We start from the raw sequence: 271970 nt of genomic DNA, 5'->3' as shown, positions 1-271970 counted from the left end.
AGGTAAAACAGTTAACCAAACTCCACAGAACTTTTAATGTTTTTTGAAAATTCAGAGCTGTAGGGAAAGTCTATCAGACTCTCAACACACTTGGTTCATAACATTTCATATCTGCGACAGTGGTCACCTTCAGGCTCAGGCTGTGATGACAGCTAAGATTGTCGCTGTTCGACAGTTTGACACCAGACCTCTCACCTGAGGCCAACACTCACTGGCTGCCAGAGCCGGTTAGGAGAAGCATGTGGATTTATATGACTCTGCAAAATCTGATTTTTTTGGAGGCTCAATCAAACCTCTACTGTAACCGCTAAATGCTGATCCCCAACCTAAACATTGCTCTTAATTCCGGAAGTTCTAATCATGTTTTAACACAAACATAGATTTCTTGAGAGGGGAGGTGGGTTCACACAGTGTCAGTGATATTTTGCTTTAATTGCTGAATTCTTATATTCCTAAACCTGAACCCTTTAACTATTGACAACATGTTATAATACACATTGTTTTGGCATCATTTTTTAAAATTTAAGACCCTTTAGTTTTGATCCTGAAATGCAGGAAGTGATCTCTTGCAACATAAAACTGCTCATTTGAAAGTAAATTTAGCAATATTGGCATAAAAACATATTTAAAAACAGATAATTAAATACTCAAACAAACTTTCTCTGATGTTACTTCACTCAACATTATGTCAGCAGCAGCAGCAGCCTCAAAGCCTTTTACATGACACAGTTCATGCATTAACTTATGCATTACTGTATGTTTTACACATTTATTATTAGGTGTTATCTTTTGAATAAATGCAACCAGAACCACACAGACATGAACAAGTCTTTAATAAGTGCTTTTAGAAGCCAAGGTTCAGTTGAATTATTACTGTTTACAGCTTAGTGGATGATTGGCCAATTAGTTGGCAGTTGTGTGAGCTCTGGTTCTTACCCTATGAGCCTAAGTAGGTTGATGAAGCCTATAGTCTTATCGTAAAAGAGTTAAATAGTAATAGGTTTACAGTTTTAAATGATGGTAAAACTATTGGATAGAGATTCATGATTTTGTACTGTATTGTCTAAATCATATTTTTGAAAGGTAAACTGAAAATTAATTTGAGAACTATGTGTTTAGTTGCCATGCACTGAAAAAACACAGAAACAACAGCACAAGCATGGTTTCATTTCCTCATTTAACAAGCAATAGACCCGATAACGAGAGGTCTTTTCAAAAAAGTCACATGTGTTGGATTACTAAAGAGAGGGTTTCTGCAAACCCACTGTGCCTACAGTATGTGTGACTTCCTGTTAATGCAGTTATGTATACCACAGGGGACAGGAACCTCTCCCGCTATGTGAAAAAGATAGATGATGATACTGTATAATTATTTACGTCTGCCATGTGTGTGCAAGTGTGTTAGCATGAGTGTGTGTCTTTTCCCCAAGTCATTATTCTTCTTGTATTATTCATTACTCATTCATGGCGACAGTCATTCCTGTTGGTTTGCCAGACTCCCACTGTGGCCCTCCTGCCAATAGATGACAGTAGAATAACGACATTAAGCTTGTGTGATGTATGCATGTACACGTGTTCAATATTGTCACACATGTTTATGCTTGTTTTGATCGACTTGGACAAATAGTATAACTCATGTTATGCTTAATGACTATATATATACTGACTGTATTTTTCTCCAGAGAGGCATCTGCCTAGTGACTACAGAAGCTGTTTGTGATGAGATAATGACTAGTGTGAATTTATGTAGAGAGTTGGGAAATGTTGCGAGGAAAAGAGAGGGTGGCATTTTTTCCAAAGCAGCTCTAACTATTATCTACTTAAAGTATTTCTTCAATACATAATGTAAAACACAACACATAATTCCTAATTTCCTCAAAAGGTTTTACAATACCTTCAGGCAGCTGTGCACTTATGGGTGTGTCCAGAGAAAATAAATATTTTGAGAAAGGGAATGTTATAACTAAGCAATCCGGCAACACTGAAAACCCCCCCACACATGTATGTGATCTCTGATACATTAAACCAAACTTCAAAACATGAGCAACTAAAGAAAAACAGAGTTGTTTGTGGATTAGTTTGGTCCCAACAAAGAGCAGGTTTGTGGACATTAAATGTTATGCTGTGCACCATTTGTATAAATAGTTTAGTATTTTATAGAATGTATGTAATGCTAATTACATACAATTCTGGTTGAATTCAATGGATCAAATGAAAAAAGTTATGAAAAGAGGAAACCAGTGAAGTCAGCAAAAAGACTAATGCCAGATACACAGCAATAACACAGCAAAAGCTAAAACTGTGGCAGCAACATATTTATCTTGAATATGTGCATTTTATTAAACATGTAATTAACTTTTTACCTTGGGTGTCTCCTTTAAAAGTGACACGGTGTCATTTTAAAACATGAGCTGCAATAACATATTCCGTCCACTTGGGGGTAGCGGAAACAAGCTGTAAACACTACACTGAGCTGACCTTTTGACCTTTATCATCACCACCTGGCCGAAATGTAAGCAAAAAGGTGGATTCTTATGCATCCAGAGGTGACGGAGAAACAGTGGCATTCACATGGAGTCGTGTCTCTGGCCACTTGACCCATGTAAGTCCAATATTGAATCTGTTTTAGCTCTGTTTTTTGTCACTACTAACTCCCGAGGGGAATATCTGTCTCCGCAGCTTCTAAATACTCCTATAGTTTGTTCACCCGCTAGCTGCTAACTCCGTCTGTCAGTCGTTTGGTGCTGAGTGAGCAGGTAGTTTACATTGAGATTTACGTGCTTTGTGTTGCTGAAAAATGATGCTGAGGGAGATAAACGAGAACCAAAGCAGTAAAGTGGTTTGCCGAACAACTACAAATGAAATTAAACTCGCTACAAAGACGTTATTGTTATCGTTCATTGCACACAAATATTAGACAGACAGTGAAGTTAATGGGTCCCTTTCACATTACATATTCGTCTATCATTATATAAATACTAAACGTGAAAAATACAAGCTTCATGCATTTGAGGATGTGTTTTTCTTTTTCTTGTGCAGCCATAGGCCTTAAGTGTTTATGTTTATTCTTCATAAAAGCTTTCAACACTAAACAACCACTGGGTGGTGCTCAGTGCTCATCGTTTTATTCCCTTTCTGTTTGTTCATGCAGCAAAGCCTCAGAGAGTAGTCTACAGTAGCCTTCCCTTTTTTCCTCAGGCAGTAAGTCTGCAATTTTAGCTGCTAGCTAGATGAAGCTGCATGATATGTATGGCAATAGGTCACGTTTCTATTACGCATTTTAGTTTGGTTTTAAATTAAGACATCACAGTCTTTCTCTTTGGTCTTAGATTATGTAATAAACAATCCATATTTTTGAAGAAACTTTAAACTAGATTAAAGCGGGGGCAATCATTTAATATTATAAATGATCTTCAAATGGAATCGTACCTCAAGTGACACTGTGCCTTAGATGCTTTTTTCCTCAATTATAAATATTTATTTTATACCAATATGCTGCAACGGGCACCACATCTAAATTCCCCCTGGGGTCAATACAATACTTTGATTGATATATTGATTGAAAGATATCATGATAAAGTATAACCTTGTCTAAAAAATTGTTCAAAGCAATCATACTAATTAAAATGTATCAGAAAATCGGATAAATTCACAATAAATCAAACACAGGTCTAAATGTACTTGCTATCATGTACTTAAAATACAATGTTCTTTTTTATGTAGACTTTTTTGAATTACAAGAAAAACATGCTATATTGTGATTTAAATCTTCATGGTGATATAAAATGCCCTATCCCCCTGCTGGTTTATAGGTTAATTCCCCATTAATGAATTATTGCTTTTGTTTACAGCACAAACACGTGTGCTCCTCTTGTGCTTCCAGTTTTGTCTGTGTGTTCTGAACATTATCCCTGTGTGTGTGTGTGGGAGGGGGGGGGTTACAGTCACTTTGTTAAAGACGGAAATTCATTATCGCAGTCAGAGATTTCCTCTTGCAGACACTTGTTCCTGATGACCCAAATGAAATATGATGGCATTGTGTGTGTGAGTGTCTTTGTGTGTGTGCGAGCAGACAGACGATGGGGTGCATTCATCCCTGCATCATTTTTTGATGGATAACCCTACTCCCTCCTCTCGTCACGCGTTTGTTGTCACGGTGATGACGAGTGGTTTCCTTCTGCTTTTGTGGCGGGCGGTGGGATGTGACAGTCTTACGGGCAGCTGCCAGCATGCGTCTCATGGCTCTTCCTCCTACAGACCCCTTCAATGCCTCTATTACACCCCCCAAGGTTCAAATAATAAGCTGCTCCTTTAAGTCTGTTTTACCAGTCCTGTCTTCAACGATCCACAACACAACATCTTAAACTATGAATGTGATTTCCTTCTGTCCCTCCTCTCTCAGCTGACCTGTGCGGTGCTACAGAAATAATAACAACATGGAGAGCAGGAGCAGAAGTGACAAGAGCTATTATAACGCCACGCAACGCAACAACGCAGGACAGGCAGCACTCAGCTCCAGATGGGAGCTTCCTGTGCCAGGCAGGAAATGGCAATGAGCTCCCTCGCCATCATATTTCATTTTAGCAGAGTACAGAGACGATCATCACTTCATCTTCACCACATCCGTCCCCCATCGGGTGAGCTGTATATTCATTTCAGTCTTTTTGTTCTGCTTCTCTGCGTGGATCCCACTTGAGTTGTTGTCATCATTGGCACGAAATACTGGGCATTGAAACTCCAATATTTAGCCTCAAAGCATTTCCTCTGCCCGCTGTGTCGTCTCTCTGGGCGGACCGAGAGGATTTGATAATGTCTCAACCCACACAGATGCATACGACTTCACAATATGTTCAAGTGCAGACAAACACACTATTTGTGGCATTATTTGGAATTTCGTTAAAGCCTTGTAGCATATTGTGATTCAAGTTTTCTAGAAAAGGTAGAATTTGAGAACACCGTTTTTCCTGCTGCTCTCCTCCTCAACCCCTCCCACAGTACAAGTCGCTTTATTCAGTAACCTTTGCAAGCCGTACCCCCTGATCGTTATCCAGATGCTTTTCCTTTGCGAAACACGTAGGCCTGTAAAGCGCTTTTAGAGGACAGACTGTGATTGTAGGCTCGCTTCAATATCCTCTTCAGAAATGGAGAGAAAATCCTGCTTGTAGTTCGGCCTTGGCTGTAACAAGCTAGCTAAAGCTGTGGGTAAAGGCTGAATTAGCAACATCTTTGAATTTTTTCCTATTTTGAAAGGTCTTCCTTTTTTTGGTTTGCTCTGCAGTTTTAGAAGTGGTTGCCAACGCAGGAATGTAAACTTTGCCTACCACAGCTTTGATCCCACATGTATTACAAATCACAAATTTGCCTCAACGGGCTTACAGTCAGTACAAACATAAAATAGATGTCAGATGAACAGATTGGATTTGTTTTGTTTATTGTATGATCCCCATTAGCTGTGCTCTAAAGCAAAGCCTGCCTTCCTGGGGTCCTCATTTTAAAACACACATTAAACTTCACAGTCAATACAAATGGCAACAACAAGACGTAAAATAGATAGTATCATTAATATGTATGAGCTAAAACTAATGCTTCTTTCAACATAGTTCCCAACAAAAACAATAGTAAAATAAACAAAGAACCTTTTATAGTAGAGCAGTACATAACGGCTAGGAAAGAAACATGAAAGGCATTATAAAACATGGAAAAAACAGCAATTTACAAGAGAGTGTGTGTGTGTGTGTGTGTGTGTGTGTGTGTGGCTGCTTCATCCCTGTGCTGCGCGCTGCAGATGATGCGCTCAGTTCTGCTGTGTCGGCCCTGTGTTGAACAGATGTCATGGACGCCGATACTGTCCCTGCGCTGAGCATGAACAAATTACAGGCTGATACACACATGAGAACACACCGACAGACACACACACCGGAAAACACACACATACACATGTTGCAAATATGACCTTCAGATTACAGATAGCCCCTAGCTGAGGTTACGCTACTGGATTTGCTAAATGTAAATACTGAGGGAGTAATCCAGCATGGGGCAGAGGGGGGTATAACACGGGGCCGGACGGGCACCAGATGGTGAGTGTGTGTGTGCGTGTGTGTTAAAGTGAATGTTAAGCATGCTGAGGCACTGACATTGGGATTATGTTTTTGATGTGCCACAGATGGACCTGTAGTGTTTTGTCCTCAACACTAAATGCAAGTAGATAAAAGCCCTCAACAAAGAAAACCCCCAGTTCTTTTTCTAACTCTCTTCGCCCATGTTGCCGCATGAAAGAAGGTTGTGAACTTCCATTATTAGTTAATGGAGGCTCACGCTCACAGTGACCTTGACTAGCATGTGAGCGGTAAGCCAAGAAAGAGAGTGTGCGAGCACGAGCGCTTTGACTTTCAACCTCGATTTCCCAGTGGTGTAAGCAGAGCAATATCAGACAGATAACAGCATAACTGGGAAAAAGAAAAAAGGGGAAACGTTGTTGTTGTAGGAATGAGGCCTCTTTCAGTTCTTTGACTCTCAGAGGTCACATGCCAATCGAGCTGGCACGCCATCTTTCGGTGAACCCTCTTGGAACATTTTCTCCTGCGTATCCTTTTCATTTCACCTCCTCCTCCACTTCTTCCCCTACTCGTGTCTCTTACATCCTTTTTGTCCTTTCCATAATTTCATCTCTTTGCACGTCATTAGCAAGCTGGCGCTTAATGAATTTCTTATCTCTCCGAATTCAGTGTCTGTGTTGATAACGTTTATTGTTCTCGGTTTTACTATTCACCACATCGGAGGCACGGGTTGGTGCGTGTGTGAAAGAGAGGGAAAAGAAACAGAAACAGTGAAAAATAATTAGACAGAAAGTCAAATGCAGAGACAAAGAGACGTCTCGCCAGTGGTAGCATCCAATATTTAAGTTTTAAATGTCAGCATATATGAAATTATTGAAGTGTGTGTGTGTGTGAATGGGTAGAGGATGGATGGCTGCATACCGGGAATGATACGGTACATGGACACAACAGAAGAAGAACAGGTGGTGGGAATGACAGATTGAGGAGAGGAGTAAATGGAAGAAAAACCCACAAAGGACTGGCTGAACCTCTTTGAAAAGAGACCTTGAAAGCAGGAAAGAAAATAGGGGCCACTTGTTCGAAACTGATACAGTGAGGTAGTGGAGAAAAAGGAGCTTTGAGATGATTAAACGAGGAGAGAGAAAAGAATGGGAGGCAGATCGAAGGACAGAGCAGTGGCAGATGGGAGCGTTCTGGTCTGTTACTAATGTTCCTCTGAAGAATTAAACTCCACGAAGAGGTGAGCACACACACATGCACACACGCGTCAGCTCAGTATAGGTGTTAGTGAGGGGCCCCTGTAAACATCAGCAACCCCCTACTGGCTTTCCCTCAGCAGTAGTTAGTGACTTAGCGACCCATGCGACCCCTCACACACCGCCATCAGCCCCTGTAGTAGCGCATGGTCGATCCAAAGTGTCACCTCGCTAAATACGAGCGCACACATACATACACACACACACACACACACAGGCACACACACATACACATACACCACTCACAGTATGTGTTAAGCACATTCCTCTGACACCTTTCCTGATAACCGAATGCATGTGGGGTGTGATGTGAGGAGGAGTGAGCAAAGGAGGAAAGGGAGATTGGATGAATAGCAGATGTGTCACATTACCAGTATCAGTGTAATGTGGTGTTAAAACAAGGCCTCATTGCACACTTGTGCTGTACAAGGAGTAGAGTAGCACTGCTGTGGCTTTGGAACCTGATGTGCAGTACAATAACAATGTGAGTTATGTGATAGTTAGCAAGTAACAAATGTCCTTTGTCATCCAAGCATGTAAATGAAGGTAATAATAACACATTACATTCGCTGTCTAACAACATTTAAAGGGTGGAATTGAGGTTAAATAATTGCAAATATTTTCTTAAACATAAGCCTTGATACAGCCCTTTTATTTTTAATAGGGTAAGACCGATTGCTCTCCTCCAAATCATGCAATCTAATGAGGTCTTATTCATGAACAGAAATGAAATACGTCTTCTAACTTTGCTTACAACTCGATTGTATTTATTCCATATTTTCTGTAAAGTCCGGCATACAAACAGTACATCAGTTTCAAGTTATTCCCTCTGTTCACTACCGCCTGCTGTAGCTCCAGTTCCTCACAGTCTTGAAAAAAAGAAAAAAATCTGAATACGTGTTGCCAAGCTTTACTTAACTACGAGTTGGTTTATATAACAAAAAAACCCAGTTAACTGAATTCCTTCCTAATCGTGGGTCAGTTTCAGTGGACAGCGTGAACATGAATTATTTTGAGGTTTGAATATTTTATTAAGAGGAATGCAAAATGTAGAAGTATTATTTGGTGAATTTTTGTCCATTGCTTGCATAGATTTGCTTTGAAATCTCTGGTAGAATTACATTAATGGATATTTATAACTAGTTTCTTTTGCTGTCCTGTTTGGTCATACAGAACTGCCCCCGCCTCGCAGTTTACCCAAACACAGTGCATAGAATCTACTCTTTGAAAAGCACCAGTTCCCTATAACTCTGGTAAATTAGCCTAAAAAAATAACTTGAAAGCAGTATGTTGCAACACTAAAAAGTTCTCAAATACTTCAAGGGTCACAGGATAAATCACCAGTGCTTTAGTCTGAGTGTCAAACAAATTAGGCTTTGTGCCCTGAAGTCTTTGAAGGAAAGAAAGATCGATATGTTGAAGGACAACAGGCAAAGAGTCTAAAGAGAAGTGACACATACACAAGTGCGTAAATCTCTCCCCAAGTAAGGTCAGAAAGAGATACGGTGCGCTTAGAAATGATTTGAACCCAAGTTGAGGCTATGAGGTTAAGAGAGGACCTCTCTGGGGAGGATAATGCTGGCGTTTTATGCTTTCATTTGATGCAAAAGTTCCACTTTTACATCTAGCCACTGGAGGGGGGATTTAGAATGCAGAAGGGGACAAGTCAAGGCAGCTCATAGTCCTGTGATGAGGACTTTTGTTCTTCCTTTTTAATCGTACATTCAATCTGTATGTTTTGGCTGCATATGAACACATGCAAGTCCATCCACATAGCCTTTTGTTCTCTTGCAAGAGGAGCCTTTACACCACTCGTCCAGTTCTGCACCAGTAGCTCAGACATCCACTGTACACGGGGTAGCGAGTCTACTAAAGGACCCAGAAGCTACATTACACTCCCACTCCCAGTCTCATCGCAGTACAAGCAGCCAGAAAGCAGCTACCGTGTTGTTTGGCGCTGCAGTGCCTGCCAACTGTCCCTGTGTCCTGGGCAAGGCTGAAATGGGAGCGGTCTGCGGAGAGATGCTTAACTGCCTCAGCAGGAACATCAGGAGCACAGTTCTGCTAGCTGTCCCCGCGCATATGTCCCTGTTTTTCATTTTTGGGGTGTTCATAGTGGAAAGGAGAGGAGAGAGAAGGAGGGAAAGCCGAGAAATGGATGAGGAGAAACCGACAGAGGCAAAATGGAAGGATATGTTAAAACAGACAGATGGACAGGAAGAGAGAGACTGAGATGGAAAACTAGAGTGGCAAGAAATGAGTAATAGAGGGAGACAGAGAGAAAAGGGTTGAGAGGGTGTGAAGAAGAGAGTTTAATTTGTTTTTCGGCAGTGTCGTGCCGTCACAGAAATGTGTTTACCAGCCCCTACTTTGCCATTAGTGACACTCGGGCGCTCCTGTAGAAGAAACCAAATAGGTTCATAACTGCCTCATGTATCCTCCAAATGTCCCTATAGCTCTCCGTCTGTTGGACTGTGTCCGTCCGTATGTTTCCTCTCCTAACTTCATCCATTCCCCTCTCTGTCTGGCTCCGTTTCTCTTCTCTTGTTGTGTTGTGTTCCGACTTTGTCCAAGTTTGAACCACTGCCTGTTGCCGGGAAAGAAGGCTGACCCAGAAGTGCTGAGGTGCATTAAAGGGTGGAGAGCGTAAAAATGTGAGGATGCAGCACCGATAGAGAGACTGTCCAAGTTTAGAGTCACTATCTCATTGTGGTATTATACGTTTGTACCCCTTGCCTTTTAGAAACCATAACTAGCCAGGTTGTAAAATAAGAAATTGTAATATTACCACCAAGAAGGAATCGCAGGATTATCAAAGAGGAAAGAAGACTTCCATCAACATGGTTCCTTTTAACTCGACTGAACTTACCTTTGGTACTGTATCAGTTGTTGGATCCTTTCATCAGCGATGAAACACCATGTTGTGTCCATTTTAGGAAAAGAAGTGCTGCAATTTCGTCCAAATTTGGAAGAGCCCCATGAATGGGATGGAAAACTGCCCGCTTTTAGATATTTGGAATTTAAATCTAGACTTCAAATGAGGCGACTTCTGAAATGGGACACAGACAAAAAGTAACAGAAAGAAAGTGATGAAATAGTCACTTCTTTTCTAACTTTATTGAGCGTCTTTCTTGTGAACCCTGTCCTGTAACAAATCAAACCCCAGAAACCTGGTGGGGAAAAATACAGATTTAGCCTTTAGAAATAAACCTTTATTTTATTGCTAACACCTTGCAGTGCTGCTCTGTGTATCCTCTGACACTGCCAGTCACCTTGATACATTAGGACCTCTGACTTCATAGCACTTTTGTCTTTCACCCTGGCTGCTTTTATCTCCTTTAGCCTGCGTATTAGCCTGTGTATTCATCTTGCTGCCATCCTCTGCAGGCCCTGTGCTTTGCCCTTTGGCAGCCTGCGAGGGGCTGCTCTGCGTCTCTGCCAGCCCTTCGGCCCCGCTCTCTCATACTTCTTCCAGAAGCTTGTTCTTTGCATCCACGAGGCTGGATCATGACATTTGGGAGTGTACTGTGAATACAAATTAGATAAACTGGACACCAAAAATGGGAAAGAAGATAAAAACTGATCGAACTTGACAGTAATCTTCTGCATATTGGTTATAATTGATGTTGAAGTTCCTTTTATGCTGCATTCACATGAAATCAGACATTGCGGCAATGTGGGACTCAAATGACTCATTTAACCCAACATCGTCTTTCTGCTCCTTGATGGTTAGGTTGTACAGCAAGGTAGCATCTTTCCAAAAGTTGATTCTGTTTCATCTCTCCCCTGCAAGCTGCTGCATTTGTTTCACTGAGTCTTTCACCACCGCAGTGAAGCATCCTGTCAAAAGTAGCCTGGAGGTGAAAGGTGTGTCTACACAGGCTTTCGCTTTGGCTGCTGCTCAACTCTTTAAAGGTGTTAACGTCCTTTCATATTTTAATGTCAGACCTGTCACACAGCGCCACTCATAGAGCACACTGTCAAATACCCTTTATTAATATTTCAACAGCTCAAACAGCTGGGGATCAGGCAGAGTGATGAGCACATGTAAGGCATATTGAATTCAAGTGTCAATAATACATGGAAGATAGTCGGAACAAAGTGTGTCTTCTTTGAGTCAACACTCAGTGCCGCTGTGTTGACTGAGAGATGTTGAATTACTGGACAGAAAAAGAATAGAAGAAGACAGGAAAACATGTAATAGAGTGTGAAATGTATAACTTTTTAGGAGAAAAATCTGTTTTTCTTGGTGTGTGTTGCCATTCGCGCACCTCCATACAGTTTGTGTTTGTCTGTCTTGCAAGCAGCTTGTGAATGGGAGGCTTTAAGAGGGAAAAGTTGGAGTAGAAAGCTGCGAGAGGTAATCTTGCGGCCTGCAGCAGATAACGGCTTTCCACCTGGAGCCTCTTAACAAATGCCTGGACTGCAATCGAGAGAGAGAGAGAGAGAGAGAGAGAGAATGTTGAGACCATGTATTGGACACTGGAAGAACAATAAGCAACACATTCTTTATTTTAAGATTTGTAAACAGTTGGGTTAAGCACTTTCATACTTAAAGGGGCACACCATTGACATCTGGTAAATGATTAGTCACAGGAGGTTAAACACAGGCTTTGAAAATACATGTATAAGATCATCTCTTGTCCTTTTGAGAGTTTTATGAAGTCGGACAAAATAACTTCAGTAGCAACCCTTGGGTATCACAGCTCGGGATTGAAGTTGCACTTTTTTTGACAGAAGGCCACAAGTTGGCTGTGGAGAAAGTAATAGGGCTTATCTTGGCCAGTGCTGCTTTGATTTGACCATTGTTTTTAATGCTTCGAATGGATGAATGACTGCTTGAATTGAAGTGCTTGATCTGATGTCAGGATCTGGTGGCTGTGTCCTCCAGCCAAAACCATTTTATCTTTTAAACGTTATCAGATGCTTTTTGTACAATTAATTTTAGGCATACACTGGCCCTTAGAAACTCAATATCAGCTGAAAATCTTGCTTTTGTTAGCCTTAAGTGGTTTGACTTCAACACCTGCTGCATAATATACCGGTGTAGTACAAAGTAATGGCACTTTTCGATGTTGTCACAGGTGCAACAAAACACACTCATAGTGGATGTAGTCATAGAGGACCCACTAGGGACTGGAGATGGCAATGACACACTGACTCACCGACCTTTTAAGTTTTTTAACTGCTGTAATGTAATATTTGATTTGGATGCACGTTATGGCAGATCAAATGCGACTTTGTGTGTGAGTTGCATGCATGTGTGCATATCTGTCCATCTGTCTGGTCCTGGCCTAAGGGGCTTCAGCCCTTACATTCCAGACAGAAAATCAATGACCCACTCGGTAGGCTCCGCTTTACATCGAGAGAGAAAAAAGAGCAGAGGAGGAGAGAGGAATAAAGGCTGGTAGAGGGTTGACCAACTGTAAACACTTGATGTCTTAGCCTTATGACACAATTGTCACACATCTCACTGAATCTTGATTTTCACAGAGAGCTTTAATCTTCTCATGCTCGCACACAACCGTGGGGCCTCGGACAACGCACAGATTAGTACACCACATGCACAATGCCATTTATATTGCTGGAAAGCATTAGGGCAAGAGACTTCCATTCCTGCAATGGGGTCAGGTTAACCAGATTACGCCCAACTTTACAGAGTCATCAGAGGAGGATGACTGAGAACAGAAGGGACTGACAGCAATGGGAGATCAAAAGAAGAGATCAACAGAATTACATGGTAGAAGTGCAGATTGTGCAGAGTCTCCTGGTGCATGCTGGCATCAGATTTAGTTCCTTTTTGAATCTGACGTAAGAAATGTGGGAGCTGTGTGAAAATCTGCAGGGAAGGTGTGAGGACTCAAACTTAAATTAGAGTTTTAAGATAAGAAGAAAAATGAAACTTTAATGATCCCTGTGGGGATATTGGTTTTGTGCAGCAGCAAAAGTAACACTATTCAACAGCAAAAATGTCTATATATAATATAAGCAACGATATAGCAGGCAAATAGAAAATGAAACAGTAATTAAAAAATATTAAAAGCTCCATATAGGAACATCTGAGCTTCTGTTATTGCAATTACTTATAGTTCTTGAGCAAAATGTTAAATGTTATCACATGAAATATGTGCTTTATGAAATGTGTATGTTTAACAAAAATAATGACGGAGATTCTGAGTTTATCCTTATCCTTGGAAACTGTTTGTAACTGTTCTGGAGCTTTTAATAATATCAGATCATCCTTTATTTACCCACTGTATGCATATATATGTTCTTTCTAGTGTATTTTCTTTTGATTATCTTAGAAAACATCTGTTACTTGCATATACAATTAACATTTAATGTGAAAGGAAAACCATGTATTTCTTTGTTCATGGAAACGATATGAATGGCCTCCATGTTTTTGCGCCAGATTTAGTTTGTTGCAGATATCGCAGCAGACAGCTTAGAAACAATATATAATACAACAGAAGGGAAGTGAACGGAATTGAGCAAATTAAATCAAACAGACTGAAGGGGACGGACGCAGGATAACAGAACAAACAAAAACTCAAGAACCCAGAACTCAGCAGGGCAGTGCAGAAGCAAATGGAATCTGGCAGTGTGCAGGAGGTCAGTGTACTCCCTCAGCAAGCCCTGCTGTGTGGATTTCCCTGTGAAACACTGGATCACATGGTAATCTCAGTTTAATACACAAATCCCCAATCCCAATCCAATCAAACCTAATACCCCGCTGGGCCAGCCATCACAGAGCCCGCCAGCGCTCCATCCCTCCCTATCATAACATCGGACACTGACATTGCTGCACGGTAGAATATCCCTGTCAACTGGTGTAAATGTATGAACAGATTTAGACGTTTGGTACCAGATGAACAACCCTCAGAAATGTAGTAATGTAATGGAAACATGTAGAGTCTGAATTTAAAGGGTTTACTTTCATTCATGCAAATGTACACCCATGTCTTAGTAAAATAAATCATGTAGTATTTAAATAACACATCAGAATGGAGAGAAATCCAGAGAGTCTGTGTCTGTGTGTGTGTGTGTGTGTGTGTTTGTGTGCATTTCTGGGTGTGTGTGTGTGTTGTGTAATGCCCAGCCGGCGGTGTTTAATGCTGTCCCAGAGGGTTTTAATCCAGATTATCAGAGTATAAAGTCACTGAGTCTCCCTCTCAACTCGGCCTACCCTACTGCACACACACGCACAAACACACACACTCTTTCTCTGTCTTTCCCTCTTTCAATCCTTTTCACACACAAATGATAGGAGTCCCTGTTCTGGATTATCCTGTAGGGGGTGCTGTGTATCCAGACAGGAAGCGCTGTCCGGTTGTGTTTTCTATTCTGACACAGTCGCCTCACGGATGCAGCTCGCCCTGCTGCAGCTCATCCTGCTACGTAAAGACCTCAGATCAACTGCACTCAGCTTGACCTATTTCAACATATTCACAAACGTTATTGTTGCCTCATTTGACATTTACATGATGCCTTCACCCGAGAGATCCTCCGTTGTTTTACACCGTACCAGCATTTGATCCTATGATACAGCAATCAGTGCAGACATCTATATCTGTACTGACTCCATCGACAGAGGTTTTTTTATTCAGAAACCACACGGCTGGATTTCCATCCACCTTTTGAGACAGCTGCTCTATCATTTGCATACGGCGGCGTGATCTGCATATCGCCCATTTGGTCTGGATTAATTTCAGCGTGTTTAATCTGATAGTGGAGATTGATGCTTGCGGCAGGGAAGGCTGGTGTGTACGTTTCCTCATATTCGCTGGCTCACTCACACTTCCCAGTGACAGGCAGTCTGATTGGATCAAAACCAGTCATTTTCCACTCAAATAGACAGCAAATGAAATGTCTCTGCTACATGCAGAATTCAGGAGGGGGGTTGTGGCCTTTCCCTGATTATTCTCTACATCTACCATATACAACCTTTTTTTTATTCCTTTCAGTCTCTGTCGTTCATCTCATATTTTAGCTTTAATTTCGCTTTCTCCCTCCTGATTGCACTTCCTTTTCCCCCTCTTTTGCATTCTCCCTGCATGTTTTCCTGGTGCTGCGGAAATTAGGCTGAAAATGGAAGATTAACCTCTGGTGACAAGAAGCTTTCTTAATGCGCTCTGCTCCTCTCACTCCTGTTCTCTTTCCAGTAAACCACTGTATTACTTTGTTATTCAGTAGGAGCATCTAATTGGAATCAGCTGGATAGCAGAGGAACTGGGTGGCCTCACACAGCGAGATTCAAACATGGAGGATTATTCTCATTAAGAGACTGCATTATCTGGTAATAGTCATTTTGAATTCCTTTGTTGCTTTTTGGACCACTAGGAAACGTGATTCCACCCTCCTCAGCGATTTTTGTTGAAGGATTAAACAAGGCTAACTTCCTGAGTGGTTTACTGGCATACATGCAACATCACGGTTTCCACTGACACCAGGATGAGTAAATGCATTGTGTTTGTGGGTCTTTTAAAAACAATTTTCAAAGGAAGTGTTTTTAGCAGCTGTGGGTGGCCTCTTCTGCTCCTTTTCAGTGTGAATGTTGCAGGCTTAAATCAAAGCGTAAAGCCTTCCTATTGTCTGTTTTTCTTCTTCTACAGTACACTTAGTCAACTGAAAGGCAGGACAGTGATTCACAATCGTGTAGAGGAAACCACTCATGAACTACTACGCAACTGCAGAATTGCTGATCAGTATACAGTGTGAGGTTAGCCTAAGTACAGCCTCGCAGATGCTAGCATGGCTGTGAAATGTGTATTCTAGGTATTTTCATCTTCTTTTTTTGTAGTTTGGCTCAATTATTAGTTAACTGATAGGAAACCCATTCATGACATACAACAATTTCTTTACAAGACCGATTCTATTTTTGATTAATCTGTACCATATTCTTATATTCTGTTTGGTATTTACTTATTAGAGCTAGGAAAATTCATGCATACTGTTGGTAGGGTTGGGTAAAGGGTTCAAGGTTTTTTTTATTATCATGAGCACAGTAGCTACAGTGTAGTTATGGCAATGAAACCTTAGGTCCTGAGCTCCTCCAACAATGCAACATATTATACAGCCATAGAAAAAATCAAGAGACCACTTCAGCATTATCATTTTGTCTTGTTTTATTATTTATAGACATGTCTTTGAGTTAAATGATTTTCTTCTTTTTTTTTTATTGTATTCTATAAACTGCTGAGATTTCTTCTCTGTGTTGGAATTCAACAGACACTGTGGCTGCCGTACATGTAGAGATAAACATTTAAGAAATATTTGGAGTGGTCTCTTAATTTTTTCCGGGGCTGTATAGAAGAAAAGCACGCATTAGTTAAAAATAAAGACAAATAAGTAAGTACACATCCATGGCTAAAAAGGATGAGCAGCAACTTAAGAACTTAGTGACATATGTAATGTAAGGTGATGAGACATTATACAAATTATGATTGATGATGGTGTTTATAGAAAATTATTCATATTGCAAAAGATCTCAACAGTCTGCTTGGGGTTCTACCCGGGGCCGTGGTGGCTGTACAGTCTGACCACTGCAGGAAGGAAGGACCCGCGGTAATCTCTCCGTGAGACACTGCGAGTGCAGCAGCCTGTCACTGAAGGAGCTGCACAGTGCAGACAGGGTGTCCTGTAGGGGGTGGGACACATTGTCCAGCAGGGAGGACAGCTTGGCTGCCACTCTCCTGTCTCCCACCACCTCCACACTGTCCGGAGGACTCCCCAGGACAGAGCTGGCCTTCTTTACCAGTCAGCATTACTGAACTCCGTACGGACAAGTGGACTTTAAAAACTTGAAGCATGCAACCTTGAAAGGGATTTTATTTAGTTTGGTCTGTAGAATGTTCTGAATCAATCATAATGTTGTAATTGAAAAGTCTAGACCTGCTTTTTTCTAGAATATTCCATTTGGATACTCAACCCAAAGCTTTTGAACTGTGTTTAGTTGGTGCGTTAATATCCGTTTAGTACTTATCTTTAACAGGTCAGGTAGTTTTTCATCCTCCTAATATAAGTGCAGAAACAAACCTTTGGGTATCAACACACAAACACTCACACACAAACACACACACACTGCTCTCAGGTTATTACGGGCTGTCATTGTTTAATTCTTGCTCATTAAATGCTTCAGACAATAACAAAGCGCCTGAGTCTCTGACAGCCTCTTTGTCAACCCTCTCCCCCTTATCTCTTTCCGCCTCCCATTCTCGCCCCTTTCTACTCCGCTTTGTGTCTATTGTACGACACTCAATGACAATTTGACGGCGTCCCGAGCTACCACTTAACATCCCTTTTCATCTCAAACTAAAACCTGAGAGAGTGAGTGAGAAATACCAACCCAAAGTATTGAGAGAACAATTTACAAAAGCCTTGAAATGTCAGAGACAACTCGCCACTTACTGGTCACATAAAACTTGCTGTGATGGAGACAACGCTGATGGCATTGGCGCAGCGACAGCGGTGATATAAGAGGTCGTAACCTTGCATCCTTGTGCCGTTCATTCTAGAAACATCAATCTGCTTGACCTTTATTCAGGTCTAAGGCCCATCATGTACTAAGGTCCTTCCTCTCATTTTATTTCACTCTCTTCAGACCTGCCCTGACAATGATTGTTACAAAGAGTTTGGGGAGGTGTGTGTGTGTGTGAGAGAGAGAGAGAGAGAGAGAGAAAGGGACTGAGGAAGATGGAGAGACAGAGAGAGGCTGCCCCTGAGTACATCCGCGTAAGAACCACCTGAGAGCAACGGAGCACTGAATAGTGAAGATGAGAGAAAATGAAGAGACAAAAGCACTTCCCTGGTGTAATTATGCTTTCATTTCATGGCCAAGTATCCACATGATGTGCCCTGCATGTAGAGACGCACATTAGAGTTATTGCACACCAGAATTGAAACTGTCATCTGCCTGTAGAGAGCACAAGTGTACGGAAAGTGAGGGTGAAATGGCAGAAATAACTTCACTAAAAAAACATGGTGCTTATAACTTGCTATGGTAAAACCTGGCATCATTAAACCATGAAACTGCGTAGTGGTAAAAAATGTGTATAAAGACATATATCTAGAATGATCCCAGATGTTACCTGCTTTCCTTTTATGCCTGTACAAAAAAATAGCCTTTTTTCAAAGGTTTGGTTTACATTTTAGCATCAGAAAAGTCTCCCCTGTGATACTCGTGAAAGAAATACACTGTAGTAAACAACAAACCTTACTACAAATATGAACAAAGCAAATACACAGAGCTTACACTATTATTTCTGTGCAAAAATTCCCACTGCACCCCCTCCCCCTCTTGTAAAGCGGCATCATCCCGATGCTCGGATCAATGTTGCAGGAAATAACTGTAATGTGTCTGACTGTGAGCGCTGTCATGCCCTACCTGATGCACTGTTGAGAAAGAATGGGATGCTAATGTAGTTAAATCTGCTCTCTCATTACTGCAGCAGAGACTCACTTCATTAACAGCCCCCTGCTAATGTGCCACTCTACTTTTTGTGCTTTAATGTGTGTGTGTGGGAGTGTGTGTGTGTGTGTGTGTGTGTGTGTGTGTGTGTGTCGGCTCACAGCGAGACATTAAGAGACAGTGGCAGAGATGAAATGATGATTTGTGCGTGTATGTGTGTCTTTTTTGTACGGGTGTTGACTGCAGCTTTATAAGACTGGGTTAGAAAGAAAAAAAGCCCTTTTCTAACTCTTTGTGAACATCTCAACTTTTGTGACTATCAGAAATCAGTAAGGAATAACGTCTTTAACCTAGATTAATCACCGTATTTTAGAAAAGAATAAGGACTACTAATGTTTTGTATCTGCTCAATCAGTTAATAGGGAGTTTATATTTTCGTCAGCAAGGCCACAGAGCGCTTTTACAGCACAAGGTGGAGGTTTACTGACAGATCCTGCTAGCTTCCCTGCTTCTCCTTCCTCCCGTAATACATTGCTTTTAGTTGCAAATCACACACACACACACACACACACACACACACACACACACACACACACACACACACACACACACACACACACACACACGCACACACACCTTTCTCACCAGTGTCTGGGATTCCAGCAATTAATGGGGCGGTAAATGAGATTGTTACTGATGTGTGGTAGCGAAGGTGTGGAGGTGATGGAGGGAGACTGGAGGAAGACAGAGAGGGGAGAGCCGGTGGGGGGCTGGGGGCAAACGGCGTGAAGATGTTGTGATGCAAATTAAAAACTTTTGCATGATTCAAATTTAGGTTAAAGTTCTCAAGATAGAGTTGAATGTACCCTTTGCTATCTCTGCAACACAGCCGGGAAGCTAAAAAACACGCAGAGGACGGCAAAATAAATGCTTTGAAAGTCGATTTTTTTAATGTTTGCATCAGCTCTGTATGATCTGCAGTAAAATACTTAAATGTTTGTTCTGCAATTATATGGGACAGATGTTCATTTACATTAGATATAATAACTTTAACCAAATACTATAGAATATATATAAACCATCTGTGTTGTTAAAGTCAGAATAACCCAGACCTGAAATCTACTTCTGGACTGAATCCACTCTCCTTCAGCTGCCAAATTCTGCTTCTGGCAGTGATTTCCCACTATTTTCTGAAATGCCCTATGACCAACCCCAGAGAACAGGGGTAAACTTCTTGGCTCCTTATGCTGTGGTAGAGAGCAATGCTGTAGTGTTAAAGCAATTTAATGGATTCTGATAAAAAGTCTGAATTTTTCCACTGAGAAATCTTTGCCGCAACATGTTGTTATAGCTCCAATGCATCATGTATCATATAAGATAAGATGTACTATCTGTCATGTGTACTCTATTAAGGGCTGAGATATACTTGTATAATGTTCTGTTTTTTTAATGCAATTGCTTGAAGAATCTGCAGAACCGTCTGTTGCCGGTGATATTTGGATAGCTGGACATTTTCCTGCTTTAGTACCCTCGCATGGGAATATCCTCCCAGGATTTTGTTACTGTATGCTTACAGTTGGCTAGAAAAACAACAATAAATGATGTTTTTCCTTTTTTTAAATAAAAAAATAGAGACACTGATGCACCTTTTCTGGAGGTCTTTGCTTCAGTAAGTTCTGCCTTTGCTCCCGACTGGCAGCACATCCTGTTGTCTTTTTACACAGAGACATATTATGACCCACATCCTCTGACAGCGAGACTGATCTGAATTGCTGATTACCTCTGCGTCTCCATTTGTCTCCCTCACTGTTGATCCTCAGCAGTGGCCCTGAAATACTATGATCTAGAGGGGAGACACAATAAGAGAGGGTTGGCCCTGTGCAAAGACGTCTCTCCTCAGGGGGCCGATTTTCTCCTGCAGGTGGATGGTCCATCAGGAGGAAAAGCTATCCATTTATATCACTTAATCCAGAGGACACACTATTAGGGCGCTAGACAGTGGGAGAAAAACACACACGTACGTGCTTAGGCACTTCTACACACACACACACACACACACACACACACACACACACACACACACACACACACACACACACACTCTCACATATGCATACAAACATTAGCTCATGTATACTCAAATCTGTCACGTACAGCCGTGTGTGTGTGTGTGTGTGTGTGTGTGTGTGTGTGTGTGTGTGTGTGTGTGTGTGTGTGTGTGTGTGTGGTATTAAATGTAATTTTCAAGTCGTTAGTCAAGGGATAGATTTGCATAATCTACCGTGGCTTCATATCCTATAATATACCTTTTTAATAATTTATTTCATCAAATTCTGTGATGGGGTGTTTCAACTGTAAAGCAATTGTATTCCCTGTTATTGTAGCACCCATTTAGTAGTTAAAACAAAACCATTTACATTTTTTATTTATTCCATTTTCTTATGTGTATGCCACTGTGTTCACACATGTTAGCGAGTGTATTAACCGGCGTTATGTTCATTAAGTTTGTATTTTCTGGATGTGTCTTTAACTTGTTTGATACATTAGGCTTTTAATTTTCCTACCATACCATCCTACCCTTCCTCCATTCTTGGATGTATGGCTGGCAGTGCTGGTTGTTTTTTTGTCACCGTGTCTCTCAGTAATCTGTGACTGCACACAACAAATGTCTCCAATCTGCTGTCTAATCACGGCTCAAAGCGGGAGAACAATAACATGCTGACATCATACCGCAGATTATGGTGAATCTGCTCTGCTCTCACAGGGCTTCACCAATCTGTTCCACCAATGTTGCTCCTACACGCTGGAGGAAACAGAAGAGAAACATTTCTGCTTTATCTTTTTATTTGGAGTTCAGGTCCTTAACGGTTAAACTCATCAGGAAAATTAACCCAGTTACTTTAAGAATCTAAAGCTTCTTTTTTTGTACAAATGGCAATTATAATAAAACATATTTCAAGCTGAGTAATTCAGGATGAAAAACAGCCATAAAACACAGTCTCAGAATAATTCCCCCCATTGGTTTTGTCATTATTCTCAGAAAGATGGCAGTGTTCGTTTGATGTCCCATTTACAATGGGCTCCTGCTGTGGCTGAAAATATGATCCATTTACATAGACTTATCAACTCGAAAACGCACCACAATGAATGAGAGCCATCCATGCATAATACATTTAATATTTAAAATGACTGGGACCATATTTTATCTATATGACCACGCCTTTGGCTCATAACAGCCTTTCCAATCTCTGCGTGGCGGAATCCAGCTGTCAATCAAAAGATATTACTGCAGCAAAAATATCCAGCTGGAAGCAGAATCAATTGGATATGGCACAAATGGTAATGATATAATCAATATGCATCATGTTCTGTGTTTTAGATAAGGCATTTAATCATACTAATGACTATTCCCTTAAAGTGAGTAATTGAAGCATGAGGACACATTTCAAATGCTACACTTGTCCTCTCAGGCCGGTTCGGCTTGTGCTGAGCTGAATTGAATCTCTTCAACTGAACAAATTGACTGTATGCAGCGAGCGCCGCAGCACAGTGACCTTTTCCCAAACAGTTCTGCAGTACAGCCTAGCTCCAGTTTGATATCTACCGTGTACAATTGAAAAAGATACCGGTTGAAAAGGCAGCACATTCCTCTGACGCGACCGTAAAAAAATCTATATGTCCTCCCCCCTGCCCCTCTCATACCTTTCTGAATCCACTTGCAGGAGACCCCAACCAATAAAACCTGCTCTTCAGAAGTCTGGAGGGGAGAGCCGGGCTAAGTTTGGGGAAATTGCAGGATGGAAAAGGCAATATATGGCTTAAAGATAAGACCGAGCAGAGGGACCATCTGCTTAAGGCTCTGATTTACAATTTGGGTGCAGAGACAGGAGAGTTGGGGGGGTGGGGGGGGGGCAGGCAGGCCCTGAGCTAACTGGCTGTTGGCAGCACACGTTGGTACGTGGTTGGTAATTTCCATACTATAATTATGTATTGGTAAGATTAAGGGACGCTGAGTGACGTGTTGTGCCTGAAAAGATTCTAAAAATAATGACAGCTCACTCAAGAGTGAGATTGCTACCGGCAGAGAAGCCTTAAAGGTATCATTTTTTCATCTGTCAGCTTCTTTTACTCCTTCTCCTTCTCCATCCACCTGTCCAGATAGTGACTTCTGTCCTCGTTTCTACCCCAAGATGGAGCAGAATTTGATGTGACGTCTAACAAACATCCATTGACAAACGAATGAGCAGTAATAAGGGGAAAGATGGTGTTGAGGGCAGAGCCTTCACGCGGACAGGTTTTTGAAGGTGTCGTGTTCAGTTCTTTAACCCTCAACCTATTCCTCACCATTTCTCCTTCTGCTGTATATTTGACCATAAGTGACATTTCATCAGTATGTTTCTACATTCACATAATGTGAGCATTTGTGTGTGTGTATGCTGTCGGTGTGCATGCTTGTGTTGTGAGTTTGATTGATGGATGGATGGTGACATGTCTATCATGCAAGAGTTGTCATGCATTTTCTTATTTGTCTGCCTGGAAAACGATGCATGCCTCAAAGTGCTCCCTATTCACTCAGACTCACACACAGATCTATACTTGCACATGTACAGAAACAGCCGTGCCGAAGCACATCAACACAAATGCACAGTTTTGTCTCTGATGTGTCATGCTGGGTGATGTGTTCGCTCCCACTGGCAGACAGGAGTTTTCCATAAGGCAGGAGACCGGGCCCCGGGCGGGAGATAACAGATAATGGAGAACGGGAGTCAGAGGGGAAATACGTACAAGTGACAGGTAAAAAAGAGAGGAAAGGATAATGGGAGATGTATTGACTGAACGGCACCAGTCAATCACGATGAAAAATGCTTTAAAGGAATACTTCTCTTCCAAATCTATAAAATGGATATCAATTACCAGCCCCATGTTATCTTATCGTTCAGCTTTGAATTGAAGGGAATACATTTTTACAATGAATGCAATCCTTAAACAGTATTCATAAGCTACTATTGTGTTTTACTACTTGAATTACGTTTGTGGAAGCAGATTGAAAATCTGCTGAATCCAAAAAAACCTGGCATGGGTCAAGATCCAAAAACACTTAATCTTACAATTCCCCAAAATTCATCTTGTTTTTCCCTAAACCCAACTTTACCAGTAAATGCCAACTTCTTCTAATTCAACTTTTGTATCACAGGCTTTCTTTTCAATATGAAGTCTCAAAATCAATCCAAAACAAGTATCATATCATCAGGGTTATTAGCTATAGCTAGATCCCCCCCAGAGCTAAAGCATTTTACAAGGATTGATACTCCTTGTGAGGAAAACTGAAAGAAAGAAAGAATGAGAGAAAGGGATATAGTTTTTTCTCTCTTTAACTGGCATGTAAGCTCAGCAGCCAATCACAGCCCTGCTCACCACAATCACACCATTGAGAGGCAATCTGGTTCAGCTCGGCTTGGTCAGGAGGCGTGTATGTTAAAGCACCGTGCTCAGAGAACTGTTAGCTTTACTCTGCGAATCGCTGAAAACACATCAGCATCCCAGACACCTCATTACAGTGATCTCTCTCTCTCTTTCTCCCTCTCTCTCTCTCTCCTTGTATGTCTCGCTGGTCTAATCTCTGCCTCTCGATCTTTCTCCTGCCTATACCCTCGAACAAACACACACACCAATACTCATTACAGCAAACCTTATTGTCCAGGAAGTGGAAGCCATAGCTTTCCCTCTAGTTATTTCCATCACCCCTCTTCTTTGCCGGCTCTTGGCCTCCTCTAAGATAATACCCATTTATCCCACAGTGTGTTTACACAAGCGAATCAGGTTAAGTGACTTGGTGAGGGGAATGACAGACACCGACTTCTCTTTATTCAAAGAAAATTGGATTCATCAACCATTGCTTAATGGTTGCATTCAAGCTCTTGACTACACTCTATCTAACACTTAATAAGGTGTTTGTGTGTTTATCAGTGTGTTTGCTCACATGTATGACTGACAAAATGACTAAACCATATGATCTCAATAAGGGAAACCAGCTTTAGAGGACTATGTTATTAGTTTTTGCTATCAGTGTTCAACAACCATAAAGCCTGAAGCTTTTATACCCCTGTGCTTTATAAAAAACACCCTATGGGTTCCCTGTCATAAACTACAGCAATAAACAGCCCTATATCCGCTATCCTAATATTTGCATGTTTGTATTTATCTGCATGAAGTATATTTTAATGTTTTACTGGAGAACCTGAGGAGCAGCTGTAGATCCCAAGGTCGTCTTTATAGGTTATTTCAATTTAGCTGCATGGTAGCTTACTGTGGAAGTTCAAGCATCAAAAACAGAACAGTACTTGTCCTCCTTGTCCCTTTTTTCTCCTCTATAACTAAGCACTTCCAGATCTATTGCAATTCAAGTGATCAAAAAAAAAAGTTCAGGATAAGTGCATTTAAACAGTCTTATATTCATCTGCTGAATATAAGGTTTACATAGACTGAAAATGTAACTGAGATGAAGTGCATACCAGGACACAGTTGAAGTACTGAAGGAATAAAAATACTTTTAAAAAGCACCACTGAAGTCTTTTTATGGAGCTTAAAATCTTTGTAAAGCTCCAACCATACACCCACGCCATCAAAGTTGCTAACCCTAGTACAGATTTGCGATTTCAGCATAAAATGTACAGTGTTACCAGTGTTCAACAACGGATAGAAAAACTAGAAGGGCAACCGGAGGACACGGACATCTGCCAAGGACAGTCTCCTCCGAAATGTAATAGATTCTCCCTTGACCCATGCTACATCCTCTCACCTACTTTCGTGAAACTCAGGCAAGTCGGGTTTTTTCCCATAATCCTGCTGCTGAACCGAAATCATAACATGCTTGGCAGAAGTAATGACAAGTCAAATTAAATTAAAACATTTATATTCAAAAAACATTTTTTAATTAGCCAGGGGAATCCAGTTCTGAATTTGAGTAACAGCCAGTTAATGATTTAAAAATAAACTTTCAATCATGGTGTGTAGAGTATCTACAGATGGGGAAACCAAGAGGAAGTCAGAAGCACCTAAACGCTGCAACATTTTTTAGATGGATGCCAATTCTCGGTGGGTTCAGCATTGCCAGTAAACCTTTTGAAATGTAATTAAAGTAGCCATAGAAAGCATCTATCTGGTATTTTAAATTGTTCTCTGTCTACAAAGAAGGTGTATAACTTTGGTTGATCCACAAAATGTCCAGATGCGGTTTTACAGGCCCATTTACAACCCTATGATTTGGTCCATGGCTGCCTCAGAGCCCACAGAATTAAGTGAAGTTCGCAAAATTGTGAGAGATGAACCATGGAGGCTATTGGCATCCAACCTTACATGTTTGAGCCTTTGTCGGAGGAGGAAACCGATGAATTTGAAGAACAGCCAGTTGGTTGGAGATTGGAGAGCGACGTTACGGAGTGGTAAGTGTTAGCATTAGTGTTGCCAGTAGCTGGTGTATGCAAATGTTGGGGCTGGACTACCGTGTGTTACGTCACACACAGGGATTGTTGCAATTCGCCCGTTTTACCGCTATGATATGCATATTCATGATTTGCACATGAAGGAGGAAACAATGGTGTTTGAGGTTCACGGTGTGTCAGTTCCATGTACCGAACTCTCCTTATTCAACTATGCCAAGGTAAATACAGTTTTCCATTCTATGGCACCTTTACATTTATTGTGAATATCAGAAAGATGTTTCATCGAGCTAAAGTCCACATCTTGGTTCATCCATACATTCAACAGATTTTAAAACTCATACTGCGATATGAGTAGTTTCACTTATTGTTTTGCATTTAATAGCAACTCAGCTTAAAGATGAAGACACGGACACATCATTTTCTTACAGTGAGGTATCTGCAACTCACCTCAAAAAGATAGGTTGCACTTATTTCTACTTTTTGTGTTGACATTTTTAGGTTAGGCTAAACACTCCAAAGGGTTGGTAGGAATTTATCATAATGAGTAAATTCAGCCATTATGTAGGGAATTATCCCCCAAAAATGCTACTATTAACCTTTTTTAGAACAAAAAAGCTTTACATATTTAGAGAAAATGGAGGGACATTTTATATATTTTTGGTGGATATATATATAGAGCAATGGGTTCAGATTAACATGAGGTCAATTGAGTTTTCATTTCGGGGTAACCTCTTCCTTTATCCAGAATGAGAGTATAACTTATCCAATAGAGGGCAACTCTCTTTGTGTTGGTAATATATTTTCTGAAATTACATTTTACAGATAATAAATGATTTCACATTGTACATTATAGGTCTTTAAACTGTAACACTCTACATAATTGCAATATACTGTCTCGGAATAGGAGTAAGAATGGAAATGAAAGGGCAATAAGAAATATCTATATAATGAAATAATAAGAAAGACACACAACAGCTGCATGCTTTACCAATCTTCTCCGTATGCACCCTAACCTACCCACCTCTCCATTTTCACCATTTCAATTTGTTTCACTGGTGAAAGGGCTTTCTCATTATAATTAGTTTCTGCGGGACAACAAACCGTCAGAAGTGTGCGCATTGTTTCTGATTTATGAAGCATTTAAAAGGTTGCAGGGAAGGGGGAAAAAAAGACAAAAGGTTCCTGACTAAATAAAGCAGGCCTCAGCTTAGCTCTCAAAGCCAATGTCACAGAGACAGAGAGGGGAGAGGGAGAAAGAGTGTGAGGATTCGTGATTAACTTTCATTTCCTATGCCTTATTATTCCTTTGCCAAATGAAATTTCAGAGGGGGAGATAAATCTTCCGGCAGTGCCCGGTTTTTGTGCTCCTAACGTCCAGGAATAGCAGCGGCTCGCCACTGCTGAGCTTATCGCTTTAAATTCACAGCAAACTAGCTGTCTAGCTTGCCCCGGCAATATGAAAGCCTGCGTTACTTTACTGTGTGCGTGCGTGCGTGCGTGCGTGCGTGCGTGCGTGCGTGCGGGCGGGCGTGAGAGGAAATAAGGTCTGCAGTCAGTCTACCTCAGGTTGATATTTATAGATATGGAAGGAGCATTTATATGGTTGTGTGTGTGTCTTTCTGTTGGACTGTGTGTGTTCCTTTGTGTGTGAGTGTTTGAGGCTCCAGTAATAGTTGATATAAGGGGATCAATAGAATTGAAAGCATGAATCACACAGCCCTTTAATCACATTCCCCTCGGCCGATTCTAGATGGACACATGGATAAGTAGATATTGATGTCATGACTCAACCATCCATCCTGATCATAATACTATTGTAATGAAAGGGCCGACTGTCCATTGACTCTTGTAATTCTCCTGTGTTCTTATCGGCTCAACAGGTAACGACCACTTCCCTTTTTCTAATTAGCACAGCCAGTCATTGGACTTATTCTAATACACTGATACTAGCTCGAAGCCTGGAGGTCATTAAAGCTTATCCCTTAGATTTGCTAGATCAGTACATTCAATACAATATGACATATTATTGCAAACTGGTTTTCAGGCACTCAATTCTAACTTTATTTTACCTAAGGGGAATTTTGTCTTGCAGCCAAGTAAACCACAGAACGCACACACTTGAGCATAAAACATAAACTAAAAACTAGAGTCTGTACTACATAAAACAAAGTACATCAGTAACTGCATGAATAAATATTGACAACTTACTTTCTTCATTACTTAGAAACTTCATAGAAGTCCAAGAATATCACATCAGTATATCATGGTTAAATAAATACATTGTTATATCTACCGAAGCGTGGTGCTGCTTCTGTCTCAGTGTGTAGTCTTCCTCCTTGACAGATTTGTCTGGGAAGCATGTTCATAGCATTCAAATGTTCAAAACCAGTTAAATCTGTAGTTAAGTCTGTGGTGTCCCGATTTGAAAATCCTTCTGCTTTTGCAGACACTGACATTTGGTAAGTCATCTTTTTCTAAACATTCTGCAAAACATAATGAAGGCAAAATAAAACAGTTGGTCATCAAGAGCCTTGGGACATTTTGTGGTCCAGTTTAGGGTTTGGAAGTGCTGGAGATCTGTTTGCCCAGTCCCTGCTATGTCAGGACAGTCACATTCCCCATCTTTCATTGATATGCCGGATGCCTGAGACTGAGCCATTTGCTGCTGGCTGTGCCAACTATATTCCACCCACCAGTTATGAAAATGTATGTGCATGTTTGTGGACCACCGAGACTCATTATAATACAAAGAAGACTCCACAATCCAAGCGCGTGTCCTCTCCGGGTAACTTTGACTTATGCACTCTCTCTCATACCTGGCCATGAAAATACCATACACAATATTGTGTGCTCGCTCATATTTTAAATAAATGTGTGGAAATACACTCAGCTATGCATTACTTCACTGTAATTACAGTCAGGAGCACCGCTGTACACCATCAGTGCTTCAGGTGGTATTTATTCTTAAAATGATTGAGAGACGAAGATGGACACGCAAAAAAAAAATATATATATACTCCCCCTTAAATATTGTTAATTTGCATTAGCTGGCTATATCTAAACGGTGGGTGGAATGATGGACTGATCGTGCTTGTTAGCTCATGTCCTCACAACCCTTTAAAATATTCTGTGTTAGGGTTGTACTTTGAATAGGATACAGATTCTGCAAACTATTTTAAAAGACATCAAATGAAGCATGTGGGACCGCACGTCATTAAAACAGCACTTTGAACTTGTTATCAGGTGCATATTGTTGGAGGTTAGAGCTTATATTCCATAGGGACAAGACCCTGGCGTGCTGCAATGCAAATCTGGAAGACTGTTTGTTTCTCTCCCTCTGTGCATATATAATTTGTGCGTTGGCGTATGTGTTTTGCATATGGGCACCTGTCAGACTGTGGGCAGTGAAAACCGGGTGTGTGTATATGGTCTCAATGGCGTTGGTGTGTCTGCTTGTGTGTGTTTGTCCCTTCATCATGATACAACAAGAAGGTAATGCCTTCTGCAAGTTCTGCCACATTCACAGAGGTTTTCAGCGTTTCTGTTTTTTCTCTTGTTTCACTGCCAATTCAATCAGGCAGGTAGACACACACTGAAGCCATACATGCCTTTCTTGGCAGTGTCCGTGTGTAATTGTTATCCGACTTGGATCAAAAACCTCTGTGGATTCTTGGAAGACTTGTTGGTTTTCTGGCGGCAGGAGGCGAGTTTGATTGCATTTTTGAAACAGTGCCTAAACTGCGAGAAGCGATGAGTAGAGCAAGACCTTTAAGGGCTGTATCACATTCTCAGGCCATTAGCCTTTAGCTCTGGTTTTTTGTCTACTGCTCCCTGGTTCCTGTGGCGGCACAGTCAATAGCTAATTAAAGGCTGACACAGGAGAAGGGCCCTCATACTGCTGGGATGTGGATCAGCTCTTTTCTGACTTACCTTTATTCTTGTATTCTCTTCTCTTTCTTGTTTAAAGTCAATACATTTCTTGTTTATTGCAACTAGTTTTGGCCATCATCCCTGCAAAATTTCATTCACACCTCACATTTACGTCAAATGCCAATGGTCAGTGCAGGAAGTGTGGTGCCCTTTTATGTGGCGTGATGGAGAGTTAGGGGGTGAAAGTTGGAAAAGTAGCTCTGACATTAATACAATAGACTGAAGGTTTGGGTATTGTCCGAGTGATGCAGTTTCCCTAATTTCATCTTTCTATAACATATATTGTACACAAAATGTACCATTCATAACAAAGTTGTGCCGAAAAAACTGATTTCACATGCACTGAGGCATTGTTAAATGTCATACAAGCTCCAGTCTTGTTTATAATATTCTGACCATTTAAGTTTATTTCAACTTTAAGTGTGCCAATAATCCATGCCAATGAACAAGGCAAACCGAATGAAGCTTGAACCCCCTTATCGAAATCTGACTTCATAATTTATACTATTGATTAGTCTTCTGCTTCCTGCTATGACATATCTAAATATCTGCCTTTGAAAATGACCTTATAAACATAGTTTTCCTTTATCCAGCTAAATAATCTGTGTGTTTACGCTGCACCTACACCCTTTCTCTTCTGCACTCAAGTTTATTTATCTACAGAACAGGGGAAGACCTTATTGAAAATAACAGGAATTAGAGTTCTGGCTGTCGGATCCATTGATATTTACTTTTGATGATCTACCCTCAATATGTACTTTGTTTGATAAGCTCACAGCCCTCTGGCCGCTGTCTTTCGTTGAATAAACCTGTTGTTTACCTTCTTAAAATCGACAGGAAATGGTCTTTTGGTGCCAGTTTATCCTCCATCGACTTGCTTTTGATGAATATACTGTATTTGCAGCCACTACTGACAGACTCATCTAGAGTGCCATAAGATCATAGAATTATGAGCTCACAAGTGGCTTGGACAAAAGGTCCAGTAAGCTGTAGGGACAATAAATATCTCCAATGATTTCTGATTGAACTTGATTTCTGAATAGTTTCTGTATAATTTCTGTACTCTAGTGTCAGACATCCAAATTGCTCCAGCCTCTCTTTGAGTCAAATATTGGTCTGTTCCAGCATCAACTCATAGAGTATACCATCACAGGTTGGGTTTCCACTAAAAGGCTTTCCCTTTCGTCCGAATAATGTTATGGTATAAAACAAGTCAAACCACTAAGGATCAATAAGAAAAGTGTGGTTCTTGTTTGGCAGCATTGAGTTAACACACTTACATTACGCCACCGTCATGGTCCTGTTTCAGTGTTAGCTTACTCATATTTTGATGCTAGCAGTGTCTCTTTGGGGATGACAGGTGTTGTTGTTGAACCATGGGTGCTGTAGTTACCTCTTTCAGGTTCAGTTTCTACATTTTCTGTGTTGGATCTGTTTTTTTTATCCTAAGATGGAAAATAATATCCCCCCCTCTTTCCCTCAGGCAGAGATTATACTGCTGTTTGGACGGCTGTCTCCGCTGTGTTCCTGCTTGTGAAAGGATACTAAGAGGCTCAACACGAAAACATTTATTAAAATGTATTTAGGTTGTTTAAATGTTTTGTATTGTTGTAGTTTGTCTACATTTTGCTAGGGGGTGCTGCAGCTCCCTCTGCCCCCCTTGTTTCCGCAGCCTTGCCAACTGTTCCCCTACAACAGGGGGCAAACATCTTTCAACTAATGATCTACTTTACATTTGTTTTAATTAGGTGTATTTAAATAGCTCTGAGCAATAATTAACTAGCCAGAGCATCGAAGTGGGAGTAAGTGAGTGAGTAAGGCTTTTCTGTTGTGGTGTGGTGTTGTTGTTTTTCTTCTGCAGCTCGTTCCCTCAGCCAGGGCACTGTGCCAAAACTGCATTAAAGGGGAGCTTGTTCTTTCTTCCTCTCTTCTTCTCCACTGAACATCTCCAAGGGGGAGAGGGTCTGCCTCTGGTACCCACTCAACGCCTGCGCGACAACAAACAACCCGCCGTGGGACAGGTGCAGAATGAAAGAACGAGAGTGCAAATTGGCGGTCTAACGCAAACATGATTGAGAAGAGAGGGGGGGAGACAGAAGGAGAGCAAATCTGACACAGGAAGAGAGAGAGAGGGGAGGATAGGAGGATGAAGGTGGGCGGATGCTTCCAGGGCACAGCTCAAGATGGTGTTTGAAGTGCTCTGGGGGTCTCCTCACTTTATTGTCTCTCTTAATGAGCTTTTTATGTTCTTGTGTATTTAGCACACCATGTGATGGTCGCAGAACGCCTCCGTCGTGGCCTCCTGATGGATCTGTTCTTTTTTTATCCGGCTATTCATGACTGCATGTAAATTTAATTATAAGCATCTGGTTATTGAAAAGGACTAATTAGCAGATAGGGGCGAGAACATCAGGTCAGAGGCTCTCCTCTTCCTTCCGCCCCCGTGTCCTCACCCTCTCCCCCCCGCTTTCCCTCAGGCAGAGATTATACCGCTGTTTGGACGGCTGTCTCCGCTGTGTTCTTGCTTGTGGTTTTCAGCCTTCAGGACAGAATAGAAACAGCAAATACAAATCTGTGTGAAACAAAAATAAGTTTAGGACAATTGAAAAGAACTTCAAAACAAAACTAAGAACAAGCTGTCAGATAAATAAGATTCTGAATTCAAAGGCACAGCTGGGCTTATAGAAGAACAAGCAGTCTATAATTAGAGAAGGGTGAATTCCAACTGAGGTGAGCACATAACTCAATAAGGGGGTTATGTAGAAAAGAGAGGCTTCTCAAACTCCAAAGAAGCACAAGGTTTGCTTTCAAAGGTTGTGTTTGTTTTCAAATGCTGTACTGTAGAGAGAAGAGCCAGGAACCTCTCCCTGGGCATGTTCTACACCAAAATATTGCCTATAATGATGCAGCCTGCGGGATGTAGATTTATCCCCACAGACTTTAAAATGAAAGCCTTTTTTCTGCACTCTCACCACTCCAAAACTTAAAAGAAGCCCACCGTCAGTAGGTCTGTTAATTTAGCCAGTGTATGGAGCCAGCAACACTTTCCTTTTTCTCTTTTTAACATCCCAGCCAAGGTTATTTGTCTTTCGTAAATTGGCAAAGACTGCTTGAGTGTGAAAGCGGAAGATTGATTCATTCATTTGTTTTGTGGTATTTAAAAGCACATAGGAAGAACAAATGCGCTCTGGGTTTCTCTGGACCATGAAATAAACTGACAGCTGATTCTCCCACTGTCTCTTTATCATGAGATGGAAAGCTTCTACTTGCACAATTTCCACAATCATTGCAGCATACTACATCAGGTTATAACTTATTTTGTATTGATGTTTTGAGGATCCTTTTTTTTACTGACCTAATTCTTTTAACAGCGTAAAACCAGCAATTAGTGTCCGTCCTCTCTGCCTCCAGCAGCCCCTGGAAGTAATAGCCTGGGGTCACAAAATGACAATATGCTGTGTGAACAATATGTCCAAACAGACGTTAATAAATAGATGTGATGTTTTAACAAGGAAGAAAGGGATCGCTTGAAGAAAAGTGAGACGGGAAATGGATGGAAGAGTCCTAAGTGCTCTCTTACCTTGGAGGAGGATGCGAGTCGTTTAATTGCGTAGTAATGGAGGTCAGTGCTTACATGGTCTCTTAGTAGTCTGTTAAACACTTGGTCCAACCAACCATCCGCACAGTCTCCAGGGCTCCACGACTAAATGTTAGACGTCGGTTAAGGAGATGAAGAGTGATGGTGGAAGAGGATGAAACAAAAGACAACATGGAGGGCCTCTAAGGCCGTGTTTCATTTAGTCCTCTGGTCACAGGGGGGAGTGGTGACTGACAGTAGAGGTGACTTGCCTGTCTGCTCAGCTGATTGCTGCACTGACTGACTCTCCCTCTCTCCCGCTGTCTTTCATTTTGTATCTTCCTCTCCGTACAGACTTTTGCCGTCTCTTGCTTTGTCTCCCCCTCCTTCTACTTCCCCTCCACCACCTCTTCCTCTCCTGTGGATATCTGTCATCTGAAAGTAAGTTTTAGTTTTAGAATAAACATGATAATGGGTTGGGATAAAGAAAAAAGAAAATGTCAGACATGTTACACAAGGAGAGAGTGCTCTTGTCTTTTCCTTGACAACGCTAGGTCAGAGCAATAACTTTGCAATTTCGTTTCTTTGTAGGAATGCTTCTAGCAGTTCAGTTTAGGTCAGCTTTATTTTGACAAGGAGCAGCTCTACAGAGGTGTATATATATATATATATATGTTTATATATATATAAATATATACATATATATTGGGAAACCATTGTGTAGTTTGGACCGAGGAGAAGTGTGTTTTTCTTAAATTGAGAAGGGGTTTAAAAAAGTGTTTGCCACATTTATGCCCTTATCTCATCATTTATATAGTTGTAGTTTTAGAACAAAAAAAGGGAATGGTTTAAAATATATATAAACATTGTTTTTAGGTTACATAAAGGATAATCCACCTTTTGGAGCTGATGTTGCCCCAAGCCCTTTCTTCGTTAATATCTTTGCAAAATGGTGTAATTTAGCTAATTGTTCTCGGGAGTTCGCACATATCATTAACTGGGAATCATTTGGTCTGTCTTCCTTGTAGTGGTTTCTATGGTAACACGTGTGGGATATGAATCACGTCAAGCTGCATATCGAACTGACAAATTCAATGATCATTACCTCTGGGGACAGTGGCTGTGTGCATACAGAAGAGGGGCAGTCACTGAAAAAGAGTTGACCAAAATGCAGCATTATCCAACAAGGAACTGCATTAACCTTGTTGTTATTGATCTGCTACTTAAACTGGACTCCATGATTCTTTATTATTATCTCACATGTATCTGAAAAAATGTCCCCAAAATAAGAAAGCTTTGACTTTTTCAAAGCAGTGCTGGTTTCTGTTGGAACACTTGAAAAGCACCTTTAACGATAACATACACTGTAAAAGGTGAGGAGGAGGAGGAGGAGGAGGAGACGAAGACACCTTAATCGTCCCACAGAGGGAAAATATACATTTTGCATTGGAGCCATCCTAGTGTCCGGAGCAGCGGGTTGCCATTATGTACGGCGCACGGGGAGCAGTGTAGGGGACGGTGCCTTACTCAGGCACACCTCGGTAGCACTTGAACTGGTGACTTTCCAGTTCCCAAGCCAAGTCCCTATGGACTATGCTGTCACCGCCCTGATAAACATATCAATCTTCAAGTTAAAAAACCTTTGTTAAAATGTATTAGACATCACTGAACTGGAAGTGACATCCATTTATGTTGTTGTCATCACTGGGATGTCTGTGCTTCTGTACATTGACACCACTTTGCATTCTTATTTGTGATAATCAGCTAAAAAAATGTCCACTCCACATTTCTACGGTATTCTTCTGTGCCAGAGAAAACCCAGTACAGCACGTTCCTTTGGACTGAAAGTAGTTAAAGTAAAGCGTAGACAGGAAAACCCAAAACTCGGGTTTAAAAGGTTTGTCCTCATAAAAGAGATGATTAAATGTGTTTTGTGAAATGGGACGAAACATTAGCGTGTCCGGGAAACTTTTTGATATAGTCAAAACAACTCACCGCAGCTGGCTGTCTGTCTTTTTAATGGCTAATAAAAGAAGTGTTTTGTAGGCTTAATGTTTTATTTGTTTATTGAGAATGAATTGTGTGACATTAAGCTTCTAATTTTTTTCCTGCCTTGTAAACACACACATAAGCAAACACCTAGCAAAAAACAGAAAAAGGGGCAGAATAAAAAAAGGAAGGAAAGGGGGGCATAAACAAGTCGGGTCTGGCTGAGTGAGCAAGCTAATTAACTCGAAAAACTATAAAAATGTAAATTGCAATTTGCTACCGTGGGCATCTAATTAAAGCCACTGGAATGTTAAGGACCAAATTGAATTTGCTAAAGAAGAGGAAAAATATATGATTTCGCCACATTGTCAGGTATCGATCGCCTACAGTGGCCTTCTTCCCAGCCATATGGAGACAGAGGGAGGGGAGGGTGGAGGTGAAGGGAAGTCTGTACTGAAAGAAACTTAATATTCCTGCAGTAGCAAAACAGTTTGGCAGAGACAGAGACTATAATCAGAGCCAAATGACGCTCCTAATTCTCCACAGGTGCATAACACAGGCAGTTACATGATACTTGAATGAATTATATGAAATTAGGACAGACTGGGACACGCTACAAATCCTCACAAGGTTCACCAAGCTTCTAAGATCCTCCATGGCCCTGCAGTTAATTGTGTTAGCCTAATTGGTGCAGTGTATGTATGATACTTTGGTTTAATTATTGTGCATACAAAATTGTTGTGCTTTATCTTGTTGTATTATATCCTCAGGGCATGTGATTAGTGTGTACTTGTTTGTGTGTACGGGTGTGTGTGTGTGTGTGTGCATGCTTGCAGGTAAATAAAAAAAATTAGCCCTCATGCATCATTGTTGAAAAGTCGAGTGGCCTCATTCAAATGCCAGTCCATTTCTCAATCCAAAACTGGAAGGGTGTGACAAAAAAAACAAACCCTGAAGGGAAGCCAGCCAGCTTCTCCACACCTTTTTATTTTTCACTCGCTCTGTTTTTATTTTACGGTTGCACAGCTCTGAATATTTAAGCTGTCATTATACCAGATGGGCAAAGGAAGACTGAGGATTGTATGGCTTTTATTGAAGTGATAAACAATAATCACTAGCTCCCCTAACAAACAGAGCGTGCCGTCTGAATGATCTGGCTTTCTCCACCATGATGTTAAATTCATAAAGCTAATGAGAGGGATTCTGTTGCGGCAGAAAGGTGAGGTTTTTGTGGCTTTGCATAAATTCTCATCTCTAAAGCTTTCTCTCTGTTACCTCTCATTTCATTCTCGCCTATGTGTGAAACAGGATCCATGTGCTAATGAAATGTGTTTAGCAGCTTGAAAAACACATATTTTCTTTCTCTCTGCACAAAATGAAACACCCTTTCATTTCAAGTTGAACACACAGTGTGTGCAGGGTAGAATGGATCTCATTTGCCACGGAGTCTAGCCGGCTCATTGTGGAGCCAAGAGAGCAAATGTAGCTGATAAGAAGTAAAGCTCTGATGGACAAATTTACAAGCAGCCATAAATCCTTCCTTTTCTTCCCTCCACCCCTTTCCGCCCTCCCACTCCCTAGTCTACTGGCGTCCCTGTCGATGGTTGCAGTTTGTTAGCTCAGTAAAAGTTTCATATATGGGCAGAAGAGAGGAATGGTCTGTCTGTTGCTGCAATGAGTAACGGGCTGCAGTAAACAAACTTGAAAAAGGTGATAAATAGATTGAATCAGGATGGCAGCACCAATAATGCACGAACAAGAGGCGGGCTGCACGGTATGAACGTATATGCTAAATGTTTTCCTAAATTCTGTTGTTCCCTTAAACAATCTCATGTATAACCTTCCTACTCTCCCTTCCTTCAAAATAGCAACGAAATCCAGCAGTATAATGGTATCCACAACAACACAACGCTACAGCGTCAGAAAATACTGTATGAAGGTCATAGATCCTGTTAGAAGTAGGATTTATTGAGTTGCTGTTGCCTGGTTTGAAATATATTGTCAAATATTCTTATATTTTTGTCCACCCCTGTATGTATGAGCTTTTAAACAACGTATATATGCCAGAAAACACACACACATACGTACATCTTATTTATTTAGTATTTTTGAATCCATGAATCTTTTGTACCTGTAAAACTAAATATGACATGCGCTTACATGAGCGATTATAAGACACTTTCCACTAGTAAAATCATGACAACCATCCATCAATCTGTGACTTTTAGAAACTAGGCAGGTGTGTGTGGATGCAAAAGTCCTGTGTCGCGCAACAATCGTAGCCCTCTGACTTTAAGTGGTCTCTCTTGTAACAGTAAAACGGTTCAGCTTGTTTTAATGTTTGTGTCAACCGGTATTGCACTAAATGGGAGGGAGATATTTTCCGGTGCTACAGCATATAAAAAAACAGTCAAGTTGTTTAGGGGCTCTAGAGTGGGCTACATGAAGTCCAATTATTTCCACAAGCAGTGTCACATGAGGCAGGTCGGTTAGGGTGGAAGACTTAAAGTTTGAAAATGAAAGACCTCCTCATCACTGCTTGAGATGTTTGTATTATTGCCAGCGAGCTGTTGTATTGTGGTTAATGAAGGCGCCATGTTGTGACAAGGAAGAATGAAAACAACTATATCTTAAGGAGCTTTTCTTTTCTTCCGGTTTCTTCACCTCTTCAGTTTCTGCTAACACTCTCAAAACATTCACAGATGCAAGACAGTGACAAGCCTTATTGATTGGATGACACCTTCACTAAGTAGAGTGTTATTTATATTTATATTCATTCAGTTTCATCAAAATGGATTGTGTCAGTCGTATGTCATTCTTTTATTACACACACATGCAAGCACACGCACACTCAGATCGATCACAAGTAAAATACTCGGGGTAAAACTGAGTGAACGACCATACATTTATGAGTTATAGAAAATGACATTAACGATTACCTCAGCGTTGTATTTATAACAAATACATAAAGACATCCATATTTTTCCTCTCTGCTGGTTGTAGTACTTGGGGCCATTCTTTTTTTTCACTAACTGCATTCCGACTTAACATATTCATTGCCTGAAGGAACAAATTATTTATTTCAACAAACAACCTATTAATAAGAAATCAATATAAGATTCCCAGAAGTGTTCTGCACCGATCGTTAATGAATTTTCAAAAACCTCTTAGGTGAAACAAATTGAAAAACTGAAGAAAATAAAGTAATAAAAGCTGGATGCCAGAAACAATGACATTGATGATATATAAAACTGTGTGTGTGTGTGTGTGTGTGTGTGTGTGTGTGTGTGTGTGTGTGTGTGTGTGTGTGTGTGTGTGTGTGTGAGAAAAGAGGGAGTGTGAAAGAGAAAAACAAGCTGGCCCTTCTGGTGGGGTGAACCCAATAAACATTGCTTTTATAGCTCACACATTTAATTTTAATTTACATTTATAGGCTCGCTGATAACTGTTAAACATGTACTGACGCATCCTGTGTTTGTGTTTCTTTTTCTTTGGTTTTGATATTTTAGGCAAAAACACATCACAGCCGTTAAGAGGCTTGTTATATATAAACACAAATAAAGTGGGCATAATCATAACCTGTTCTTTATTTTGCTACCACTGACACATCTTCCATTATACTATGCAAAGTACAATGTATTTCCACCTGTTTCGACCTCCTTCACTTTCTCTTGACCCAGTGGTCATACCATCTCCGCAGTGTGTTGTGTTATTAAAAAGATAATGTACGAAAAAGCTGCCGTTTCTGAGAACTCTTTCTAAATGTGTATTTCCTTCCAGAGCAGCTGGTCTGTAATGCTCAACAGTGGCATATTATAGCTATCTTTATAGTCACACTATTAACTTGAAGAAAACATACAAGCAACCACACAGGTGCGACACACACACACACACACACACACACACACACACACACACACACACACACACACACACACACACACACACACACACACACACACACACACACACACACACACACACACACAGATACACACAGAAAATAGCAGATTGTGAATCAGATGCTGGAGCCTTTATAAAATCTCTTTGTTTGTGCTGTAGGGCATCGGGCTCCATGCAGACATGTTTGTGTCGTGTGTGTGTGTGTGTTGGAGTCATTGCTCACTCTTTCTCTCTCTCCGTACAGAAGGACACAATGAGGTGGCAGCTCCGCTTGGCTGGCCGGGCATAGCTGGAACAGGAAGAGAGATTACCTCCCAAAGGATCTCTGTCCGTGTCCGTGTGTGTGTGTGTGTGTGTGTGTGTGTGTGTGTGTGTGTGTGTGTTACACTTTTTTCCAATTAGGAACACATTTACCTCTTTGCCATCAGGGTCATTGTCGCATTATCACATCCCTATCTCTGCTTAGTTTGAACAAATTTAACTTAATTGCCATCACAGGATGCGGTTAAAGTAATTATGCTACAGAGGTTTCATTGATTGGCAAGACAATATTTCAGTTGTGCATCTGACAAACCAGCCGGCATTTGTACAGTTCCACTTGAAGAGTAAGTTCAATTTTCATGTGGACTTCCGCAGGGAATAATAATAACTGAGCAAAACATACATACATGAACTGAATACAAATCAAATAGAGGGAGTTCCAGCTCCATTAAAATGTACTATAATATATGAGCTAGTACATATCCTCAGTGGACCTCAAACTCATTTCAACAAGTGGAAAAAACTTGCAGGACTCATTGTCATTCGCTCCCACACCCATATGTCCAGCATGGTTTTCCAGCTTCTTCCTTTTCTCATTCCCTTTGGTACCTGCCTGCAGACCTGCCAATAATTCCCCCTTGATAAGCCACTCCCTAAACATAAGCTGCAGTTGAATAGCCAAAAAAATGCCATCATATTTCTTTTTGTAACCACCGTTTCTTAACTTCAATTGAAAATGTAATGGGGTCAAGTAAGATTCATAAGGACATGGTTACTTTGTTATTCTATTATTATTTATTAACAGAAACGGGACTTTGGAAAACAGAATAACACCTCCAGGAAATTACGTTTCAATGTAATGTACAATTAAACAGCCATGGCGGAAGTTATCGACAACAGAATGATGCATGGCTTCAAATATAGCTCCCTCCTTATCTAATTTCCTTTCATAAAGGATGGTCCTGTGTTTCCTTTGTTAAACGAGAAAAGAAGGGAAGCATTGAAGCACCGTTTCCTAAGCATTTAGAAAAATTGACCGTAGATACTTCCTGGTTCTTTCAATCAGTTAGGAACCATCCTAAGCAAAACACTGCAACCACACAGGAGCTTCACTTATTGGCCAGATTTTCTTTTGTGTTTTCCTTTTTGTTTTCTTACACCTTTTTAGACATGTTGCCTTCACTGCCTGCCTACCTGTTGCTGACCTTGTTTTTGAACAAATGGCAAGTAAGCTGTTGTTTCCCCCTACCTGCTCCTCACCACGTTTACTAGATACGATAGCACAATACTTCAATAATCAAACCCATGGACTATAAAATCCTCATCTTTATTTCGAGTACAAGAAAGAGCGGAGGTTAAAAAAACACTCAAAGTATAGGAGTGGAGCTGTCATATGGGATAATAGCTACTCTTTAGGCTACTGTCTTTTTTCCCTTAAAGACCCCAAGGGATGATATCATGCAACCTGTATCCTACTAACTAGAGTTTTAGGATCCTGAGTGTACATCTATGAGCAGCATGTAGACAAAAAGACAGATAGACAGAGAGAGAGAGGCAGACAGACGGGACATGTATCCGGAGGGGAGAGTGGTATTCTGTGAGGATTGATAGACTCCATATTGCGAGCTAATGATCTCCCTAGGGCGCTGGGGAGAAAACGATGAAACCAGCCTGCATGACACTGTCACACTCCCCATGTCATGCTGCCACCTTCATCTCTACCTCACTCTCCGTCTTCCCCCTCAACCTCTCTTTGTCTCTTCCTCGGGGAAATGCATCGATTCACCTTTGTTTGTACTGTCACCCCCACATATTCAACTGTCACGGCGAGGAACAGAGTTCACTGAACTGATGAAGATGGTTGAGAGTAAGAGGCATACGCTGTCCTCATTTTCCCCAAAATTGAAACTCCAAGACATCTTTTTTCATTTGGTACAATCGAACGATAATGCTGGAAATGTCAGCAGGAAGTGCTTAATAGTTACATGGTTGAGAATAGGTGGGAGATAACATCATTTGCAGGCATAGAAGGGAAAGGATCTTTTTAAACCAATTGTCAGCAATCGTACAATCACAGACACAATGAATGCATTCACCGGTTGTGTTGATGGAAAAGCACAACCATATCCTGCGATCTGATTCTCGTTGCTGTGCCTTGTCAGCGCCTCAAGACTAGAGGAGGTGGGGAAAGGATGTGAAGGCATAAAGTTGTAAAGGATTTATGTTGACTTTGGTTTAAAGATTATAGTGTTACCACTGCAGCATTGTGTCAGCCAGTATCTCCTGGAAAATTGGGTAACACTTTACTTGAATGGGTGTTCATAAGACTGTCATAAACATTAATGAATACTTATGACAGTTGTCGTTAAGTGTCATTCGGTAAGTTATGTCACTTTTGATGCAAAGGGGACATTGTTTGAGATGTCCTTGACATAAACCAAGACAACAAAACCTGTCATAAACATGTCATAGCAGACCTAACTGTCAAACTTAAGAAAAACGTTTAGCTTGATATCTTAGTGCAACATTAAACCGTCATATATGGATGTCTGCTATGACATGTTTATGACAGGTTTTGCTGTCTTGGTTTATGTCAAGGGCATCTCAAACAATGTCCCCTTTGCATCAAAAGTGACATAACTTACCGAATGACACTTAACGACAACTGTCATAAGTATTCATTAATGTTAAAGACAGGTGTCATGTCATGGTTATGACAATGTTATGTCAGTCTTATGAACACCCATTCAAGTAAAGTGTTACAGAAAATTGTTACCCAACCAATTGTGCTGTGCTCATAGCTGAATTAGGAGGGCGCCCCACCCTCTCCTAAATAAGAACAAGACACGCAGACTGTAAGAGACCCAATACCTTGTTTTCTGTTTCTGTAGTTTTCTTGTCATATTTTTATTAATTTTTAAGTCAAGGTTGTGATATGTCTCTGTAGTTTCGTATCTATTTGTCTTTTTTTTGTATCTTTTTGTTGTCGCTTTGTCTTCTAACAACAAGTAAATCTCCAGCTTAATTTGGTTAAATGGTCTGAGATAAAACTAGGCTTCTTCATCAGCTCTTTTTTTTATCTGTTTTTTTATCCTTGACTTACATACATTCAATACTGTGGGCAATCCCCATAGGAGCCATCTGGGGTGAAATGTCTTGCCCCCCAACGGCTTGCTGACTGCAATGGCCACAGCCACAGCCTCCTCAGTGGGCTAATACACGAAGCATTTTGAGATAAACTGATAGCAATAATAGTGGTCTAATACAGTGGGCTAATACACCAAGCATTTTGAGATAAACTGATAGCAATAATAGTGGTCTAATACAGTGGTCTTTTGTTGCCTCTTTGTAGTTGTGTTGTGTCACTTTGGTCTTTTTTTAGTCTCTTTCTAGTCAAATTAATTGTGTGTCTGTGGTCAATTTGAGTCTTTGTAGTTGTTAGCTTGACCTCAAGACAACAAAGTCAACAGTCACTTTAAACAGAGGATCTGGTTGGGTCTCCTTGACCCTGTCAGCCCTTGGTAGGTTGGTCCAGAAATCCATCCATGGCTGTGGTTCGATTGAAGACCCCAGGTTGAAATAAAAAAAAATGTCCCCAGGGCCATCACATCATCTTTCAAGTTCTTAATGTATGACTTGCGCTTCTACCCTCCTCTAGAGCTGAAAACAAATAATTTTTTTCTGGTGCTGACACCTTGCCATTTGCTCTTCATTTCAGCTTTTCCCATGAGAGGAAGTCTTTGTAGTGTATTTCACGTTTCTCAGCTTCACCTCTCCTCACCTCCCCTCAGTTCTCAATCAGATGTACACAGCGAGGTCTTTGTTTTGATTGCTTTGCTGCCTTCATATTGTTGACTTGTTTTATATAGAGATAACCGCTGGGGGAGAGATACAGAGTAGGTGAGTCGCAGCTGCTCAATGGACTGAGATGAGGTTAGATGTAGGCTGAACTATATGTTGGTTCGCTCTGGAATTCTAACGGCTCATCCGTCTGAATTCAAACACTATTTCAACCTTATCTTTGCTGAACTGAAATGTGGATGAGATTGACAAAGAAAGTGCAGGAGTTCATGGGATTAATGCACCTGGGCTTTTTTAGAACAAACTTCCTCTTTACTCCTGACTCACCATGACATGTTCTGTGTATCATTAGATTTTGCGAGTCATTCATTTTGTTTTTTACCTGCATCATCAAAGAGCAGCAAGTAAAAAGTGCTCTAGCACATGCCTTTACAAATCTCAGAGGAATAATAACATTGATTGAAGGCCCAGGGGACGGTGAATCACTTACTGAGGCAGATTTATCTCAGCAGCTAGATTTTGACACAGGCAGCATGTTGTCCTGTTTGTGCCAAGAACATAATGGTGTTTCTGAGTGTCTGGAAAACAATTTTAGTTTTACTTGCATGTCGAGTTTTGTTGCAGTGCAAAGGCAAATGAAGTTTGAGCATTGCTGTACCAACCATTACAATAATACCATTATTAAACCAACTTTGAGGTTTTTATACATTCTTTACTGTCAAATCACAAAAACAACATGCTACAACTCTGGCTTTTAAACATAATTTCCCAGATTTGATTCTTCTCTCTATAAAACTACAGCAATTTAATCTCCCGCCTTCTTATGCATTCATCTGCCAAATAATGAATCCTCTAAGACCATCCAATTAAAAAAAACCAAACATAATTACATTGCTTTGCATTTGATATAATACCTCTTCCCTCAAATAAAGACAATTTCTATTTGAACTTGATGAGAACTGACTCGGTTAAGTGCTTCTCTTGGAAAGTGAAATGAGGGAAACAAATCAATACTTAGAATATATCCTGCATGGGACATATCCTGTGTATTAATGCCTCTCTAATTTGCTTGCTTTGTTGCTTCAATACACCGTGTCAGACAACAGGGAGCTTCCTGCAATGATGGATTGCAGGGATTCCTCTTGTTAGCAAAAAAGTGGTGAAAAAAACACGAGGACAGTAACCATTTACAGGATTATATTACAGAAAAAGATATGGTTTGAATGTGAAGTATGATGACACTGCATGTACGGAACATGGTGTGGGTTTAAGGTATTTTCGTTCCATAAACAAAAAGACTTTAGTCAAGGTTTATTTCCAACAGTGGCTCCTTAAGTAATCAAATAACTCATTAAAACAAACCTACATATATATTGACATTTATACAGAAAATAAAATGAAAGGCCCGAATAATCTTTGCTGAATAAAACCTTTAACGCCTTCAACTCTGAAACACTGATGTAGAAAGACATTTTTTCACACTATAAATGCCTCAGGAATAGGTACTTTATAAAATGCCCACAGTAGTATGAATACAACTGGGAACATGACACAATTTCCACCCTATAGAGGGATATGATTATACGTTTTATTGCATGATAACATGTTTCCAGGACTTCAGTTCACACAACTTGCGAGCATTATCACCTCTGAACCTCTTTCTCTTTTCCTCTCTTCTTTCTTTCTTTTCTCTCTCTCTCTCTCTCTCTCTCTCTCTCTCTCTCTCTCTCTCTCTCTCTCTCTCTCTCTCTCTCTCTCTCTCTCTCTCTCTCTCTCTCTCTCTCTCTCTCTCTCTCTCTCTCTCTCTCACACACACACATACACACACTACATACACATTCAGACTGTTAAGACAATAGCAGATAGTTTCCCTCTGTGTTAAGCGAGTCAGCGAGGTGTGCTTGTTCTATAATTACAACTCTCATTGTGTGCGTCCCACTGCAGTGCCCTAAACCTGCATATCTGCCTCAGCCACTTTGTTCAATGAATGTCAGATCACACTGTGCGGTCTACGTTGAGAGGGACCGTTATATTTAAAACTCTACATGATCTTCTGAAACAACAGGGATGCTCAGTTCTTTTGTTCTAGTTTCCTTTCTTCCTCCGTTTTTTCACACTAGCCTTCTGGTGATTGGGTCTTCATTTCGTGGCGACACCTGCTCCTTTTCTTCTCTCTTTATTTCCTTTTCTTTTCTTGCTTAGCCTTTTATATCCCCCCCCCCCCACCAATCATTATGCCTCACATGCTTCCACACTCCATTTTCATTGCTGGCTCTGGGTTTCCCCACTGTGGAGAACCTGTTTCATCTGGGTATGGAAACAGTGTGCTAATATTGCCTGCTTATACCCATTGGGTGGGATAATGGCAGCCATCGCTCACTACAGCAGCACAAAAACTGACATTTCGCTCTCGTTGTGCTGACAAACAGCATATTCCTCCCACTGCTTCGTCACTCTCCCTTTTGTTTCCACCTCCCCTTTTCTCTCTGAAGCTGTCTCTTCATTTGTCTTTTCATTGTCATTTGTCTCTCTGCCTCCAAGTCTCCCTGCTGATCTGTTTTCCGTTAGGTCTTTCAGGCTGTAATTGTACAACAAGGCAAAGGTCATGACCTCTGCAGGATGTTGTTGCAGAATGGAAATAGCACTTGATTCTAAAAGCCTTACTACTGATCATTTTACTTGTGCATAAATTATTCAGTCAAGCCCTAAACAGAGGGACACATTAAGAGTCATGGCTACGATTACAACTCAATCATCCTACAGGGGGTTCTCATTGCACACTGATGGCATTAGTGGCAGGAAATTGGCAGTTATATCACCAATAAACCCTCCTTTATATTAAGCAATCAATATATTTTATGTGTGTACGTTATTGGGAACTAAAAATAACTTATTAGCTTATTTATTTTTTATTAGAACACACAATAGGGAACTGGTTATAATCATAACTATCAAAAAGGATGTAAAATAAAAGAGAGATGGAAAGGAAGGCATCCATTATCCTGTCTGCCCAGCAGTACATGTAATTCTTGAGTTTAGGGAGAATTTGTATGTTGTTCAAGAAAAGATACAACTGAAATATCTGACTCTTAAGCAGCTAAATGTTCCACTACAGCCACTAATTCACTTTATCTTTTTCCTTTTCGTTTTCTTCCTGCTGTTTGGTGATGAGCAGGTGGTTTTTTGTTGCATTTTAACTCATAAAACAGCTACTTTTGTACTTTTTTTTTTAGCCAATAATGATCCAAAACAGTAAAACTGTACGCAATAGACCAACACAGTGAAAGGAAAGATGCTGAACAACAAAATTGATAATAGTTTTCTGTTTTCCTTTTATATTACATACCATCTTTTAATCAATTTCCTCTTTAAGGTTCAGATTTTGCATAGTTTCTGGTGAATATGATTGAACTCCACATAACAGTACTGAGACAAGCTCAGGAAAAGGGGGGGCAGGAAATTCTATGTATTAAACAAAAGCTATGATAATCAGAGCATCTATACCTTACCATAATAAAAGAACAGTCATATACAACATGGTAGAAAAACCTTCACACATGACAACGGCACATGTGAGATTTCTATCACCGCGACAGACACCACATAAACAGCTATTGACCTCCTGCCTCTGAATAGACTGAGTTCGTATAAAGAGCTAATTAATTAAAGAACTGAAGTAAACACTTGACATGAAGGACAACCGGAGCGGCAATAAAAGGCAAACGGTAGCCGCTTTTCTGTGAGGGAGCCCTCGAGTGGGTGGCATTGTTAAGATTTCTTTCTCTCAATTAAAATTGTGAATGTATCACGTCTGTTGGTCTCACACAGGAATGAGCTGCAGAAGCTTGTTTGTGTAATTGCTTTGACTGGTGTTGGAGCCCAGAGGTGAGCCCTGCAAAACACCAGCATGACCCGTCTGTTCACCCGCCTGAACTCAGAGGCCAGGAAACAAACTTCATCAAACTGCACAACAAGATACTCAAAGTCCTTGTTTCTTTTCTACATTTCACTAGGAACAACTCTTCTTTGTACTCAAGAACATGAAGATCAACCCACCATACAGTATTCCCTTTATAACATAGTCTGGAAGCTTTTGCAATTCCCCCGTGAACTTTTCCCTCTCACATCCCCTCATTTGTTGTTAATCTGATAGTGAAAGAAACCCGTCTTGGGTTAGGAGGGTGTGAAAAGCCATTAGAAGACACAGGGTTGATTCCCATAACAATTCAGTAACAGCCATCGCTAGTGTTTGAACACTCTGAAGAAACCCCTTAACACTTTACACCTGGGGTTTGCTGTAAATTAGCCACAAAGACAAATGTGTAAAATGTAACTGGAAATCGAGTCTGTGAATCATGTACAATATATAACATGTGTTTCTGGGTGAGAGAGGAATGCATAAAGAAGTGTACAGTATAGAGCTTTCCTCTATTTGCCACAGTGCACTGTAGCATCCTGTATGCAAGTTTGAGCTGCCTTCGGAAACGCTAAGATTGAATGGAAGCACATGCTTCGCAAAACATAAAGAATGAACTGTCTTGCAGGGAGCTCAAGCCTATACCAAAAAGTTATTTTATAAAGTGGCAGCATGCACTTTACGGTAAAGTTTGGCCTTTTTCCATTAACTGAAGCGATCCTGGAGCGGATTTGTCTGCCCTTTTGAAATCGCTGTCTCCAGGGCAACTGAAGCAGTAACTCTTGCACCTGTAAAGTACTGAACAGAGAGAGCAGATTCACCTGAAGCCAGCCTGCAATCACCTCTATTCATAGATTAATAACCTCCTGTAGCTCCAGACCCGCAGCATTGCAGTGGGTGTTGTGTAGTGTTGGTGGGCAATCTCGCTCAAGCGCATTGTGCTCGCTTAGCAATCAGCTGAGCATGATTGCTAATTATGATGGGAGGAGGTGATATTTTGCTTTATTCATGCACACCTGCACAGGGTACACATACAGACGCGACACACATTCAATACCATGCCTCTCTGTGGTGCGGGCTAAAGTTCAGTGTGTGTTGGATGAGCAGTAGACAGCTGCTAGGCTCTCCAGAGGTTGGTAGCTGGGTTACTGAGGGTCAGTAATCGGCAGCCCCGCTATCCCAGTGATGGTGGCTGTTGTGAGGCTACAGCAAGACTGCACCACCCTGCTGCAGGGTCAGGACACCAGAGACTACGGGGGCTCTCTCTTCGAATGTGACAAATACGAAGTGACATGTCAGTGCATGCTCCAGAACATCGCCCCGTTTCACTCATAGTGCTGCAGTATTCTTTCCCCCCTCTGTTTCTTTCTGTGGCACACACACACCCACCCACCCATCCACCCACAGCAACACATACATACAAGAAAATTACAGTAGCTTTTTTCTATTTCTCCTTCTCAAAACTAGACACAGAAACACAAAGGCACTCAACTACAGAAAGTCAGTGACACACACACACACACACACACACACACACACACACACACACACACACACACACACACACACACACACACACACACACACACACACACACACACACACACACACACACACACACACACACTCTACTCCCCTGTGGCTGTCATCTAAAGCAGTCTCTGCCCTACACTATGTAAAAGTAACAGCTTGCTCTTATTCTCCCCCGTCTTAAGCTTCTTTCTTCCTCCCGTTCACTCCTCCTCCCCTCCGCGTTGACTTCCAGTCATTCCACGTCACCCCACCTCTCAGACAACTCTCTTACCACCCAGCAGTTAAGTGCATTTGCGGACTGTCTCAGATAGGCTGTTATATATATTTCAACGGCATTTCGGAGCACATTGAGTGGCTATACATGGCGTGCATTTGCGGCGTGGCTTTTTGGAGTCATTTTTCGTTCTTCAATAAGACATTTTTTGATTGTAATGCTCTCACGCTCACTCTAGCGTTAAAGGGAACTTTAAAGTCACAGTGGGTCAATAAAACATGTGACGTTGATTTTTTGGACTCTAAGAAAATGTTTCGCATTTAGAAAAAAGTTGTAATTTATTCATTTACTACAACGTTTCAAAATTACGCACTTGCAACTTCAAAGGGGCTCTCTTCCCACAATCTACATACAATTTGAGACTATACAGCCCCAGAAAAAAATACCTAAAATGACCTCTCCAATTTGTTCTTAAATCTTTATCTCTACATGTATGGCAGCCATTCCAGTGTTTGTTGAATTCCAACACAGAGAAATGTTGTCAGTAGTTTATAGAATAAAAAAATAAAAACATTTTTTAACTCAAAGACATACCTTTAAATAATAAAACCAGAGGAACTGATGATGCTAAAGTGGTCTCTTAATTTTTTCCGGAACTGTATTTCTTTTTGTAATTAAGTACTTCTCCTCCTGTGTTCATGTAAGCACCAATTTACGCAAAAGCAAATGCCTTTAAACCTACTTGGCAATAAACCCAATTGTGATTCTAATTCAACATGTATTTTTGGACTTTGTAATATTTACACGTTTGCTTACTGATAAAGACATTTAATGGAGTATTTTTTCCATGTATGTAAATGATTAAAATGTCAATAATCAATTCTGTTAAATCAATGGTTGTTATGCATATGTGGTTACAATGGCTTTCTATTTAAATCGTGGACACTTTTGCAAACACTGATGCAACACACAGTATACACACATGCACACATAAGATAAACAGGTAGAAAACATGCTCTGAATAATGATGCGGAGATGAAACACAAACATGAATGTGTGATTATGAAGGACAAACGCACACAAATTGCGACAAATGGAAAATCACCCCAATTTGTATTTCCTCCTTTGATGCTGTTATGGAAATTGTGGTAATTTCACCTGCGCGTCTGCTCGTCCTCATAACCCCCACCCAGGATCTTATAATGCTGGGAAGTGTTAATAATATTTAAAGTTAAACGCCATCTGTTCCCAGGGCCTTGCGTGAATACCAATACGGCCGGCCAACGTTGCAATAATCGGAGCCAGGATGTCAGGAACACCGCAGAGGCAGACTCTGGGCCTCCTGCTCCAGGAAAAGAGAGGCAGATGTGATGTGAGCAGAGATGACTTTTGTGTTCCTGGGGAAAAAAAAACGTCTTGTCCCCCTTCTCCCTTACGCCATCTGCCCATATGTACTAGGATCCCCAGTATCATCTTTACTTAAGGGAATCTGCTTTGAAATATATCGACTTTATAAATGCCTGTCTCTCCCTATTAGAATGTTTGAAACACAGAGTCGAGAAGCCTACGTCAGGTGAAGGAGAGGCATGCTGTTTTTTTCTGAAATGAAAGCAAATTGCATTTGCCCTGCCATAAACAGTTTGTCGCCGCAGGGATGTTTTGTGTTTATCTGTGTAGGAAACACATTTGAATAGTTTTGTAAAAACACATAAACATAAAAAAAGAGAGAAATTCAGAGATTCATACATCACCAACGAAGGAACAACAGTAATGTGTATACAATTGATAATGTAATTTATGCTTTAGAACTTTTTTTAAGCACACGTTTTTAGATTCTTATCTAAAACTCGACATCTGTCCCCTTGTTTTTGTTTAATCCCAGTTTGGTAAACACGATTAGAGTCACAATTTTGTAAAGAAAACTCAGACTTGAGACTCCATTTGTGATTATTTTGTGTTTCAATACAGTCAGTCAAATAATGAATGGATATCTCTGTGCTTGGCAGTGTCACTAGGTTGTTTCTTTAATCTATATCAATTTATCATTTGATGTTCATCATTATCTTTGTGAAAGGCAGATGTTTTGCCAGGTATGTGCCACGCCCCTCAGAACAGTTGACTCTCCCTCAATTGTCCTTCCAGGCTCTCTTACAATCAAAATGGCATAGAGTAGATATCAAGAACGAGAATGTATTGTGCCTGGGGTTAGTAGATCCTAACATATCATAACATACACATCACATCACATCATAACATATTGGGTTTCAAATAGGGTGGACAGATATGCGCGTGCACACACACACACTCACACCACACCACACCACACCACACAGCTGAACAAATGATCTCCCTCATATAATAACAACAACAAATATGTGTTTCTTTCAAAAATAGGTTCATAGAATGAAAATGTAGACTTAACACATTTTTTTAAGACAAATAATGTCTTGTTAGATGACATTAAAAGTCAGGTCATTTGTACGGGGTAAAATGTATATTGTATGAGTCAGTTGAATTTGAAAGAACATTCTCCTCTAATATTAGTTGTAGCAAATCAGCCAGGCTCCTGCTATTTTCAACACCTGACATTTAAAGTATATGTACCTAAATGAAAACACCTTTTTCCCCTGACCTTCTATTCACACTAAATTGGTGTTTTTGACAGCCATGAATGAGCTTTTCAAGACTCACCTAAGCAGATACACATTTAAAAACACCATTATCCCATCACTCTCACCTTCTCCCTCTCTTCAATATCCCTAACGCCATGTTCACAGTGGAGTCTTGTGCAGTGGAGCCCAGCTTCTCTGTGCCCCAGTGGGATCACTGGTGTCACTGTTCACACATTTAGGTTCATGTGACATTGACCTGTGGGTGACAGGAGAGCTCAATTCTCTCGAGAGCTAGGTGTTGCCAAGGCTGCTGAAAGCACCACCAGTGAGGTCATACTGTGAGGCACGCAGCATTCAATGGATTTACTTTGATGATTCAGGCTGAAAAAGCCAGACAGCCCACTGTTATACAATGGCCTGTAATCTATTTAAAAGTCAAGTCTGTCAGCCTTTGACTCTTTCAAAGAGACATACCCACAAATTTAGAAGGGTAAATAAAAGTGTCTGCAACAAACATTATCATGTAAGCAATCATCAACCAGAGCGCAGCATTACTATAATAGATGTATTATCCATATGTTTATCGTACGAGCCTGTGTGATTATTGCTGCTATGGTCCAGTGGGCATGTTAGAGTGTACCCTCCGAGGAAGAGGCAAGCTATGCCTTCCAATATCAGCTGGCCTCAAAGCTGCCTCTATAATGCATGAAGATCAATACGCTGTGGCTTTGTGAGTGAGGCTTGCAACTCTGTGCCCATATCAAGTATTCCCGCCAAATACCCTGCCGTTTGAAGAGATCTATGCCTTTGGATTTATCAGGGCTCAGGGGAAAGCAGGCTAAAGTCTGGATACCCAGCTGCTATTGTTTAGAAGTGGGGAAAAAAACTAGGCTCGTATTATAGTTGGATGTTACTCACAATCCCAATTTGATGACAAGATTTGATGACACACAAGCGTTTTCCAGAGATCAGTGCTAAAGGAGCATTTCACCAAAAGTTCATCGAAGTTCTATTTATATAATCCTCAACTTCAAAGAAATCCAAAACGGATGGCCTTTTCCGATGTATTCATTGTATTTCAGGCTTTTTTGACAATATCTGGGGTATTTTGTTCTAGCTCTCATGTGTAGGATCAACACTTTTTTCTAACATCAAAAGTAAAGGTAACACAGTACTCTAGATTTGCATCTGTCACCATTGTTGCAAAAATAAAGAATCCAGTCAAATCTGCTTCTAAAGCAGTACACCCCCTACCATGGTGCAGTGACACTTTTCGATTGCATGAAGACATTCCAGGTTGAGTATAGATTACCTGAAGGCACCCTGTGGATTACTCATTTTGAAGAGACGCAGCCTTTCTTTACATTGAACTTTCTTACCAAAATGCCTATTGTGTATCCCTAGGAACTAGAAAACACCTTTGTAATACATAAAAAATGTTTGTTGCAAGGCTTTTTTTTAAGTGTTCCGAAAACTGCTCGCTGTATTCCTTTCTTCTTTATAACTTTAGGAGAAAATTACATCACTACAAGTGATCAAACGCTCCAGGGGGTACCTTTTCTAAGTGATTAAAAAGGTTATATTGATTCAAAGGGAATTATTTCTAGATAGAGATATTGTGTGTGAATTTACATCAGTGTCCAGCAGGCAAACTTTACAAAAAGGCAGTTTCAATGATTATCAAAGTCAACTTTATTGTCAATTCCTTTATGTGTTATACAGACAGGGGGATCAAATTTCAGTTTACCATCCTAGAGAATAAAAATATTAAAAAAAATATATACATAGAGGGACGATTTGAATTGAGACTTTTACAAATCAAGGCTACAACAATTTTAACCACTAATCAAGTTTGGATATATTCGTCCAATGACTGATGTTGGTTTGTTAGACTGCATTTAAGAAGAGGTAACATTTTCCAGCGTTAAGTAAAAAGAAAAGTCACAGAAAGCCTCAAAGATAACATATTAAATACTATATTTTGAGGTGTATATATGTTTTACTTCTTTCCAATCTTGTTTTCTATACTGTGACCCTTCAGGTTTATATCATGCCCCTCATGATCCCAGGGGATTGCTGGGTAATCTTTTTTCTATTACACAGGTTAGACCCAGCGTGCCCTCATCTGTCACCCCAGACCCAAGCCAATAAACAAACTACCAAAATGTAACTACACAGACTCTACAGACCCCAGTTAGGGCAACTGTATATAACGTCAATGGCTAATGTGAACAACAGGCTGACATGATACCCGTGATAGCAGTGGATTTTTGCTCTCAAAGTTAAAGCAGTTTGATCAGGTTTGTGTTTTTCTGCTGTTAACTAGTCGATTACTTTTCTGCAAAATGTATAATTGATGACTGGTTATTAAGATTGTATGAACCTATAGGAGAAGTGAAATGCAGCTTATGTGAACAGGCATTACGCATCGCCACTTACATGTTTTATTGAGCATCAAATTCCTCAAACTGAGGTATTAAATGTTTAAAGGCCCTGTGGACCCCAACTGGAGTTTTCACTTATTCTAGCAGATCCGTGCTGAGGAAGTTGGTCACCAAAGTCCTGGTTCTAATAAAAATTGTAAAAGTGTAGATTGTTCGAGGCATAACAGGTGCAATAAAAATAACATGGGAGTCAGGGGTGTGTAAAGCACAAGTACCAAGGGTTAATAAAATAAAGTAGTTGCCTATTATCCCAGATCAAATTGCTTTGACTGATTGAAAGGATTTACTTTGGTTAAGTGCCATTAAAAATACACTATGGCTTCAGTGCAAGAAATAGTTTAATACGCTGAAGACTAATACAGGAATTGCCACAATATTCCAATAATATCACTTTTGGACTTGATTATGTTAATCTAATATTATACTAAACCCAAAAGTGCTGTTAAAAACAATATATTGAACTGTGGGTTTGTTAGTCGTTAATATCTATTCTGTCATGTCCCTAATTTAAATCTTATAAAACATGTAACATAGTAGGCAATCAAGCATACAACTGTTCTTAATATTTTTTGCAAAACCTGACAACTGTTAAACCTAACAAGCCCCTGGAAGTTTTCCCTATGGCCTGATGGCCAAGTCCAATGGCTTTTTGTCTTGCTTCATGGTAATTGGGGGGCAACAGACTCTTTGCAGCAAAGTCTCTGCAATCCTTTTCCTGCTGAGATTCTTTTGCCGGCCCCCTCTGGGTCTTCTGCTTTGTAGGAACTGGTTTCTGCTCTAATGATATGATAATTGCTGTTTCCCTTACAGTTGACAATGGTTGCCAAGCCTGAAGGTGGACCAGCAAATGAGCTGGAGATCAAAACATGGACACCATGATGAAGACAGAGTTGATGCAGAAAAATAACATGTATTCATCAAAGCTTGATGTATTGTGCTTAGATTTCGATACTGTTGCTCATGTTTTAGAACCTTATTCTTTGCCTACCTGCTGAATACCTGGTTATCGACAAAACCTCATTAGCGGCAGAAAGTGCAAATGATTGTGCCACTTTGTCAATACTGAGATACACGTGAAATGAGGCAGCTGCAAGAAAATTAGATTTTGCCTGACAGAGCGACATACATACACACACATAGTTCACACATGTACAGATAAAACAGTAAGAAAATATTTTATATTTTATGCATCATTCCTGCAATGTCTGTTTGTACAGTTCACAAAGGCCAGCTCGCCTGCTCCTAGCACGGGAGTGAGATAGTGCAGTGCTGTTTGAACAATCATTTCTCAGTCCAGCTGAATTCATGCTGACGCTCCAGTTTGCTCAGTTTGCTTTCTGAAAACTCCCCTCTTCCTCTTTTTAATCCTCTGAGGGGAAGCAGAGAGGGGGAAAGGGAAAGAGAGACCAGCATTGAATGCTGACAGGGACATAACTTGCCTTCCCTGCATACCTTGTTTACAGTCTCCCTCCCTGCTGCTATACCCTCCTCTCTCAATGGAGCCATAAAAAACAAATAGGGGCTTTTAGAGAAATTGCCTTTGCACTGAAGATTAATAACAGTTGCACCAGTTCACCCAAGAAATTCTCCAGGGGCAAAAACGATATTGGAAGATTAAAAGTGCCACATCCCTAAATTGGAATGATTCAGAGCTCAGGCTGCTCTCTAACCAGCTTATTGAGAGTCAAGGCCTTGGTCCACCTGCCAGACAAAGATCACCATTAAGTATTTACTTCAGGATGAGGTTCTGCTGCACGAGTATAATGATGAGCTGTGGGCAAGGGATTGATTCTTTGTGTCTAAGATGTAGTGTGGTGGCCCTGGAGCTGCGGCTAAAGGAGTAAACAAAAAGACAGGTCATCCTGTGTGAGGTCATCAGTTTATCTTTTCACAATTTGTAGCCCATTAGTTAAAATAGCCTGGTGGCACTAAATAAGGAGAATGTTATAGTGCTATGAAAAGAAGTACAAATATGTTGGCTTGCTTTTAGACCTTCATTATGCACACAAATTGTGTAACAAAGAAGCTAACGCTATGCTTTTCTCTTACAATTAAGAAGATCAGGTGGCATATTTCAAATATAATATATCATCATCGGCTACTAGTGCCCCTTTTGTTAAAAAAAAAGACCAAAAAAGTAGTTATTATTATCAAAATAATAAAAACCTGCCATAAAATAAAAGATAGTTCCTTGTTGTGTTTTTAATTATACGTTTTTGTATAACAACAACAAAGGAAATACAATCTACCTGTGTGAAACTTATTTTGCTCACAGCTGTTCTCTACTTATTAAACACGGCACTTTTTTCAGCAGCGCCCTACAATTTCTATGGTAACAAGGAAACACGTGTCCGCAGCAACCAGACCAAAGCGTCGTTGACGTTGCCTAGCAACCAGTACAAAAACCAACAGCGGGTTACGGGCGTCACGTTTGGAAAGCCACACAAGTATTAATTAGTTAGCAACTTTGCTATTCATTTTCGGTTTGGATTTACCTCTTCATTTCTACAAGAAAGGACCCGTGGATATGTTGAGGAACAATATGGAACTAAAGACACAAGGCTTCACCGTGAAGGCCGCTATGAAAAACTCCGTGGTGGGTTCAGTTATCTTCCATTGTAAACGTTAGCTAGCTAACTTTGGGTAAATGTTAGCTCAAGCAGTTGTAGTATGTAGCAGTTGGATTTATTGGACTGTTATTCTGAATCAGTCGACTGACAGCGGATTATTTGGTGTGTTTACTGCATGTCACAGGTTGTTTGGGAAGTTTTCACGAAGATATTTTGATATTATGGATTAAAAAGTGCATTAGCATAACGTAATTTCACATTCACGTTATCAGCGCGAGCAGCATTACGTTATAACGTCAGGCAAAACGTTGGCTTGACACACTAAATAGCAGTTTTTCAAATGTTAGGATCGTCTCAGAAGGGTCCCCTATAAGTGTCAGGTGGACAGAGAGAGGCTGAGTTGTTCTTAGTGTGTGGTAGCTATCATGCACACTGACAGTCTGGACTCCCACATGCTGCTGCCATCAGTCTGGCAACTGTAACTAGATTAAGTTACACTTGATGGAAAATTATGGAAGGAGGGGGCAACCTCTTATTTTGCTCTTTTGAAATATCCTCTTTCTATTTCTCTATCTTTCTCTGATGTAATTCAGCACAACTCATCTACTTTGTGCTCTTTGTGCACAGCTACATATAAACACCCTAAATAGCCCAGAGAGTTTGGCAGTGGAAAAAGGACTCACAACAATGCCATGAACATATTGTCTCCAAACACCATGTGTGCGAGAGCTGTAACTGTTTTTGGTCAGACAAGCTTGGGTGGTTTTCAGACAAGTATGGGGATTTGAGATCTCAAAAAAAAAGATCCATTATATTTTATGGGCAAAAATGACATTTTTAGAACTTATTGCTAAGCTACAACACACAATTCAGAAACTATTAAACTCACAAGGAATATGCTAAAAATGAGTTTAAAATAAAATCTTGAAATACTACATTTATATAAAGGGGAGATTATTTTAGAAACTAACATTCTTGGGCGGGTGGTTGGATGCAGCAAATGTTTGAGTATGATTTTACAAGCATGGAGTCCATTTGTTTGCCCAGCCACCAAAGCGTTGATGTATAAACTTGTGTGCCCTTATTTTGTACTGACGCCATTTGTCTCACACTGGGACAAACAAACAAACAAACAAACAAACATTTCTTTGATCATTATTTCCTTGCAGAGCTGTCCCCATCGTGGACCTCCAGTGTAGTTAAACTGTATTGAAAGAGCTGACTAATTTCCAAAGACAGTCATGTCAGGTCTTCCGCTCCTCTCATTTACTACAAATGAAGATGGATCAGGAAAGTGTAATAGGTTTGTGTAGCAGAGGACATCTGTCTTTATTGATTAACTCTATTGATTGGTAGGTAAAACTACCTTTGTGCTTTCGAGAAAATATTATTAGAAATCTGGATTAGATGGGTCTTCTACACCAGTATCTGTAAATGTGGTTCAAGGATGAGTTATTTGTTGTCGCTGTGATCCATGGTTTAGTGTACATGATTGTGGAAAAAGAGGATGATGGAGGAAACAGACTTTTGCTTCCTTTGTATGCTTGTTTGAAAGATGCTATATTGCAAAAATTAAGTTTTCCATGTCTTCTTTTTATTATAAATCTGATCTAATCACAATATAAATACTGCAGAAGACTCAAGGCGCTTAATCCATGTAGGCCTATGTGAATGACTTCAACTGACAGAAAGTAAAAATAAAAGCAAGATTTCGGCACCGCAATCCAGTTTAAACGTTCAAAAATTGAGCCATTCACACAGTGGGTGAATACATCATAACAGTATAAGCAAAATAACATTTATTCAACAATAAAACATGTAAACATGGTCCATTAGAAACCCAAATTAAGCAGTATGAAGCTAGAAATAAGCATTGTAGGTGAACCTTTTGCTGTTGTTGATATTGTTCTACAGAAATTTGCTCATATACGCACCAGAAAGTCAACGGTGCGGAGTTGGAAGAGAGTTGTGTTGTGCTTCACCCTGTTTTAGGAGTTTGCCGTCTGAGATGCCTCACATTGCTTCTCCTTGCTTTAAGTTCTTACTTTGAACTGTTCCGCAGAGGCAGTTGGTGAGCAACAAAGCATGTCACAGCCAGTCGTATTGCTTATATTGACAGATTGAGGCATTGTTTTGCTCTCACTTGCCTCAACTCTCAGGCAATTATCCCCAACCTCTTTTTTTTCTTCGAGACAACATCAAGCTCGTCATTAGAATTCTTTTCTTTCCGCATGGAAATTAAGACAGCTTGCCTACAGTAGAAGACATTTTTATACTTCTGTTTAGTTCCTGCATGCAAACTTGGCAACTTGTCATTGTCTTTGTGTATCAGGCACAGGGGTAGACCCTCAGTTTATTCAGGAATTTCAGGAATACCGTATATCTAGATTTCTCTTATATTCTGATTCTTTTATGTTGACGGTTTTGATTTTAGTCATGGTGAAATGGCAACACTGCATCAAAGTGGTGGTCAGCAATACATTTATGAAAGAATTTGAGGAAAGTTTCAGTTGAATATTTTCTGTCAGCAATCACCCAGCTTTACCTTTTGTATCCCGTTTACTTATAAAATGTTGACTTTTCACTACTTTGATGCAAACAATTTAACTAGGTCTTCCCATCACTTTGGTTTTTTGCAGAAAGCTTCTAATGTTGGGACTGCACTTCAAGGGGATCTGTTTTATGTGATAGTGGCGGAGCGGCACAGCTCTTAAGAATCTCCTCAAATTAAAAGGCAGCTCTCCTTTTTTAAATGCAAGGTCTGCATAACATGCAAGTCCGAGCTATCATTGACTTCTTCCTTTATTGAAGGGCATAAACAAATCACCCTTCAAGAACGTGAAAAGGAAAGGCTTCCTGCAAAGCCCTTAAATATTCCCCTTCTCCCCAGAGGATCTGCTATATCTGGAACATGAATGATAGTCGTACACTGCCATACCACTGGCTAAATCCTCAATGAAAAACCATTACATTTTTCAGAAGCTTGCTTGTGTCTGTAGCCTTGTGTTTTTTTTCCCTCCCCTGTGGTCACTGACATATCGCTCTGGAGAAGGCTTTGTGAAGTGTTGTGATTTGTAGGTAACGACAAGGCCATTTCAAGCCTTCAAATAGTATGGGGACTTGAAGCATAGGCTTATTATGCTTTAAAGTATTTGTGGTCATAGAAATTCAATCAATAGCACTGGCCCATGAAACTCTCCCCCCTTTTTTTCCCCTTCTGATTCATTCTTGAGCATTTAGAAAAATAGATGCACATTACATTCTGGTAGGAGGTCGTCACCTTGTGTTTCAGACGGAGAGGAGAACAAAGCTGTTATTTTCCGTGTCAAAGGCTTATTCTAGCTTGGTGACAAAGAATAGCAGGGGTTAGGGGGAAGAGCGCGAACACATGCATGGTGTTGTGACATGAGCATGAAAACACACCCTGTAAACGTGCACATCACTGTAGACACGGAAAGGCAAAACAAGTGATTAATTGTGTTAAATTATGCAGTGTTAGTGAGCGATATTGATAACATAGTTTTACATTGTTTGTTCACATGGAAATACTGGTTTTTGGCTGATGTTTAAGGACTTCAAAAACTACTGCAGACTCTAAAATATTATAAATATCCTATATTGCCTTTAAACATTCATGCTCTTTGATTTGCAGCATTTTCCTCAATTTCACGGCAGAGATTCATTATGAGTGGAATCGTGGCTAGTGGCATATATTTGCGTAATTACAGTCGACACGGACATGGTGTTTGCAGCTCCTAATGCCAGTTAGCTAAATGGCTTTTATGTTTGTTTTTCAGTCAACGTACAACACTTGTATTACTGTACTGATCACATCTGTGCTTGCCACATCCAAGCCATTTTTGATGTATGATGCTTGGTAGCTTACTATGTAGTTTTTAGTTATTAAAGTAAGAAAACTCTGATCTGTTGAGGGGAATAACAAAGCAACAGAGGTATTTCAGTTGCTTGAGATGTGCTGAACCAGATCATTTATTCCATTTCTCTGGTAAAACCATGTACAGTCCATGGTTTAGTCATTTAGATTGGATTTACATACAATTGATATTATAGATTTCTGTGACATTAGATCATCAACATACCGTGTAGTTGATAGTCCGTAATCTGTTGGGTATTTGTCATATAATGTATGGTCTTTTTGTGTATTGCTTTTGTACTTGAACAAGGTCGGAGGATTTGTTTAAGGTCTTAACTGTCATGTAGATGTTTGTCTCAGAAAATGCTCCGTGATAGAAAGACATAGAAGACAGGGATGAATCTGAACATGTCTCTACTCGCTCCTGTGTCCTGCACTACATTCACACACGCAAGAACATGGACATCATCTTCTGTGAGACGCTGTATTGCACAGTTCACCTGAGAGGGCAAATCGATACGAACTACACCTGTTCCTCGGGTTTGGTGTGGCAAGCACCTGCAGACCGCTGAGCCTATAGACTGCTTTCATAACACGCACACCTCATTTACTGTTTGCTTGGCCTCTTGGATCAAAAAATTGAGCTGGCAAACAGCGTCCCCAAGTCTGCTACAACCTTCCTCACGACTCGCCAACCCCCCCTCCTGGCCCCACCGTCATCCCTAGCTCACCCCACTCTCCCCCAGGGGACAGATGGAGACTCCATGCTGGCTAAACGTGACCTCCATATCTCATTCCTTTCCTCCCCCACAGCATCATCATTATATACCTGAGCAGATGCTGGCTCCCTTTTTCTTTATCCTTTTCTTTCTCGTTCCCTCTCTCTCTTGCTGTCTTTATTTTCCTTTTTCTCTCTCTCTGTCTTTATCTCTTTTTTTACTTTCTCTGCATAACCTTTATTCTACCCGGCAGGTCCACAGAGATACAAACATTTTACACCGAGAACCAGTGGGACCCTCATTCATTACTTTGCACCATAATCAAACCTAAACTAAATCTGCAATTTAATAATAGTCAGTAATAATAACAACAACCAAATAATAAAGCATAAATGCAGTTAAATGTGGAATGTTTGCATTGTAATTTTGCCTTATTAATGATTCTTTAAGATTGTGTCAGAGATGTTTAGATTCACATATCAGCTATTTGCCATTACCGCTCTAATCACTTAATGCCATCTTAATAAATTAAGCCATCTGAACAAATTAAATAAGTGACAGTTTAGAATTGAACCTTGATTAGGGTTTAAATGAGTGTAGAATTTCAGTGCAAGCTAATTTAAATGTAATTTCACTTTAAATTGCTATACAAACCTAGTTAAAAAGCCGCTGTAACGTTCATTTAGTTTAGATTTAATCCAGATTTAAAAGGTTGTCTAATGGTTGGATGTTTATCGGTTAGAGCTGACATAAAATCATTTATTCAATCCACTGAAAAACCACAGGGTGGAGAAATCATAACAAACAGAACATGAGCACAACAAGGATAGAAAGACGGCGTGTTTGAGATAAAAAGAAGGCCGGTATATGGATTGCGGGCCGTTGTTGACCAAGATTGAACACTTGAAAGCTTTTATGGAGATGAATCTCTCTATTTATTATTTTCACTCGCAGTCCAAATCATTCTTCCCCATTGTTCCTAACACATTCACCTGACACAGGAACTCATAATGCGCCCAGCGTGATACATAAAGTGGCTGTGAAGGCGGCAGCGTGTTTTGTGTGTGGATCGTTTCTAAGTAAAAGCAAATTGAGCATGTTTCTGTTGTTTACTGTACATTCCGTCACCGGTCTGCCTGCCTGTCTCACTTGAACTGCCCCATGGAAGTGTTTTTTAAAGCAGTGGTGCCTGTAAACACACAGAAACCTTCTGCCTGCATCCTTCCCTCTGCACACTCGTCTTATCAGCACCAGGAGCCTGTAGTCCATCCCGGTAAGCAGACGGGTTATTGGAGGAAGAATTGAGTCATGGTTAAAAAAAGAGGTTAAATTGGCAATGGGCTCCTGATGCCTCCTGGCGTTTCCATTACTATCGATCAACCACGGCACCTAAAGGCCTTGAGTACATGTACTGACTTTTAAATCCACCCCCCCCCATAACTTTTGACTTTGTTGACTTTGGCTGCTTTGCACTTTACTTCAAAAGTAGTAAAAAAAGACTGACCCCATTAGAAGCACATTCTCAGCACTATTTAAAGGTTTCTTTTCTCAATAAAATGCTGTTAATTAAAAGTGACCATGAAAGGGAAGTGAAGCCTCTCCGTGAAATGCTTGAGACTTTTCTGTGATTTGCTGTTTTGTTCATTTTCAAAATCGACTTTTTAACTACGGATGAATTTAGTAGAACTTACGAGCACTTGGTATCAGACGGATCTGAAGTGAGTGACTGCTGAAATGTCTGACCTTTTCATGATGGAGGAACACACCATCTGGAAGCTTCAGTACTTCCACAGCATTTTATCATGGCCTTGTAGGAAGTGCTTGGCTGATTATGACTATTATGTTTGCTTTCGTCAGAGCTCGGTTGACAATTACACTGGCCTCTGTGTTTGTTATGTTCTCCTTCAAGCCCTTGTAGCTTGCATTCTAATTAGATGGCTTTTAATGGAGAATGTTTATTGCTCCTTGCAGAGCCTCTATTTTCCGCTCTGCAGTTAATTAGCCCCATGTCACGTGATATCAGTGCAGAGGACATCCAGACCTTTGCCTCTTCTGTGTCCTTCTCCTATCACAAGCAAGGATGCAGTCTCACTCATATTAAACCACAGATGAATCCGGACATACTTTGATGCTGCTTTACCACCAATATCACCATAACAGTTTTACAAATAAAAATATAGAATAAATATTGTCATTTTAAGGACGGCAGATAATTCACCTGGTAGAGCTGGCGGCCATTGTAAAGAGTGCTGCAGGAACGAGTCCTAAAACCCAGATGTGAGTTAGCATTTTACAACATCCGGTTCCCTCGTCTCAGAGTCAATGCGATTTCTCCATAGGATTTTGGAAAATAGCTCGAAAGGTCTGTGGTTGACAGAAATTTAAGAGAAGGATCACATTTTTGTTCTACGACATTAAATACATCAGCAGTGTCGAAGGAACCCATGCGCGGCTTACTTCCGGGTCGGCCTACAAAGATACGTCATCCCTGTGGTGACTCAGGTCCCGTGCGGAGGAACCAGGTTTGAGTCTGGCCTGGAACCATTTATGCATGTCACCCCCTCTGTCGCCCCACTTCAACACTGTCCCTCTTCAAAGTCTAATCTGGCCGAAAAAATCAGTAAAAAAAAGGGTAATTTTATAATAGTGATAACCATTTCTGTTTTTCAATATCCTTGAGGTGTATTGCAACACTCCTTTACATTTCAATGCATGTGTATCTAGAGATCTTGGTGTAGCAAGGTAGGCAAATAAACATGAATATATATCAAATAAAATAAGGGGCTGAGAAAACTTCAAACAAATCAGTAATAAAATAAATAAATAGTTAAAGTTAAGGTTTTTAAGTCCATTGTATCTCTGTTGGTTAGTTTCAAAAAGTGATCACTTATTACTTATATTATCATTTTAGATGAGGCACTGGGTGTATTTGATCTTTATTTAGAAAACAGCTCTAAAGTGCCGAGATTTCCTTAATAGCTGACAAATGCTGATAATTGGTTTTGATCTACTCTGACCCTTTTGTAACGGTGTTTTTAATTCAACCTAATTCATTTACTTATCAGTTTTCATCAAGTGTTTACATTTTGTTGTGTACCATATTATCATTTTGTGTGTCTTTATGTCAATATCCCCCCTACAGGTGACACATACCGCCCTAACTCCAGACGACTCAACTTTAACTTTAAATGAGGCTGTGCTTAAGAGTATCAAACTGACAGGACATTAGCCTTTCATTCACCCACCCTCGAACATTATCCTCCATTGCACCGACCCGTCCTTGCTGGAGGAGAATCGGCCCTGCTTAGTGCCGGCACGTGCTCTCCTCTTCACGGCAGGGTCACATGTGGCGACTCACATACTGCCTACATCAACATAATAAGAACCAGTCTGAGAAAATCAATGTATCTGACAAACGCTGTTGTTCCAATCCAATAATGCCAAATGGTGGCCTTTGTTTCGCTACCCCCCGCTTTGAAAATCTTTGAAAATCACCATCAATGAAATAACATTGGCCTGACCTTTTTGATTTTTGCTGACCAGCGCAGGGCGCAAAATGGGCGCTGTCTGTAATCCCTAAAGTACCACGACAAAATCAACCATGCGTTAGTGATGCAAAGAAACTGCCCCTTGTAATAAATGTTAGAAAAGAAGCATTTTGCAACACAAGGAAACAGGCTACCTATAGGGGGAATATTCTCTCTAAAGAGTAGAGTGGGCACCAGTCCCCCCTCCTTGCTCTCTGAATGCACAGCAGCCAACTTCATAGATGCTGCTCCGGGGCATCTGTGTTCTTTGCCCAGTGCCAAGAAAAGTAAACCTGGAAAACCCTTTGAGATTTAAAGTGGTTACGTTCCCTCAGAATGCCATGGAGGATTACTCTGCTATTTAGCTCATGCCTCGCATTCCAGCTGAGTCAAAGTGCTCCCAGTCGAAGGCGCGCTGGAGGCAACGGCTGCCTCAGCAAGCTGGGAGAAGCAGGGGGAAGTGAAGGGCTGGAGGGCAAAAGTACTCTGATACTGTCAGAAATGATCCACATCAGTGCCTGGCACCTCTGTGCTCCGCCACCTCTGCTCCTTACCCTCACTATCCGGAAACTCCAAGCAAATTCTACTAACAAGTGTTTGACCAACACGCCGTGCCGTGGCAGAGGGAGACAGGCGACCTGTTCATGACTCATTCTTTATTTCTCTCTCTTCTTTCCCCCCTGCTATCTCCCTCCCTCCTCCCTTAAGACACAGGAGAACAAAGGCAGAGACAGAAGCAAAGCAATATAACCTTTTGGCCCTTATCTGCAGAGCACACCAGAGCATGTCTGGCCTCAGACACAGCTTTGCCCATCCTTTGAAGGCCTTCATCTCCCTTTGATTTCAGCCAAATGGTTCAGCACAGTGACAGATGCTCAACTTTTCATCTGTCACTCTGACACCCATCTCTTCGGTGTTGTGGAATCTGACTTTGTTTGGACGGTCTGTCTGGCTGTCTGAGGGAGGTTGCGACACCGACGCTGATGTGAGTGCTAATGTGAGAGATTGCGATTTAGACCTTTAGTTGAAACAGATAAAAGACAACTCCCTGCTGCTTTTTAAGGTCGTCTGTACTGTCTCGGCCATATTTTTCCATTAACATTTTAGATACTCAATTGACGCTCTGATACTGAGTGATTTAATGAGGAGAATAAGGGTCATCATTACATTACCTTGAAAACCATCCTCTGAGATGGGCCACGGAGAGACATAAAAATTCAAGCCAAGGAGAGTCGTAGAAGGCTGCCTTTTTATGAGAGGAAATTAGAGTGAGTGGAGGGGAAAGATATTGGAGCCTGTATATGAATCAGGACGTAGAGGATGACGTAGCTCACCTTAAATAGATGAGTGTTCATTTTATGATTCGAGATGAAAATGATTTTGCTTCTTAGGCTGAATTTGGGAGGTCATATTTAACATTTGCCTCAGAGGATGATGCACTCTTTTTAATAGTTTTTCTGTGTCACTGGTGTTTGGAAGCCTTGCTTTGTTCGAGCTGTTGCTCCTTTACACAGCCTTGGTTATTGTTGTCATCAGAGGTATTGGGTGTAAAGATGGTATAGGAAGCTCATACTAATAGTCCAAACATGCTGGGATAGAAATTGTGCTCTCTGAATAAAAACCAGGGGCGACTGCCACAGAAGGCCTCAGGCTTGTTTTTGCTTTAGCTAAACTTTATTTGTTTGTTTGTTTGTGTGCCTGCCTCCCTGTAGCTCAGCCAAAGTGACGCCTCTCTGTCTGAGGGAGCTGCTTCGCCAAGCACAGTGTGAGATTTGAGGCATCTGAGAGGTTTCCTGTTTTCAAGGCATCTGAATGTTGTTTTGTCTTTGCCTCTCGGGCTAATCCGAAGGGGGGTCTATCATTCAGAGTATTACTGTTGCAGGAAGTCTCAATAACAGAGTTCTGCTCCATATATATCTTTCAAAATTCCTGTAATAACCTCTGCTGGGAAACCCTTTCTCCTCTTAGTCTGTTGAGTAAACACATTTTGGATTTAGAAGCATTTATGTTACATTCAAGGAAGTGATTTGAGTTTATTATGTCCAAGGTGTCTACTAGCGTAGCTTTGAGTGTGCTTTCCTCGTTTAATTTACGTAAAGGTCAAATATCCGGACCCTGGTCTCTGTAAGCAAACCCCAAGCATCATTTTGAACAGACAGCCTTACAGGCAGAGAGACTGATTTCCAGGAATAGAAAGTCACACTGGGCCTGTGATAAGACCCAGGGCCTGGGGTTCATTTTACGATACATACTAATCACCTAGATAATGTTCGTTCCTGTTAAACAATATTCCTGTATCAGAGGCAGGACCTGTATATCTTGCCATGTGCTACTGCTTATCTCCCCGTGCCTCCATCCACTCCTCAGGGATCTGTCAGTGCCGGGCTACCTGTGACGCTTGGGTGTGTGTGTGTGTGGCTGTGGGGTAGTGTGAGGTAGAGACGCTGTAGACTGACCTGCTTTCTCCTCTCTCCTCTGTCTGTCTGTGGCTCTGTGGCGAAATCGATGGCCTCTACTGCTCTGGGTGTGTCCTTCTCCTATTCCTCTCCCTGTGGGACAATTGCTGCCAAATCAAACTTTCCACAGCTCTCAGTGAAGCTTCCTCAGCCGAGTCACAGACACAGTCACAGAGGGCCTGTCTCACTATCTATCTCGTCAGCCTCCCACTGCATGTCTGTTTATACCTCCTTATCTGATTGGTTGCCTCCTTACCTGCAAAACAAACTTTTCGATGAGCAGTTCTTGGCTGCACCCCATAACCACTCAAAAACAAAGAATGCTGTCACAGACTTCAGGAACACTAATATTCCATGAGGGGATTTTATGTCTGCCATTAATTAAATCCAGTTATGAGGATGTTTATTGACAAGAAGCTACCTATTTGGTGAACAAAAATGGGAAGACAGTTAAATTCTTGTTTCTCAGCAGCAGAAGTGGCAACTGCAGCAGGTCAGGGATAGAGTTTTCCTTCGGTACTCATTAATTTCACAGCCCAGCGTCGTGTTTTAATACCTTCAGGTGTCGTCACTGATTGGGGCTGTAAAGACAAAGCTTTGGATCAGTGCGGGCCCCACCACTCTCCCAACAGCTGGGGAAAGAAACTGTGTTTGTTATTTTTGCTGACCCAAACACACAAAATGTGCGCACAGAAGTTGCACAAATTAAACTGGTCAGATATGATGCTGCACAAGTATATTGAAACAAAAAAAGGATAGTGGTCTCTCTAACTAATAAGCATTACATACAATTGTAAAATGTCAAACAAGGGCTGAAATGATTGATAGATTATATGTCAATCAATTGATCTTAACAAGACTACATTAGGTGGTATGTTTTATGTAGAGGCTAGGATTGCATGATTTGGGAACAATTCCTTGTGACTATTTTTTCTGAAATTGCAACTGCGATATGATTTGCAATATGAGAGAACATTTTTACACATCCTTTTTGGAAAATATATTAAAATGATCAGATTTTTTTGTTATGAGGAGCTGTACAAAACCAGGTTTCTTTTATTTAATATAGTTGTATATTATAGTAGTATAGTTGAATATAGTTGGAAGTCCGGGACTTCTCTGCACCACATACTTAATTATTTTTTCACATTTTGCCTTTCCCATAAATTGCTCATACTGCGATTTGGAAATTGCACCAAAGGGGTTTTTCTAGAACAATATAGTATGAGGGCAATACTGTGGCGCGGATCTAAGATATATCAATTCTCGCGATAACATGACGCCCATGTACAGGTTGGCAGCGCGGACCTAAACAACAACACCACCATCAGAGCTCCGTAAAAACAAAGCTGTCTATGCCGTCTGACGGTATACGATCATCAGCTTTTGACAAACAGAAATATTATTTTCTGGCATCGCCTTACATTTTTTACGGTCAAAATCGTAAGTAAGAAGTCGCAGCACCCCTGTCTCCTGGTTTAGACAAAACCCTGCACTAGCCCATATTTTGATTTTGATAAACTGTGCAGCCCTAGAAGCTCATTGAAAGTGCTCTTTGGCTTCAGTTCAGAATCATGAGTCCAGCAGTGTGCATGTTTCTTCTGGTTTATCCTCCTCTGCTCAGTGCATGTGGTTTCCTGTTTGCCTAACAAGAAGTAAGAGTTGCAATATTCTGCCTTTGCCGTGCAGGCTGGTTCCCTGTGAGCCGTCGTCTCTGTGGGTTGGTGATATGAATCAGCCAATAGGCCTCTGTAAGCACAAGGCTGCCCTGCTGCCTGGCTGATAAGTGGGCCACACAGAGAAGATGGAAAATACTCCGGACATTCTCACTTCCTCTCTCTGCCTGGTTCTGTGTGGCTCGCTCTCCTTTCCCAACCTCCCCCTCAATCCTACCTCAAACCTTTTCTTTCACACCCTGTTAACGTCTCCCTCTGTCTATGCTGTTCTTTTAAGTGACAGGGTTAAACTAGAGGAGACAGAAAACAGCGGGGCGCTCTTCAAGGCTCGAAGCTTCTTTTTGAAGTTCTCCTTTAAAGTTCTCCCTCTTTCGCACAGTTCAATAGTAGGTGGCTGTCACCTGTTTCATCCCTGTCTTTGTAGTGACACCGGGCGTGTAGTGTCGTCTTTGCCTAGCGATGTCATCATTTTTCATTACAAACATCTCTGCCCTTGTACCAGCGCGCACGGTACAGTTGATGCCTCTGACACAGTGACAACTGTAAAGCACACCTCTATGGTCCTGTGAGCGCCGAACAAAAGACTCTCTTACCTTTCATCTGTCTTTGGTTTCCTCCCCGTCCATCGAGAGCTCTTTACACATTTGTTCCCGTCCGTCCATGTCTCTCACAACAGGGCTAATTTTCTGCCCGTAATGAAACCCACTCGCAGACTGATTGCACTTCTTGCTGTTTGGTCATGAGAAATTAATGGAGTGCTGCACAAATATTGAAGATTTATTCTCTTGAAAAGAATCAGCGCCCCTCCAGTGTGTGTTTTGCCCTGCAGAGAGAAGAAAGCAAGCAAAACATATCCTGTTGGATGATTGTTTGACCATATAAACAGAGATTCCCTCACAGCCTTCGTTATTTAAATGCAGTTTGAGAATAAAACACACTTGGACGGCCCTGTAAATAAAGAGAGAGCTAATTTAGCCGCCTGTGGCAGCGATGTGACCTCATCAGGAGAGCCTCAGCCTGTCTACTCCATTTTCTGTGACTCACCTACTCTGCTCCCTCCTTGGGGGAAGGCGGCCTTCTGTATGCAGCTGGATTTCAATAACATCTCGACTGGGAGCAGCAGTGAAATGCAGAGAGGATAATAAGCAAGTGGGCGCCTATGCCGTTTGCCGCCTCAGTGTGTGTAGTGGCCGCTTGTTCCGTCACAGATGCAATACAACAAAACGCACGGCAGAGAGGAGTCAGAAGGGCAATACGGAGACGAATCGAAATGAAAAGGGAGATTAACGAGAGGCCTTGTTTGTGGATGTGTGCAGCTGTGATGGCAGTGCGGGGTTGACAATGAATTGACAGCTCTTCAGCAGACATCGATCAGAGGGTATTCAGAGGTGTTTTTGGTTGGTGGGATGTGGCAGAGAGATGGAGAGACGAGAGAGCCCCGGAGCTGGAGGCCCGGGCAGAGTGATGGATCACCTACATGCCGCAGCAGCCACCGCCACGCTGAACTCACCCTCAGAATTGATGAGCCACACCTCTTGTCTCCCCCTCTCTCCTTTTCCTGTCATATCCAGTATTCTCCCATCACCCTCCTGCATCTCCATTTCTTCTTTTCGTCACTCTCCGTCTCCCATTCCTCAAGCTTCTCGTGTCTCTCTCTTTGGCCATCCACGCCCCCCCGAAAATCTCTTCATGTCAAAATCAGGCAGGAGAGCCATGGAAGTGCCATACTAATAAGGTTAGACGGAGCATCTCTGTTTCTTAGGGTGACACCTTTATAAATGACGGGAGCACGAGGCCCTGCCGGTGCTCAATCACCTCTGCAGGTGCTCGCCCATGGGGGAGCCCAGCATGTGTGGTGTGTGAGCGAGGGTGTGAGCAAGTGTGTGCTGGTGTGTCTGTGTGTTATTGCCTCTGTGGGTCTTGCAGCAGCCAGGTTTACGGTGGAGCTAGTTGAAGTGGACAACAGTATTAGGAAGGAAACAAATCCGGGGGCCTAGTGAAGGCGAAGGAGAGAAATGACAGCCTGGAGCTCGGCTGACCACCACTGCCTTGTTATGGCTCCCCGATGTGTGCACCAGGGGCTCACAAAACAGACACTTCCTCCCTTTATTGCCTTACACCACCCCTATCTCTGTTCTGTAGCCTGTCGCCTCACAGGCCTGCTTTATGGCCTCCACTGAGGGGAGGGATGTTATCCTGTATCGCTCTATAGGCTCCTTTTTTTTGTGTTTATTCATGCCAGAGTTTTAGAACAGGGATGAAACACACGGGGGTATGCTGCGATTGATCTAACAAAACACCACCTTTTTATGTACAAAATCATACTTATTTTAAGCGAAAACCTAGATCCCTTAAACATAAACAGGGTTGCATTTTCTTCTTTTTTACAATTTGCAACATTGACCACATTAAAACTGCAAGATTTCCCTCATTGAGAATGTGGTGTAGTTGCATGGGAACGGCATGCAGAGTAGCAGAACATTGATAAACCCTACAACAATTCGAATGGCTTAGAAAATGTGCAGACCATCAAACACTTCCTTATAGTACAACTGAATCTGCAGCAGTTGTTTTCATATGCAAAGCTAATTTGAATTGGAAAAAATGCATGCATATAAGACAGAACTTAGGGAGGATGCTCCCAACATCCACACTGAGTTCTTCTCTCTGAACTGATTACCATGTCCTGCCCACAAGGTCTCTCAAAAAGGGACACAAAAAGGCTAGTTTATTTTAGACCAACTGGGTTAGCGGCTATAGCTATCACTAACGGATTCAGGGATTTTTTTCTCCGCATGCAAGAGCTTTAGACCCAAATGTCATAAATAGCAGAATCAGAGCAGGCAGATCATTGGAATGGCATCAGGAAGCCAGCAGGTGATAATCTTTGCTCAATGCTATTTCTATAACAGGTCTACTTAAGCTGCTAGGAACGGCAGCCCACATCAGTAACGAGGGAAAGGTCTGCCACGGTGCATAGGATGTATGTACCCTTCAGGCTGTTAATGTGGGTTGCGTGCCAGTGATGATAATCGCGGAAAAGCTGTAAAGTTTAAACGCCTCAGCCACGAGCACAGGCCACCGAGTGCAGCGTCATCATTTCAGAACATAAAAGCCACTCAGCCAGTCAATGCAGTCTGGGTTCATTCTCTCCTTGCTGCCCAGTCTGAGCTATTTTTAGCCTCCCTGTGCAGCATGGCTCAACCACCGTCGTAGCTACCTGGATATGAGGGGCTTTGTCACTCCTGTAGGCTGGAGCGGCACTGATCTCGCATGCTTTACAGCTTCCTATTTCTACAGCTAGGGCTGCAACACTACTCCTGCAGAGAGAGGGATGGAACAGTCACAGAGAGAACCGAGCTGACAAACAGATAAAAGCGTAGTGAAACGTCCAAAGAAATTTGATGCTTGTATTAACTTTTACATCATGAGACCGAAGCAAATCTAAAAGAGGCAAGCAAACACTCAACTGTTCATTACAAGTCAACTTATTCAAGCAATTATTGATAAACTGATTCAAAAGTAATGCAAAAAAGACTGGAAGCAATGGCTCTGTTTACATGCTTTTACACAACAATAGTTGTCAGTCTTTTATTTGCTGTAATTGTAAAAAGTACTTTTGCAACAAACATGATTGTCAAAACAAAACAGGCATGCATGATATCATGAATCATTTGTTGTGATGAATATTGCAAAGCTAACTGCAGGTGATACAGAAAAGTGCCGTTCCTTGTGTTTTGCATGCGTTGTTAGTCACAGGCACTTTGTTAGGGGACCGTAGTCTCTCTCCTGCAGGTATACAAACTGGTCCCTATTAATTCAGCATAATATTATTCAGCATTCTTTGGCATGGTAAACAAGTGCTCCAAACAGATTCATTTGAAACGACTGCGCCGCAATCCCACGGTACATTAGGGTGGTTTAAATGCATTGAGTGCTCTGAGACACTCACTCAGAGCCCCTCATGACGGTTTCCCCCTTTCTTCTTGTTCCTCCGGAGTTCAGACATGGCACCAGCTACACAACGCCACGTGTCACCTCAAAACTTTGTACCATGTTGCATCATTCCTCAGCGGCGGTTCATTCGGGGTTCTGGGCTTTCTATCTATTTTGTTTTTGAATTATGCAACAAACAGGCAACATTAGCGGATGATGTAACATGGAAATCCAATCTCCTGTTGAGTAGCATCATAATAAACCAAAAGCCCTTAAATTCTCTCAACATGCAAACCAATATCAGACAGTCTTGCGGCTGCCAAAGATAACACATCCCAGCCTCGCTCTGCTCTGCCTGTGGGCTTTCTGAGGCAGAATTCTCTTTCTCAATGGGTGGTAATCTGAGGATTAATGACAGCAACACATCTGCCAGTCATGTGGCAGCACGACACAGATGGCGAGGGATGCACACAAGGGACGCAGACAGGGAAACGATTGGCTCCGACGTTCTGTCATTCGTCCACTACAACATGCTGTTTTCAATCAGCTAAATCCATATTCCTCAAGTACATGAGTGGCTCCCACTCGTACAATCTCCCCATCGGGTCCTCGATGAAAAGTCTAGGTCGCTTCCTTGAAGGTAGTTTGGGGTAATTGCTCCTTTCGAGGCTCTTAAATAATGTGTGATGGTTTGACACACAATCTTTGCAGGCTTTGAAGGTTAGGTGTGAGGTAGTTATTCAGTAGTCAGTTTATTGCGTGCTGTGAATGATGCTTTTCAAGCCCCAAGTTTGGAGAAAAAGGCAGCATCAGGGCAGCTAAGCTATGCACTGCTTTGGACAGGGGAATCACCAGATCGATTTTAGCAACCTAAAAGAAAAGCCAACCTAAACAAAAATCTAAACCCAAAGCCGTTGACAAAGCACAGTAATTTAACCTCACAGAACACAGGAGCTGCTGGTGTACTGCTGCCTCCAGCTGTACGTTATATTGTGTTGTTGTCTAGTGGTTTTGGCAAGAGCAGTGATAACATATTCACTTCCCCATCGGAAAAGGATTTCTGACAACGGGGTAGAGCAGTGAAAATATTCTAAATATATTGTACACTTCACTCATATTGATTTCTCTGTGGATTTCTTTGTAAGGTGGCTAAAATACATTATCTGCTGCCCCCTCCCACTGAAGTACATTGCTTTGCTCCCATGCCTTTACTCTTCCAAACAGGTGTTCCGACTGCCATCTACCGTAGGTAATTCCCAGACTAGATAGTACCTTAAACAACCCCACCTGTAAACCCTCAGTATCTTTGAAAAAAAACTCGTTTTATAAAATTGAATACCACGTTTTTGTCCTATAGAAGACACTACTTTTTAAATCTCCACTCCCCTTTGGACTGCGATGTGTTCCCTTAACTCATGTCTGTTGTAAGGCTGCCGCCACCAATTGCCCCCATAACATCAGCAGACACTGTGGCTGATGTGATGGGAGTTCCATTGGCTTTCAGGGCCGCAGTAATAGCACATATCCAATATGGAGGCGGAGAAAAAGATGATCCTAACAATGCCTCTTGCAGTGCTTCTGGCTACAGGGCCATCACACACACACACACACACACACACACACACACACACACACACACACACACACACACACACACACACACACACACACACACACACACACACACACACACACACACACACACACACACACACACACACACACACACTATCTGTGTTTTGCTTTCCTTAGAGGAGCAGGGGAGCAAGCACATGTGTCTCCCTGAATTACTTTAAAGAAGAGGCAGTGGGAGTGATTCTATTCTAGACGGAGAAAACACAGTCAATTCTGATTTAATAAAACAACACTCACTTGCTGTGTGCACCTCGTTCAGTTTTTGTGCTCCTTTCTCTTCATTTTCTCCTTTGTGTGTGACCAGGTGGAGGGTCCCCCGGCTGCAGGGGCTTTCCGAGAGCGCCCTTCCAAACCAACCACCTTCCGCAAGTTCTACGAGCGCGGAGAGTTCCCGATGGCACTGGAGCATGACACCAAAGGCAACCGCATTGCATGGAAGGTAGGAGCGCTTCCCCTTCGGTAAAGCTCGAGTGATGCTTGTGGTTTCACACAGCATTAGCAAAAATGCTAATGAGCATAATTCACCATCAGGTAATGCTGTGTGTCAGAATGGTGGGGGTTCTAACATAGTTTTCATACATCAACACAGGCTCACTATTTGGCAAGATGGCTAAGCCTTATATTGACTACCTAGCTTACTTGGTGTTCTTCCTCAGTCAACAACATCTTCGGTATCTGTTGTTAACTGAGTTTATTCTCCCCCCATCCATCTTGATGCTTCTTTGCATCTCTTTATGACGAAGAAAGCCAAGTAGCCGATATAAGGCTTAGCAGTACAGATAAATGTGGGCTCACTATTTGGCAAGCAGCCGGTCACACAAACTATTCGTAAAGGGTAGTCTTATTGTAAAGTGGTACCGAACCACACACAGATACAGTAGCCCTGCTGTTTTATTCCCCCCCCCCCCCTTTGCTGTCAAGCAGTTGTGCTGGTTGAATAGAACACTGGAACAGGTGTTGTGCAAACACCAATTATCGTCATCATTGTCAGCGCGGCTGAAGGTGATGATGACAGTCTCTCTCAGATTCTCAGGGCCAGTGTGGCCTGCTCTCCTGTAGGAGGCAGTGTGGATCAGCTCACTCCAAGGCTCCACCTGCCTCTCAGCTCCAATCACACAATCCGTCAATCACAAACACTATAGGAACTCAGGGCAGCCAAACAAAGAGACTTATTGTATGTATTTGTGTGTGCTGCATGTGTGTTTCAAAGCCTCCACAGAGCCATTAGACTCCTCACTAGCACAGTGTGTTTGGGATGAATACATTCCTCTAATGTTGCTTTATTCCAGCCCCCACTATGCTGCCAGCTATTTTATAACTTCACAACTGCTGTGCAGCAAACACTCCTAATGACATTTATTCATAGTAAGCAACGATAAATGAATCAAACAAATTATACACTTCTCCTCCCGTTCCTCCTACTTCAAAGAGAGAAGGAAATGGGTGGGTGGGTGAGTGAGCTTTCCCGCTAGTTAGCTGTCTGTCTTCAGGTGAAAACACAGTAAAAGCTCTCTTTGTATGAATTATTTATGTAAAATGTTCAAATGAATCTTTTCGTTTGCAAAAAAAAATAATGGATTTCTTTTTGTGCTCTGCCCATGAAAAAGCACTCAGCAGTTGGGATGTGGTGTATGAAATTGTTGCTGTCATCTCCAGCGCAGCTGTTATGCTTATTGATTTTCCCCCAATAATTATACACATGCTCATTCTGAAATCTTCCTCAAAAGAAGAGTTTATTGCTCAAGTCTATTGTGATTACTCGCACTGACTGTGCGCAAATGTTTTTTTAAAGCTGTGTCTGTGTTGCAGTGATATATTTTTCCTTTGTGATTAGTGTTTCTTTAAAGTCAGGCTTTATCAGCTTTCTGTTTGATTTGAGCACTTACGGTAGCAGAGCACCTGCTGTGTGTGTCTGTGGTGTGTGTTTTAATGTAGCTGTAGTGTAACAGAGAGTGTACCCATGATTGCTGTAAGTGGAGAGGGGCTGCGGCGTGTTTGCACTGAGCTGCCCTCGGGGCACAAGTTCAAGACGGCAGCTCCGGATCAATCCAAGTCTGAGAGCTCAGCACCCCTAGCAAATAAAAAAGTCTTGGGAAAGTACGAAAGAGAGACTCTTTCGGAAAGAAAAATAAATAGTGTGTTGATTTAGTTTGTGTGCTGAGTACTCAAACAGGGTGTGCATGCATGTGGTGTTTGTGTGTGTACTGTATTTCTATCTGTATTGATGAATCTGTATTCAGGTCAGGAGTTCAACGCCTCTCCTACAGAGATGCTGTCTGTACATGTTTACCTCTGCACTGCAGCCCAGGCAAACATGATAAACACAAACAGGCCAGTTCCACTGTCAGAACCATGCTCTGTTGTACAGTTGCACCCAGTACATCTGTCCGTTTAGGCTGCTCTCCCCCACTGTTCGTTCTCTAACAGATTCATCTCTTACCCACCACAACATGTGACACAGTTCAGAGACAGCTTCTGCACAGGTCGGACAAGGAAGGTTTAAAGAAGCAGAATTTCACCCAGACGCCTGTGTGGAATTAGAATGTAACGTTGACCTACTTCCAAAGTCATTTCTGTTCCTCCAACACATTTTCTGTGGATGTCCTATCAGTAATAGTAATGTTAATGTGATCCATCGATCAGTAAATTAAGTCAGATAAAGCTCACGCCAGTTCCTGCATGTACCATGGTGCGTTGCACATAAACTTATGATGCTCAACCAAAACATACAGTACATTTAGTAAGATATCAACCAAACCGCTGCGAAAGGAAACATACGGTATACATACATGTACATCCTAAAAACTGATTTATTGAACTTGTGTTAATTTACACAAGATGAGTGCTTTGATTCCTATAAGACAGCCAATAGACCCGAACACGTCGTATCAGATGGTGAAATATTTTTGGGATATTTACGCATGGAGCACAGTGAATTGCCTTGCCTTGAAATGTGCTATAGAAATAAACCTGCCTCGGAGCAGAAACTAAGCAAAATGAAAGCTAAGCAAAAAGCATTTTGGTATCCTTTTTATTGCTACTTGTAAAATGTAAAGCCAACATTCACTAGTCCTTTAGTTTTTTAAGTCCTGGAAAGTATATCTCAGCCTATTTGGCTGGCTAAATGCTTTCTGTAAGAGCCTCTCAATGAATAAAGCTCCCCAGCATTATACGCTGGGCAGGCAGTGTGGAATTGGCTTGTGTGTGCAGTCTTGCAGAGTTCTTGTGTTGATTCTCAATCGGATCAGCTGATACCAACCAATTCCTTCAACAGGGAGTAATTTAAATCAATTGTAATTTTAAAAATATTGCATCTGGGTTGTTCTGATAAAGTCTGTGATTAATTGTTGAGACAGAAAACATCAATTTTTAATTATACACAATTATTTATGCAGCCCTAACCTGTGTTTCCTGGTTTTAAAACATCCATTAGACTCATTTAGTGTTGCTAAAAGATAGGAGTACAGTATTTGTTTTGTTTCAGAAGGCTGGGTGTTAAGGGATGAATATTTTCCTGTTGATGGAACCAGCCTTCCTTTCCTATAATAAAACAAATGAAAAGCTGGGCTGTAGTTGCCAAGTTTTAAATGCTTGAAAGAACATGTTCTTCTTTGTGGTTACAGTATGATCCTGCCAAACATTTGTGCTCTATCGCGTAGAACTTAGGGGAGGAAGATGTGTGAGGCCTAAATGACAAAATAATTATGAGCAAAGGGACCTCCAGCTTTGTGAGTGTGTGTGTGTGTGTGTGTGTGTGAGAGTTTATAGTGTGTGTTTGAGTCTATAGGTACAGAGGGAATGCAAGTGAACTAAATGTCAAGGGCAAGTTGGAAAAAGGCAAGGTTGTATCTGAAAGGTAATTTGGCTCTCCTGAGGTAAAAGCCTCAGCTGTAATGGCGCGCTCAGGTAAAAGCTTTACACGTATGGGGAACATGTGCGGCAGATAGATAAGGGAGACGAGCGAGTTCCTCTCCCTGTCTGTGTGTATTTGTGTTCCCGTGTGTGTGTGTGTGTGTGTTAGTGCACGAGCCTGTGTGTTTTTGTGCGTGTATTTGGCCCCTGCCATAACGCAGAAGCCAAAGGCCTGGAACAGCACCGTAATCTACTGCCATCCCCAGTGCCAAAGAGGGAGAGATAGAGGGAGATGGGGAGACAAAAAGAGAGAGGGAGAGAGAGCTCCATAGGGACTCAGCAATCAGGAGACATGGCAGCCGCTTGGCTCTCAGTTATAATGGATGAGTTGAGGTCTTCCTGCGTTCCCTCTGGGGCTTAGTTGGTCTCTCCCATCTCTACCCTCTGCTGTGCTCCGCGGGCTTGCTGCCAAACATCATGGTACACAGATGCATGCACACACACCCCCCCTCACATGTGCAGCACACCTCCTAAACAGCCGTGTTTATTCCGTTCCATTGATCGTATATCTGCTCTATCTGCTCCCCTGATCTCCTGTTCAGCTCTGTGTCTGCTGTACGCTCCAGGATGTTGTTTTGTCCTCTTTTTATAAATCCTGCTGTCTGTTTCTGCGGGCTCCTTCCCCTTCCGTGTTGCCCGCTGCCCCCATTCCCCCGCCCCATGTACTTTATCTATTCCCCTTTGTCCTTTTACGGTGTCTGTCTGGGGGCCGAAGGAAAAGCCATTTTATAAAAATATCAATGCAAACCTGATTTCTTCCCACCCTCCGCCACCACACTGGGCCTCAGTCGGCAGAGATGAAGGGGGGGGGGGGACAATCAATTAATCTGATCAAGCGCTTTAGGAAATGGAGAGCCTAAGCGCTCCTAGGGGACGGATATCCATCTCCTTGGGATGATTGAATTACGCACAGAGTGAGAGTTGGATAGGAGGGTGGGCTGGAGAAATGAGGTGGTTAGGGTGACCGAGGATGAGGGAGCGTGTGCTTGAGGAACGCAGTGGGAGTGTGTGCTTGATACGAGAGAGTGAAAGATAGAGACAGAAATGAAATGGAGCAAAAGAGCGGGGTGAAAGAGAGATGATGTCACTGCAGGAACAGCATCAGAGAAGAGCCTTATTTCTCTCTCTCCTTCCCTCCTTCCCCCACAATATTACCATTTACTTTTTTATGTGTCATACCCCGTGGTTGATAACCTCCTCTTTTGACAGCTATATTACATGGCATGGGTACATCATTTTTGCTTTGGTGTCAATTCACATGCTCTTGACAAATGTGGCATTTATTCAACAGTGAGGTGTCTTACAGCACGCCCACAGACCATAAGGGTGGAGCGATACATAAGCTGAGTTTACTCACATCTAAAGTTTATATGTTTATCATTACTGATGCTCACATGGGCCTACAGTTACATTGTGCTAGAGCAGGGGTCTAGAAACTAAGGCCCGATGGCCCACTGCGGCCCTTGGTCCATTTTTTATCGGCCCTCAGCCAATTCTATTTTAGTTATTTATTGAATTTCTTTGATTTTTTGTTTTTCTTGTTTATTGATTTTTAGGTTTTGGCAGAGGTGGTTTATTATTTGTATGATTTTGTGTAATTTAAAATAAATATGTCCTCAAAGGAAATTGCTTTATTAAATATATGTATTATGTAAAAATGGGAATAAAATGTAAAACTGCTATTTTTCATAATCAAAGATTTAAAGTCTTATATTGTACCTCTTAAATCTGTATGTAGAAATATTTTACACACTATTTATGTGTTAATAAGCTCACTTCTCAGTCAATTAAAGTTGAAAATATTTTCTCACAAATCTTAGTTGCTAAAACAAAAGCCCAATCATTTTTTTGCATGATAAGCTTGAAATCCAGTATACCCCAGTATTCCGATTCTTATTATAAGCAATCTGAGGCTTCTGTTTTAACGGATTTTTTTTATTTTTATAGAAACCTGTGATGTAGACCCTTAAAGCATATTCAAGTATCAAGCAAAGTTGACCTACTTTAGATTGACTTTGCTAACCTATAACTTAACTTATGAGGCGATACACCTCACCTATAGTGAGTGGCTCAGCCTTTAGTATGTTTTTCGGTATCTGGTGAAACATGTTTGGACACCCCTGTGCTAGAGTTATGTCCTGAAGTTCAGAACAGACAGTAGAAAGTTACCCGTGTTGGAGCCGATAGTGTATCCAGCCAAAGGTCAAGCAGCGAAGCACTTTCACAACAGCTGTTCCACAGAAATGCCTCAGTAAGTGAGCTCTTTTATTGTTTTGTAAGCCACTCAATATGGTGCAACATATTGCTAAAGATTGCACTGCTCCTTCCGAATGCCACAATGGTGGAGAAAATGACCTTCTCTTCTTCTAGTTCTGCTAAATGTATACAAACCCTCTTCTCCTCTTTGGGAAGACTTTCTTATCCACTCGGTGCACTAGAGCTTTTTTTGGGGATCCTTTGAATAGACAGAATAATATGGGGTTAACCATGCGTTTCTCCCGCTCCCTGGCTGAAAGCTGGATACTCCGGGGGGGATAGTTCTGTGTCATAAGGAAAAAAGATGAAACACAATAAGAGGAGAGAATATGAACAAGCCCCCCCTGGGCTTTCTCTGAGACGAGAGAGAAGAGAGAAGGAGGGAGTTTAGATTAGAGAAGTGGAAAAAGCACCAGGCATTCACACTGAAAGAAAGTGAAATGAAAGAGAGCGAAAGAGGGAGGAGGTGGAGAGAAAAGGCCTTCAACAAACAACTCTGGCTAACCATCAAGGCCTGTACGGGCTCCCTGGAGGCAGATAGGAGTGGAATGACTGCTGGGGAGAAGCCTGATGAGCTGCTGCCATGCTGCTGGTGTCTAAGGGAATGGAGGGACTGTCGGAGCCCAGACAACCAGCAGAGTGAGCTTGTATGCATATTTTGAACTGCTTTCCCCCCCCCCTCGTGCCATCATCAACCATTTTTCATAGCAGACGAATGCCACATGAAGCTGATGATGGTGGTTCAGCCGGTGGGCCTTCCACTCTCGCTGTGGTGAGAGACAATATCAAGAAATGAATCTGTGCAGAAAGTTGGATTCTAATGTGATGAACGAGTTTCCCCTCCTATGTGGTGATACTGGAACAGTGTCTCATAATAAGACCATTCTCTTCTCCCTGTAACTTCCTCTCCGGGTCCCCGAGCTAGGTAACCTCCCACACCTCCAGCCCCGTGCCACACTCCCACACAGCTGTGCAGATGGTGACTAAAACAAATGCTCACACGCTTCTGCAAGGGAAACACAGGACCGTGTGTGCTCATTGGCAGATGGGAAGAGCTGCGTGGGGTAAAGAAGGGAGCCTGAAGTGATAGATGACATCACAGTGAAGAGCCGGAAGGAGATTGTAGTAGGGGCAGGGTAGCTATCAAATTAGACAGAGACAGAGGACAAGACAGTGAGAGACATGGCTCTTCTGCCAAAGCTACAAATCATGTCCCTGAATGCAGCCCCCGTGCTGTCAGCCCCTCCCTCCCACAAAATAAGCCAGAGATCTATTGATTGGCACTCGTATTTGCTAGCGGGCTCATGCTCAAAATGGAGCCTTTAATTAACTAAATGGACCGGCTGCAGCTGTGTGCGAGCCAACGAGGGAGGGACAGAAAAAGATAGATAGGGGGAGCGAGGGAGTGAGAGCCAGCATAAAGAATAAGTGGGTTTAACTGCAGACCCCCATGCTATCAGTCAGGTTGGAGAGGACGGAAACGGAGAGGGAGAAAGAGGTGAGATTGAGGGGGTGTGGCGTGTTCAAATGGACCCACAACATGGTTTCCTGGTGTTGGTCTGAATGGGGTATCTCAGGTAGACCCCTTCATCCCATGCCCTCAGTCAATAATCACCCCCAAAATGCTCAGCCCCTCCCCATTGGACCCCTGTTTCTACCCACTGTTGCTTGCCCTCCTCCTCCACCCACCGCTCCCCTCCCGTATGCACCATTCTCATTCCTGTCCACTCATCCATTCTGTCAAAGGTTAATTGGTTTGGAAATGATTCGATTCATTCTGGACGTTAATGCTGTTATCATGCTTTTGTTGGGAAAAAAAGAGAAGGAAAAACTACCCCCCACATGCACTTAAGCCTAATTTAAAATAAAGGGGGGAAAGAAAAAAAATCCAATTTAATCTTTTTTTTCCCTTCTAACTCTGGCTCTGGCTTGTCCCCACAAGTCTTTCCTTTAAATTATGGCAGAATTTCATTACCTTGAAAGCTTTTCTGCCCCCTCCCTCTGCTCCCTTCCCTGTCTCCAATACTTTGAATGGATCAGGACTAATGTCTCTCTTGTAACCTCAAGGTCGGAATATTTGGATCCGTGGAAGCGCTCAAGGGTCCCTGTGATTAATGCACTGTACAAAGTACCTTGAAAAAAAATGTGGTGGCTGATGGCTGCACAGAGTGATCAGTTGCACACACACACACACACGCACGCACGCACACACACACACACACACACACACACACACACACACACACACACACACACACACACACACACACACACACACACACACACACACATACCATTATTTCCGCTGCAGGTAGTTGTAGATAGAGGTGCCCCTGTCTGTGCCCTTGATGTGGATCATGGGACATATTCATATTCAAATAGGGTTACTAAGAGGCCCTCGCTGAATTCCCCCCCCAACAGTGCCAAACAGCACTTCCCTTCCCCAAAGAGCTTTATGCTTTTCTCTCCTCGCTATGCTACATCTTTACTTACACGGGCTTTGTTGGACACAACCAGGCTACCACTTCCCTCAGAGCTGCTTATAGGATGACAAATTCTTCCTGGAGGACATCACCCCCGGTGGAGTTACAGTATGAGAAAGTTCAATTGCACCGCCGTGCTTCGACTACCACAATTTCAGTTTTCATTTACCTGTTAGTATGCCCCGACAGAGGATTAATTAGATTAGCTCTAAATGTCAAAGAGAGATGCTTTTTCCCACTCTGGTATCTACAATAAAGCAGCCACCGCCTGATTACTTCTGTAGTCTTGATGTTTTTTGCTGACACAGCTGGGATGTCTGATAAAAATGTGATTTTTCTCTGTTTCCGCGGCCACCTTGCAGAGGTCCTCGCAGTGGCTGACGTGCATGCCGTCAACGCCCTATTGATCAGAGACACAGAGGCCGTTGTATTGAAGTTGTTGCAGCGCTGCAGATGCTATCTCCACTTTTGTTAATTATTTACATTTGGTTCCACAAATCTGATCAATAGTTAATTGAGCCAGCGGGAGCTGTCTGAGAGAAAAAACAAACTTTGCAGAAGTAAGGGACAAATCTAAAGTGCTGCCAGCTTTATTTTCCCTTATACTATAATATTGTGGTGGATTTCCACTGAAAGACTCCATGCTCTATTCCAGTCCTCTATTTTATAGCAGTAATAACTCTAAATGGCAACATTTTAAGGGAGTAGTACTCATGGCTATTCTCTTGATTGAAGTGCCATTTAAAGTGGCAGGTGGCTGACTAGAATACACTTATAGTGTTTGTCTCTGGTGGGCTGCTGGGAAAGAGAGGCCTCTGAAGTCCAGGAGCTGTGTTTATCAAAGCGTAGAACAACATTTAGGAGTGGGAGCTGCCCATACTCAGAAGGTAGTTAGTATAAAGGCCTGTATTTACCTGTAGGAAATCAACAATATATAAAAAAATATATAGATATGCAGATGATATTGCTACTTTTACCGTTGCAGTGTGAAGAAAACATAGGTTATATGGATATAACTACTTAATATGAGCCTTTTTAAAATTATTTTGTTATTCTGCATTATGTCCTAGTAGCCTTAAAAAAAGGTTTACATGTGGACGGATGAAGAGAAATAGAAAAAGCCTTCTCTGACAGTTTATTTCAACATAATGAGGTTCAACCAATAGTGTTTCTTAATAAGCACATACGGTATTTCCGGAGGGACGCACAGTGTGGGGGCAGTTGACATGCTGTGAACATTGTTTCACCTATAAATGGAACTGTGGCAGAGGTGAAGAAAAAATAGCTTGACCTTAAAAAAAATTGAAGCACACGAAAGACATTACCGCTACAGATGGGGCACAAAGTACTTCAGTGTCATCCATAGATGACGAAATACAGGCAATTACTGGTGAACTTTCCCTGAAACGCATCATCCCTGTTGCTGACTGAGAGAGAGCCACCCCGTCCACCAGCGCAGAGGAGACTTCACTAAAGTGAGCTTATTTTTTTTAACAGTTGCATCCTTTTGGGTTACATTTGACCTAAACTAAACCCTGAAATACACTCCTACAGTTGTGTATGAAATATACAGAAATGCCTTGTAAAAGTCTTCAGAACAACAAGAAATTCTCATCTGTAAATAGAACACTGCTGAACTATTCAGCGGCCAAATTTTCCCTCACTTAAGTTGACACAGTTGACAATACATTTGGAATTTTGTGAAACTAAATACATTACATCTGATATCCTGTGTAGAACTGAGAGTGCACAAACATATAAGTACCTCCACTTTCCTGACGGGGAGAGCGTGGGAGCGATGAAGCACTCCCTAGTGTATTTGTATTTTTTATATGTGTCTAAATGTGTGTGTTTGAGTGATTGAGTGACATAAACTGATTAAGGTTTGTACTGTAGCAGCAGCAACTCCATTTTAGTAATCTGTGCTGCCACACTTCAGGGGAAGAACCGTATGCGGCGGGGTCCATAATGCATTATGAGGAGAGACTCATCCCATTGTTTCTGCTCCCATTTACCAATCGGAGCTTCACGTTCGCCGTTGTTACCTGACAAATGTGTCAATGACTAATCTGCCTGGGTGTTCGACCACCACACCTTGTATTGGCTTTGGTGTTTCCTTATCTTGCTTCTGTTTCCAGCTTGTCACTGATAAGGAAGAAGGAAGGCCGGAGGGAGGTGTATTTGTGGAGCAGTGGATAAAGAAGGGGGAAAAGAGAATGATAGCTAAAGAAAAATTATATAGTGAATCTTAGAGTGATAGAGAGAGAGAGCTACAGGAATAGAAAAAATAAATAGGGCATGATTATAGAGAGAGGTGAAGTCTCTGTGGTGATGGCACCCACCCCCCTTTTCTGTGTTTTGTGCTAGGTAGTTTGTTTGACTCGCTGCGTTGTCATTGCCTTATTTCCTGTGAACAGATTAACAGCCTCTCAGTCCTCATCTGCTCGGGCCAGATGCTTGTATGCAGTCTAAACATCAGGAGTGGCCATCCATCCTCCAGCATTTTTAGGATAGTCGCTTTTGTTGTGATTTGTGCGCGTGTGCTTAAATAAAGTGCATGTGCGCACACTGGCACATATTTCTCTGCGTAAGGAGAAAAGGCTCAGTAATGTGTGTGAGGATGGATGAGCAATAGAAGCAGCGTGGTGCCAGTCATGACTCCAACTTCAATCTGAGTGTGACCTGACCCAGCAGTATTGCTAAATCTGACTCGTTACATGACGGCTGCTCTGGCTCACCTCGCCTCGCTGAGACAACCTCTGGCCGCAATCTGGGCGTCTTTGTCAGCTCAGAGCAGCCCAGGCCCCGGGAATCGCTGAGGTGGTGGATTTTTCTCTCCTCCCTCACTCAATCTTTACCCCTCCTCCCGTCTTCCTTACCAACATCCACAAATCAGCATTTTATTTTTTTTCATTGTTGTCACCCATTCACACTTCCACGGACCAGAGGCTTTCTCAACACCAGAGGACTGGAGTCTAGAGACGGAAATACCCCCTAGATCATTCCTGTACTGGCAATTAGTAGCACACTGGGTCCGCTCAATGACCTGACACAGACAAAACTGAAGGGGGTAAGACAAGATTGAAAGAAAAGTATGACAATAAAGAGGATGAGAAAGAGAGAGAATAAAACATACACACAAGGGCTTGATTAAGTGGTCTTTTAAATGCGTGAGTGGGCAGCAATTCAGCAGCTCTTTAGTCTCAGGAGGACCTGTCTCAATTACCCTAATGAGTCAGAGTGACTGTGGTTTCCAAGGAAAAAGCGATGGGAGGCAAGGAGCCCTGCACGGCCATAGTGTAGATGCTGAGGTAACAAGGGCGTGTGTTTTTGTGTGAGACATGCAGGATGTGGATGCCCTGTGAAGTTAAATGAAGCGTGCCAGGTTCCCAACGAGCCAGCGTTAGCTAGCGGAGTGACACACAATGACCTCCTACTGTGCACATCACTTTCTCATGTGTCAGGGAGTGGCAGTTAACCCCGGTTTGCCCCAAACCTTGGCCTTCACTAAGCCAATACAAATCTTAAATAAAGGCCTGGCACGGAGAACGCACGTCACAATATGAAATCATTTTTGTGTTTCTTACCAGGAAAGCGTAAGTGTTTTTTATTTTCTTTATCTTTTATTATAAAAAATAGCAGTTTTACATTTTATTTAAATGTTTTACATAATACATATATTTGATAAAGCAATATCCTTTGGGGACACATTTTAAAGAAGAAAGAAAAATAATATACCACCTTTGCTTTCAGAAATATATGTCCAATACTCCATTGAGAAAAAACAAAGTCCTTTTTTCTCAACAAAAATCAAATCAATCCATCTCCTTCAAAAATGGAATTCCAGTTTTTCATTGTCCATGGAAATGAAGGTACCTCCCTCCACAAATTACTCCAGAGCGTAAGTGTTCTTGGCAACAGGTTGAATAAACTCTGCGAGTGTTGCCTTTCAAATTTTTCTGACACAATACCTGACAAAAGGTTTCGGATGCAGCCTTTTGTACTCCATATTAACCTTCCCCTCGACAAACGCACAAACACGCCACACACTGCGCTGTTGTGGAAGCTATCAGCACGGCATCATCATCACCATTACCCTCGTGTACGCAGCGTTCCCCTTCACATGACATTCCATTAGCGATGCAACACACAGCTACTCAACACCTTGTGGCCTCTCAGGAATTCATGTCAGAGTAAGAGCACCAGGCCTTACAATTACTGTGTCTTATTCATACACTACATTCCTCCTCAGTATTTACCATAATAGGCCACCGTGAACAACCCATAAACACTTCATCTCAATACTTTGTTATATACCCTTTGTTGGCAATGACAGAGGTCAAACGTTTTCTGTAAGTCTTCACAAGGTTTTCACACACTGTTGCTGGTATTTTGGCCCATTCCTCCATGCAGATCTCCTCTAAAGCAGTGATGTTTTGGGGCTGTCGCTGGGCAACATGGACTTTCAACTCCCTTAAAAGATTTTCTATGGGGTTGAGATCTGGAGACTGGCTAGGCCACTCCAGGACCTTGAAATGCTTCTTACGAAGCCACTCCTTCGTTGCCCTGGAGGTGTGTTTGGGATCATTGTCATGCTGAAAGACCCAGCCACGCTTCATCTTCAGTGTCCTTGCTGATGGAAGGAGGTTTTCACTCAAAATCTCACGATACATGGCCCCATTCATTCTTTCCTTTACACGGATCAGTTGTCCTGGTCCCTTTGCAGAAAAACAGCCCCAAAGCATGATGTTTCCACCCCATGCTTCACAGTAGGTATGGTGTTCTTTGGATGCAACTCTGCATTCTTTCTCCTCCAAACACGACGAGTTGAGTTTTTACTCAAAAGTTCTATTTTGGTTTCATCTGACCATATGACATTCTCCCAATCCTCTTCTGGATCATCCAAATGCCCTCTAGCAAACTTCAGTTTTCCCAGCCTGGTGCAGGTCTACAATTTTGTCTCTGGTCTCCTTTGACAGCTCTTTGTTCTTGGCCATAGTGGAGTTTGGAGTATGACTGTTTGAGGTTGTGGACAGGTGTCTTTTATACTGATAACGAGTTCAAAAAGGTGCCATTAATACAGGTAACGAGTGGAGGACAGAGGAGCCTCTTAAAGAAGAAGTTACAGGTCTGTGCCGACGGTACCGCAGCATCCGGACCAAGACCACCAGACTCAGAGACAGTTTTATACCACAGGCTATAAGACTGCTGAACTCCTGACCTCTGTGAATGTCTACTCACATCTTTTTACACACATACATACAGTGGGGCAAAAAAGTATTTAGTCAGCCACCAATTGTGAAAGTTCTCCCATTTAAAAAGATGAGAGAGGCCTGTCATTTTTATCATAGGTACACTTCAACTATGAGAGACAGAATGAGAAAAAAAAATCCAGGAAATCACATTGTAGGATTTTTAAAGAATTCATTGGTCAATTCCTCGGTAAAATAAGTATTTGGTCACCTACAAACAAGCAAGATTTCTGGCTCTCACAGACCTGTAACTTCTTCTTTAAGAGGCTCCTCTGTCCTCCACCCGTTACCTGTATTAATGGCACCTTTTTGAACTCGTTATCAGTATAAAAGACACCTGTCCACAACCTCAAACAGTCATACTCCAAACTCCACTATGGCCAAGACCAAAGAGCTGTCAAAGGAGACCAGAGACAAAATTGTAGACCTGCACCAGGCTGGGAAAACTGAATCTGCAATAGGTAAGCAGCTTGGTGTGAAGAAATCAACTGTGGGAGCAATTATTAGAAAATGGAAGACATACAAGACCACTGCTAATCTCCCTCAATCTGGGGCTCCACGCAAGATCTCACCCCGTGGGGTCAAAATGATCACAAGAACGGTGAGCAAAAATCCCAGAACCACACGGGGGGACCTAGTGAATGACCTGCAGAGAGCTGGGACCAAAGTAACAGAGGCTACCATCGGTAACACACTACGCCGCCAGGGACTTAAATCCTGCAGTTCCACACGTGTCACCCTGCTTAAGCCAGTACATGTCCAGGCCCGTCTGAAGTTTGCTAGAGGGCATTTGGATGATCCAGAAGAGGATTGGGAGAATGTCATATGGTGAGATGAAACCAAAATAGAACTTTTTGGTAAAAACTCAACTCGTCGTGTTTGGAGGAGAAAGAATGCAGAGTTGCATCCAAAGAACCCCATACCTACTGTGAAGCATGGGGGTGGAAACATCATGCTTTGGGGCTGTTTTTCTGCAAAGGGACCAGGACGACTGATCCGTGTAAAGGAAAGAATGAATGGGGCCATGTATCGTGAGATTTTGAGTGAAAACCTCCTTCCATCAGCAAGGGCACTGAAGATGAAGCGTGGCTGCGTCTTTCAGCATGACCATGATCCCAAACACACCGCCAGGGCAACGAAGGAGTGGCTTCATAAGAAGCATTTCAAGGTCCTGGAGTGGCCTAGCCAGTCTCCAGATCTCAACCCCATAGAAAATCTTTGGAGGGAGTTGAAAGTCCGTGTTGCCCAGCGACAGCCCCAAAACATCACTGCTTTAGAGGAGATCTGCATGGAGGAATGGGCCAAAATACCAGCAACAGTGTGTGAAAACCTTGTGAAGACTTACAGAAAACATTTGGCCTCTGTCATTGCCAACAAAGGGTATATAACAAAGTATTGAGATGAACTTTTGTGATTGACCAAATACTTATTTTCCACAATCATTTGAAAATAAATTCATTAAAAATCCTACAATGTGATTTTCTGGATTTTTTTTTTCTCATTCTGTCTCTCATAGTTGAGGTATACCTATGATAAAAATTACAGGCCTCTCTCATCTTTTTAAATGGGAGAACTTGCACAATTGGTGGCTGACTAAATACTTTTTTGCCCCACTGTATATATATATATATATATATATATATATATATTATACACATCTGCCATACATATCTGTTTATAGTACACATATCTATATATTATACATATCTGCCATATACATCTGCTATACATAATATATGCATCTGCCCATACCTCCTCATTCCACAAGTATTTAAATACTCTCAATGTATTCCACATATGTATATATTTCACATCCTCAAATCTTTATTGTTGTTACTGTAAATATTCTTCTCTCTTTTTGCACTATTTTATTTATGTTATTTGCACCATGTATGTTGAGTTGTTGGAGGAGCACGCGACATAAGATTTTCATTGCCAACATATACGCTGTATCTGCTGTGCATATGACAAATAAAACCTTGAAACCTTGAAACCTTGTGAGAGCCAGAAATCTTGCTTGTTTGTAGGTGACCAAATACTTATTTTACCGAGGAATTTACCAATTAATTCATTAAAAATCCTACAATGAGATTTCCTGGATTTTTTTTCTCATTCTGTCTCTCATAGTTGAGGTATACCTATGATAAAAATTACAGGCCTCTCTCATCTTTTTAAATGGGAGAACTTGCACAATTGGTGGCTGACTAAATACTTTTTTGCCCCACTGTATATAATGTAAGAGGCTTAAAGTAATGCCTTTTTCATGTCAAACCTTTAAGTCCCCTCTAAGTCTATCCACCTTGTACTTTAGTAAACTCTTCTTTCTTCCCCAACTTTAAACTTGAAGTGTTGTTTGTTTCTCAGCCTTTGTTTTTATCCCCGTATTTTGTGCTAACAGTTAAGGTGTTATTCTGGGGCCAAAGCCCTCCCTGATAGCCATGTCACCTTTCACTTTCAATTGCTGCAGAACAACTGAAATCATTTGTCATTCTTTCTGGGCCACTGAGTGAAATATGACTCATAGGCCTCAGAAATGTTGAAATTGAAAAAGCACATTGTCACAGGGTGCCTTTTGTCTCACATCTCCTCCCTCTCCTTCTTTCCTCCACACTCTCAGTCATACAGAAGAAATAGCTACCATTTAGACGATCCTAACGGTCTGTCTTAATGGCTTTTGTGATAGGAGTTATTTATGGCAGGATTAATTTTAATCTGTCAGTTTGAGGGAAAAAGATCTGCGCAGAGCGGCCATTTCAAAAGGCTGTACCCTGTTGCTGACATCCAGAAAGCTCCTCCTCTTATAAAGGGAAGAAAAGTGGTATGCCAAGGCCAGGGATGATTTAGCTCATTGCCATTAAGTTGGGCTTTGAATTGCAATACAGCTGGCAGAGCTTGGCTTTAGGTGCGAAAATGTCAATAGCCAAGAGTGCTGCGTCTCCCCTGTCAGCCCTGACGGAAGACCAACGACCAGCCAGGCTGCCATTTGTCTTCCTGAGTGAGTTTTCTAATAACCGTAATGGCTGTGGCAATAAATTACCAACAGCCTGTCACAGAGAACATAGTGCAGCATTTAAATCTAACAAAGAGCACCCTTTCCTCTTGCCCGCTCTCCGCTGATTTTATTTTTAAAACTTAGTAACTCTCTTACTCCCTCAAGGAGCACCTCAAGCTAATAGTGAATAGCCAAACCCAATTGCCGATTTCAAATATATCACATCCTAACTGGACAGAAAATCATTGGCTCACCTCTTTCCCCGACGCAGAATAGAATATTTAGTACTTCTGTGTTTTTTTTTATGCAAAGCGGTTCACAGTATATCACTGTAACTGTTGGAATTATGCAGCAATGTCCTAACTGCCTTGGTCACCTGTCTGCTGGACTCCCGCTTTAGTGAAATAACAAATTAAGGCTGGTTGATGATTGGAATGAAATGTCATTTTACCCTTGACCCCCATCATTATGTGTCCTCACACAAGCTAGTGTCTTTCCATCCCCCTCCTATGGAGTTGACTGCAGTCCCTCTGTGAGATGAGCGTGTTCGGTAATTGGAGCAGCGGGAGGCGATTTGTTCCCATCCCTCCGCTCAGTAGTAGCCGTTTGCTGGTGGGCAGCCCATGGAGCCATGCCATCCTGCCATTTGTCAGGGTGCAATTTCCTAGTCATCTGTTTCCATCAATACCTGAAGGTGAGGAAAGAAATGGTGAATGATGGGGACTATAATATGGCTCCTCACACTGTAGAAGCTCACCCCTGGTAGCCACAAGTCAGACTCGTACCCTCGCACCCCTGTGGCAAATACCGCAGCACAGTGCTCATATTCCTCCAATGCTCACCATTTACAAGTGACGCATTTCTCAGTCATGTGAGGCTCTGCAGATTATTTGTTAGCAGACCTGTGTTGTAAAGATGGATGGAGGATACCTCCTCTGGGAGTGCATAATGCGGTGAAATGGAAGCTGTCTAACACAAAAGATTTGCCCCTTAGCAACAGGCGAGAGATTCCAGTCATTTTTGCCTTATGCCTTCACCTCTTGTTGCTATAGCTCCCTGAGGCAACATGTATGGTTAAGCTTCCACATCTTCCTGTGACTGACCTCAAAGAAGGGCATAGAAAGATTTCTTCCAGGGTTGGGTGGAATAGTTTACTTGAAACACCATAATGTTATATGTAGTCAAAAGCTATTTTCAACTGTGGTCTAAAGCAAAGTAATCTGCCTCACTAGCAATCAAGGCTCCTTTTAGCGAGCAACCGCAAAACAAAACATAACCAACGACCCTGCAACTCTGCAAAATGATAAGCAAGCAAACTCTGCTTCCCAAACTCTGGACCATCACACGCTTCAGTCTATCCATTTACCAAAAGCAATTATTTCCAGATCCAAAGGTACACCTGATACCTCCAACATCAGACTGCAGGGACAGCATCAGTCAGTTCTAAAAAAGAGCAAAGGGTGGTATGAGCTCCTCTGAATGTGGGGAAAGACAAACTGTGTTATTTGTTATCACATATGGATGTCCTTTGTAGCCATGGTTAGGTGTGATCTGTGTGTCGGGAGAGGCCGGCCTCATGCGGCACAAGGCAGCTGCTCTGCCTTTCATCCTTCATTGCAGTAAAGGGTTTCTTTTCAAAGGAGCCAAATGGAATTCCTTTAAGGTAAAAACAATTAGGCCACTGTGATTGGACATGTTTGACGGGTCAGAACACATGTTATGTTACTTTTGTTGAGATTTAGAAAACAGGTGGACTCGAAATATTTGTTCTTCGTTTATTTTGTCACATTTTCCATATTTTCTCCCCTGGACTCACTTCAGGAGTTCTCGACTTTTGTTACATTTTTGATCTTGTATTCTTTTTTGCAGACAAGACTGTGAGTAAGTAGTCTGGCACATTTGGTGATAATGCATTTTTGAAAGGCAGACTTAATTTTCACTCTAATGAGGGCTATATTTATAAGACTTATCAAAGCTGCCTCAGTAACAAATAAATGAAATGAAAAATTGTTATGTAAGATGTTTATCGATGTTAATTACCAAAAATATATAAATGCTTAGTTTCAGATTTTTTTTCCCCCCTCGTTTTGTTGCAAGAAGTGGATTTGCCTAGAAAAAAGTTGAAGGGTCATGGGAGAAATGTTTGTCTTTCCACAGTAGTTGAACAGACTATGTAAAAAAAAAATAAAAAAAGTTTCTGTTTTTCAGAAAAACAGCGTCTTTAAAAAAAAGATAAAAATAGTGGCTTTATGGTGCCGCAATACGCTGCTATAAATGCTAAGCCGTGTCAGGGACCTCAACTCATAACTCTTTCAGGCACAGTCATAAAGATGTGTTCAACCCCTGCTGATAGGGCATGGAAGCTATCAATGACATTTGGGTTAGAACGTCGTAACACTTATAAGGGTGTGTGTTCTCCTTGGCGCCATTTCGTCTGGTTTTAATGTATCAGACGTTACCAAGTCCACAGTTAAAGCTGCTGCATTGGTGTTTTGCTTATTGCTGCATAGTTAAAAAAGTATGTTGCCATCAGACCAAAAAACTGAACTGAGGTCAGAGGAGGTCATATAAGAGTAGGACTTGGCAATTTAGTCAAATTATATTAATATCGCAATAGTGGAATAGATATTTTGTTAGATTTTGGATGTTGTGCATCTGGATATTGGCAGTGTGATCTCATTTCTATTTTTCACTGTCTGTTTTCACCCACTCAGTCATATATCCACCTTACTGATGATTAGCTATCAATGATGTAAAGATTTAATGAAAGCACCCTCGTCACAATACTAATTTGGAGGTATTTCTTTAAAAATATTGTGGTTTTTGACACTGCCGGTAAGAGAGCGGCTGTTGGAGAGTGCATCAGTGGAAGGGCCCAGGTCTGAAAGGGAAGGCAGTGCCTGTGACTAGCGGAGCTATAACGATGCACTGTGTACGACCCCCAGACGAGAGTGATCAATAAGTCACTGCAATGAAGTGGCACATCGATTACTCCAATGACAGGGCATTTACAGGTTTAATCTGTATAATGAGTCTAACCTTTTTCTTTCAGCCACCTGCTTTCTGCCTGGCATGGACCCGTCAAAGGACAGCGGGGACTATAGAGAGGGTGGGAGCGCGATAAGATGAATGCCTCGGTGCATGTAGTGTAAGTGTGGAGGGGATGTTGTTGCAGACAGAAATGATGATGCAGAAAACATAGGGAGGGGAAAAAGAAAAAAGACAGGAATTGGAGTGAAGAGAGGGGTTTATGTGACACCAGGGCCTGTGTTTGTGTCACAGCAGTAGGTAAGATAGTGGTGCAGGGGGAGGATCATCATCACCGCACATTCGTATGCAGTGAAGGGAGCCCACCAATGATTAATGTGTGTCATGGGTAACTCGAGGCTCTGCAGTCTCTTTAGCATTTACAGTGTGTCCTCCTCTAGCCCTTACAATCCTCCCTGAGCCCGAACAGCTTCTTCTGCTCCTTCCTTACTGTACGTCCTCTGAAATAGAAACAGCATCTTCTCTCCAACATCCTTTGCGTGTTTCCTGTTTATACTCCGGTGATAGATGGTACTCAAGTGAATAGTTTCTTCGTGCCACAGTTAACAGTAAATGAAATCTTTCTTTAAGTTATTCCCCCCTATCCATTGTTTTTTTTTGCTTTTGCCAAAAATGGCAATTAACGTAAGTGTCATCAATTCCAATTAACCTTCACGCTTATCAGTGTAACACAGACTTTGTAAGGGCTCTCTGGGGCTGAATGTGCTTTTCAGAAAAGGCTTGTTCACTAAAATGAACCCGCATTAAAGTGGAACAGACAACTTCTCAACACCCCCACCCCAGCAAGTGGTAAGAGGTATGATTATCCCTACAGTGTGGGAGAGGAACCTGAACCTGCGTAATTCACCCACAGATTTAAGATTTCACCAATGATATTTTTAGCTTTGCCAGGTAAATTGAATGAATCAGCCAGATATCAAAGGACTTTATGGCTCTTTTTTCTTAGCTTTGCTTTTTTTTAAATGAGTAATAACAACAATAACTTCACGTAATTGTCACCAAACACATTTCATTTGTTGCAAAACAGAAACCCAGAAAATAAAAAAAGCAGAAAGGGTAAAAATGAGGGGGATAATACAGTGCGAGTAATATATAGTATTATAAAAATATAAACCCTCGTCCTCAGTGACTCACTTAGCTGGAGTTGATTTTATGACGTTTGGTATTGAATAGGAGTGACTAAGCATGACGTGAAGACATTTTTAATCTTGGACCGTTCAATTTATCAAACAAAACTATCATAAAAGGCAATTAAATTACCATTTGTACTTTGCAGAAACTGAAATTGGAAAGTTCCTTTAAATGATTAGACTGTCTGCTGAAGGAATCACAGCATGGTAAATGTTCTTCCCCCATGCAAAAAATGTCTCTGGGGTCACAAAATGCTCAGAGCCTGTTGTCGAGGGGGATATTACTGCAGTGTTATGATGTGTTTTTATTCTGTCATCCTCATCCCCAAAGGCAGAGGCCCCACTCACAACTGTGCCTCCCGCTAGTTCCACTTTGGCAGAAATGTTCGTCATATTCAGCCCAAGACACCCCGACACAAACAAGCATGGACACAGACATGCAGATATACACGTACTGCGCACACACAGACACCCACGCCATCACCTTCAGAAAGTTGACTGCTTGCAGCCGGCGCCAAGTTAAATGCTGCTTTGCCAGTCCATCTCTGCGTCCCCTCCCTCCTCTCCTCCCCTCTCCTCATCTCTTTGACTCCCAAGGACAAGGAGACCCACCGTACAATGGGACACCATTTATCACCGCGGGAACAATTACCGGAGACATTTCATTGTCAGAAAATTTCAAGCCAATTCTTCCCCCCCATCTCTCTCTTATTTTATCTTCCTCCTCTCGCTCTCTCCCTCTGTCTTTCTTTCTTGCCCCCCCTGCCACTGCTTCCCTTTTCTCCCTTCCTCTACTCTGCCTCTTTGCATGGCTCACATTGAGCTCTATTGCAGGTCAGACTCCCATTAGCCCACGCCCGCCATCGCTATAGATTACAACACAGAGGCGGCGGAGCGCTGTATTATATCTCATCTAAAGGCCCTGACAGAATTTTCTCCTTCTGTTTCTAACAAAGGGATCCTCTTTTTTTTCCCAAGGAAAGGCAAGGAAAATTGCCTCTGATACTGTATCTCCAGCCATGAGCTTTAATGAAGCCTTTCAGCATGGCGCGCTGTGAAGGGGATGGAAGAAAGTCACTTGTCCAATCTCTGTTTGATCACACATGCAGGCCCAGTCTCAGTAAAGCACAGCCGAGCAGAAGAGAGCAGGGTGGAATTTAAATGCCAAATCTGTATCGGATGTGTAATGTGTTACTTTTGCCTGGGCTTTTTCGCGACAGTTTTTTCTGCGTTTTCAAATGTGTGACTCCATGGCTGCACGACATAGTGGGGTAAATAAATGTTATATACTCATGAGTCACTCCGAAAGCCTCCACTATTGTAGAGGGGGAATGAACTATAGAGCTACATTACGTCACCAGCTGAAAAGGTCAGTCTTTGCTCCCTTCGCCCTAAACCAGCACGTCTGAAACTACTGCATCCAGCTTTGCCTCTACCATTTCAACTTATTTTCAACTGTGTTAAACCTATCCCTGAAACTCCAGGCTCTGAAATCTAAACTCATGTGTTTACGTGGCTGTCATACTCCCTTTATTTTTCATTGCATGTCGCATTTGTTTCTATGCAATATTCGGTTGTGACGCGGCATTGAAATGCGTGTTAGCAGATAAGCAGATTCAATCAGGTGTGAAGCTGCAGCTCGGGTTGCCTGCTTGGCATCCTCTACATCCATCAGTGCAGAATAGAAATAGGCTTTTAGTGTCAAATGTGCTCTGATTTATCCACAAGTGTTGATATGATCACATAAGATTGTTTTTAATGACTAATGGCATTTGGAAAAAGTGCTTGGGTGTTTACTGAGGTATAGATGGTAAATAACCTCTCCTCAGTACAGAGCTGTGACCCCCCCTGTGGTGGTAGCAGCATGTCTGAGTCAGTTATGGAATCCTGTATTGAGTATGTTTGTCCAGTTGTGTCATTGAGCAGGCTGGTTGGAAGACCCCAAGGCAGTGCCTGAGGGCTTCAAAGTATCTGAGTGTTGCCCAGTACAGGCACACAGTTTGGAGCATTCACTTCACTCAGAGGATAAAACAATAGTGTTGTATCTAAATAATCAGAATTAATCCTTTGCAAAGCTTTCTTCTTTATTGTTGTCTTATTCAGATAGTCCTGCTGTGGTTTAATATTATGGGTTTTTGGGCTCAGTAAGCGTCTGGCTCGGTCTGTGGCAACCTATTTCTATAGATTCTATCAATCTTGTTTTTGTACAACACGTGATGGAAATACATTTTAAAAAATCTGAAACAGTTGAAGGTTAAATGTTCTGTAGTTTAGTGATGTTAACTTTCCTGTTTGTAGATTTGATACAGTGACCTTTGACACATTACAGTGCTTTGTTTGCTAATGTATTGATTACATATTTTGGAGCCAGGTCCTGATATTGGAAGCGTTCATCTACAATGAAACTAAACTCTTGCAGTTGAATTAAATTTACTTTTAATTTCCTTTCCTTTAGGTTTTTCTTGTGCTTTGCAGTGATTCTCTTCCTTGTTTCAGATACAGGTGTAAACTGGACCCCTTTTTTTGTTACTTCCTGTATGTGGAAGCATCTCTCTAATGTGGTCCACTCTGCCTGAGAGACATGACTTGTGTGTGTGAAGGTGGACTAAGGTAAGGAGAGAGGAGGTACATGGAGAAAAACAAAGTGTGAAACATAGAGATAGAGAGAGATATTGTTATTCTGCCGCCCAAAGACTGTCCTTTGAGTTTTTGGAGAAGGCCACTTAGCTTCAGGATCCACAGCTGCAGTCTGCTGACATGGGGTTAAAAAGTGCCACAGAGATAGATTGTTAAAGATCTGGCATGCCTTCAAGTGAGAAAACAGGTAACTGACCCTCTGACTGGTTTTCAAATAAACTACAGACAGAAAACACAATTTTGTTCAGGCTGTAACAGTCAACACAGTGCTTCTAAGTCAAGTGGAAATGTTTTCATTCATTGACACAACCCGAACATTTAGCCAGATTAATTACCAAAATTGCCAAACAGTGGAGACTTTGAGTTGGTGTTGTGTTCCTTGTTGCTCTTTTAATTTCCAACTCAGCAACAGAGTCCAGGAATAGACATAAACCACAGACAATCCATAACCGAGTTTAATATCACTGAGAGGGCTAGAACAATGATTTAGAACCAATAAATAGATGCTCCACATAATCAACTTTGCATATTTGATGTGAGGCGCTCTCCAGAGTGGGCTGGCTTTCAAATGTAAATTTTGCCTGCAAACTTAAATCATTTAGTGCGTTTTACTTGAAGCGTATCTTTGACAACAATAAATCACAAGGTTGCTGCATCCATTAGCAAATTGGCTCTGCGGTGGATGGAAGAATAAAGGGAGAGGGAGGCAGAGCGAGAGTGTGCGGCAGCAGTCTTTTATAATCAACGGTAACAGTTTCAGAGCTGTGGTAGCCAGACACTGCGGCACACAGACACCCATAAACCCCCGGTCGCATAGATCACAACAATAGGCCCCATTGATTGGCCGAACAGGACAGTGGGTGGGAGGCGCTGGCTCTAAGTGATGCATGCCACAATCAACTTTGAAGAGCCTCTGTTCCTTCCTGTGGCCCTGTCGCTGTGTGTGTCCGTGAGACGCCTGCCATGGATCTCTCTGAGCGTCCTTCATGCCTCACAGTCTGCAGCCAACACACACTCGCTGTCTGCCTCTGCTCTCCATCTCATCCCCATTCTGTCAGTCTGTTTCACACACACACAAACACACTCTGTTCAAGAACACAGCCTTGTCATTTCTCTTTGGTTTCATTTGAAGAGTTTTTATTGTATGTGGATAAGTGCAAGCTACAGTCTGTCCACCCTTTAAAAAAAACATGTATTAGACAGACTAGTCGTTGCTTTCATGAGCACAAAGACAAGAGGAGGAGAAACGAGGCCAATTAGAGGCCTGCAGCTCGCACTGTCTTCTGATACTGCTGGGCCAGAGCAGTGTGTGTGTGCAGGTCTGGATGTGTGTGTGTGTGTATTAGTGCACGTGTAGGTGGATAGTCCGCGGGTTCTGTACGGGAGGTAACGAGTAAAAAACGAAAGACCAGGAAATCCATTATTTCTATTTTGGTGTCTTACATTACTGAAAGCTGGGTGAAATATGAATTATGGAAATGACTGTAGGGGTTTTTTCTAGCCCAAAGGCTTCACTTCAGAACCCTCTCTTTCTCTAGTGATCAGTTATAATACCAAAAGGTGTGTTCAGGGGGGGTTGGTATTAAAGGGACTTGAAATAGGCTGTGTGTCAGCGTTGGGTGATGTGGTAAGATACAGCTGGTGATTGGGGATGATATTACAATGATAATTGTGTGTGTTTGGGGCCATTTAGTCACTTCAGGGGCAGATTATTTAATTAGCAGAATAAAATGAAAAATATTGACCACTCATTTATTCAGCCAATTGCTGATCGTTTTATTTTTGTCAAATTGACAAACCCTACTCTACACAGCATTTCATTGATAAAGTGAAATGTTTTAGAGTGGGTGTTGTATGCTTAGACCAGCAACACATATACCTCTTTCAAATTTACCTTGAGTGTGTTATAGCTCTTTGATGGAGTCAGTCAGTGTAAGAAAGGAAACCGTGAAGAACATCACACTGTGGGTCTTCTCTTCACACTGCAGCAGGCAGTCAAATCGAACTGTGCCACTCCACATTCTGTATGATCAAAGTAAGCAGATCAAACAGCTTAAATGGCAGACAAGTGAGTTACCTATCCTAAGGCTTGGCGAAATATGGCTCAGACATTTGCAATAACTCAGCGACGATGCAGGGGAAACTTCTCACCGCTCACTGGAGAGCTGTGGACGGCGATGACCAATAATATGTCATCATTGTTTAAAGGTCCCCTATTATGCAAAATGCACTTTTTGCTGTCTTTTATACATATGTGTCCCCGGTGTGTAAGGAGACTCACAAAGTGTCAGAAAATACAACCGTCTCTCTTTTCCTCCTTACCCACATCTCTAAAAACGGGGGTAAAAACGAGCTGATCCAGATTTTCTGCCGATATGACGTCATAACCGAAATGTGGGCTGGCTTTATATTGAACTCCTGGCAACGTCCCACCCACGTGACACGTCCCAACCTATCGTCCGCAATATACAGTTGCGAACTGAATCCTGTCCACAGCACCTCTGTGTGTTCAGCAGGAGGTCTGCAGAAGGGACTTAGAGTTGTTGTATATATAATACATATAATATCACTGTTCTAGTGGTAAACACTGAGAAGTGTTTCAGGAATAATGCTTGATGTGGTTTGGAACATAATATGGCGTTTAATCACGGCAGCGTTTGGCTGAGTATCTTCACAGAGGAGAGAGAGCTGCAAAGGGACGTGGCCAGCTTCAGGTCCGCTCAAATTTAAAGCGACAGTCACAGAATCAGCACTTAAGGAACAGGGCTGAAATAGGGGTATGAGGCATGCTACAATGGGTGATCTGTTTGGTATTTTGAGCAAAACACTTGACAGACATCTTGTGTATAGATGTTGCCCTACAATATATTGTTAAAATATAGCATAATAATAGGCCTTTAAGCTTGTGTGCAGCTTTAGCTCTTTGTTGACTTTTTCCTGCTTCCTCCCTGAACACACAGACTGAGGATCTTTACAGGCCTAACCACATCCCTGCTAATTAACAGGACAATAAACATGCTGGCTCCCATTAACTGTGGCGGCCGCTGCATATTTCCCCTGACGGCGTCTGACTGCTAGATAGGGGCTTTCTCCACTGCACAATATGTTAATCAGACTCCTTCATCTCAAGCGCTCCGTCTACTCTGTCTTCAAAGTCAAGTAGGAGACCCTCTTCCCTCATGTCCCCAGGCCGTGCCCTATCTCCATCTGCAGGTAGCTTAATCTATCTTCACTGGAGAGCTTTGCCACATTACTTGGGTGCTATCCAACCAATTAATATCCATTTCAAGTGGAGTGCTCATCATGATGGTGTCACTAAGGAAAAATGGTCATGTCCTCTTGACCTTTTGAGTGTCCTGATGCATCAGGAACTAGGCGAAAAACTAAATAAGTGAGTGGCCTATGGTTAGTAGCTCATCATTGTCAACCAACGAAGAGGAAAAAAAGTAGCCATCCCTAAAATATGTGCTCAAAGGGAGTGTGGCACAGCTCTGAAAACACTTTATATGGTGTGGAACCTCTTTATTTCGTATGGCATTAATCCGACCCGCAGATAATAAGACCCCATGTCATAAATCCTCTCAGAAAAACTAAGGCAGTTAGGATCATATTTGTTCATTCCGTCAGGACACGCACTGTTTGCTGCTCAGAGGGGATAGTCTCCATCCCGTTTCCTTTTTTTCTTGTTTTCTTAAAAAGCTGAATCCGACATAGTCAAATTCCTTTAATATCAGCTGGCCGCATACACACAAGGCACACACCCACCCACCCAGCTTTCAACGGAGCTCAAGTGTGAACTCTGTAAACAGTGCTGTTCCCTTAGAGAGTGAGAGTCAGGAGTATTATAATAAGCAACTGTCAAGCTTTATCTTTGCATTGTTAAGTAGAGAGTAAAAAAAAAGAAAAAAAACCCATAATTTAATTAAAGCCAGACTGAGGACACTGGAGGAATAAAAAAAGATAAATCTAAAAGAGAGAAGGAGTTGATAAAGTGGCGTGTGTGTGTTATTGTCGGGCCAGTTGCAGAATTAATTTTTTACCTTTGGGCGGTTAGACCAGAGGTGTGTGTGCCCAGCTGCTGGTCTGACAGGCAGTTGTTATGCATGCCAATCTGGTGGCCTCTTTCAGCCTGCCCCGATCTTAAGGGCTCCCCGCAAGCCCCCCCTCTGCTTTGCTGCGCTCTGTCAGAGGAGCTAATTAAAACAGGGCTAAATTAACAACACGTTCACAGACCGGCCTGCCTCGCCTGTTCCACTCACTCCTCCCCGGCTTTTTCCTCTCAGTACCTCGATGCAAGACACACTCCTCCTCCCTTCCTTCATCACCCTATATCTCACAGAGGCTGCCGATTGCGGGAACATGTGTTTACCTTAAGGGGTTTTATGGCAATTACACTCCTGTGCTCTCTCTGCCTGTTTTGTTTTTCCATTTATGTGTTTATTTAATTGGCATTCAGTGTGCTGTAATTCTATTAGTTCCTGAAAAGGTCAGGGTCATAGGGGATTCTGGCGGGCTCGCTTGTGAAACACGTATCACTCAAACCGCTCCATGCAAACATACAGAGAGATAATTAAAAAGGGCCGTGGAAGAACTTTACTCACACAACCCTTTAAAAAAACAAAAGTACTCTAAGCAGTACTCTCAGGAACTCTGGATTTGAATCAATTTTGAAAATGTAGTTAGAATACAAATATCGTCTACAGAATGATTTCTCCAAGTTAGCATAGTTGAAATAAAGATTTTAAACCTCATTAAAAAAAACAGTGATCTGGAGCTTTCAATAAATCTATATTCCTATGAACAGCCATTAGCCAAATTTTGCAGCTGCCTTATATATTTTTGCCTTTTTAAGGGGGGATTTGTAAAATATTTCCAGTCTTTTTGTTTAAAAAATGCAATAAATGAACATAAACACCATCATTTGAGGTGGTAACAGTGTTAATGTTATGTCAAATACGTCATATCTGCTGAAATGAACATGCTAACGGGCTAGCCTGCTGCTATAGTACACATCACACCTTTAATGCAGTCTCTGCTGTAAATCTCTGAGATTTTGTTCAGTTGTCACCTTTCTGCTTTCAGGTCATTTTCCAAATTACTAAGAATTTTGAAGTATTTAATTTTTAAACTTCCATAAAGTGGCCTACATGGCCCCGGCTGCATTTGGCGGTTCAATAATGGATGAAGACGAACAGATCAGCATGTGTAATAGGAACTTGGCTGGAGACGGGGCGTGAGCTGACTGGGGTATTTCAGACGATCTGTCAGCATGTCTCCTGACCCCCATGAGTTATTAAAATTATGCAAGAAGAGATATAGACAAATGATGGTGGCAAGACTTGACAGGTCTTCAGTGTGTTTGTGTCGCTGCCGCGGTATTATTCAAACAGTGTAGCACCCATTTCTCAGCTTTAGACTCCATAACATATGCAGTGTAACATTCTGTTTGTCATAAGTGGTTTATTGTGAAGGTGCACTGAGACTACAGAGCCAGTGCAGACCTTCAGCAATGGTGAATAATTAATGGTAATGCATTGATAGCTGATGCACCGGTGTGTGTTATGTCTCCATAAAAGCAACACTGCAGTAAAAACAATCACATATTCAACAATAACTTTTTTTCCTAACACCAGTTATTCTTTGCAGTTGTGCCACCCTCAGAATATTAGTTTACTGACAGTCTTTTTCTCCCCTCCATCATCCTCCTCTCCCTCCTCTCTGCGGATGGTGCTGATTATGGTTAATTATGTTGATGAATGGTAGAGCTGAGGGTACTCCATCAGCATTTCATAATCTGTCTTCTCACGCTGCTCTTTATCACAACTGAGCTGAGACACAGGATTGGGCAGGTGGTGATCAAATACTCGCACATGTTAGACTAGTACTGAAGGACTTTTTGACAGACAACCGAAGTCACTCTGCTGAGAGACGAGAGGAAACGGTATCTTTATATTAGCAAATGTTGCAGATGAATCAAAACATATTTAAAAGCCTGTGTCTGTGGATGTGCTTCTCTACATTTCATTTTCACACACACATATACACTGATATACGGCAAATCATAAAACCTCTTTGTATTAAAAAGCAGAGGGTTTATTTCTATAATAGCACCCAGACTGAACATTTGTTCTATTTTTTATGTGTATTGTTGTTGTGCTGCTGAGGTAAACTAAAGCCAAACCCTACACACACTTACATGTGGTAAACCCAAGCTGTTTAGCATCCTTAATTATCAATGTTCAGTTTGCAGCAGCTTCTCCTTTTTTAGCCTTTGTTACAAACCCTGTCAGAAGCTGCATTGTCTTTTATTTCTTTGCAAAAGAGCAACGGGTGAATAAATTGCACGGCAAGCCATGCTCCTATTTTGGAGTGGTCCTCCTCTGACATTGCTCTTGAATGTGCACTCTAACATTCGAGCAAGGATTATAACCCATCCTGAACGCGCCGCTCACTTAATTGACTTAGATGAATATCTAAAGAGCTAGAGCTGGGTTTAAGCCATGCAATTAGTAGAGTGCTGTTATTGAATTTACACAAATGCCATGGGTACTGATTGTGTGTCATATACAACCTTTAAATTGTAGCCGGTGTGATGGATACTTTACATACTGCAAAATGTTTATTTATAGAAAGAGGGAGCTAGTCGGTGTGAGCAAATTGCTCAAAATTCAATATGCTGTGCAATTATCATGTGTAATAGCCTGTAAAATCCTAATATCTATTCAGCCACTTGGAAAGGCACAAGAAATGGCTCGGCCACTTAGCCCACTTTCTCTGGCCCCTTCCTGGCCATGACAGACGGCCCTGTCTTGAGAGCAGAAAGAAATAATATAAGCCATATTTCATTCAAAGGCCCCTCCATGTAGCCCCATTCTTTCTATTTAACTGACTTTCCCCCCCTTTCCTTATCCCTGTGATTTCTCCAGAGCCATATTGGTGATTACCTCCGGTGAATCAGCAGAGGTAATGGGGACTGCATCCTGCAGGCACAAAGCGCTGTGAGGACGTTGTTTGCTTGTTTTCTCACTACTCAGTCCTATTTATTACTAGGGATTTGGAGCCAGCTGAAAGTGAATTTGGGACCTGTTGGGCTGCATTTGACAATGTCCATTACGCATGAGTGCATGTGTAACCACCGAGGCTGAGAGTAGTATTACAAACACAAAACAAACACACATTCTGACTAGACCAGGCATTTACTGCACCTTGGTACTGTACATAAATCCGCCCATGCTAGCACATGCATGTCAAGTAGAAACACATAGCTAGGTTCAAGGGTCAAGGGTGTTTACTGTCAAATGCACAGTAGCTACAGTGTAGTTATTATTGTATTAAAGATAATAAAATAATACTAAAAAAATAGTACTAAATGAAACAGAGTAGTTTAAATTAAAGTAAAATAGTGCAGGTATTTTGGCTTTAAGTAGCGCAGGTAAAGTATATACATGTCAGAGAAATAAACACAATAAACTAATATATGCTACTTAAGCAAGATTGCATTTAATTTGACCAAAAACATGAAAAAACACAAAATTATTCACACCATATTACAGTTCAATGTTTAATGTGCTCACATTTGTAATGCCCAAAGAATCTGAATGGGATTCTTGTTATGATTTAAATTCTGAATGCTTTCAGTCAAAAGGGAGGTACAAATAAGAGCCACAGCAGAGCTAGGAGAAGCTTTACTAAATAAGTGCTTCAACAGTCATTTCCTCATTCTATTGCACACAAGTGCCTATAAGTGCATTTTTGAAAAGAAAACCTGGAGAGGGACTGAAAGAGTAAGAGAAAGAAACAGCTTATCTAGTAAACTGTTGTAAGAAGTAAGTGCTTATGCCAGTTATTTTTCAAGGCAGTAAGGGATTTTGCTGTCTGAATCAAGTTCAATAGCCCCTTCCACCACCAAGGGAGCATATGAAGATGATTGTTTGCCTTGCAGTGGTGATAGGACTAGTTCATGTTCTTATTTTAGTGAACGCAGAGCATCATGAAGCTAAATGAAGAAGTTCAGGTAGATGGTTAATACTGGACAGTCTGTAGGGGAGCATTACTTTACCTCGCTGTTAACAGCAACAGGTTTTATTGTGGGAGCATAGGGTGATAGTGTGACCTGTAAATGGAGTTGAGCAGCATTCAGATAGGAATTGATAATGGTACATACATACATTTATCATATGCTCCTATCCCTCCTAGCCATCACCAGTCTTTGGGAAAAACATCAATTTATTTATTTATGTGCATGCATGTGTCTCTTGCATATACTGCACCAAGGCCCAGCAGTTTGCACCTACCGTGTTTGCTGTAAAACCTGTCAGAAGCATACCCATCTTCATCTCCTGGCTGTTCACTTTGTCATCTGACAATGCCTGTCAAATCTCTCCACAGGATATCCTTTAAAAACAATATCTCCACACATCTTTCACACCGGCGACAGGAGCAGAACAGCAGCCAAGACACGCCGCATGGCTTGTGAATAGCATAACGAATGAATACACCATGGTAAACGGTTTTTCACAACAAGCAACATTTAATTTACTTCATTCTCGATATTTTCTTACCAAGGTTCTTGGACTAGTGTTGCTATCTACCTCAAATCTCTCCTCCGGGGCCAACCACTGATTGCCTGCTACCATGAATGAATGAGGGACTATTTCCTTATTTGCTGTCTTCTTCACTTAGAGCTTAACAACCACCTCCACCACCACCATCATCTTCCCAGTGTGTCACATCAGAAAAGAGCAGGGAGCACTTGCCACCTCTGCTGGAAGATTTTCCCATTCTGCGGCCCGCTGATAAGCTCTGACTTACTTCCTCCATGTGGGTCAGAGAGACTTGGAGACACACGGCTTGTATTGCCTTTTGTAATTACATCTGCTTCACTGCACTGTTTTCTGCTCCCCCTCACTCTCCCCCGCCTTCCAAGTAGATTTGTGGGAGTGTGTGGGTGTCCTTGCACACACACACACACACACACACACACACACACACACACACACACACACACACACACACACACACACACACACACACACACACACACACACACACACACACACACACACACACACACTCTAGAATGAACCACAATAATCCCTGGAGACCCTCTTTGGGCACCAGCTATTTTTCTAGCATCCGGGCAAACAACATTAGATGGAAGAAAAGGCTTTTGTCCTCCCAAGTACATATACTGTGTATATTCTCTCATCCATTGTAGTGTCACACACCACCTGCTGTAATGAATCCTCTACCGTGACTCCAACTATTCAGAATGTGGGATTTATTTATGAAAACCATGTCAAATAATCCTACTTGTTTTGCAAGGTTGAATTATGTTGGTGCACTCAAATTTGCATCGCTGCTTGATTTGTTTTTTGGACAGGTTAGGTATACTTCTAGTGCTATATTTGACTTTAAATTCTCTCCTGCTACCATTAAATATATCCCTACATTATGCTCAGTATTACTTCCAACACTCAGTTGTTTGTGGATCTTAAACTTGGCCTTTCTTGCCATCACCAACACTTTTCTTATGCCTCATTTGGATGGGATTTATTTTTGGAGTAGCTTGGGTTACTCTCATATTGCACACACTGATCATTGTTTTTTGTTGGAGTGTATATTCATGTGACTTCTTACTTTCTCCTGTATTAATTAAAGTCCAAAATATCTGTTTTTAAGAGCGCTCATAAGTTCTCTCATAAAAGATTTTCACACAAAGCTATGTGTATTGTTCTATTGATTTCTGAGGCGTCTGGTTCCTCCCTCTGCATTTAAATTGGGCTTCTTTTTTCAAGTAAACTCGGAGGAAACCTCAATCCTGGTTATCTTTTAATTTCACGTTGGATGACATAAAGAAAACAGTCTATTCAGTCGAGCTTTGCATTCATTCCTAAATATCTAAAGACCATGGTCGTGCTGTACGGAAATATTGATCTTTCAGTAGCATTTGTGCGTGTTTGTGTGCGCGCACGCTCTCGGAATCATGCTGCACGATATTTTCTGTGACATTTCAAAATCTAGCTTTCATCCCACTCATAAAGCACTGCGTGTAGCGCACATTAGTCAGCTCCTCTGAAACAATCCATTCCTCTGCATTCAGTCCCTTTGTCAAAGGCCTCGGGTGAACGTGTTGGGCCATGGAACGGAAGATTCTATCATCAACCCGGAGGAGAGACATCTTTCTCCCTGCAGGTGGATGATGAGTGTGTGTGTGTGTGTGTGTGTGTGTGTGTGTGTGTGTGTGAGAGAGACTGTGTGTGAGACTGTGTGTTTGCAGCCCTGTGCATAAAGCCTTATTTTTTTCAGCTTGCCTTCTTTCACCTTCCTTTTTTGGCTCTTGATATTCATCACACAGAGCCATTTTCTTATCTCTGGGCCATCAGCTTCACAGCTGGCTGCCACTCTTAACTCAAAAGGTTGATTCCACATCAGCTGACACAGTCTTGCCCCTTACATCACTGCTGACCCTGATCAGAGAGGGCCAGTGACGGCTTTCTCATCGACAACCATTCAGACTCTGGGGGCGATGGCCACTTTTTCAGGGATTTGTTTGTAGCACGCAGATATCTGGATGAAGGATAAAGTTTAGAGTCAGAGGAGCAATGTGAGATTTGACAATACAGTTGGGAGGTTAAAAAGTTCTATGGATAATCTCTATAAACAGATATCTGCATATGACTGCAGCTAAATCAGCCGATTCCACCTCTCCTTAACCTGCAAGCCCACTCAAACAGGATTGGTCAATACTACTTGGACTACAAACAGAAACCAGATACCAAAACCTTGTTCAGTTGCCCACATACACCATGTAATTTGCAGGTCTCTGTTTATAGAGATTAAGACAGGGCCAGTGTTCGACCATGCACTACAAGACTGGCCACTTTGTGGATGTAAAGCTTTGGCTTTATTGCCACACCAGGTAACCAACACATGTTAGAGTCATGGCTCTTTCACAAAGCAGGATCCTTCTGGTTTAACATGTTCTAACACCATGTTGCACAGTCTCACCATTGTGTTACTGCTCACACCTCTATTAGTCTCTCAGTTTCCTCACATTTTAGGAGGAACACCACTGTCCCAGTTTACTTTTATAGTTGGCTTTTATCTTTTTTGGCTCCCCTCTTTCTACCCTTCGTTTCATTTTCCTTCCTAAATATAGGCAGAAAGCAGATGAATCAGCTTTAATTTGCATTAAAGTGTGATAAAAGACTGGATTATTTGTCTTTCTTTGTGTCTTACTTGCTTTCTGTCTTACCTGTTTGCTTGCATGCCTTCTTATTTTACCCTTTGCTTCCCCTTCCTACTCCACTCTGTGTCTGTGTCCTCTTCACCCGTACAGCCCTGGTAGCTCTGTGGAGGCCAGGCCCCCTTTGATCTGTAGTCCAGAACACAGGATGAGAGTTATCCGCTGGCAACAACAAGAACATCCCATTAGGAGCTGGACAGAGCCTTGACAGACACCCTTTTGCCTCAGCTGCTGCTGCTGCTGCTGCTTCTGATGCTGCTGTTTCTCTGTGCTTCTCTGCTGCTCAGGGTGGGCCCTACTGGCTCAGCACACTTGACACATGCTCAGACTCGGGTTCACTTGTGGAATAAAAATGTAGAAATTACACATTTTCATTTAAAAATGACCTCTCCTGATGGGGCTGGCGCTGAATCCCTGCTGGCCACCTTGGTTAATCAGGGTGCCTCAGCACAGTTGGGATCTTGGGTTTAGGCAAACATACCGTCTGATGCAAGAGATAATTTGTTGAACACACAGATTCACCTCAAAGTCTATTTAATAGCTGTCCACTGTTTTCTGAAGCAGATGGAGTTTGCACAACTGTCTCGCAATGTTCATATTTTAATATTAAGCAGCTGACACAATAATGTCATCTGAAGGTCCTTTGACGAACTGATCCGGAGGTTTTCATCTTTATCTTAGATATTTAGCTTTTTCACGTGACGTACAAAGGAACTGTGCTGAAATATTGAGGCTTTTATACATTTAATAGTGTGTTGTGATAGAGAACCTCTGCTAACACAAAAATGAAGGGACCATTCTAAATGTTTTGTTAAATCTCAATCTCTGAAGAAATGGCAGCAATTCCAGTGTCTGTTGAATTCCAACACAGGGAAATGTTGTCAGTGGTTTATAGAATACAATAATAAAAAATAATTTAACTCAAAGACATACCTATAAATAGTAAAACCAGAGACCTGATAATGCTGCAGTGGTTTTCCGTAGCTGTATATTTATTAATAAAGTAAACAGAATCGTTGAGTATCAAAACTTTAACTTTTATACCGCGGCCTGGAGTGGGTGGAATAAGTTGGCTTATGTCAGAGTGCTTACGTCACCTCTGGCCCAAATTACTTGGCCCCGCCCACTTTCCAGGAAAAATAATGCATTGGAGCGAAGTGGAAAATAATAGTTTCTTCATGTCTTAAAGCTGCTGGGTCATACATTGCATCTCAGACAATCAAAAAATCCAGAGTTTCGCTTTCTTTACCTACTCTACAGAAAAAACGGCAGAGCGACCAGACATCGATTCCCTACAAAAACAAAGCTGTCTAACGGTGTATTTGAAACCATTTTCATATTTTTGGAGCGTTTATGACGAACAGAAATATTATTTCTGGAATCACTTTTGGTATGAGGGAGCGCATGCCAACACTTGGAGGGAGCAGCGCCCCTTTACCCGGTTTAGAGAAAACCCTGCTATTGTATCCCTATGTAAATCTACATCTCTTATTCTGTAATTATTCAAAAAGTAATAATACCTCCGGTTCATTACCTTAATAAGTTAAACATCTAACCATATATGCTGACTGTCTCTTCTTTGACTTTGGACCCGTTTAGTCTAACTCTCATACAGAATGTCACACAGCCTCGTTGTTATCTCAGAAAGACGGAGCATTTGTCTTGGTCTCTATTGTTTTGTCTTCATGAACAAAATCAATGGAGCCCATTCATCACCTGCTCATTGAGAGCATATTTGTCTGAACATTTGTGAGGATTTTTCAGTACATTGTGAGGCAGAGGAGCCAGATTTATCAGAACGGTGCAGGCAGATGTTACAGTCACGGAATTAGTTTGCTGAAAAAGCATTATTCTGTCCTTATCTCCCCCATGCATCGGACATGTACAAATCACACACACATGCAGACTAACACACACACATATATATATATATATATATATATATGAGTAATTATATCCATGTATAGACATATGCCAGCTTGCACTATCAAACACACAAAAAATACTCTCCGTGGTTTCTGTTTTCCGTCACAAACAACCAGTGATGGATTGGCCCTTTCCATTTTAAACAGGGAGAAAACACATGCCCCCGGGGACCCTTGTGTGTGGAAGTACTTTGAAGTGTCCACATTTAATTCTTCTGTATGATAAATGAGGGGAGAGCTGCAGTTGTAGCCCGTGAGGAAAAAAGCTCAGCTCGCTCGACGAGGGGAGCGGTAACAAATGTTGCGATAGCTGATAAGCTGACTGTGTCTCTTGCTTTTGCTTGTTGTTCTGTTCCCTGCAGACCCCCACAGCCAGATAACAAATCCATCCTATCAATCAAACCCATCAATGGCTGGCTGCAGATTAGAGACAGTGATTTTGGGGCTGATTGGAGTGGAAATGCTGATTACACCTCCCTCTCTTCTGACTTGATTACACTCTGCCTGTGTGTTGTCAAGCTCGGCTGCTGAGCTGTAATCACTAGGATCTAAGGGCAGAGGCCGTGGCTCCTAAATAGACAAGACACGCACGCAATCCCACCAGTAGCTGGCCAGCTGTGACCATTGCTAGGTCATTGGAAAGGCCTATATGTCACGCTGACACACAACAGGCCGACACATTACCCTGAGATAAGGGGAACCCCAGATATGAAACCCGTTGTATCACTTATTTACCCCCTTAACTCTAGTTATGTTAATGACTCCCCGTATACCTCTGCCTCCTGCTCCCCTTCACTGTTCTGGCCTACTTCTATCACACAGGTTGCCATGCTGGAGTGCACACACACAAACACACACAGCTATCACAGTGAGCAGAATCCTAATCTTTATTTAGATGCTTCACCTTAAGAATTAGAGCAGGTTCCAGACACCTTTTACAGATCACTGCAACCATTGACGCCTGGGTTGGACTCACTTTAGGAGTATTTTATGAGCTGTTTATGTTTTGTGCAGCAAAAACAGTCTGAGCTCATTAAAACAGTTTAAGATGTGGGAAAGTAATTGGTTTGACTTGCTTTCTGATATATAGGAATACAACTTTTGTTCAATTGGAGCACAAAAGCAGACTGAATTCATTCTTTGTACCATATGTAAACAAAGAAACAAAAACCTTTTGATGACGTCTCTGTACGTAAATAGAGCTGACATTTAAAAAGTTGGACATCTTTAAAATGCGTTTGTACATTTTTTAATCAACTGAATTTATGGAAACTTGTGGAACTCATTGAAATAATGTTCCCGCCATGCGAGATTTATGAAAGGAACATCTGCCAAGGGTTGTCTTAATCTTGGTCTACAGCGTTAAAAAAGCACAATCTCAACAGGGACACTCTAAACAAGGTCACTGTTTCAATTACTCCAGCTCATTTTTATTACTAGAATAACACCATTCTGCTTTTAATCCTCGACAAACCATTTTGGGACTTCTGGCCCCGACCGTGTGCCTAAATAATATTCTTTTTATCTGTGTGTGTGTGTGTGTGCGAGGTAGGTTCACAGAAAATTCATAACTCTGTTACCTGGTTTTGAACTCTCTTTGAAGACTCAAAATTGTCTCATCCCGCTTGTGTTAGGTATCATTTCAATTGACACCATGCACTTTACTACTAGTGCTTTGAATTGAGCATACTTGCATGCGTGTTAGATGGAAACAGCTGTCAGGGGAGATAGCGGGAGTGACTCACTCCTCTTTTTCCCATTTATCTATTGCCTATTCCAGACTTGCTCCTCTTATTGTGACCTCCAAGAAAGTCAAAATATCCCGTTCATTTTCCTTCGTCTTTCTTTATAACATTCACAGTGACTGCATGCAGCATTGTGACTAATATTTTAGAAATGTTATGGCCAGAGTCTGCTTTGCACCTTGGGTTGGATTAGAATGAAAAAAATCATCAGTATCTGTGTGAGCGGCGTGCTCATGACCATTTCTGAATTTTCAAGAGGTGTATCATAAAAGCTGTTTACAAAAGGGGAATTTAAATCTGTGAGCAGGAGATGTAGCATCTCAGCACACTAATAAATTACATCTTGAATCCACAACTGTCTTTTTGTTTAGTTTACTTGACAACAAAAAGCAACATTTACATCCAAGCTTGTTTGCCAAGGACAACACAATGCAGTCCAGGATGCATTCTGTTCCTGTGTTCACTTAATTAACGAGGAAATGTGCTAACATCTGAATGCAGAAAGGGGCTCATGGATTTTTTAGAAGCTCAAGTAGAGGTGGGAGAAGTACTCACATTTTGCACTTGAGTAAAAGTAGAAGTACCAGAGAGTAGGAATACTCTGTTACAAGGAAAAGTCCTGCATTGAAAAGGTTACTGAAGTAAAATTAGAAAAGTATTAGCACCAAAATACACTTAAAGTATGAAAATTCAAAATACTCATATGCAGATTTGTCCATTTCAGAATAATATATATGATATGTTTTATAATTATCGATGCAAGTGTTATCAAAGCTGGTAAAGGTGCAGCTAGTTTGAATGAGTACTATACTACTGCAGGGTAGCTTGTTAATTTACTTGACGTGTAAATAAAGTCTGAGTTAAGGGTTGATTGTGTTTCACATCATCAATCCTAATCTGTAAAGTAGCTAGTATTAAATAAATGTAGTGCAGTAACGGTACACAATTTACCTCTGAATTGTAGTGGAGTACAAGTACAACGTAGCATAAAATGGAAGTACTCAAGTAAAGTACCTCAAAGTTGTACTTAAGTATAGTAGGCCTATTTGAGTAAATGTACTTCCCTCCTCTGAGCTCGAGTTAACAGCAACCTTCAGTGAGGCGGGCACCAGCAGTCTTTGTCGCGGATAGAGCCAAATCCACAACCCCCTCAATGAGTTTCAAAGGTTCCAAGCTCTCAACAGTTTATAACACCATGACAATAAATGATCTAAAGGTTCTATGCTGTTGTTCTCAAACCAGGCAAACTTTTAAAAGTTAAATTCACCTCGATAAATGGCTTCAATTGGGAGCTGAGTAACTTCTCTGGCTGTCCTTTTTGCTTGTTTCACGGACATCATTATTTATAAACGTGGTCCTTTCTCTGGCCAAGTAGCAACAGAGTCCAAACTGTGGTGTTTGCAGCTGGAACTTAATGGAGCTGGAGGCTGGCCTTGTGAACAGTGTGTGGATCCAAAAGAGACATTTCATGGCAAACTGTTCCAACGAGAGATGAATAAACGGGTTATTGCTTTTCCACAAAGTCGGTGTCATGTTCGCGGTGATTCGAGCTGCTACTTATTGAATTGCAGTGCTTCCTTTACTTTCATTTAACAGCCTGGGTCCCTACAGGAGGGAAATTAAAACTAAGATTGCAGTTTGTTAAGTCTCATTGTTCCTCCATCAACAACATTTTTAATACATGATATTGCAACATTAATATTCAGCTAAGGGCAATCCAAGATGGGAAATCAGAAGGATGCTGATGTACAGCTACGGCCCGTCCACACAGTTCACAATGCACCTTCCCATTCACTTTGAATGGGGTGATGTCAAGCGTTGCCGAACTGCATTGTGATATAGTTGTTTCGCTTTGGCTCCTGTTGCTCGTGGTGAAAGTTGAGAAAAGTTCAACTTTTCAAGCGTCGACAGAAGCACCAGCCAATCAAACCCGCGTATGCAAATATGCCAGCACAAGCGCTAACCTATCAAACCGTGTGTATGTGTGTCAAGGGTGGAAGATTAATTTGATTGGTTGTTGGTCGCGTTAACCGCAAGCGCCAGACACGCCCACCAGCAAGTGTCAACGCAACGGAACCTTGTGTATGCTGCGCTAGTCTTCATTTTTTTTTCTCCAGGAGAGAACGGAACACATGTATGACATGCTGATCACACACAGGCTTTTAGAAACTGACATGTTTTTCTCAGTGAAACCACATGCCAAGTTGCACCAGGAAGTCAAGACTGCGCTGATGAGTGATAGGAATTCTGTTGTGGTATGTTTTGTTATTTTGGGAGCTTGTTGACTCATGCCTGCCTCCTGCATGCCGATAACATAGGTATTACTTTAACGCATATCTCCTTTCAGAGTGTGAATATCTTTAGCAGACATGCCACACTTTCGAAATGCTGTTATATGTGACTCCTGCATTCCTTTTTTTGTCTTGCATCTTTCAGCAGAACTAATGGATGTGTGTTTGGCCATAGTGACTGAATGACTCACAGTGTAAGCAGCACCAATAGGAAGCCTGTTCTCTTAAAGCTGGAGTCATTGGCAGTGTCTATAAACAGAAACCTGTACTTGTGTTTACAGAAAGCTGAATCCAGGTCAAGTCATTATGGCTTCATCAATTAAAATAGCACCGTGTCTCACAGCTGTCTCACCACCTGTTCTTCACCTCCAAGACGTGCTTTAAGGAAGGCTACAGGCAGCAACTGATTAGCTTAGCTTCAGTAATATGACAGACTTTTGACTGAAATGGAATACGTTGTGTCAATTAGAGCGAGGTAGGTATAAATAGTCGGGAGGTATGAAATAAAGTGTTTGTCGCATCAAATGCAGAGCTGTAGAATGTAACGACGCCCTCCATCCACACACAATAACTGTAAAATAATAAAACACTCAATAGTAAAGCATTCAATAAAAAGTTAACTTAGCATCACTATCATAAATCACAAGAATATGCAGTGAGAAAAAACCTCAGGCAGAATAAGATATAGATATAATAACTTGGTAGGAACAGACGAGCAGAATATACAAAAATCATTTATGGAAAGAAAGGTAAGTTAATAAATCTGGAAAGGTGGGCCTTCATTTGGTTGTTTTAAATATGAAAATGCTTAATTGAATCTCCTTCCACGTGTTTAAAAAAAAGATTTATTGAACATTTTAACACAGATATTTGAGAGAGAGTTGTTTTCCTTCATGTTCAAAAGGGGAAATGAGAAGCATAAAAATGTTTATATTCCTACCCCCTGTTGCGAACATTGCTCAGTGAAATCAGAGTTCAGTTCATACTCGTCGGTGGTCGTGATATTTAACTCGTTTTTAAAAAATCATAAAAATCATCTCTTTGTACATATCAGAAAATAAGTCAAATAATCTTTACTCTCTGCTCCATAGCTTCACTGTGATAACTGGACTTAAACCACACTGTACATTTATATTCTATTTAATATTCCATACCTTGCACAATGTATATATATTATCCTGCTTTATTTTTTGTGTACATTTTTAGTCCGACTTATTTTTAATGTTATTTTATTTCTATTGTAATGTACAATGCCTTGTCTTTATGTTGCTGCAACACAAACATTTCCCAAATCGGGTTCAATAAAGTACTTCTATCTTCTATCGATCTACAGGTAAACCAAAACTATCAAAGAAAAGAATCATCCGGATGTCATCGTTCCTGCTCATAACCATTTAAAATGTGGTTTCTGAATAGTTTTTTAGTTTAAATAAAGTTGCACAGTTTTTCAGCTCATCATTACAGTTCCACAGATTAACACCCTTAGTTGTTCTGCAGTGAAGTTGGGAATTTGTACGTATAGGTGTTTTTTTTGAATATGCAGTTTCCTCTCAGCATGTGTTTGTTTTCTCTCAGTGTGAACAGTCCCTGAATACTCATGTTCAATAGTAACACAACTAGCCTTTCAGATCTGAAAACAACAGTTGTAGTTCTACAGTTGGAACAGCCAACTAGTGGCTCCAAATCACATTCGACCTAGTCCATACCAATCATTTCAGGAAGAGACCCAAAAGACACAAATAAAACACACAGACATTTCCTCTCATTCCCTGTGTTGCTTTCACACTGTATCTTATCCCGTTGAATAGCCGCTGTATGAATCTGCCTTTAGCTTATTCAACACAAATGCATCTTCCACACTAGCCCGATAGCTTATCATTTCTGAGAACACACATTGACTGTTGAAATTCATACACACATCCACCCATATATGAATTCACACACACTCCCCCGCACACAAATCATGTCCAGCTTTGTGTGTTTAAAGTGGCAACCTGCTGTTTTGGTTGCTGCTGGTCTCCTGTGCCTGTCAGGGGCCGCTGCTGCTGTTGTTTAATGAGCAGAGGCTCTCCTCCCAGCTCTGAGTCTGGTCTGTTTCTGTTGCTGCGTGTCTGCTTTTGCCGCGCTGACCAGAGGAGACATGCAGGTCTGTGTCCCAGGGCTAATTGCCGCTTCTTGGCTGTCTTTCTGTGCTCCGCTCTCATTGACTCCCTGAACTCCAGGGGGATTCCCACAAGCACCCAAAGACAAACAAACCTGGGCGGACAATCGATAACGGATGCAAGAGTTACCGCTCAGTGCAGCCGCTGATTAAGATTCCCCGGAAGTGTGTGTGTGTGTGTGTGTGTGTGTGTGTGTGTGTGTGTGTGTGTGTGTGTGTGTGTGTGTGTGTGTGTGTGTGTGTGTGTGTGTGTGTGTGTGTGTGTGTGTGTGTGTGTGTGTGAAGGTGTTTGCTGATTGTCCCCGCTCCTTCAGTGCTAACTGGAATCTGCAGCCAGTCCCTAAGTGCTTGTTTATGTGATTTTGATTAAGCGCAGCACCGAGTTCAGAGGCATCCTCAAAACAACAGCATATTAATGCTCCCAGGTAATTACTGCCACATCCCAGGTTCACAACCGGGGGGGGGGGTCTAAATGTGGTACCTGATCTACCAACAGTTTTTTTCAAAACAGCTTTTATCCGTTTTTATGAGGTGTCTTTCTGTTTGTGATATATCAGGGAATAAAAAAAAAGCAGAAAAAATATCATGTTTTTACTGTATCATCAACATCATCATCTTCATCATCCCATAATTACGAGTCATTAGGACAGGCTATTTATACTCATTCGAAATGGATGAACTAAAGTAATAGTACTAATTAATGTCAAAAAATTCTGTGATCAAACAACAGGTGTGTAAGATCGTTTCTGTACCCAGATTTTGAAACCAAATGACGTTTTACTCGCCACGTCTCTTCACATACAGCTACCGGAATAAATTAAGAGACCACTCCAAATGTTTCTTAAATCTTTATCTCCACATGTATGGCAGCCATTCCAGTGCCTGTTGAATTCCAACACAGAGAAATGTTGTCAATAGTTTATAGATTACAATACTAATAATTACATGTATCTCAAAGACATACCTATAAATAATAAAACCAGACAAACTGATAATGCTGAAGTGGTCTCTTATTTTTTTCCGGAGCTGTATATGTCCAAACATTATATCTGTCCCTGTGTTCTACTGATTGCTGTGGGCTAGCTAGTGAGCGATGCCGTGCGTTAGTGTCATCTCGCCTCTCCTCACCATCTCCAACCCTCCAATCCCTCTGCTCTGCTTCTCTCAGAGCTCATGTTTGCTTTTGTTCTAGTCTCCCGCCCGCCTGACTCATAATGATGATCTTGACCAGGCGTAATGAAAGGTCAAGGTTGGCCCTGAAAATTGCCTCAAAACAATCAGCCTCGTTTCTCTGCGCTAACAGTGTGAGCTCTCTCCGTCTCTTTCGCCATCTTGCCATCTCTCTATTTTTTTCTCTCTCCTTCCACTCTCTGTGTTTACCCGGGAGGTTGGGGAGAAATTGACAGCAGAGAGATGGGAGGGAGGGGGAGGGGGTCTGCCCTGCTTTGAAGTCCCTGCTCTGACCAGCGGCTAGGCGAGGACTGGGGACTTGAAAGCACCAAGCACCACTGCCTGGTTGACATTTCAGCACAGACCAGCGTGACCCAGCAGGGTGTGTGTGTGTGTGTGTGTGTGTGTGTGTGTGTGTGTTTGTGTCAGTGTGTGTGTGTATGGACAAAAGAGTGTCTCCTTATGGCTTGAGCTGTCCTCAAGGACTGCTGATTGCTGGAGGCTATTTGCCTCCACACCAAAGGGATTACCTTTCATTACATGAAAACAGAATCTCCCATTCAACCTCTAACCCCTCTCTCAACAATAGCGCCTTTGGGATGCAGTGCCACAGCTGATACCCCTATTAGAAACACACACTCCAGACAGACATTGCCACATGAACATGTTATATGATTTTTAGAACACACACACAAGGCTCAAGGACGGCCTCCTCTGGGTCAGCTGTTCCTTCCAGCCAAGTGTGCCTGAGTGGCTCTCCTCTGATGGCTTCACACACATGAAAGACTTCACTTTAATGTGTCACACTGTACCCGCGCACTCAGCCAAACAACATCAAAGCCTGCCCGTGGCCTGTTAGCCGGACCAATGTCTTAATCTGCCGCCTGATTGCGTGTGTGTGTGTGCCTTTCTGTCTGTCCTATGAATGGTGTAAACAGGTGTTAACATGTCAGCCCACAAGATGCCACATGCCGCTGTGTCATGATCTCCCGAACAGCTGTCCCCCCCGCTGATTTGTGCGTGGGTGTAGCAGGGTGAGTGTGTGTGGGTTTACTGTAAGGGTTATAAATGGCTGCAAGTGGAGCTTTAGCCCTAGATATTTCGCAAAGCCAAGGACAAACAAGGGAAAGGGCGAATAATGAAGAGGAGCTTTATGGCAATAACGGATTTCCTTGAAAACTCTTGGAAATTTCACCGGTGATATTTGATTTAGTTGGCAGGGAGAGACACCAGCAAATAAAAAGTTCATCCCTGCTGCTAGCTAAAGTCCCCATCAACAGCCATAACAAATGTCCTCGAGCAAAGAATAAAACCCTTCCCTTTTCCGTCTCTCTGGATTAAAGCTGTAATGCAAATGTAAATCTCTGTCCTCAGGTGGAGATCGAGAAGCTGGACTACCACCACTACCTGCCTCTGTTCTTCGACGGCTTATGTGAGACGGGTCATCCATACGAGTTCTTCGCCCGCCAGGGAGTCCATGACATGCTGGAGCACGGAGGCACCAAGATCCAACCCGCCATCCCCCAGCTGATCATCCCCATCAAGAGTGAGTGTGGGAGGGCGTCTGCTCTTACCGTTTACAAATCACACACATTTTACACTCCACAACCCAGTGTGTGCTGATGTCATTTTACCTCCACTGTGGTACCCAGCCACGGAAAGGAGCAAAATGCTTAGTGTTTGCCTGAATACAGCTCTGTGGATATGCAATTCTTTTATAATATAATAAACCACACAGGACCATTATCACAGTTGTTCAGCTATAAAAAATCCAGCAATTATTCAATTCACTTCTGCAGAAAAATATTTCTACTATGTTATTCATTTAAATTAGTTTAACCTATAACTAAATATCATTCATGTTTAATGAGTGGCTGACTGCCAAATGATTTACCCAGTGAGAGTTCAATTGCAGCCTTAATAAATATTGATGTCAATATTTCATTATTTAATATTTTTATGACAGCATCATTACATTTTGATTATCGTCTGCTGAGCCCAGACAAACCACAAGTCTAAAAGATGTTCTTTGTTTCTTAAAGTGTAGCCTTAAACAAATCAGAAAGCAATAACACACATAATTGAATAAAAGGCTTAGGTTTAGTAGGAAATATGAGGTCTTATAAAGATAATCGCTGTAATTTCTCTCAAAATTAGCATAGTTTAAAAATACTTGAGAATACATTTAAAATAATAGTGTTATCAATATCAAATGTAATGTTCGCTTTGATGTAATATGGATTTATATATATTGTTTTAATATATTCTATTCCATCCCTGTCTCTACATACTGCATCTTTAATAGCCATAGGTGCGACATGCTTTGCCTGATATAGACTCACCTGTCTCACACACTTGCGCCACAACAGATGCTAACATTACCATGCGAGCTGTCCTGTGACTAGTCCTAATTTGGTTTCACAGTCACACGGTTCCTATTATTACATTAACCCTCAGGGCAACACGTCCCTTTTGCATTTGCCGGAAGAACGTAGAGTCTAAAAGCATGCCCAATAATCTGCCGTGTGCAATGCAGTGACGAACCACATTTAACTGTGTCATCGTGGTGAGCCTCCTTACCTTTCCACGCCGACAAGTTTTTCCACACAGCCGCATTAGCAGATGGAGATGGGCGGAAAGGTCACGCCTGAGGTCAGAGTGGTCTATAAATACTGGCATCAGAAATTTACAGTGAGTGGGCGAGAAAAGGTTTGTGGTGCGGCGAACACAAGGTGCAGAGAAGTTAAGAGGAATGCAGAGGGTGGCTTTTGTTTGAACATTTCTGCACACACACACACACACACACACACACACACACACACACACACACTGTCTTTGTTTGGCGCCGCGGCCAAGTTGAGTGTCAGTTTCAAAGTGGGAGCCTTTAAGTGGCGCCCGGTGAGCCTGGTATAGTGTTCATGTCATGGGCAGTTGGCTGCCTGTGTGTACGTGTATGTAAGTGTGTGTGTGTGTGTTCTCTGTTTATGTGTGGGTGTGGGGACGTCTGGAGGCGGAGGTGCGTGACGGCCAACACTAGGCACGGCTGTTGGAGACACACAGAGACACGGTGACAGACTGACCCTGGCACAAAGTGTGTCACCGCACTACCCACTGCACTGAGCACACAATGTGACATGCCCAGTTGTGTGTGTGAATGACATTATCTATATTTTTGTCATAATATTCCATATGGTAGAGAAAGCAGTGTTTTAATAAAGTATAAATTAGTTTAATACATTTCATTCCATCATTTTAAAACCAGATCCTAATCGTTGTTTATCGGTGCTTTGCCAGCATCCTCTATCTACTTTGAATATTTGGACAATTGAATGACCATTTTGCCCTTCCCCAAGAGGCTCCCACTTTACACCCGACTTGACATTATGCACAGAGTTGCCGTGACACTCGCTAACTTAGACAGAAGTTTATAAATTCAAACCCCTCAGCAGTTTTACTCATTTTCCTCTCGGCGGCCAGTCCAAAGGTTATGGTTATGCTCCTCATGAAAACACATACTTTGCACTGATAATGGAATTTTAAATGGCCTGCTCCTTATTAACTTCTTGGTTTATTAAAAATCATGCCCGTTTCAGCCATCCAAAAGGCAAAGCCGCCAGTCCATGTCTCTGTTGCAGATTAATTACTTTTCTATGGAGCAGGGGGAAGAACAGGGGATGGCAGGAAAGAGGAAGAAATTTAAAAGCCGTCTGCAGTCTAAAATGGCGAGATATATATTTTTCTCCTCTGACATTAATACATCTTCAATGTGGTTGGCAGGCTCTTATCTGCAGAGTGCCTGAGTCACGTCAGGCCCCGGTGAATTTTGATGACTGCAGGTCACCCAATGAGAATACACAATGAAGGATGCTCTGGCTGACATTAAACTCCTAGGCCCTGCACTGTGACTTTAAGGTGTAAACCCTGGTACCTTCTCCCTTATGCAGGAAACATTTGGGAAAAAATAAGGAATACTTGGATATGGATTCAATAAATATGTGCTTGATTTAATATAAAGGAATAACATGACAATTAATTTGATAAAACATTGAGATTTCTGTAAGGAAAGGCAAAAAAGTTCCCGATCCTGCGGAGCTAAACAGCACCATGACTAAAGAAGAAAGGGTGAATTTAACTGAAATGCTGCGTTTTGGGTTTTCCTTAAATAGGGAGGAGGATTCAGAGTCATGCCTCCATTGAGCCTCTCTTGATTGGCATAACATTTGCTCAGCTTTGGACAAAAATGAGACGAAGATCCTCGGTTACGCCTCTGCACGGGAACGTGTTCTTCTGATCTGCAAAGTGTATTTATATTATGAGCGAGAACATTTCACCACTAAACTATCCACCCTTCGACTGACATCTCAAAGGAAACAGAATACAAGGTCACCACTGTTTTACTTTCCCACTGAATATGAAACAGGTCCGTGCATGAATAGATTATTACTTTATTCAGATGTGTCCCAACACTGGTTTTATACCAGCATTACATCAGGCTCTCGGCCGCCGTCCCTCCCGCTCTCTTAATTTTGTTCTGGTTTTTTTTTCCTCGGCAAGACTAGCATCGATGAATAATTGAACAGTCCCGCGGTCCAAATGTCACAGCAGGGAAAATTGTTTGCGCTGGCTGGTAATTATAATTTCATTGTTTGTTATGTAGGTTTGAAATTCCTGTCATTCCACATTCCACCTTATCTCGGTGATGGCAGATATCACCGCACTTGTCTATCTGGGGAGACACTACGGCAGAGATCGGAGAGATGGCACCATGCACAATACATTCGCTCATTCAGCATCATCTTCTGTGCTCTGTATAGGACTCACACAGACACATAGACACACACACACACACACACACACACACACACACACAGAAAAACTCAAATAGACACAAAACAATGGACCTGATTTTAGTCATTTGCTTACATACATATAAAAATGTTATATATTATGTTATTTTGTAATGTTTTTCCCCCTCAACCTGTCACCCACCTGTTGATTTGACATTATATAACTTTATTTATCTTTCTTGCAGCTCCAGTTCTCATGACTGAGGCTGACATTTAGTTACTGTGCATGCCCGGATGGTTGCGTGTGTATCAGTGTGTGTGTGTGATTGTGACAGCTTTGTATTTGCATATGAGCTGTTTTAACAAAGGCACATGTGGCTGTAATCTGAATGCTTGACTGTAGCACAAGGGTTGTTGTCTTCTCTCGATCAGTCCGTGGTGCTGGGGATAAAAGTGGAAGATACGGACACGCTCCCTGTGGAAGATGGAGGACTGGCAGATGAAGACCGAGCCTCTCTGTGAATTTATGCTGTTGACTGAACAGGCGCTGAACCAAATGAGTAGCGCTGCCTCCAAGTTGATTGTTAAACAGACACTTCATTGCGCTTGTGGCAAAGAGAGCGTTGTCATTATCAACACGACTGAAGAGTAAACACATCTCATCCCTTATGTGTTTCCATTCGTGCTGGGTGGCCATTTGTTCTGTGAGAGTAAATGTGACCAGCCCTCTTGAAAAGTAAGGTGTCAAAACAGAAAATAGGAATAGGAAAAGGAGATAGCGTTTATCTCTGCTCCAGGTTTCGCCAAATCAGCTTTTTGATTTTAGGCCATTTGACCATTCTCCCTCTTTCTTCTTCTTCCTCCTCACTCTCACCTACAGACACACTCTTCTTCCTCCCTCTCTCCATCAACCAGTGTTTCTGCTCATATTCAGTTTTCTTTGTTAGGACTCATTTTTCAGACATCTTGCCTTTAATGTCTTCCAACTGTTTTTTTATTGTTGTTGCTTACTTGCAAAAAAAACCACACTGTGATGCCATTACCATCCCCTTTTTTGTGAAAGTAGGCATCAGATGACAGTTTCATGAAGATAAATAGCTCAGACCTGGGGTTTTTTTCAAACTTGGGTTATGCTGACAGTCTGCACAGGGAATTACCAGCACTCAAGCAAAAGCCCACATAAAAAAACCTTTAAAAAAGCACAAATAAAACAAGAGTAAAGAAGCAGAAAAATATGTCAGTCTTACTTGCTAATCACAGTTATTTTCTAACCCTTTGCCCTCCTCCTGTCACGTCTCTTCATCTCTCCCTCTGACAATTTGTCTTGTGTTGTTTTTCTCCTTCTCTCTTTCTTGATCTCTCCAGCCCTCCGTCTCTCACGCCATCATTCCCTTTTGTTCTCTCTATCAGTGGGAGACGGAGTTAAGTGCAGCTGTAGGCCAAAATAGCCCCGTGATTGGCTCTCACTTACTTCTGCCTCCCTAGTGCATTTGAAATCACTGATTGCAGAGAAGCCATTCTAAATCAAAGTCCAGATATAAAAGAAATGCTTTCAAGGGAGAGGGAGTGTGTAGGGGTTAAGATTTATGTGTAATTTGGCTTTGTGTGTATGCTAAGCCCACTCCTTTGTCCCATATAATTGCAGATGTCAGAATTGCTCCACATTTACTGTACCTGCACCTGCCTGAACAAACAACCCATAAATCTCTGATGGATTGTTTATCCTCGCAGCCCCCCCTTTTTTTGCTCGACCTCTAGCTTTTCACTGACCTTTTGCCCTCTGTTCTTGCCCTCTAGACGCTCTGAACACCAGGAACCGACAGGTGATCTGCACCACCCTGAAAGTCCTGCAGCATCTGGTGATGTCCGGGGACTTGGTGGGGGAGGCTCTTGTGCCGTACTACAGACAGATCCTGCCCATCCTCAACATCTTCAAGAACATGAACAGTGAGTAACAAATGGCTGAGTGTGAATTCAGGGGCAGATGGCGTGTCAGCATGACGAGCGCTCTGCTCTTTTGTGGGGCAGTGGATGTGTGAGTAAGAACGCCCTTTGTGTTATAAATCATTTCTGGTGCTAGGACCGGCCCTACGTCAGTGAGTTGATTAACAACAAACAATTACGAGCCCTTGAAAGGCAGTGATAAGTATTCATGTGCAATGTGGTTTTGTGAAAACAGCTGATTCCACAGAGCTGCTCAGTTTTGGGAGATGCTATGCGGATGTCAAGTGTCTTTTCTTTGACTGTGCATCTTTTGGACATCCAGGCAGAAAGCAACCTGTTTTCTTTTTCTTTTCTCTGTGGAATCCAATGTGTTCGCCTGTCCCTGAATCCTTTTTCCTCCCACCACTTTAACATCCACTTGACAGAGAAGCTCCATCTTGTCCTTTCTGTTGTCAGTCATGCCGTATTGTGCCGTGCTGTCATGGGGGGGGGGGTTGACTTTGTCCTTGCTCTCCCCTGAAAGCCTCTACCTGGGTGACACCAAGAACCTGGGGAGATTGGCATCCGATAGGCAGGGCTCTTTGTATGGCCGTGTCAAAGCACTTAGCATGGTGTGACATGATGCAGGACCATCGAAGGCTTAGAGGCACGGCCAATCCCGAAGGCTGCTCGCCGCACAGTCAGTAGAAAGTGGAGAGTGACATTGTGAATCAATCATTTAAACACAGGCTTTAACAGGAGAAAACACAAGGCGTTAGTCTCTTAATCAATATCCAATTCGAATCTCTTGTCTGTTTAATTCGCTTACATTATCTTTTACTATTTGCTGCGGTCTAAAAACGGAAGAGATAGCGGAGAAAGACAAAGGATGGCGGAGAAAAGCCTGCCTTATTAGCGCCTGGCCGTATGCAAATCTCCTCTGTAAATTAGCTGTCAAATCAATCCCCTAAACCGTTTTGAAGCGTGAGTTCCTCCGCCACGGCGAAGGCTCAGCAGTTGGCCGTTGAACCCCACCAGGAATAGTTTTATCTCTGCCTGGTAGTTACAGGGCCTGTCTACCTGCCTGCCTGCGTGTCTCTCCTCCGCTGGCGAGCATCGATTAAACCCCGAGCCAAACCCCTCACCTGGCAGACGTCCCTGCCGTTGACTTCTCCCACAGAGACTGAAGTCGGGGTGAAATTGGCTAAACATGGCAAGCACTGCATCGGCATCCAGTAGAGTCTCACTTTAAAGTTTGGTTAGAGGTTGGAGCTGAATTATACAGAAAGTTTAACCAAAGTAAAGTATACAAGTTTGTATATTTAAGTAAAAATATAAATGATAGATACACAGGTAGCATATTTCCAGTGTTTGTTCTCCCTTTCTCATCTTGCTCAACACCCACTCCCTGCTAACACACAAAGATACGACTTCAAATGCTTTCTCTTTTGGGGCCCAAGCGCTCTGTGAATCAGAACCCTGTGTTCTTTTTCTCCATAATACGCAAATGTTTCAGGGTTGTTGTTCTCTAACTCTCCTCCTCTCGCTGTGTGCGCCTTTGTCTCGCGTCTGTTTTATGCGGCTTGTTTAGATCGATATCAAAGCTTTCATTGATGTCCATCTATTATCTAATATCGCTTATGTACACCTACAGTTCTAACCCACGCTCAGGGTGCTGCACGTAGAGGACAGCCACGATCATTGTGCTTCATACACTGGAAGTCTCAGACTGTCCTGCAGTGGGTGGTAACATCTCTGCTTGACTGTCCCACACTGTAACCCCCATGGCATCCGTCTTTTCTCCTGAGCCACAAACAGGCCACTGTCCAGTATGTGCCAAGTGTGTGTGTCTGTGTCTGTCATGAATGGACCTGTTGTGTCTCATTTGCAGCTGCTGACTTCAGTGTGTATCAGGGCCCCTGCTATGTCTCTGTTCACTGTTCTTAAGGTCTACCAGCCTCGGGCACACAATGCTCTACGAGATGTTGACTACAAGCTCGCATATATACGATATATAAAATCACACGCTGTCCTCGCAACAAACCCGACTTTGTCCCTGTCTCCCCAGTTGTTCTAACTGTAAATCAATAGGCACACAGCCACTGCTGCAGCCACAAGGCGACATTTAGATATCACCAGTATCTCATCATGGGACAGATCCCCTAGGCTGTGTTCACCACACGCTCCGGCTGTGTCGCTCCTACTGTGAGACAGGGTTGTGACCTGTTAAATTGGTCTGTATACAGGCCTTATCTGAGAATTTTTCAGGGTCAGAGCCGGAGCTTTACAGCCATCTCCAAAATGGACCCTGGGGTGTCCTCTCACTCAGGCAGAGCACTGGACCTTTGACTGGGAGAGCACACACACGCCCTGCATGCTCAGCCTCTCTGGGATCCAGGCCTCTGAAGACAGAGCGACTCCATTGTTAAAGAAGAAAAATGCTGCTGTTTAACTCCAAGCAGCCGGCTGCCATTCTTACCTCTGACAACAGTAATGCGTCATTTTGAAGCACACAGTAATGAGCAATCACAAAGTATCATTGTACTTGTTGTTCCCCTTTGTCTCCTGAATCAGCGCGCTCAGCTTTTGTTTGCTTTGTGCCTTTTGCATATCAGTTGTGTTTGTGTGTTTATGCGTCTGTGAGACATAATGTTGAGGATGGTGTAGGAAATCTTCCAATGCGATTTGCACGGCTCTCTTGTTTGCTTGCTGTGATGAATCTTATCCCTAATGAAATGCAACAACGTTCGTTATGAAGGAGGGATGTGCTCCCTCATCCAGCAAATTCCTCTTTTGAGCTCCAAAGGAAGAAAACTCATATACAGTTCGACATCTGAGGAGGAGAGAAAGGTTGTTTGTGCAGTTCTGTGAGGCAGCAGAGTAAACTACACAGAGACACATTAAATGATCCTGAAGAGGGATGGCTTGGTTGCCGATTCTGACCTTCATTACTGGAGGAGGCAATGGCCCGACATTACCAGCCCACATTTATTAAACATTATAACATTTTTTCTTTCCACTGTTACTTTACAAATATTCAATCCTAATTAGTTCCACACATTGAGTGTTTACAGATTTTAAATGATTAAAAAGAGGTGTTAAAAATGATATCAGGGAGATAACAAGATGGCATGTGTGCACACTTTGTCTTTATTCATATTTTTACTAAGTGAATAAGGGTTTGCACACTTGGTTTTAATATTAAAGACATTAATAAGATAAGATAATAAGTACTTCATTAATCCCAAACTGGGGAAAAACATTTTGTTGCAGCATCATTAAACAAAACAAGGCATTGCACATAATTAGAAATAAAAAAGTCGAAATAAACAATTCTAAAATATGAAGATCTCAAAATAGAAATAGAAATAAACCGGTATTAGAGAGTAACAAAAATATATATATGTATATACAGCCGCGTAAAAAATTAAGAGACCACTCCAATTTTTTCTTAAATCTTTATCTCTACATGTATGGCAGCCATTACAGTGAGTGTTGAATTCCAACACAGAGAAAAAATGCCAGTAGTTTATAGAATACAATAAAAAAAATAGTAATAATTTAACTCAAAAGACATACCTATAAAAAAATACAACAAGAGAAAGTGATAATGCTGAAATGTTCTCTTAATTTTTTCCGCGGCTCTGTATACTATATATACAGTTGACTCTGAAGATAAATAATCTATAAACTGTAAACACTATTGAAGTTAACACAATATAAAGCAGGATATTATATACATAAGAGTGCAAGGAATGGAATATTAAATTATATGTGATGCCACTATATCCACCAATCTTCTTTTGTTTTACCTATATATATATAAGAAAACATTATGGCATTAAGAAATGTCTTAGAAAATATATTGTACATAACACTATTTTATTTGTAAGTAAATTAATTGAAATAAATAATAATAACAAAATGAAACATGTATTTCTGCAGTTAACTGCTCTGCAATTTCCATACACGGTGATGCTATGTCTTTATTTTGACCTAGAGATATTAATACAAATATTGGCGGATGATTCCATCCTTTTGATGTTCTGTATATTGAACACAAACATGTGGCATTTTTACCAGCCTATAGATATATGGCTGTTGGTACAAAGACTAGTACACGCTGTGAGCGGCTTGAAGCACATCACTCCGATAAATGGTTTGTTGCTGTGCATGTTTATTCATTCAGCTTCACTATTTCAAAGACGACACAAGCAAAGCATAAATGGGCAAAGACTCGATGCTGGGATGTTTTTCATGACATGTTCAGCCTCTGAATGTAGTTGATGTTTGCCTCCAGGGCTAGTCTAGTATTTATTGAGCCTGCATTGTAGCATTGTTGTTGTTGTCCTGATGATTTTCTCCGCTTATCTGTAAGGTGTAGGTGCTTAAACTCCAATTCATCACTGACAAACACTCTCCCGCACACACGCACGCACGTACACACACAGAAACACACATCCCCACACTCCGTATATAGCTCACACACGCTGCGGTGATCTGGTTCATTTGGCCTCTTTTATCTTCTTGCTAGGCATGTGTCCAGATATGATAAGGTCTCACCTACATGTGTTGCTTAGCCTACTGCACACGCACACACACACACACACACACACACACACACACACACACACACACACACACACACACACACACACACACACACACACACACACACACACACACACACAGAGGTTGTGATAGTGGCTCTCTGTCTTCTGTGCCTGGGCGACTGGTGAGGTTTTTCTGTTGGTGACAGATGCAGTGCTGTGGCTGGCCACTCTGTCTCCCCAAACCCCGTGGGCCTGCTTTATCTGCGTATCACATGACACCCACATGCACACACACATACAGTCACAGCCCATGTTGTGGACGGCTCCATGAATAGGTTGGATCAGTTACACCCTAAGCTGATAGTTGGAAGGGAAACAAACAGGAAGAGAGCGCTGACCTCCGAACCCTCCTGCTGCTCCATGACAGAAAAAAAGGCAGGAAACAACAATAAAAAGAACATTTAATCAACAGTGGATGGGCATTTTGTACACATATGAAATAGCAAGCATTAACACACACACACACACACACACACACACACACACACACACACACACACACACACACACACACACACACACACACACACACAATTCTAATCCAAAGCTTTTTTCTCTCAACTCGTTGTAATCTAACAGAAGGCCAAGCGTATGCTACTGTACGCGGCCACCTGTGCTTTTGTCCACAATACAATGTAATGCACCCGTTTACCGCCCTGCTGAGTATATGTTCCCCAAGTTAATTCCTTGGGATTTCCTACCACAAACATTTGGTTTATTTAATAACCTTTTCAAGCTGCCGTTGTGAAAATGAATTCTCTGCCATGTCTTCCCTGTGTACACAGCAACACAACGGAGGTGACCATTCCCACACACACACAATCGCACACACAAGTAAACCTGTGGCCCCCGTGTAATCCATCATCGTCCACAGACGCACAGAGCTCCCTGTCTCTGCAGACGACAGAACACACACCTCATCCTCAGCCTCTGTCTCCTCTCCCATGTACCCCCTTCTCCAACGGGTGATATCTATCTATCAAGCAATCACAGCCTGCCATGACCCCTCCACCATTAAAATACAGACAGAGAGACGGAGAGAGAAACGAGACAGATGGAAGGAAAGATAGCATGAGTGAGCGAGAGATGAAATCCAGGTAATATCGAGCTCGTCTGTTCTTACTTGCTCTACCGTTAGTATGCTTCACAGCACATAATGACTTTTTCCTTCTCTCCTGAAGCTTAAGAAAAGAGGAAAATAGTGGAAATATATTTTTAAATGAATGCAATCCCCACCTCCCCCTATCTCCGTGCACTGCTATACTTCTTGCGCCTGCGGATATGCCCACCTGGCTCTGTTAATTTCTATTGTCAGCAGGTCTGAGGCAGAGCAGCCAATCAGGGGCGAGCGTCAGCCCTTGGGCTTGCAGTCGCTCTGCGGCTCCAATTTAAAGGTCAGCTGATAAGCAGCCTGTTTCATGCATAATCTGGGCTGCTCTGCAGGCAGACAGGCACACTGCTTAACAAACATGCACACACACTCAACAGATAAACTCATCACACTCTTCCTCTATTATTGACCCTCTCAAACTTTTAGCTCTGCAGACCATCACGGAAACGTTCTGCCTTTTCTAGCTGCAAAGTGTTTGCCTCTCTTGTTGCATCAGTTTATTTAATGTACTTTCACTAATTGCTTAAGAGGAGTCTCAGTAAGAACTTGGCTCTGTGTTTGTTGATTTGTTCATTAATTTATACATAGTGCCTTTCGCAACTGGAAGCACTTATGGGAATTATGGGATCCGCTCTTTAAATGGCACAGAGCCCTGAGGCGGTCGGTACCCTTAGAATGAAATGGAATTTGGCGTCTTGGCACAAGCAGTGTGCAACTCAAACAAAGCAGCACTTCGATCGCTGCAGAGGCTGGCTCACCACTCCCCAAGTCACTGCCACTGGTCAACAGTGCTGTGCTACTGCATCATTCCTCCATATCTTTTCCTGCCTGCCTCTTCATCTGGCAAGAAAGATGGTTGGTTTTAAATTCAACACAACAATTTAACAACCTTCTTGCTCCCAAATACATCTATATATTCTGGAATAGTGTTGTGTGGCTCTCTACAGGATAGTTCTAAGCGCCATTGTTACATTCAAATTATTATTATTAAGAACTTAGACTGTCCATAAAGGGTTCTTCCTAGTTGACAATATCTGAACTCCCAGTACTGTCATCACCCTGCCAGTCGCTAAGGATGTTTGTCAAAGAAGAAAGATCTTAACAAGGACTTGTAGCTGCTAGCATTTCCTTTTAGTGTTTCTGTTGTCATTCAGTTGCGGAAGCCCGGCCTACTCCTATTTTTATTGGACACTAGAGATAGACTCGTAGTACCGCATCAGGGCAAAAGCCACCAGAATCAGGGACAGTTTCATCCTACAGATTGTACGATTATTTAACACCTGAGTTTGCAATATTTGTATATTTATTTTTATATGTCTTGTAAATTGCACTGTTGAGGAACCTGCAATCTAGGTTGTTCATACATTACATTATTACACCGTAGTCAGAGGTGGGAGAAATACTCAGATCTGGTACTCAAGTAAAAGTACCGGAGTGTAGGAATACTCTGTTACAAATACAAGTCCTGCATTCAAAATGTTACTCAAGTAAAAGTACAAAAGTATTAGCATCAAAATATACCAAAAGTACCAAAAGTAAAAGCACGCAGCAGATTGGTCCCTTTCAGAAAAATATATATATTTTATGATTTGATTATAATTATTGATGCATTAAAGTGATATCAAAGCTGGTAAAGGTGCAGCTAGTTGTAATTACTTTATTTACTGCAGGGTAGATTGTGAATTTACTCCATGTGTAACTAAAGTCTTATTTAAGAGTGGTTTATGTTTCATATTTTTAATCCAGCACATTTTATGACTTTATAACTGCTGCCAGATATCCTAACATGTAATTATATATCATAGTTGATGTATTAGTTTATTCGTATTTTTGATTTAGCTCATAATCTGAATATGCAAAGTAACTAGTAACTCACTATGTTAAATAATTGTAGTGGGGTAGAAGTACAAAATAGCTAATTATTGAAATACTAAATTGCAAAAAGAGAAGAGTGCTTGAGTAAATGTACTTAGTTACTTGACACCACTGAATGTAGTTGTGTTTATGTTATGATAATAAACCTTTGAATCTTGAAATATGTCATGTGGATAAACATATAAACAAAATGCAACTCATTTTATTTTAATAACCAATTAAAGCAGGAAAAGATTCTATCACATCCACAGGCTCAAACAGGATGCAGTAACAAACACACAAATACACTAAATCTGGACATTTCTCATAACTGGAGCCTCTAAGTGACTGTTGGGCTTATAGATAGGATCAGGTTTAGCAGACTCTTACTTGTGATCTGTAGACCACCATGTATGTCTTCAGACTGCGGGACCAGAAGTCCTCACTCCCAGCAGGGCTGCTCCTTTCATTCCCTCTAATCCAAGAAGCACTCAATTATCTAATTGGATGAATTATGAGGATACTTTTCCACCCATCTAAATGAGATTAACACACTCCTTTATTAATGAATTTGGGGCACATTGAAAGGATTCAGGGATTGTCCGGGCTCCGGGGGCCTAACATGTGTTGCACAATTATCGGTTTGTCGAAATTAGACCTTAGAGTGAGATGAATAGTGCATCAAGGTTAGAGGTTCTAAAGACAGTTGATCGTTCCAAACTAAAAGTGGGTCGGGTTGATAGGGCTGCTTTGTTGTTATTCCCTTCAGTTAGTGTGGTTGCGGGGGTTTGAGAGATGTTGGAAATATGATAGCCAATGAGTGCTGCTCCTCCTTCATTTTGCATTTGTTCGTGTGTATGAATGTGTGTCCTTGTGCGTGCCTTTGTGTGTGTCATGACGTCCTAGTAGCTCGCAGGGGAGCGCTCCTGCAGCCTCTCACCACATCATTGTGTTTGACATCTCCGCAGGCAGCCAGCGACAGAATGCTGGTGTGTGTGCAGTCATTTGTCCGGCCAGCTTTGGATCAGCGTTCGCACCCTGCGCCAGGTTGCCTGTCAGCTTTCATAAGCAGCCACACCTTCACGGACAGGCTCGCCGCTCGAAAGTAAAAAAGGCATATTTCACAAAACAAATAACAATCAGCATTTCTGGCTGCCTGACTTGTTGTCCCAGACAAGGGCACACAAAGCAAACAAAATAGATTTTTATCAACACTGTCAGGATACAGCCCTACTCCCCTGTGCTTGTCGGATTTGAGAAGAAATGTTAGAGCACTAAAGAAAACCCAGAAGTAAAACAACTGACATTAGTGAGACACATTTCTGACATTATTTAATCTGAATTTTGAGGACGGCAGATAGATATTGGACGCCCTCACGGAACTTAATTCAACATATTATAAAACATATGAATCTAAAGAGAAAAAGGAGGTATGCAGACATGATTTCAGATACTGATATCTTATATCCTCAGCCTGTCATTGTCAGTCATAATGCCTCAACACCTGTTGGGGTCTGTCTCCTGCCTGTCTGTGTCTTTAAAGACCCCCCCCCAAAACACACACACACACACACACACACACACACACACACACACACACACACACACACACACACACACACACACACACACACACACACACACACACACACACACACACACACACACACAGTACTGCCCCTTCTCAGCACGTTTCCCTGACAGAGGAAACCTTATCTCCTCCATTTTCACTCAGGCATGCGCCAGTCACAGTCCTCACTATCTCTAATGGATGTAATTGAAACCTATTCTAACATTTAATGCATACTATTTCTCAAGAACCCTCCAAACACAACATTTCCCCCCTACCTAGACAAGATTGTCCCACGTCTGGGACAGTTTTTAGCCGGCTCCTCTAATGTTTCCATCTGGCTCCACGGCTCATATTCCCCTAGCCATCACAAAAGGAGTATAAAATACCCATATTTCGTCTAGCGCAACTCAGACTGATACATACTCTCACAAAATGTTTGAGGCCATCAAACTCAAAATAATGACTGTTCTTTAAGCTGCAATTTTCCTATACTCTATTAAGACAAAATGGTCTTTTCAATTAAATCCTGTGTATAATTATATCCCATAAATGAGTCACCAACACTGGTCAATGGACAAGCTTAAAAAGCTCAATAATTATTCATTCCCATCATGTTATACATGCATTAACAATTTATAGAACCTCTGTTTTACATAAAGTCTAATTATGATTTGAGTATGCAGATCAGAAACATGGATCAGAGGTTAGTGTTTTATAAGCAGAACTACAGAGCAAAAAAAAAAAGATTAAACAAAGGGTCATGTTGACCCTATAATATAGTTTAAGTGAAATTGGCAGGGTTATTTTAAAAGGTATTCTGGCACATTAACATCACCTGGGAAAAAATTGAATTGCGACCTTATCCAAGTGTCCCAACATTAAAGTAATGTCATTTGATTAGATTACCTAAAAGCAGATATGCAAAAAAACATGCCCAAAAATACAGATTTTCCCCCCAGACTTTGTATTTAAAGCAGAGAATGGAAACTACATCACAGTACAGTGCAAGTCCTGCCTTCCAGCTGTGAAAATGCTGCCATCATCCAAGGACTCAAATCATCTGGTACGGGTTGTCAGAGCAGCAGCAGCAGCACCCATATATAATACATCCATTAACCTGCATGCACACCTCCCATATTGCCTGTATTCAGTTTTTTCAAGCTCTTTACCATTTTCCTAAATACTGTATTTTCACGCAGTGCTGTTGCTATTCTAATCCTTTTACCTTTGGAAGTTAATTATGTAGTCATTTAAAGTTATACCACTAAGTTTTATTAAGTTGGCTGTTTATTCACTATACTCTGCTTCAACCCAGGACATTTGTTATGTCTTATTATCTTGTCTCAGAGAAACAGGACATTTTAGGTGTGGATGTTTTAGTGTGTGCATATACACAGCAAATGGTAGCCAATCCACTGAGCCAGATGTTACACTATTATGTTGGACCACCCACTAGTAGCAGACGGGCTAAGCCATAGAGAATAAAGGCTTGCATGTTTACCACGCGGTCAGTCCCAGATCCTCAGGAGCCTTCAGGCAAACAACCAGAACAACCCAGATAAACATCCTCATACTTCATCTTCATCATCTCCTGTCTCTTTGCATGGTGAGAGAGGAGAAATGAGCCAGAAGTAACGCCCATTACACTTGTCAGTTGTTGTGTCTTGCATCCGGACACCAAGCCACATGTCTGTTGGCCAAATCACAGATCTGATTGCAATTTGTCTCTGGTTTTCCCAGGCTACACACAAATCATTTTTGGCGCTCATAAGGTCCAGAAGGATGTGATGCACCTGGAGCTGTTTGGCAACTGCCAAAAACAACTGCCAGAAGAAAACGTTATGCTCATTAGCAATCAAGCTACAAAAATCACAATTAGGCTAGCATTAGCTGTCAATAGGGATGCCAACTCTCATGTGCTCACCTTGAGTCTGACACATGTATACTTTTCATACATTATACCTTCAGAGGTTTATTGAAATGTTGAATTTAATCGTCTTCAATAAGACCCTGGCTCTAACCATGCAAAATGTGAATATTTTTCTCTTTACAGTTTTGGAGAAATCGAACGGTCGTTTATTCACTTTACATTATAACACGTTAATCATTTTTACTATATTAAAACTCTTATAAAATCGTTTTTTCAGGGGTTTGCTTAAAGGTTCAATGTAACCCTAACTATGACAATAAATATCAGTCAAAAAAACTACAAAAGTGTTGGTTCCCTATCGGAAACAATAAAGATAATTCAATTCACTTGCTTATATGAATATCTATATGAAGCTAGTAATCGTCAAGATATGTCAGATAAGAAATACCAAATAAACATTTTTGGACTGGAAATGTTAGGAAATAATGCTTGTACTCTGAAACCACAGCACATTTTTTGTAGTAGCTCTAAGCATGGAACATTTTTGAAGTGTATGACAGAAAGCAGCCCGATTCTATTAAGCTCCAAAACTGGTAAGAACTAAACAAATGCAGCTTGAGAATGTTTTGCATGCAAGCTGAAAGCTGATTGTGTATTCAGAAAATAAATGGAGTCACTTGCATTTTTATCTACAAAGAATATGCTTCAAGCACTTACGCTTTTCATTGCTGCAACATTGCTAATGGTTAAAATTCATTTAATAAAGAAAGATTAATATTTAAATAGGCTTCTGGCAGAACCCTGTATTTGAATTTTGAATGCACATTGTACATTGTTTGCATAATTAATTCACTGCAGCTTTATATGTAAATAATATTGGTACCAGCGGTCGACCAGGCATAGAAGACCTGTGTGTGTGTGTGTGTGTGTGTGTGTGTGTGTGTGTGTGTGTGTGTGTGTGTGTGTGTGTGTGTGTGTGTTGTGTGTGTGTGTGTGTGTGTGTGTGGATGTTGTGTGAAGTTAGAGTGAATTGAGTTACTGCTGCGCAAACATTGAAAAGATTCCCACAGTACTGTCTTATTTACTTTCAAAGTCAGTTATGTCACACAGGTATGCATGCAGGCACACACACACACACACACACACACACACACACACACACACACACACACACACACACACACACACACACACACACACACACATCATCAACCATGCCCCTCAAAGTAAATAGTGGGAATATAATCAGTAGCACCATGTGGAATGTAGAATATGCCTGCAATGATTTACTTGGGATCGTATTCTTTAGGTTGTTGCTTGATGTCTCTGCAGACAGCCAGCGACAGACTGCTGGTGTGTGTGCAGACATTTGTCCGGCCCGATTTGGATCAGCGTTTGGCACGCTGCGCCAGGTTGCCTGTATAAACAGCCACACTTTCACAATCAGGCCGCTTGTGAAGGCTATGTGGCTGATGACCTCTAACCCTAGCATATAACACACTAAGATACATTAGCACTGCAGCTGTGATGACTGCCAGGTTTTTATTTTGACAATGTTGTTGAACACATTTGTAATTAGTTACACAACACTACATTATTCAAATCCATCAGTACAAACAATCTCAAATGTTTTCCTTGTTTAAATAAGCTGTCAAGTTCAGTACTGTAAACACCCGTCATTGCTGATTGTCAAACGTGCTCCGTCACTTGCGTCCGTTTTTCTTTGTTTCTGTTTCTAACAACAAACTGTTTCCATATAGCAGATCACAAGTACAAGAAAACATATGCTCATGATAACATTAACAAAACACTGCCGGGTCACAGATATTGGACGCCTTCTGTGGTGGTTCATCAGCATCCGGTCTTTCCAATTCTTCCTTTTTTTTTATTCTGTTGATAACGGCCATATAATTAGCTCTTTCTGACCTCCAATACCAACCAGAAGTTTTTACATTTTCTCTTATCATCCCAATTTGCTATTCTTTTTCTCTCTCTCTCACATGCATGGTTTTTCGAGTCTCTGCTTCTTTGTTCTGTACTGCTGGTCTGTCCCTCAGCGCCTTAAATATTTTACCTGGTGGTCTATGGAGACTCGTGTAACGTCCTGACCCTCCAGCCCCTTGCACTCCTGGGACACACGTGACACTCCCAAGGAAAGGCATCCATGATTCCCCACATCTCACCTCAGCTCCCTCCCCACCACCTCCTCCCATCAAATATTTAGGGCGCACATCTCCAGCTCCCCCATGGCCTTCACTCACTGTTCACCTCTCTTCCTCATACGCTTCAGTTCCTGCTGTTCTTCTCAACTCTCTCTTTACGCACAGAGGCAACCGGGAGACTGAATGAAGTGATGGGCGCCTGAATCATTTAGGCTTCTGCCCCTCCTGAACGGCTTTGTCAAACATGCTGAAATCTCAGCGCTGTGCTTGGAAGAGAGCTGCCGTGAAGGCCTGCTACTGTCTGGTGAAGAATCTTAGAGGCTTTGTGCCAGTTTAGTATTTGGAATTGTAACAACAATACCTATTAGTCTTCAGAGAGTATCAGGCTGACCAACACAGCTACCTACTGTCCTGGCTGTTTCTCCCTTAAAGAAACACAAAAGCTGAAATATGAGACACTCTCCCTTTGAGTGTTTTGTGTGTATCAGACTTCTGTTTCGGTCGATATGCTTGTCACTCAGGATGATGTGTAGGGTGGTGGCAAGTGTGTGGATAAATGTGAATGTGTTCCAGTTGGATTGGTATATCCAAGGTGTTTATATCTTTAAAGTCATGCTTTTTATCAATCAGCTTCTTACTTTGTCAATAACATGCTGCAGTAACACAACAGTTTCAGTCAGTATTTCTGGTTTCGCTCTTCAAACTGTTTTAAAGTGGTTGTGGCTCAGATAAAGCAGTGTTTTGAGAGTGTTTCTTGCTTCTTGTCTTAGGTTTCTCTTGCAGAAAAGACCGTTATCCCAAAAAACATCCTTCAAACCACATAACGTCATTTTTTCCAATATTTGTTCCAGATTAAATACACAAGATAAACAAATGATGTTAGACTGGGCCGGTTGTTGACCCCTTTTTCCAGTTTGGTGAGCTAAGCTACTCGACTGCCAGCAGTAGCTTCATATTTAATATTGTTCCATGAGAGTGATATCGTTCTCCTCATCCAACTTACATACAAAATGTTGGACTATTTCTTTAATAGATAATACATTTGGTTGTTACTTTCTCCTAATTGTTTCTTAACTAGCCATTCTTATTTAATGTTTGTAGGAAAAGTAGAGATGTCTTTAATCCATACGGTGCATATCTCTGGTGGTGTGTGCAGATATACAACATCGGAATTTCAGCTTCTGTTCAAAGCATGTGTTGGTCCCTGCGGGGTCACAATCTCTCCTGTGCGTTTGTCATCACAGCTTTTGTAGCACACAGCTGTGCTATTCTGGGCAGAGAAAGGTCATCTAAGCTCAGATACTAGCACCTTAAGGTTCTTCAGATCCCAACACGTGGTCTCTGGTTTCTGTTTCGTGAGGCACACGGTTCTTCATTTTTAGAATGTAGGTGTGTAAAGTTGATGTCAGTTTCCTGAATTTGTTTTTGATTTCTCTAGTTATCATTTGCATACAGTTAAGGAATGTTTTTTTTTATGAGCGTTCATACTATAACTCATGTTGCTGTGTTGATTTAGTTGGCGGAACAATTATATTCTGTGTTTTTCTTATGATTTCCTGTGGTTTGTTTGTAGAGTGTGTTCTTGCCACATGAAGCAAATGCTATTTAGTGTAATTTAAGACGTCCCTGAAATCTTTGAGTACTGAGGTATGTGACAGTTGCAGAGTTCCCCGCTGCCTTTTCTATTCCCGTCTCTGTTTTCCTCGAACATATCAGGGCAAGCTGGTGGGTGTTTCATGGAAAACCACCCCGTGCCGCATAGCACCCTCTGCCCCTGCACATATAGCAAAGTGACCCCATATACCCGTGTGTGGCCGAACCCTTTGCTGGAAAATATTGTGCGTCACCTGACTCTATATGTGTGGAGAGATGGAGCTAACAGCTGTTTCTGAGCAGGAGGATACTCACCTCCTCCATCGGCTGCTGAAGGTTATGTGAGACCACGCCATTTAGAGTTCAACTATCTTGACTCCAAGAACTCTCAACTTGAGAATGGTAGTTTAGCTGCTGGTAAACACAGCCCACACAACATCGATTGGGGCATTTAAGCGTGTGTGTGTGTGTGTCACCTTTACTTGAGAGTCATCTGATATTTTCAACCCGGCCCTCCACTGAAAAGCTGATGCGCATATTGATTAAGCCAGGTATACAAAAGTCTCCGGATTGTTGGGATAAATGAGAATGGTTGTGGCAAAAGCTATGAACGACCAGCATTGTCTGCTTTAGAAAACGATGCCTTGCTCGCTCCGTGTTTGTGAGAATGTGTTCTTCCTGTGTGTGTAAACAGAGATTTGGTTTCCCATATAGCTGTGTGTGTGTGTGTGTGTGTGTGTGTGTGTGTGTGTGTGTGTGTGTGTGTGTGTGTGTGTGTGTGTGTGTGTGTGTGTGTGTGTGTGTGTGTGTGTGTGTGTGTGTGTGTGTGTGTGTGTGTGTGTGTGTGTGTTTAATACTACACAGAGCAGCAGTCACCGCAGGGTGGGCTTTTATTAAAGAGTTGTAATGAGTGAGAGCCATCATGAGCCAGCTCGCCTATCGATTACCAATAAAGAGCACTCAGTGGAGACGTGCTGTGATCCATAGATAATGCTTAGCACAGCGATGCTCAGCTCAGCCCGGCTCCATGGCTCTGAATCGCCGCCCACGTCTCCAATGTTCATGAGAGATTCAAATAGATCTGGTGTCACACTGGTAAATCGCCGTTTTACAGGTTGGAAAATCAACTGAGCCAATCAGAGTCTCGGGAGTGAACAGGGGAATGGTGACTCTAACAGTCAAACACGGGAATCTTTGTCATCGCTCATTAAACAAGCAAGTTGTCATTTCATGTCATCTCAACAGAGAATACCACTCTGTGTAGCTGAGCTGCACGCTGAAAAATGTAAACAGCAGCAACTCAAAATTATGTTAAAAAAAAGCCAAGCATGTCTTTCAGCAGCATCTGTTCAGGGAAAGTCAAATCATTCGACCAATAAGGGCTAACAGGAAGACAATCAGACAGAATAATGGAGTGGTAATGAATAAGCCTCAATCTGTATGTCAATCTGGGCTCGGCCACCAGACTAAAAGACTCGGGATGCAATGCCCAAGGTGTCCAGACACTTCTGCCTAGCAACAACAATGCGCCACAAAGAATGGTGTTTACAAAGAACATACAGAAACTGTTTACTTCATCCACTCAAACTGTATCCCTATTTGCTTCTATGGTGAATGCATTCGATATAAAAAGTGCAAAAAACATGGATAATATAGTACCCACACAGAGTAGTTGTCACAACAGCATGTACCATACACTCATTATTTCTAGGGATCTCACAATGCAGTTCTGACCATGAATCCATGTGTTGTGTAAATTATGCAACGCTACAACGATCAGAACATATTGAGCCAAGTATTCTATAGGGTATAGAGAATGAGTAAACAAGATGGTGACATTGTACTTACCTCCAGCGTAAACTGGCAAGATTCAATAAACATTATCTTGGAATACAGACTTTGTCAGTTGAAATTACAACACAGTCTTACTTGTTGTGGGTATTATTGAAACCATTGCTGATTTGTTGCCTGACTTTATCGGCTATTGTTTGCTGTACTCCACACTTAGGAAAGCCTGAGCCTACAGGATTTAAGCTGACTTGTGCAAGGTTACATGTATGGTACAGTAGGCTTAAATTTAAGTATCAACGCTTGTTTGGATAAATAATTAGCTTTGGTGAACTAGACTTTGAAGCAAGCTTGAAGCTAATGGAATATAACAATTAAAGTGTGGTGTTTAAGATGTACGCAATCATGCTGTGTTGTTTTATAGGTTGCAAAGATAAGATAAGAATTAATTTATTAATCCCAGACTGGGAAATGTTTTTGTTGCAGCAGCATAATACAATACAAAGCATAGAAAATAATCTGAAATAAAAAGAAGAAACAAACAATGCTAAAGTGAAGACATCTCAAAGAAGAAATAGAAATTTAAAAAAAAACTGGCATTAGAGAAAATATATACAGTTGACTGTGAAGATAAATAATCTATAAACTGTCAGACAAGTAAACACTATTGAAATTAACAAAATATAAAGCAGGATATTATATACATAAAAAAAAAAAATGCAATATACCACAGCAAGCGTAGGAGACATCACGGAAAAATACTATCGTGTCTCCCTGAAATACAACATGGATAAAATCAATTTTGTACACAACACGACCTTTAACAAAGTGAATCCTATAAAAGAATTGTAAAACAGATTGCCTAATGTCATGCTGATTTACAATGTCATTCAAACATACTATGGTTGCCAGCGGTGTAGATCACGCTGGGATGAGAAAGCACTGCAGCAGCACTGGGAATGGAAAAACATACACCATGTGTAAGTACAACCTTATACACAGCTCCCCCTGAGGCTGAGAGCGGGTGGGGACATTGAAGAGTCACCCCATCACTAGTGATCCATGCAGGTCGACACACAACGCCCCTTGACAAAACACACAAATGTGCAGTATCCTTACACACACACACACACACACACACACACACACACACACACACACACACACACACACACACACACACACACACACACACACACACACATGCCTGCGTCTGAGACGGTTCATTTCAATGCAAATAAGTGTTCGCCCCTCTTCTGGGAGGTGACTGCATTTTCTCTTCTCTATCATATGGAGGATATAGATTGTATAGTGAGCTCTCGGGCAGAACCAAGCAGCCATGAGGACATAGAGAACAGTGCTTGCTGGAACTGATTTATTGAGTTTTATGTTAAGCAGTTTTTATCCCGGCTTGTTGCATCTGCACTTGCTGGAAGAAGCAGTCATGCTGATGGTGAATGATGTGTATTTACGTTGTCTTAAATGTACTGTGTTGTTTAATTGTTTTGCGTTGTTATGCTGATATATGGTCCACTCTATACTGTAGGCCTGCCGCATTACAGATGATGAAGATTCCTCCACCCTCCCAGTGGGCCTTTGTCCTCAAAAGAATAGAGGCTCCTCACTTCATCGGATAGCCAATTAAATCTGTCCATTATCACCCATTAATTACCGCCACCACTTCTCCTAGAAATAGGCCTGACCAAGCAACGGCCGTGGATGTGAAATTGACCCAAATACATCAAGATGAGTTTCCATTTTTTACCTCATTTTCCTGGCCTTCATCAGCAGAGGCCTATCATTGAAACGAGTCATCCTTCACATTGATTCCCACGGAGATGTGTATTGCTGCATTGGCGTGTAGGCAATCAGTGTGTGCTTTGGTATTGGTGTCAACAGGAATTCATGTGTGTGTGTCCATACTGGTGCTTGTGCTTTTGCATGTTCTGCTGCACATGTGCTGGGTTATTTGAGGTCAGAGCTGATGGAGTGGGCTCCCTGAGAGACAGGCAGCGGCCCTGAAGGATTGACACTGTGTGACACCTCTCTCCGTCAGCCTGATTAGTCACCTCCTGATGTAGCAGCCTATATTACGGCTCTTATGTGGAAGACAGCACGACACTTGCAGCTGAATAGGCCTGATTGAGACAAATACAGAAAATCTCAAGTATTATGAACAACAGAGTACTGAAACACTTTCTCCCATCGGTGGGTCCAATTGCAATGCTTTCTTCCAGCTCGTGCCCTCTGGATGTGGGGCAGATGTGAATGCTTGTGAGCACCTTGGCAGTTCCGTTTCCTGTGTCCACATTCTTATGGAAGTTCTGCACGCTTGGCACTTATGGAATTGGAGGAATTTCATGGAATGTTAGCAAGATAAGATTTACTCCCAGTCTCATCTTTCTCTCTGTTGTATGTCGTCCTTCTTTACAAGCTCAGGAGAGTTGACAGCTGCCCCCTAACCCAGATACTAGGCAATAAAGAAACAGCCTGACAATTAGTGTTCTATTGGGACAGGATCGAAGACGCAAGACAGACAAAGAGAGAAACAAGAGAATGAGGGATAGAGGTTTAAATGTGTTACTGACCTGGGAATATTACAGAAAGGTATTTAGGTATTTGCATTTTCACTCCGAGGTGTGATTCAAGTTCTGGGGAAGAAAACGTGAGGATTACTTGAGAAAGTTAACATTTACAAACAGGACCTGAGTAGTGGACCTCTAGAAAAGCGAAAAGAACCCAATTTACATTTTAAGATTCCTAAAAATATTTAGTTATTGTAGGGAAACAACACTCTAGTTTCCTTTGTGTTTCGTGCCTTGATGATGCAGCTCTAAAGGCGTCTATTGATACTCCCTTCTTTTGTATGGACTGTTTGTAAGTGATTTCCTAAAATAGGATGGTGGGACACAGCTAGCATGATAGATTTCTCCCCTTTGGATCGCTGACCTATCGTTCCCTAAAAGGTCAGCACTGCCAAAATGCCTTGCAATTTGTCAATGCTTCAAATTCATATGTTAAAGTTCACCTAAGTTGAACCCCATGCAAAATACCTGACCTCACTCCAGCTCTGCAAGTCAAACGACTGATTGTTGTGATTCCAGAACATGCAGCTGGTTTGAGTAAAGCCTTGTTGTGGTTGGACAGAAGAACTGAAGAGATTTAGGTAATATTTTTACAAGAACATTTCTACTGAGTGCTCTACTGTTTATTACAATAATCCATCACACAGGGAGTTCATGTTGATTTTATTACCGTGAACGATTGCCTGAATTTGGGCTCAAGTCTTAAATGTTTCGTTGGGCTAATTGTGACTTCATTTGTCTGTCCCTCCTTCTAAGATTGGTAAGTAGTTGTCAACATATCGTGCTCTTCCTCAGAGTCAAAAATGTCTTCAATAATCAACACCAAACTAAATCTGGAATGGCAGTTTGTTTGCCAAGGGGCATGACAGATTTATGATGAATCAGCCCAAGTACACAGTGTAAGCAATGATGGCCCAAAGCTAGCCTGAACATCCCTTCTGATTTTCTGCCAAAAAGAATTTGACCATACCCTAACACTTAGCTGTAGTCCTATTCTCATACCAAGCGGTAATGGGCCTGATAATTATCATCAGACTAAATTCTGTAAAGCATAGTAGCAAGCCAAGTATTTATATTTATATTGGGAAGGCTGGATGTGAGCACATACTGCAGTCAATTGCCCAATCATTATTTCTGAAAAAGATACACTCTACTCTGAAATAACTTTTGACACAATGTGTAAAAGGAGTAAAGAGAAATGGACAGAAAAAAGTTTCAACCTGCTGCTGTTGCTGTACTTGATTAAAAGCAACTGTGAAAAAGTAACTTTGTGTGTGTGTGTGTGTGTGTGTGTGTGTGTGTGTGTGTGTGTGTGTGTGTGTGTGTGTGTGTGTGTGTGTGTGTGTGTGTGTGTGTGTGTGTGTGTGTGTGTGTGTGTGTGTGTGTGTGCTTGTATGTGTGAGCGAGCGAGTGTCTTGAGCAATCACACTTCCCAGCTACTCTGTAAGTTCCACGGTTGTAGAAAACATTTTGCAAGATCAAAGCCTATAACACTCCCGAGGCCTGCAAACCTCCTCCCTACCCTGTGCTACACACACTCACACAGACACAGACATACACACAGACCGCAGTACAAGCATACACACTAGTTCATCCAGCCTTTACCCAACACTGAAGTCCCCCGCACACTGCGCCCGGACGGGACCGCCACCAGCTTCTGAGATAAGCCAGATGTAGTAGAAGCCCCTCAGCTTTTGTCTCCTGAGCAGCAGCCACAGTAGACTGTATCAGCTCGACCACAGGAGCCATACTTTCTCCCTATCTCTCTTCCCGCCCCCCCCAGGTGCTTTTTGACTGAAATAATTGAGGTAGGGAGGTGGCGAGAGGTTAATGAAGCACTCCCAACACACGGCTGACCTTTCCCCAGCCCCTGCGCAAATCATCGCTGCTCAGTTTTTTGGACATTTTTAAATGAAAGCCTTTAAATAATTTATCTAACTATAGTTCCCGGAAGGCCCTTCATTAGAGATTGGCCGTGACATTTCCCTCCCCACCCCCCCCCCCAGCCTCTCATACTTACCACCTCATATCCAGTCCAAGAATATCACTGTTCTCGCCTTTGTCTCTCTTCTGCTGTCTTCTGTGTCTCTCTCCCTCTGACATTAGCCACATTAAAGATTAAGATCTCTGGTGTTTTCTGCACTGTGAAATGACAGATGAGCGACAGGACATTAGACGGGATATTGTCAGGATGTAATGGAAAATGAGCTTAATCTTTAAACATGTTGCAGGCTAACGGGAAATATATTACACCTAAGAAAACATGAAACAGAAAAACTGATTAATGTCCGCTCGCATACTCACCTGCGCATTGGCAACCAGCAAATCAAAAAGTTCTCTCCGATCTTGTTACCAATTTGTCATTGGAGTCGTAATCAGAATGAAAGACGGTACTGTGGTGTTTGATTGAGAATCTAATGTGCTTTGTGAAGGATTGAAAATAGCTGACAGACTCAACCTTTATGACTCTGTGTTATTTAACTTTACTGCATCTCCACAGGAAGCATAATATTGACTTCTGTTTCATGCCTGCTTGATTGTGATGAAGACCAATTTGTACAGTTGCAGACAGGCTTGTATTGGGAACGGGTGAAAGGGTTCAGGGGAAGGAAATCAAAGATGTTTTTTTAACGTAATTCCTGAGCTAACAGATGGACTTGTGAGGCTTCCTGTGTATATGTAAATCAAACACAACACAACAAAGTCACCCTCCCGGTCTGGTGCATAGGTGTGAGTGATAAACAAACAAACTAGATCAGATATGTCATCAGAACTGCTGTCTTTTCATAGGAACTGCAATTCACCAGTCCCATTTTACTGATGAAACAGGGGGAAATGAGATGTGACAACCATACAAGTTATATGATATTGATATTAGCAGACATGTTATCAGATACAGTGTGTGAGGCACTGCACACACCCAGCCTCCCCAGGGGGAGAGCAGCTGTAAGGCAATACCCACTTGTCTCAGACACTTGCATGGCTTCTGTATAGCTGTAGGAAGTCTCCTAAAATTCGGGCTAGTCAGGTAAGCTTTCAAATAGTGAGTTTGGTTTTCTGTACGACGGTTAAGATAGCTCAATAAAACCAAAAGCTAAACCCAAGGAAAATGTATTCACCTATTTGACAACCAAAATACTGTGCAATGCATGGCATATCTAGAAAATAAACATATAAAAAAAACATATTTATCAGTTTGACAACATACACATTGCATTTGGAATTGAAAAGCAGAAACACTATCCTCCCAGGTTAGTGTTAGTCTGGCCTGAATGACTTACCGTCTGGGCAAAGGGCTTTCAAAATAAAATCAAACTATATAGTAAAAAAGGTTTACATTTGAACCACCACTGACTTGCAAAGACCTGTACCACTCTGTCAAGGTATGCCAGGCACGTGATTTTTTGTGGCGTTTTCTTATGTTGCTATTGCACGTAGCGCATGTCAAGTTAGCTAGCTGTGAAGTAAGATGACCAACCGTCGTATTCCTCATTTACAAAGCTCTAATGTCTTCTTCTGACCAAGGGAAACAGATTCCAATTGGCGCAACACTACACCAAAATAAATCTGTAAAACAAGTCATCTGCACATATTTAACTGAGCGGCGTAAAAAAAAAAAAAACGTATTTGCTGAAAAAAAGCACCTTGACAAGTGAGGAAACTGCTCATTTCAGTTTAATTATTATCATTTATCAAATTTGAATTAGGGTTTTTAAACATAAATGTTAAAGCATAAATGTTAAGAGTAGCGCTCGTTGGTGAATGATGAATGGACTGCATTTATAAAGCCCTTTTTAGACTAAGCGACCACTCTAAGCGTTTTACAACACAAAATCACGCACACACTCGCACACAATTTGGGATTTAGTATTTTGCCTAAGGCCACTTCAACACAGTGGAGGGGTCAGGGATCAGACCTCCAACCTTTGCAATTAGTGGATTTACAAACTACCACTTCTGCTTTCACCATAATTACAAAAGAGCTCAGTAAAGCTATCGATTCAGTTTACAACACCTCTACTTTAATCAACCAATCCAATGTTAAACGTAACAAAGTCTTTACTTTGCTGACTCTGCTGCTAGCCTCTATATTTTAGCATTTCTGCCACTACCCAATAACTGTTGTCTTACTTCTAATTTCTAGTTGTCTGTAATTCACTCGGTGTAACGTTATTATGCTAGGTGGCATCAGCACCATGAATCTTATTTTCACTTTATTAGTCAGGATGTTTCTTCACTACCTTCATAAATCTGTTCCTTTGCCACTGCACTTCATACTTACCGCCCCCACCACCACCCCTTTTTTCTCCCACTATCTCAGACTCTCTCTCTCTCTCTCTCTCTCTGTTTCTCTCTTGCTATACTAGAAGTTCTTTATTACCTAGAAACAAGGGCAGATTTATGCTTTTGTCCGGGACAAAGGCAGGTATATTTTACAGTGTGTGTTGTGAGAGATGAGTTGTGCGCAGGATTAGTTTTCAGGGCGACAGGGAGGACTAAAAAGAGAGGACGAGGAGAGAGAGCGGAGGATTGTGTGGTTGTCTTTTACCTTGTCCTGTGGTGGATGCAGGAGGAGGATATAATAAGGAAGGACTGCTTCATTAACTCTCAGGGTCCATGGTCAGGCTCTGTCTGTGGCTGTCTGTGCCACTCACCTTGGAAGACTGCGGCTCTCGCTGTTTTTCTCTTTCTCCGGCAGTTTGTGTCTGCTCTTTGCCTGCTAAAGGCAGCATTTGTATTAATACCCATGGAAGCCATGCAGATGCATTGGACTGATCTGTACATTTCCCTTACACAGAGATAAATGGACAAATGATCTATCACAATAAAGGGTGGCCTTTAGAAAAACAACCTGCTGACTTTCACATTGACAATTGTATATACAACAATGTGGTTTCGACTTTCTACTAAGTAACAATGCTAGTTTGTTATTATTGATGTTTCTTTTTATCCAAGTTCACCTCAGAATATAAAACTTCCTGTGTGTTCTGAATATTGTCTTTGTTGTGAGCCTGCTGAAGCATTAGTTCTTGTTTCAGCAGGTTATGCTCTCAGACTGAACGCGGTGAAATGTCCAATAGGAAACACTGCTTCACATTCCCAACTCTTTCGTATTTCCAGATTGTAGAATTTTTGTAAAAAAACACAGCCAACATCTAAGTCGAGTGTTGGTTATAAACACAACTGCTGCAAACATCATGCCTGTGGCTGTCACTGGGAAATATGGTTTGCTCTTGATTTTGGAGGATCAAAACCATGGGAAATGGATACGGCTGTCTACCTCATCGACCATCCCCGCACTTCCCACTTGTTCCTATACAACACAAATCAAGCTGAGACTTTACACTCCAAATTATTACTGAAAACAAATAATGATCAATTGCTTTAGATTTTTGTAGGATTTATCTTCGCCAGCAACAGTTCATATGGTTAAAATTCCTTCTACCTGTGTTTCTAGACCCTGCCCGTAATTATCTGAGCTATAACTTCAGCCTATTCATAAATGTATGAGCGTGGAGGATTCCTTTCATCCACAGTGAATGGTTCTAGACGGATATAGAATCTGTTGAATTATTGCAAAACACTTTCATAAAAATCTATATGTCCCCTTTTTCTCAAAGGAGTACACAAAACAAGTGATTTACAAAGCAGATATGTAAGCTGTCACAACAAAAAAGTGAGATATAAGTCCATCCACATCTTTCTTTTAAAGGCTGGCATGGTATCATATTTGAAGATGGGTGAGAAAAGTTCCATTAACATTCTTCAGTATGATCCTGTTGGTACAGCTGTTGTCCTACTTAATCAATGTACCTTGCCCTTCCTTCTCTGCTTTCTCTGAATCGACTGCAACTTTCCCAGAACTAATTGTGGAGATATTTAATGGAGATAGGAGCTTTCTGGCTGCCTCTGCCCACCAGAAGAGATGAGGGGAGAGTGTTATGTTTCCAGATGTAACACAAGCACTCCTTTTCATACCTCAAAAGAGGAAGCAACATACTTACTTTTTCCTTTCTGTGGGCACATGTGTGTATCTGCACATGCTCTTTCCACAATCCTCTCTCCAGATAACACACTCCCCCCTCTAGCTGCTCTGTCACAATGATAGCCTCACATTACTGCTGTTGCCTTTTTTGTTGTTGTTGCCACTCGCATTAATAATTTTCATTTTTTTCTAAACTGATTGATGTAAAGTGGGCTAATCCCTTTATGAGAGGAAAGGGCGAGGCTGAATTTGTTAGCAAGTGTATGTTAGTGAAACGTGCATGTATCATCAGTATGCACAATGTGTTATTGTGTAATGTGCATACAAGTATGTGTGTTTTGTCTTTGGGGGAGCCGGGCTAATTTCCACCCTGCTAGGGTCCTGTAGGACTAAGCTGCTTTTGACCTGATAAGCTCATTAGAATTCCACACTAATTACAACAGGCCCTGTTTGGCTGTCACCAGATGAGAACAACAGGTCCCAAACACAGCCTAACTTAGGGAGAGAGAGTAAAATAAGAGAATAGAACAGAGGAGGCTTGTGAAGAAGAGAACAGGAAGAAGAAAGGGAGAGGGAAATGAGTGTAAGGGGATAACAGATGGAGGGTGAAAGGAATTGAGTACAAAGCGGATGAGGTAAAAAGTATCATGATTGGTACAATGAGAAGAATTACAAACAGAAATCCGCCAACTTTGCTGCAGAGAGAGAACAACAATGACGAGAGAAGGAGAGAGAGAGAGAGGCGAGAGGGAACGAGAGATGGTAAATTAGCCGGGCCGCCGCAGAGCGTTTTCTCTGACTTGTCGAGGCTAAACTGAGGGCAGCAGGGAGTGGGGCCTGATATGTCAGAATCTCCCTGGCAACCAATCCTTCAGCCGCCCCACACACACACACACACACACTCCACAAGCAGCACCCAATTCAAGTTGTATGCTGTTTGCATCCCGGCACAAATTAAATCTTAGACAGTCCCTGAAAATGTACAACAGTATCTCCCCGACTTTTCTTTCACATGTTGGAAACCAGACTGGTTCTCTTTTCACACTGTCATTTTTTTCTCCCTCTTTCATCCCTCCCTCCACCCCCCCCCCCCCTCTTTCTGTCTGCCTTTCATACATGCCCTTCTCTCTGTTTTTCTCTTGTAACTCAAAAGTCAAAAGGATCACTTGTTTCCATTCAGCAGCTTGTGTGTTGTGACGTACAAATGTGCATTAATGTGTGTGTGTGTGTGTGTGTGTGTGTGTGTGTGTGTGTGTGTGTGTGTGTGTGTGTGTGTGTGTGTGTGTGTGTGTGTGTGTGTGTGTGTGTGTGTGTGTGTGTGAGAGAAAGTGAGTCTGTCTGGGGGGCAAAAGCACTCACAGGGGACCCGTCTGCCTCGACCTCTATTATTCTCTTCCATTTGCTATTTCCTCTCACACTGGCGCAGAATGTGAAAGGGAATTATTAGAGTATGTCGATTTGTTCTGTGTCAATATGAAGCATCCCTCTAATCCTGCTGTAGTGCTGTAGTCTGTCACTCCGCTCTGCCATAGTCCACGCCGCTAGAGAGGCCTCCCTCATTAACCAGGCTTTTCTAAGAGACAGCAAGTAACCCCCCAGGCCGTACACAGCCTGTGTGTGAGACATGTGGGCTAGATTGTTTATTTGTGTGTGTATACGTGAGCGGATGTGTCTTCGTTTCGCATGGGGACATGACAGGGCACCTCTTGCATTTGATGTCTAGGTAACTCCAGGGTAGTGTCTGTGCGGTCTCTGGGTAGCAGCTGGTGGGTGGGCAGAGCAGAGATGAGTGGGTTAGCCCCTGGCACCGATCTGCACCAGGGGACCAGTAGCTGCTGGCGCCAGCCCTCTTTGGCACCAATTTGTCCCCGGGTGCTCCAAAGGCTGAGCCACTCAGGAGAAGCACGACTGCAGATTCACACCGTCCATTCGTAAGGCTTTAACACAAACATTCCACATATATTATTGGTCTAAATAACCGATTACAAAAATTGCATGTCACTATCACATTTATAATTGAAAGGTTCCTTTGCAAAAAATATGTCTGTTTCTGAGAGAGCCCAACGGTCTGGTCTTAATCAAATAAACAAACAGGGATGGCCAGCCCAGAATAATAATACAATAATATATTACATTTTCATAGCCCCTTTCAAGGGACCCAAGGCCGCTTAACATGGTGTAAACACAATTAAATAAATAGCAGTGGGAGTGGAAGCAGGGGGACTGTGGTTAGGGGTCAAAGGCCATGCTGAACAGGTGAGTTCTGATGATGATTTGAAGATGTCCAGCCATTCACAGGGATTGTAATGTGCACTATGTGTCAAATCTAAGCCGTATTTTGTTTATTCTCCAATACCACCTTTGTATACAATAGTGTATAGTGCCTAAATAAGATAAAGGTGGAAGAGGAGGAGAGAGAGAAGAAGAAAGTGCGAGGGACTCAAGAGCAATGCACAGGTTTCAATATTCATGTTAGCAGGTCATGTTAGAGCTAACGATAATAGCTCAGAATATTTAATCAAGACAGATAGTAGACTTTAGATTCTGTTGTTTCGAGCTCCGCTTTTACTGCTTCAATCAGCTGTTGTGAACAGCTGGCACTAGGGCTGTATTGCCTGGCATGATTGGTGCGTCAATTTGTGGGTGGGGCTTATGGAATAGATATGAAGCATAAAAAGAAAAGCGGAACATATTCCATGGGGATTTTTATGATGCCTCCTGCAGCTTTAAGATGATATTTGTATGTTTTTTTTCTGCTCTGATGGAATTGAATAACCGTGTTGAATGTGTAATGCGGTTAGTGTGTGTGTGTGTGTGTGTGTGTGTGTGTGTGTGTGTGTGTGTGTGTGTGTGTGTGTGTGTGTGTGTTCCATGAAGAGCTGTTTGTCCTTGGAAGCTGAGGCCGTGCAGCCCTGTCAGGACAGGATGGGGACGGTTGCCTCTTCTGGGATGACACTTAATTGGACTCCTGTCTTTCACTCAATTTCCGTTGCTCTCTGCTACAGTATCTATGTCTGCAGCTCTTCCTCTCTCTGTCTCTCTTTACCTTTGATTGTGTACACTTGTTCCTCCTCAGCCTTCCCCACTTCAGATCTGAAATGCGTTCTGGCTCTACCTACTTCAAACTCCACTCACTGTCTGTCTGTGAGTCGGTCTCTCTGCGTGTTTGTGTCTTTCTCCTTCCATTCCTCACCCCTCCCTCTTAATTTGAGAAACAGGAGAGGGATCGATTGGTGGTCGCAGCCCCTCATCTCCCCGCCCTTTTTGAATGTATTATTCTCTCAAACACTGATGGTCCCATGGTGGGTTGGGTTGTGCAGATACAAAAACAGACACACACACACACACACACACACACACACACACACACAGACACACACACACACATGACAGAGATGTTGATGCATTATCATATCCCTGTATAAGAACTCACAAACTAGGGCGCACATTCCCACAGTAACTTGCTCAGTGTAAACTCATACATTATGAATAAGCGCAGACAAGAGCAAAATGTATTCACACATGCATGTTAATTTAAGCAAATACATACACTCTCTGTCACAGGAATCAGAATGAGTGGGGGGGATCCTGGTCTGACTCAGCATTTCACATTTACTGGTAACATTTTATCTTGATCGGCTGTGTGTGGTTGGATAACCATACAGAACCGCTCTCAGATGTAAATATATCTTCACAGAAAAGATGGAAGGTGTGAGAAGATTAAATCTAGGTGGCACAAATTGAAGCAGAGATGCGTCAATGCAATTGATATTGAGCAACATTTCTCCAACCTATGACCCTTCAATCCATGAATGTCAGAGAGAAATATGAGGAAATGTGCTGTAAATTTGTTTCAGTTTCCGCTAGGGACATTCGGGACATTTCACCTTCACTTGGCGAAATCCTTTCTGTTACCCACACTTTTATTGTTTTAAGTCTCTGTGAACAGGGTCCTTTTACTGTCCTGCCAGTTATTACGATCAAAGCAGTAAGCTTTACGAGCAGCAATGTGTTCTTTGTGACTATACTTTCGTGTATTACATTTTTTCCTGGGTCTCACCCCTCAGGAAACCCATTTTTTACATCAATGTTGAAGGTTGAATGTAGCCTGAAATGAATTCCTCCATACAGAATTCAACACACATCTTCTCCTTAAAAAAACAGTGTGTAGTATTAAGGGGTTATATAAGCAGAAATGCTAACGTGTTTTGTTTTACTGTAGATTAAGACTTTCATATCTACAGAGTGGGTCCTCTTCCATGGAGTCCACATATTATTTAGAGAGGACTATTTTACTAAAATGACTAGAGAATACTTATGGCCACTTTGCATTCACCTCTGAACCTCTTTTTTGGGGGGAACTGAAGGTTATTGTCCTACGGCACTTGCTTCCACTCAACCCAGATAAATAAGTTAAATTCTGGAATTAGAAAGTGCTAGATAATGTTTTAAAGGGTCATTTATTATATCCAACACTAAAAGGACTCCATCAAATGAGTTTGAATACAAAAAGCTTCATTAATACAAAGAAAGAATTGGAGATTTTTATTTAACTGTAAAAAGGCGGCATGTTGAAATCCTGTTCGTACCTTCAACTGCCCTTCTATCCGTCTGTACACTCGTTGACTCCTCACTTTGTTATATCTCCCTCCGGCCTGGGGAGTGTGCAGGATGATTTGTTTGACGAGATAGTTATTAAGAAAGCGTTTCTCATCTACGTGAGGCTGCTGGCCTTCATCAATTCCCGACCGAATCTGGCAGAGTGCTGTCGTCCTCTCCTCCCTCCTATTTATGACTCTGCTTTGACTCAGACCGCAACTTCCAATTTACACACTGCCACAAATCACCTGCACTAACTTTGGGAAGCCGAGTTGTCTATGTTGTAAGAAGGTTTGATAGTGTGAGCTGGGCTAATAGGCTCATGCAGGGAGAGTGCAGGTCGCTTCACTTGATGCATAGACCTGAGGGGCTTGTTTTCAGAAGTTGGCTGCTGATACTGAAAGCTAGAGCCAGATGAGGACACCGTTACATGACTTTGATCCACCTAATGGATTTCAGTACTAAGAAAGACTATTCTTTTTCATATAATGCCATAGCAACCCTTCATTTTGTCCATAATGAGTAGAAACCAAAGCCAAGTCACAAAGATGAGTTAAGGGCCATTCTCCCCTTGGAAGCTAAACTAAGTCTGCTTTAAAACAGACTCGAGATGTTTCATTAGCTGTTTAAATAGCTCTTGCCAAGTAATTTCCCCTTACATTTACCACTGAATGTCTTGACTTTACTTTCAGATTAGATCCTGATAGCTACCTTTCATCAGCCTAAGTCTCCGTCAGATGTCGACTTCTCAGATGTTTCATTCTGATTGAGGAACTGAGGCCAATTGAAGATGATAGAGAAATATTCTGCCTCTGTTGTGCTGGAGATCTGCAACTGGACATATGCGGGACATATCCATGCTGTGGTATCTCGCCTGCCTGGTAACTGGGACAGCAAATCGACCCTGGCATTTTGCCCCAGACCGGCCCACAACCTTCAAACAGAAACACAGTATCGGCTCCTGACCAGAGGAAAATGTTGACTATCAGTGCACACAAAACTACCAACATACATTTACCTGGACACGCCGTCAGAACAAAAATAAAGACAATATTAAGTTGTGTCAAGGCAAGTCGGTCCACCGGGAAAGTGCCCAGTATGCTTAAATAGGAAATATTTGTAAGTAATGAACGCGTGTTTAGAATTGCCCCTACTGTTAGGCCTACACAGTGGTTTGTGAGTTAATCATAAACAGTATAATCTTATTTTTGCACAAACACTTCATCCTAAATCCACAGCAAACATAAAAGATTATTAAAGGACGAAACATAAAAGCAACATAAAAGAAGTCAAATAAAATAATGATTTGATTAATTTCAAACTCAACCATGAAAAAAGAGATTTCAAAAGATTATGGTTATTTTGTCAAATACACTAATTAAAGTGCATGGTCGGACATCACAAATACCCACCTTCAGCTGAGCCTTGCTCGTGGATAGCGATTCCCCCAGACAAAGAAAAGCCCAGATTAGATTTTTCATCTCTTTCTTTAATTTTGCAGATATTGGTTCTCAAAAAATGAGGACATGCCTTTGTTTATTCAAAGCCGCTTTTGAAAAGTAGCATGAGGAAAAGATGAAAATAAGTGATTTGTTTGATCGTAACTCTCACACACACACACACCCTGCCGAACACAAGCCCATATCACACAGTGCCCCAAGGATGGCAGGCTTTCACTTCTAAAAGACTGTTATGGAAAGTCCCATTACAGTGCAGAAGGTTTCAACCTCAATTATATGGAGAATATATAGTAGTCAAGCTGCTAATGAAAATGGAGGAGAGTGTCTACTCTAGCAAACAGCTTTCTGTGAAAGATGGGGGAAGTAATCTATTCTCTTTACGAGGAGCAGTACTTTTCCCCCCTCTGATTGCCACAGCTTTAATGAAGAGCTTACATACCTAAGGGGAATGATTCAGGAGTAGAGCATCGGGCAACATATTGAACGTGGCTCTGAAATGGAACTCAGGGAAGCACATCTTTACATTAGCTGTGCATCTACTGTGCCTGTGGTTGTTAAAACCTGAGGTTAAAACCTATTGTCGATGCCTCTTTGATGTGGAGGTGTGAGCTCATGCCAACAAGCTGAACACCGACACAAGGATGTTCACTTAGATTTTTTTGATGTGGTGGAACACGGGAAAAGTGAAAACGTACAGTACATTCACACATGGATGCATTTGTGTCTTGACACCCCCTGGTTGTTTGTGTGTTTATGTGTGTGTGGCCAGCCAAGTGAAACCACACACGTCATGAACACTGTCCGAATGTTGACGTCCTCTGTGTCATACTGTCAAACTCTTCCAACCTGCAGACCATGAGAATGATCTGGAGCCAAGTTCTTCTCATAGGTACTTTATATTTTAATTTTTTTAACACTCTTTGCCCCGAGATATATGGTAAATGGACTGGACTTATATAGCACTTTATCCAGTCTTTACTCAAAGCACTTTACATACTACATGTCATCATTCATACAGAGCAGTGCCACTTGCTCTAGGGACTAACCTTCATACACCGTTGGCAATGCCTTCAAGAGCAACTCAGGGTTAAGTATCTTGCCCAAGGATACATCAACATGTTGACTGCTGGGGCTGGTATCGGACCAACCTTCGGGTTGAAAGACGACTCACTCCCTCACCGCCACAGTTCATTCATTTGACCCCAAGATTGTAATTTCTTCATAACTTGACTTCATTTTCTGAAGATAACCCCTGATAGGATGGAGAGTTTGTCTTTGGAAGAACTTTCATATCATCTGCGGCATCACAATGGCATTGTATATATCCGTCTGGTATATTTCAAGATAATGTAAATTCTTATTGTTCACCAGCCCCTGGAAAGTGAAATGAACCCTAATCTTGAAAACTATGTATGAGTTTCTGCAGACAATGTGCAATCAGTGTTGTTTACACTGCAGCTTTCCTGCAATCGAATCCAATCAAGAGTACTGTGCCTGCATGCCTTTTTCACCTTTGGTCAAAATCAACAGCTTGTTTTGTTCGTAATTTATCATAAATATTGGTCTTGGTTTGATCGACTGATGTACAAAGAATTCTATCCAGAGTGACATCTTATACGAAACTCAGGCCCTGCTCAGAATAAAGAGGGAGAACTCCAGTAACTCTGGTCTGGGATGCGAAAAGATCAATCCTGGGTTAATACATCAAGCTGGAGAGATATAAAGACAAAGAGAGAGACAGGAAGAGGAAGAGGGAGAGGGAGAAATAAGATTTCATTTAAGAGTGCGTGCTGCTGCCTCGGAGACAGTGCAGTGATGTGAGGCTGACCTTTGGAAGGGAAGCAGCAGCAGGGGTCACTGAGGTTGATCCAATTCTGGGCAGTCGGGGCCAACACTCTGATTAAGAGGTGATGAAGAGGGCAGGCCGACTATCATCTCCGCAGGCGGAGTCGCTCTGGACTGCATGTGGGGTGGGAGAGACAAGGAACAGAGAAAGCTCAACCCCCACAGCTGGAGAGATCATCAGAAAAGCACTGAGATTACTCTAAAGTTATTGCATGGTCATGGTACGTTTTTGTCTTAACATCATATCAGTGGGATCTATTGACAGATGTCCCTTTCTGTCTGTAATATTTGTTAAAACAGGGGGTTTTAGGTAAGAAAAAGCTGTCTTCCTTTACAAATGAAATGCCCATTTGATCTATTCAGTTCCCTCAGAGGTTGAGCTGTTCTGGTACAGTAGCTTGTGGTAGCTAATGGCAGTCGCTAGCTATTAGTAAATTTTTTTTTGCGACTGGCACTACTTTTATGTTTGCTGATTTTACGACTATTCTATGTTTGTGGTACTGTTACTCTTTGTTTTACAGATGTGTCAGTGGTTTTATAACAACAGTAAAACAAGAAGCACAGCGCCACAACAACAGATACACTGCTAGTATAATAATGATGTTGTTAAAGCAACTTTCAGAAGGAGAATCTGTGGTAAATGAAGGGCAATGCATTGTGAACGATGTTAAGCTAAAGCGATACAGCCTCGCTTTATTGCAAGGGTTTTGAGACATGTAGCCTCAAGCCTATGAAAAAATAACGTAATCTGTTCATATCAGTTATTTGTAGGCAAAAATGTAAACTGGACAACTTCCTTTACTGTCAAAACACAGAACCAATTGCCCCCATAACTCTCGACAACACAAAATACCTGAAAAAGGTCTGTCTTTATTTTAGTTTCTCAATCTGGGAAAATGAGAAACACTGTGAAAACAACTACTGTGCCTCTAGGTTATCACTAAAGCACACATTTAGACTATTCTCTGTGATCTCCTTTTCATTCCTAATGACATAAGTAATGTAATATATTTTCACCATTGCGAGCCTCCCCTGAAACTGTTTGGTCCCCCCCTGGGGGAGGCATAGTGATTGGTAGTTAGGTGACAATGATTTGATTCTAGCCGGTGCTTCATCCATGTTTTCTGTGTGTTTCTGCTCAAATCTCTTGTGTAATACAGCATGAAAATGGCCTGAAATGAAATGCAAGACTGCAAAAGGGAGCAGAGAGATCTCATTAGAGGGGGATATAAAAGAAGAGAAAAAAAGATGACATCAGTTTCCCTCTGCTCCGGCACAGAAACAAGACAAACACTGAGGTCACAGGAAGTGCATTCAGTGTCTCCTCCCAGCCAGTGAGCGAGCCAAAGTATCAGAAACCATGTGTCAGCGCTTGTTGGTGTGTTTGTGTGGAGTGGTGGAGAGGGGGAGTAGATGGTACGGAGGTGGAGGTGGTTGGTAGTTCCCCCCGCTGGGCTAAAAGCTGGGCGACTGCTCAACTCTAATTAGGCCTGTCTCTGAAGCATTTCCCCACTCCGGGTTCCTGCACCTCTCTTCCTACCTGTCTGTCGGCCAGCTGGAGCAAGCTTCCCAGCGCATGCTACACACACACACACACACACACACACACCACACACACACGTTTTAGAAACAGACTGGGAATATTTCCTTTTGTTGTTGAAAACATAGGGCCAGGTAGGAGACACACATGAAACACCGAGAGGCAGAGTGACAGCTGTAACCCAGGAAGATGGAAGGGGGGGCCCTGTGGAGAAATGTGAGAGTGCGTTAATCCACACGGCGTAGCATTTCCTCTGTGGATCTGTGTGCGTTTGAACTTTTCAAGGAGAGGATGGCAAGGAGCGATCGGCCACTCTGTAAATGTCAGTGGATCTGAACGGCCTGAGCTCAGACAGCCTCGTGCCGTCGCCTGCCACTCACTTTGTCTCTGTCTGGGTTTTTTTTTTTTGTCTCTCTAATTCCCCTTCCTCCATCTCCTGCCCTCTCCCACTCTTTTATTATTGTCTTTTACCTCTGCCTCGCCATTGCCTGCAGCAAAATAGCACATCCTGTAATAGACAAGGCTGGTTTTTGTTTCCAGTGTTTCTATCTCTTTCATTTTCCTTTCACTGAATCTCCTTTTCTCCGTAATCCACCTCCGCAGCGACCTCTCTGCCTCACATTACTCACTTTTATTGACCATATAGAATTCTGACAACCCTTTTATTCTCCTTAATTTATTAGCCTACCGTTATTTTTGCTGCTAATTAGTTTAGTTTTTCTCTTGTAGAAGGAGCTGTTGTTTTATTTCATTCTTCAAAACCCTCTTCAATTTCCTAGGGAATTATCAAGGGAGGGTTCCTTCATTTAATTCGTATGGAAATTAATTTGTCAATGTGAGTAATAGGATACTTGCTAATCTTGTTAGGCCAGTGTTTGCCCCCCCCCCCACATTAGGGCTGCTCTTATTTTCTTTACTATACGTGAGTAAAAATGCAGACACAGAAGACAGGCAGACAGTCAAAGGGTTATGAAAAGAAAACAGAGCTTTGTGACAAAATAAACACAGAAAGGGGAAAAAGAGAGGAAGAGTATTAAAATCAAAATGCCGAGAGGCGTGGTCGTAGAACGACTGCCTTTATTGAGCGGGGCACAGCGGGCCAGCTGCCGCCCGCAGGCTTTTTCTAGTCCGGCTCCTTGTACTGCACTGCATCGCCTCTGTACTGCTCTCACTTCAGTTCAATCCAATGAAGCTTTATCAAGGCTTTATTTAAATGTTTAAAAGAAACATTTTGTTAAAGCACATCCAAGTGTATTGTAAATAAATTCAATGAATACACACAATATTGTTTACTTTTCAAAGGGATCCATAGTCTGGGTTTGGCCCCTTACTGACAAGTTATTGATTACTTTAGTCTTTGCACACTGGGGGAGGGGTTTTTTTCCTCTGATAATTGTTGATTTATTTATTTGTTGATATTTATTTTGAGCAGAAAAGGACATTAACACCACAAAAAAAATGAGTTTTTGCAACACAAATCTAACCAATCATATTGTGTTAACAGGTGGAGTTGTGTATATATATATCTATGAAAGAGAAAAAAACAAGACTATGGTCGGATTCAAGACTGCAATCTTTTATACTCCTTTGAACTTTAACACCAAATCTGATCCTTTCCTTTCATTTTTCCTCTCACAATAAAAGCTTTAGACAATTTATTGGCAGTTGGATATTTAGTTTTACCCTTTGAACAGGGCTAGCTGTTTCCCTAACATCTTTATGCTAATATTGGCTTTAGCTTTACATTTAATAAAGAGGTGTACTCTAACTGAGTTACATATAGGGGAAATGTCCAGATGTGTTTGTACTTTGTTCAGCTTTTCTCTAACTCTTGTCCTTGTTAGGAAGGTAAAATGAAACAAGTTATATCAGAAAAAGACAAATTTGCATTGCATTATCTTCTGTCGAAAAAAAGAAAGCGTGAAGGAAAGAAAAATCTGAAAATGCTTGAAATGTGTGAATGTTTCTGTCACTCTGCTCAGTCCCATCCCTTCTGGCCTTCTCTTCCCTGGACGGACTTTCTGAGTGTTGTGTGTTTGTCTGAGATATGGACTTGGATGCTTGCTGAGCGACCGCCCACTCCACACATTCCTCTGTAGTCCGCCTGCTTCTCTTGGACGTTGAACAAATTGATTTGGGCGTTGATTATTCAAGGGGCATATTTCATAACTTTTGGCCTGGCTTCTCTCCACATCCCACTCTTACTTTTCTCCTTGCATCTGCCTCTCTCTAACTCACACCCATATCCAGCTGTCGCTCTGCAGGAAAGAACTGAAGCAGGCCCGTGGGCCGTGTAGTTCAAGGCTCGGCCTCAACTCTGATTGCAGTGTAGCAGATCAGCGGTGTAAACTTTCTCCTTAGGGAGCCACACAAAGTGCCTGCGCACGGCTGAGAGTCAGAGATAGGGAGACAGACTGGATCCATAGGTAACAGAATCACTATCTCTGCTTGGAAAGAAGAAACGCATTCATATCAGGCAGTCAGATTGCAGTAAATGCAGTTTGAAAGGTTTGTGTAGAGGTTTTATCTCTTGTGTTATGACACTTGAGTGGCAAATTCTTGCAGGCACATATTACACACACGTGTTTCTTCACATAAATATGTAAACTTTTCTAGCAGTTTAATTATTTGTACCCCTCCCATATAGATTAAAAGGAATTGCTTAAGGGAATGAAACCTATGATTGCATAAAATCTATATACTAATAATGAATATTCAAGAAAAATTGGACAGCGACCAATAAAGCATTCATCACAGGGACATGAGCGGAGGCACGGCTGCAGGCACACTCCGGCTTGTTATTAATATAAATGATCTTCATCACAAATGACTAATCGACTCTATTCCGTCCCTCTCTTTTGGGCACGGAAGTCAAATTATTTTTCTGTGAAGATTAGTATAGGGGAAAAAAAGTGATAATCGTAATAAAAAGACCAAATTTGGAGACCATAACTTACGAGGATTGATTAACAATTCACCATGGTTTATTTTAATCATCATTTTAAGTTAAAGCTTTAAGAAAAACTGGAATTACGGCTTCAGTTTAATATTATTTTCCGGATAAATCTATGAATTATTTAGTCTATAAAATACCAGAAAGTAGATACAAATATCCATTCCCAAGTCTTCAAATTGTTTCTTTCTTTCCGAAAAATATCTTAAAACTCCAAATATTTAATTTGCAATGACATACCATAAACAAAAACAAATCTCCTCTTATTTAAATAGCTGGAATCAGAAATTGTTTGACATTTTCACTTAAAAAATGACTTAATCGATTCATCATTCATTACTAAATTGTTGCCCATATAATTTCTTTGACTTATACCAGGTCTAGTTAAAATAACAATCTGTATAAAAATAAAAAGCAACTGCCTGCACACAAATCCCATGTCGCTCGGACTTTCAGATCAATAGTAGAAGCAGTTTGAAGATCACAAACAAAACAAGATAATATAAAACATATCCATTCTCTTAAATTGATCAACCATTCGACTGGGCACTATTTACTGCCTAAAACCGACAATTTAGGATCTAAAGTTGTTCTGTTTTATTTTGAATTAATGAGGCGGGCACATACTCGTAGAAATAACAAAAAATAAATAAAGCATCAGATTCTTCAGCTACTTAAAAAAAAAACACCACATTCACTGCTGCCCTCATCAACTCCACAAAGCTGGAAGAGTGCCACACAAAAATGAGCCGTACAGTAAATGAGGGTGTTATAAAGCGAAAATGAGACACTCGTGATTAATTAAATACTCTCTTCTCTTCGTCCTCATAAGGCCAGGATAAATTTGTGGCTCTATACGGGGGGCTTCACTACTTCGTTCTTCGGCTCCGTCTCCTTCGCCCCAGTCAAGGCATGAAACATAGATCAAGAGGAAAGTTTGAGCGAGGAGAGTGTCAGTATAATAAGAGCCTGTGGTTGATTGCGCTGAAACCAGGAAAGACTGAGGGGGAGGAATAGCTTTGGTGAACTCACTGATACATCTGAAGCATTTTCTTCTTCTAGAATGAAACAAACACCTTATGTAATACAAAAGTACTTGTAGACATAAACAGTCCACCCTGGTGTCCGAACCCATCTAGCTCAGGGAGTTGCAGCTGCTGCTTCCCATTGAACTCCTCAGGTTCTCTGTGTGTGTAGATTGTGTGCGCGCATGCTCACGCCAATCCGTGTGTCTTTTATTGTCCGCCAGCACCGCGCTGTAATCAGGTAAGCCCAGCGGCAGAGTAATCTCAGACAGATACTATGAAGCACAAGCTGCCTTCTCTGCTGCTTTCCCTTCACGTTTCATCTCTCTTCCTCCTTTTTCTTCCTCCTTCACCTCCTCAGCAGCCTCCAGGCGCTCTAATCTGCCTCCCCCCTCTGGCACACCTTCCTCCCCTCCTTCCTGTAGCTCCCCTCTGGCACTCTCTGTCACAGCATCACCAGCACTAGGCCTGGGCCTGTTTTATCTGCTTTCCCCTGACGAGAAGATCTGTGTTGTGTTATACTCACTGGAAAGTGTTTGTGCGAGTCAGGTGGAGGGTGGAGTATCATTTCTTTATTGGGTTTGGGTGCAACATTATCTCACCATGTGGTTTCTGTGGTAATCTGTTTGTGAGATCAGTGAGATCATTTGTGCAGTGGACGCACAAATATGTACTTAGTTGCACTTACAAGCGGTTTGTCAGTTCACATTTGGCCGAGTTATAAAGAAGTATTCAGGTCGAAACAGCTGGAAGAGCTTATCTGGAACAAAATAGGGTTGGGTTGTCAGGGGTGGGGGAAATAGGACCAAGTGCAGTAAAGGTAATCCAGAAGGTTTCAACAAAAAGTGAGCTTTAATCAAAAAAGCCGATTACAATTAAACAAGAAAGAACTTAGCATATACTACAGGGGAGCATGGCTGAGACAAACATGGAGACAACAAGAAATGAGATACAGACCATGGGGAAAGCGACGACGAACGAACAAGGAGTAAAAGGAAAGACAAGACTAAATACAGAGAAGGGTAATCACAGGACAAGACACAGCTGGGGAGGAGATGAGAAACACAAGGGCAACAGGTGATCACAATGAGACAATCAGACACAGGAGGGCAAACACAGGAAGTGACACCAGATATGACACAAGGAGGAAGATACATTTCAAAATAAAACTAACAAAAAGCCTATAACCATGACATGGGTAGGTTTTTAAAGAATTTTAAGCATTCATTCTTAAGTATTTTCAGTGAAGGATATTATATGTTTATCTGTAGTTATGCTACAGGTGATGACAGTGAATTTGCCATTCATTTCTCTTGATTGGACGGCACTTACGGTGTTACCTTAGCAATTGATTTACACATTACTAAAGTCAATACATTTCTTAAGTTTAAATGGTGTCACCCAATGTATTAACTCACTAGATAAATGAGAATGCTACTCCAAACTTAACAAGGACTTCACATGCAAACTCGCTGATGAAAATTCAAATAGCAGCCTGTCTGTGATTAATAAAAAAATAGCCGCAAATGCATTAGTGTTCCTATGAACAAGCACATGAGGAATGTTGCTTTTCTCTGTGTCTCCCTCGCCTAACACACACATATGCATCATGCACACCGACAGTCTGTCCTGTGTGTGTTTAGATTGAAAATGAAAGCTCCCAGTAAGATCGTTTGCCAAGGTGTCTGTGTGGTGGATGGATGATTTAGTGGGTGATTTTATGAGGAGATTCCTCTGTGGTCTCAGCTGGGATCGAGCAAACGAAGATAGTGGGGAGAGACGAGTGGGGGAGACTGCCATAGTCATTTGATGTAGAGGTGGATTGGGGGCATGGAGCCGGGGTAATAAGGCTTGCATCTGTGCGCATACACAAACCTGAACACGCACGGAACCGTCCAGCAGATTAAATGCGGTGCAGGGTGTATGAGACCTGAGAGTGAAAGAGAGAGGGTGTTGAGTCAGTGTGTAAGCCGCAGGGCAGCAAAGTCTTCCTCCAGCACTAAGTCCGCCACTGATCTCATTTCTCCACAGATGGACTCCTAACACACTCCCATCAGGGGACAAATATATATTCCCCCTCCATCTCTTTCCCGCACACATTCCCGCACCACCGACCTTTTCTCTTCATGCCTCTCCCACTCGCCTTCTATTTCGTTCTCATGGCTTCTTGCTTTTTTTGGGTTTCCTCAGTCCCAATCTTCTCTGCACTCCGTCTATATTATCCTCCTCCTTCCCAATATCCCTCTCGTTCTCTCACACTATTTTTCCCTGTCCCTGGTTTTAACCCTCTTCTCTATCCCATCGCTTTATCCTGTGTCAGCCCACACACCATTACCCCCTCTCCTCTCCCTCTGATCAATCACAGCCAACAGGTGCTGTAAATTGTGTCCTCTGGCGACCGGCTACCAAAGTCTCTCCCGCGTGCGTTCATTCCCTGCCCTGCCTCCACCCTTGCTCTTTCTCCTCGTTCCTTTTCGCCACATCCCTCCAGCTCTTGCCCCAGTTTGTCAGTGAAGCAAAACTGGCTGTGTCTCGGAGACCATCATTCATCTCCCCCATCCTGTCACAGCGGCGGCTCGGCTGGCCTCAGACAAATAGCATCACGGCAGATAATACAGCCACAGCCAGAAAAGAGCCAAATAAATGGCCCCCTCTCTGCCACGCTAATGGTCCTGATTTCCACTTGGCCAGGGGGTAGTGCTCCAAACGGACACAAACATCGGCTTCTAACGAGGAAAGCTGATAAGCTTCAACTAGCCGTTATATACATGCAGTGTTGGGTAATGTTACTTTTAAGTCATTAGGAGTAACTTCTATGTTGAAAAATGAAAACACCTTTGCGTTTTGTTTCTCACGTTGCTTATATTGTATAAAAAGCAGACTGTACCAATACATTGTGTATGTATGAGTCTTCTGTCATAGCACACTTGAAGCCTCCCCTGCATTTCTAACTCCGTTTGAAGGAATAACCGACACAACTTCTCCTGTTGGATTGCTACTAAACCCACATTTATACGTGCCTGCGTCCCATTCTGCACAGTAAGAGTAAACATGTTATTGCCTGTAGGGAAAAAGTTGTTTTTGAAACGCCAACAAACATAGATTGATTAAATGTATCTCTTTCAAAAAACACATGACTTTTGGACTGTGGACTGAGAAGACGATGCTTTGTGTGTGTGTGTGTGTGTGTGTGTGTGTGTGTGTGTGTGTGTGTGTGTGTGTGTGTGTGTGTGTGTGTGTGTGTGTGTGTGTGTGTGTGTGTGTGTGTGTGTGTGTGTGTGTGTGTGTGTGTGTGTGTGTGTTCTGAAATCGGTAACATTGACAGAGATAAGGGATGAGAATGTGGACTATTGCACTCAATGAAAGTACATAACAACAACAGATGTTAATGTTAACGAGCTTTACAATATACGGCACAGCCTTATTTTTTTAATCTCAAAGGAAAGATGGCAACTCTACAGTTAGTATTGGTAGCATTTCCTCGACCACATCACCGCCTTCAAGCTTATTATTTTCCCTAGTCAATCTAAAAGCTAACCGATGCTGTTTTGCTTCTCTAGAACCGGCGCGTTTCCTCCTAAATGGACCTCGCCATGAGTGTTGCAGATCTTGGCGTATGTGGGTGTTTACTTTAGAAGATTATTTTAGGAAATAGAGTCCTTCGCAGCTGTGGCCTATTTTACGTTTTACTCTGATGTTCTTGTAACAGATTACTCTCTTAAAAGCATAACCGTATGACTGAAATCGGCAAAGATACAGAAGAAAACCCACCAAAATAACTTCTCACTCATTCAGATTAAACATATTAAAAATGCATCACCTTTCATTGGCTGAACAGTTAACTACAATGTGTAATTCAGTAATCTGACTGATGTTTGGCTTTAAAAATAATATAAAAGAATGTGTAGGCAACATGGAACTGTTTTAAGTTCACTTTGGGCCAATTAATATGGCAAACTGACTCTTAGTTGTTTTACTCATCACTACCAAAAAAAGTAATCTACACATTTATCTCCAACACACGCATCACACAAACACAAACCTTATGAATAAAAGCTGCCCACTGTCAACAAACCCACAATAAATACTGTGTTTGTCTCGAGAGATGTTTATTTTCAAGAAAATGGCGTGGTGATATATGGGTGCGCCACGAAGGCCTCTGTTGTGGGAGCAAATAACAATAATAATTCAAAGCCCAAATCAAATCACACACACATACACATGCTGCCGAGTGTTACCTGTAGGGATACATGTTAGACAGCAGGATGTAACAAAATGTGTCTTTTTGTTCTGCATATTTTAAGCAGAGTTCCCTAAAACTGGAAGAAAATGCTAATCACAATATGCTCCCATCATTTATTGCAACAGCATGTGAGTGTTCTCAGCAGGGTGTAAGAAAATCACATAATTAAATGAGCACAAGTGTCTCCTCTCTAAATCCGGTACATCGTGGCATTTAATTTCTGCTTCCCACCTGAGATGGCATTTGTTATGGCATATGTTATGAATTAGTTTCCACTGTCAACATACCAGGTGGTGATTTTATTTAAGCTGTCATGATTATTTGGGCTTGCTGCTAGAGAACAGGGTGTTGCAGAGGGTGCTATTCATTAAGTTTCCCTCGGTTCAACATTAGTAAATATACGATCTAAAAACATATAATTAAGGTTTATTTTTCCACTATGTTGTGACGGTGCATAATGACCCCAAGTCATCATATTTAAATGAGATAATACAGTATATGCTTTTGTTATGGATGAAGATTAGGGAGGGATTGTAGTTTGAGTTAAAGGAAACCCACAGTGATGGCCAATAAAAAATGGGAAACTTATGCCCCTTTTCCACCAAACCAGTTCCGGTTCTAGCTCCGTGCTTGTGCTTTTCTGGTTCAGAACCGGCTCTTTTTTTCATCCCCAGTTGTGTTTCCACCGCTCAGAGCCCGACTGGTGCTGCATGATGACATCACCGTTTTTGTGCAGTTTTTCTCCCCAACGCCACTCACAAAAACAACAATGGGGGACTGCGTCGGGTCGATAATCGTGTTGCTTTTAAGCATATGACGCCAGATTAAATTAAATGATACTTTTCTGGGCCGTGGTAAATTGTTTATTTATGCTTCAGCTGCATTCACCAGCCCCTTCCGACGTAAGTGTGACGTATTGGTTCTCGGTTCTTGCCGGGCAGCTGAGTGGGGACAGCTAAGAACCGGTTTTCGCTGCGTTGGAAACAGGAAGAACCATAACTTGATCCGACTCTAGCCCGGAACCGGCCCTGGAACCGGTTTGGTTGAAAAAGGGCATTACAGTGGTGCTATGTTTTCTTCAACCATTCATCCACTATGATAGGGGTGAATTATGCATTCACCCCTATCATAGTCACACTTCCTGGAACATAAGCAGGTTTCTGGGCATTTTTTGCAAAAATCAATGCTATTATTTCTTGGAGATCTTGACTCTGAAATGTTTAGGATATGGCTAATAGAGAGCTCTGCTGTGTATGTATTTTGGTACATCTGTAAGAAGCCAGCACCATATCTGCTGACTGTGTCCTCTCACTGTTGCCCCTCTCCCATTCTCCTTGATCATGGCTGCTGTTGTCATCTCCTCTCCTCGAGCGTAATGAGTCAGTGTGTGATGTTGGATGGCGGTTGACAGTGTGTCCTATGACTCACATCGGGGTGGTACTGCTGTCCCTGCACATCTCAATGCTTCCCCCCCACCCACCATGCTCCTATTTCTCACTAACTGTGCATGAACTGTAGCTCCCACAGTAGGGATGAATACAAATAAATTACTGTAAAGGTAACTCACGACATTCAACCTCACAAACATACAGAGTCAAGTTGGCCAGCTAAGACGGTTTCCATGGCCTTTATCGTGTCTGTCACATGCTTCTCTTCTCTGGAGTAAGAGAAGCTAAAACAATAAAAGCTGGAGAATAAAAGGGCAGAGCCAGAAAGCTGGCTGAAGGCACAAAGTGTTGGCCTGTGGAGAGTTCGATGATAGCAGAGGCCAAATTGACATTGGAACTGAGGCAGACTGTGTTGGTTTAATTGCATGTCCTCATGCAGCAACGATTTGCACTCATAGTTTATGCTCCTTCCTCGTTACATTGGCGTTTTTTTAAAGTTGACATCACACCAGTGTGTTTCAAAACAGATTTCTTCATTATTTAGATCCCCATGCAAACAAAGATGTGATTGTTTTCAGTCCTGGTGACATGTCAGCTTCAGCTTATCAGCCTGTGACAAATGGTGAACATTCCTGTGCTGGTGTGAGGCCTGCTTTTGACAGACACCCTGCCCTGTTTTATGTAAATACCACACTTAAACACTTCTGTTTTAAAGGGCCTGGGTTCTCGTAAACCTTGACAGACCCTCTGGCCGTCCCGCTGCCTGTTAAACACTGACTGTTTATGGAGGCCTGTACCTGCATCCCTCCACCCGTAAACACTTTTCTTTGTCCTTCTGGGATAGAGAGGGTGGAGAGGAGATAATGTCTACTCAACCAGGAAGTGTTTCAGGCCGGTCCATGCTTGTGTTTTAAAAAATGTATATTGCGTTGATGCTTTCCTTTGTTTGTGTCCACAATAGGGTTCTTTCTTCAAGTCTCTCAGCCACAATAAAATGCCAAATCAATTTCATTTCAGGCCATCTTCAGAGTGTTGTTTATCACCAGAGCCTGTTATCACATGTCTTGAAAAAGCTCAGTTTGATCTGTTGTTTATCCACTCAAGTAGAAGTGTTTGACAAGATCTTTTTTCTTTGATCGAAAAAACTTGATTTTGTGTCTGAATGGAGGAAAAACAATGCGTTTCCATAATCATTTGCATTTGTGTGGAATTGCTTTTAATCTCCCTAGTCCATGTTCCCGGGAGCTGCCGGCCCCAGGCTTCCCGTAGCCTCTCCCTGATGTTCATGCTCTGAATGCAGACGGACTGCATGGTGCCATTGTCATTGCAGAACCAAAGTTCTTTTAATCACTCCGCCGACCCAACCCACCATGATTTACTAGCCCGTGGCATCCATAGGAATCTATGCCAGCCAATTGCATTAAAGAGATAAATAACCCAACCAATAAAAGTGTTGTGAGGGGGCCGAATGGGCCCTTGAAAGGCTCATCGTCCATTTGGTGCAGTAAGCAATGGGGGAGGGGTGGGGTGGGGGGGGTGATGTGGGGCTTTTAGAGGAAGGTTTTTTAGGGGTGATATTGTGATTGGTGGTTGAGGTGATGTCATGTCATCCATCTTAGGGAGCCACTTCATTAGGCTAATGGAAGGGCTGGACCGCTCACCGTTCCTTCTGTAAGTGAATGTGTGTGTGTGTGTGTGTGTGTGTGTGTGTGTGTGTGTGTGTGTGTGTGTGTGTGTGTGTGTGTGTGTGTGTGTGTGTGTGTGTGTGTGTGTGTGTGTGTGTGTGTGTGTGTGTGTGTGTGTGTGTGTGTGTGTGTGTGTGTGTTTGTCCTTCCATTGATGGCAGCTTCCAAGGCTAAAGTGGTTATGAAGACTAAAGTGATTTTATGGGTCTGAATGTGTGTGCGCATGCCGTTGTGTGTGAAATTCCCCTCAGTGCGGTAATGACACTGTTTTTGGTGAGGGGAGATAATACACTGCGTCTGAGGAGCTAAAGCACACCTTATTCCTTTGATGTTTAAACTACACTTAGGCTCTTTCAATGACTTGCAAAAATGTGAAGTGCAGAACGGGATACTTGCTGCGCTTTAGGGTAATATCAGTGATAGACTTTGATTTGTCACTGAGTTAAATGAGTGTGTCACTTCAAATGTTCCTCTTGTGCGGAGTGAAGAGGACAAATGGAATCGCTCTTTGAATTTGCTACGCCGCTCGGCCTCCCCTCCCTCTATGTCACTCTTCTCTCTCTTTTGCCCGTCTCTTCTTCATTGTCAGTTTCCCACCTGAAAACCCACAGGATTTCCAGTCTGGACATGTGCTGTCTTTACGAGAGTGATTTGTCTGATCCCATTCCTCTCTTTGTTGTCCAGGTGATCCCACCTTCGACAGCCCATTTTAACCTTGTTCTTTATGTTTTTCAGATGCTATATATGAGGCCTGCCTCTGGTTTGCTTTGTAACATCCTGAGCTTATCTGATCTATTGAACAGTTTTTTCCTCTTATATATATATATACAATTTAACGCATACCGATGAAAAACACCATCCGCATTTTGATTGGTTTCCAATAAACCTTTCTTTCACTCCAGGGAAAATAATTCTCGATTTATGGCACAAAGTTGTGGATAACATAATGCAGTCAGTGCAGTGTCAAATAAATACATCAGCAATGAAATCTTTAAAAAACTAAACCAACAGACAAGAATTACTAGTTATATAATCGGTAACCTTATTTTGAAACCTGCATTTGATTGTACCCCCCTAACCACATTCAAAGTGTTCTTTGTGTTTTCATTTATCAAATACAATTCATCACAAGCAGCGAGAATCCTGTTTTTATCAGGAACCTTTCTCTTTTTTCCTGGCATATGATGTATTCTCAGGACATTAACTTGACATTACATTAATTTGTTTATTCACACAATTTAGAAAATAATGTGAGTTTTAACGTACTATATGTTCATCCAGGCTTGCACAATAGAGGTGTTAATCTAGTGTTAAACAAGCTGCACTGTTATGTTTCATGATAAAGCCTCCATATTTCTGAGGAAATTAAAACAATGAGTAGTTTTCGTGTAGCAACTTAAACATATGCTCAGCGTTACCATCAAGATATGTAAATGAGAGGCCGGTATCCCCCACATATGGACACCTGTTCCCAGAGCAGAGGTACACTACTAGCCAAGCTGTTTCTTATGAATATTAATTCCTTCTCTATTAACTTCTGTTACTGAAGGTCGCGAGCCACCCGGAATAGGAATGAAAATACGACCTGCTTTTTATGTATTATTTGTGACAGCCATTAACTCGCTGTCAATGCACGCCCGGATCTGAGGAATGAAGGATGTTGTGACATTCTCATTTTAAAACGCGTTTAGGTGGACATATTCTTTGAACTCTGGGATCAACTTTGATGCTTTGATGGACTGAAGCATGAAAAGCGTGCCGATGCTTATTGGATTCCTGTCAAACATGTGAGAAAGTAGAAGACAGTTTTTCTGATTTCATCTGTGGGAAAACAATCAATTGCTTGATGCAACCACAGACAACATTATTAGAGGAGTGAGTTGAGGGGAGGGTATTATCGGACGTAACCTGTGGGTCACAGCTAACAGGAAAGGTGTGTGAGGTGATATTTTTGCACATGTTCTTCATGTGTCAGGCCCTTTTTCAAGTGATAGCATCAAATACGTGTTATCTCTGCCAGGCCATGTGCACCCGTGTGTGTGTGTGTGTGTGTGTGTGTGTGTGTGTGTGTGTGTGTGTGTGTGTGTGTGTGTGTGTGTGTGTGTGTGTGTGTGTGTGTGTGTGTGTGTGTGTGTGTGTGTGTGTGTGTGTGTGTGTGTGTGATTATGTTTATCTGTCTCGCTGTCTGTCGGCAACTTATCTTGCATACCACCGGATCAGCCTAATATTGCTCTATTGCTGACTCCTCACACCTCTTAACTGGACCCCCAAGTGATCAACAACTGCTTCATTAGCAGAAAGCATTTACGGCCTCTGGCTAGGGCAAAAAAAAGCCTTACTAGTCCGTTGCAAGCCACATATTTTCCTTTGTTGTTCCGCTAAAACAAACATTTATACAAAGGCTTTGTTGTGAATAATTGCTGATTAATTCCAAACTGAACATGTTATAATCCAATACATAAAGGCATTATATGAGCTGAATAAACCCCTTTTTGTAATCTTTGCTGCTACTTTGATTGTGAGATTCGAATTGAATGAGATTTAACTGTTTGTCACACATATGCTATCTATGAGTCCACCTATTGGTTTATTAAAGATGATGTAAAGGGTCTTGTTTGTATAAAACACAAATAGACAGTGTATCTTCTGAATAAATATGTCGTCGAATGTTTGCTTCCCCCATTGGAAAGTTTAAAGGCAAGGCAATGTGGTGTCAGTGTTGACATGAAACCCTTTCCCATGGCCTCAGACTCGCTGTGTTTTCAGAGCTTTGTGTATGTGTGTGTGTGTGTGTGTGTGTGTGTGTGTGTATATGTGTGTACGTGTGTGTGTGTGTGTACCTATCGGTATTAGTGAACCTTTGCATATCAAAGCGCAGTGCTTGTTTGGCTTGTGTCCGGGTGTGCGCACTGCACACCGCGGTGGCCTTTAACGCCTGTCCCTGGTGCAGATCGATTTTGTGCCCAGCCAGCAGCCCACTGCTAACCTTGAGGTAGGCTTGCGTAATGAGATCGCATCTGACGGCATTGACTCACACCTGACAGCACTGACACTCTCCCCCCGGCCGGGGAGAGACAGACACAGAGTGGGGAAGGCTGGGTCCTCTGTGGACGACTGTACTGTTGAAAGCTTCGATTTGTTTCCTCCTTACTTCCCTGTAATGTATATTTCCACCCTCCAAAGCTGCTGCGGTTTTGGAGGGCTACATTTTTTGACAAAATAACAGACGATGACTGTAAAAGACATATATTTATTCAGATTAAGTTACACCAGTTTTAAATCAAAACATTTTTTCCAATGTGATTTAAATTGGCAGTAGATTGCATCACTTCAATCTTCTTTAGCCAATAATCCCTAACTCACAAGGCCGCTCTTGGTACTGTCACATGGTAGCTGCTGCGTGAATGTTGCATGATAACCGGGAGAATTCAGGGTGGACTTCTGTTTTATTGGAACCTCAGCCGCTGCAGCTCTTTGATGTGCGGCACGGTTGAATTCAGAGTTCAGTCACTGTGGTGTGGATCTGTAGGCAGCGCTGGGCTATGTCTGGCGCTCTGTAGCACCCTGTCTGTATTTTCTGGTCCAGATTAAAACCTCTGCTACTGCGGGCTGCAAAGATAATTTCTCACCAAAAGCACACTCTCACGTTTGCACCCTGAGAAATCTGTAATTTCATTTGAAAATAATTAAAAAGTAGCCGTCGGTATGATACATTTGTGAACACAAGATGAATCCCCCAATAGGGCTGACCGTACTGAAGCTCACAGATGCATGTATCAGGCTACAATTGGATGCGATGGGACTGAGATAACCATTATCTGAGTGAGCGGGTAATTGAAACAATAATGGACACGTTAACAGCTTGGAAAATAGCATTGATCCATCATCTAAGATGAGCCCCCTTTGTGCATTAAAGCCATGACTAAATGGTGCAAACTGATATTGCTCTCGGTCATGGCTAGGTCTACTTGGCTAATTGAAAAATAAATGAGCAAGAGGAGAGTTGTGAGGTGTGGAATAGTGATTCTTCCACCTTGAACCAGCAGCGCTTTAAATCCCACCCACAGCCTGCATTTTCTAAAGATAGATTAGCCAAAGACATGGGCACGATTTTACGGAAGTGTGGAATTGGAATTCAATTCCTGTATACCTACGTACAGATGTAGACTAGTAAAACAGTGGGAGCCAGATCAATGGGAATCTAACAGCCTTAGCTCCTGTGCCGCTCAGGAGCATCCTCTGCAGGATGTTCTTCCACTGGTACTCTCGGCCGTGCATTCCCACCTTGACATGTTTTCCTCAACCGGGCATACTGCTTTGCTGATGGCGAACTTTGGCAGGGTTGAAATGGCACGGAGCTGCAGCTAGCCTATAGACGGAGCTGCTGCGCTGGATGAACAAGTGGAGAATGAGATCCCTGACCTACAGCAAAGGTTAGACTTCAGTAAGCATGAGCAGTCGGATGATGGCGGGAGCAGGTTGGAGGTTTAATAAACTACTGCTGGCCATGGATTGTTTTACTTCTCGGCTCACAACCGCGTGTGTGTGTGTGTGTGTGTGTGTGTGTGTGTGTGTGTGTGTGTGTGTGTGTGTGTGTGTGTGTGTGTGTGTGTGTGTGTGTGTGTGTGTGTGTGTGTGTGTGTGTGTGTGTGTGTGTGTGTGTGTGTGTGTGTGTGTGTTTCTGAAACTGCTGCCCTCATTCGGCTTGCTGTGTTAAGCTGAAATGCTGTTATTGATTACACACAAGGGTTGAGATGGAAAGCAACAGTGTGGGTATGGGCCAAGCTGTGTGTGTGTGTGTGTGTGTGTGTGTGTGTGTGTGTGTGTGTGTGTGTGTGTGTGTGTGTGTGTGTGTGTGTGTGTGTGTGTGTGTGTGTGTGTGTGTGTGTGTGTGTGTGTGTGTGTGTGTGTGTGTGTGTGTGTGTGTGTGTGTGTGTGTGTGCTCATGATTGTGTATGTGAGCCACAGTCAGCCTCCATCCATTAGGGGAAAGAGGGTAGGGGACTTTGGCAGAAGGGAATACCAGTGTGAGGGAAGGACGAGGCTTTGAGTAAACAAAGCGATTGTTCTGTAATTGAGTCCAATTTTGAAGTACTGGTACTTTTTTAAGTGCTCCTATTGTTCAAGTCTAAATGCATCTAATCCAATTCATATCAGAAGGAGATGCTCTTTGTGATTTCCTCAGTTTGATGTTTTGATCATAGCTATAATGCTTTTGTACTTTTTTTGTTTTTCTTTTACTATATTGCTACAATGTACATAACATGTCCTCAGCTGGGACACCACAGTGAGGAAAACTCCTAAGTGAACCACCTACTAAACCGCAAATATTTTACAAGAACAGATATTTGTCGATGAGAGGAGAGCTTACATTGATATTTTAATGTTGTTTTCCGTCTTCATCCTAAGAAGACCCACAAAAAGAAACGGTGGCACTGGGAAGGTCGTTTTATTGGCGTGAGCTGCGATACTGTTTAAGAATGGTCACCAACTACAGTGCCCCCCCCCCCCCTTGTCCTCAAGCACCACTTCCTGTCCCTCTGTTCACTTGCTCTCTCACTCTTTCTGTCCTTGTCACATGCAGTTACACACACACACATATCACTGTGTGTGTGTGTGTGTGTGTGTGTGTGTGTGTGTGTGTGTGTGTGTGTGTGTGTGTGTGTGTGTGTGTGTGTGTGTGTGTGTGTGTGTGTGTGTGTGTGTGTGTGTGTGTCTGTCCACATGTCTTTATGTGGTCAAACAATACCCACAGAGATAGTTAATAACCCCTACACTCACATACACACATACTGCTAGAATGTTCTCCTATACTCTGTCTTGCTGTCTTTACTTAGCAGACACCTGTATTTAGGAACACACACACACACACGCACGCACACAAACACACACACACACACACACACACACACACACACACACACACACACACACACACACACACACACACCTGGTGTTTCCCACCTCTCTGCCAGAGTGTGAGTCTCTTTATGAGAGGCCTGCCTGGCGCCTCACTGTGAGGCCCTTTTAATTAGAGCCCTGCTGTTAAGCACAGGCCTCCTCCCTTAGTCCCAACCACTCCTCACACACACACACACACACACACACACACACACACACACACACACACACACACACACACACACACACACACACACACACACACACACACACACAACACAAACACCTTCTGTCTCTGTCACACACTCGCCACCACGATGCTTCCTTCCCTCTCCTTGTTCTGGTGGCCTGGTTCACATACAGTATCAACAAAAATGTAGTTTGTATTAAGTGTATGTCATCCAAAATCCTTGGGAATATGAATTTTTTAAAGTATGATTGAGATCAGATTGTGCCTTCCTACTTAAGTTTGATTTTATTCATGAGAAACTGGAACCAGTTAACAAGAAAAACAATTGTTTGCATGCTCTACAATCTCACAAAATGAGAAACTGAGCAAGGACGAATAAACTTGAAGTTTTTAGCCTAAACAGAAATAGTATGAATGAAATCTATTTGAGGAAAACATTTGAGTACCATGACGTCATACCTTCTGTAAGACTACCCAATATGTTATGATGAAAATGTAATACTTAATACATATCACTTTTTTTAAAGGATAAGAAACAAGGGTAACACTTTACTTGAATGGGTGTTCATAAGACTGACATAACATTGTCATAACCATGACATGACACCTGTCATAAACATTAATGAATACTTATGACACTTGTCGTTAAAAGTCATTCGGTAAGTTATGTCACTTTTGATGCAAAGGTGACATTGTTTGAGATGTCCTTGTTATGACAACTTGACATAAACCAAGACAACAAAACCTGTCATAAACATGTCATGGCAGACCTAACTGTCAAACTTAAGAAAAACGTTTAGCTTGATATCTTAGTGCAACATTAAACCGTCATATATGGATGTCTGCTATGAATGTGTATGACTGATTGTCTTGGTTTATGTCAAGTTGTCATCAAGTAAAGTGTTACCGAAACAAGATACATATTTAATAATGTCACAAGGTTTTAAAAAGTGAATTCTAACATATTCCCAAAGGAAAATTGCGTCTTTGTTTTAGAAATGATATGGAAAAAACACACTTAAAATCCAATACAATGTGTGTTTTTATGCCGTCATGAAGCCCTGAAAAAGTTAGGATTGTCATTATGTGGTACGTGATTGGATAGAATGACAACACAATTTACCAAACACACTCAGTTGAGCAAGCTTCTGCACAAAAAAATATTCCTGGCACGCGAGCTGTTGGATCTCACCCGTAACCTGCATTCTCCGTTTCCCTTTTCAAGCTAGTCCAAACCCCTTTACAAAACAATCCCCAGGTCTCTCACATTCATTGATTCTCCTCTGCATCTGGCTGCTAGGATCAAAGCTCCATTGTGTTGGGGGGGCCTCTTCTCTAAGCTGCTTTTCCTAAGGAACTTCCACAATCAGGGGTAAGTTGATTAGGCAGGTGGGTTGATATTGTGTTGAATCTGGAATTCTGAGTTAAACTTCCCAAAGCTCCTGCAGTGTGTGTGTCACCCGGTTCCTGGCAGGGGAGGGGATTATAACCACACACTACACACATGATGCAGCTAACCTCGGCCGGAAATCCTACAATGGGGGTTATAGCACAGTGCTGGTATGTTAGGTTCACACAACAGCTGACAAAATATATAAAATAGCCAAGCTTGGCGAGCTACATTTTGTTGCTAACTTGTCCTAAGTTAAACTTAATCGAATGCTTGTTGACGTTGTTATGTAATTTAATAGCTCAGGGAACTGGCTATCGCAGGAAAGGTTTTTACTCCATTTTATCCAGTCAGACGGAAACAGGTGTACGATTGGAAAAGATGAAGCTAGCTTAGCATAGTTTTCTACTGCGCGTCAGGCCTCAACAAACGTAGGCCATCAATTTGTAGCTTCATGTCACTGCCTTCCATTGTAACGCTTCCTTGTTGCCAATAGTATTGCAGTTGTCATCCATTAAGCTACAGTTCCCAACAGTAACTATCCCCTAAAATAAACTCTATACGTCTGGAGGAAACACTGAGACTGCTTGTCATCAGCTTGATGTGGGAAGACAGGTTGTTTAGGACCGTGGAGAATAGGTGATGCAGTGCGAGCAGGGAGGCGGAGGAGGAGGAAGGCTGCAGCTGTTGGTCTAGGGTGGGTCAGAAGAAATCACAAAAACGCCCGAGAGAAGCAGACCCTGTAGATAGATAAATAGATAGATTGATTCCTTCAAATAGCGCTTACAATCCGGCCTTTCGATGTGACCGTCCTTTTCTTCCTCCGCCCTCTGTGTAGCAAATGCTGCTAACCTGAGAGTTCTGTCTGTCTGCGTCTAAATCGAGCCTTCCTCTTTCGCAGAGGAACAGACAACTCCTGCAAGAGCCCTTCTTCTGTTCACAGGGCCAAAGTTTTTTTCTATTGTGATGTGTTTCTCTCTTGTCTGCCCAGGGTTGCGGGTATTGCCATTAGCAGTAAAAAAAAAACAGCAAAGGACCCTCACCCCCTCCTCTTCCTTCTTCTCCCTCCATGCCTACTTAAACACACTTCTACCTTTTTTCTCCTCTTTAAATATTGAGAATCGTTGCGAATTCTTCTGGCCTCTTCCTTTTGATGCTACCGGCTCAGCTATAGAAATGCACTTTGAAGGGATAAAACTGTCAGTTTGGCAACATTTCCCCCCCCCTTTGCAGGACCCCCTTGCTCCCCCGCTGCAGGCCCCAATAAATGGGTTGGAGCTTTGTCTGGTTCCCAAGCCGCACCTCCTCTCTGGCTCCCAGTGTTCTCGAGTCTGAAGGCCAAGCTCTCCCTCTGGGCTGGCTTTGGCTGCTCATTTTCACTGTAACAGAGGGTGGCTCTCAACAGGCCTGGCTTTTTAACCTACAACAATACACACACACACACACACACACACACACACACACACACACACACACACACACACACACACACACACACACACACACACACACACACACACCGACTGTGGAAGTGACCCGTCATTTTTATTCTTTACATCTTTTAACCACTCTCCTGCTCCGATTACACACATGTCTGCACACTCATTCCTCTCTGATTGCTTTGCCTTTTTTATTTTATTGCTCACATGGATGCATTTTAGAGGCTATTTGAGCTAACTAGTAGCGTGCAGATGTCTGTGTTGTGGGAAGCTCGAGAATAAAACCTTAGTTTGGATACTATTCTGAAGGCTGCATTCCTGAGCGAATGCTGTTCCTGTTTCTCCAAAAGGAAGAAACAGTAAATAGCTGCTAAATGAAGCTGTAAAAGTTGCAGTGCGTCTCGAGGCCAAGCAGCGGTCAGAACATGGCTGGAGGATTCTCCCCCCGCCGAGTTCATGTAAAACAGGAGAGTGAACCCTGAGATCATAGACGTGTTACTGCCTAACAGCCCTCTTTATGGGATCGCCTCTTTGTGTTTTAATGAGGAGGCCATAGATGGGTGGCGAGGTGAGGATCTGTAGCGAGCGAAAGAGAGAGAGGGGAGGGGGGTGTTGAGTCCAAGATGAGTGATTAGAAAAGATTGAGAAGGAATAAAGGATGGAGTGCTAGGAAGAAGTCGTAGAGAGGTTTAATGTCTCCTTCTCTCCACAGGACCATTTTGCTAGCTAACTTGGATGTGTATGTGCATGTTTGTGTGTGGTTGTGTGTGCACGTGTGTGTGCCACTTTCCTCTCTATTTACCTCCCTGTGAAAAGTGTTTTGAGCCCCCAGTGCAGTGCCATGAGATTGGCAGTTTGCTGTGTGCTGATAAAGTCACGATGTGTGTGTGTGTGTGTGTGTGTGTGTGTGTGTGTGTGTGTGTGTGTGTGTGTGTGTGTGTGTGTGTGTGTGTGTGTGTGTGTGTGTGTGTGTGTGTGTGTGTGTGTGTGTGTGTGTGTGTGTGTGTGTGTGTGTGTGTGTGTGTGTTTAAGCGTGCCTGCTGGTGAAAGGGAGGGAGAACGTAGGAGTGGAGGCTGGACACCTCAGGAATGTTTTTTCGATAACAAGTTCCCCCAGCGCTCCAGAGCTCTGTTGTACAATTATGTGTGTTTTACAGCACTGTGTGTGTGTGTGTGTGTGTGTGTGTGTGTATGTGTGTGAGTGTGTGTGTATTTGTGTGTCCTGGGGAGGAGAGGTTTTGCAGCTTTCTTTCTGTACTGTGATTGGCCACTTGTGTATTACGCTATAGTCTTTTTTGTTGTTTACCGCACAAAAAAAACACCTGAAAAATGCAAAAAAAATTAAAAACACACACACACACACACACACACACACACAAACCCACACACATTCCTACCTGTGGAGAGACTCCAGGTCAATGCTTATGCGTAGTGTGCATCAGCGCAGCGTTGTGCAACAGCAGAGCCGTCTCTAGCTCGCACGTCCTTTACGCCTCCCTCTCTCTGCAGGCTTGCCTCATTAAACTTTCAGCTGAACAGTTAAAAAAAAACGCTGCTGCTGTTCAGTCCCAACTGGCCACGGCGTGAGAGCAGTAAATTAAATTCAGTCTGTCCACTGGGTTTGAAGTCAGATGGAAGGATGGCATTTGCCGTCTCTCTCTGCAGCAAAACACCGCGGCCACAGGTGGTGCTTCCTGAGCCCTGACATCAGCCTCACACTCTACAGTGACCCTGACAGAGCTGGAATATCTGTGTTTTTTTCTCATGCCGCCTGTCTGACTCTGTCTCCTTGTCCCCAGTCAACTCCGGAGATGGCATCGACTACAGCCAGCAAAAGAGGGAGAACATTGGGGATCTGATCCAGGAGACTCTGGAAGTGTTTGAGCGCTACGGAGGAGAAGACGCTTTCATCAACATCAAATACATGGTGCCCACATACGAGTCCTGCATGATCTGCTGAGCAGGGGAAAGGGAGGGGGGGGGGGGGGGGGGAGGGAGGGGGGGGGGGGTGTTCCTGACATTAAACAGACTCCTGACTTCACCTGATTCTCAGTTCTCTTTATCTTGCCCCCAGCGCTAAAATTAAACTCTTATCACTTCCTTTATCGTAGCCCTTGCATATTCTAGACGTCTCTTCATTCATTCTCTTTTTGTTTCTGAGCTGATCTTTACTCGGCTCCACTTTGCCGTGCTCAAACCTCTCTGCTCTTTAGCATATCCTTTCAAATCCCTATTAAATTCAGCACACTTGTACACTCTGTCTCTGCGTATTAATCACAATCACTTATTAATACAAATAGAAGCCTGACAGAACAGATTTCCCTCATTGAACTACAAAAGTATGTTTAATATATTAGCCATGCATTGTTCAATTTTTCACTGCTTTCGTGATTTATTTAGCCAGCTGATGAAGAATTCCTTGATGCACAGTGACTTTTATTTCAAACAGCGATATGCGTCAGATGAGAAATGTGACACTTTGATCGTGTTTAAATTGAAACTTACATTATTTTGACTATCAAACGCTCTCCTCTGCTTGATGCAGACTGTACAAAGTTATTTTTTTGCTCACAAGGAACAGCAGCTGTTGCCAGCTTACATTTTCATCAGCTACAGCAGATTCCATTGCACAGTGACACAATTTCAAGGAAGGAAAAGTGTCAGGTCCACAGAAACTGCTCAAACTGCTCCTGCTACATTCTTTGCCTTTTTAAAGCAAGCTTTCAAAATGTGTCAAAAGACGCATTTCCGCCAGAGCTTCACTTAGATAAATGTAACATTTTGAAATTCAAATATTGAGTATTTGACTTTTTCTGCGCGGAAACTGTAAACACCTGAAAGCTGTTATCTCTTAACCGTGAAACTTTTCATTAGATAGGCACTATTTCAGCCTGGGAGGTAAAACAAAGAATATTGTTAAGATCCAGGCCCGTCTTTCCATAAACTCTTGTTGTACATCTGCAATTTGTCTTCTCTACAATCGCTTGTGTTTCGTTCTACAACTGTACCCATTCTGTCACAAACACAGCTGGAGACGAAGCCTGTCTGAACACACAGGGAAGAACGCATAGGAATGTGACTGGCAGCATTCCTCCAGATAACACCCCAACACTCACACACACATACATGTTTGGTAACCATCCTTTGAACTCAAAACCCCCAGTGATCTCTGTGAACCCTCGGAGAGCATGTGGGCTTATTCGTGACTGTTTCTGCATGACAACATACACATTTTAGATTTGTTTATCCAAACCAGCCAGTACCTAAGAATCTTTATCATCTTTAACCAATTTCGTAGCTCCTCACTGTGCTTATTTAAGGTGCTCTCTCCCACTGTCCTCTCTACTGCAAAACATTCACAGTGGAAACTTCTTCCCTGCCACAATAGAAGTTTTAGCAGCCATAATTCCCCCCCACACACATATACATATACAACCCTTGGACCCACGGGGGAAACATAGCGTAATTGATTTCTGACACTCACAAGGACAATTGCATGTCTCTTATTGTAAGTCATGTCTCCAGCAAAAACGACTTTACAGGCCCGCAGAGGAATCTATTCTCAAGCAGAAGACAGGTTCATAACGCTCATATTTCAACCTCAGCACATCTTGAAAAGAATGCTACTGAATAGCTGTTCCAAGCTGCTGAACCCAGCCGTGCTCCTCTCCGACTGTTGCCTGATCTGTGCACTGAAAGACGAAAAGGAGTGCAGCGTAGTCCCCTTTCAACAGTAAACGCATTATTCACCTTAATAACTGCGGCTGCCTAACAAAACAAATGTAACAACAGTGCAGGCACATGAAGCACTGTTAAAGGCGGGTATTATTTCACCTCTGTTGCTGCCGAATGAGCTGATCGAACTCTGAACAGCCTGCGGTTTTGTCGAACTGTATCAGTGACGCCCCGCTGTCCCGCTTCACCTGTCCAATTTTACTTAGCCACAGGCTAGCAGCTGGCCAGCAAAGGAGGGAGATCTTTGAGGTAGAGGAGTACTAGAAAAGAAGGACAAAGTAAAACATGACTTTTGTTAAGCTTTTTTTTTCACAGTGCTTCCATTTTGCATTCCAGAACTCGTCAGAACCTTACATCCCTCCATATGTTCATCATAGTCTTTGCTTCAAGCCAGCCCACAATGTCATACAAGCCATATTATACAGAAATTGCCCAGAGTTCACTTCACTTCTCCGCACTTAAAGGGCCAGGCAGTCTGATTGCTTTGGCTCAATTAGGTCACATCACAGGCGCTAATGGGCAGTAAATGCTAAATGGTGTCCATTTCAACCTCCTCAGGAACCCACCGAAGCTCATTAAATAAGGTGACAGTCTGGAGAGAATATTGTCCCCAATCAGGAGCTACACACACATATGCACATGGTTTAAGCATGCAGACACAAACACACACACACACACACACACACACACTGTATAATGCCAAACAATGCCAAACAACAACACCAAGCTGTAATTGCTCATGCAAGTAATAGAGTGAACTGTGAAATGAACAGGAATGGAGGAAGCCAATGAGGTTATTTGGCCAATCAAAGGCATCAATGCATGGCTGGTCCAGGCGCACAGGCCTGAAAGACCAAGCATGACATTACTTGAATTTCTCGCTTATATCGCTCTGTTTTCAAACATGAAAAAAAGGCTTCAAAAACATATGCAGCATTGAGTCGAAATTGTCCTGATCATCATAATCTAACCCTTTCCCCTTACTCATAATAAGCAATTGATCATTTTGTGACTGCGGGTGCCCCAACATACACAAGAAAATAAATTGCTTCCCATTCAGAGTATTTCCCCCAGTCATAGAGCACAGGTTGTAACATCATGCTCTACTTCCCAACGGCGGATAGTATCTGTCGCAGATAAAGTCACATTATTATTTCCAGCTGAGAGGATTTCAGGAGTTGTTTTCATTGTCCATTATGAAAGATCTGCCTCATGGCATCAGCCAACAATGGCATTGATCGTGTTGTTCAGCCATTATGCAACATCTTCATCTTCTGTTAGATTTTCCTTATCCATGATAAGTGTTATAAATTATTTCTGGCTTTGCTAAACATTCACAAAATGAAATGTGAATCACTTTCTGATAATGTTCTCTCTGTGTGTTTTCCAATGTGTTTCTAGTGAAACACTCCCTGCTAACTAGATTTTGGAAAACACATTCCATGTATCACTAGGTCACCTCGAAATGCCTCTGAAGTGGTGCATTTGGGGTCTTACGACCTCAACATTAACCACTGAGTGTGTAGCGTGTGTAGCGCTCCTGCACACCTTCCTTCGTCCTTACAAGGGTGGAATAGCGTTCTCTAAAGCACGACCTGGCCTAATCCTTACTCTCCAATGCAACTGGACTCCCGAGGTCAACCCTAGACGATGTGAGGCTATGGGTACTCACTCAGCTCCGGGGTTATTATTAGCCTAGCTAGCTCAGCCCCTCACAGCAGCTGCCACTGCCCTGCAGCCAGCAATAACTCCCACTGTGGAACACATGCAAGCCGCTTCACTGATGGAGATAAAAGCATTGCAGCGACACGGGACGATTTATACAACTCATACACAGATCACAGTTGACTATGCAGACAAGTGTTTACATGTGTATCTGGCGTGTGCCCAACCAGCTACTCCAGCCATCAGGTTGTGCCGTTATCTCCAAAGAAACATTGACTTTCTGAAAGCTGGCACCACGGAGCTCAAGTTTGTCCTTGTGCAGCTCCGTCTCACCACATCACAGCAATGGCAGGCCAACAAAGGCTTTTGTATTGCGGTGAGCTGCGCAACAAAAGCTACAAAAACACACTGTTAGCGTTCTGTTGATGGAGGAGAAAAAGGAGATTGAGGAAAGTACAGAAAAGACAGACTGGCAGTCCAAGATGAGTGCAGCGCAGAGAGAAATGAAGGCAAGGAGAGACTGTGTGGGACGCGTTGGGCTGGATGGATGGGGGTAAGTGGGATGTTGTGTCACCTGGTAGAGAGAGCTGTCTAGCTCTGCCCAATCCTGAGATTGAGGAGCGACCAGCTGCGGAGAAAGGAATAACAGACCAAGTGGCGGAGGATGCTGACTCCACCACTTGGTTATCCGTTTTCCCTCAACAACTGGCACAACAGTATCATCCAGTCCCTTCTCCAAACAAACAAGCCCATATGTTGGCGTCTCCCTGTGTTGTAAATCAAATAATTCATCCATGTGATCAAAGTGGGGTTACATGTTGCAACATAACCCATCATACAGGGGAGGATCTATTAAGCATTCTGGATGTCTTCATCTGTCTTCCCCTTTATCACTTCCTTCCCTTTCTTTCTCTTGTCCCTTTTTTTCTGCTGAGCTGTGTCTTTTTTTCCGATGTTATAGTCTCAAAAGGGAGATTGTTAGGACCAGAAAATAAATGCCCCCCCTGGAATAATTTGTCTTGTTCACGTCTGCCCGGGCGGAGTCCATGCTCATTCAAGGAGCTACTGAGCATGTGCGGGACGGGACAGCACAATGGATATTTATCTCTCTGCCTCTCCATACTGCCAGGTGTCTGATTCGCAGGCTTAACTCAAGAGGAGGAAAATTGTAAACACTTTAAAAGAGGAGCTTGTATTTTGTGTCCTTTGTGAAGTCTTCGGTGAAGCTTCCCTTAAATATTAATAAAGTCTGCGAAAAAAATCTCACATCCTGATTTACTGTTGAGTCTTGTGAGCAATTCTCTTATCTGTGCTAATGTGTGTTTAATTCCCAAAGGAGAGCGAGCCACAGGATCAATCCTTCTCTGAACAAACGTGATCAATGAGGATTCTTCCCCTCTCTCTGTCACTCTCCTTCAACCGTTTTCTCTGTTCTTCTTCCTCTCCTGCAGGTCTTATCGCTCACAAACACTCATTTCTTTCCCTGCTACGGGCTGGCAGGTGTGCACCAACAGGAGAACGAGCAAGTAAACAAATACAAGCTTCTTTAGGAGGAGCAGGGATGGTTCCACACTGTTAACGTTTTGCGGGGACAGATGCAGCATCAGCTTGACTTCTTTAAGCCGCATTGACACCAATGTGTTCCCCACAAGGAACGGAATGAGGAGTGGGGGGAAACTTGTTTACCTTAAGACTTTAAGTGTTGCTTACTGTAAAATAGTAAAGTGTGATTTTAAGTGTCATTTCCTCCCGTTGATTTATGATTAACAGGTTCGAGGTGAGACTTTGGGGCTTTCTATACCACAAGTGGTTCCAGCTGTCACCAACCCCCCTCCCACCACCCTGTCTGGGCACCAAAATGCATTTCCATCACGGAATTGCCAAACCACTGGAGCATCTAGGGTACAACACCCAAGGTGACCTTTAACAAAATGGATAATGGTGAATAGTGGCGGTGGCGAGAGGAGAGGGTTTTTTTGAAAACACAGGAATATTGCAGTTTTATATTGAGTTGTGATAGATTTTTCCTGACGCCGCTTCACATTTTAGCACGCCTCCAAGTGACACCAATTCCTGTAGTGTGTGAATAGTAGGGATAAAAGAAAAATAAGCCTTTCTCCTTAGTTTGGCTGAACGTATTGCCTGTATGGTGTGCACACATCTCTTCTGGTCCACTTAGTATCTCTTTCATCTCCAAACACCAGCCACACATAGGCCAGTAATCTGTTGGAAAACACTGACAAAGCTCAAGCTAGGTCCAGACGATGCATTTGAAAATCTTTTTGTATCCCCTCCCTAACCCTATAATCCAGTCAGCAGGTACGTGTCAAATATAACATGATAGATAGAGGGCCCCCTTCCCCCCAAAGCAGCCCGGCCCCTCACTCACAGCTGTGAGAGAACTCACTGCAACGTGGAGGTTTCTGGTTCAGGAAAACCAGTTCTACCCTCATTTAGACTGGGATTACATACACAATAGGCCATCTAGATCTGAATCCTTTTTAAGTAGTTCTCCATCCACACCAACACTTCTGAACGAAAGGAAAACATCTCAATGTCCTCTTCTTTTTTCACCTTTTGATTGACAAACAACACAATTTTGCATAACAATCAAAAGTTGGTAAGGGGGGGGGGACAATCTTATTTTCATCACTTCCTGCTAAAAATGTGTTGTGTGAGACAACTGAACTAGCCTAAAGCAGTGATTCGATCTCGAGTAATGCTTCCCTTTTAGCCTCAGTGAACGGTAATTCCTGTGCTGCCGCTCTGGGACTTTGATTGATAGTTGAATTTTATGATTGCAAAGTCTTCAGAAAAAACATAGATACAGTTAAACTGCAACAAAAATGACTTTCGATCAGTATATTGACATAAAATGAGTGCTCACAAAGACTTATAAGGCCATTAAGCCTACTGATTTATGATTGATGTGATCTAAATGTGGTTGACTTCATGTCATCCCAGCATGTCCCCCCATCCCTTCCACAAACACATCCCTTCACTCCACCCTTACCGTTTAAAACTCTAGCTTTCATTTTTTCAAGACAAATAAATAAGGTTCAATCACTGACAATAACAAATGCACACACAAACAAGCATGAGTTCAACAGTGCATGAACCCGAGCGTTAGTATTTGTCATGTCATGCTTATCATACGAGCTAAAATTAATTATAGGTACATTATGTATTTCTCTGTATAGGCTCTGTGCTGTGGTTGCTAGAAAGACATATATTTCTGTTGCGCTGTGCTCACACCTTCTTCAAAATGTAAATGACCCAGATTCTGCTGGCGCTCTTTCCCCCACAGTCCCCGAACTACAAAAAAGGAAAGATATTGTTCTTGTTTGTATGTATGCAGGTTATCAGAGCCTGTGGGCCTTTCCCTGCCTCCTCCAGAGCAACAGCCGTTATCGCAGACAGCTGTGCCTCTGCAAACTCACCAGCTCCCACTCACTTTCCTGCGGCTGTGGCCCCAGGGCAGGCTACAACCAGCTACAGGGCCCCTACTGAGGGCCCCATTGTCTCCATCAGCTTACTTTCTGTTGAAAACCCAAGGCACTTTCCAAGCTCATTGTGAGTGAGCTAACAGCCTCTCTTCAAAAGGGGCTAAACGCATGTTCATTAATTATCTGGATCCTTGTTAATTGGATTAATTGTTGAATAGAAACCGTGTTATTAAAAATGACGAAAACACAAGGGCAGGGGGAGCAAAAGGGGGATTAATATCGTTTCTGTTTACTCTCAGGCTGTCATATCACACAAGCATGCACGGGCACACACACGCACACATTTAAGTTTGCTCTGTCTGTCTCCATCTATAACGCTGCATTTCACACACGCACATAGAAGCTGTATGTACCCAACTCAGAAGAATGAGCAGTAGGCAAGGTACAAATTACCATGCACACAGTTGAGATAAAAACTAAACCCATGTTCAAAGCTTGGGGTAAATGCCAGATTCTTTTTGATGCAAGAAACTCTTTGACTTTTTCCAGCTCCTATATACTAAGAATAAGGGAGGAAAAATGAAAAAGAAACATAAAGTCGACACCATGAACAATTTACCAATCTCCAAGTCACATGACAAATGGGGTATCTCATTCCCGCTGCCTATCTGCACTCTCTTATCCAGCAAAATCACTTATCAGTGTTTGACTTCAAGGGATGTTTTATCATTCTGGCTTTAAGATGGCACGCTGATATTGAGACCATTTGGATGACAGGACTAATATTGGCCTACTTGTCCTGTTTTATCTGGTGAAGGTGCAACTGACAAGCCATTATGCAAAAGCCTTATTAAAGCTCCTTTCCCACTAAACACTATTCCATTTCCACAATCTAACGCCTGGATGTTGTAATTTAGTGGGAAAGGTCAGCATTAATTCATTTGATGAATTACTCTGCAGTTATCAGATGTTTTGGACAGTGATGGAAAAATGACACACTGAGGGACTATCTAAATTTTGGCTATATTCAGATGCTGCTATGTCTGTAATAAGAACAATAATCTATTGGCTTTTTTCAGATACTTTTTAACAAACCTGCGTAGACAAGCTATATTGTGGCAATCAAACTGAGCAATCAAATCTAGAGCTGTTGAATTCAACAAAGGAACATTTAACTTTACTGCAGTATTTGCCAACAAAAGTCCAAATTGTAATTTATTTGAAGCCTTTGCCTGAGACTCAACTTAGGTTTGCCAATATTTATAGCAATACCATTCTGCAGCTTTATGTATAGGGCGGATGAAGGGCAGACAGCATTGGTTGTTAAGGCAACTGCATCTGTCTTCCTGCTTTGATGTGGAGGTTCCTGTCGCTTGCTGCACTGCCAAATGCATTTATCCGGGCCCCGAGGACTGATGGAAATATTTCTGTGGGGATGCGTGTGGTTGTTTTTTGTGTGTAAGCAGGTTTAAAATGTGTACATCTTGTAAGTGTGTAGCATAGGCTTATGTCTTCTGAGTTAATTATACAAAGACACAATTTCAGTCTAATTAAACTTGTGCCAAGACATTACCTGATCTAGTTAGTTTTCTTTGGTCAATTTATTGGACATGCTGCACTAATACTGAGAGCTTGGACCTAATTTACTATTCTCTATACAGTGGCAACAGTCTGCTGCCAGAAGGTCATAGTACAGCTGTTGGAGCATTTATGCACCCGGGATGAGGGCTACTTTTACAAAAACAGTGGGTGACCAGTAACAAACAAATTAAACGTCGGTCAAGGTCAGGGCTCATATTTAGCAGGGCCCCTCTCAGCCAACAGCTGTTACAATCAAAACAGACCAGTTGTGGTTTATTTTAACACTAAGTAGGATGTGAAGAAAGGAGGTAGCTAGTTTGTGTGTGTTCCATTGATCAGGGATGTTAATCTTCGAAGGATATGTAGAGAGGTCCTCTCAAGGACAGGACAATGAAAAGGCCCTATTGATTACTGGAGCGTTGATCAATCTGTCCCAAGACAGATAACAAGACGTACAAGTCATGAGTAACAAAAGATATAATGTGGGTTGTGGACAGCACAGGTTTTTTTTCATATTTTTGCACCCTAAAATGAATCTTCCACATGACATTCTTAACTAGCCTGATATATAGATTGGCATTGACAAGGTTACTACCTGTCACACACGCACACGCGCGTGCACACACACACACACACACACACACACACACACACACACACACACACACACACACACAACACACACACACACACACACACACACACACACCCTCTATAACCTCCTTTAACCCACAAATGATTTAAATTGGATAACGAATAAACACAACAAATTAGTCGACTCATACAGGTCATTTCTTAACAAGAATCCCTCTAGACCTCGCAAAATGTATGTGTAAATGTAAAATAAACTTCTGTGCTTTTAAGTAGTCACTGGAATGTTGTTTCACACAGGATTGACAGCATGAACAATATGGTTGATGATCTTGCGTAACATAAAGGGGGGGGGGGTGGGGTCGGGGGGTGAGGCAACATAAAACCAGTTGGAACGGGCAAAAAGTTATTTATTGTAGGAGCTGATTTTTTTCCACCGACAACAATGAACTGAAATACAAAAGAGATGTGGCCTGTTAGTGTTTAAAATGAAAATGTATATACTGTATATAGGCTACTATTTAATATATATATATATATATATATATATATATATATATATATATATATATATATATATATATATATATATATAAACCTCGGCCTACTCCTAGTACTACTGTCTTCAATGTTTAGGTCATGAGACCACCAAAGACTGCGCCATACTGTTAAGGCACAAATAGTTTATTGGAGTCTAAAAAGTGATATAATATCTATATTCGTGAGGAAAAGAAATAAAGAAGTCTGCTTTTCTGTGTTGACAACACTTCAGGGAAATTATGTGCATTCCTGTGCACTGCACTACATTGGTTCAAATGTCTGTCCATCACTCCACCATTCACCCCGCCCCGCCCTCCTGGCTTGGATCTGAGCGCTCATTGGTCCTCCCATTAGTCCCCGAAAGCCCCATTGACCAATAGCCGACCAGGAGGATGGAGCCTTTCCGGTGGAACAGTCGCTCGCGCCTACAGTGTTGGAATCGAACGTCCCCGAGCGCACACGGCGTAGAGGAGAGTACGGCGCACGAGTCTCTGGAAGGAAGATAACGGTTTCTTTTTTGACCCCGCTCCACTCAAACAAGAAGAACAAACCAAACCTGAATTTTTAGGGGGGGTTTACAGAGTCTTCTCATCACAAGGAGGAGGGAAGCGAAGGATTGGAGCTGCAAGTTTTTTTTTTCTTTTTCGTCTTTTTTTCTCGTTTTTCCTAAAAGAGGGATTCTGTGTTTCACTGTGGTTTGTTCCCCGCTCTCGCCGCAAAGATGATGGTCGGAGAGGTCGAAGTGAAGGAGCGACCGAGGCCGAGTCCCGACTATTTAATGCAGTTATTAAACGAGAAGAAGCTCATGACCAGCTTGCCAAATCTCTGCGGCATCTTCACACACCTGGAACGGCTTCTTGATGAAGGTAAGGGGCCGAGGAGGGGGACGAGACCACGGTGCGGTCCGGTGTCGGCACGGCTTCGCTGGGCGTCCATGCTGCAGCGAGACCCGTACGCAACACTGGCAACACAATATTGCGGACCTAGACATGCAAAAATATTAATCACGGTATTCCTCGAATAATGACTAACATCCCAACAGGAGTCCCAGGAGTACCCTGGTAACTGTTTCACCCTAAAACCACAGCGAGGTGGGGGTTTTAAGTTGTGTCGCTAACGCCACGGAGTTTGTTTCTGCACTCCTCACTTTGTGGCGACTAGACGAAAACTTTCTCTGTCGGACTTAGAAAAACCAGAAATGCCTAGCACTGTCAGTATATTAACAGAAACTAACAACGGAGAGGTTTTAAACCACTCTTTGAGTTTGTCCAACCCGTGTCTCGGATCATTTGGACGGGGCCTGTTTCCACATGTTCCTCGCCAGTTTTAGCTCGGGTTAGCCACATTTTTAGCTAGCGAGTCTGTGTCTACATTCCGTTGAACTCTCCAGGAACCAAAAACGGTAGCGTTAACTTCGCTACGCATTTAAATAAAAACTCGTGAAAAAACGTGTGAGGCACATGTGAAGAAGTGTTATAAAAGTTGTCTTTAGCTGTCTCTGATTTTTCTAGTGAGGATTGTGTAAGTTGTTGCCGACGGCCGAGCCTTAAAGCACGGAGGAATGTGTCTGCTTGTTGCCCAAACAATGGCCAGTGAGTTGCTGCTGGGAGGAGGGGGGAGTGCACGAAGATTATTTCAACGGTCTAACTTTTTCATTAAAAGGGACACCGTTTATTGTCTCCCTTCATATATATACGTGCACAATTTCCCCTTTTAGGCGACCATATCTCGCTTACATCTCCTTCCCTCGCTGCAGCAGTTTTCGTGTTTTTTGCCATTCAAGCGTGCCTCACCAAAAACTGCATCGCCTTTTTGTCGGCGGCGCGGTCCAGACGGGATTTGTCAGTCGCTGTTATTTTTCTACGCTTTGTCACCGATCTTGGCACACGACGAGGCTTATTCACCGATTATGTTGATAGTATCAATAACGTAAGCTGGTCTAAGCGGAATGTTGGACCTATGCTTTATGTAACTGAGCTGGGGACACTAGAGAGCGCCACAGCCCCCTGGCAGACTGTCCCCAATCCTGTGTGTGCTATCCGACTGGACACCATGACACTGGTGAATAAAAACAATAGGCCCTCTGAATACTACTTTTTTATAGACAGAATAGGACGTACGGAGCATTGCATACCTCATAGTTTCGGTTGCATGTCTGGATGAGTAGGTTTGTAGTTGCCAAACCGGTCTGCAGAGATTTTCATGCTTCTCTGCTGAGTGATCAACAAAACACTCAGACATGTTCCTTCCTCACTGCAAGGAAAATATTAAAAGGCTAAGTTACATGGTACTGATCTTATCTTAAACCGGAATGTTATTTTTGTACTACATGGTCCATCTAATTTAGCAATTGAAAACCACAAGCACTGTCTGTGTGTTTATTCAAATATTATGGTGCTGGAAACTCACTGACAGACTAGATTCAGGTTGGGACAAGCAGAAGTTTAAAGAGCTAAGCAGTACATGTGTTTTGAAGAAAAGAGAGATACATTCCCGTGTTTGTGATGCCATCGTTCTCTTTGTTAACACAAATATGAAGTTTGATTAGGCTACACTCCACACGCCAACAATGCCTACTATAAAGACATTATGGCGTTTTGCAAATACTAAAAGAGATAAATGTTTTATTGAGGGGAGAAATCCCAGGCCGTATTGTCATAAAGTAATGCAAAGTAAATTGATCATTCACAAACAGTGTGTACCACTCCTTTACTCCAAAACTCAGCCATGCCGCTTTTGGCACACCATTAGACTCAACCCTCAAGGCAAGAAAATAAGTTTTAGGTTCTGCGTGGTTAGCAGCGATTTAAAGTATACAGCACTTATTGGCTTTGACTGTTAAAGTTACTCAAAACAATTCAAGTTCTGAACCAGAATAACCGAAAGTGCAGCGATGAAAGGGATTTGCGCTTTTTAAAAAGGTAAACTCAGGAATATCGCTTAGGTTTTTCATATTGGTATTGTTCAAAGTGTGTGCCTGTGTAAGTTTCCACATGTTTCTGGGTGTGGATATTCTTTGTGTTTTGGCTTTATCCTTTTTCATTTAATCCAGCAAACTGCAGAGACAAAAGCATTGCCCTATACAGAGATGTTCTGGGCTCATTGCGGTAGCAGTAACTGCTGTAAGATCTTACTATTTATGTGCACGGTGAAAATGCTGCTGTTAAAATTTTGAACAGATATATTTAATGCTTCACTTAAATAAAAAAAAAAAGTAGTTTAGCTGATGTTACTAGTGGAACTGATTCGCTGGACACTTTTTCTTTAGAGAACAAACTTTTTTAACATTAAGTTTGATGTCCGGCTGTAGATTTAATTTGGGACTTTAGAGAAACTTGTTTATTAGTTCTTTAGATCAATCTTGTGATGCAGCTCCGGTCCGTCTCTTATGTGCCGCATTCAACCAATAAATGTTCCCTGCTCTGGTCTTATAGAAATCATGGCAGGGTCACCCGCAACTCCCCGGCCCAGTCTCACTCCTCCACAGAAGTCTGTGGTTTCCAAGCGTTTCGACAGCACCTGCCCAAACTTCACCCTGCCGATACTATCGCGTGTGTGTGTGATGAAAGCCACCCCACAGCAGAGTGTCTGCCTGTCTGGTTCCAGTTAGGGGCGGTTTGGTTTGCTTTACTCTTTGAAAGGGGCCGAAGCTCTCTTGTGGTTTTTGGGGCCACCTTCCCCCCACTTTTGTCCCGTACTGATGAAATTCCCACCTAGAATACAACAGAACGCACAATCCAGTCAATAAGCCTTAAAAAGAGAGAAGTGCTTAAAGAAATGCGGCCTGTTCTCGCAGTTGCTGCAAATCCTGAAGCTCAGAAACGTTTTTTAAAATAATGTTTATGTTTATGAACGAAACACTTTTTTTTTTACTGTAGACTTGTCAGTTCCAAGCAGTAAAGATAAAATCACACTTTATTGCAGTTTCCAGTCAGACGGGATAGTCTCCAGAAGGGAGTCGTTAACTAGTGGAATTGTGGTTGGAAGAACGCTTGATGAGAAAAGTTGTTATATCTGGTTTGGTGTGCGTCTACTTTTCTAATCTGTTGCAGGAGACTTCTATTTCGTTAAACACTTTTTTGAATGAAATATTTAGAAAGCAGATGCAAAACTAAACTATTGTTCACAAGCAGAGGTTGAAACATAACCAGTCATTGTGGAGTTATTAGAAAAAGAATTCCCAAGGAAAGGTGAGGTTAAGTCCTAATCTGTCAACAAGGCATCAGCCATCCTGTCTCCGGAGGCACAAAATTGTGTGTGATATTGTTAAAATTACAACGACGGCGAGTGCGTACTGTTTCATTAGCTTTAATCTAACTCTTAAATTCCCTCCCTTTTCAGATTTAAATGAGCCCAATAAACACAAAGCGTATAGCTGGTTCCAGTTAAATGCTTGAAACTTTCCCAAATTGTCCATCTCTCAAGAGTATACCCTCTCAACAGCTGCAGTCCCCCTCACCCACCCTTCGCTTCGTGCATGTCTACACAGCTGTTTCCATGGCGGAAGAAAGCTGACACCACCCTTGTGGTTACAACTGCTCCCACCCCGCTTTAGTGGTGCGAGTGCTCAGGCGCCCCTGTTGCTTTCCCAATATGTGAGTAGTCCCTCAAGGTCACTGGCCGATTGACGTGCCCCTTTCGAAATCCCCTTGCGTTGCAGTTGTTCATCTCCCTGAGGTGACACCTGCTATGGAGTTTTTTATTTCCCTTTACGATGTGCCAGCCAACAAGCTGCTTCAAATTGCTATATTTTCTCTTGGCAGGAGGAGACAGCCCATATAACATCCAGAGATGTAGCCTAGAAGTGAAGTGCAGGCAATGTTGTCAGGTAGCAAGGTATAGGAGAAAGGGAGGGTTTTACTTCCGGCCTGTGAAGGTTTTCTGTAGGGAAAAGAATAGTTGGATTGATCAAAAATCATTTTATTCCAAGATCCCCTTTCCTCTCCTTACTGGCTCACTGTCGAGCTGTGTTTGTATAGATTAAATGGTCCGTTGTTCCATAGCATGCTGTGTGGCAGAGTCACACGATGCATTGTACCATTTGTTCCAGCCTGCAGCCCCCCCCCCCCCCCCTTCTTTTGCATCTACAGTTTTGTGTCTGCTTGTTTGCGTGCCGTGATTTAACAGGACCTTCCCGGGAGAGCTGTCAGTGTTTGGAGGACAAACTGTCCACTGTGGTGCCGGTGTAGGGAACTGATCCTTTGGGAACAACTGTTTAGAGAACAGATTTTGATAAATGGCAGACTGCTCGAGAGGTTTTCTACCTGATGTCCCCCATTTCTGTCAATGTGGTTCCCCCAACTTTCTCTTTGTCTGTCTGGCTGTTGCAGCGCTGTTCTCTCAGGCTGTTGGTTGACCCTTCGCAGATCTCGGCACATGGCTGGACCTGCATTAACTTCTGACACGCAATCAATTTAGCGGCTAACAAGACTGAGCACCGCTCCCAAAATAAGATACTGCTTAGAGCCTTGAGAGAGAAGGAAGACAGAAATGATGGTCGCAAGCAGAAACCTGTTATATTCCCCCACCCCAACCCCCTTTCTCTTCTCCCCACATTCTCCCAGAGCACCACTTATAAGCTGGAATTTAATTAACCGAGAGCCATTCTGTGAGCTGGTTTACTGAGCCGTCGCCTCCAGTGAGGAAGCAGAATTGGAGGCTTTGTGTCGTCTTCCTCTGTCTCCCTCTCTCTTGCACCCATGCGGCCCCTCTCTCTCCGCCTCTCCTCCCTGGTAATAAATTAGGCAGTGGTATGAGTCTGACAGGGTGAGGTGGAAGGGGTTGTAGCGGGGCCGAGCGCCGCCTTGCTGTCTTCCTTCTGATGTGCCTCCTACCCAGAAGCCCCACCACAGTGTGAGCTTCAGTCCCTGTTCTAGCTGCAACCTTGGACCCAATCTCGCTCCCCTGGCCCCACTCCAGCCCCAGCCCTGCCACCCCCCAGCCGGTACTCCGTGATAAAGTCATCCAACGACAGCTCCGGGCTCTTATCTCAGGCCCCAATCCCGTGAGTGCTGGGGCCTCCTTATCACCTGCTGCCTCTGCCTGGCCTGCTGTCTCCGTGCCCTACCCTGACTATCTGGCACGCTGTCACCAAAACTAAGTGTCTTCCCTTCTATTACTGCCGGCTGTTAGACAACACATTGCTAGAGGCAGTTTATCTCTCCCTTTTTTAATTCCTCCAGCCTTAAAGCAGAGCAGTCACATTAAAAGTAATGGGGAGTGAGGTAACGAGATGCTCAGTTAATTTCGCCGAGGGGATTTCATTGTGCGGTTTCTGTCAAGTCACAGTCCTGTGTGTATGAGCGTGTGTGCTATGATGATAACAAGCAGTTAAACAAGGAAGATGAAAACAACCATGTTGTAATAGTTATGTCACAACAGCTTCCTGACACAGGCTCGTTCATTAAATGGGGCTGTTAATTTCCTTTTTTATGTAACCAGGGCTCCACCCATTGCCCTTGACCGAAGCTTTTCTACCATTTTTTTCTACTTTTTTTTGTGTTTCATGCAATAACATCTACGGGAAGCAACGCCCAATTCAGACAGGAACAGTCCATGGAGCAGGGGAGTCAGTGGTTTGTTATTTCTACAGTCAGACAAGGAGGAGGAGGGGGGGCTGCTCTCCTGGCTGTAGTGACATGCTCTTCATGTGCCCTCTCACAGAGGAGCGTCTGTCTCTCAGCTTTGTTTTTGATTCACTCTGATTACATTATGAATCATATCCCCAGTCGCTCCTCCACACACTGTGTGAGTTCGAAGCACACAGAATATTTCTCAGTAAGAAGTTAGGGCCCCACCCTGTTACATTCTTGGAGTGCTTCAAATAGCTCTCCCACCCCCCTCACTCACAGTAGTCCCCCTTGTTGCCTCTCTCTTTCTCTTTGTGTCTAAGTTTTTAAGCCTCCAAACTGAGATATAATGACAAAAAGTACAGGTTTTTTCTTTAAGGAGTCATACCAGAAACGTATGTCACAATTTTCTGTTTCCTTCCCCTTTTTTATCATAGAAAAATGAGCTGAATGCTCCCTCTGTTCCTCTCTGAATCGCCCACCCCTCCGCATTCATTTTCTCTCTCCTTTCAGAGGAGAAATGGCAAGCGAGCGTTGGCAGCCAGCTCAGGAATTTTACCGGGAGCACAGTCAGAGCACTTAACCTCCAGCCTGGTGTTTGTTTTCCCCACACACTCTCTCATAGTGTGTTTTAGCTCAGCCTTATGTGAATGCTGTCCACAGTGAGGCACAGGAAGCTCTACATAGCTTTCAAATACCTAAACTGTGTTGATGAATTTGTCTTTCATTTGATCGTTTGTGCTTTAAGGCTGACACTGGCAAGCCCTATTCCATTTGCAACAAACTATCAAGTCCAGTTGTGTTTTCTTAAACCTTCTAAAGGTGTGACACACTCACCCCTGTCTTACCTATTAGCCATATTTCCCCCTCCATCTCTAGCCCCATACTCCCTTTAAGCACCCCAGTGGATTAGTCTGCCTGGTTTGCAGCCGTTTCCTGTGTTTCTCAGTAGTTGTAGGCTGGCCGATAAATCAAAGATGAATAATTTACCTGTCCCTCCGCAGCCCGTGTTGTTTCTGCGAGGCATGGCAAGAGCAGGCGGTGCTGCATAACCTTCCCTTAGGGCCACTGAGAGGGAGGTGGCGTGAGTGAGGTGAAGGTATATTCCTTTCGGTATCAGCTCCTGTGTTAATCTGACTCTGATGCTTCTGACTCCCACAGCTTCCTCTATTCTTATCTCTTACATGTCCATGTCCATGTCATATCACTCACAGCACTCGAGTTGCTCTTTACGATTCTCTTGATATTCTGCACATTTCTCGGGTCCATTGCCATTGTTGAGATTAAAAGCTATACTTTTGTCATTCATATAACCCTGCTTGACTGCAGTTTTCGTGAACTTGTGTTGATCTCCTAGATGGTTTGATGGCTCCTTTCAAAATAACCCTTCAGTTTCCCACTCACGTTTTGTTTCCGTTTAACCCAGGGCAGCCTTTGAAATGGCTTTGTATCTTGAAGATGTGTTTTAAAGATGTATGCTACGCTGTTGTTGGATGCATTTGTCCATTTTAAATATGTCTGGCTTTGAAATGGACACATTGTGAGGAAAATCTCAACAGCTGTACACATATTGAATGCTGTAAGACTTCAAGGTTGCAGCCTTGATTATATCTTACAAAAGTCAGTCTTATTATTATATTTGGTTCTATGTCCACTCTGAGACTAGGCTGTCACCTTCTTAGAAATAATACCATAGAAGCCTCATCAGTGTTTGAATAAAAACAAGAAGCTTCACTGATTGTAAAGTTTTACAAGACAATAAAACAGATTTGATCAGATGTGTTGGGTATAAAGCACAAGCACGCCAGAAGCTGAGGAGAGTTGCCTCAAAGCAATCCTGCTGAAAGGCTTTCTGTAAGTACACTGAGCTCTGTGTCAGTGCAGCTTTAGTGTGTGTGTGTGTGTGTGTGTGTGTGAGAAATAGTTTGTTCCACACTGCAGGTATTTCAAGTTCATTGAGTTTGTAACACTTGTCCAACACTACCCAACCTTCATTCACTCATGTCAGCCCATACGGTCATCAGATCAGCAACACACTGCTTAACTTGTAGAAGTATGCTGTTGTCTGGGAGGAAATGTTCCACAGAAATCACAGAGCGTTCACTTGTATCACTTCTTGAACCTTTCAGTTTCACTGATGCAGTCGCACAACGTGGTCGTCTAGCCTAACACGGTGTACATGTGTTGCACAGTTGTATTTCACGGTGGCTGTCTGGCCTGCAGTCGTGTGCTCTTATGTAAAACATGATTTGCTTAGCATAATTTATATCTGTGTGCAACGCCTTCAACCAGGACTGATCATAGCAGCACATGGGGGAGGCAGGGGTATGCGGACGCAAGTGAAACTTTTTCTGTGACGCTCCTGTTTGTTTAGTGTTAGTCGCTGTTTGTGCTGCGGCTTACGTCTGTCCGTCCTTATCAGCTCACTGGTTTGGAGGAGATTACAGAGCTGTGACAATGGGTGATTTTGTATGATTAGGTGTTAATTGGTGAAACAAAGAGCCCCTTTAGCCCCCTGTGAGACATGGGAAAGATGGGCATAAAAGCCCACGTATGACTGCCAGGGAAAATACGCCGTGTATATGAAAGGGTTATGAGCATGCTCAGTTGATTGATTGTGTTCGCTGGAAGGAAAAAGGCGAGTGAGGCTGCAGAGAGCGAGGGGAGGATGGAGAGTGTGATAGAGGACAGTGGGGGGAGACAGAGGATTCCTATGTGCTGTGAATGAGGTCATTTGGTTGGCTATGAGGAAGGTCACTGACCCCTCCCTCAGCTCCACACTCCACCCCTCTGTCTCACCCTGCCTCCCCCTCAGATTATCATACACAATGGCTTTTTGTACTTTAATGGGCCACATCACACTGGGTCATTCCTTACCAGTTCACACAGGAGCTGTCTGTGACACTCGCCCAGTACGCTGAAATGTTTAACACTTGGTGTGTTATCTGAGCTGCTACACGTTGCTCTATGTACCGTTCTATAAGGGGCTCAGGGATGTGGTTTGTTTGTGCAACCCAAGGCACTCGCATCTATATTGTGGCAACATGGTTGTATAGAAAAGTAGAGACATCTAAAGAAAGGTTCAACAACTTCTTTTCTTCTGTTTTTGTCATGCACGAAGCACAATCATGTCGGAAGAATGTTGCTCAGGGTTTCTGGTGTGTGGATCGGTAGCGCATCCTGATACAAAGCTGTTGCGAGAACTGCTAATTAAACAAAGTAAACATCAAAGCTGGGATCTGGCCTCATTTTGGAGATCAACTCCGACCCAAATTACACACTCCTTCGACTCCTGGTGAAGTTTAAAGAAGTGACTTTAAAGAAGTTGGATGCAGAAACACATCTAACCCAGTTTTCTTATTTAGTAGACGCTGCTCCAGCACACTTCTGCCTTATCTTGTGACATCTCCGCTCCGTGTCATTACTTAGGAATGTTGTCCATAAAAGACACAAAGTGTGGCTTTATTGTTGTCCTGGATAAGATTACAGCTGTAGCTCCTGTCTGTCTGGTTTTGTTATATTTCACGGGGAACGAGCCAGGACACGCACCCTGACAGGGACACATAACAGTCGTTTAGGAGATTTATTTGACTCAAATTGCTTTAAAAGTTTGAATTTAGCTTGGGTATGTTTGTTATCACCCCCAATATGGATCAAATAATTTATTGTGTGGCTTAAGGGAAGGTTAAAGGCAGCTGGGGACGGATGGTGTGCAGACACAGCCGGCAGACAGGTGTGGGGATGAGCAAGGTGCCAAGGCGCCAGCTGCTGTTGACACCTTAAGGTGAAGGGTAGCCTGCCAGGAGATGGACTTGTCTCTCTCTGTCCCCTCTAATCCGTCTCCCTGTCCCACCCTTCCTCTCGTCTCCCCTGCTCTGCTTTCTTGGGCAGGATTTGTCTGACATGAGATTAGGCTGTTGGTAATGGCCGCTCTTTCTGCAACCTTATTTTTATTGAGCGTCTGACACTTTAGCTGAACCAGACCCCAGGTCTGCCTCTGCTCCTCCTCCCTCATCACCATGGATAAATACTACTGTCTGCACAAACACACACGCACAGTTTGCTAGGCTCTCTCCCTCTAACTGCCTCCTTGATGTTTTTACCATGTACATGCATCCCTTTCATCCGTTTATTTTATTTTGCCTTCCATCGTTGCCATAGTGTTTTCCAGATGAGAAATTCAGTATCCCGAGGGAATGACTCATTTTCCTGGCTTTGTCTTTATACCTATTTATTTTAGCAGAGTGACTCTACTGCACCCAGCTTTCTCTCTCCTGTTTCTCTAGATTCTTCTTCAATGGCTTTCTTCTTCCATCTGCTTTGTCTCATGCAGCTTCCCTCTCTACACTTGTGAGGCTAAAACTCAAGCCTTGGGGCTACATTGCCTCTTTCTTGTGAGGACCAGTGGTGACATTAAAGGCCTGCAACGTGGTCTGTCACTTTGCATCAGCCCAGCTCTCTTTGTCTGCGCTCAGGACTCTAGTATTCGCTTGGCTCTCCTCTCAATCACTCCCAGGCTCAAACGCTGGTTGGTAGGGAACAACATGCCTGCACCCGCTGGCTGTATTTGCACATATTAATTTGCAATTGTTTGTTAAGTCCTCACACCCAAGTGCTTTGAGGCAAATCGATGTTTAAAGGCTTAAGCACACTGGAAGCTTGGTTAATGTCGGTGCCTCTTTCTCCCCTCCCTTTGACACTCTGACCCAGTTTTTACAGCCGCTCTAACGTCCTTATTTTTAAATGGTACATTCAACATGACTTGGCAGAGGAGAGAGATCAACTAAATGATCTCCACGACGAGACATCCCAAACAAACACACAGCCAGAGCAGATCTTTTGATGATTTGCAGACAACAGGGTCAGTGGGAGCCTTTTCTCTTGTCTTTTCATTTTCCACCCCATTTTAAGATGGGCTATCTTAATATCTGAAAGTGATTCAGGCTCCAAGAGTATTTTTTTCAGCATCTTTTAACAATGCCAAACCTGTTAGCTCTTTATAGAGAATCAATGCAACCCAACTGAGAACTACCAACACAATCAACGTTTGTATACTTGGCCATGAACTAGTTCTGGCAGAGCGCCATGCATATCCATCCAGATATCGAACAGATTTGTTGTGTCTAATTGGTCTTTTACCACAATAGAGGTAAAGTTTTGATTCATACTCCAGGAACATAATATATAAGGTTGATTGTGTGTGATTCCACTGCCACTGAGCCTGTTGGATTTACATTTATCTAGACAGTAACCTAGATGTGAGCTAGGAACCCTCGCAGGTATAAAACAGCTGACACGCATGCGAACACTTCGATGTGATCTGTTTGTCTTCCTCTGTTCATTACTCATGTCCCCTAAGCCTCAAATACTGTGTTGTATTAAGAGAATTAGTGTCATCTGTAACTATGAAATCACGCCAGGGTAATGATAGGTGAATGTAGCAGGATGAAACACTAGCTGATTTGAACAGGTAAAAAATAGTCTCAAATAATTAATGTATAAACACTCCCTGAACACTCTGACTGAACCCGTATGGATAGAGAGGTTTTTATAGACCTTATGGCCATTTGTAAGGCTTAGTGAATTTAGTCAGGTGTACACATTTCAGCTGCGACAAGCGAGTGTGTATCAAAAAGGGAAATATCACATTGAGCTTTCTTTATTAAGCCTTTGTTGTTGTTTTCCCCTTCAAATGCAATCCAATACAAGGACACACGCTACAGCATGTGTATAGAATTGAATCAATGTCTGTCTGGCACGCTCTTATCAGCAGCGGGGTATGATAACATTCATAAAGGTAGGTTATTGCAGGGCTGTTTTATTTGATTGCATCAGATTACAGAAGTGTTTTCATAGTAATACTCATTTTATGAAAGATCATTTATTTAAATGGAAGCCTGTATCTGATTGCATCAGATTATACACGTTTTTTCTTGGTTTCTTAAACTTTTCTCTCACTCTTAGATAACTGTGCCTTGGATAATTAAGTCATACCTCTGCTAAATGCGCACAACCCTTGTCTTCTTTAGATGCTGGCTACAGGACAGTGTTGTTTATTTTTCTCTCTTGACAGATGAGGGGACACTGGATTTCTAACAGTCTTGATTCAAAAAGAATTGCTTCCGAAACATTCAATTGTCACTTTATTTTAACATGGTTTCTTGTCGAAGCTAAGCGACCTCATTCCCTGATCCTGAGAGAATCGTATGAAAGCACTTGTTCCTCATTCTCTCTTTTTCCCACCTTGCAAACAAAGATATTTTGTTGTCTGTTTGTTTACATTCTCCATACAGAACTTCTGGCAGGCCAATGCTGCTCCCATCTGTTGCTCGCCACAAATCTCTTAAGTCACAGTTGATGTAAGGATTCGGCGAAGGTTTAAGGGGAAAACGCAGCCACTGTCTAACTCTCTTTGTGTTGCCGTTTGGCATCTTTTCACCGTGATGGCAACCATCCCCCTCATGTTAACATAGCTTGTTTAGTTTCCTTCACATTAGCCATCAACTTCATTTATATACTGTGGATTTATTATTTTGGAAATATGTAGAACCATAGGAAAGTTCACCTACTGGATCAAAGATGGAGGCTCGATAACAGATACATAGTCACAAACAGTTTATTTTAAGTGATCGTACGATGAATTGTCCTTCATCCCTCTTTTATTACCCATTGGTTGTGAGCACTGTTGTCTCCTTAGTTACAGGGGTGGGGGCAGGAAGCGGCGTGCATGTTATCTTCTCCAGTCACATTGACAGTCGGAGCCTTTCCTTCCTCCCTCTTCCTGTTTCCTCTTCTGACAGCTGGACCTTTCCTGCCATTGTTGCCTGACAGAGGGGGCAGACACAGTTGAGATGTGTTCGCTAAATAAATAGAGCTCTGCACTTTTAGATCATCTGAATATGCTGGTGTGCAGTGTTAGCAGCAACTCTTTGGTCACCCTGTGAGACATTGTCTTTCCTTATATTGTAACAAGAGCCAGTCTCACACACACAGTCCATGTTCTCTGGCCCCTACAGGCAGTGGGAAAGGGAAAGGGAATACCCCCTTTCACAGGCCAGAGGATATGGTTCCTGGGCATCATGGGGGCCATGGTCTGCTCTTCCAATCGACAAGCATACAGCTTGCATCTGTATGCTTCCTGAATCTTCATCCTGTTATTGTTCCCTTATCTCATAGTCTCAGATCTTGTTGATCTCACAGCATGCATCCTGTGCTTCTTTACGTGTGTGTGTGTGTGTGTGTGTGTGTGTGTGTGTGTGTGTGTGTGTGTGTGTGTGTGTGTGTGTGTGTGTGTGTGTGTGTGTGTGTGTGTGTGTGTGTGTGTGTGTGTGTGTGTGTGTGTGTGTGTGTGTGTGTGTGTGTGTGTGTGTGTGTGTGTGTGTGTGTGTGTGTGTGTGTGTGTGTGTGTGTGTGTGTGTGTGTGTGTGTGTGTGTGTGTGTGTGTGTGTGTGTGTGTGTGTGTGTGTGTGTGTGTGTGTGTGTGTGTGTGTGTGTGTGTGTGTGTGTGTGTGTGTGTGTGTGTGTGTGTGTGTGTGTGTGTGTGGACCCTCAGTGGATGAAACGGTTGTGTTTCTCAAAGCCTAAGTAGTGTGTGTACATCGACCGAAACACAGAGTAGAGATAAATAGGTTAAAGCACAGTGAGGGAAGGATTCTCCAGGTCTCGCTGTTGTTTGTCTGATTTAACTGGCAGGTAAAGACTGTGAAATGAGTTCCCATGAGATGCAGAAGAACTAACAATCTGCTTGGCTGTTTACGCTCATGCTTTTTTCATGCTTTGAGTGTGTTTATGTTCATACTTAATTAATCCACCAGTTTTGACTGCTCCTGTCGTCACTGAGCAACCCCCTTAGTATGCAAGGAGCCACTTATATGGTTATGTTTTAATGGGAGTAAAAGGTTGGGTTATTCTTTGTGTTGTAGCTTCTTGAGGCAGCAGGCTATTCTTTCATTTTTTCGACAGAGTATGTCCCCTCAAATTTGTGAAATGATTTTCAGCTCATGAGGCTTCTCTCTTAAAGCCATCCTGTTAAATGACTATTGCTGTGACTTCCAATTTAACGCTACATATCGCTCCCCCTTCAGATGGCAAAAGCAGCAGTGAAATCGCCTATCTTTTGGCCTGGTATTTTAGAGGGAGCTTGCGTCTGCATTTTGTGTGCATTAGTTTGTCTATTTCCGCTGAGCATGTTGTCGGGCTACTTTTAAAAGGTGAACCGAGGAGAGGGTAAGCATTAGCACTGAACTCTATAGCTTCTGCTGTGCTGGATTAGACTATTTTCGCAATCGTTGAATAATTAGCATTATTATGAAACTACCCTATGAAGGAGCTTTTAGCTTTCTTTAACTACCACACTAACTCTCCCCGCTGCTTCCTGTAAGGGAATTAAATCTGTGAGTGTGAAAGAAAACACTTTCTGTAGCTTTCCACCTAGCCCACCCGCCTTGGGGTGCCTCCCCCGAGTTTAAGTGTGTGTGAGTGTGCATGCAGTCACAAGTCTCACCCCAGGATCCCGTGGAAAGTCCCCCCACGCAGAGAGTAATGAACGTGTGCCCCTTGCGGCACCCATTAAGAGTAAGCCATTATGGTTCAGTATCGAGCCAGCCCTCCCTGCCAGTTTCACCTCACTCTATGGTAGACCCCACTAAGTGCACAAAACTGGCACTCCTATGGCTCATTGAGCTGCCAGCGTGCCCCTCACCAGCACACAGCCCCATAAAGCAGTTCCACATCATCAAATGTGATGATCCCTTATTCTAATTTTAGCCCACGGTTTTAGTATCTCTGCGGTCTGAATTACGCATTTCACTGTGGAGCTCTAGATGGGTGTGCATGGTGCTCTGGGTAAGGAGGATAAGATGGGTTTCTGTCCCAACTTATTTTAGAAATCATGGAAATATGTATCATAGTAGTTGAGCAAACTGTGACTAAGAAAACAAGTTTTGTAAAAAAGTCTCCAATATAAGTCTTATGACTGACATCCCACCATTACATATTTGGCTCTTTAACCAGTGGAGGACTCTTATTTGGCCACCATTTTGAATAGCAGCTTTAATAATCACCATCCTGTCACCTCATTTTTCGGACACATTGCCAGAATTGGGACGACGACACAAATCTGTCTGAGTTTTTGTTCTTAAAGCCCGTCTCTGTGCTCTTTCCACCTGCAGCATTCTGTAACGCTTTGGCCACTTGAAGGTGTTTAATGACTTTGCCTCACTGATTATGCTGATCTCAAAGTTGGCATCATAACTCCTTCTCATCCTCAGTTTGAGAACTTGGCCTAGTTTAGTGCTGCGTTTTCCAGGACAGTCGCTGCGCCAGGGTACCTGTCCCTGCTGGTGCCACAGTTCAAGTGACAATAGTCCCTTTAGCCAAACGCAGCTCGTTTCACAGCAAAATGTTATGTTGAGCAAAGTTAAAAACAGGCATACTTTTTCAAATGTAATTTCAGATGTGGTAATTTTCTGGACTAGAAATTACGATTATTCAGTCCCTTTTCCTCACTCTCAGCTCTGCCTTTCCCTTGGTCCCTCTCTGCGCGTCGGCACTGTCTGTTTGCTTTGTTTAATCACCAGACTAACATGCTATGACACACTCCTATAGCACACCGTCACCACTGCTGCCAGCAGCCACAGAAAGCCATGTTCAGCATGGCACTTCCCCCTCCTGCATTCAGTAACAGTGACAGCAGGAGAAAACATAGCTTTTTCCACCTTTTTGTGATTAATGGTTTTGCTGATTGCTGTTCTTGGCTATCAACACCTCCACATTCTGCATTTAGCACACTCTCAGGGGTTCAGCCAGAATGGAGGAGTTAAAATTGGCATTGTTTCTGGCATAATTTAATGTAAACACGTTTTAAAATGAGGGTTGGATTTGAAAGACCAATGACTTAAGACATTTTGTCAATGCAAAAGTAAAATGTAAGCTTTTTTGATGTATTTTTTGGCAAGCTGTCTTTGTGTAGCTCTACAACAAATTTGAATACTCGTGATGAAAGTTCACTTTGTTAAAGGTAAAAGAAAGAAAATATTCCCTTTTGTTTCCACTGCTTTCAGCCATAATGGTAAAATAATATAACCAGCAACCGTTTAAGAACAATGGCACAATGATGTATAACGAAGAGCAACCTTCTTTTGTCAGCAGACTAAATGGGTTTCAGGTGATGCTAAAGCGAGGTAGAGGAGAGACGTGCAAACACTGTTTCCTGCTTGTTTCCTGCTGTATTTGTTCAGCAGATTTTCCTCTAAGGCGGTTTTCCTCCTCCTTTTGTGTAGAGTGTTATTTCTGTGGGTTCTCTGTCTCAGGAGAACCTTGCCTACAAACGCACAAAAGCTCATTAGCTCGTGTGTGTGTGTGTGTGTGTGTGTGTGTGTATGTGGGTGTTTTAATGTTAATATACCGTGTTTGTTTTCATATACTATTATGTGCCAGAGTTGGTGTCAGGTCAGAGCATGCCTATTCCTGTGCATTGTAGGGTCGGAGCTAAATGCTTTGTAAGTTGTTATCGTTGTGTGTTTTCAGCTCATTATTGATGACCAGGGAGCGGAACACGCAGCTTTTAGGCAGGTAGCTGGCTAGGGTTTAAAAAACGGAGGCGAGTTGTGTTCATTTACAAACCCACCATGCACAGTACATATGTTCTGCACCAGGTTGTATTCAAAAGAGATATTACTGGGTAAGCATTTTGTTGATGAAGAATGCATCACTCTCCATTCCCAATATGGATGGAAGCGTAGTTCCGTCTGTCTCTTGGCTTTCCTTTAACCCATGATGAGTAAGCATGTGTGTATGGGAGAATATTTCTTTAATTACGTTTTTTTTTTACATGGCTTGCGGAGGAGAGAATCCTCAAACCTTTTTATGTCAGTCGTTTATTTAGTAGCCTATCTACTTAAGGATCTGACTCTGGATCTTTTTACCCAGCCTGCCGTCGGAGAATCCCTGACACACAACATAAATCTCCCCTCCGGCTGCCAGCAATCCACCCCGTCATTTCTGTCTCTAGCCATTTAAACCCCCCCAGCCTTTGGGGAGCTGCACTTGTAGCCACACCATGTCAGGGTTCAGGAACTGGGTAAATATGTTGCTGTAAAGCAAAGCTCTTATGAATACTTCAGCACTATTTCCAATTTGATCGTTCTTAAAATATATTTTGACAGCATTAACAGTCCATATTCAATAAATAGGTTAATACTATTCTGCGTTTTTCACAATACCCACATACCTTATGTACATAAAAAAGTTGATAACTACAATTGCATATTACCCCTGTCCATACTTGCTGGGAAGTGATCCCTTTGTTATGATAGGCTTTGATTTGTGCCAAAAGTCCAGCCGGAGCTAATGTGATGCCTCAGCAGTCTGGGTTAGTCAAAATAGATGTTTATCTTCCAAGTCATTTATTTATTTTATGTTGCCTCTTTGTGTTACTATTCATCTCCTACAGCTCAACAGGGAGACACTCAGGGAAAACACAAACAGGAATTTCAACTAAAAGCACTTTGGAAGATGCCCAATAGGTAATCTAATGAAGCAAATATGTCTGTGTTGCTCCAGCTTAATTACCAAGCTAGTCGAATGTGAATGAGCGTTATCGTGGAGGGGCTCGAGCACTTTGTTTTCTAAAACTGAGTATAGTCACACATCTACTGCAATAAACGCTCCCATTCCATTCATTATTGCCTTTTCTCCCTCTGAATCTGTGGAAGGGGGCCGCTCAGATGCCATGGGGAGAACAACTTGCACCCAAGTGTGTTTTAGACAACTGCAAGTAATGGACACACTTGGATAATGCTGTCGCGAATGAATTGCTGCATTTCCCATTCCCAGAGACACAGCATTGCCTTAAATGGGCTGAACAACGGTGATTTACAAATGGATCTACCCTTGCTTTACTGAGGAAATGTGCCTTTGTAATTCCTTGGTTAATGTTCTTCAAAATCCGAGGCTGAACGGAGCATCCTGCCCTGACATTTTTTTTATAGGCATGTGGACTGTCACATTCCTACTATCCATTACAATCTAAAATCGGGTAAACAATAAACAAAGGCAAGTAGCGCACTGGCCCTCTTTCCTCCTTAAAGTCCAATAATGCTATTTGTCTTACTGAAACTATCATGACAGGATATTTCAGACGTGCCTCTGGTTTTATTTGTAAGAACTGAAATAACTGCTGTTCTTATGCTGATGAACAGCATAGCTATAGTTGGTGTGTGAACATCAAAGGATTGTGCGGTGTAGGCCTACTGTTAAATCAAAGATTAGGAAGAAAAAATAAGACAGAAGCACGGGAAACTTTCCTTCCCTCGCAAAGCAGGAATGGGAGAGAGGAGGCAGCTGGGAGTTGACGATAAGACCAAGAAATGCATACGTTTTCATGGCTCAGTCACCCCCACCAATGCGCACTATATTTCTGCTCCCTGCTTTAAAAGAAACTTGTTTCATATGCTTGGCCTGCCAAACCCTTAAACTGTTGAAGTGGAGTGTCGTCTTGAATAAAGTCATCTGTGCCGTGAATAAAGGGCAGGAATGCATTAAACGCCCAAATCCTTTCGTTTGCAACGGGTACCCGGCCTTTGTGATTGTTAAAGTGCGCAGCTTTAAAGTGAAAATGCTTGTTCCTCGCCTTCGTCTTGTTTCACTCAGGCACGTTTAGGTGTATCTGTGATTACTGTTGTATATTTTTTGACACAGCCACCAGGTTTTTATGTCTATATTTGCCTCAGCGGTGGAGCCACCCTTTTCTTCTTCGTGATTTCACATCATCAGTTGAGAAAACAGGGAAAGATTGAATGTCTTTGAAAACGATATTTCATGAATCGCTCTCAGACCCTCTGTGGAGGTACACATTTGATCATTTTGGCTTCAAGATGCATTGGTTGTAGACTCAATCAGTTTCAGGTGGCAGATATTATCCGGCAACACACGGCATGTAAAGCGGCTTCCCTATGGCAAAGCTGATCACTCTGATTACACACATTTATTTCTTAAGCTCTTTCTCTTCATGCATGCACGCACACACACAACGCTTAAGTTACAGATGTGCTCAGCATGGTCAGAGGACGTTTTGCTTTGAGCTACAGGCTGAGGACAAAGCAGTTCTATTTCTGGGCTCTTAATGGACATGTTCCCATTTTCTAGAGGAACAGGTCTAGCTGAATTATCTTCACCAGTCTTTAAAACTGATTGCAAGATCTCCTGCTTGACTTGAATTTGACTCTGCCTTCTCGTTTCCTCCGTCTTTGATCTGTCTTCTCTCCGCTCTGGTTCCCTAGTTTGTCCTCATGCTGGGTTTCCATTGATTAGATCACATAAGGACGGAGAGGCTGCAATATCAGAACATATTTCTGCCTCATTTGGCATTTAGTTTGTTGTATGCCTATCCCCTCCCCCCCTCTCAACCCTTTCCTTGGTTCTGCCGGTGCCACTTCTGTGTGATCATGTTTTGGGCATCAGTAAATAAATGAAAAGCCTCCATATCCCATGGTGCCGAGTTCACGGTGGCTGAGTCCGTGAGAATTCACTCTGATGTGCCGATTCACTTAATGGATTTGTTTCTTCCCGTCCCTCCCTGGTGCACATGGCTCTCCAGTCTCGACCTAGATCTTCTCTGCCCTGTCAAGGCATTATACCCTTTGTGATAAGATTGAACTTTCTCCTCACGGTACTTTTTAACATGTAGGGATAGTGTACCCGGTGACGAGTTGAGCAAAAGCGCTAATTGTGCCGATTATTTGCTTGGCCTGCTGCTTTAAAGCATCCTTACATATTGTCAACACGATTGCTTATCAGTAAATACATTTTTTAGAATTCTAAGAAATTAGCCATGTTTAGCTCATCAGTGTCCCGATTAAATCAAGATTGTATTCATCAGACTATTAACTGCTTAAAACCTAGAGTGTTTAATGGTGGGTATATATGTAGGACTGGCTCAGCTGTCATCATTGAACCAAAATATTAAACCATGTGGTGACAGGTGGCTGTTTGTTAGCTCCAGGAAACCTTTTTTTAGACCTTGAGTCAAGTGTTTAAATATAAGTTTATCAAGGTTAATAATGAACCTTTACACTTAACATCCCCCCACCAAACTGCACTTTAATCCCTGTGTCTAAACGTCCTGCCGTTGCCCTCTCCCATATACTTCCTTTCGGGTATTCCCCTTTACTGTGATCTCCAAAGAGATGAGGAGTAATCATTTCCTTTCTTGAACTTTCAGAGGGCTTAGAGATCTGCCTGTGACATTTTCTTTTCCATCCTGCAGTGAAAATAGGAAGAGTTGACATTGAGCAGACAAAAAAGTTAAACTGAAATGGGTTTCAATCGTATGGATGCGGTACGAGTCGAGTACAACTCTGCTCTGCTTGCTCAGCACCGTGTTATAATTCTCCCTCTTTCCTCCACTCTGCCCTCTAACTTCTTTCAAGGTTGACTTTTGTTTCTTCCTGACAGATGTCTGGGTGAAACGCTAAACAGATATTATAATCTTGTGTGTGTGTCAGCCAGCTCCATACCTAAATACACAGCTCTGACAGAGAGTGCTGTTTTGTGTGTGTGGTTTGCTGAGTCAGGGTGAGGATGACACACTGCCACTGAGCTGAGAGACGGCTGAAGGGGAGTAAAGGGGGGGTTCTGTTACCTCCCCTCATATAGCTGTGAAACCCATACAACGCCAAAGTTCAAGGAACCTCTCTCTTTTGATAGCCTAGCGGATTGTCTTACTCATTTTAGCTTTTCTTTTCAAGATGGCGATCTGGTGTCTTTCTTACAAAGGCCTTTCCTGCCGGGGTGGACAGCTAGACAAATGATTTTGTCGTCAATTGAAGGCAGGGGGTAATTTTTAGATGAGCGCAGCGCTTCAGAAAAGACTTGCCACGCTGAAATTAGAGGTTGTCAAATGCCGCACGTCTCCACCGATGGCCCAGCACGGCCCCCTTATGTTAATGTGGCATTTCAGCCAGAGGAAATAGAATTAGAGGGAGGAGGGGGTGGGGGGGCTGCTGGTTGTTGTTGGGGAACATTGTCACATGTTCACACTTTTACTGTCTCTTGTTATCTGAAGAAAGGCTGTTTTCTCGTTGCATGGGGTTTGCTGCTGCTGGTGGATTTTGTAACCCACAGAAAATTGACTCCTCTTTACTCGCCATTGATGGCTCCTACACACATGCTTAGCCGCCAGTGGTCTGTTAAATGGCTCCTCTGTGTTTTATTAATTTTAGCTTGAAAAGACAGCTACAGCAAGTAGTAAGCTACTAAGATGTATTGTAATGTCTTCATTTCATTTTATAGAATGCCGTTTAGCACTGATCATCTTCTCTAGAAATACTAACTATGAGTGATTAGGCTGTGGATAGATTTGCATATCACCCATCACGGAGTAACAGATTAAACTTCTGACCTTGTGGTTGACTGTCTCCTTTACCACATCATGTTTATGTTTTATGGACTTCTTTTGAACTCGCAATCATTTATAGTTTACTGTCCTGTCTCTCACTTTTCCCGTCCTCCCTGTGTGATGTGTCACGGCCGAGCCCCTCTGCTTGTACAGAAAGCCTTGAATGTGGCCTGAAACCGCTGGCCTTGGTAAGGACTGATGTAATCTATCTTCTGGGCTGGATACCATGAGGATGAATTCATCTTTAGGGACCACTGGGAGTATCTGTGAGGCCCACAGAGTGCTGAGGTCATGTTATTTGGGAAGGAGTCACTCTAGGCCGAGTCTCCTGGCCTGTTTGAACGGTTTGAATGTGTCCCGCAGGTGTTTTCCAGACAGATGTTTGTGTGTATGCTTGTCGGTGTCCATGAGCCCATCAATCACACATTTTTCTTCTATCGTTCGACAGGGAAAACACGTCCTCCGCTCAGTAAATCCTCCAGAACTGATTCCAGGGATAAACCCACAGTTCTTCTCCTAGTGTTTCATTGCCTCCTTTCTGTTTGTAAAAGTAGACCACAAAAAACACAAAAATTAAACTGAAACCTAATTACAGAGGTTGCACCCACCTTCCACTTTAGCTTCAAAGCGTAGAGGTCAGGCAGGCTTTACTGAGGGTATCTGAAGTTGAGTGTCAGGTTCCCCAGCTAGAGTTTAATATAGAGCTCCAAACTGCCTGAAATCTCTTGCGAGATGGAAATAGTGCCTAACACCCGCCCGAACTCCACCTCACACTCATCATTCCTTCAGGCCTCACCAGCCGTGCCACTTTGTCTTAACTGTGGCAGCTGTTTCCCAAAAAAACCCTCTCTCTGTAGATTTTGAATCACATTTCTCTACTGCCCTATTACTGCTGTTTTGTTTCTTGGGTTCATCAAAAGCATGGCAGACAAAGTGACGACACCTACGGGAAGTTAAGAGTGTGACTGACCAGTGCGTGTCCTTTATTAACGAGTGTAACCACTGCAAACGTCACACACACGATGAGCAGGATGAAATAAATGACTTTTCTCAACCTGCACAGCATTCCTCTGCAGTGTGAATTCATGGAAGCTACGGAGGCAGTCAAACTGGTAGTGAGTGCATTGGGGCAGAGTCTCCGTTGGCAGTGTGAGAGAGAAAGAGAGAGGTCCATCAGTTTAATCTGACGGAGGGATCAGATCTGAAGGCATATACCTGAACGCTTCTCTGCTTCTCTCCTCCACACCTGCCCCACCGCTCACTCAAGCTGCCCTATTATAGAACAGCCACAGGGGAAAAGCAGGCAGAAAGGAAAGACAATGGCCCTAACCTCCCATAATGCAGTGCTTAACTTGTATCTCTGGCATATAGAATAAGTTGTTCACGAACACAGATTCACATTTGTTATATCCAGGTATTAAGTCGCATCCATGCTCCGCAGTCTTTCTTTTTTTACCGTTGCAGGCTACGGTATTTATTTGTTAAGTATTGTCCTAAAAAAAACTCGCACACTTTTTCATCTCTAAAAGACAAACAATACTCGAGGCACTTTACACATGTCTGCTGTTTTTCTTTTCTTTCTTACAACAGAGATTTATATGCTACATTAAGCCTTTGCCCAGAAGTCAAAATCAATTTGACAGTGATTTATCAAAACCTAAATAAAAAAGAAAATGTTTGATTGTGCTGTTTTTTGTTTTGTTTTTTTTCAGTTGCTCACCACAGTGTTGTATGTTTGTGTGTTTCAGAGATCAACAGAGTGCGTAAAGACATGTACAGCGACACAGTGAACGGCCTTGTGGAAAGACATCCTATGGAGCTGCCCGAGCCCCTCGGACCCATCGTCCACCTGCAGGAAAAGCTGTTTGTGCCTGTCAAAGAGTACCCTGACGTAAGTCGCTGCTATACGCACATCACAATCTATGGCTGCTGTTTGAAAGTCTGTTATATCTGTGCATCTCTGTTGTTGTTTAAGGACTTGTGAGGCAGATAAACTAGATTTTATACACTGTATCAACAGCTAAACCAGCAGCTGTCATTTATTTAGTTAGCTTTTTAAGCAACAGTCGCTGGAATAAAAAGCATGTATACCACGTTGTTAATGGACTCCGGTTGAAGATGTATCAGATGGCAGAAGCTAAATTGGTCCTTGTCTCAGGAAAACATGGCCCGCTGGTGTTTATGGGCCGACTCGAAGGTAGATTAGTCCTGCGAGGGAGATAAGGAGGGGATTGAGAGGATGAGTGTCACGGAAAGTAAAGTGCAATTCCATAAATATTCAGTTGGAAGGAAATGTAAATCTTTTAGATGGTTAGAGCGCTGGAATAACTCTGGGATTTAAAGAAATGCATGTTCCCGATAAACTGGGAAACAACAGTAAGGGGTGGCGCGATCATGCTAGTTGAGGAGATGAGGAGGATGGCGCCCACTCTGAAAAAGCAAGTCAATACAAGCTGAAGAATGACAGATGTATCTGTCTACTATAAGAAGAGCCATGAAGTGTGTGTGCAATTTCTGGACCACGGTCAGTCGGACACCATCTTGTCCTCATGGTAATCTGTGGCACCCACACAAATGCTTGTTCCATGTTTTGAGGAGCAGCGCTTCCCGTGGTAATCCCAGCAGCTTGCAGGGCGGAAATGAATGGAGGGAGGTGACGGAGGATAAGAGACACTGTGGAGCGGGGCAGGGCTCAGCCAGGCGTGGATTGAATTTTCCCCCTGACAGAATTGATAAAGGGCACCAGGGACTGGCCTGGATCAGCTTAGCTCCAGCTCACCAGAAGACCAGACCCAGTCCCTGAACTCAAGCTGAATCAACCAACCACAACACAGTCCACTCCCTCCACCTCCGGGGCCACACCCTCAGGGCCTTGGCGGTCCTCTGATTAGCTGTCAATACCATGTTTTTGCAATTGATGCTGCTTATGTGTGCTAATTTCTTTATCATTTAGTTTGTTTTCTAATATTGCTTGATATTACAACAAAGAATGTTGATTTGTTTGGTATTTATGGCAACCTTATGTTCAACCTTTGCATTAATTTGTGGCTTTTATAAATGCATACATCACATTTGCTGGTTAATGAGAACAAGATATTAATAGGCGAACAACAAGGAGAAGTATATGTGATAAGGCTGACCCTTGCTTGTCAATGGAACAGTAACATGAATTGCAGTTGTCTCACGGTATTTCATTTTTTAGTAAATTACTGTTTTGGTTGTATACATTTATTTGTATGTGGCCAGTAACATGTTATGAGACAGAGGGGGGTCTGTGTGAATGTGTAGAGAAGAGGGTGCCACCTGTGGCTCTGCAGACACTTCTGGAATGACTCTCACACACTCTCCGACACACACAAGCCTATTAAAAGTGTGGTACCCTCGGATGACCTCTGTGTTCCCTTTGCTCTACGGGCTACGTTGCCCAGAGCAGGGCTGTAACTCAGTAATTTGTTTACGAGCTGTAGGGAATGCTACTAAATTAATTAGGCTTCCCCCTGGTGGCCGAGACGACTCACTGATGACCTTTGCAGACACTCATGTATACACACATTAAAATGTACACAGGGATGCGCGAGTAAACCGCATAGTGATGCAAACCGTGGACATTGTTCTGCTCTGTTTTGATAGACACACGCACATCCTTTCACCATGTGTGCTCATTAAGTCTGCGGTTAAGAGGAAAATGGCAGATAGATTTGTTATTAATGATCGTGGTGATTTGAACCAGGGGAAATCAGCCCCAGGTCAAGTGAATTACCTTCTTCAGTTACTCCCTCTGCTGGAACATGGCTTTTGCAACAACGGTTACTCCACCTTCTTTAGTATGTGCATTTTACCAATGTGACTTATGCAGGATATCCTCTCTCTGCTGCTCTACCTGCCCTTTGCAGATGCATTTTAAGCTGTCAGGTAGGCATAAAGGGTTTGAAGAATGTCATTCGATGAGAATGTCAGAATGGTGTGGCTGGGCGTTCAGCTAACTTCCACCATGCCTGTGTCGCAGAGTGAGAAACAAACACACTGAACTGCTGCATCTTTATCTTAGTGTTTTCAAGGAGGATAAAGACCAGCATCATTTAGTGGTCGGGTAAGAGCGGAGATAATGTAGGATCAGTTTGAAAAGCACGGGGGGAAATTACTGATATACGAAGGAAAGAGAAATGCCACTTCCTATCCCCAGCTGCCCACTGCTCGAAGGAGAGGAAACTGTAGTGCTGATTATTAGACTGGGGAATATGTTTCCCCCTCTCACATTTCCGTCTGATTTCCCAGATTCCCCCAATCAAAAAGGCATGCGTGTGCGCCTGTGTGTTTGTGTGTCTCGTTGATGCAATTCTGGGTTCTTCCAAGAAAGCAGGTGATGGTTGAGGCCTCCGTTTTGTGTTCCTGGCACCAACTCGCCTGCCATGGAAGATTTGCCATCATTGGTACTAGTTCCCCCATCTTTTCCTTTTTCCACACACCCCTTGTCAATTTGGGACACCCGCCATCCCCCTTCCTGCCTCTCAGTTTCCACTTTTATTTTAAAACATAACTCCTACTTACCTTTGCCCGCCACATCCTGATGCTGATGTCATGCTGGATGGGGCTCTCTCTGGTTCACCTTCGTGTCCCCTGCTCTGGTTACTCCCAGTAGATAATTACATTTTGCTGGTAATAGGCACAGTGCAGCATGTCAATTCTACCAAAATAACTCTCCTTGCCAGCACGCCTCTGCTCTAATTCCCTTAAGTGTGTCCCTCCTCTGTCCTGTGTGCGTGGCCCACATGTGTCTGTAAATGCGTTAGTGTGTCTCTATCAATCTGTCTGCCCGTGTGTCTGTCAACACACTCCCTCACCATTCTTCAAAGTCAGCCATTTCCTGACGTCGTCAGTGGTGCAGAGCGCTGTGAAGCGTCACCGTGGTGACTGCATCTTGACTGACAGCTGAGTCGCAGACTATCTGATAACTTCAACCTTCAATTAAGCGCTATCTGTGGCGCCGCTTCTTCCCGAGCGCACGCTCACACACAAAGTGATAGGAAGCTGACTGACGGCTGAGCACGCCGTTCCTGTTGACCTTCAGGCATCTGATAGGCACATGTGACATGTCTTTTATGTGCACCTCTGTCTCCACTTTATTCCCTGTGTATTTGTTGCCAAATGCCCTGGTGGGTTGTGGGTATGCCATTGGGTAGTACGAAATGCTTAAGAGTGAAAATACACACCCGTGCACCCCACAGACGTTGCCATTGCTGTGCTGACTCTATGAAATGGGACCCCCACTCAGACGCAAATGTTTGAGCAACTGCTAAACACAAGTGTCTGAACTCCTCTCGCCAGCGTCAAGAGGCCAGAGAGGACAGAACGATCTCTCTCAGACCGCTGCACAGAGGCCTCTGTGGCGTTAGGCGTTTGCCTGGTGTGTGGAGGGTTGCCATGGTTTTTGATGTTGTCTGCGAAAGTAATGGAATCCCTTTTCACTCGCCGTCACGATTTACTTTATAAAAGGCTCATCCTTAGCACAACATGTTTGATCACCCTGCAAGTTAACATTTGTTTGGTTATTGGTCTGTGTTTTGAAGTTAACCGATTCCAATCGAACACCGTAATGACTTGTTGGTTTAAAAAAACAGGGAGTTGTTGATCAATAACTGCTCCCTGCTCTCAGCTGTCTGAGGCAAGAGATTGGTTTCTTTATGGTGTATCAGTGTATCAGGGAGAAGAAAGGCTTTTTGTTAACTCAACTTTGTCTCATACATTTAGAGGTTTAAATAAATAAATGAAATGGTGTAAAAATATATTTTTGTGTGTTTAGCTATGACACGCAGCTCTAAGTCTGTGAGTGCGTGTCGGCCTTTAGAGAGAGTAAATGTTGCTTAATTGCTCAATGATGCTTCACTTGGATTGCAATGCACAGATATTTTAAAGTACCAAAGAAGAGGCTGTGGTGTTTTGAACAGTCGGGCTGTTCCGGACCTTTCTGTTTCACTGCAGTGCCCAGACCAAACCAGCCAGATCCCTGCATGGGGAAAGTCATTAAGCTTGTTCCCATGAGGGTGTCATCACTTATCATGCTAGCTCCTGTTATCCTTCTGACCCCCTTAAGTCATTACCAGTCCTGAAAATGTAGCGCCCCACACCTGGCCTCACCTCGCTGACAGAGCGGCAGAGTGGAGGGTTCTGATATCTGTAGCTGGCCAGCCATGCATGATGATGATCATTTGATGAACGGATGGTCTTCTAGTTAGCTATTTGATGATGAGGGTAATTACAGTGATGATTTAAACATAACTATTTGTTGTAGTCAGTTAACAGGATGAAGGGCCACAGTGTAAGCTGTTGGATGCGTATTTTTAATTGTGCTAATTCAAGTGATTGCTTGCATATTACCAACTAGAGCTTGTATTCTGTAAGTGGACGCTGTTTAGTGCTTCCTGGGCCTGTTTGTCTCTGCAGTCGTTATGCTGAAAGGAGGGGAGAGAAATCAGAAGGAAGCATTTAAAGGCTGCACCAGGGAGGTACTGTCTGAAGACAAAGAAGCTGATATAGATATTATTGAGCTTAAAACTAATTTCATAGTGATGCACACTACAGTATCTATGCTAATATCTATTTTTAAATTTAAACATTTTTGGGAAAGCTTCTACCCATTTATTAACGCGTTAATTGAAGTTTAGTCCCTTGAAATCAGTAGTGCTGCACAACAGTCTGCCCAGCTACAAACATATCTGAGGCACCAACAGGTCAAAACCATAGCTTATCTCCAGCTGCATTATATGATCAAAACAGGCAACAGAGTCCCACGCTCCCACGTTTGGTGAGTAAGAAGTCATGGTCATATCCCAGGAAGACTCAAATCCAATAGTTAAGCTGTAAGGCTGTCAGCTGTGTGTTTGCTCGGCTGGCTTTCGCCGTCCTGTGTGACTGTGAGGAACCGTTAGCAGTAACACTATAGCTGCGAACATGCAGTGCAGTGTGAGGACTGTTTGTGCTATTTTTGCGCTGAATCAATGATACAAATTCAAAAGGCACAAGCCAAGCAAAAAGGTATTCAAACTATAAATATGATAGCATTAAGCAGTCATAATTCCTTTTCTGATCAAATAATAACATCCCTAATGTTAAGGGTTTCTCAGTTTTGAAATCCTTTCTCAGTACACCTGTATGAATGTTTCGGGCTGTTTGTGTTACTGGTCAGCTGCTTGTCAGTCAGCGGATGTATGAGCCAATGGGGAGGAAGCATGAGGGGAAAAGCTCATGACTGATCAGCTGATGCAAGTGTGACTTCAGAGCTCTGCCTGAACTAAAGCAGTTCTCGAACACAAGAATGGGCTCATTTTTGCCAGACATGACCAATCCTAAACGGATACCGTTTCCATCCCTCCCTGTGATGAAGTCGCTGCAGATAAGGTAGCATTTGTTCGGAGCGTTCCCAACTCTGTCAGTCTCCCATTGACTTGTGATAAACTCACAGCCTCAATTCTCCTGCTAATATCTTATCGAAGAGTTCACAAACTTTGCTCCGTGCTTCTTTCACTCATGTCTTCCAAAACCAGTCTTTCCTCCTCTGTATTTCCACCCTGCTTGCAACCCCAAAATAAACCCAAACCGAATTATCAAAGGAGCCATGGATTAGGTGCTAAATGCTGGATGTGCTGAATAGAGCGCTTTGAAGTCTATAGGGCATTAAGGCAAAAATGTCACCTTTTGAATCTAATTCTAACTTTGACTCCTTCATCGCCCCAGTCTCACCTCCTCTGACCCTCCTGGGAATAAAGTATGCAAACTGCTGTAGATAAGGCACCTGTGTTCCCTGTCTATGTATGAGTGTGGGTTCTGTGGATCATGCCACGAAGCAAACTAAATAATATGGATTAATTGGAGGTTGTGTGTAGCCAGGTAGACGTTGATTTCTGTCATGAGAGACCGAGGCACATCAGAGGCTGACATGCAGAAGAGGAAGGCCTGATCCTGTGTACCAAGACAAAGAGGAAAAGGAAGCCTGCTCTGTTTCCACAAGTCATAAAGGGTTACAGAATAAAGGAAGGGGGGGGGGGGGGGAGAAGGAGGCAGTTTTCAACTCGGTGTTCTCTGCAAACCCTAAAGAATCTGTTCCTTAAAGTGAAATGAGACAGGAATATTAGCTTTGACGAAAGGGGAGTTTTGCTGTGATAAGTGGTTAGCCATTGCTTTGGTATGAGCTCTTTCACAATGTCGCTGATCACTTTATGGGGGGGTTAGAATCAGTGCGAGGAAGAGGAGGAATGGCGGTGTCTAGTCTAACCACAGATTCCACCTTGCTTTGATACATTGCACTGAACGAACTATTCCTCATTTCCATAAGCCTTGCGAGGCCGGCTAATAAGTGATTGGTATTCTCGCCGTGGCCTGGCCCCGCTCTTCGATAAGCTGTGTGCGCACACAGCCGGAGCCCTCAGCATGATCTCATTTCCTGTCTCCCAAACACCACAAACAAACACCGTCAAAGGCACAATTGTTCTGCTTCCCTCAGTATTGTTGGTGAAACTGTTGTTGTTTCTCAGTTTTGCACACAAAAAACAAACCACAATGCACACACACAAACCCATGCAATATTAGCTCCGGGTGCCGAGCGTGTCTGCGAGAGTTCACTCCATACATTGTGGTTTCACACACTCTGCGGCGTAGTCGTAGATATGCTCACAACATAACCCGCCTGTGGAGTAGCGATAGCTGGGGCTAAACAAAGGCCCTTTAATGTCAGTGTAAGCCCTTGTCCTGAAGGGGGATGTGTCTGTGTGTCTGTGTCTGACTTTCTGTGTTTGCACACAAACTGTTTGTTTATACTGTATGCTATTCGCTGTATTAGTGTGTCTGTTCGAAAAACGGGGATAAAATGAGACCGAAATAGAGGAGTGAGAAAAACAGTTGGTCAACCAGAGGTCCCATTGTGTCTAATCTTCTAATTCAGTAAATGGGCAGAGGAAATAAGAGCGCTGCAAAGATACAAAGAGAAAAAGAGACTGCTGGGAGTTTCCTAGTCAGCGAAATGCGTAGTTGATGCAACTATTCTCCTCAGCGGAGGGGAGTTGACAGGAGAGCCTGATTAAACAGCTGGTTTTTGCAATTGTTTACTTTCTCACCAAAATGGCCTCTTGCTTTCTATTTCTAGTCATTGGGGGATCAGGCAACAGTGGTGGGATAGAATCTGTTTATCTAAACCATGGTAATTTATTTTGTATCTGTTGTTAAAGACACTTCTCCCTGTCACTAGCGACCGCTTCAAGGGTTCCCAGAAGCTGTAAGCTTTTTGCCAAAAAGTCATGTTGGATTCGAGACATTACTTTTAAAAAAATGGCCTGGGAGCCAGTGGAAGTGCTGTAGCAGCAGAAATATTGAAGATGAAAACTATCTTTTTTTAGTAGGTGCGGAGGAGGCTGGATAGTTTAGCGAGGGGAGGTGAAGAGCGGATAGTGTGTTTGGCAGGGAGGGCACTGTATCCATCCTACTCCTCTGGCAGTACAGTGCAGTTCCTGGCAGGCTCAGTGACTCTGCACCCTTCTGATAACTTACCCGCTTGGCTTTCCATTGTATCTGCATTCCAGTGGCTTAAAATGGAGGTCACCTTTTTGTAACAGCACATCAACATCCTGGAGAATAATGTCAGACCCTCGGTGCACAGTGGGGGTCCACAGAGAGAGAGTAACAGTGAGCTGTATTTCATCGAAGAGTTTATTTGGCATGATATTTATTCAGAGTTACGCTTCGAATTGCGAGGTTTATTAAAATGAGATTATGTCTTGTTGCAAAGCCAGATTGGGGTGGGATGCCGCAGGCACAAACATAATCGGAATGATGTGTGTTTGAAAAACTATTCTCGAGATGTTTCTGAGTGAAACTTGTAACTGCATGGCGAGGCATGACGCCTGCTCTGTGCCGCTCCTCAGCCCTCAGTCCCCATTAAAACACATCTGACACTGTAACACCAGCCGCTTACTCCACAGGGTGTGGGGGGGCGAGCAATAAAGCCTGAGCCCCCCGCATGTTAACGCCTGCCCTAACCTTGTGTCCCTGAGTGACCCCTCGGATCAAGTGGAGTTCCACATTTAGAGAGGAAAAACTATGAGAATGTGTCAGCCTTCCTCGCCAATAATAGCTCCCCCAGCACTGGAAAAACAAGCGTTCCCTTTCCACCCTCTGCTCTTGTGCCATAATCATCTCGCTAACCCTTTATTCGCCATCAGGTCTCTGTTTTTCTGTCTGGTGCATATTCATGTCCACAGAGAAAGTCGTTTCACTGTGAGAGCGAGGGTGGTTTTGGCATCACACAGTGAAAAGGGGCAGATTATAAAACGTTAAATGCTCCTGTTGAGTCACTCTGGGACTCCCCATCTCGGACCGCCTCATACTTTGAACATTCATACTTACTTTATAACTCTTGTCTATTTCACTCATTCTGTAATTGAGCTGCACACATATTAAATATTCTGATAGCGGGCACATCTGATGGAATTTGGTCTGATTATTTTATTTATATTTATTCTATGAGGCTTGCGGGAACCGTCATCCGCGTACAAACATGGAAGATAAAGGTGTGCACCAAATGACAGATAGCATTTTTCAAAGATGGCCCTGCAGTTGCTAGCAGGGCCGACTGTATAGCAACACCCAGGACACTGCCACTGTAGCTTTAGTGTGAGAGGTGAGAGGCTCTGTGTGTGTTTCTGTGTGTTTGTTGAGAAGAACCGCAGCAGCCACCATAATGCCCACAGCTTGGGGTTCACCCTTGTCTCTGACGGGTGCTGTGATGCAGACGGACAGCTTGTGCGTGTGTGTGTGTGTGTGTGAGGCAGAAGCAGAAGCAGGCCACCGTGCAGCATTAGTGGCTGACCTCCGAGGACAGGTGCCCCCACATCCTGCCTACATCCTCTCAGTAGGCACAGATAGCCCCTGCACCATTTCCGTGCTTTGAGTTAACCAAACAGACAGTTGCCTTGTGACAGAGACACGCACAGAATAAATCTGCGTAGCTGCGTGGTAGGAGCCTCCGCAGGGAAACCAGCATCTCTCCAGCATCTCTCCAGCATCTCCTCAGACACAGGGAGGGTCTTTCCTGCCGGAGACAGGCTACATTCAGAGGCAAGCCCAGAGGCAGGGCCAAGGAAAGCAGCAGCCTGGAGTTTTTAACAAGATCATTTACATAGTTTAGGGGAAAATATGGCAACATCGCATTGAATTAGTTATCGCTTTGTAATTAAACATGACTTCTCTGATGGCCTTTTGGATGTAGAGGCATTGATTCAGCATGAAAGCAGATGTGACTGCGTTTAAGAATTGAAAGCGGCGGTGTCACGGCTCATTGTTACACTTCAAGAGACAACCAGTTGTGCTTTTGAGTGTCAAGGAAAGCTTTCCACTCTGCCAGGGAGCATTTGGGTATTTTCAGGTTTGGAGATTTTGCTCGAGTAAAAATACCCCATTATAATAGTGTCAGAGATTTCTACCCATCATGCTCTCCACCAGCCGCTGTGCACACTGTTTAAACGGGGGGGGGGGGTGGTTGTTTACCTCTTTATGCATCACTTTGCTCCTCTTCTCCCCGGCTCTCCTCCTTTCCTTCTGTTTTTATTTTGGCTGGAAATTGTGTTCGATTATTTCAACACATTTCCCGTTTATCCCGTTGGAAGCCAGTTTGAAGAGGAGAGGATTAAGCCGGTAAATACGTTTCCCTTTGGTACAAAGCTCCAAAGCCACTCACCAGTGAAAGAAGGCGTCGATAAGAAAATTGTGTCAAGCACACCATCTCACCTGAGAACTCGCCTCCCCCCCATCACCTTTCCTTCTCATTTTCCTCTGGTTTTTCTCCCAAACATTCCTTCCTAGATGAATTCCCTGTGGTTGATTTTCTGTTTGGAACTATTTAGACATCTTGTGGGGATGGTAAAGTCAGAGCAAGACCACCCAAATGTCTGGTAGGAAAAATAAAATCTCACTATTAATCTGTAAAAAGGCCCATATAAGATGTGGACACTTCTTCTGTGATACTAAATTCACTTCTTCTCTCTTGTTGGGCAAGATGGATCTAATTAACAATGTTGCAGGAGAAACCAGGACTGACGGGTGAAGCCAGAATGTGTGTGTGTGTGTGTTGTGTGTGTGTGTGTGTGTGTGTGTGTGTAGTTGTGGCAGCAGTGGCTAATTTAGAGGCTTGCTGAAAGTAGATTGTTTGTGCGTCTGCATGTTTGTTTATGCATACACAATATGAAGCAAGGTCAAGATGAATTTGACCTTTTTCTATGAAGTCTTTCTCCTTTGTGGTCTGATTTTCATCTGCAGTTTCAAATGTGATGTCAAGTAAAATCTCCCTTTTTCTATCCACCCATAGACTTAAGTGGTTTCCATCTCTTTCTGTTTGCAGTATAACTTTGTGGGGAGAATCCTTGGCCCTCGGGGACTCACAGCCAAACAGTTGGAAGCAGAGACGGGATGCAAGATCATGGTGCGAGGCAAAAGCTCCATGAGAGACAAGAAGAAGGTAAGCTCATTTGCAAACAGTTTTCTCTCTTAATACAGTTGTAACTTGTACATTTACTATATGAAGTTCCAAGTGTTACCAAAGCTGATCACATGGACGTGCGCTCAAGGATTCCTCATATGTCTTGAGATATTGCACAATAATGTGAAACTTGCTGGGACTGCTTTCCACAAACACGTCTCACGAGCCCAGCAGAGACACAGACACTCGCTCGCTTCATGCCTCTTGGCTGCATTCCGACATCTGATAGGGCTGTTTGCTAAACGCTGCGCTGTGGAAAGGCAGACTGCTAAGGCCAGGGGCCGCCTCTATTTGTGGAGCTACTGGACTGAGGTTGGAGACTTAAAAGGTTAATGGTGTGTGTGTGTGTGTGTGCACGCGCACACGCACACGCACACCCAAGGGGTGAACTTAGGCAAAACTAAATGGTTGCGTTACTCAAGGACAAAACCTATTTTGAATAAATTGTGCAGGTAAACGTTGTAAAGGGGGTGGAAGTCTGTCAGATTTATGGGTTGTCTTTATTGCCCTACTATCCGGTCAACCTGCAGTAGTGTCTTTAAAGCCTACAATGTTGACTACCATCATTTGGCCGAGTATATATTGAATATTAATATACCATAACTGCTACAGTAACTTCCATGTATCCACAGTAGATTCCGACGTACGTCAGATCAGATTCCTTGATGTACTTTAAAGTTACTATGACGACAAATTGCCATTTTTTTATGTTTTTCTTCTGACTTTCTCCTTCATTGAGTGATACCTCTGTGATTCCTAGTTTTTAATTGTCTTCCCTTTCTTTGTTCTGTCCCCCTCACTTGCTCTCATGTGCCAGGCAGTGAAGTTTTAAAACAATGCATTTACATAAGGAGTGTGGTTCATCTCTCTTGGTATGGGAATCACCTTCTCTCCACACACACACACACACACACACACACACACACACACACACACACACACACACACACACACACACACACACACACACACACACACACCACAAGGTCCACAGTGCATAGTAACAAAAAAAAGAATTCAAACACACCAACGTGCACAGATTTTCAGCTGAGTCATAATCTACGAAGCCTCACTTTGCTGCAGGGCCAACACTTTATTCGCTCTTTCTTTCTTTCTCTTTTTTTATGGCTCCTCAATTCCTATTTTAATTTCTGTCTCTTCTTCTCCTTATTTCCCTCGGAGTGTGTTCATTATAACAGAACAAGATGAAGATGCTCTGGTTATGCTTCTTCCTCTGGAATTAGATCCAGAAGTAGTTAAATGGGAGTGAATGTGCCCACGCATACAAACACATTAAAAGCTTGTTTTAGCTCATTACATGAATATTATTATAATAATCTCTTTTTAAAATGTAAAGGCTTGCTTTTGTTTGTGTACTCTGGATATGTCTAAGGCCAAATTACTATGCTAACAGTTTTACATTTATACTGGAAAACAGCTTAGCAGGATATTGTCTTTACTCAGTATTTTGATATGAGATGAAGTCAGGAAATCAGCCATTATTAACGAGTTTTATAAATAATCCCGGCTGCTTTTCTAGGAGTTTCATAATCAGTTTTATTATCAGATGGAAGACTGGTTTTTTTTCCCCGCATCTACAATACAAATCATTGCATCAGCTTTCTATATTTTTATTTGTCTTTCATTTAAAGGACATTTTCAATCCTCACTTCTGCTCCGTCCCCTACCTTTAGAATACTCAGGTATTTTCAGTAAGCTAGGGGGAAAAAAACTATGTAAAAAACACACTGCCAGTTTACATCCTTCACTGTCTCCTCTGGCAATAAATCGCAAAAGCTTTCAAACGGCCAGCGTGTCCTGACCGAGGCTCGGCCCGAGACAAAGGCTCCGCCGCAGCCTCCTGCCGCTGCGTCCTCACTCTCAGTATTTCCAGGTTGATGCCCTGTGGCAGCAGAGGAAGCCGCGGGAGCTGCTTAGCCAGTGTGTTTATTCAGGATCCATTAGCGGCAGCGTTTTTATGCTCTCAATAATTCAGCTGGTTGCTCCCTCCTGGGCCGCACTGCCTGGCGGGGAATCGGCTCACTGGAGCTATGCAATGGGAGAGAGTGGAGGAGACACTCATGGGGTGGGGGGGAGAGAGAGGGGTAAAAGAACAATGGCAAGAGAAGAAAAGCAGAGGTAGACAAAGAGGAGGAAACTGAGCAGGTGAAGAGAAAAATGTGGTAATTCACAAAGATAATGCTTCTAGTAAGGGCTGTCAAGATCCATTTCTTTTCCACTTCAAATTCCTTCTCGATTATTTGGAAACTGAAAGTCGAATTTTTGATATATTACATTTGTGGATTTTCTTTTTGTTTTCCTATAATAATTTGCGTGCAAATAATTTGGATTGCTGTTATTGAACCTCCTCCACAAGTACTGTGGAGCCTGCTGTCACTTATTACCATTCCTGTCCTTTTGATTTGCTGTGACAGAGGATTTATTTAATATTTTACTCCTGCTGTAGTCGCTTTAAGATTTTACCATTTTATGATAAACTAACGGTTACTATTTGACAATTTTTATCTTAGTCACTGTATATCATAGCTATATATGTTTTTTAAACGGCAACACACTGTCTTTAGCCCATATACAAACATAAGTATTCAGTTTTCCTTTGTAGTACTGCGAATACCTCATACGAAAATAGATGGAGGAGCCAAAATCAAATATATGCTTTTGTATTCTGTCATTAATAATTACACTATAATACAGTTGTGACATTTTGACACATTTGTTGAGACAGGAGGATCGTTCACTAATCCTATAGAGAGTATTTCTTTGAAGGTGTATGTGACGCCTCTTAAGTCCCTTTTATTTATTCTGGAGCATTTTCTTAGTTGGAACGCTTTAGTTACTGTCCGAAGGGAAGATGCTTTCTCCTTTCCCATTATTATTGTCTGAACAGTTAAAAGGATAAAGGACTCCTTGTGGAGCTTTATTCCAATCAAACTTTTATCTAATGTGGCAGCTTGAGTCCCGCTGGTTTTCACTCTTAAAGTAATGCCTAATGCAAAACAACAGCAGGAACAACAGCAATTAAATTACATGTACGTTATATCGACCATAGCACAAATAGGATAGGGATTTCCCTCTTTGCCGAAACGCTTTCTCTAATTCTATTTTAGCTCCAGCACAGTGTGAGATCACACTTGGCACACAGATAGCTTTTATACTTTGAGGGAAACTAAAGTGTTCTTTCAGACTTGCACTTTAACTTATGCTTCATATTAAATTAATTTCATTTGATTTAGTTTTTTGCTGATTTTTCCTGGCACATAATGGCTATAACGCTGGGATCAGCACTGGCAGAACAGAACAGACCTTCAACCACTGCCAGCAAATAGACAGTGCCACACCCCAGCATCTACATTCTATCGCCTAAGAAACTAGTGTGTGACATTCCCAATCGATACGTTGGACTTGACTGGCCCGTTGGCTCTGCAGCATGCCCTCTTTGTGTTTAGAGTTTAAGCTGACTTGGTTTTTCTTTTTTATCTCCTTGGTTTTGAATACTTGTCCCAGTCCCGCTGAAAGCTAGTTTCTTTAGAGTAAATGGGGAGTTTTTATGTTTTATGAATAAAGGGAAGCAATGTTTAGGTGTTTCTTTTGATTGATTGGATATGCAAGTGGCTGGAAATGTTTTTTTTTATGAAGGCAATCATTTAGGGTTAGTTGTAATGTCCCCCTCGGCCTATATTGTTTAGTCTTTTAAGAGTGCTGTAGTATGCTTTTTCACAAAGAGCCAGGAATCCTGACATTTATGAGACCTATTTGGGATTTCCCTCTGCAGTTCTTAACCCGTCCTCTTAGATTTAGACATCACGTATAATGTGATATTTTATGAAAAGAGATCTAACCCAAAGCAATCATCGGGTGGACCGAAATCACTAAGCATTAAAGACGCCTCAATTCTTAACTTTTCATATTTAAAGGTCGTTTGTTTTTCTTGGAAAGTCAAATAGAAAGAATTTAAAAAACTGGATTGTGTTTCGTTTGATATTGAGTGAGATATTTCTTTGTCATTCCTCTGAAGCCCTGCCCGCTCTCTCTTGTCCTTCCTTGCCCCCACTGCACCTGTTTGTGTGCTGGCATTTAGCTGCGGTTGCACGACCCCAGTCGGGAATGCCCTTTAGGATCAAAGGAGAAGGGACTGTTCAGAGCAAGAGAGTTTGAACAGTGCAAACAATTCATTTATGAGTGTTAAAGTGCAACATCGCCGGAACAAAATTGTAGCGCCACGTAGCGCATAATCCTATCGAGGCAGCAGGATGTTATATTAAGTAGGCCCGACCTTCACACACACCAGAGATTGAAAGCTTTGTCTCTGATAGTGTGCTCCCTGTTATGTGTCCTTGAGCCAAGCAATGAATCTCTTCCAGCTAGCATGACCGTGTAATGTAACTACCCTCTGGGGGGGGGGGGGGGCTTCTAGTGTAATGATTTTAGCTACAGGATCAATAAAGTAACATGCAAACGGCCGGTTTGAAGGGCCTCCTTTTTTTTGGTGCTACCTAAAACAGACTGGAAAGAGTCAGAAGAAAAATAGTGTTCTATTTGTGTCACCTGTTGTATGTGGTGTCATCCAAGTTGAGAATTGAGGTTAAAGTTTGTCAGGCTCCATCTGAAGGGTGTGAAAGCCAGAAGGCAAACAGGTGCTGTGCCGACGATGGAAGTCGGACAACATTACTGGCTGGCAACCTTTCCCGCTGGTCCTATTCTTAGACGATGTTTCAGATTCAGTGTCCGCGCTATTCATTTATGCTACATACTCTGCCCGCCGATAACCCTCCAGTATGTGGTCGCTTATTGCCGTGGCATTTGATGTGGGCCAACATGCACATACTCTTCAAAGGCCTTCCCAGTATTCCCATTAGCTCGCGCCTCAATGCCCCTCTCTTTTTTCCCTCCCCTCCAGCTCCACCCTTTCTCCTGTTTGTCATGCTGTCACTTTCTCTCAGAGGACACACAGTGACCTTGTTCACAGGCACTCATGCTGGTGTGAGGTGTGTGTGTATTTGTCTTTCCCCCTGATCTCTTTGCCCACAATACTAATTCTAAATCAGAATCCTTTGGTATGGACACACTGTGCAGGCACACACAGACCCTCGTAAACACATACACACACTGACATGTGTTTGATTAATCTGGCCAAGTCCAACTTGGGCAACACTATGTCGATATTTCGGCATGTATCTGCCATACACTTTCATACAGTGCCCTGCATTCAGGGACAGCCTGTCTGTACGTGTCCCTTCTAAAAAAGTGCTGAGTCACCTTCTACTCCCCCTGTCCCCTAATAGGCCATAAGCAAACAGCCATGGTGAAATAATGGCCTGACTGCTGCAACTAGGCCTCCCCGAGTGGAAAAGGAAAACGAGAGTGGAAAATTGAACTTTCTTCTGTGTGTTTTTGTGTGCGTGTATATGTGTGTTGTAAAGAGCAGTGCCATGGCAACAGGTCTCTGTGGAGTAGAAAGCAGGTGGGTGGCACTCAGCTCAAGCTCTAAGCCTTATGTGTATCTTTTTTTGTGCGTGTGCTCCCTGAGTCTGCGGTGCTCGTTTAGTATATTGGAGTCATGTCGGAGGGGCCCCCTGCAGAGCAGTTCAATGCACAGTCTGGAGTTAGACACCCTCATAGTCGCTCACTACTCAGTAATCTCAATGCTTGAGACTCTGATCTCCTTTTGGAAAAGAAAAGAAAAATTCAGATTTGTGAAATATTTTACAATTATCTCGCCGTACATGTCTTGTTTTCATAAAGAACCCCTAACCCTTAAAACATTATAATGCTGTTGTGATGTTTAATGTGGTGTCACACAGAATCTGAGGCTGTGTCTGCTTCAGACGACGTAGACCTCAACTCCTCAACTCGGGGGGGAAGTAGTCTGCTTTCAAACCGCTGACTTTCACCGCTGTACAGTGACACCGATACGACCTCAAAAGCTTTTTAGAGCACTCTTAGTGTCTGCTCACTGCGTTTACTGTCAGCTGGGCTACAAGAAGAGGGCGGAAAGTAGCTGTTATAAATGTAGAAGCATGTTTTTTTATATATTTCTTTTATGCAATTCTCAGGCTACTCCACATTTGTCTCAGAATATCCCATTTTACCTTTTCATAAGAGATGCCGGTGTGACTGGGCTGCACTTGGGAGCACCTGGAACACATACAACTCTGTGCACCCAACCTCAGCTGTCCCAATTGAAATCCTGAAATTTCTACTTAAAAATAAAAACTGTGTTCAAAGGCTAGGAAGCTATGATGTCTATTTTGAGTACAGCCCAGTTTGCCTTGCAGGTCCTCCTGGCGCTATGATTTGGCCGTGTGTGAGTGCCTTGGCGCAGCCTTTTCAGGGGAGAAAACGAATCCCTCAGAGAGCTATTGTTACTCGGACGCTATTGTCCACACGAACACAAGTCACGCTTGTGCACCTCCGCACAATCCTGCAGCTCTGTGAACTCGATCCATGTATTATAATTGCATACTGACTAGTTAAGGTGGTGTGACTTAAATAATCCCCATCCATCTCCCTCTGATCCCTGCACCCATCCATCTTTGGCTGATATTAATTGCTGCGGGGCTAGCTGTCGTCTTTGTCTCTGTGAAGCAAGGGATCTATTAGAGAAAGGTGTCCTTTCAAAGTTAAAGCGAAATAGCTGACTAAAGGGCCGCTCCTGTTATCCTGCTTCTCTTTACAGCGCCTCTCTGCCCTCTGTGCATGCCTGCATCTCACAGTGGCTTCCTGGGATACGCCGTGCTGCTGCATTGGTGCTTCAACACACCCACACTGTCACATTCACTCACCATGTCTTTCTCTCCGTCTTTCCAGGAAGAGCAGAACAGAGGGAAGCCAAACTGGGAACACTTAAACGAAGACCTTCATGTCCTGATCACAGTGGAGGACACACAGGGCAGAGCCGAGATGAAGATGAGGAGAGCGGTGGAGGAGGTCAAGAAGCTCCTCGTACCTGCTGTAAGTACTTACCGCACACAAGCTCATGTAAACACGCTGCCTAATAATGAGTTATGTGCTGCTCCAGGAGAAGTTATTAGAAACACACAGAATGTTTCAGTAATGCAGAGAGGGGCTGTTGAAATGCTCCACTATCTTAATCCTAACGTCAAGATAATGGGGCTGCATATGGGAGGCCACTGCGCTCCCACTGTTCGCATCCTGTTTACTTCCATATATAAAGCAGGGGAACAGGTTGGCTGTGCCCCCAGTGGAGAGGAAAAACATATCTAGCTGCACACACCTCCTGTGAGCGCCACATTCTATCTCCGCTCCCCCCCTGCCTGAACTTCCTCATACACTGTGCCTCTGGTAATGGCTGCTGATAGTTTTCTGGCTTGCATTGTGTGTTCTCCCTCTAATGTGTGGTGAGCAGGTGGACAGAGCAGCTGAATGCTCACATTTGCCATCAGGTGGCAACACACACTGCATGGTGGTCTGCTGAAACGGGGCCAGCCAGTTTGAGGTCGTGCAACAAAGGAGGCAGTGTCTCTTGAACTGTAATGTGTTGAGCCGCTTTCCTTAATGCCCTTTATCCTGTAAATACAGTACATGTACTTTATTTGTGTTATTTCACTTGGAAGAAACAAATGGAGCAAGTACTAGTTTGCCCTGCATGTAGTTGCATAACCAGAAATGGGATGCTTTGAGTAACTGCTACATCTCAAGAAAGACAACTTTATTTAATTATAAACAAATACACACTCAGGCCCGGAAGACTAAACACTACTCCAAGTGTTCAATCTGAAAACTTGCCTGACAATGATAAGCCATGTCATCTTTTCTGTCCCTAAACTGTAGCTCTCTGTTCAGCTCATCTGAACTGCACCGGTTATGTGATGTAAGATGTGACACAAACGGTGCCGTCACGCCGGGGTCTCCTGTCGTGTGTGATCATTTCCGCCCGTCTGTCTCAGCGAGGCCTCGGCCCAGCCTGACGGTGTTGAAAGCACTTCAATTCATGTCCTCCTGTTTAAGGATTGCTTGTCCCTACTCAGCCCGGTTATCACATTTTGGGGCACTTTTTTTTTTTTTTCAGAAAGCAGGAGTGTTTCACATCTCCACAGCCTATATGTACACACAGAGGATGTTCGCACGCACACACACACACACACACACACACACACACACACACACACACACACACACACACACACACACACACACACACACACTTAAGAATGTGCGTGCACCCTCCAACTTAGCGGATGAAGCCGTCTCTGCGAGCAACAATGTTCCAAAGAGTGATGCAGAATGAGTCACTGTTAACACACATGTAGACACACACAATAAAAGCCCTCTCGGCGTCCTTTTATGTCAATGACAGCTCTTGGCAGCTAATAGTCATCTGAATGGAGTGCCACAAAAATAGCTTCCTCACAATTTTTTATTTCCTAAATCTCCTTCATTTTGCAGCCTGACAAGTGCCTCAAAGATGGTCTGGTGAGTCAGTACCTGAACCATTTGTGGGTTAAGGAGAAACTCTGCTTTCATCTCTCACACATGAGAAAGCAGCTTGGAGCTCTTTGGAGACACTAATGACATTTTCCTCCGAAAAAGTTTCACTCTACCCTTAATTCAAATAAGAGTTTTATGGAGCAAATTAATGACCCATTGCAATCCACCAGAGGCCGTTCTTCCTTCAAGTAAGGCATCTTTGTTCATTTAAATGCAATGAAGAGATGCTTCCATTAGATTGATATGTTTTTCTCTGCCTATCAAATTAACCTGTAAATGCTTTAAATCTTGAGAAGAAAATCACATAAAATGTCTCTCCAAATGTCCATGAGCGTTGGGAAGGTGCATTGTCTACCCCAGATTCCCTAAAGGCACCACATCTTCTCCATGTCAACTGAGTTTGTATGTATGCACACGAGTGGGTGGGCAGTAAAGCCGTTTGGCAGTAATGCCCTTTATCATGCTAAACTAGATTGGATTAAAATATGGACATGCTGGGAACGCACTGTTCTAATGAAGGGCATCTTCTCCACATTTGGCGGCGTAAAATCGTCTTTATTAAATCGAACAGGAAACAAAATCTTAGGTCGTGCTTTTTATTCCCTTTCGAAGAATAGGCTTTATTTGGCAATCAAGACAAAACAGGCGCAGAAATAAAACCAATGATGATAACCAAATTTGTTTTGTCTACAAGGACGCTGGTAAATTATTGCCAAGGCTTTAAATAGATTTGTGGGGTATTTTGGGTATTAGGGATAAGTAGCCAGTATATCTGACATGGAAAAATGTATTCTTAATTATTTCAACAAGTGATGTAACCTCTTCATCTATTCAATGAGTGTGTTGTATGTGCAATGATCTCAAGTATTTGTACTTGTTTTTCTGTTGTTCAAAGGCTCTAAACTAATTAGTTTTCCAAAACAATATTCAGTAATTCCACTTAGACACTGTTTCAAAAAGATATGGGACTAACCAAGTGTGACTCAGGTTAGAGTGTTGCAGATACTGTCTGTCTCTAAATGATCATCAATTCAGTTGTTACTTGACATGTTGGTCGAGCAAATATGGATTTGGTACGCCCTGTCAATGCTCCTTATTCAGAGATTGATTGACAGCTAGGGTGCTGATGAGGTGCTTCAGGCTCCTTGTGGCTCTGATTTGCCCCATCTTGCCCCCCCCCCCCTGCTCTCAGTCCTGTGAACCCTTCAACTCTGCGTGAACTGGGAGCAGGGGTGCATCAGTGAGATGAGAGAGACAGGGGGGCGAGAGAGGGAGAGATAGGGGGGAGAGCTTGATTGAGCTACTCTTTCAAGTGTGGATTTACTCCACTGATCCGACCCTCAAATACACACACAATAGCGCATACACACATGGATACACATACCCAGAAAAAAATCGTCCACTTGCATGCATACACACACACATACACACTCAGTCAAATGTTCCGCTCATCCCTTGAGTCCTTGGTTAAGGCCCTCAAACGGAGCTGGCAGCAGAGCCCCACTGGACTTTAGGTAACCTCGACTCAGATTCTCGCAGAGCTCTATCTATAAACCCTAACTCGCCTGCTCCCCTACCCCCGCCTGTCCTGAAAGGTGTGTGGAGCAATACTGATTGAACCAGGAATCTACCACAGACCCGGGCCAATTGTATACGACTTGCATATGCCATTTAAAACTACAATAGTCCCCTCTCAGATGACTTGATGAGCATACGTCAGCTCAAGTAAAAATCCATGTAAATACCTCTTAATGTTGTCATGATCCTCCGCTGAGCTGTTCTCCCCATCTTTAAAAAGTTTGGATGTTGTGGTATAATACAAATTAGTGTCAGATGTTGCCTAATAGTCTTTTTAGTTCTAATAAGAGACTGGCGCGCTGGGCTCCTGTACTGGTTAACAGACATAACCACCACATGGACAGACAATACAATAGATTGGTTACGCTGTCCTTGTTGGTGTCCTTTCTGCTCCATGAGTGGCTTTTTATGTGTCTATTTATGCACACGTGCCCGTTCCTGTGTGCGTGATTGACAGGCGGACAATCTGGACATTGTTATGGATGAAAATAAATTCTCCTTAGTCCCTTCAGGTCACCGCGCTGTATGAAGTGCTTATGGCAAAATGACAGACAGGCAGACAATTTGGCATGGCCACCTGAGACCAGGCAAAGGCCCTGTCCTTAGGTAACCCTAGGTGCTTTGGCCCAAAGGCACGTATTCTTATTAAGAGTCCTAGAAGCGCCTCTGTTTTCACATTTCCCTCTAAGGTCCTTGTAAGTTTCACCCAGGTAGATAGATGCAGTGTTTTTAAGGATTAATTAAGAAGTCTTTATATTTTCTCAAGCAGACCTTTGTACACATTAGTCAGCCTCAGACGGCCGAATCATATTCTATTTAGAGGTCCCTCAAGCTATTCTGCTTTCCTCTTTTTTCAAGCAATTTTATTTTAACAGATAATTCTTTCTTGATCAAATTGCCGGTGCACAGTGGCTTTGCATTACGTTCACTTATTATGTTGCTTATTTAGAAAATGAAGCGTATAATTATGCTGCATTGTACACTGCAAGTGGCACTGTTAAAAAATCCTCAGCAGGTTAAATCCTAAAATGTTAATGTAAACACGTTGCCCTTGAAACGAACCACCAGTACGTCACCTCATTCATTCAATGGGGTGACATGCTTATTCTCTGAAGACATGCATCAGCCACGTACATTATTTCTACTCTGCTGATTCTGGTTTTAGGGAAATAAACTAACCCAGGGATTCTTTTTTTATTTCCTAACATCTAAAAAGGTTTGCATGGGGACAATTGTTTACATTTTATGATTGAACTACATTCCTGCATTCTATTTCAATATTGGGACAATACGTGATTTAAGAAAGCTTCAGACAATGTCTATATTTGATTCAGTGCAGTGATGGCAGGCAGTCACTGCAAGCAATCTACAGCACACACACACGCACACACACAGTACCCGGGAAGCAGGAAAGGTTAGGTTTGAAAGAAGAACAGCACACAGAGAAATAAAGAGCAAGTTAGCACAGGGGCGCTTTGGCCCTGGAGAGCCCGGCGCCTCTCTGAATGAAACTGTCATTGCCAAGAACAAAGTGAGCCCGGTAGCAGTCCGAGCAGACCAGCTGCCCCAAGCACTTTCCAACGCATTGGGAGCCAGTCCTGTGCTTTAGCTCCAGCTTACTTTCCCCTATTGAGCGCCGTCTCCCCCCTTTCCTCTAAATCCTTCTATTGGCCCTTTTTTTACTTCTGTATTTTTGGTATTCTTTACACTTATGCAGTTTTAGTGCACATTATGGGGATGCTTTCATTGCTCCACTTTTCTTTAAATTTTTTGGGCGGTTGATGGCTCTCTCTGTTGCCATGATTGGGTCATTGTATCACAAACCTGTGACGGCTGCCTCTTTGTTCTTATCTCCGTCCCTTGCTCCCTCAGTGCCTCCTCATCTCTCTTTCTCTTTTTATCTCTCCTCATTCACTTTTCTGGACCACCTTTTGAGGAAGAACATACAGTAGATTGTGTTTCTGTAAAAGCCAGGCAGATGGACCTCAATGGACGCCAAGTTTGGCGATCTGCGGGGTGTTGTGTCTGTACTCGGCAGTATGCATCCGGCTTGGCAGAGTGCTACCATGGCAGCACCGTCAGAACCAGTGAGACAGGAAAGGCACATGCACAGAGGAGATGATGAAGAACAAGCAGGGCTAGATTTAAACAGTGGAAGCCTGTTCTAGGCAGCAGACTACCGAGTTTGCAATCAATAAACACCTCTTTCTGTTTTTCTTCCTCTCTTTCTCGCTGTGTCCTCCTCTCTTTCTGTCAGCAGTGTATGACAAATGAGTACAAAACACCATCTGGCTGCATCCATCTTTGTGTGCCTCCCCAATTAATGATGTTTATTCTCCGTTAGGCCTACCTATCACTACCATTCTCTTCATATTTACTCTTAATCTACTCCACCGCCCCCCTCTTCCCAGCGGCCTCCGTCACGCATGAAATCCAACCATATTCTCAAAAACAGCATCGGGTGGTGCCCTACACCAACTAGCGCTAGTAGTGATATCCCTCAAAGGTTGTATATACAGCATCAGTAGTATTAGTCTAAAAATGGGCAAAGAAAGAAGTCACACGGGGCAAGAAAACCTTCAAACTGACAGACACACACATCAAAGTGTGATGATGCAATAATATCTGCTCTTGCCCCATGTACCGGTGCATTTAAATGTGATTAATGACAACAGCAGCTACGGTGTGACCGTGCCAGCCAGCTGAAGTAGGCTTTGAGACCTTGGAAAAAGGCAGTAAGTAGGTTGATTTAGTCAACCTTGCCGCCTATCTCTCCCTGTAGGCTGTTATTACCTTCATCAGGCTAATGAAGAGGTTGGATTGGATCATATTAACCTTCTGATCTCCACCTCCCAGGACACTTTAGTTACAACAGACTGGACTGCACTGTTCACTTCTCTCATTATAAGTGTGTGTGTGAGAGAGAATGGTGAGCTCATCCCACCTGCAAGTAGACATTGTATCTCCCTCCTGAATGTTAATCATCTTTTTAATTGGCTTCCTTGACTTGATGACCTATACTTGAGATGGCAAGCCTGCACCACCACTGCTTCTCCTTTAAATGCTCTCCTTGTGTTTTCTTACTTTGTCTGCAACGTGTGTGTGTGTGTGTATAGTGTTTTATAGCGTCCATTCACTCTCAAGCAGTTCATATAAGAGCTGGCCTGGAGGCAGCGTGACCTTTGACTCCAAGCCAGACTCTTGTCCTCCACTTTCATCATTATCCATCTTCACATCCTCTCACTCTTTGCACTCATTTATCCAGCCTTTTGGTCCTCGCATGCCCTTCCCTCACATTTGAGATGAGCACTTTCAGACACCAATTGAAATCCAGCAACCAGGAGATCAAACACTGAAGCAGTGTGAGGTGTACATCCCCTCAGATTAATGATCTAAAGTTAATAAGTGGGTAATGGGAACCAATTTACCACAGGAAACAGATGTGGCTTTTTAAACACGTGTGTCAATGATTAATACTGTGTGTCATTTGATTGGCTAGTGACCATGATTGGTCATGTCAGGTGAAACAGCCTTTTAAAACTTTTTTTCATGAACTTCTTACATGAATAAGTTGCACCTGAAGTCTAGCCAGCCCCTGAGTGACATCCCACTTCAGACTGGGCATAAAGTAAACTTTGTATATTTGTATTTGCAAGCTCAGAGATGTGCATTAAGGGAATCCACCATCCTACTTTCGTTCTACTCCTCTTTCTCCCTACTCAGTTTCCCCTGTGTTTTGTTTTCCTTTCTCCTCTTTCTGTCTCTGGCTGATTGAGGGGACAAGTCACCCACACCTCACTTCTGTAAATGCATGTGTAAAAGCCTAAAGGCCGATGCACAGGTACACACCACAGGACAGACTAGAGCTGTCTGTATCAACTGCTGTTGTCACACTGAAAGAATGGCACAGATAATACAACTATAAATATGTTTCCCATAGATCGTGTGGAGAGGACGGCCACAAAAAGCCTCTGTTGTTACTAGTTCAGGCCTAATTTTAATAACTCCCAGGTCGCACACATTCCCCCAGTCTAAGCTTTTTATTGCTGTACTACATACGGTGGCTATTGAGCTTCTTTCCATGTGTGCCAAGTCCCTCCTGTCAGCTCAAACCCAACAGCAGGGACTTGGTCTGGTCTTGGCCCAAGGGTTCCTCCCTTGCCTTCACCGCCCCCTCCACATCTCCATCTGCCCATCTCTCCTCAGCTCCATCTCTATGGCTCTCCTGGGGGGCAGACAGGTGGTTGCTACCCTAAAGAAACGCTACCCCTGCAGGTAACAACCTGCCTGAGCCTGGCCACCTTCCCTCGTCCTGTCCTCCTTCTGTTTAATTTCCTGGAACTGCGACTGAAAGGCAGGCTGACTTCTTTGGCCCAATGTCAGTCTGGACAGACTTGCTGGCTTTGCCTCCTATTGCTGCTGAAAAACACATAGAAAAACAATCTGCAGCAGCCTTGATCAGGGGGAGCTGCATGCCATTTAATGAAGTTCTAATTATCATCAGACAACTTCAGCAATTTAACGCATCCCAGCAAACCAGACGCTGATTGCAGTGACTTTGTGATCATTGGAGCAATTGCGTTCAATTTATAAAGAATTTCTTGTGTGTGTGCTTTTCCCCAGAGGCAGACGACCTATAGTAGGCTCATTATTTGTGGGGTTTGTGTTTTAGCAACGTACACAGTGCAACGTACACAGTGATATAAGAGAAGAGGCAGTGAGACTTTGAATTCCACTCTGCCTGCTGTTCCCCTCATCATCGGGAGTCTGCTCACGGAGCCAGACACAGGAAATAGTGAAATCTCCAAAGCGGGAAAAAGATTCAGACTGCAATAACATTTGTGCTGAATGCCACGTTACATCTCCTTCCTCACCTTTCCTTTCCTTGTTTTATCCCTCTGTCATTCAGTCCCACACTGATGTGAAAGAATGCGAGTAAAAAGAGAGAAGCACGGTACCGCGTATAATTCCAGCCCAGAACATATCCTCACACATGGAACCAATTTACCATCGATGAACGTATGTTTATTCCATCAAATTCTTATCAATGATTGATCGAGCGACGATAAATCACTTAAACAAACACATGCTGATCTGACTTGCTTAACAAGCACAAAGACGAGTGCTGCCAGGAGCTTGTTTTCTGCTGCTAGCTGTGTCCTCCGTCTCATTCATTGTCCTGAACCAAACCTCAGCTTCGTCACGCTACAATTATCACTTTCTCCTTGATGCTCTCTTGAGTTCTTCCTTCCCTTCCTCCTCCTTGAAACCTCATCCTGTTCCAAATCCAACTCTTTCATTTCATCCCTCTGAGGGGAATTAGTCCTGTTTCTTCTCGTGTCTCATTCATTTAGATTTTTAAGTCAGCCACGGTCCCCAGTGAAGGTGCATGCTATGTACACAGGCCCTTTGCAACCGCTTACAAAATTGCTTTGCCCACTTGTACTGTCCTTTTTTAATTTCAGTCCACTTGCATGCACTCTGGTCCCTAACCACCCGGGTCATCATTGTAAAATAACCTGCTTCCTAATCCAGCAGGTTGGCTCCTCCAGGGCCTTTTTCAAGTGTCCAAGTGCAGTGTGCAGAAAGAGGAGGTGGGTAACTAGACAGGCTGAGGATCCCGGGCAGCTTTAATCTGCCCCTGCTCTTCCAGTGGAAAGGAGAGGGACCCAGCCGGCCCCTGGCCAATCTCTCTGCCTCTCTTTGAACCTCCCCTTAATCCCCTTCCAGAGAGGCAAGGAAATGCAGATGTGTGTGTGTGTGTCTGTGTGTGTGTGTGTGCCTGTGAGTTCATTGTAAGGCAGGACCCTGCATCTCCAAAGGTCCAATGCTGATTGAGACATTGTCTCTCTGCTCCTTTGTCCTTCTCACATATTCTCTCTATACATTGTCCATCCACAGTAGGTTCTGAACTCCACCCCCCTGGGCATTACCAGGGCCAGGCTTCAACATCTGCGAAGTGGGAACACACACACACACGTATGCACACACTGCTTTCATCTCTGCCTCTCCAGCGACTTTGTGTCCCAGTGTTTAGTCAGGAAAATAGGATTGTGTAGAGCTCAGCGTTTAGAGAGCCCAAAGGCCGCCCGTCATATTCAGCTCCTGCAGTCTGCTAGGTCTCGCTCTGCCAGCCATCGCTCAACTCATTCCAAACTCCATTCTCCCAGCCGCACCACCCAGCTCCGGACTGGTGGCTTCCGTTGGTTGTGTCTCCAATGTGGAACCATTTTTTAAATTTCACATGGGCTAGTTGGGTTTGTTTACACCGTCCCTTCTTTTCCCTTTCACTGTTATTCTTTCTTAAGAGGGATGTTTGCAATACTTCACTTGCTGTGTAATACTCTGACTGGGTTTCCCATGATGTCACTTGAGGAGCTCAAACCAACAGCCCTGTTGAGTCCCCAATGTTTTCTTTCTTCACCATGAATACACACAACATTTATAAAACCAGTTGAGTATTTTTTGTCTTTTAATAACATTGTTGCATATCAGATTTCACATATTCATCCTAGCATGTGAGTATTTGAAGGAAGTATGGATGTAGGCGAAATAGGCCAAGGATATCGAAAGAAGGTTTCTCACAAGCAGTTTAAATAATGTTGTTCTTGTGCTGACTGCATTCACCCAGGTAGATCCTTCCAAAAGGTCCCAGCTTTGAATCCACATCTTGCAGGATGTACTTTTCCCCCTGTTTTAGGAGTCAGGATCTCTGAATGATGCAAATCCCCTAGCAGTATTTAAAGCTCCCAAATCATCCCTGGCCAAATCCCTTCAAGATATTCCCTGCTCGATTGGATGGCATTAAAGGATCGCAGCGACAGAACAATACACCGTCTGGCAGCCCGGTGGAATGGGGGATAAAGGGAAGGGAGTAGAGGGAAAATGGAAGGAGAAGTGGAAAAGAAGTGAACAAATAAGGTAGGGACTGAAAGTGCATATTTGGAATATGGGCTGGGAGTACAGAGGGATGAGAAGGAATTGTATTTGTAGGCAGGGAGCAAATTATGAGAAAAAGGGGGCAGGAAAAACAGACAGCTGTTTGTGGGGCTGTGCAACATGGTGTGACTGAGTGATCCCTCCTGCTCTTAGTCTGAAACATCATCTGTTTGTTAAATCCCATGCAGGCCAACAAGCATTAATAATATATCTAAATCTTCTTGTTAAATCTGTATATATTTTCTAGGTTATTTATATGAAGTTTAATCCGCTCTTAATGCTATTATGTGACATGGAAAACCAGCCCAGTTTCTGAGGCTAAACAAGATCACTCAGGATTTCGGCACAGCTTTCCCCCTTGTACTTTTGGAAATGCTTTTGATGGGGGAGAAAAACTGATATTTTTTACTTTCAGTTTTAGAAAAGTGCAGCGTGCTGGTAAAAAAACACATTTTCTATCGTGTGTGTGTGTGTGTGTGTGTGAGTGTGACTAGCAGAGAGAACCAAGGCTGCCTACTTCACTCCTTTAAGCAGAATAATAGGCTGTTATAAGCCCCATAAATCCAGGAGCCAATGCCAGGGCCCAGATTGCAACCGCCACACAACCTTACCTTGCCCTTCATGGGTTACCTCAGCAGAAGCTCTGGGAGTAAACCAGTCTCTACCAATTCAACACACCGCCACTGCAACACGTAGTCGCGCCATCAACACCCAGCCTCGCTACATCAGGCGGCACACATTTATTCGGAGGACTTGGCACCCATGAGCTTTGTTATGATGAGGAAAGTGGAGTCTTAACAGAAGAGTTGGTTCCTGACTTTGTAATGTGCCACTTTCAGCTGTACCCCAGTAAGCTGTGTGATTGACAGTAATGGGGCGGAGCAGCCGTGATAAGTTTGTAATAATCTGACTGGAGTCAGGTTCACTTCTATGCTAATGAGCACGCGTGTTGGTGGTTTAGCATGACTAATGGCGCCAGTTGCTAACAGAGCTGTCTGGGAGCGAGGAAGGGAGCAAAGGAGGAAAGGAGAAATAAAGAGGCTTTGCCGGAGTCTTGTGAAGGTATAAGACAGTCAGAGAGGAGAGTTGCAGGAGATTGCGTTGTTATTCTTTCGGGGGAAAAAGAAAATACAGTTGACGCATGATTCCCTCGGCAGATGTGTTCACAAAAGCTGAGGAGCAAGGCAGAAGAGAGAAAATTGCCTTTGAAAGTGCAGCAGTGATTTTTAGAAAGACATGTAGTACTACTCCTGCTTTTAATAGGAGATATGTTTGTTTAACGTTCCATGTTTCTCTGTCCTGTGTTGATTGGTGCAAATCGTGTTATTTAAAAGTGAAACGGCTTTCTTATCATTTAGTGTGTATATGCAGCTTCCTCTTTCCTTATAATATTTGATTGATGCATGGTTTTCCATTAGAAAGAAAAAGCTGTGTGGGCGGCTTATATGTGATTTTGCTGGAGTAGTTATAGTCTTTTCAATGCAAAAATGGAAATCAGTTTTGCTGCACATGTGTTTCTGATTTCCTAACCAAATCCAGCAAGCAGAGTTTGCTTTAGTTGACTGGAATTGATGAAACTTTCTTGTCACTTATTTATTTAGTGCAGAGATGTTTTGAAGCTTGCTACAAGTACTCATTCCTTCCTCTCCTCTAACCCTACGCTTCTGGAGAGTGTGGAATTGTTGATAAGTCGCCTTGGCAGCGTTGCGAGAGTAATCATTTTCCTCCAGATGTTAGACTTTGGGAAGGAACCAAAAGGGAGGCGAGTAAGGGAGGGGAACGGGAGAAAAACCAGCTGCAGCCACTACCAGTTCCACCCCTCTACATGAAGTCATCTACTCCTCCCTCCCAGAGGCTCCCAATACCACCTCCTCCACTCCATTCTGCTGATTTCTCTCCTCACCCCCCCTCTCCTTCTCAGTTCTACACATTTTGCCTTTCTCTGTATCCCAGGAGGCCGACAGGGCAGGCTGTGTTTACTGCTGAGGTAATTGGAGTAGTTGGAGAGAGCCTGACCCTGCTAAGGCCTAAGGTGTGTGTGTGTGTGTGTGTGTGTGTGTGTGTGTGTGTGTGTGTGTGTGTGTGTGTGTGTGTGTGTGTGTGTGTGTGTGTGTGTGTGTGTGTGTGTGTGTGTGTGTGTGTGTGTGTGTGTGTGTGTGTGTGTGTGTGTGTGTGTGTGTGTGTGTGTGTGTGTGTGTGTGTGTGTGTGTGTGTGTGTGTGTGTGTGTGTGTGTGTGTGTGTGTGTGTGTGTGTGTGTGTGTGTGTGTGTGTGTGTGTGTGTGTGTGTGTGTGTGTGTGTGTGTGTGTGTGTGTGTGTGTGTGTGTGTGTGTGTGTGTGTGTGTGTGCGCGCCCACATGTGTGCATACGCCTGTTTGTGATGACTGGCAGTGAGGGCAGTAAAGGAAAGCAGGCCTTAGCCAATGTCAGCCCACTAGGGAAAAGACAAATTGGTTTTCACTATGCTGTCTGTCTCTTCTTGTCTCATATTCTCCAGCCATCCCTTTCTTCCCCCCGCATATCTCTCCATCTCACCACCAACTCAAAGACAATCATTCACGCTTCCTCTTGTACTTGCTCTGCAGCGCTTTTTCTCCTCCTGGTAATCTTTTGTTCCACCTCTCTTTCTATTTCTCTCTCTGCTCATCATTTCATCTGTGCGAGCTGAGCTGTTAGCTGAGCTGCATAGACGCTGACTGTTGCCAGATACGAGTAAAAAAAAAACAAAACCTCAGCTGCAGCCAGAGACATGAGCAAATTCATCCAACCTAATCCAGGCGCCTGTTGTGTTTATCTGGGGGGAGATGGATGGGAGAGGGCCTGGAGTCTGCTGGGGAGAGTAAGGGTGCAGCCCTAAAAACATTATGAGACGGCTGCTCATCTGTTGCTTATTCTCATCCACATGATGTATATAACTTTGAACATCAGCTCTGTTATCTGTAACAATCAGCATCAGCTCTGGTTTGTTTGTCCTCAGCATATGAACACAAGCTTTGATCACAGACGGGTGCAGCGTGACAGTGATTTAGCATGCATCTAGTGACCTCATCGCTGGGCTGTCAGGTAGCGGCAGTGGGACATGGCTCACCTACTTTAGCTCATCGCACTCCCGTCTCCCTGTCCCTCCCTCCTGCTCCCCTTCCCCCCTTCCCTCATCCCTCTGTCTTGCTCCTCCCTGATAGCTTTTACCGCTCTGCTGATTTCACAAATAGGCCTCATTGATTGAATCTGATTCTTGTGGATAGAGCAGCTTTATTGAGTGGCTTTTTCACTGATGGACAGGAGCGTGTGTGTGGGTGTTTGTTACGCACATGTGCGGGTTAGGGATGATGAGGGAAAACTTCCTTTCCTCATTCCTCCTATTGTATAAACCAGCAGCTATTCCTGTCCCGGGAATTCCAGTAGACAGATCATCACACACACACACACACACACACACACACACACACACACACACACACACACACACACACACACACACACACACACACACACACACACACACCACCGTGCTTACACACAGTCCTAGTGACGTCTGTGTCTGACTGAATGTTTTATTACGGGTGGTGCATTCACTCTGAGGAGTCAGTGAATTGCGGTGACACCTTGAGCGCGGCAACATTAAAGTGTTAACTGCTCTCTCCGGCGCTCTTCATCAAACATTCATCTGAGCGCTGCTTCCGCTGCAGGAAGCTGGCCCGATCCAACCGGGGCGACACAATTTGAGTCAGTCCACTCCAGCTGTGACGCCACCATTATTTTTTGTTTTCTCCTGATCTGCAGCCATTTTGAATCCCCTATCTTACTGGTTGTGTAGCGTAAACCGGGGTGCCCTCGCTGTACCACGGAGAACAAAAACCGAGAGTAGGAACACTCTTCAGCAGGGGATTTGGGTTTTTGATGGGGGGAAATTGCGCTTGTTTCACATGCAAAACAGAACTGATCTGTCGGGGTTTGGAAGCTTTAGATAACAAACTGTTTGTGAGAAGATGGAGCTATATCATACTCATTCCACTGGGGATACACACATTTCACACACAGCAGTGCTCACCCTGTTCTCGCAGCAGCATCTGTGCTTTCCCTCTCTCGCTGCCATCTATTTCGTGTCTCTCTCCTCTCAACAGGCAGCGTGCCACCTATGCAAAGTTGGATAGATGGTGGCATCCTCTTACTCCGCGCCCATTTAACCCCCACAGCCCTGCAGATCCATCATCATACAGCACACACTAGCAGCCTCACACACACATCCCTGCATGCAATTGTCCTCAGCTGCAGCCTTTCACTGAGCTACCCATATTCTTCCCCCTTTCACACATTCACTCCTATTAGAAACCAACCCCCAAATGTGCTCATTATTTTTGGTCTAATTTAAAAGGTTAGTCTTGTCCCAGAGTGTTTAAGTGAAGCCACACCGGATCTGTGGTTCTCTGGTTTGAACTTCAGGAGGACCCCTTGTTCATAAGGACTTCCTGTGCTTGACGTAAGAGGAACGACTCAGTATCTGTTTAAATGGATGTTGGGAGCCAGGTGAGGCTAACAACAAACGGTTTCATCAATCATGGGTTTTTGTTCATACAGCTCTCCATACTGTTAAAAGTAAAAGCTAATGTTTGATTTATTGTTGCAACGGATTTGTTAAGCTTTGAAGACTTTACACATTCAGCCCCTCCTTATGAATTGCATCTGGAGAAGTTGTGTTCTCTATTTTGTCTTTTCCTTTTCTTTCTCCTCCGCTCATTTTTCAACATTGTCTACGAAGTCGTCTTGGCCCACTTCCAAAAACAACTGGCAGAGTTTTTGTGAGACACACATGCACACGCAGTGAAGACAAAAGGAAAAGAACAGCTGTTTCCTTATTTTGTGGTAGCAGCCTTTTTTCAGTCAAAGCTGTAGAGGGCAGCTTCTGATTTAATGTTTCGATGTAAATAAGGAGGCATAATGAATTGATCATTTCATTTGAAGCTCTTTGTACAGTAGCATCTTTCTGTACACTAAATCACTAGTGTTTACTTTAGTAGCCTTTTGTCGTTTTTTGTTGGAAAAAGTGATATACAGAAAACTGAGGTTTCCCCATTAAAGGAAGAGAGAGCCAGAGCAGAGGTAGCAAGGGGCAGAAAGCAGTAGAGATTTCTTTGCTTCATTAATTGGCAGCTCTGTGGTACACTAAACATTACACACACACACACACACACACACACACACACACACACACACACACACACACACACACACACACACACACACACACACACACACACTCGCACAGTTGAATACTGTGACTGCTCTGAAGCCACTGCCTTATATTTAGTCAAGGGAGACCAGCCTCTGTCACTTTTTCTCTTGCTTAACCTCACTCTTTCTCTCCCTCTCTCTGTGGCCGTGTTGAAGAGGAGTCTCATGGGAGGGCTTAACTCTGAGCCCTCATTCTTCTTTCTTTTCTTTCCCTCTCCCCTTCCATGTCTTTCTTCCCTTATCATCTCTGAATAGAGCTGCATACTGTTGTTAAACTTGGTGTGGGAGAGACTGCAGAGATAGAATAGAGGGGTTCAGTGTCTGCCATCCTGCCGCTATTACTGCCACACCTCACAGGCCGTGATGTGTTCAAGTGCAGATGGCACCTTTTTTTGTATTTGTGAGTTGAAATGATAAAGAAGCATTTGAATGTACCTTTTTTATAGCAGAACAAAGCATGAAGCCAATAGTTCACTGAAGGAGGGGCCGAGGCTCACATGCTGTCCCTGCACCCTTCAGTGTTGAGAGCCACACAAAGTAACTCTGCACAACCTGGAGAATCACAGGAGCTGTTGTGTTGTCATGGTTATTGAGTGTTTGCTAGCTTCACGGGAAATAGAGTTTGGGGGTGGAGGTAAGGGTGTGCAGAAAGGGGGAGGAATGAATGGGTGTAAGTAGGAGTGGGGGGGTGCTATCTTAATTGCTTTCCGTGAATAATTTGGGTCCCCTAATTTGGCGATAATGACAGTGGCTGCGGCTTTTGTATTTATTTATCCAAACATTAATTGACAGGGCTGACATTAGCCTGGGCGTTTATTGCGAATTTGATTGCGCACAAGGGAGCAAAGAAAATGACAGTAATTATTGCTCTGATATGGATTATGAATATGCATTCCCACACTTAATGTGTCTGTCAGCATTTTGGTAACAACGTGGCACTTTGCCACAACAACAGCACTTTAGTTTATCTCCATCTCTGTTTCCCCAAACCAAGCGGTGCCGCTGGAGAGCAGACGACATGCATTGTCTAAATGATTTAGCCGCCCCGCTGCAGCCCCCTAACAACGCCCGGGCATGTACTTTGGTGAAATGGTCGTCATGTGGCTTGTTTCAATTGGCCTATAAAGGGGCCTCAGCTTGTGAAATTAATTGGAACGAGTGTGTGGTGTGAACGGACATTAAAGTTTGTGTTTTTCTACAGGCGGAGGGAGAAGACAATTTGAAGAAGATGCAGCTGATGGAGCTGGCCATTCTCAACGGGACATACAGGGACAACAACATCAAAACACGTAAGTCAGCCTCCACACATCTCCAGTTTAATCTATTACCATAAACAACTAATCTTTTAACATCATTGACCTTATATATTGTGTTTTCTGTAGTTGGCATTAATTAATGCTGTTAACTTCTTAAATAATGTCTAGTCAACCTGCTGTGTACATACAACATCTTATTTCCCACCACTAGCAGATCTCTTCTCTCTCAAGCTCTCCAAACATGTTACCTACTCCTCCATGAGTACACCGACTTCCATTCTGTTCTACTCCGTATTTCTTTCCTCTCCATCCATCCATTCCCCCCCCCTCCCCTCCCCCAGCCATCGCTCTGTATCACTTGCTCTCGGCGGACGCTACACTCTCGGCACATTGCTCCACTCTGCATGTTGGTCACCAGCTCGCGTATCGACAGTGTTTGCTCCACAATCACCTATTTCTAAATGCAGAATCACATCCTGGATCTAAATATATAAAGAATGATTAAAGGCCAAACAATTTCATCATAAAACATATTAGAGTATTACTATCTGGACCCTTTACTAATAAATACCATCAAACTTCAAACTGTATTATATTTGTGTGCAAATGTATGAAATGAAACTAGAATTGATTAATTTCACTGTTTCATATTCCTAATCTAACATCTGCTAATATGTTAACCATGATGAACTGGCCCACCATCTAACTGTAGTTACCATGGTGCTGGAATAAATTGACCTGCCTTTGGGGAAGCTTGTGTGGCACAGCTCACGGCCCGCGCTGATGCAGAACCACTTTGAAAAAATGATCTTTGTGTGTTCATTTGTTCTCCAACTTAAATCGACTGCTGACTGTGTGGGATCAACATGTTTTAAGTTGTAAGAAATGTAGGTCATGATGCTCTGATTGAAGTTTCTCCTCCACACATTATCAGCAGCTCTATTTCTGTTGGCATGTGTTGTTAGCTCACCTATGCCATTTCCAGTAGATGAATGTATCGCTGCCATGGTGATTTGTATGCTTTGGATGCGTTGGGGATGACTGCAGCATTGTGTGCTTGTGTTTTGGTGTAAGGGGCATTTTATTATTTTGTTTGGCTATGTTAATTTTCCTTTGCAACAGATTGTGGCTTTTGTGGTTCACCACCATGGTCATTGCATGGACTAATTTTCCCTTTTGCTCCCTTCCTTTCCCCTCTACCTGCCATTCCCGTTCCCCCTTCTTTTTCCGCCTTTTGTATTTTCACCTTTCACTGTTCATCTGTGATTACGATCAACCACACCACACCTTTATCTCTTGTCCTTCTTTCTTTCTCTTCTACTCCTGTCCTTCACTCTCTTGCTTATGGCAGCCACCCTTGCATTCTCTCTTGCAGCGGCGGCAGCAGCCGCTCAAGGCCAACGTCTCATAGCGACCCCCACGGGTCAGGTGTTGCCTCCCCAGGCGCTCCGGCCCCAAACACCGGGAGGGGGCCCCATCATGAACCTCATCCGGCAACCTCAGATGGCTGCCATGCTGCCCAATGGCACCCCCACCCTGGTGCCTCCCTCACCGGATGGCGGGCTTATCTACACATCCCCTTACGATTACCCATACACCCTGGCACCCACCTCCCTGCTGGAGTACCCCATCGAGCACAGTGGGGTTCTAGGTAAGAGAGCCTGGGCTAGCATGGGTCCAGCAGGTACAGCCAACTTTGGCCCCTCTGGACATGAGGGCTTGTTTTACCCCGGAGTGGGGATGCTGGACGCGGCTGCCATGAGCCACAGTCAGGACTTGTTGAAAGGTAAATATGTCATGTCCACCTGAAGATGAAAAACAGACAAACTTACAGGGTGGATGTGATGGTGGAGCTCTGGGTAATGAGATTACCAGCTATGTGGCTCATATGGACACTGTATTAACAAGGCAAAGGGGGACAAAAGGACCCTGTGAGGGCTTGGGAAGTTTTCTTTATAATCTAGAATAAGGTAATTTCACTGTTTTTAATTACGCTCTCGCCAAACATTTATGCTCTCAGGTTTACATGGCCTCTTTCTCTGCAAGGTTCCTATAAGAGGACTTTCCTCACTGTGAAATGAGGCACGCAGAGAGGAGCACACTCGCATACACACAGCCTGAACCCTTCCGTGCACTGGCCTGCAGGCATGTTCAGTCTGGTGGCAGATCCCCTTGGATTTCTGCAGCTTTTGAAATTATTTCTCTGTGCTGTTCACTGCAGGCAGGCCTTGATGCCTGTAGATAGTTCCTCTCTCACTCCCACTGGTGATGTTCATTAAATTCCTCCAGTCTTCCCTTTTTTATTCTCCTTCCCCTCTCTCCATTGTCTTAGCTTCACCCCTCTTGAACTCAAGCTCTGTGCTCACGCCTGACGCTCCCCTTAGCTCTGTGTCAGGAGTCCGGTTCAACACCAGGGTCTATATATTATATTAATTCTCTTTGGTGCTTTAAGCCCAACACATCTGCGGACCAAAGAGAAAATGGACAGATATTGACGCAACAGAGTCTGATGCATCATATGGTGTATTGAGGCGTGAACAAAAGCAAGCGGCTTCCCATGTTAAGACAGAGGAAGTCAGTTGCTTGCCAGCTTTAATTTGACACAGTAGTCCTCTAATGTTGTCCCAGGGATCATCAGGCAGCAGCAGACATGAGCGAGGTTTTAGCTGACCTGTGTATTTGGCGCTCCTCTGGGATTCATGTGTAGAACAGACAGGGGCAGCTGACTGGCTTTCCTCTCTTTAACTTGCAGGGTTACACCAGCTTAGTGCATTTTATTTACTCACACTATCGATTGGTGCCTTCAGCAACACAGGGCCCTGTGGAACACACTCTTGCTCACACACACTCATGCGCTTGGTTCAGCTGCCTGTGCTACTGTATCTAGCAGACATTGGCTGCTCTGAGAATAAATAAATGTCAGGCCATCTGCTTCCTCAGAGTAGTGTAGGTGGCTGCGTAGTTATAAGCCAAAACTCCCTCATAACCTGACAATGCCAGAAGAAAGTCTTGGAAAACACATTTTTTTCCAGTGTCCCCTCTTCCTTTGGGAGGGCTGGTTTTATTTTTCCGTATTCCTGAGCGTCAGATTTTGTAGCACTTGAACATACAATGACACGCAAACAGTTTGTGTGTCCTAAACACGAGGCGGTGTCAAGCGCTGCAGCAGGGAGGAATCAGTTGTGACAAATATAAGAGGAAAATGACAGGCTCTACCGCCAGAGAACAGATTGAGTTGGAAAGAAATGGTGAAAGAGAAAATGAGAGAGAGGGAGAGGCAGGTGCTGTCTGGCACTATTCAATTACCATCAGAGCTGTATTGGATTCCCCCACCTTTCAAAAATAAAGAGACAAATTTCTCTCAATTCCCCTCTGGATCCGAGAGGAAGAATCACATTATTTTCCCAGACAGCCCAGGAGCCTGTACCCTTTGCCTGCCCCTTCTCAAAGAGTCCTCTATATAACTCTGAGCACTGTGGTTTTTATTACTTAAGTTATGCATTTTTAAATACCAAGTTAAACTCCAAAATGATTGCGTAGTCTTTTTTTCTACTGCATTTTTTACAAGTAAAAGCAAAGCTCTGTGTGGTGTGTGTACATGTAATATAATCTGTATTATGTTGCTATCTGTGCATTATTGTATTCAAGCATTATTATGCTAATGGTTAAAAATGTGAATGTTATTACTGTAAAAGATGACTGTTTTTTTTCCCCTGCTCAAAGTGAATGGTTTCTAACCTTGTGGACCTGTTACAATCTAGGTGCAATGGCTACTAAAGTGAGACGGCATGACACGCGGGTCCATCCTTACCAAAGGATTGTGACCGCTGACAGAGGTCAGTTTAGTCTCCTAGATACTCTGCTATTGATTGATGAATTTCAATGATTATTATGCCTATTATGCCTCAATGCCTTAGTTGGGAATTTGTATCTCGTCTGTATTGTATTTTGTTTTCCTTTCCCCCTGCCACCTTTCCCACCCCATACACCCACACACCAGCTAAATGGTTGATTGTGGTCTGCACATTTTGTTTACATTTAGTACTTAACATATACAGTATATGGAGAAGGTGTATATGTCAAAGCTCAGGCAAAAGTGATTTGAACAGCTTTTGGTTTATGCAGCTGTGACGCCAGGACAGCTAGTATTACGCAGGCAGCGTTGACGGTGTTTAATGACATTCCTCTGATGTGAGATTAGAGCCTAAAATGGAGCAGGTTTGATCCCATACATGATTTATCTCCGCCGCTCATAAGGAGCAAAAGGAGCAACATTTCTATACTGTATCTGAGAGACATGGTAGGCAGAAAATACGTAGCACTGATGCTACCGCGCAACATTTCACCTTGAAAACTCAAATTTATTTAGCATTTTATTTTTCTATGGAAGATAGACACGCACAGACATGAGCTGAGGTAGCTTGCATTCTCTCCAGTGTATTGCAAATAGATTGAAAAACAAAACAAAAGCTAAAACACATTTAAACATTTCAGTTGTACATGAGGTACTGTCATTTTTATATTTGAGCATTTTATATCAAATGTATTTATGGTTCCTGTGTATATTTATATTATATAAAACTATACTGCTAAATAAAGAGAAAGAATCGGAAGACATCGATTCATCTATTCATTGCACATGTAACACTAGTCACAGTTATCCTCACATAACACTAGTGAGTCTCCTCACTACTAATCACACCGTTTGTAACGTGCACTCCAACCTGAAGACACTAAAACACTAGATCTATGTTCTTATTCTGTTTGTCTGTTCGACCTCTCTTTGCTTCTGTTTTGATTTTGGGGGCAATGTGCGCTTAAATTAAACCGCCAAGCTTCCTGATTCAGGGTGGGGGCTTAGCCGTGGGCATCATGACGTTACGGCGTCATGATTGTAATGATATTAGCTGGGTTCATCTCGTATTGGCATGGGAACTAGGAGCAGGGGCGACATAAGAGATTGCATTCATTTTATTGTTAAAATGATGTCATTCCAGTCTCTTCTTGCTGACACTAATATCCTTTCTATCTTTTTTTTCTGTTTGTTTTGTTTTTGTTTCTAACCACCTAGCCGCCACCGGCAACTAACACATGACCTTCTGACCTCTGAACTCTTCACCCAATGACGAGCCGCCCCAAGCCTGCCTGCTGATCAGTTAACTGGTAATTGCCTTTTGCTAGCCTCTCGGACGCAAGTGAGAGAAAGAGAGAGAGAGAGGCGCCTGCCCGTACAGTTACCCTAACACGTTCTGACAAAAAATAGAAACAACGCAGAACCTTCACAGAAACACAACAAACCCAACAAATGTAATATTCATTTTTTCCCTCTGTTCATTGAGTTCAATTCCCATTCTTTCTCTTTCTTTTTCTTCATGAATCATGTAGTGGGTGGATGTGTTTGTGGTATTACTCATGAATCTGCACTGAATTATATAGCAATAAAGACCCCCACCCCCCCTTGCCCACCCACCCTCCTTTTTAATCGCTCTAATTTGGTGACCTCACTTGTTTGAATCAAAGTTCAATGAAGCAATCTATTTGACGCAAACCGTTTGGTTTCTGAGTAATGACATCACCCCCCGCCCTCTAAACAGAAACACCCTTAAAAGCCCCCCCCCCCACCCCACCCCTTCGTGCCCCACCCTGTTCCAACCCCCACCTATAAGGAGAGAAAAAGAAACAGAAGGAAAGAGAACGTACACTCACATTAACTTGTTTAATTTCTGTCATTTCCACATGTAGTGCAGTTGTTGAGCTCTAAAATGTAATGATGAGCTGACACATTCTGGGTGTGCCCCTCCACACAGCTTTCTGTCTGTTTTTTTAAAGCATGGCTGAAGTGATTGCAAAGAGCTTTTTATGATTTATGTGTTTTTCTTGTCTCTTTTTATTTTCATTTTTATTTTCCACTTGATTTTGGTTTCTCTGTTGTTCAAATTTGACTAATTAGCTTTGCCTGAAATTGACAAGCCAAAATTAGGCAGGTGGTTTCCTCTGGAAAACAAAAAAGCAATCTTATGTTTGAAGCAGGCTGCAGAAATAAGACGAGGGGCATGATGGGGAAGGTCACTAGTTTGGGCTGATGGGTCTTTGTGTGTGAGTGTGAGTGTGTGTCTTTAATTAATACTACAATGAAAGTAGGGTGTGCTGAGGCTTCGGGGACTTTGGAGCAGTGCTTATTAGCTACTGACCATTGCTACGCCCCCATCCACACTACATCCGTTATACAGTGCCTGATGTATTTAGAAAAATATCTTGAGTTAGCTGAGCTGTGATTGAAAAGACAAAAAAAGTATTAAGTGTGCATATTTAGCCAAAGGGTTTCCAACAAATTCTATATCTGCAATTATGCGTCTGCCTGACGGAGTGTGTGATTTTGAGTTCGGAAGGGTGTGAGTTTGTGGTGCCTGCCTTCAGATGGAACTCACAGCCAGTCAGTCAGACGAGGTTTGACCCATTAATGCTATTTTTTCTGAGGAGGTGAACGCAGGCAATTAACACTAAATCAACACGCTACCCAATTACAGTACGTTGCTATGGGGAAGGGCACTTTGAAGTTCTGTACATAAATGCTTTTGTCATGAAGCTTCTATATTCAGTTGTTTCATCAGCCACATTGCCAAAAGAGTGTTCCTTTATTTGCTTCATGTTTGCATCTCAACATTCGGCCTTTATCTTCATTTTATTATGCTTTTATTTCTAACCCCAGTCATCCAATGGGAATTAAGGGTGGGCATAATGTGAGCCTTCCTGCCAGTAAGAAAAATGCTTTTTAGTTTTGAATATTTTAGTGGCGAAACATTTATTTTGAACACATGACGGACCCTCCGAAAGCGCATCCACAATGTGTCTCCCCCCCCCACCCCGTGATCGTAGTCTAGCTCCTGAGCCCAACAATTTTTTGTTCAACTCTCAAGAAAAAATAGGATGTGAAAGCCATGCCTGCCTGTTCAAATTGCTTTATACATACGTCTTATATATATATATATAAATATATATATAAATATATACAAATGTAGATATCTGTCATTGCATATACAAATACTGAAGAGATCAAAAAATAGATAATTTTACAGGGTGCTGGAGAAGAGAAAAACATTTAAAAATCTATTTTTGGCAATTTTAGCTTTTGATACTTTACTTGCAGTTACAAAATCAGAAAAAAAAAACCATAAAAAAATGTTGTAGGGGGAAAACTGAAAAATTGAGTGGGTGAGGAAAAAAGTGCTGTTACTTGGATATGATTGGAGAGGAGGACGGAAACCAAAACAGTCATAACCGTTGAAAAGTTAGCGAGAATCAGAGCGAGACCCCTGGAGAGAGTTTTAAAAAAGATCAAATCAAAGTGCCTTATCAACAGTGGTTTCTGTTTTCTGAGTATTCCAGTTGTGTTCAATAATACCCAGCACCCACCGAGACGGCGCAGAGAGGAATGGCTAGTGTTACACGCTCTGAATAGTCGAGCAGGGTAGCTCCCACCGTACCGTGGCGCTACCCGAGTTATTCTATGCAAAAAGAATAGCAGTCGTTTTGACCAGCTAAAAAATATGCCATGGTTTTGTCTTCCTGAAATATTTTTTTTGTTTTCCTTTTACTTGATGGCCCTTTACTCTGCTGTATGTGCAGGTTCTGTTCTCTTTTTATTTAGATTTTAATGATCATTTGAGATATTGTCTTGATTTTTGGTGACTGTGACTAACTTCCTAGAACAAATTGAACTGCCAATAGCAATGCAGTCGTCTGCCAGAACATGTTTGGATCATGAGCTGAGGAAATTACATAATGTTCAAGGTAATGGACAGGGGGGAGTCTCCCCCTTTGGCATTAAGCCCGTTTGTTTCAACAGCCGAAAACTGAAAGCATCCCGTCCGTATCTCCGCATGTCAATTTGACAACAAACTATCAATACAATCAGGAGATTTCTAATGGACGAGTGAGATGCTGGATAATGAAACGAGCAACTCCATTTCACAGCCAAATAGTTTTCAGTTATTGAAACAACTGACAGTTTATTGCTGGAAGGTGAAATAAACTCATAATATAAAACTGAGGAGTTTCCAGATCCCAATATTACCCGTGGCAGTTTGTTTTTCTACTCATAGCTCTTTCTTCATGCTGTTACACCGAAAGGTCAACAAATTATTCTTTTTCAGTGTTATTATTTTAAATTGAAATGCAATATTAAAGTGGAGCAAGTGATGGCTATTCAGCATTTGACAGTATTAAAAGAAATTCCCTCTGCAATGTTACAACTTGCTGTGTCATTGTGAAAGGCTGGATAAGTCCATCAGGTGAAAGGTGAACTCTATACCTACCGTATCTCTCTGGCCTGCCTACTACATGTATAATAATGTAATTAACAGCCATTGTTACAGGTTTATAATGTATTTTTCTAATCTCATTTTATATGTATATTAATCATAATGTTTCTGAGTGCTTTTTTTTTTTTTATGAAACCCACTGCAGCTTTTTTCTTCCCTAAACAGCCCCTCTCTTCCTCCCCCCTTCCCCTTCCTTTTACATCTTGAAAACTGTCTCTTGTGGGGAGTGTTGCCTTTTCCCTGTTATATTTGGTTTTGTTCTCTTGCCAATTCCCAGCTTGTTTAACTCATTAGCTACTTTATTAGTTTCTTGTCATAAGTATTTTTACATGCTTGCATTTAGTTCATGGTGTATGCTGTTATTTTTCTTATTAACCTCTTGGCATTTATTTTAATAAAACATTCTTAGTAAGAATTTTACTAACTTGCTGATATTTTGTCTTGTGTTTTTAACCAGTTTCATGAATGTATTACCTTGGTCTGGTTCACGGACTAACACAATTAAAACTGGTGTCTGGCCACCACTGACACTGACTGATTGACACGCACAAGACATAACATCACACACAGTCAACTGTGCACATATGCTCCACACACACACACATATGCACACACAACCTAACTGGAAACTGCACGAGTTGATAAGTGTCCCTCACTCCCGCTCACGCACTCTCACCTCCGCTGGAGAAATCTGCTGACACTCTTCATACTTCCCGCTCAGTTACACCGCTGCTGTGTGACTCTCTTGTTAGTTGTCCTGTCTTTCTGTGTCACTGACCCCGTGAGACGACAGGAAGCGTTGCAGTGTCTGGGAAGGGGGGCGGGGTTTAAACCACACGTTATTTAAGTTCAATGGTTATCTTCTGAGTCAGCTCAACAAAGCACATCAGGATTTAAAGGGTGATTTGTCTGCACTCAAATGGTCCACCAGTGTCCTCTTCCTCTCAGCATTAGTCTGTGCAGGGCTACTTCTAATCTGTGCTGCATAGTAGTCATCTCATAAGGATTAAATTAACTGTGAATTATGTATAGAGCGTGTCATGAGCACATAGATTTAGTTAGTTATTTGCAACACACATTGATGAGTTGTGTGATAGCCTAAAGCTGTCCCCAGTCTTTTTCTCCGTCGCCTCCATGGCTTGTTATGCCTGGATAGCAGCATTACAGTTATCACCAGCTGTTGCCTGTTTGGTGAGCACTTCTCTCCATTCGGCTTATTGATAGAATGGCTAATACTGGGACATTTGGGAGCGTCCATAATGCTTAGACACACACCAGTACACCATGCCAATATGAAGTACTTTGGGATCAAAACAGCCTTCCTCTTCCTTCCAGTGTAAAACGCCGATATGGCTTTCTGCTAGCTAGTATTTATTGTTTTCCGTCTGAAACACTGCCAGTGTGTGTTGTTCATTCTTCTGCTGTGTCAGTGCTCTCGTCCCTGGGTTCATTCAGCTCTCGTCTCTATTCAGCTTTTTTTTTTCCCTCCTCCACTAATTCAAGGTATTCACACTGACACACAAGCAAAAGATTAACTTCATTAATCCCTATTATGACTTTAACCCACTGAGTGATGCCTCCAGATTTTTCTCTTTGTTTTTTTTCTCCTTTTTAAATCTGCACAACAAAAAACAACTTGGCCTTAACTGCTGCAATTCTCTTCATGTCTCAGCAAGCAAAGAACCAGGATTAAAAGTGTCTTACATCAAACTTAACATTTCTCTCCTCTCCGAAATTAACATATTTGTGTCTTTGATCTGAAAACGGGTGTTTCCCCGTTTAGCACCTGCTTAAACACCAGCGAGTAGAGACAGAGATTGGCTTACTGGCAGCCAGCCTAAATACTTTTCTCCTTTTTACATTTGGTGCCTAAAGCTTTTTTTATTTTATCAATGTAGGATTGGCCTTTAATGTTTTTGATCGGCTCCCCTCTGCCATAAGCAACTCCGTCCATTAAATCCTTCAATCCAGTATTTACGCTGTCAAAAGCCTCGCCTTTTATATGTCAGGGGTTTTCAGGCCTCAACCACCAAGCTGAGCTTAAATTGAGCTTTTAAAGAGCACAAACACTGCCTAAAATATTGCATCTGAGCAAAAAAGTGCCTTTTTCCTTTTGATTGGGAACTATATATTTTTGTACTTTATCATTCAAGTGCCAATTATCTTTCTTCCTTTATTCGCCAAAAGCTTTTTGTTGAGCATAAAAAAAAACACTAAATGCCCACGCTTTTTTTCACAATATTTTTATAATCCAAAATGGGAACGTTTGCCCAAGCCTTGGGACATTAGATGTTTCCCGCCATTAAACGTTGGCTTAATGGATCCTGTTTTTGAATTTGATCAACTGAGAACTGTGTGTCTGATTGGACCACAGTATGCAGCGAGCGCCTGTCTGCATACTGCTGCCCGGTTCTCAGCGCCTCTCCAGATCTGTCGCAGGGCATTCAGTGCATTTATCTACTAACTACCTTTTCACCTTTCAATCTTTAATTTTTATTCTGTTCTGTTTAACAAACATTCCTCCAATGAGTTAAACGGCAGGTTAACCAATCACTATTGGTCTCAGCGATTTAGCACTCAGGTGGTTAAAGGGCAAATGCTACCAAAATACAGAATGATTTTTTTAGCCCCACTGGATTTTTGTGTTTCTCTTTATTCTTTTGACTGTGATAAGTATGCATTAAAAAGTATAATACATTTTTTTCCTAAAATTATACTAGTATGGTATATACTGTAAGTTCCTCATCCATATAGTGGTGCACTAAAATCTGTGAGATATTTTCTTTTTTGTGGAGTTGTAAGTTTTTATGTGAAGTAGCCTTTATTTTTGTTTTGTGTTACCTTGTTTTTATAGAGGGTTAGACTGAGAATTTTGAGTAGGGTGTAAAACATGTAATGCCAGTTTTTGTTGCTCACACCAAAAGAAAAGGAAAACAAATGTCATGTGTGCAATAAAGAACCATATTTACAAGCATCCGTCTGACTGCTCTACCTGGAATGATCCTTTGCTTCTGCGCTCATGCTTCTTTATCGGGGACATCATTTCTTTGGATTTGCTGTGACTTTAAAAGGTAGGTGCGCTTGCATTAGCAGGGAATAAAATGTGAAAGTTCAACACTGGAAAAATAGCTCTCGCCTAAGCTTTCACCTAAGCTCTCAAAGTGAGATCGAGCCCTCGGATTTTATGAGCGAGTGTGGTAAAATGTTGATGTCTGCGAGGGTCACAGCAAAACCTTTCTGTCTGGAGATGGTGTTCAGCTCTAAATCCGTTTCTGTCTGAAGTCGTCAGACTGACTTTTAGCGTCCGGAAAAAAAAAAACCTGCCAGTGTTTCACACCAGTTTAGTCCACTCAGTGTTTTTGCACCCCCAGCAATCATGCACAACATATGACATGACTTAGTGCGACATCAGGTTAAGAGTTCATACCTCTTCTGCAAACTGAACACTGACACTATTTACAGACTGATCTATTTTTAATACAGGCTGACGATAACAAGTTAAGTGTCCTCGATTCCCTGCAGCACAAACTCCCCACAGAGGTCAACCCCTCACTAAAAGCTGTACATCATACTGAATGAGCTGTGTCATTAACATGTTCTCCAGATCTATATAAAGCAATATTACGATCACTTTTTGTCGTACATCCAATAAAACTATTCCTATAGGAAGAGTTAAACCTGAGGTACTCGTAAATGGTATTAATAATGTAAGGTTTAATGCCGCCACTATAATAAATTCCCAGATTGATGTTCTCCATTTAACATCAAGGCTTTTTTACAGGATTGGTTTTAAAAGGTCAGAAGTTGCGTTTAGTTTTCATAGTTTTGTAAGGATATTATCATTTTCCCACAGTGGGGTTTCTGTAAGAAGATGAGGATAAAATCATAATTGACATCGACAGTAGTGGAATAGTACCTTCAGTTTAAAGAATCGTAATTCTGTCAGCTGTCATCTCAACCACATTTTGTTTATATTCTGGCTGAAAAACAGAAACGTAAGCCCATAGACAGAATGACTAAAGGTATGCATTTACATTTTAAATCTGGTATCTTTCCTGGGTTTTGAAATTGCACATAAGCCATCTGGTTGCAAAACAGTGTTTCTCTACTCAATCAGCTCATGGCAAGCATGTGTAAAATCAGATTCATCAAAAACAAACACAGGATGTTTCTTCCCTGTTTTTGCAGTGTCAGTATGAGATGTTGCTGCAGGCTACCACACATCATCCCAGACATTGAGTCTAATTATCAAACCCATCATGTCAAGTCTGGATTACTGAGTTTGTCAGGTGCATGAAAATGTAGCAGTGGAACTAACATGATTCTTAAACCTGCAATAGAATAAATGGCACTGCGCCTTTTCAGTGGGTAGTTCTCACTTTCTCCCCTGCTGATGAGCCAGTGCAGAGTCTTCCATTTAAACCAGTATAATTCTGTGGGCTCCCTGATGACTCCCAAGGTGGAGTTAGACTGTCAAACTAAAGCAAGATGGAAGTACAGTTATTATTCCCATTCTTTTCTATGATGCAGTGAAATAAACAAAGGACTAGGAAGTGGACATCTCATTACGTCTATAGCTAACATCCTCTACAGGAAAGAATCCAAAATCGACAGGGACGAATCGTCCTCCCTCTGCTTCTCTCTCTCTCGCCTGTCCTCTTGCTGGAGGACAGGACTGCTGATGCTGAATGGGACAGCGGGGAGTAAACGGTTGGCAAGGGGGCTGCTGGAAGTGACTTTAATGTCATACAGGAAGTGGGGAGTGAGAGAGGAACAGAGGAGTGGAAGGAGGAGGGTGCTGATGGTGGCTCTGGCCCACGGGAAAATGCATCAAAGGAGCATTTGTCGCAGAGACCAGCTGGGAGTCTAATCAGAGAAAGAGAACTTTCTGTGTGTGTGTGTGTGTGTGTGTGTGTGTTTTGAAGGGGTAGAGTGGAAGGGTTGCATCAGTAGTGACAGATGAACCAGCTTCCTGTGGAATGAATGTAGGGCATTCATCACAGTGCAGCTGTTACTTTCTGTGTGGCTTTCTGTGTGTGTGTGTGAGAGAGAGAGAGGGAGGGAGTGAGTTGTTTTAGTGTGCAGTTGTTGCAGGTTTGAAGCTTAGATTGATGAATGAAACTCTGTAGTTCTTTGGGCACCTGCGCCGAGTGACACAGTTGAGCAGCTGGATTTTCTGTGTTTGCAGTCGACTGAGTGTGTGTGAGAAAGAATGAGAGAGTGAGACAGAAAGACAGCAATCAGAGAAAGAGCAGCCGGTTTATTCATTTTATGGCTGTAGAGGGAGAATTTCTCTCTTTCAGGAATGAGTAACAGAGTCATTTTGTGACTCTTTCAGAAAGTCATCACTCTGGGTTGTGAAGCACAGGTGGTAATGTCCTCTGAAGAGTTTCTATATTTCCAAGGAAAGCTCTTAAGGATATTTCAGACTTCTCTTTGTTATTTGCAAATAGGGCTGTTGCGTTATACCAGACTTGAAGATAACTAAAATAATCCAGCTCCTCCTTAAATGTTCAGTTTTCTTTCTGTTCTTGCTGTGTCTCCCTTCCTCAATGACCCACAAACAGGAAGACATCCAATCTGACCTTTCTACATTTTATTTTGTTCAATTGCAACAATATTGTTATTGTACCTCCTTTTGTACACCATAATGGTGTAGTGAAAATCTGATATCGTAATATATCTGCTGGTAATGTGTCATGGATGAAATGGCCTTTTGAAATCAAAAATATTCATGTCAGAGAAAACTGCTTTCTTGACATTTTTATAGCAGATGTCCATAACCATGTCTAATCAGACAGCTCAGTTGACATGTCCCTGGTCCGTCATGTCACCACTGACACACTAATGTCACTGTAAGAAATCACATTTTCGAGCCATCAGTCACATCGCTCAGCTCAGACCAAACAATGAGTCTTCCTCTGCAGTCCAGCAGGCCGTCCAGCTGCCTGCACGCTGAGCGATCCAGACAGGTGTGAATACTGCAGGCCTGCTGTGTCACTCGATGCTGACAGACAATGTCTAACAGGTGTGTGTGTGTGTGTGTGTGTGTGTGTGTGTGTGTCTGTGTGTGTCTGTGTGTGTCTGTGTGTGTGTGTGTGTGTGTGTGTGTGTGTGTGTGTGTGTGTGTGTGTGTGTGTGTGTGTGTCTGTGTCTGTGTGTCTGTGTGAATGTCAGGTATTTCTCTGTTGCCACTGCCTACATGTATATTAAATGTCATAAAATGTGGTTGCGGACCCAGAAATGACATGGCAGCCACACAGCAGGGATAATACATACTGCATAAGGGACTTCTGGTGACATGAACATTCCTGTATGAACCCAGCAAATCCACTGACATCAGTCTGAGATAATAAGAGATGACAGTATATCACAATGTCAGCAGGTGAGGTGTCTTTTGGCCTAAATCTCTTTCCTTTCATCACACAACCTTATGACCCTCCTGGTGCTGCTAACAGCCACCGTGACTGACTGTTGAGATGTAGGGTTCACTTCCTAAATCTTCCCAGTGGCTCTCACAACATTTACCTCTCAGTGTCACGTAGTAGTGACTGCCCCTGTATTGTAGCTGAGTTCAGAGAGTAAGACAAATTATATAAACAATGAAATTATCTTTGTCAAAAAGCAACAACAGTGGAAAAGTGATGCCTCCCTATAGGCCAATATTTAGAAAATAGAAAAAGCTTAATGCTCTAAATTACCATGCAATGCTGTGTTCACCATTTTTCTGTGAATACATTCAGAAACCATCCGCTGGTGTTGTGGAGAGTGATTATATTGAGAGACTTAGTGCATCACCAATAAAAGCAGTAGTCCCACTACTACCACTCTTGTTCTGTTGTTTGCTCAGTTTTCCTGATTTCAAAATAGACGTATGGGATGTGGAGGTGAACAACAGGAAAGGTGGTCTCCCTAAAGCACACAAAAATCTAACTTTGTTTTTGTTTTTACTGAAGCTCAGTGCTCTTTGAAGGGAATTGAGGTTTCTCTGAACCGGCTCTCCTGTGGTTTGAACACTGGACATGGAAGTCATGTAAACAATATTTCACAAACACACACACACTAAAGGAGCCATAATGAAACCCCGGTTATATTGTGTCTGATACAGGCTGTGTATATTTTCTAGATGTAAGAATAGCTCCTCTACTCTGGGAACTGTATATGTGTGTGCATGCATTCATACTGTGTCACTTTTATGCATAATGTGTGCAAGTGTGTGTGTATCAGGGTTCACTTTAGAATACCACAATTCTGTTAGTGTGTCTGTGTGTGTGTTCACCCTGGGAAATGAAAATGCTGACCCAATTTAATACACCTGTGTCTCGCTGCACTCTGGCCTCACACTCAATCACACACACTCGCCCACACACACACACACACACACACACACACACACACACACACACACACACACACACACACACACACACACACACACACACACACACACCTCTCCTTAAGCTCTCACACAACACATAAGAGCACTGCCTCGGCTATACAGATACATTCAGCTGATTCAAATATAGAAGGTGTTTTTTCTCTCCTCCCCCCTTCATATATTTTCCTTCCAACTTCAAAGTCAGAAACATAATGCCCCAAGATGAAGATGGAGCCTTAACTTCTTTTATGACTTTCACTTTTCTTCATGTGCACGATCAGGCGGCGTGCAGACAGTTTATTTAAACAGAAGTAGGTTTACAGTTTTAATATTTATAAATCAAAACCGCTTGAATTCAAGTCATTTAAACAAAGCTACACATCTGAAAGTGGAACTCGGCACAGCAGAGATATCTAACAATACAGTGAGGATTAATATTGTATGTAAATATATAGTGGAGACAGCGATAGGGAATCTTTGTTTTCTGATGTATGCTAACATGTTTAATGTTATATGCCTACTGTTAAGGATAGGCCTCCATCATGGGTGTGTTTCCCCCTCAGGCTGAGCTCCCAGCATGCCTTTCAGGACCCTGTGTGCTGCTCTGTGCCGAGTGGCCTCACACTGAGCAGTAAGGCAGTAATGAACTTCCTGCCATCTCACTTACACACACACACACACACACACACACACACACACACACACACACACAAAGACATAATCTCATCCACATCCCTGAGGCACGGAGCGATGTCACATTAGCATGGTGCTATCTTTCTTAAGTGTGCGTGTGTGTGTGATCAGGGAGACAGATGAATGCATTGTCCCAGGATGTGTACTTCCTGTGTGTGTCTGTAATTAATCTGGGCATGCGGCGGGTGTAAACATAAGGAAGGACAGTTTTTTCTTTGTTCCCTTCTTTTCTTCTCTCAGATTAATTTGTCTTGTCAGATCTGCAACCACGCTAAATCTCAACACCCTGCCCTGACAGGACACACACACACACACACACACACACACACACACACACACACACACACACACACACACACACACACACACACACACACACATACACACACACACACACACACTATGCAGAGTGTGTGACATGCAGCGGTAGGGGTTTTTTTTTTCTTTGCTTTTCCTCCCTATTTTGAGGCTTTTATGTGCAAACAAGTGGATGGAAAGGAGGGTGCTACAACACAGATCTGTTGTATCTGTTTATGAATCTTTCAAAAGAAGTTTGAATCTGAAATGAAGATTTACATTTCAGATTTATATAGATAGAAGATAGAATCGGAGGATGAAACCCTCTTTATTGTCACATACATGCACACAGCAGAGCACACACAGTGAAATTGGTCCTCTGCATTTAACCCATCCTAGTACTAGGAGCAGTGGGCAGCTATCGTGCAGCGCCCGGGGAACAATGGGGAGGGGGGGATTGGAGGTGTCCGGTGCCTTGCTCAAGGGCACCACAGCAGGGCCTAGGAGGTGCTTTCTTTGTGAAGTTGCCGTCAAATCTCGCTCCATTCTGTATCAGTGTAGCTCGACCCTTCACAGGCTTTTGTTTCAAACCTTTCTCTCATAATTAACCTAACTTTTTTCGTTAAGCACACCTCTCTAAATTTCTCTCTTGACCTCCTGTCACCCTCCAACCTGTCTTCCGCCCTCAGCAGCTTCCCTTCATCCCGAGTCACAGTATTTCCTCTCTATGACCTCCATTCTATTCGTTTACCCCTTCCCTTGGCCGTCCCACTCCTTTGATCCAAGACATTTCATCTCTAATTGCGGCTGACAGCCATATCACTTTTGCAGCCCGGCGTAATGTAGCACCAGGCTGTCACTGTTCTCACTGCAGGTGAAACCGCACTTTAGTGAACACAAGGGGAGCTGTAATATCATCCTGTTAATAATTAGGATGGCACATCTGGAGTCTTCATCAATAATGCTGTAAATGGAACAGAAAGTAGACATAATTGTGCAGTAATTAGAGACATGAGGGAATTTGGAGCCTCTTACCTCCTGTGGCTTTAAAATATATTGTGTGATTTATTTTGATGTTTGAAAACTTATACCTGCATAAAAAAAACAACAAAATGACACGACGTGACTTCTGGTATAACGTTTTAGAGGAGGGTCGATAAGGTCATACAGCGGTACAAATATCCTCAAATATTCATGTATGTTTGAAACAGCAGTGGAAGCAGAAGATGTGGAAGATGAGTAACAACATTCACACACTGAAATGGAATTGCAGTGAAAATCGAGCATTATAGTAAATATGGTGTCAAAGAAAATGTCAATGTCGTGTCCATGCTTTATTTTTATGTTTTGTAATGTTCTCTTTTGGGGCATTTTGGCCTATTGTGAATGTTAATCTAAAGTAGTGTAACCTTAGTTCCTTTTATTCGTTTATTTATTTTTAAAACGTTTTTTTTGCTATATTTCTTTCTCACAAGTGCAACGTTTGTATGTGGTTTTCCCACTGAGATATTTTTGCATATCACAGAAAAAAGCGCAGGTAACAACTTGAATAAAGAGTGCATTTAAGTGACCTAGTTCCATCAGTATTGTGCATGCTGGCTGTCTGGCATAGCTTCCTGGGACACTTAATGGAAGTGAGACATCGTCGTTGAATGAGTTTCGCCTGTACATTTGTGCTGTGTGCTGTGACAAAGGTCTGTTGCATAACTTGTATAATACGATATGTTACTGCTGTCTTACGCTCTGATACAGATTCCCTATTATGCTGCAACAACAATTACATAATCGTGAATCAGCTTTGGGGGAATTAGATTCATTAGTGCATTTTTTGATTTAAGACAGAGCACTCAGCTGATACCCAGCGAGGAGACTTTCACACCTGTTTCCTGTTACGGCGCCATGATAGTTAGAGGTAAGTCTGGGTTGTGTGCATGTGGGAGACGGAGGCCACAGAGGACTTGTACATGTCTGCTCTTATCACAGTCTGCATCTCCCCCTCTCTGTGTCTGTCTGCCAATATCTGCCCATCCAGCTCTTTTTTATCCGCTGCGGAACAGTCCGTACAGCAGCGCTCTCTCTTGTTTCTTTCATGTTTTCCACTGCACCACATTGCAGAAAAGAAAAGAAAGAGGGGAAAAGGACAGACAACTGAACTCTTTTAAATGTGTCTCACTGGATTATTTTTATTGCCAAGGTTGAGGTGATTCTGCTTTGATTAGCTGGAACTGTCACACTTATGAGTGTCAATGAGTGCATGCATCTAAACTGGCCTTTAGAGAACAAGGTTGGCTGGTTTTATTATAATTATTATTATGAAGATGAGGGTGAGCTTGGTGAATCCTCAGAGTGTTTTTGTAATCCTTTCGCGACAAGAGAGGGAATTTGTGTCCATACAAGTTCTCTGGGTAAAGACTTTATTGACTGCCTTTGTTTTAGCAAAAAATCCTGAAAAATGTAAAGCCTGGCTGAGGTTTTTTTTTGTTGCTCTGCATGATCTTGACTTCTCCATCCCATAAATTAGCTATACCCAGCAGGGATTCCTTCTGTGGCTTTATCTGACACTGCAATAAGGCTGCATTTGAATAATAAAAAGGGAGTTTCAGAAGTGGCAAAAGGACTCCTGCACAAACAACTCAACAATGCACGTTTTAAAAAGGCAACTTTGAGAAACATTTGCATTTACTGAGCTGAACAAGATCAAAAGTGTTTCCAAGGTCATTAGAAACTGTACGCGATGCAGTTCTGCCAGTGCAGATAAACCAGCAAACATAAAAGACTTTAATTAAATGTGTTATGCTATACTTCAAGTGTCTTTGAACAAACTGGATGAATATATAAGCAGACTCTAACAATAGTCTGTGTTCTTCAGACGGAGTCAAGGCAGCACACGGAGCAGTCCATAAAAACACAAACACACAAATAATCATTATGAATGCTTTCTAAAAATAAACATAACATATGGACATGGCTGCAATGCAAATGAAAGGAAAAACAACAGAAGACAATAACATCCGCTCTCACAATCACTGGGCGTTTTCAATGAGCTATGTTAAGCACAGCTTATCGGCCAATCTGCTTTCTCTATCTCCTCTCACACACTCACACACACGCTCTTCCCCAACCAATCACGTTTGCCTGGGGCAACTTTTCATTAACGTTGTGGTATTACTTCAAACCCATTAAAATAGGCCCCTCCTAATCTAAATCCAATAATTTGTGCTCCTCTCCCTCCCGTCACTGGCATGATGCTTTCCTCTAACCCAACACTAAAAGAGAAGATTCATTATCTCTTGTTTGGACAGGGATTATGCTGATCGGGGCGGCTTAAAGTAGAAGATATAAAGACTCTTAATAAAATTCTTCAGCCGTTGCAGCAATGTGCCATCTAATTTAAAGCAGTCAGACCCCTTAACACACACACGCACGCACGCATGCACGCACACACACACACACACACACCCTTTCCGACACCTTCCATTTCTTACCTAAACTCAACACACTTCTCATCTCCATTAAAGTCCTCTCAGATTACCCGTATTTCTTCGTCTTGTTTTAATAAAACTTACATAGACATGTCAGTCGGTGCCTGATTTATTATCACAAATCCTTTGACATCCTGGTTTTACCCTTTTAAATCCAAGCAATAGTGAATTAAAAATGTTTATTTAATGTTTGTATTTTCTTCAAAGCTGTCTGATCTGAAACCAACAATATAATTATAATAATAAGCTTTGTTTATGAAACACCTTTCATGCAAGATGCAGCCCAAAGTGCTTTGCAGATAGGGGCCTACAAATTAAAGATGGAGGAACATAATTAAAAACAAGTTATAAACAAACAAAGTGTTATATCACAGAATGATAAAACAAAAAATTACCCCAAATTAAAAAGATAGGTCTTTCACATTTCAAAATGTCGATGGGGTTTGCTGTTCTAAGATCCAATGGGAGGCTGTCCCACAGTTTGGGACCATAAAACAGAAAGCAGCCTCTCCAGATTTCTTGTGAAATACTTTTGGTACTTCTAAAAGAAAGGCAATCTCAGTGCTCTTGTGGGGTTGAAAGGCAGTCACTGACGTATGTAGGGACCACGTTATGTAAAGCCTTGTGAATCGTGAACTCTGCCCAGAGGATCATCGGGGTCTCACTCCCTACACTACAGGACATCTACAGCACCCGACTCACCCGCAAAGCACTCGGCATTGCGGGGGACCCCACCCACCCCTCCAACAGCCTCTTCAGCCTCCTGCCTTCAGGGAGAAGGTTCCGCAGCCTCCGCTCGAGCTCCACCAGGCTGAGGAACAGCTTCTTCCACCAGGCGTTCAGGATGCTGAACTCTCTCCCTCCCTCCCTCTCTCGCTCTCTCTCTATCCTCCGTCCCTCCCTCAATCCTCTGTCTCTCTCTCCTCCCTCCCTCTCTCCTCTCGCTCCCCCTCTCTCCGTCCCTCCCTCGCTCTCCCCCTCTCTCATCTCTCTCTACCCCCACTCCCATCTCTCCCCTGACCTCTCCGCCCTCCGTCCCACCCACCTTTCCCCACAGCCTCAATGGAAATGTACCAGGACATTAATCCCCCTCCCTCACACACCCGTCCCTGATCCAGCTCCAGTCACTTTCTATTCTCCGCTGCTACTGAAACTGTACTTTGCACAAAGTATTACTTGCACTAAAGCACTTGCACTACCGTCAAACTGTGTTGATTGTGTCTAACATATGTATATATTACTACCCCCTTTTTACCCCCCCCTTTTCTTTTTCTTTTCTCTACGCTCTTATCTTTTTATGTTATATGTTCTTGTTTATATTTGCGCTGTGGGACTGCCAGAAACGGTATTTCAATTTTCTGTATGTATAAACACATGTGGAAACTTTGACAATAAAGTGGACTTCGAGATCAAAGTTCATAGTAGACAGACAGCTAAATCATTAAAAGCACTTTAAAATCAATTCTGAGAGACACTGGTTACCAGTGCAGTGATGCCAAACTGTGTGTCAATATACAACACAAAGATATGGGATGTAGAAGAGCAAAATAAAATATGTACTGTACAGCTGGAGTGACTTTTTTATTGATTACCATTCAGAGGCCCCGCAGTACAAGTGTGTGGAATCTAAATTATTTGTATTTCCAAAAGGAATGATATCATTCAGCACCTGAACTTCATCATTCAACACTTGAGTATTTAACACTTGAAAATGTAAAGCCCTTTATGAACACCTCTTTTCAATTTGTCAGCCGGGGCCGCGAGTTTAAAAAGGCATGACACTTTATTTTGTGCA

The 271970-nt window shown here is 42.5% G+C and overlaps 2 protein-coding genes across 6 annotated transcripts; both read left to right on the top strand.

Annotated features, from left to right (window-relative positions):
• Window positions 1-56729: 56729 nt before the first annotated feature.
• On the top strand, window positions 56730-182463 carry pacrg (PARK2 co-regulated). Its single transcript, XM_063909713.1, has 5 exons — window positions 56730-56937; window positions 75039-75173; window positions 120359-120530; window positions 125569-125718; window positions 182287-182463. The coding sequence occupies exons 1-5, from the start codon at window positions 56869-56871 to the stop codon at window positions 182445-182447; spliced, it is 687 nt and encodes a 228-aa protein (XP_063765783.1). The 5' UTR covers window positions 56730-56868; the 3' UTR covers window positions 182448-182463.
• Window positions 182464-192489: 10026 nt separating this feature from the next.
• Window positions 192490-261299, top strand: qkia (QKI, KH domain containing, RNA binding a). Of its 5 annotated transcripts, none has more exons than XM_063909481.1 (8): window positions 192490-192911; window positions 215760-215902; window positions 226394-226510; window positions 233360-233503; window positions 249950-250037; window positions 251356-251655; window positions 253766-253840; window positions 255076-261299. In XM_063909481.1, exons 1-8 carry the CDS (start codon window positions 192767-192769, stop codon window positions 255090-255092), a joined length of 1029 nt encoding a protein of 342 aa, XP_063765551.1. In that variant the 5' UTR covers window positions 192490-192766; the 3' UTR covers window positions 255093-261299. The 5 variants fall into 5 exon arrangements, with proteins under 5 accessions (XP_063765551.1, XP_063765549.1, XP_063765548.1 ...); XM_063909479.1 differs by having other exon boundaries at window positions 251356-251790; XM_063909478.1 differs by lacking the exon at window positions 255076-261299 and having other exon boundaries at window positions 251380-251790; window positions 253766-254619.
• Window positions 261300-271970: the final 10671 nt, after the last annotated feature.

The sequence above is a fragment of the Eleginops maclovinus genome, chromosome 19 (genome assembly GCF_036324505.1).
Source record: "Eleginops maclovinus isolate JMC-PN-2008 ecotype Puerto Natales chromosome 19, JC_Emac_rtc_rv5, whole genome shotgun sequence".
Classification (NCBI taxonomy): Eukaryota; Metazoa; Chordata; class Actinopteri; order Perciformes; family Eleginopidae; genus Eleginops; species Eleginops maclovinus.
This window is presented reverse-complemented; position numbering and strand designations above follow the sequence as displayed.

Excerpts from the sequence above, each read along its gene's own strand:
- qkia (XM_063909476.1), top strand. The coding sequence starts at position 192,767 with ATGATGGTCGGAGAGGTCGAAGTGAAGGAGCGACCGAGGCCGAGTCCC. Across the intron at positions 192,912-215,759 it reads GGAACGGCTTCTTGATGAAG|AGATCAACAGAGTGCGTAAA; the intron begins GTAAGGGGCCGA and ends TGTGTGTTTCAG. Across the intron at positions 250,038-251,355 it reads GGACAACAACATCAAAACAC|CCACCCTTGCATTCTCTCTT; the intron begins GTAAGTCAGCCT and ends TGCTTATGGCAG.
- pacrg (XM_063909713.1), top strand. The coding sequence starts at position 56,869 with ATGTTGAGGAACAATATGGAACTAAAGACACAAGGCTTCACCGTGAAG. Across the intron at positions 120,531-125,568 it reads GCTGATCATCCCCATCAAGA|ACGCTCTGAACACCAGGAAC; the intron begins GTGAGTGTGGGA and ends CTTGCCCTCTAG. Across the intron at positions 125,719-182,286 it reads CATCTTCAAGAACATGAACA|TCAACTCCGGAGATGGCATC; the intron begins GTGAGTAACAAA and ends CCTTGTCCCCAG.